The following is a 229,699-nucleotide window of genomic DNA, read 5'->3' as shown; positions in this document are numbered from 1 at the left end:
GTACAGAGGGAGACTGCCGATGCTTTTAGATAACATCGGTTTACTTCCGTTCACAGGTTAGGAAAAAGTTGAAAATTAAATAAATCTATTAATATTATTATTAACTTAAAAGCCAGTGCTGCGTTGGGGCAGGTTTCACTCCCAGAGGCTACGCACTCACTCGCAGACACTGCAGGCCAGCCAGCCCGCCCGCGGCCGCCATGTCGCCGCGCCGCCCCCCGCCCCCACCAACCGTCCCCCACTGCTTCCCGAAGATGGCGGTGCCGGGGAGCCAAGGCGCGGCACCCCCTCCCCGTTCTGGGGCCGTGCCCCCGCCCCGCTCCCATGGGAGCCTCTCCGGCCGCTGCTGCCCGACCGTACTCCTTGCCAACCGCCTTGCTCAGGCCGAGCACACTCTGCGCCGCCGGCGCGTCCCGTTCCTGGGCCTGCGGCGGGGCTTCTCCCGCCGTCGCCCAGGCGCCGCCCCCGGCGGAGGCGGTGCCGCCCCCTCGCCGGTCTGGGGCCAGGCGGCGGCTCTCGGCAGCGACCGCACGGCGGGCGGGAGCTATGGCGACGGTGGAGGAGGCCGACGTGTTTCTGAGAGCCCGGGGCAGGACTCTAACCACCTTCCGCCAAGGTACGCGGCGTGGGGCCCACGCCGAGGCGGGAGCGCCGGGCGGAACCTCGGCATAGGGCTGCGGATTCCGGCGGGCTGTCTTCCCCGCGGCGCAGCCGGGCGGGAGGGGCGTGTGGAGGGGAGGCCCAGGGCTTTCACCGGCGGCGGCGGGCGGAGCGCTCACTGCCGGGGAGGGGGAGACGCTCGGAGGACCGGGGCCGGGAAAGCCCGTGCTAGGCAGCCCACTGCGCGGGGGAGCCGGCGGCGCTCGGCGTGCTGCTGCTGGGCGTCGGGGACTCGGCTGAACCCGCTGTGGTGCCGGGGCGCGCCCCAAGCGTCCCAAGTTCGTTACGTCAGCGGGAGAGCTGAGGCGCGATGAAGCGTTTGCCCCGCGGTCCTGACCGCAGCGCGGGTGGCTCTGGCTCAGATGAAGATGCCAGCTATGTCCAGCACCATATTAGTTTTAAAATGCTTGTCAGTGCTGCTGAACTTGATGTCCGTAGATTGTGAAACTGTCAGTGCCAGCACTGGTATCGTGTTCATACCTGTAGGGGTGACCTAACAGGTAGCTCATTGTTTATGTTACTTAAAGGAAAGGCAGGTGTACCATAACAGATGCAACTAGATAAGATCCCAGTTTCTTCGAGGTATTTTAGCCTTTGGGGTGTAGGTCACCAGCTAGTTCCTCCACTGGCCCTTCCACGCTGGGCAGACAGCCCTGTTGACCCCTGTGGTTAGCAGTGCCCGAGCATAAGTCAACTCCATAGGAGTCGTGGTTCTAGGCTTACCTCCTCCCAGGTGAATAAGGTAACAAGGCTGGTGCCAGGCCAAAGATGGCAGCCACCTGCTGACTGCTGGTTCTTGTCTTTGGCTGGACCCACAGAGGAGTATGCTGAACATCTATGCGTATCTCAACTGTTAGTAAAATTCTCCCATGGATAGATGTTCTGTAGTGTGCCTTGGTTTTTCAGGTGCATAACTAGCTCTGTGTTAAGAAATCTTTTTCTATTGCAACATAGGGAAGGTATTTTATTTCCTTGTATTTGTTTATAAATTACAAATCATATTGGTTTGGTGAGGTGGCAAGGCTATTCAATCCCAATAATTTTGTGGTATTTTCTTGGTTTTCATTGGAAATATTTGGCTTTGCTTGTTGCCAAATAAAGAAAAATCACCAACTCTGAGCATGTGAAGTGTATGTATACAGTCATTCTGGCAACCTATTAATTGCAGATGGTGTGGTTGGTTTGGAACAGAATGCCTAGCATTTGTTGAGGGGACAGATGGCAGACAAACCATCTAGTTATGTCAACTGTATAGTGAAATTGTAACAAGAGGAGTGTTCAACGGCAGTGTAAAAATTTCTGAACAAAAGCTTTATCTAAGTACTTCTTGAAAATTGCCTTAATCATGGAAGAAAAAATGTAATTTGGGTAACTTTATTCAGATATGTTTCCTTCTCCTGAAGTGTCCTTGTTTGGCATTCTTTAAATATTAATTAAGACTTTTCTGACCAACTGGTTGTTGTTAATCTTATTCAGGACATTTTAGGCTATCATAGTTCAGCTATTATCTGTGGGTACAATGTTTCTTTGTCATTAATTTACTTGTCTCTTTCTTAAGAGGATAAGGTTCAACACAGCCTTTTAATAACTAAATGATTAGGAAAAAAACAGAACCAAGAGCTGACAAAACTGGGGCAAAGTTTCTTGCAGTATAAGATGAAAATCAGGTGTCTGTATTTTGTTGCTTTCCTCAAGCTTTAGGTTTCACTCTCTGTTGAACAGGTAGCTACACAAAATGTTTACTACCACTGCTATGGCTTGGCACGCTGTTTCATTTTAAAATTTGAGAGTCACCCCTGAGAGTTTAATTTCCTTTTTTTCTTATTACCCTTTCTGCAAAATCACTCTTCTGCACCCAGTCCCCTGACAGTAATTTGTTCAGTCTGCTTTCACGTAATGTGGAAGTTATACCAGTAAGCTGCTCTAAACTACTCTTGGTATGTGACGTGTGAATCAGAAACCCAAGGTTAGGGATCTAAATTACCCATTTAATCAGTGGAGCATAGTAGCAAACAGTGCATAAATACCCTGTTTTATTGGCAAGGGACCTCTTCATTGTCTGTCTTAATAAATTTGTCGTCTTTTCTACCCATGTGAAATTATACTTCAGATGTCTACTACTTTCATTAGTATTTTAGTGAAGAAACAGGACCATATGTTTGGGTAAATTCTGACTTTACCGCTTCTCCCAAAAAAGTCATGTTTTTTTTTTTGTTTGTTTGGTTTGGCTTTTTCTTTGTTCCAAGTATACCAGTAACATGCTGTGCAAAGAATTTCTGTGAAAATAGGTACATCGCCTTTCATCACATAACTAAACAAGTGATAGTACCATCAGCTTAGCTGGCAGAGAAGTGTCTCTGTTTTGAACCTGTCTTGTTCTAGTTTTAGCTGATGGTTCCAAAACCTTTTTCTGGAAGAGGCAGATAACCATCATTGCATACTCATGTTCTCAGTTCCACACATCATGCCTCCCTCACCAGTCTTTGGCACACTCTTTATTCAGTTGCTTCTCATATTTTTTATTTTGCTCTGTTCTCTTTTTCCTATCTCTGCTTTTTTTTTGCTGTTGCTGCATGTTGAGGTGACTTTTCTTTGTAGTAGTTGCAAGAACTGTTGTTGTTTCTATGAAGTTGGTGGTGTTTTTCCCATGTGCGCTATCCTGCACTTTTCTGCACTGAAGTTCATCTGCTTTCTTGAACAGTCCCTGGGTAATGAAGTCTCTCCCCAGTTTTTCACAGCTGAGCGTTATTCTCACACTGCCAAATGGCTCAGTTTTAGCAAATTTAACTTCCTTGATATTCAGCTGCTCTTACAGATTGTTTTGAATTTGTGGAACAGTATGGGTCCCAGTACAGATATAGGTGGGGTCTGTGTGTCTTGTCCATTTATTTTTTTCCTTACCCGTTTTTTATGCATGTGAGATGTGTTGGGTTTGTGTGTGGTGTGGTTTTGGTAGTAGGGGAGGAGCTACAGAGGTGGAGCCAGGGCAGCTTTGGGAAGCTTCTCACAGGAGTCAAGTCAGACCCACATCTGACCAAGATTGAGTCAATTAGCAAGGCTGTCTGTGCCTCTGTGATTAGAGGGGAAGAACCTGCTGGGCTGAGGGGGAGCAAAGTGAGAGAAATACATCTGCAGGCACCAAGGTCAGTGAAGAAGGAGGGGGAGGTGCACTGGAGCAGGCTCCCCTGCAGCCCATGGTGAGAGGGCAAGCTGTCTCCTGCAGCCCAGGGAGGTCATCAGTGGAGCAGATGCCCACCTGCAGCCCGTGGAGGACCCCACACCAGAGCAGGTGATTGTGCCTGAAGAAGGCCCTGACTCTCAGGTAAGCCGGTGCTGGAGCCATCTGTTGCTGGGAGGACTGCAGCCTGTGAAAGGACCCACGCTGGAGCAGTTTGTGAAGAGTTGCAGCCTGTGGGAAGGACTCATGTTGAAGAAGTTGTGGAGGATTGTCTTCTGTGGGAGGGACCCCACGCTGGAGCAGGGGAAGAGTGTGAGGAGTCCTCCTCTTGAGGTGGAAGGAGCAGTAGAAACAACGGGTGGTGAGCTGACCACAACCCCCCATCCGCTCTGCTGCTGAGGGGGAGGAGGCAGAGAAATCAGGTGCAAAGCTGAGTCCGGGGAAGAAGTGGGGGGTTGGGAGAAAGGTGGTTTTAAGATGTGGTTGTATTCTTTCACTATCCTGCTCTGATTTGATTGGTAAATTATTGGTGGTGGTGATGGTGTTCAAATTGATGATATTTTTTTTTTTCCCAAGTCTAGTCTGTCTTTTGCCTGTGAGCATAACTGTGAGTGAGCCCTCTGTTATTTTCTCCACCTGTGAGCCTTTTGTTATATTTTCTCCTCCCCATCCTCCGGCGGGGAGAGGGGGGAATGATTAATCAGCTGCGTGGTGTTTAGTTGCCACCTGGGCCTAAACCAGGACATGAGGACTTAATTTCATATTTCAAGACAGCTTGTCTTCCTTAGAAGTTTTTGGTGAGTAACTATCGAATACCTCTTGGAGATGGTATCAAGTAGGTTTCCCTTGTCAATGTAAAAGCTGTTGGTTACTCTTTCTGAAGAATCTAAGTGCAGAAGTTACTGTCTTTGTTACAGGTTCCATTAACTTGCCTAGACAGGTGCCAGTTTTGTAGTCAGTAGTAGTTACCAGATTGTCCGGGACACCTTTTTAAATGTAGGTGTGATACTGGCCATATTCCTGTTCCTCTAGTGCAAAGGCAGTTTTAAGCAAGAGGTAACTCCCCACAGGTCAGCTGTTTTTTACTTTTTAGTTCTTCTGTGGATGCCATCTAATCTGAGTGATTTGATATTGTTCATGTCTATTTGTTGAATTATCTGCTGGTATTTGGATTTGAGATAGATCTGATGCACTGTCTGTAGGGAAGAATTCTGGCATTAGATCTTCACAAGTTCCTTCGCAATAAACGTGGATACAAAAATTTACATTTACATCTGTTCTGTCTTTAGCTTTGGGTGCATCTTGCATGTCTGGAACATCTGTTAACCTTAGTGAATGTCTGGCAGGCTACCTGCTCCTAATCTCTCTAAAAAGGACTGTACTAGTTTTCAGATTTACGCTGTTTCCAGTGGTTCTTTACTTTTTTTAGCTTGACTTCTTACTTTCGTATCTAACCTTCCAGTGTATAAAATCTTTCCTTTCTTTATTTGGATGCTCTAGCTTTTTAGAGGATGCTGCCCAGCTCTTACTAGCATCCTTATGGCTGTTGTTTATGTTGTTTAGTCTGTCTGGATTCTTTTTGGTCTTTCTGAAGTTATTTGTAAATGCTGTGCATATGGTCTGAGCCTCTGGAATAGTGTCTTTGAATAGTTTCCATGCTGCCTTCAAGGATTTTTGCACTTTTTAAAAGCATCATAATTATATATAATTCGCCTTCCTTTGAAATTAAATACAACTGCAGTTGATTTCTTATTTTTTCTTGCTCTCACATGAGTGTTGGATCTTGGCACATTGTGATTACTGTTCTAGAGCTCTTCAACAGTAATATTTTTGAGCACTGATCAGAACTGCTTACCAGCTAGCATATTCCATTCCCAATACTGTCTCCAACTCTCATGTGAATTAGGCAAATTTTTACGTGGGTTTTGAGCAACTTTCTGTGACTTCACCTTGTCATTATGCAAGCCACCCCCCTTCACACCTACAGTCTTCAGCTGTAAAGTTTCTGTGATGAGTTTACGTATTAAGTTGGGGGGTGGGCATAAAGGCTTGACTAGAGTTTAGCATTCTGTAGCCCTGAGTACAAATAAACTATATCTGAGGGGGCATTTCCTACTTTGATAGTTATTGAAGTTTAAAAGTATGTCTTTTAAAAATAGTAGCACTGCCTAACTTCTTTGAGAAACTGTATTGTGTTAGTGTTTCTACTGTAGTTTACATTCACTATACATAATTTCTACAATTATTACTCTTTAAAAGGGTTTTATTTTATCTCTGAAAAATGTATTTTGATACATGCTTTGAAGGGTTTTTCTCCTGATGCATAAATTTGCACGTTCCGTAATAAGTAGCCTTGGTCATTCAGCAGAACCCTCAGTAGTCATATCTTTGGTAGTCTGTCAGGTACACATGGAAAATGCGGCTGAAAGAAATACGTATTTCATTAGATTGAAATATCTCGTATTTAGACATACAATAACAATGGTAGGTTTTAAGCCATAATTATCGATAATGTTTTAATATTAAGGATTTAATGGAAGTTTGCTATTATTTTTTCAAGCTAATCCAGGACTGAGAGGAATGAAAACAAATTCCTTTAATCTGCAAAACAGTTGCAAAGGAAAAAGTTTATGATGTATAAATACTGCTTGACTTAAAAGATTCCATTTTCCTTCCTGCATATAGCTTCTTTAGAAAACCAAGGTTGTGGTTCTTGTCCAATTTTACCTAGAAGAGTCACAAGCACACTTTGTAGGCAGAAACAGGTCTGGGCAGGGAACCATGTACCTATTTCCAGTATTTTGTATTTTTTTAAAGAAGTGAAATTAATTCCCCTGGCAAATCCATCATATTTTTCATATTTTTTACTGCCCATGGTATACTGAGCAACAATTAGGCATGTGTCTGTGTCCATTCTCTTCTGATACAGTAGTGTCTATAGAGAGACTATGGACAGGAGTAACTTTTCATAACTAATTTGTTTCTGTGAAATGCTGTAGAGTGTAGAGGAAGAAAACCAGTGTACATTGGTTGGTTTCAATAGTACTTCTAAAAAGATCTCACCAGGGAAATACTGGAAGTCCCATCAGTACTCTGTGGCTGTCAGAGGCAAGCTTGCAGTGGTTTATATGAGCAATCTCTATATACGTGTGTTTGTGATCCTGGGGAAGAAAGGGAGAAGAAACTAGGAAAAGCAGAAGGGGAAGGAATGAAGGTATATAAGGTAGTAGATACTGTCATCTAGAAATGGTGAGTTCTGGCTTAAATCCTACCTAGATCCTTGAAGTGTCTTTTTGTGCATGATCACAATACACAGCAGAGGTTTTCTCTTGTGAATTGCTACTGACTACTTTGGCCCTTCACAGAATTAATCCTTAGATAAAATTAGAAATTGGCACCATTTTTCAGCCCATGCTACTAAAAATACATTGCATTGATCCTCTCTCCGTACTTTGGCATGCATGGGAGCAGAAAGAGTGGGAAGCTATTGAAACTGAGGCATAACAACATGTTCTGAAGTTGGACATCTTCTGTGGCAATCAGCTGTGCAGCTCTTAAGAAGGCCTGGAAACAAAACTGATTTGGAATAGGAGTTTTGTGTGGCTCAATGTGTAAGAGCAGCTCCACAGACATTATTTGTCCTTCAGAAATGGAAACCATCAGTACATCAGTTATCTGAGAAATCTGCTGACTTTTGTCTGGCATTTCTGTTTTCTTATTGCTGTGGTAAAGTCAGAAAGTTGCAAACAGCCTCTGTGCTCCTAGGGATGAAGAGCCAATGTGCAGGCATTCACAGCTCTGCTCAATTTTACAATCTAAGGGAGAAGCAGAAAAAAAAGTGTTTTAATTGAATCCTAATCTCCTATTGCTTTACCTAGCATGCACTTCATCTAATAGAACTACATAGCTCATCTAAAGGCTTGAAAATTGAAACTCCTTGCGAGAATAATGCCTTTGATGTCATTCCCATAAAAGTCATTGCTTGCTACATTTGAAGGGAAGATAGCAACTGTACATGCTATTTAATTGAAACCTTATGGAGTAACATCTAGGACCTGGATCATGACTGGATGATCACTGCAAAAAACAGCTGTTCCCTCTACTCTTGTGCCCAATGCTGTTTGTTACTAACTTTCTGCCAGACTTTGTCATTCCCCTAGCATAGTAACAGAATGATTTGTCTGAGCACTCTTCTTGTGATTCAGTGCAAAGTCCAAAAAAATGGTTCAAACAATTTTTTGTGGTGCCTGCTTACTGCTTAAGCAAACAAGGTTCATTTGCATGGCCTACAGTACCAGTTCTGCTTGAGGGTGCCAACATGAAGCTGGTGAGGGCAGAAGTAGGGTACAGAAGTTTTCTTAATAATTATCTGAACACAGTCTGTTGATAAATCATTTAATTGTTACGCAAATGACTTGTGGATCCATCTGTGGTAGTGGAAAATGCTTTTAAATGCTTTTACATTCTATTTCTCACTGCTACCCTCCTACTGTATCGGTCTGTTGAAAGAGTGTTCCTTCAGAGGCATGCTCCTGGAGTTTTAAGCAAATTTAACTAAATTGCATTAGTTGCAACACTGTAAAATTTTGCTGGACTGATGTTATGCCTTGTGCAGATAAGGAAGAGCTTGCATGAACTCTGCAGGCAGACCTGTGAGGGCAATTAGGAGTTATTTCCTGGATGAGCTGAATGCAGAACAGGCTTAAGAGTTGGTGCAGGTGCAAGTTTGTACTAGTGGTGTTGTATAAACACAACTTTCTTCATGATATTCTGCTTTTATTTATAGTACTTTTATAGTAATTGAAAGACATTCCCGATAAACAAAAACTTAAGTTGTAAGTTTAAACTAAGTGTCCATATATTATTTTGTTCCCATATATTCTTTTATTTTGTGGGGAACAAAATCAGTAAGTACTAAACTAAACCAGTAAGTACCACTTGATAAGTAATAAGATAATGGAATTTGGTGTAACTACTAGGTTTATTTGTTTTTAAAAAAGGTTTCTAGTTAGAGTGATCAAATAACAAGAGAAAGGTAGAAAATATTTATTCAACCTTATTGTTATTTTTTGTAACTATTTGATGTTATCAAATACAAACATTGCTGTTGACTAAATTATTTGACTGAGACCAGTTAAACTAACGTTTTAAGTAAATGTTATTTATGTAGCCCTGATTTCTGGATCTTTTCTGTTGTCCCTGATTCATTTTCTTCATTTTATCGTTTTCTTTCCTACAGGCGAATATAGCATATACCTCTGCATCATTTTCAGTTCCTTTCTCTTTTCACCTCCTATCTCTTTCCTTTTCTCCCCACTCTTTGTCACCTCCACCCCTGCATCTTCTGTTTCTCCTTTCTTCTGCCACTTCTTGATTCTGTATGTGTACTGAACTTCTCTTTTCAAATTCATCTTATTGGTGTCTGTCTCTCTGCCTCACATGACCATCACTCACCCACTCAAACCAGAGCATCTGTGCACAGTCTTGGAAACCTTCAGGTACTTTAAACCTAGAGAGCTACTGTATTGGCATGACTATAAGGCAGGAAAAAACAATTATATTATGTCTGTGCCAGCCAGCATGCCTGACAGTTCCCTGGTCTGCTGCAGGTGATCCAGCTGCCTTTAGCCACTAGACACCATCCCTGGGTCTCTGGAAAGGGAAACATATGACCATAATTGAAACACAGTCTTTTAAAACAAAGACTATCTGTCTTTTCTAAGTAGTTCCTGTAAAAATAGATAGATAAATGTCTCTGTATTTTACTTAGTATACTACGGTAAAAATAACTGCCTTCAGATTAATCAGTACAAAACAAGTAGATTTTGCTCAGGATTGATTATCAATACTGTCTATTAAGTTGCTGGAAAAGGGACCGGTGTTAAAAATTCTGCAATGTTGCTCGAAGATTTGAACCTTTTTCCCATTTAATGAGTTTGAGGATTGTGCTGCTCCTCCAAAACAAGTTCCTGTTTCAGACTTTCCCTTCTTTCATTTTTATTTTATCTAGTTCATAAAGGATTTCTGATGCAAGCTTCCTTAACTGATATTTTTTCTATAGCTTTTCACTTATAAAAACTTCAGGTTGATTTCTCTGCACAAACAATGCCTTTGATGCAGCATGTAAGCTGTTTCTTATGGCAGTCATATTTTGCCATGCAAGACATAAAATAAAAACCTGAATTACTTTATATCATTCAGCTGGTTCCATAAGGCCTCTATTGCAAACTCATAGATCGATGAATCATTTCACTTATCTGACTTACGTTATGGAATTGGAAAAGTTAATTTAATTGCAGAATTAAAAGTTAATGAATGGCTAAAAGTTTTTCTCTGTAAAATATGTGATTATTATTTAGAGCATGGCAATGGTGGTATGAATTAACAGACAACGTTAACAGATTATAAATAATTGTGTTTAGAAATTAAATGTTACTTTAAAATGTAGAAGCTTGCATTTGGCAAAACAATCAGATACCATAGCAACAGATGACAAATACAAACAGCTTTTGAGTTGCCCACAGTCCTTCTCCTTCTCCCCAGCCTATCCATATCCATGGTGCAAGAGATTAATTCTGACCTCTGTTTTCTAACCTTCCTTGAAAGAAACATACCCCCTTTCTTGCAAAGTAAGAAGCTCCAGTTCTAGATGGCTTGAAAGAAAACCAAAAGTAGACATGCTACTTGCTTATGTACTGTTTTTCAAAGATTAGTTTTGCCTCAAACTGCATTTCAGATCAAACGGGCATAATATGGGAGTATATTTATGGGTTATATTTTAATTTGGAATAATTTGCTGTATCATCTCTTTTGAGATTCAACTGTAGATTGATGTAGTGAGCTTGTAACAGTTTAAATAATATGCTGTATCATCTTTTTTTAGATTCAATTGTAGATTGATGTAGTGAGCTTATAACAGTTTAAATGCTGATGAAAAAAAACCCCAATAACCCCAAATGTATTAAGCCAAACAGCTGTCAAAACTGAAATATTCAGGTTGCAAATGAATGTATTTAGACAACTGGAGAAACCGTATTGTACTCATGTTTGTACTTTAATTCCAATTTGAGACTTAATCTAGGAAACAGGATTGTTGCTTTATTCGCCTCCTGTTGAGTTTTTTTTCCGTAATGTGCTTGTAGTCTTTAAGAAAACTGTAGCAGTACAAATTCTGTTGGACCCTCAGTCTGCACTGACTCTACCAATTGGAATTTGTTTCTGAGTTCTCACTTCTTTATCATAGGTCTCAGGAGTGATTGTGGCAGTTCTAAATTAGGATTTTCAATGCTGATGCTAATTCTGATGTTGCTGGATTTTGTTTGCTGACTTTGGTCCTGTTGAGTGAGTTCAGTTCTAACTCCAAAGAATATGCTAGATCCAACTTCTCTCAAAAAGTAGAAGAACAAAAAGCATTTAACTCCTTAATAATTTAAGGACAAGTCTACTGGAACCATAAAATGTGAAATTTGTCATGTATGTTTTAACTTGTTAATTAAAGACTCAGTAATTAATCTTAAAAGAATCAACTGAAATCTAATGTTATAAACTTGTGCTATGTTATAGTCTTGTAATTTCCAGCACTATTTGCTGAGTTTTTCACATACTTTTTCCCTAATCAGTCTGTAGTTACCATGTGGTACAATTAGATTAATATACTTTCATTTATTGCCTCTATCCATTAGAGGAAAAATTTGTACTTCTGCCTTTATAGTTGCCCTATATGCATGACTACAGAATTTTGTACTTCCATTAAAGCAGCCTCAGTTTACTTAGGTGAAGAGCAATCAATTTAATGATGCATGGAAACTTTCATTCTCTTTAAGTTTCTCTAGTGCTTAACTTTTTTTTTTTTCCCACTCTTATTTTTCTTCTTAGTTGATGAGTACCAATGGAAAGGGCCCTTCTACTTCATTCAAGGAGCAGATCCTCAGTTTGGACTGATGAAAGCTTGGGTGGTTGGAGACACTAACAATGGAGATGATGAATGGGTAGAAGAAATCAAATTAGCAGAGCAAGCAGTGCAGGCCATTAACAAACTAAACCCTAAACCCAAGTTCTTTGTGTTGTGTGGAGACCTTATCCATGGAATGCCAGGTAAGGCAATTAAAAGTGTGGAATAGGTATTGTAACTCCATTTTCTTTGTGTTTCATATTGGCAACAAGGCTAATCTAATTTCCTTGACCCCACATTATTCTTTCATAGGATTTAGTATTCTACTGTTCTGGAATTTGTGGAAAAAGTGTGCTTTGTAGATGACTCTTGAGACGCTATTCTGATTTCTCCATTTGACTTCTCTATCATAAATTTTAGGGGTGTACTTTTGTTAGTTGCTGTGTTTTCAGTGGGCCTGAAGAAATTTTCTTTGAAATAAAAGTCCTAAGAACGTAGATTAAAATTCTTTTTTCTAAACAAATTGCTTTGAGAGGACAAAAAGCCCTTGGGGAAGAGCAATGCCAAGAAAAGAACAAAAAACAGCTGTGGGTTTTTGGGTATCTAAAGTGGGTGAAGCTCAGAGAATTCTCTACCTTATTAATGCTTAGTAAATCCAACTGCTTCAATATTTAAATTCTTAAAATGCTGAAAGTCAGCAAATTCAAGTTTTATCATTCTGTCCTGTTGCTGTGGGACTTGGAGATCAGTATGTTTGTGTGTACAGTCAGAGGAAGAACAGCAGACCATCTAGAAAGGTGTGTTACAATGTTTGACAGCTATAACTTCAAAGCAGACTGGTAATATTTTCTATTTTAGGAAGATAAATAATTTTACTGGAAGTAAAAGAAAAGATGATGTTATCTAACCGGTGTCTTACATTTCTTAGCATTGGTAAGAAGCAGAGCTGCAGACAGCCTTAGCTACGTAGCTGACAGCACAACAACCCACCAAGTGAGCTTGCAAATAATCCTGTGTGTTTTATGCTACATTCTGCTTTGCACTCCGCTTTGCTTTCTGCTTTGCACACCTGAGGTGGTGCTTCCCAGCTCTTGTTTGCACAGCAAGGTTTTAAGCATGTTGGAGACCTTTCACTAATTCTTTCAGTGTCCTACAAAGTGGATTTTAAAAACTTAGCTGTCAAATTGATAAGTCAAATTGATTGCATTATTTATAGGCTACAGACTTTCTTTTGACCAGAACACTACTTTAGTGATAGAGCAGGGAAGTGTAAAAACCAACAGCTTTAAGCTTGATCAAATCTGCTGTGTTAACACCTCAGTAGCTTGGTCATAATGTAAAGTCTGCCATTATGCAGTTGGTTTATGTTCTTCCATTAATTTTGGAAGTACGGATTTAACCCAGAATCATAAAATAATCTCTTCCTAAAAATCATCTAGCTTTCCTACAGCAGAGTTTTAATAAGTATTTTGATCAGGACTTTGAATTTGTATAAGTGTTACAAGTATGTTCAGTATCCCTTGTAAGAGGAAAAAAATTCAGGACAAATAATAGACATTATGCATTCTATTGAAAAGGATCTTTAACTCACAAATGTAAATAATCCATGAAGCTAAGTTAATTTCACTTTACCTGATTATTTCTCAGAGGCCCATAAAACAATGCAAAGTTCTGAGTACTTTTGTCTATATTGATTTAAATAACATTATTCTAAGGCAAACTACAGAGAGTCAGCAGTCTTCTGACTTTTACTGGCTACTGAATGGCTAGATACAATAAATAAGTCTTGCGTGTGACAGTTCTTATGTTTTATTTATGAATGGATCTCTGTAGTCATTATTGTCCCTTTTACCAGTATATGTCTCAGACTTCAGTAATATTTTAAAAACAAACCTGTCAGGGTTTCACAAAACATTGATATATTAATTTTGCTAACAAACATGTAAAAGAAACTGAATGGATTGTACTGCTGAGATCACTTACATTGTATAATGCATGTGCTGTTCATTGTATAAATATTTGAAACTGGCTAGTGCAATTTCTAAGAAATTGCAAGAAAGAACAGTTCATTACTCAGTGATCTTAAGGTTCTTTTCTAGTCTAAGTGATTCTATGATTACCTCACTTGAGCCACCATATTTTAATTAATCTAATAATTTCTTGTTGATTAAAATTATGTTAATAATTTGCAAGCCTGTGTTATCATGTAGTTATATAAAGTAGTTAAGGAAATGTATTACTAAAGGGATTTTAGAATATTCAACTGGAACAATTACTTATTTCATTCTGCCTTTGTATTTGTATAAATGGCTTGCTGTGCTGTGAATTGGTAAACATGTAAGTACAATTTTAGAGTCAGCCATTTGTCTTCATGTCTAAAGTGATGAGAAAGATAAAAGTGCACTATGGTGCAGATACCTGTGGATTAACACTGACTAGTTGCCTAGAAGGGCGGGGAGATGTGTGATACAGCAAGGGAGACAAAAATGCAGTCAGAAAAATACTTCATAGGAGATAAATCTAAATCTGTGTTCACTTTTGGAAGTGAAATAATAGGTTTTTCAAATGATTTTTTCTACCTTCTCACTTGCTTAGCTTCTGGAATAGAAACTCCCTCAAAACACAAAAAGAGTTAAAACATAAAAGATACTTTAAAGCAAGACAACTCACATCCTTTTTTAAAAACATCAAGATACTTATTGACATTAAGAAGCCAGGATGTTGGCCTTATAAGAACTTACTTACTGCATATTCTTTTATCAAAATAGAAAATCTCTGATGTTAGAAGTAAAAACTTTCCACATTCCTTGCAGTGAGTTTTTGGAAAACTTGAATTATTGCAGTCACATTTTCAAGTTCTCTGCTACATTCCATGCTAAACTCTAGGGATTGAGGTGACTTGCTTATCGCGAAGGAATGAATTCTTAAATTGCTTCTCTTACACAGGTATGTGTTTGAACCACTAGTGTATTTCTGTACCAGCTATGACTCAGATAAAAAGCAGGAGCCGTTGTATTCCACTGTCACAGGGCACAAGTCTCACTCCACTAATTCCAGTACAATACTGTGCTTGAGATTTCACACTTCTTTAATCCATTTAAACAGTTCTAACTTACGGTGAAGACATGATGAGAGAAAAAGCTGTCAGCAACTGATTAAACTCTTAACAACGTTTTTAGAAAGAGTTCTATTTCAAAATTGTAAGAGTACTATTGAAATTTGCCAGCACTTTCATTATTTGTTACAACAAAAATTTGAAATTTATAAGTCTTTTGGCAATACTACATTGATGAAAAAGACCAAACAGAATCTAAGAATTTTTATAGCAAATACCTTTTCCGATAATTTGAACATACAAATATTTGTAGAATTGAAGACCAGTTGTAATATTTCTTTTCCTGGAGTAATTAAAGTATTTTCACCATTCTAGCCAAGGATGATTCAGACCTATGTAATGCATACTTGTAGCAGAATCATACTGCAATCATTTCGTACTACTCTACTGAGGAGTCTCTCTAAAAATATTTGCTGTGTCAGTTCCCTTAGGTTAGTTCAGTAAAATGAAGGATGAAAAAATTTATTTTTTCAGTAGGCAAAAATCAGAAAATACATGAGACGAGACACTGGTTTAAGTTTAACAACTGTGAATTTATCTTTTATGTGTATCATACTTAATGTCTGAAATTGTCTTTTAACTCACTTGTGTATATCACCTATTTTAAAACTGAAAACATCAGCATTAGTGAAAGTGTATCAGTTACTATTGCAGCATGGTTATCAAAGCAAGCCATAATCAACTGAAGTTCAGCTACATCTTACAATCCATTGGCCAATATGTATCAAGTCCTTTGGAATATACTGTTTTGTAGTCCATGCCTGTCAATAAAAAGAGTGGGGAAAAAACCTCAGGTCTTCCTTTCTTCCCTTAATACGTTTTATCATGGAGTTCTGCGTGTAAACTTTATGATGACTCTTTTAACGCATGCACTGTACCTGTTTAGCAGAAGCAATATTGAAACCTTTTTGCAAAGGAACTCCAAGAAATCTCAGAATTCCAGCAGCTAGAAGTGATGAGCAGAATCCTGATCAGCTGGGAAGCAATTAGGCACAGCACTTGGAATCCATTACAGATGTCATTAGAGCAACGAAGTAATCAGTGCCAGTATCTTGGTATTTAGCTGCTGATTAAAAGTAGTTTGTACTCTGAATATTATTTTCAGAAGTTTTTCTTGATTACATAATCAAGAATAGGATATCTATTTCTGGTAACACTAATATTGTGGTACATAATCAAGAATTTTAAGCAATACCTTATAGTGCAACTGTGTTACTGAAAATAATTTGTATAAACTCAATACTTACACCTAGATACACCATGATAATGAAAGACTTACTTCTGAAGACATTTGTGTGCATTAAGTTAGTGTACCGTAACTTAGTATGGCAAAAATGGTAATCTACAAAATGTAAAATACTGTTGACTGGATGCTGTGTTTGTTTCACTGCATTTCTCTAAAACTCTGGAAATTTATTTCTAAAAGTGTTTTTTCTCATATCAAGTTGGAACCTTCTGTTTTGTTTTATGACAATTTCCTGTGTTATTCCGCTAACCAATACCCTTTGAGCCCAACAGTCCAGCCAGTTTTTTGCCCATCTAGTTTTCCACTCATCTAAACTGCAACACCCTAACTCTACAACCTTTTGATGATTATAAAGAGGTGCCCCATGGTGACCTCAGCCAGCTCTCTTGGATGCATTCCATCAGGTCCTGTGGACTTGCTTTGGTTGAAATTTTTCAGGAGATACTTGGCTGAACCCTGTTACACTACCAGTATTTCCTCAGCTCCTTTAACTCTGGGAGGCCATTTCAGTGAAGACCGGCAAAAGAAGCACAGATTACCTGTCACTATCACTGCCTCAGTAGTGGGCCTGTATTTTTTTTTATTATTTTACTGCTAAAGTAGTAGTAGAGGCTTTTGCTGCCTATCATGCCCTTTGCTAGTTTCAGCACTCGGTGAACTTGGGTTTTTCACGACACCAGCCCAGCATGCCCAGATACTTTTCTGTATTCTTCCTTTCAAGTCCATCTTTGCTTCCATTTCCTTTTTATGTTCTTTTTCCATTGGTACTGAGGCATGTATTATTCACTTAGCCAAGTCATTCTCCTGATAGTCTACTACTTTTCCCCCTGCCAGAATCAGGAAGGACTGTTCATGTGTTGGGAGGAGCTTGTCTTTGAAGACGTGTCAACTCTCTTAAACTTGTTTGCCTTTCAGAGCTACCTCCCACAGGATCCTATATACCAGTTCCCTGCATAAGCCAGTCTGCTGTCCTGAGGCCCTGTTTCTGCTGTCTGTCTTCCATACTCCCCTGAGGATCTTGAGCTTCACTTTGGTGGCTGCTACAGCCAAAGTTGCCAGGAATTAATGCATCCCCTAACACTTCTATTTTTGTGAGTATCAGGACTAGGAGAGTTGGGCCCTGGTTGGCCCATCTGTGTCTAGAGGTTGACCCAGACTCCCTCCTGGGTTGCTGTCAGCAGATGTCAGGGAGGTTTGTCTCCCATAAGAGCCAGAGCCGGTGATCTGGAGACTTTTTCAAGTTGCTTGTAGAAGATTTAATCCACTTCTTTCTTTGTCCTTGTTGGGTGGTCTGTAGCAAAACTCCTCTCTTAGTGGCTGACCTTTCTCTGATCCTGACTTACAAGCTCAACCAACCTCATGTCTGTTCCATAGAATAGCTCCCTCCATACATTGAGGGCAAATTCCCCTGTCGTCTTTCTCACCTCTCTTTCCTGTTTCAATTTAACATGAAGCACTGTGCTTCCTTCATCCCATACCTTGAGTGTAGATTGGTGTCCAGGAAACAGCTTCTGTATTTCAAAGCCTTTAGTTACGACAGCAGAGAATTCAACTGTTTGCTGCCAAGGTCACCCTGCTGAAGCCATGGAGAAACACTAACTTGTGAAGCTGAGAATCCAGCAGCTATTTTTATGTGGCTGAATTCCTTTGGAGGAAATTGTTTAAACTGCAATTTTTTTTAATGATACTTCTGCTGTCAGTAACTTGATAGACATTGGTTCTAGCCAGCAAAGTCCTTTATGTGATACAGCTTTAGGCCAGGTGTTTAATTATTTTTCATTAATTGCTCTGCTTACATGGGTGAAAGAACAGGTAAGACAGCAAGTCTCCTGCAAACTTTACTTAGCTGTGACTGTAATAAAATGTAGCTGTTTAGAGACTAAATGAAACAAGACTTGTCTAATAATGTGTATAGTAAAAAAAAACTGATAAAACTTGATTAAGCTTGATCTGTTAGCAGTGTGATAATGGATCAGTAAGCAAGTAATGTTTATGCTGCTTGCAGTTTTAGATTCATTTGTGTGTATATGTTAATTAGAAGAAATCAAAATCACTACAGTTGAGCATTATGGCACTTGAAGTACACTGAATACTTATACTAATTCCTTTTGTTAAGTGAAGGCATAATCTCTCATGTATGCATTTCCTGCCTGGGTCATTCATTGCTGTATAATCAGACATCAGCCTTTTCAGTCAATTAAGTACTGAAATTTTTCTCTTCTTTTTTTTTTTTTTTTCCTTCTGCCTTTGTTTTATGTTATTGAATTAATGACTTTCAGACTTTTAACAGATTTCTGAAACATTTAGTTCTGGTGAAGGAACCTTTAGCTCTGCTAAGGTGAGTTGAAACAGCACCTGAGAGGTCAGAGCTGTGAGTGTTGTGCTCTACTTCAGAATTCCTTTGTTTTGCTGAGGGAGGTGGGGAGGAGGAGGATGCCCACATGACTTGCATCTGCTATTTCAAAGGTCTTTTCTGTGTAGGATCTACCTTTTTTTTTTTTTTTTTAATTGTTATCTCTGTTTGCAAAGAACAAACCAATCTAGACAGCTGCATAAGTGATGGCAGGAGACTAAGCCATTGTATTTGAAATAAACTGAATTCCAGTATAAGAATTCTGCTCTTCTGACTATACCTAGTGAATTAATTATGATGGTACATCTTCCTTTTTAATTAATCTGCCTATACTTTCATTTCGTTCATTGGCTTCAGAAGCAATTGTCCGTCTTGCTTTCTAGTTTGATCACAACAAGATAAGCAATTGTGCCTATTCATGCTTTCTTATTCATTCCCAAGGTCTGGTATTGTGGGGCCCTTCTTTTTGCATAGATTTTTATTCATTTTATAGCTGTTAAAATTATTTAAGTGGTCTTACTCATTTCAGACACTTTTAGTAAATTTTTTAAAAAGTTACCTTTCTTAGCTGTCTTGAATAACTTGTGCTGCATTCCCCCTCCTCTTAAGGCAGAGGCTATGGGGAGGGAGGGATACTTCAAGGAGCTGTTTTGCTCTTTGCTGGAGTTAGAGCTGCTTTGTGACATTTTGCACCTCAGCAGTGGCCCTGTAATTGGTACACCTGGTTCCAGGGGGTTGTTGCACAGAAAAAACAACACTTAATGCATTATATCTGATATACAGTGGCTTTTTCTTCTGTCCCAGAATATTGGGAATACTTGTAGCCTTTCCAAGATACTCTGTATTATTTCAAGTGGTCGCACTGCAGTAGTAAAGGCGTCTGTGAGTCCTGGGTTTGAGTGAGTGGTGGGATTTTTTGGGAGCAGGAGAGGGGACGACAGTGGTAGCCCCCAGTGAGAAGTTTCTTGAAGCTCCCCCAACTCCATGTCAGACCCACCTCTGCACCAAGGCCAAGCCAATCAGCTGCGCCTCTGTGATAATGTATTTAAGAAGGGACCTGGTGAGGAGTTGAACTTGTGAGGAGTTGCGGCAGTTGTGTGAACACCAAGGTCAGTGGAGGAACGGAGGAAGAAAGGAGGGGGGAGGTGTGCCGGAGTAGAGACTCCCCTGTATCCTGCAGTGAGATGGCAGGGCTCCCCCCCCGCCTCCCATGAAGATCTGTGGTGGAGCAGACACTGATTTATGGCCTGTGAGGGCCTCACATAGACAGTTAAGGTGACTGAACCTGAAGGAGGCCAGGATCCTGTGGGAAGAAGCAGCTCCTGCTGTTGTAGTTCGGTGCTGGGAGGATTGCAGCATGCAGGGGTGTCCCGTGCCAGAGCCCGTAGGAGGGATTCCAGTTGGAGAAAGTTGGTGTCCCACACCAGAGCAGTGTGGGGAAATACTGCGGCCTGTGGGGGGGCCTGAAGTCAGAGAAAGTTTGTGGAGGACTGTCTCCTGTGAGAGGGGGACCACGCTGGAGCAGGGGGAAGTTCCAGAAGCTCCCCGCACTGAAGATGGAGGAAGTGGCAGCACTGACTGCACCCCCCATCCCCTGCCCCTGCACTGCTGGGGGAGGAGGTAGAGATACCGGGAGCAGAGCTGAGCCTGGGAAGAAGGAAGGGGTGGGGGGAAGTTGCTCACAAGATGTGGCAATGCTTCTCACTATCCTACTCTGTTAAGTGTTGTTGTTAGTGCCTGTAATAAATCTGTGTTCTTTTTTTCTTCCCCTAATGAGTCTGCCTTTTGCCCATGACCATAATGGGTGATCTGACCCGGTCCTGTCTGGAATCCCAAGCTTGGCTTATTTTCTCCTCAGCGCTGGGGAGGGGAGGGGAATGAGTGGCTGCGTGGTGCTCAGTTGCCCACTGAGCTCAAACCACAACAGTGAGGAAGGAAAAAGTAGCTTTGTAGCATGTATACGATCACAGTATGAGTTATGTATTCAGGCTAAAGACAAAGTTGCTTGGACTTGTGTTCTATTATTAGAAATGTTTCCTTAACATGGGGCAGGTTTGCCATATACGTTTAATAGTTGTCTGCCTGGTAGAATGAGCATTATCCTTGTTTTCGTGTGCCAATGTACATATATTTTTGTATGTGTTCTTCCATTCACATATATGCAGAAATACATTTCAAATCTTTAAGTATTATGAATGTGGTACACTGCAGTAAAACCTATGTAAATTGATTGGTTTTTTCAGACACAAACTAGTTGCACCTTAATGAACAGAAGGTGCTTGGAGAGAATTAAACTGGAGCTGTCAAGTTTAAATAAAGCTGTCCTAATCTGCATGGTATTGCGGGAGAAAATGTAGAGGATTGTTATTAACCATGACATTGCATGGAAATGTGTGCAGGGGGACATTATGAACTAGTTGGGGGTGTTACGAACTAGTGCAGTATCAAAAATTTACTGTGCTTTTCAACAAAACAAATTGTACACTGTTTAAAATTACTTGTATACAGAGGCTTTCCCCTGGTAGACCTAGTTTCTCAATGTTGTCCAACTTTTTGGATAGTTGGAGTTTGTTTAACCCACCAATGTCAAGCAAACCCTGGATGGTTTTCTGTGCAGTCATATTTGATAATGTTTTCTTACTGTTCCTTGGTGTACTTGCTGTCTGTGTCTCTCTCTCTCAGGCCATAGATTGTAAGATCCTCCAGGATTGTGTCTGTTACATATCTTCCTGTTTTTACTGTGCTATCTAATGTATATTTCATGCTGTGAGCACAACAAAAAATGCCAGAACTTCCAGACAGAAAGCAGGGGCACACCTATGGAGTTGGATGGGGTTAGCCTGCAGCTAAAGGAGATTGTTCAGAGTCTGAATGTCTAAACTGCAGTTGAAGCAGGTACATATTATCTGTATGTAAAATTTAAATGTGCTAAAAAGAGTACCACTGTAGCAACAACTGTTGTTTAATCCAACAGAAATCCATATGCTGAGGCAACATAGAACATACATAGTGTTATATTTGTAATACAACTTTAGGGACTCAACAGGAGGGAACAACTGTCTGCTGATCTTGATGGAGAAAGAGAATTGTGATGTGCATCAGTTTCTGCAAAGAGATGGTACCTATATGTACAGTTTTCCATAGTCTGTTCCATTGGTGCATCACAGCCAGATACAGGTGTATAAATTGGCCAGTGACAATTTAAACCCATGGCAAACCCCTGATCCTTTGGGAATGCCATTTCATACCTTCCTGTTGCTTAACACCTCCCACATTTTTGAAGAGGATGTTAAGTATCCTGGGAAGTTGTAGAATGGTCACATATAGGTATGAGTGCTGTTGTTACCCACGAGCACAGTTGGCAGAGTGTTGCCATTGTTACCTCCAGGCCACCGGCTGTAAACTAGGATGCTTTGGGCTGACTTTGCGATGCCGCAGTCCTGGCCTGTTGGGCTAGTTGTCAGCTTGTTACAGGAACTTGATGTGTGAACTGGAGGTTGGGGCCAGCCGGGTATTGTTGCTGTGAACAGTTTAAATATGGGGTGACAGGAGAGGCCTTGACAATAGAGAAACAAACTGGAAACAGAGGTCCCCAAACTATATGCAGTTCACTGATGGTGTGTTACTGGTCATTGAGACAGTGCAGCCTTGAGAGCTGGAAAAACACTGCTTTAAGCATAACGGGGAAAAAGGCAGCCACATAGCAGGGCAGTGTACCTGCTGCAGCTGGGGAAAGCAGTGCCCTTGAGCACCACACCGTGTGTAGTGGTGAAGAGGTGCAGACTACCTAGAAAATCTCGTGTCCTGTAAAAAGTCAAGATGATGAATTTGGGAGGGAATTGTCACTGTCACAGAATCTCTGAGGTTTCTGGAGGTGCAAGTGCACTGCCTACTTCAGCATCCCTCCCTTTGCCTGCTCTCCCTCTCGGCTCTGAGCACCCTGGGCCCCTGCCTGCCCGGCTGGGATGCGTGGCTGTCCTGCTCTTTGGGTCCTTCTCACCTGCCAGCCAACTCCCCATGACTGCGTACAGTGCTCTGTGTGTGCATATGTATCTCTGATGCTTGTTTTTGCCCCCACAAATTCTGCATGTTTCACTGACACTAACTCCTCCATAAAGCTTCAGTAAAGCACGTCAGCTCCGTTTGACTAATTATAATTTGGGCAACACTCTGCTTCAGGTGAAAAGCAAAACTACTGGCTACATGTCTCCTCGAAATGATGTACTCTCTCCTGTCTTCCATGCAAATGTTCTTTTCATGTAATAATACAGCGATGATACGCACCAAAATTTTTAAAAGCAGGTGCCAAATATTGGGATTCTGAGTTCATATTTAGGCAGCAATCAAGGGACATGATTTTCAAATCAGCACTTCTCTGTTTGACTTCTGCTTGACAATTTGATGATCAGGATACAAGACAAACTGGGCATACTGGCTTTTATACAATCAGTAGCTCTTATGAGCTCTGACACGTATGCTATAGAGAGTGAAGTTATTTACATTCAGAAAATAGACAGCTTCAGAGCTGAGGAACAGAGCTGATGCTTCTGGTGGTCAGACAGCAGTATGGCTTCATTTCTGTTAACAATCGAATGTAACATTTGAAGACATCCTCTCTCCTGAGAGAATTACTAACTGGATTATCTTGAGCCTCTTTCCCATGCCCAAATTTGATGTGCAACTGCTGCAGTCCAGAATATTTCTGTCTCTTGTTTCTGTTAAACACTGAGTGCATTAATATGACTCCCTCCAAAAGAAAGTGTAGTCTTTATAGACAGTAAATCTTAAAGCATAGGCTGCAGCATACAAACACCTGCCTTACAGGGTAACTCCAAGAAAACTCTTTTAACTTCTTCAGTTTTCTAAATCAAGGGGAAAGCACATACCATAGCAAATATTGCTAGTCAAAGCATTACTTTTTAAAACCTATTCTGAATGTTCTACATTCTCTTCTATAAAAAGCAGTCTTGGGCTTGACCAGGAAAGGTCAGTGAATACCTGGTTTCAGTAAGAGCTGAAGTTGGTACATCCCCGGAAGTCCTACCTGTCTTTTGGTTTTGGATCCACTAAAAAGGATCGCTGAGTAATACCGAGTTTCACAACTATTACTATATTTAATAAAGTCTACTGTCATTTGCATGTATATGTTCTTCCTTCTTAGGAAATATTTTACAAATGTTTAAGGTACAAGCTTGTAAATTTGCAATTGTTTTGTAGTTGATTCAGCCTGATGTCCTTTCTAGGAGGCAGACTGAAATACTTTATTATATCAGATATGAACTAGCTTGTTCACATTTCAATAGCTGAGTTGTTGGGAGATTTGGAGATTTGCTGCTGGTGGATTTTGCACACAAGATGTGATATGAATGTATTGCTGAAATCTGCATGCAAATACACAAGCTGCCATTTATACATTTGTGAACTGAATAAATTACAGAGAAATGTCAGGTCCCGTTCAAGTTCTTAATGTTATATACAGGGAATTAGTAAGACATTCTCCAAAGGAAAAAAATTGATAATGCTTAATGTCTTTCTCAAAAAGTGATTTTACCACAGTAAATCTGGCTGTAAACTGCTTTTATTATTGCTTTTAAATTACCATTAACCCATTTTGCTAAAACAATGGAACGTTATTTTTAAAAAAACTTGCCAGGTAAGAACTGCTCTGCTAGTTCTTAAGGGAAGCAGGTATACAAGGAGTTATTTTGTTAAGTTTTAACTAAAAATATAATAGTTCTTTTAAAAAATTCCCTTTCTCATCTAGAAAGCCAATAGTATGAATGCTGATGTTTGATTTGTCTGCATAGCAAGCAGATGAGCAGGTTAAAAAATGGTGTCTTAAAATATGGTTTCAGCTTTAAAAATTAGGGTAAGCATGTTACCTTTACTATATTTGTTCTTTGCCATTTGAACTGGCTGCTTGGTTTACTAACAAGAGCAAGTTTGTGTAGTTTTTTTACCTCCCATCAGACTGGCACAGCTGGAGAGGAGGCAGCTGTATTCTACTGTCACATGCAGTTTCAGCAAAATTGTCAGCTAAATCCCGACTCCTGAATCTTTGTCAGTGGAGATTTGTAATAGAGCACAATTTATAAAAGGCATATATATTGGCTTTTTAAGTGCGAGGTAGAAACAGGGGCTTTGAAATGCTTATACTGAATCAGGCTGTAAGTAAAAATTTTGTTGAATACAAGGTAATTTTTTTAATAAATATTGCTGACTGATCAGTGGGACTTCTTTTGTACTATCATCTGAAATACCATGAGCAGTGTTTAAGTTTGACCTAATTTCCTGACAGTAAGGTAGTTTAATAAGAATATACTCACTGCATCCATTTCTTTTGCTGGTGCAACCTATCAAAAACTTTGATATGCTCAGTAGGATGGAGCCCAAACCAAAGGGGGAATCTTGACAATTTTCTTCTCCAAACTCTTATGCTAATGTTAACTAATAACATCTAAGAATTTTGGTAAGTAGCACATTATTTGTCAAACATCTAATAATACCTATTTCAAGAACTGTCACTATGGTTACATAAATAAACATTTTATAGTAATTATCTGATTCTAGTAAAACCTAATGGAGCTTTCAAAGCCTTCAGACTGCTTAGTGTGAAATTTAATTTGCTCTAATCAGCCCAAGAGTAGGGAAGCATGAGAGATTCTCCATGCATGTTTGACAATACATTGCAGTCTCATATTGCAAAGAAACCGCTGGGCCTTCAGAAGGAAATATTTAATCTTCAGTATATACTTATTTGTATTTTAGACCATAATATCTAGTTCAGTCTACAGTTGAACTAAGGAATCATGTGACAGTAACTCTATACATATGAAAATCTTTGTAATTAATTATATGCTTGTATCATTAAAGTACATGATTTGAGACAAGTATCAGGACAAGAACTACATTCAGTACAAGATTTTTTATATATATATGAAAATAGATATAAATATATATGGAACCACAGATAGATTTTTCTCCAGGTTTTAGTAAAAATTTAATCTCTCAAAGTCCAGTTACAATTTCTATTCTTCTTTCTCAGCCCTGGAAGATTTAGTTTAGCTACTCAGCTTTAGCAATTCAACTCATATCTATGAACATTTGAAAATGTATACATGGAGGAGACATCCACAGTGAGTTATGTATTTGGCATGTTGTACAGTAAGCATACCTCTGTGTTAGAATCTTTGTTGCCTCCTTTGTTTTCCTGGAATTGGATTTGCTGTTTGTAAAGAGTAACTTGTACAAAGTCAGTGCTTTGGATTATGCAGGTATGGCCAGATGAGGCGATTAGAACTATCTTTCTAGTTTAAAAGTGTTTGCTTTTTAAAAGGCACATGTCCAGGCTTTTCTATCCCTCTGAATTGTAAAGACTTTTCTTCTTCTTCCTTGGAAGTCAGCGGCAGAAGATCTAGCCAACGTAATTTTGATTCAGTTGATCAAGCTGAACCAAGTCTTTTCCAAACTGCCAACTCTGACATAGTCAGTGGAGGGTATCATGGTTTTAATGGGTAGGAAGTGGGCTAGAGCATCCAGTTCCTGCCTCTGGCTCTGAGCAAGCTGCGTTACAGCTCTGACCATGGCACACCGCCTGTTTGTATTGTCAGCTCATCTCTGAACACCCCATGTGTAGCCAGCATGAGTGTGGAACAAAGACACAAACTGGCAAAAGATTACTGGGGCTAAGAGAGCGTATTCTAAGGAGGAAGTGGTTTGTCTGAGCCATTGAGTCTGGCTGATATTAACTGCCTTTTCATTCTGCACTTGTTCTGATAGCAAAGATGTCTTTGTAAGGGTAGACAATGCCTTAGACATCAGGAAAAGTACATGTCTTTTTAAGTAGTTGTACCCATTTATTGCAAGCGTTTCTGAGTTTAACAGGACAATTTTGTTGGACTTAAGGGACTAGTGTTTCAAAGAGTTGTTAGTCATGCTGTAACTACTTAGTATGAAAATTTAAATATGATGAAGGCCTCAAAAAGCTGTAAATTCTCACAGGTAGTCATTTGAAGAAAGTGTAGAAGATTAAAACCTTGCTTTGTCTCAAAATTTATTTTTTGTTATTGGAAACAAGACTTTCATACCTTCAGCCTGTTTTTATTAAGTTTGTTGTTGTAACTCCTGTAACATTGTGGTGTATTTTCCTGCTTGTGATGATTTCATCATAACAGACCCAAAGGCAGCAAAAGCCTATGCTTGTTGTGACAGCTCTGCATTGCTAGGAGATGAGTAAGAATAGTAAGAGCAGAGTTGTGCTTAAGTGAAGCATAATACTTATTTTCACAGCAGAAGGTAGAACAGTAAATGCCACAAATTAGGTTGTTAAGTGGGCACCTGTGTGGCTGGCACTCAGAAAAATGTCGGCATTTGCAGTCATTATATTTAATGTCATGCACTGAAACTCTAGGAGCAGTTGATCCCCTAATAGGCTTCTTCATTCATTTTGGGGGTTTTGTCATTGCTTTAATGTAATTGTTAATTATTAGCTAAAACTGGAGTTACATTTTCTTCTTGTTTCAGTGCTCAAAGTTATAAAATTAATTTGTGTTTTCATGCAGAGAAATTCTTTAGTCACTTTCTGTGTTTCAGAACAGATTATTACTTGTTTCTAATGTACTGAAAAAATGAGTCTCTTACAACTGTAGACAAATATTTCTTCTAAGTTCCTGCTTTTCAGTGGAACTAATGAGATTAGGTTCTGTATAAGTTAGACTGAGTAGTCAGTTTGTCCAGTAGTGAATATAGTCATATTTACATTATTCTTAATTATGTAATAACCTATTTTTTGCATGTCATAAGATTGTTTTCAGGCTATTTGAATATTAGAAATATATGTCTAAAAAACAGAGAGAAGACATTTTAGCTATTACAGCACAGACTAAGCCAGAAAAAGCTATTTCAGAACATGACCATACGGGGTTTATTAAAGTTGATCAGCTTAATTCTTGCATGTAATAATTTGAAATTATTCATTGTATTGCATGACTTCATTATGGCAGATGCCAGAGGGGAAACTTTAAAACAAGAAACAATGAAAAGTACAGACTAACAAGAGCACCAGTAAGACTGAACTGGATGGCCCGATAGAGCTTTTCTTTCCATCCCAGTGCCCTGTCTAATGTCACATTTTTGTAGCATCCTAGGAAAAATGAATGTGAAGTGGAGAGTGAGGTTGTTTTTTCTAACTGTTCATGAACAATGAACAATCATTGCTTTTATGGGATAGTAACATGTAAACAAATGAGAAGAGGATGAGTTCAGCCATGACAGTAAAGAGGAGTCACCCGTATTGATGAGATGAGGACGGTTAGGAAAGAAGGTAGCACAGCAAGGAATGGTGACAGGGCTTTGGGGTGGGAAAGCTGTCTGCATCAGTGCTCTGAAGAGATGCTGGGTTGCATTTGCAAAGATCAGAGAAAACTGTGTATCAGTATTTGAGATGTGACAAGATTAGAGCTCAGTTAAACTTTTATTTATGGCAGCGCATAAAAATTATATGCAGTAAAAATGTGATTGCAAGAAGGAGCCTGTAAGATACTGTTTGATCTCGATGATACCATTGGTTTGGGGCCTTTTCTGTCTTCCAAGTGACAGGTGCAGCAATGGGGCTGTCACTGGGTAGGGGGTCAGCCAAGAGATGCTGAGGGATGATGTAGGAGCTTAGCTGTAACCCTGTTAAGCTGGAGCCAACAGCCAGGTATCCAAAATGACAGCAGAGATGAAAGGCAATCCTATTTTGAACAGGAGGAGACTGCTTTCCCATAGAGGGAGAGAGGTAGCAGTTAAATTTTTTTTTCAGTGTAGGGTACTTACAAAAGTAGCATGATGTGAATATAGCCTTGAACTCTCTTCTTTTCTAGAAAGTTAGGGAATACTGCTAAGAAGAGTCATCTAAATGGCATGCAAAAGGAGTGGAGCAACTGCAGTCATGAAAGAAAAAAAAAAAAAAAACAAAACAAGCCCCAAATAACTGGACTCTGATTAAAACAACAGTGATGCACTGTAAGGCCCAGGAAAATATACAAATCTGTCTTTTGTTTGCCTATAACAATCATGTGATTGCTTCCAACAAGAATTACTTGTCTTTTGATGTCAGAGTAATTCTCCTGATATCATGAGAAATTATATAAGGAATGGCCCCAATGTTTTTATGAATTCCATTTTCATCAGTGTTTTTTTGACAATTCTTATTTCGCTTTTATCAGATTTGGTTACTATTTCTATATGGTATTTTAATCTGTAGTTTAGCTCTCACCTGTTCTTTGTCTCTTGGGTTAAATGCTAGACAGATTGCAGTTGTCATATCAGGGCTTTTCAAGAGTGTTGCTCACATAGAAGCTCATAGTTAAATAATCTTCTTAACTTTCTTCTTTTTCAAACTGAAAATTTGTGCTTTCCTTTTAAAAATTATGTGTTTGCAACTCCTCTACGTTTGGGACACTTTTAGGATACACTGAAATACTGAGACTGAGTAACTTAGAAATCCAGGAAATGATTATGCTACGTTTTTACATGTTGTTAAATTGGGTGAAGACATTTTGGATAGCTTCATCCTAAAAGTGCCTGTGCTGGTCCTCAGCCTAAGCTGAGCAAAGACGTTACGGAGTCAGAGCCTGCCGTAACTTAGTGCAAACCATCAGTGGGGATGTAAATATGTAGTATGGCTCAGTTAGGGCTGCTTCTAAAGTCAGGTATTAGGTCCACGGTTTTTTTTTTATGCCTGTAGTTTTTCCTGTAGCAAACCATGACACAATACTGTCTGTGTCAAGATCTGCAGAAGAGGTAAACATGAGGTACTGTTCTGGCTCCTGAGAAAATGCACCCCCAAAAGAAGGCTTAGAAACAGCAGCAACATCAGTATCGTGGGTGGAGCTGCAGCAGTTCTGCCCTGTGCCCAGGTTGGCTTGTGCCAGCCAGATCCCTGAAAGTGACTTCTCAGGAGGTCTTTGGAGAGTAGAAAGTTCTCTGAAATGTGTCATCATCACATAATATTGAGTAATTGACCTCTGCTGTTTTGTTGTTGTTTTTTTGGTGTTGGTTTTTTTTTTTTTTTCTCTGTGAATTTATTACCAATAGCTTTGATTGTTAAAAGAAGTCGTATTACCTCACTACAACTTCCATCTCTTAGAAAATGATATGGAGATCCAGGCCAATATGCCTGCCATTCCCACCACACCCATGTTCCTCTGCAGGGGCTGGCAGGCTTCTCCTGCCTTGGAGGGAAAGTACCCGGAGTTCTCCTAACACTGACAGAGAAACACCTGGGGTACCACCTAATAATACCTTTCTAACCTCCCCCTTTCCCTCTTCTAATTCGTATCAGTAGAAAAATGGGTGCTATTGTTAATGGACTGCTATTTTTTCATTTGGAATAGTTTTGGGGAAAATGTTACAATGTGGGTGGAGGTTTCTGTAAGTGAAGAGTTGCCTCTGATGCAAAAATTGAAATCAGCATGCATTTCAGAGATATGGTTTGAGGGTAAACAGTGCTTCCTGTTGTTTTTACAGCTAATGCATTAAAAAACCCAAACCCCACACTTTGTTATAGAGGTGCTCTATTCTGCGGAATACTAAAGTAAACTGTAACTGTGGATTAGTAGCTAAAGGATTATTTCTTTGGCATAATATTCTCTGAATTCTATCTGCTGACTGAAGCCAGCTTCAGCAAAAATAGAAGTACTTTATTGAAATCTGCTCTTTCAGTGAGTGAAGGCAGTTTGTCTTGACTCTTTTGATCAATGCAGGGAAGAAAGAATATTGGAGGTGTTTAGGCAAATAGTGATAGAACATACAACAGAAAGATGTACTGCGGCAGTGGCACTGATATTGCACCTTTGTGCTCCTGTTCAGATCACTCAGCTTCCAAAAATGATAGACTGGGAAGCGGCGGAAAATTGTAGGCAGCTACACTAGCAACAATTCTCACTTTCATGTTTTTCATAAAAGCCAAAGTGCCCTTTATGCGCTATTAATTTGTGAAGTAATTTATCTCAGAGCAAGACTGTATTTACAGAACCTAGCATACAGACAGAATATTGTAGCCTGGGATTGAAAAATGTCACTGCACATGATGCCAGAATAAACAGAATAGAAATTAATTTCAGTTAAATCCACCCTGACACTTCCCAAATTTTTTTTTTTACATTGCCTCTTGCCATTTTATTCTTTTCCTATTCACCTAAAACAAATCTCTATCTGAGCTAAAAAAATACATGCCATCAAATAAAAATGTTCTTCATAATAATTGGAATAATTAAATACCGTAGCTAGCTCTGTGCCTTGTAGAGATTAAAGGGGCTATTTTTTTATGCTATGGCAGTGACAGCTGTAGTTGTCTGTTGTCTTCCTTCTTTTCTTTATCACTTCTTTTATCTCCTCTTCTTTATCTGTTACTTACCTCAGTTGTAAATTTAGAGGGAGGTGTCTTCAGGGTGACACGGCATAGTGGTGTGGCTCGTTGTAGCACACATAGTCCATGCTACTGTACTACAGCTCACTGCTGGTGTGTACATCCCAGCCCTTCCTCTCCAGTGCTACACCCAGAGAGTAGAGACATTCCTCTGCCATTTCCCAGCTTTAGCTCCATGAGTTTCTCTTCTTTTGAAGTTGTTTTGACCTTCTACCAAGAAGAGGTCAAGCCAAGATACAATTGTCCTAAAATAATCTTTACTTAGTATGATCTCCTAGACTCTTTGGGCAGAGACGTTGTTTTTCATTTTGAGCAATCTGTTTTCTGCAATAAAACACTGAATATGTCTCTCTGTTGCTATAGAAATAATATTGCATTAAATTGGGGAACCAGTGCCCTGCTGTCGACAAATCTAATCTAAGTGTTAGTCTCTAGAGCTTGAATTTCACCACAGGGAAGAGGTATACATAATTCTACAAATTATTTCTGTAACTTATGCATAAATGTCTTTATACTCTAAAATTGTTAGCTAAATTTCCCAAAGTGATAGCATGGAGATTAACATAGTGTAATGTGTTTACATATATCTTAACAGAGAGCCTTTTCCCCACCCCCTCCCCCATACATTTTCACATTTATAGCTTGAAATTTCCCACTCTCTGCATAGGAAGGTGGGGAGTGGCAGAAAAAGCAACTTTCTCAGCCAGGTTCCCTAGCCCGTGGACAACAAAGTGTGCCAGGTTTATTTAAATTTTTGGTTTTATTTTCGAAAATCGAGCTCCTCCAAGTAACATGAGATGTCAGTTGTCCTGTTTTTTCTATAATTAATCAGGATGTTTTCTATAACTGAAAGGACAGCCTAAACTGACCACAGTCCTGGTACATTAATAAATTGCACAAACTGATCTGCTGTCCACTACTTTCTAGACTACAGTGGCTATCATATGCTCAGTATTTCTTAAGTTACTCAAAGACTTTGCTACAATAACTTTCTACTCTGTACAGCAGTTAAACACAAGAGAGTTGTGGATTTTTGACTTTAGGCACCACATACCAAATCTCACATCTGTCTTTACATTTAGATATAATTTATTTATAATATGAGTATGTTTTTTTCCCATTATTTTTCTAAAGCTGTAGAATTATAGTAACAGCAATTAGGTGGTACTTAAGCCTGTATCCACAGAATAAGAAAAAATAATTTAAATATTTGCTAATAATAGTTACTCAGGGTCAGTCTTTGTCAACATATTGATCATAAGTATTTTGAAGAAACATGGAGAAGAAAGATCTTTCATTTCATAGTTATATTACAGCAGCCCCTCTAATACATTTCTATGTATAATACAGATGTGTAGTTACAAAAATAGAATACAATTTAAAAATATATGATGATGGATTTGCATAGACCAGTATGCAAATGTATATTATTAATCTGATTTCAGAGTTCTTGTAAAAATCCTTTTACAACTTCTTGGTTAAAAAATGCAGTTATTATTTGTGAAATGGGCCTGTGTTATAGGTTATGTATTGCAGGATAAAATACATTTTATAGATGTTCAGTGTAATTAGTGAATAATAAACACATCAATGGCCCCTGATTAAAGATTACTCTTTAGTAAACTTTAGAAAACCTCTGTCATAGTTAGAATAAAATAACTTCTTTAAAAAAAAAAATCCTTCTGTTTTTTTTTTCAGTGTTTGTAAATTAATCTAGCAATTAGATAAATCTTCCTAGACGAGGACAATTTTCTAACAACCAGAAGAATGACTGTCTGGGTATGCATATTAATATAAAAACAGAGATGTGGGAAAAACTAGCAGAGTACACAATTGCCTTTCTTTGAAATTAATGCTATGATCATTATTAAAACAGACTCATCATATAAACAAGTTGCCACAAGACACTGATTATTTTTTTGCTGTTAAAGTAGTTCTTGTAATGAAAAAAAAAAAAAACAAAACACCACCTTAATTCCTTTGCACAACCATAAAATATAAAGCAGAAGCTGACCCGGTTTTTACCCTTGTGTAAAGCTGTTACACTAGCCAAGGTTGCCGCATTTTTTTGCCACATCATCAGCCTACACATGAAAAGAATCAGACTGCTAAAGGTCTTGGTGCAAAACACTGACCTACTGTTATGCTATCCGTTGTTCCTATCCAGAGCCTTGCTTAAGGCAAGTTATTAAAAGTGGCTGCGTACCTAATAAAGGAGGGAAAGGGTTGAGTGGACATAAAATATTAAAGTGAAGATGTATTCTAGATCCTTGCATATTATGATCATTTCTAATATAGAATATTTTCTTACTATGCATAGTTCAATAAACAAAAGCTAACAATGAGGTTAGGAAAATAACATAACCACTACAATGTGTTTGTTCTTCTTCTATAGGAAGTCAATGGAGAAAGGACCAAGAGCAGGATCTAAAGAATGTTCTGAAGAACACTGACCAGGACATACCACTCGTATTCGTCAGTGGCAATCATGATATTGGCAATACTCCAACAAAAGAAACAGTAGATAACTATTGCAGGAACTGGGGAGATGACTACTTCAGCTTTTGGGTTGGAGGCGTTTTCTTTCTTGTGCTGAATTCTCAGTTATACTTCGATTCTTCCAAATGCCCTGAGTTAAAGGAAGCCCAGGATGTGTGGCTCAATGAGCAACTGGCTGTTGCTCAAAAACATAAATGCAAGCATATTATAGTATTTCAGCACATCCCTCTGTTTCTGAAAAAACCTGATGAAGACCACAATTACTTCAACTTGGAAAAATCAGTTCGTCAAGAGATAATGGAAAAGTTTCATAAAGCAGGTATTTTCACACATTCTCCTGTTTTATAATTTTTGTTTCAAATTGTTAATGGCTATGCTGTCAGACAAAATATATTTAACTTAAATAGTACTGTTTTCAAGGAATTCTAGATACTGCTTGTAAGCCTCATTGTTCCCTGTAGGTCAAAATTATCAACTGAATCTAATCACCTATAAAAAGTACCAAACCAAATTTAAAATTCTGAGTGAAAATTAAAAATCCAGAAGTAAAAACTCTTTAAAATAAACAGAAAGAATTCCATTTTGCAAGTACTGATAGATGTAAGACATCTTGAGTTTTTCCTGCCTAAAGAGTGGAAGATCAGGTATTGCCATAGGAGAAAAATACAGGATTTGTCTTACATAAAACTGGAAACAGAATTCAGAATTACCTTGGAGGTTGTTTTCTCCCACACTGAGCCAATTTTAAACCAAGAGTGTAATGTGCTCCAGATTTATTCAGTGTTAAAAAGAATCTTGCTCTGCTAAGATCAATCCTTTGCATATCCATTACTAATAGGGGCCATTGCTGGGATGAAGGGCAGGTGGAACATATGCTAAACAAATATATTGTACCACATCCCTTAGCTTCGTCTGATGACATTTGAATGCCATGGAGACAGACACGGTACACAGGTACCTCCTCCATGATGTTCCATTGTTTCCTGTTAATTGCCTTCATGTTCCTGGGGTGTGCTAGTCCCTCAAAATTTCCTGCCAGCCTGCCATTGCTGCATTGGAGCGTCATTTTCTCTTTATCTGTAAGAGAGTATGTTATTTGGATTACTGAATAGTGCAAACTGTTTATGATATTGTTCCTCATTTACCATATCATTAAGTCTAGACTCATCCAAAACCAGCATCATTTCCAAGCTCTGAATCTCCTACTGTTTCCAGTCAGTGGGGCCAAAACTCAAAGCTCTCTGAGGGCTCCCCAGGGGACTGACATATTGGCAGATTCAAGATTTACAAGTGTGGGCTTTTTCCCATAAGGAGACGCGCTGAGAATACCTCATAATATATTTTCAAATTTTTGTGCTAGTGTTTATATAGTGGGAAATACAGCTGTTAGAAAGTTGGGCAGCTAAATGACTGCTTACTTACTGTTGACTAGAAAGACATCCTAGTTCACTGGAGATCTTGTTAGCAGAAGGACATCTCCATACAGGTGTATCCCAGTAAATAAGCATTAATGTAGAAACAAAGCAGTTCTGTTCTAGAGTTTTCTGTCATCCAGAATTTGGCAACACTCAGTACTGGGAATATAATTAACCAACAGGTAAAGAAATCATGCAGAATGTTATCATTGTAACACTTACCATTGTTATTATGTTTCTTAGAGGGATATTTCAGACTTATTCTCCTAATGTGTATGTAGAGGCTTAACCAAAAGTTGAGTAGGCTTCAAGTGATGGGGTGAAGGAAGAGAGAAGGGGAAACCATCAAGACAAGACAATTCAATGGAAGAAATTCCCAAACTCCTTTCTGTGCCAACATCCCATTTGTACCTTCCCTCCATCATTTCACATTGTGTCCCTTGTTCCCATTCCTAAAAATCCACCCAAATTGACACATTGTTTGGTTTCTTCGTTAATATGTTAAAACATTGATCTTTTCCTTGCTGTTTTATACAATAAATGAGTCAACAGGTAATATTTGCAATACAATAATCAAACATTTTGCTAATTAAATGAATACAGAGAGCAAGCAGCTCACTGCAACTCAGACTGCTAAGAAAAATCAGCTGAATCAAAAGTTGGCTCAGAGTTGCCTTAGTAACGGGTGCATTCTGTTTCCATTTTATTATTCAATTGAAGAACGGTCTTTGTAACACCACAAAATGTTATCAGTGGATTGCAAACAGGCAGTTATCGTGGCAGGATAGATGAACAGATATGCAATGACACCAGCTATTTTCTGACTCTCTGCTTTGCCAAAGAGTAATTGATTTCAGCATGTCATTAAATTGGTTCTCCCCCAGTTTACTTCATATATTCTTGGAGGATTAAAACACAGAATATTGCTAATGACATCCCAGTCTACTTTGGTTTTGAGGTTTGGTTTGTTTGGGGGTTTTTTGGTGTTTTTTTTGTTTTTTTTTTGTTTGGTTGGTTTTTTTGTTGTTTTTTTTTTTAATTATGATGTGCCATTTAAGAAGTCTAACCCCTTATAGGACATGATTTAAAAATTTGGTATAACTATTTATTCTGGAAAAAGGAAGTAAGTCTGCCTTTTTAATGAGTCCACCAGGCTGCTCCTGTTCTTCTCCCCCCAGCCTGTCACTAGTCCGTCCTTCCTTCCTTCCTCTCTGATTCAGTGTTTCCAATCCCTCCAAAGGTTTGTTGTGTAATTATGAAAAATTTCAGTATAATGTGTATGTTTTAGGGGTTGCTGTTTGGCAATGTGACATTATTAGATGGGTATCATATTTCAGTTGTTGATAACCCAGAATCAGACCTGAACTATCCATTTTCATGTTTATACTTTTTCTAGAAGTGTCAAACACAGAGCTACAACTCACCTGGTTGGAGAGAGAAGGACAATCTGGTAATTCAGGTCTTGCCATGAACAAAGAAATTAATGTGGGTATGTGTAGGAAATAATCAGATACTTAAAGTATGGTGATATTGCAACAGGTGCTTTAAAGTGAGGTATGCAACTTCAGAAAATTATTAATTTGAATTCAGAGCCCAGATCTTCTGTAGTTATTCTTGTCTAATCACTTACATATTACATAATGTTTTTGGTTTAAGTATCTGCTCATTACAAGCAGAGATAAAAGACTAGCTGTAGAGGCTACATCTGGTACAAAATACTGAATTACATTTCTCACATTAGAAGTGTCCTTAACAGTTTGGCTAATTAAAGATAAAATCATGTCCTTATGATAAATATTTATAAATTGAAAATCTGTCATTGTAAATACATATTACTACTATGCAAAGTTAAACCATACTTGTAAGCTGCATGTCTAAGAAATCCTCCTGGCCCATTTTGTCTTTAAATGCATTGTAACAAGTATTGTCCTTGAAAAAGTGATTTCAGTGACAGTGAAAATCAACTCAGTTGAGAACACAGTTTATCATTTAAGTGGAAATACATTTCTGAAAGCATATATGTATAACTTCTGAAAGTTCAGCCTCAGTTGTCAAGGCTCCATCTCCTCTCCATGCAGAAGCTAAGTACAGAAAAAACCTGCGTGCAAGAACTGTGAATGAGCTGACCTGACGTTCTCATCTGAGATCTGCTGGAGTCACTCGACTCTCCTGCGTGAAAAGCATATTCAGCTTTTAAAAATTTTACAGTGCTGATATAAATAGGTTTGCTCATAGCTTTGTAGGGAAAATACAGAAGTAGTAGTGGTCTAGCCAAAAATCTGGTCGTGTGTCTTTGATAAACGTAAGTAATCCATTTGCTTTGAAATTAAGCATACTTTGAAATTAAGACATACTTTTTCTTACATATCTCATTCCAGTATAATTTTCTTAGGATGTTAAAGATTTTTTTTTTTTTCTATGACCTGAAAAGTGTGGGTATTTTTGTTGAGCTGTAGACAATCTTTTAAAGACTGAGAACCATCACCAATGCACTGAAATTACTTACATTACTTAATACAAAACAGTAATTAAAATTTCTTAATGGCCAGAATGAATTCAGACATTTATGCAAATGTATGAACTTGTTTAAGAGCTCTGTTGAATAAAACATAAATCAATAGTTCAGTTTTCATCAACAAAGTTGAGAAAAGACTTTTTGGTTCATTGAGTTGAAGAGTATAGGTGGTCTATCTAGGTGAGGGATTTTGCATCCAAGAGAGAATCACTAGATGATAGATATAAAATACAGAAGTAAATTCTCTGCAGTCTCCAGCTTTTTTTAATTAAAAAGTTCTAAATTCGTCTAAATGTCTTCAAAGCAATTTTTCAGATGTGGTTAAAAATATTTTTGTACATAAGGGGAAAACTAACAACCTAACTTTATTAAATGGCATATTTTTTCATTATATTTGTTATTGTAGGTGTGGTAACTTCTAACATTTTTACTCATTAAAAGTGTAATACCTGCATTCTCCTCTTAGAAGTGTTATGACAGGAGAGTAGAGTATTACAGGAGGAAGCAGCTTTCTGAACATCCACGGCTGAGATATATTGGAGGTTCAAAAATTAAAGCATGAAGTGCTGAAAGCTGTTGTTTCTAAAATTTACCAGACAACATATGCTGTGTTTCATTATTTTCTTTGTTGTGTAATCAAAGTTGACAAGGGAGTAATATTTTCTTCCTCCTGCCATTGAGACCTTGATTTTGGCAAAGCCCATACACTGAATGAGTAATCTCAGTGCTTGCTTATGTGTTGCTTTGTCAGTATTCAGGATAATTTAAATACTTTCAAATTCAGTGACTTAGATCAACCTCTTTCAACCTTGAAATTATGTGCTCGTGGTACAGGTGGAGTGACCAAATTTGAAACCTTCTACGTCACCGTGTAAGAACAGTGTTTTTTAAGACCATTCCCCAGGTATGAATATGTGTATCTGTATGCTAGATTATACTGACTTTTTTCAGAAATTCAGCAGCAAGTACAAAATACATTTAGATCCATTTTTGAGATCGGTTTTAACCACTAGGCTGTGGTTTTGGTTGATAAAAACTTCTCTGATCCTTAGATGACACAGCAAACCAGGATGGTTAGGGGTTTGTGTTGGGTTTTTGAGAAAGCTTCGCTCTCAAATGGAAAAATAAGCAAAACCAGAAAATAAATTCCACTGTAAGGCCACCAGAGGCGTTCACAAAAAATTAACTTGAAGCACAGAATGATGTTCTACAGACAGTACCTCTAAAGGCTTATTTAGACCAGCACTCTAATTAGGTGATCTGGAATCACCCTCTGGCTGTGCCTGTTGTTTCTCCTCTGATTATATAGTAAAAACAAGTGAGACTAAGATCCTTCTCCATATAGCTCTGCTCACTGTTGTCCTATATAAAAGTACTTTTCGACATAGATATACTTTGCAAAGTAGTATCTTGTGTCCCATTTATACAGACTCGCTGACCATCAGCTGCATCAAGCTCTGGATTCTTTAGTCTACAAAGCAAATTTAAGGAAGAGTTTTACTGCAAGTTTGTAGGATTGTATTTGCAAACAGCAGTGCATGAGAGATTTTCATTAAGATGCTTATGTTGCTATTCACACAGCTCCTCTGATGAAGAAGGTAGGATAACACAGAACTTCTAAAGGGCTACACAAAATAATTCTACAATGTTGTTATTTAAGGTTGACTGAAGAGGTTATGAAGTGGAAGGTGTTGATCCCTGACTTACCAGTGGGGCTGTTTCCTTCTACTGGAGCTCTGTGGGTGGGAAATGATTGGGGGTTTTTGTGGAGAACAGGGTCTGAGAACTGAGTGAGCGCTGAATGGTTTTGTTAACAGTGCTGTGACTGATGCTTTCACGTCCTTGCTGCTCTAACACCTGCTTGGCAGATGGGGTGATGTGAGCACTCTCAAATTGCAGTGAGATAAAATCAATTCTATTTCACACAAGAGATTTTGTTTACAAAGACTACTAAATATTATCATTCACTCTGTAACACTGGAGTCTTGAAAAATTATGTATACCACCTGCCCAAGGGAGAAAAAAAGCAAAAAATGCCTATGGTTAATGTGTGCTCTTGTAGGGAAGCTGAAAGAACATCCTTTTTGAGTGCAAAATTGTTCTGAGAAACAGGTATTACTGTTGAACAGACCACGTTGTTCAGCACTTCAGAAAGCAGCTGTACACTGCAAGTGAAAGGAAGAAAGAAAAGCCAGTTTGTGCCTGATACTGCAGGGGAAGTACTCAAGATCAATTTATCTATGTGACTTAAAAGGTTATATTTACCAGAAATGTTACCTTTAAAAAAAGTATCTATCTACACATACACGTGTGTGGGTGTAAGCACACATACACACACAGAGCTCTTACAGTAAGTAGTATCTCCCTTATGCCTGGATAGTACTTATCTTGTTCTCATGCCTATGAAAACACTGAAAGGGTACTAGTGTTGATAACATTCAGGTTTTTCACTCAGTACAATTGAATTTCTTTACAGAACTGCTTCTCCACCTGTTTGCTTCTTTTTTGGTTCTACTGCTGCTCCTCTCTAGCTCTTGCAGTTTTGGGGATAAATATATCTATGATCAGCTTTTGCTAGTATATACTCTTTTTTCAGTCCTTGATTGAGCCAGAGGTTTGGCCAGTGAAGCAGTGATTTTTAGATAGGCATAATTCAATTTTAAACCTAATTTTATCATTGAATTTGAACAGCTAACATAAAAGCACAGTAACTAGACCAGAATGATGATCCCTATTGCCCAGTCTCCTGCTTCTCCTACTAGCCAAATGCTTACAAAGAGCACAAAGCAGGAAAGTGCATAATGGTATTTCTTCCAAGTACTCTTCCAATACCTCCAACAATTTTTCTTTCAGGGCTTTCTGTATCATATTATCAATTTAGTCCAATTTAGTGATTCTTTTACAGATTCATTCAGATGGTTTTTGAAAACTCAACTTACATAAGGATCTGTGGATGGGAGTTTCATGTTTCACAGCTACGTGAAGAAATGCTTCCTTTTGTTTGCTGTGAATTTCACCTGTAGTCTGTATTGAGAGCCTTAAGTCTGTACATGAAATGCAGTGAACGTTGATTCATGTCTGCACTTACTGTAAAGAACAGTTCATTAATCAGCACTTAAAGGATGATAATCTGGACCATGTGGTAAATTTCACTGCTTGCTCAGAACTACTTTTTTTTCCCAAATTCTCTACAGAGTGCATGGGAGGAGAAGGTCTGTGCTGTACCCATTACATATTTATTATGTCATTCATATTGCACTAATTTAGCCTTCTCTTTCTCTTATAGTCTCATTTGCTTTTGCTGAGAAAAGCATTTATTTAATTGAAGGCTCAGTCTAAATAAAGCATGCTACTGATTGCCTATGCTGATTATTCCAGGCATTCTCTTCCTAATTTGGAAAATCTGCTTGCTTTTCTTTGGTTTATTTTTATATTGGTAATTTTCTTCCTATGTTTTTAGACTGTCCATACTGCTGGGTTGAGCAGTTTGATTTCCAAAGTGAGGCTAGGCCAGTCACATTTTGGACACAGCAAACCTGCCTCAAAATGTTTTTTGTACATTAAGAACTAGAGTTGAAAAACAACTTCTGAATTCAGGGCTTTTTGGAAGCAAGCCATGGAAATGAGTATAATTATAGAAACTGGAGTCAGACACCCCTGGAATTTAAAGTAGTTCAAGTCTGAATCTAGCCCAGTATCATCTGATTGCATGAGAAAAATTGTTTTCTAGGTGCATGTTTCTTTATTAAATTATTTTTAATATTTCAGTATAAATGTGGGTGCATTGTTTTCCATCCTGGTTTATTCTATTTGGCTTCCTGTAATCATTGCAACTAGATTTCCTTTGAGGGTTAAACTACGAAACATCAATTTTTTCAAAAAGTTAGGAAAAACCATTGCATTGTTATGGACTACACCTATTGTCTGTCTAATAAAGCAACAAGATGACTTGGCTAGTATTTCTTGTTTCAAATTGAGACATTTTATGACAACTTAACTATTCCTTAAACAGAAAGGCTGGTCAAAACACTGATTGAAAAAGATGCAGTTGTCTGTTGATCCACAGAGAAGACAGGCCATAGTCCCCTTTCTTTCCTGCCCCAAACGTAGTTGAAAATATGCCCAAACTTCCATCATCTTGCATTTTTGACACTGTAGAATAGAACAGCAGTAGAGAACCAAGTAAGGGAGAAGAATCTGGGAATTAGGGGACTGTAACTGCTCAGTAAGCTAAGGCTGGGATGTAATCACTCTCAGGGGAGTTATCCATGAGACACCGCTAAATGCCTTTGTTCTCTTACAGTGCAATTATGTCAAAATCATGCTGACCCTTTTCCCTGGTGCCACAGAACTGTTGTTTAGAAGGGTTTCTCTGAGTGAAAAACTATAATTTGTGGGAAGAAGATGCTGTACTTTGAAAACTCTGTAAAATAACCTTAGCTTCTCCTGCTAGCAGACAAACTGCCTTCTGCATGATACTCAGTATGCAGTTCTCTTCATGTAATGAACTATTTTCTTATCTGTCTCTTGTCAGAAATAAAATCAGCAGCATGCTAACGACACTGGGGTAGCTAAAGTTTTCTTTCAGACTTTTTTCAGTGCCACCAGGCCTGAAAGAGGTGGTGAATATTTCACCTTGGACTCATCTTTTTTCAGAACATTGTTCTGATTTGGGTTGTTTTGGAACTCAGAAGTGCTGTAAGATAGTCATCGTTACAAAGCATTATCTCATTTAGATCGGAGCTAATGCAGTCCGTGAGGATGTGATGGTTGTATACGTGCAATTGCTTCTGAGCCTGGCTGGCCTGGTCATCCCTTGCTGTACCAATCTTTTCTATGAGACATCCAAGGCAAATCTCATACTTGTTTACTTCTCTCTCCCTATTAGGCCAACGAAACCAGTTTAACAGTACCCATTACACCATCTGTGTAAAAAAGGCAGGTTTAACACAGTGTGCTGTTTTGGTTCACAAAGCTTGAAGAGAGGACCAAGAGAAAATGCTGGTAAAAATCATTCATCTTGCCAGAGCTGGCTTTAGAAAGCAGCCACTGGAAATAAGGGAGGGGGGAGTAAGTTTTCAGAGGTGTTTTTGAATTTTCTGTTGAGAAATGTCTGCAATAGAAACCATGAGCAAAGCGTTCATATCATTTTTTTTCCCTTGGTAAAAGGTATCAAAGTTAAAATATTAATTTTGTTTGAAATGTTTTTAAAAGTGTTGTGGTTTGGGCCTGGTCAGCAACCAACCACCGCAGCTGGTCACCCTCCCTTCCCCCTCCCCACCTGGGAATGGGGGAGGCGATTAGAGTGGTGAAGGGAGACTCCCAGGCTGAGATAAGACCAGTTTAATAATGGCAATAAAATGAGAACAATGATGATGATAGGGGGAAAAAAAAAAAAGAAATATATAAACAGGCAATGTACAGCGTAATTGCTCACCACCCGCTAACCAATATCCAGCCCGTTCCCGGCCAGCGACCCCGAGATACCAAGATCCCACAGTCACAATCCCGGAAGCGAGAGAGAGAGAGAGAGAGCCCCTTCCCAACCACCCCTCCTCTATACAGTGAGCATGACGTTCCATGATATGGAATATTTCACTGGCCAGTTAGGGTCAGGTGCTGTGGCCGTGCTCCCTCCCTGCTCCCTGTGCCCTTGCGCACGGGCAGGACATGGGGAGTCGGAGAGTCCTTGAAGTCTCGGTAGCAGCTGAAAACATCAGTGTGCTATCAGCATTCTTCCCATACCAAACCCAAAGCTAAATCCCAAACACAGCACTCATCTGGTCCCTGAAAAGGAGTATTAACTCTATTTCAGCCCAAACCAAGACAAAAAGTGAGTTGTACATTCAAGATTCTGCTTATGAATGAACATAGAGATAGCATCAAAGGTAGCATGTTGAATTACATGAGCTATTAATTACCCTCCTCAGTACTTACCTCTTTCCTTGCTAAATCCATTGTGTAACCATACAGTCTGAAATGACAAAATATGTGAGAATTAGCATAAAACCAAAGTATTTATTAACCCATTTCCTAATGAGTCAACCTAATGAAGAGTCTAAGGCTTATCAACATATCTAAGTATTAAATCTCTTCAGATGACTCTTGAACAATCTTGACTCAAACAATCCACGTGTTGGTTGGTTGTTATGTTTTATCCTGAATAGGCTGTTTTGGGCTCACAGAATTTGTACTAAAATAGGTATTTCATTCTTTAGTAGGAATGTATTACTCTGCAAGGGAAAGGAGCTATAATCAGAAGTTTGGAAACAGTGAATCTCTCTTTTGGACTCAGCTTTGTCATATCTGAACTAAAAGGACTTCTTTTATGCTTGATCAGAAAATGATGGTAAATTGCATGGCACAGAGACATCTTTGGTTTACTAAAATCAGAATCAATTCCTGTATTTAAACCTTTTTTTTACAAAGACATGTATTTATTTGGCAGATTGATTGGTTCTGAAAACTCATGTTTGGTATGCAGGCATGAAGCTCATTGGTTTTACGTGTTTTCATGATCCAAGTACAGTTTTAGAACAGACAGAGCAAGACCTAGTGTCCAACACTGGATGGTGCCCATCCCGAGTTTGGCTTCCAGTCCTGTTCTGGTCAAAAATGAATTTGGCAGTTCAGGCCTTTTTTTCCCTAGCAGATACTCCGTAACTGTTGTATTGTTATGCAGTCTGATGTCAGATGATGATTATCATAGTGACAGTGTGTGTGGTTTGTTTTGCAGGGTCTTTTAATAGTAACTATCTGCAGAGTTTTTTACTTTATTCTGATTTTAATCCCTCTTTGTCTTTTAATAAATAATCCATTAGGTATGAATAGTGCCTTGCAATAACGGATCCTGGGTTTTTTTGGTTAATGGCTACTGTGAAACCTCCAGTCACATTTAAATTCAAATCAGTGTGTGTTTCATAAAAAATGAAATAATGAATGCTTGTGAAGGTGCCATCCCTTGGACTTTTATTTACACAGTAGGTTTTTAGTATTTCATACAGCTTTTATATCAAAGCTTTTCCCAACTGCTATTTCAGAAACCAGGGATTAAAAACAAATCACTGCTCTACCTTTTCTTCTTTTCCCCCACAGCAGGGAGGGACTGTACCTTTTTGTGTATAGCTGGATGCATTTAACTGACCTGAAGATACCTTAAAGCGGGGCTATAAAGATGAGGCCTGCCAGGACACTGATCTTTCCTCCCAGAGTTTAGGGGAGAAAAAAAAAAGGGTGGGGAGTGCTTGTTAACAACTTGACAGTATTACTTCAGAAAAACATCTGAAATGAATAAATTAAATTTGAGTGCATACATCTCTAAGATTCTTTTTATGTTTAAGATCAAAAGCAAGAGCAAAGTAAACTGCTTGCTTGTCATCTTAGTATTATTGCATTGACTGGTTCAGATTTTCTTCTTATGCTAAGAAAAGTGAGAAGAATACAGTTGAGTGAACAAAAATGCTATTTAAGAAAAAAACATCAGTTAGACTTTATTAATACACAGCAGTGACCTGTTTCTTTGTTCAAGATGTAACATATTGTGACACAACAATAACAAGAATTAGTACTAGCACTGGAAATACGGAGTACCTGAAAACGGAGCAAAATTTTCCCTGAGAGGTATCTAAAGCAGATACTAGGCTCTGGCAGAGCTGAGCAGCCTGATCCACGAGGGCATTCCAGCAATGGACACCCCTCTAGTGCAGTTAGGATCTGAATGAGATATACATGCTAAAAGAGGGAATTTGGGTGAACAGTACCCATGAACACCAGCTTGGTTAGGCAGAATCTGCCTCTCACGATCAGCCAATGAGAGATAAAAGAGGTTTTAAATCACATCCCTTCTGGTCTCGGGTATCGGATTTGCACTGCTTACAGGTCACTCTTACTTCAGTTCCATACTGAAATATGTTCTTGAGTGTAGGCTGTTAGCAGATGTTAAATGTAATTGTAGTGAAGTTGCAGTATTTGCCTAAGAAAAAAAAAAAAAGCTTCATGATTTCTGGGCCAAACTTTTTACCTGGTGTCTGTCTGCTGCCTAGGATGGGTTTCTCAAAATCTTCTCTTGAATTCTCAGACAAGGGGAAATTTTTAGCATAACTAAAGTTCCTTTATTACTTTTATACCCTCTGTCCTTCTAATTACACTGAAACTCTGTGTTGGAGTTCGGTTTACATATATGATGACACAAAGTCTTGGCTTCTGTTCCTCTTTTAATTCCAAAGGTTAAATTCTTTGGATGGTGAGAGAATGCTACCTTAGGAATACAGATGCTTCCAGTAAAAAAAAGAGCACTTTATTTCCCTTACAAAGCACCTATTTTTCTTACTGAAAGTATGTCACATGGGTTTACACCTCACTATTGTTTCAGGATTGTTACTTTTTCATAGACTAGTTTTAGTTACCTGCAGAAAAAGTGGAAAATACTGAAAATAACTTGTTACTGTAGTAGCACTGTCACTTACTAGAAGCTGGTAAGGGTATTTTACACATGTAGCTAATGCAGTAATCAAGCAGACCAGATGTTAGGTTCCAAAATGTTCAATCCTTGATCCCTCCTCTAGCTGCTGCTTAACTCTGCAGGAAAAGACCAAGATACAGTCAGGTCCATGCTAGATGTCCAAGAGTGGAATCTAGAATGTTGCTGGAGAACATTGGTTCTTTGTTAAGCACTTGAAGGACAGAAGAGTGCTACATATGTGGATCCATTACAGGCAGCTCTAAGCTGAAAGCAAATTGGTAACCTTAAGCTTAGTGTGTCTTGCATCTTCCCTACAAATGCCTTAACTCAGAGGCCGCCCTAAGCAGCCTTGTCTACTCAGCATCCTCTCCTAGCCCATCAGGGCTTGCTCTTTTAGGAACAATGCCACAAGGCAAGATGGGTCATACTTTAACAAGTAGGATGTCATGTCATACATAAAGGTCCTGCAGTGTTCAGTTGTGCTCTGTCTTAGGAAGCATGAGAACAGAATGCCCAGCTATAAGCAGCTCTAGATGGGCAAGTTCTGTCGGTCACTGCAGAAAGGTTGGGGGGTGGAGGAGGCAAGTGCAGCCTCATGGCCTCAACAGGTGTGCATGTAATGGGAAAGAAAGAAACACTTAGTGCTGCTGCTTGAATTGCTTAAGTATGTTACATTAGTCACTGTAATAAGTTGCAACATGGTAAGAGTTGGGAGATGAATGCTCACTCTCAAACTTACTGTAGCATCAGTTGTAAAACATCTTTATATTATGATTTTAAGGACCCAAATAATATATAGAAATTATAGGATCTCTGCAAATACTCCTTTAGGTCACAGGCCTTTTATATTCCACCACTGCCTTCTGAGGTATTTTGATTGGGTTTCTCCCGAGATTAAAAAAACACAAAACAAAAAACAAACAACAAAACCAACCAAACAAAAACCCAACAGAACTCTTTTGCTAGGCTCCTGCAGCTGAGTCAGAGCAAGCTCTCAAAGTTACTACACTGACTTACAAGTGTAACTTGTACACCAGCTAGATGAGCAGGTTATGCTGAGCAAAGAAAATTGGTACTGATAAACTAAAAGTATAACAGTCAAGTTCTAGCTGACAATGTCCATACACATTCAATGTAAAGGTAATTTCACTCTCTGTTTTCTACCATGAGTCATTTGCTACTTGAGAAGGGTTTGGATTTTGAAACATGAAAGCCTGTGTAGTTTTTACCAGGCGCCCAGCAGAATAATTTATATTTTGCTTTCCAAGTTGCTTAAATTTTAACTATACTTTGAGCCTAGTTTATGTATTTTATATCAGTCTTCAAATCATCCACTGACACAAAAGCAAAGGATTGATGTCGCTAACTGTCTTAAGACAGGTTCACCTACTTCCCTTTTCATTTATTCACTGTCTAAATCTACTGCAGAAAAAAGGGCAGAAGGTTTTTCTGGCTAGAGAAAGAAGGATTTCTTCATGAAGTTATAATGTATTCCTAATAACAGCACTCTGCCTTTAAATTGCCTCTATTCTTTTCCAGAATTTCTGCTGTCTGAAGGCAAAATCAGTTGTTGCTAGCTTTTCCTTTTTTTTTTTTTTTTTAAATGTCATTTAAGGTTATAGTATTTCACAAATTACCTGTTCTCTGGCCTACCATTTGAACAGGACTAAGCATGTGTTACCTTTTGTGTTAAGCATGGAATGGTAGATAGCTGGAATACATGAAAAAGAACAAATTAAGTTCGGTGGTGTCATCACAGTGTCCATCTCTGTGTATCTTCATAGGCTTGCTCATTATTCTGTAATGACAAAACAATGGTTGGAAAGGTAATTATCAGTGCTGCGTATTTAAGGATAGCTTTTAGCCTGGGGTGGTGAGCAAGACCCTCGATGTGGGCAGAGGAAAGGAATGCCATCAGGCAGTGCCTGACATGGCCCACAACAGCTGGCACTTGTCCCCTGACATGTGCTGAGCTTCACTCTTCTCTGTTGTCCTCCTCAGGAACAGGCACATATTCAGACCTTTGCTTGTTAATTTTTCAATATAAACACAAATTATGTTCAGCAAGGTCCAGCATCTATAGAATAGTGCCAGCAAAATATTTTTCTGTTCTAGCACAGCAGTTTTTTAGCCAACATAGTAAACTGATAGGAAAGATTCAGTTTCATCAAGTAGCCAGTTGTTTTGATAACCTGCTGGCTATCCAGTCATAGTTGTCAGGGAATACTTAGTGTGTTTTTTGAGTCACTCAGTATTAACTTAATATACTTTCATATGCTTTATGCAGTCTTTATGATTAAGGAGCACACAACCTGTTGTATTTCAATAGAGAAATTACACCGAAATCCTTTAGGTGCATTTTAAAATTTTTGATTTGTGATTAATAGTACCATAAATCAACACCATATTTAAGCACTTTCTGTAACAAAATATAAAATTAATTTACATGTTTTGCACTTGATGATAAACAAGAGAATTCACAGTATTTTTAGCCATCTGGTCCAGTAATTTTTCTGTTTCACAACAGTATAAAATAGAATTAGATGCAGCTTCAGGAAGCTGTAATAGTCTGAAATCCAAGGATCTTAGACTGAGCTTGCCAAAAATTAATCCCCAAACCTGTTTGTAAAATTAGCTGTTTATACTAACTACACATTTTCATTCAAAATCAAATATGCACCATCTTAAATTAGCAGGAAAGCTGTTAAATAATTTTTTGCCAAACTACGAATGCTGTTGTCTATGATGCTCAGCTGTATCTATCAACAGTGCCTAGAATGGTGAAATGGTGAAGGATGCTGGCATAACCTGGAAATTAAATGCCTGTCTATGATAGCGTGTTCGCTCTTAGGAAGAGGCTAGGTTCTCTGTTGTTAATGTTTTTACAGACTCTGACAGGAAAGAGAAGTTCTTAGCATCAAAATTACTTTTCCTTTACTTTGACTCATGAGACTAAGCAAGGTTTCATTGTTCTGTAGTAACATATGATTAAAATTTGTAAAACATCAAATGGGGAGGGGAAAATAATCTATTTGGTAGTATGGATTTGAATGGTGAAGACAATCAGAAAGGCCATTCAGAGTAGTGAACGCATCTTCTGCCAATTTATTTGTCTATGTTTGCAAGGCAGAAGAAACAAAAAGTAGAATTTACTGGTTGGGAGATGACGATGACACAGTTTCATTTCATTTGAAATTGTTTGAAAATTTCTGCAAAAAATCCTGTAGGTACTGAGAAGCATAGCAGGAAAGTAGACCTGGCATCTGTGTCATCTGTAGAAGTTGGTCAAAATCAGATAGCATTTGCAACTTAATTTTGTTAAATTACTGTATTCTGAAAGGGGAAGAATGGTTGGACTTCTTTAAACATTCATTTGGCTAATCAGTTAGACAATGACTCAGCTGATTCCAAAGTACATTATAAAGCCTTAAATATGAAGTATGATTGTCCTCTTTGCCTGCTGCTGCTTGTCATTTACCTTTTCTTCTACTCCTGACCAAGCTTGGATGATACTGGCATGCGACATACAGAGAAATTTTCAATATAGCATATTGTTGTCTCCTGCAACAGATCAAATGTATTTCTTTCTTTTCAAGTTTATAATGATTTTTTTTTTTGTTTGGTTTTTTTTTACCCCTATACAGTCCAAAATAGTCTTTTTTAAAATAAGAAAGAAACAGAACAGCCTTAAGTTATTAAAACTACAGGGGAAATCAGAATAAACAACCTGCCTTGTTTGTACCCCATACTAGGTAAATGTTAATCCATGTCATTACCAAGCCTGACTCCTCTTGCAGGTTGTCATCCTCTCCTTTTATGGCTGCTCTCAGCTTTCTTCCCCTCTTATTGTAACTCACAACCTCTTCTGCTTATTAGGTTTATTTGATGTATCTGACTCTATTCTATCTGTGATAAAACTCCCTGATGTCTTTGAGAAAAAGAGTACATTTTTTTTTTAATTGCTTTTTTTTTTTTTTTTTTAAGGTCACTGGCCTTGGGTAAACAGGCTTAAGCTCTCCTTAGTGAATTTTCTGCATGTTAATTGACAAATACAGCTCCACAATCCTTGGCTTTCAACTCATGTTTCAATAGCATCATTCTTTAGGCAGTTACCTAATCCTGAAATTTTTTTCTAATTTTAATCAGCTTCCTCTAGAATGTTCCTTCTTTCTAGCCAAAGGAGTATCAGGATGACAAACACAGCTTGTAGTAAGCATAAAGTTGTTGGAGTCAATAACCCTAAAACAGAATCAGTGAAGCAGAATAAAGTTTTTACTCATTATTTATTATTACTAGAATTATTTATTGCTGTTTACTAATTATTTGTTTAAAATGCAAGTTCAGGTAAATGGTTTACTTTTAATTTTATGCTTTATGAACCATTAAAGAATGAAGGTAAATATGTCACCTGCAGCTGTACTTGCTGTAAAACTTTCTCTACAACCCCAGCAGCTGTGTAAGCCTCAGCATATAACCTCAGCAATATCTTTCACAGTAAATACATTTTCTGAATAAACTGCAACTGCTAACTAAATACATATTCTCTTCATTCCTAATACATATTCTCTTAATTACTTTTTTTTTTTTTTAAACAGGTATTAAAGCTGTATTTTCTGGACATTACCATAGGAATGCTGGAGGGTCCTACAAAGGACTGGAAATGGTGGTTTCATCAGCAATAGGATGTCAGCTGGGAGAAGATACGCATGGGCTTCGAGTGGTTGTTGTCACAGATGAAAAAATCGTTCACAGATACTACAGTTTAAATGAACTGAACAGCCAGGGCATAGAGACAGAGCTGCTAGATATGCTTGCTAAGCAAAACTAGGCTCTATCAAAGGATGTGATTTTTTCCATGTTAGACGAATAGATTCAGCTTCAGAAAGTTTCCCCGAGCTGAAGGGATGGGTTTCTGATTGTGTACCATGCCCCAGAACAGCTCTCAATTTGTTAACATCCTAAGTAATAAGAAAGTTGTTGACATGTTTCTCCTTTTGAAAATGAGACCTGTGAGGAATATGAAAGAGCAGCAGAACTAATAGGGTAATGTATCATTGCAAGAACTGTTCTGAGAATTTTCACTTCATTCCTAGATAAGACTTTCTTGTTAGAGAGAAAGTGTGTCAAAGAGTGAGAGTTGTAGCTTCTAGATAACCATTTAAATGAAGTCTATTTTAGTTTTATATTTGTGAGGGTATTTTAAAACCAATAAATTTAGTAATTTCTGTTACACTCTGGACAACAGGGCATTTTTTTAAACTCTAAAAAAACAAATCTCAAGAACTCTGAAATCAACACTCTCACTGACTTAGCAACCTTTGGATCAGATCTTGTTACCTAGATGTTTTATTTTTTCCCTATTTCCTATTCTTTCTTAGTTCTTCAGAGCCAGCAGCAATGGGAGAGCAACACATTCTGTTTTTCAGGCACAGCTTGAGTTTCCATTATATCCTAGTTTTATATAATGAAAAGTCTATAAATGAAGCTAATATAGATGCCAGTGACAGAAACTAAACATGGAACAGCTCTTTTCCTTTTGAAATTTAACTACCATTCAATTAGCATATATTCTTGTTATGGCTTCAGAAGCTGGAATAATTGCATGGGGCAAATACTCTGTACAGAATACTGTTATAGAAGTCACTTCATTGATTCCTAGACAAGGAGAGAACTCTGATTTCCAAATGCAATGTAAAAGTGCCTTACTGTAATATTTCACAATATTGATTGTTGAAAACACTAGAAAGTATGTATTCTTGACTGGAATAAGTCTTTAAAAATAAATTATATAAAAAGTTTATGTGTTTCAATCCACCTATCAGTTTTAGCAAGTGCATCTGATTTGTTTACTGTTAAATAAAAAAAAAAAGTCTTAATGTAATTAACACATACCTGTTTATTTTTTTAAGTATTTAGTTGAACACCTTATAATCCATGCCACAGGTTATCTAGAAATAGAGATAGCACAGCTTTAGCACCTGAAGAGGGAAGAACACAAACAATACTGGCTGAAAAAAATAATGCATTCTATCAGTTTTTCTGTATACGTACATAGAACATTGTTCCCTAGAGGTTATTACAGATATTTAAATATGGTGAGAGATTAAATACTGTGCTGAAGAGTCAGTTTAATTACATTTTAGTCACAATGGTTTATCTAGGAGGCTTCTTCAAGCTTGATTTGTGGGACTTGTGAGATTCTAAAATTACCACTGTAGCATTTCCTTGCAGCAGTGAAACAGCCATACCTGCAGATGGACAGGACGAAATGTGGACTACCATCATGTAATAATAACCTAAGCATAGGTAATGTCTGATTGCAGATGAAAGAAAATTATTTTGCTTTTATTCCCTGCCTGGTTTCGCTTTGTGGAACCTTTTCAGAGTCTCATTTTCAAGGGAACATCTGGGAAATGGGAACTAAAATCTAAGGCTAGACTACTTTGAAATAGGTAGGTACCCAAGTACCCAAATGGTTGTTTCTCTGGAAGTCAAGTAGTATTTCAGATACTAGTCTTAAAAATCTGTATACTTTGGTATCTTTTAAGCCACTGACTGCTTTTAAAATTTGGTCTTACATAGAGCTGGGAGCTCTTTAATAATCACAGCTAATTAACAATTTCAAGAATGAGCTACTAGTTTATGTTTTGCAGAGGGAAGAGTAGTCTCTCTATGACTTAAATTTTCTAAGTCAGTTTACATTACAAGGTTGAAGAAGTTCAGTGAAGGGACCTGAAATAATCTGAGCATGGAATATTCTCTCTGCTTCAGCACAGTACTGTAAAGCTGAATGGAGGAAAAGTTTAAAGAGTTTTTTTTAGTATGCCAGTCTATCAAAGGATATAATTTTAACTAAATATATGAAGCTTGAGAGATCAAAGTATAACTTCAGGAGAGGGTGAAAGTGCTCATAGTAGTGATACAGAGTGTTCTAAAATTTCATTTTCAGAGTCACAGTGTACTAATACACAAAATAAATGTTTATATAAGCATAATGTTAATTCTTTTTTTTTTTCTCTTTTTTTTTTTTTTTTTTTTTTTTTTACTTTTTTCAACTGTCATTTCACCCTAAGAAATTCTATGGCATTTTGTCATTAAAATATTTCTTAAGTACAAAGGTGAAGTTCAATTAAAAAAAATAAAGGTTTCTGTATATCCTAAATTATTCCTTTATTCTGTAATTTCTAAAACTATCTTGTTATGTTCATGAGTAAAAATATTATCAGATTAGTCTTCAGTTCGGAGTTCCATAAGATAGTAAAGTTGGGCTGCAGATTTTTATTAAATGCCATCTTGTCCTGTATAGGATTTTGGGAGCTAACAGTGTTGTGCAGCTATATGTTATGTAGACTCTTGCCTAGGTTCGTCCCACCTGTTGTGAGGAAAGGTAATCACTAAGTAGTGTAATTACTATTACTGTATACTGAACTAGATGGTAAAATAGAATAACCCAGATATATTCTTCAAGACTTGATGACAAATGTGATCAACTTCACAGGAGGAAGAGAAAGATTCTCTGAGTTGTTTATTTGAAACACAGGAAACATTTATTTTGGTTGTCACTTTACAAGTTTGCAAAAGTAAAGTTAAAATGTCAGAGCCAATCAAGTTGTGGGCATAACTATTACTCTGTAGCACGGATGACATTCTGATTAACACAATGTTAGCTGAAATGGGGGAATGGCCTCTGTAGTACTTTGACCTTTTTGAGCCCATGTCTCAGTTCAGTGAATTAAGAATTCCCTGCACTTAGCCTGAAATAGGCAGGGGTATCCAGCATTTCATTAGTTGTTCATTTTGCCATTGCCTTCGTAGTCTAACTTAGCACACATATTAAACTCTTTGGCATCCTAAAATCTAAGACAGTGGGAAAATAAATAAAATCTACTTACCATTTTTTATTCACTTCCACCCAATTTCTCATTCACATGAAGTGGATGCAATCATATATAACTCAGATGAAAGCACATCTTCATTTATATATTACAATCATGGGAAGGATTTTTAACCATACTGTGTTGCTGGACATTACTGTATGAAGCAAAGAGTTTAAAAAAACAGAAATGTGGGGTTTTTACCAGCATAAATGACAAATTTTGATCACTTTTCTTAGCATAAAAGGCTAATTTAGAATTATTACTGATGCCTTAACTAATTAGAAATGACAGAGGTTGTTGTGGTCCTTGTTTATGTAAATAAAAATAATTCATATTATGTTAAATAACGGAACAATCCACCTATGAAGACACTAATTATCATTTTAAAAAAAAAATCTTCTGATGCTGAGGACATTATTTTTGTGTCTTTAGCAGGGCTGATAACTGCAACTCTCTCAGCATATGACTGAGCTTAAAGCAAGATGTCACTAAAAGTTCAACTTGCTGCTTAAACAGAGAGAAAGTGAGCCTTCATGAATTTCTGTGGACTCAAGAGGGTTGGGCAGAGAGGAAAAAAATCTGAGATAACCCCTGATGACTCTTAATAGAAGTGGAAAATTCATATTAGAACACCAGAACAACCTGTGAAATTAACTGAATACTACATAATTAAGGACAATCTGAGGTGGAGACCTATGAACAGGAGGCACATTACTGAAAAAATGTCTTTGAAATCAATGTTGGTTTGTCAGTTCCGCTGTAAGCAACAAATTTAAGAACATGTGTCTTCTGAATCTTTCCAAAAGGGTCATTAAGCCTTAAATACACTCTGCATACTGCTTGCCTTTAGTTCATTTGGGTCCAGCATCTAATCTTGCAAGTGTTAACAGAGGCAATATTTGGTAGGACTACAGTATTCAACCTCTGGAGATTCCAAACAGAACACAAACACTTGATGTTTTGTTACAACTTAATCACATTTTATATTGGGAATGGGCAGCAGCAGAAGTCAAGTCTCTTCTGCCACCCTTATTGCAGACTAGATGTCCTATGTTCACTCTGCTTCAATGATTGCTTTCTTACCTCAGCACAGCAACTTGCTTTCTAGTGTCTGTTTTTTCCAGACATTATCCTCAAGTAGCTGGTTTTATTCTGTTAGGAGAACACATAATTAGAGATACATCTAACATAAGAAAATATACAGAGCATTAAAAACTAAACAGTTCACTGCATGGAAGTGCACAGTTCCTCTGTCTGTGTATGGCATTGTACAAGCCGTTGCAGCCTAACATGTCAACGTCTCAGCTAATGTTAATGCTATGAATAAGCTTCTTTCCTTAATGCTCTCACTAAGCCTTCTAACTACTATTTGAACACAGCAATACACTTTAAAGTAAAGGAAACATTTACACATACATTACTTATCAGAAAGCTTGCCTGTCGAGCAAACGCTAAGATTACCTATTACTTCATGATGAACAGTTACCATGTAGAAATGCTGGTTTGCATTAGAAAATTGTAAAGAGGGAATTTCTGCTTCTCTAATGCTCTACAGTTGATAGGATCTTCTTTCTCTTTCTACTCTATGCTGAGATATGAAATGTCACTATCAGGTATTGAAGTGCAAAGCCAGGAGATTTAGGCTGCCAGCGTGCCAGCCTCAGTTGCCATGAAACACTACCAGAAAAACAGCAGCAGAGGGGCAAATTTCTCCAGCAACTATGAGACATCTACTAAAAAGAGACTTAATACAAGAAACCTTTTTATGGCCACACATGTAAGGCCCAAGGTCGAAATCTGTGGCTACAGCTCCATTCACCTGGAAGGTGAGCAGTTGTGTGGCAGCTTCCACATTCACCACATTTATGTTTGTTCCACTGGCAGGACAATGAATGCTGTCAGCTTCACAGCAAACTTACGAAAAGGAGGTCTTAAGCAAAGATTTGTAGGGTCTTTTGGGAAAAGTCTCTTAGATTATCTGTTTTAGCAATCAAAATTATTTCCTCTTATTAGAGAGCAAGGTCTCATGAGTAGTTTGCACCCATTCTAATCCCATTCTCCCCAACAGAAATTGTTACTCAGTTATCTGAAGATTAGACAACTCAAAGTTGATAAATGCAGGCACTGTGCTCTTGGACACATTTTCACTGGAAGGTGCTCTGTAAAATATTGGAAAAATAAAACATAAAATAGAGAAAAAGCATTAGTCCAGAATATTAAATTAATCCTCCAGCCTAAATGAAATCCAACTCCCATGCAGCAGCTATAGAAGAGGGGAAAACAACAAACAACCAAAACAAAACAAACCACAGAACTAAGGCAACAAAGACAAACCAAAAGCTTTTCAAGCAATATGACAAACACACCCAACACTTCTCTTAAGAAAAAAACAAACAAAAAACCAACCCACAACTCAGAGAGCCATTACTTTTTTTTAATTGACGTTTTCATTTGTTTCTCTAGAAGTAACGTCCTTCATTAGCACTTTGTCAAATGCAGACAGTTTAGTACATTTCTACTAATAAACAGCTTTTTTTTTTTTTCCTCTAGGATACCCGTTAAAGCCTTATCCTATTTAGAATTATAGTGTTATGTCACTTCTGGGTAGCCAACAGCTGGAACATCCATCTTCTAAATATATCCCTATCTTGCTTGAACATTGTTTAGAAAGGTATACTGTTAAAAAGTACAATGTGGCCTTTTAAATGAACTGGTAATGGCATTTTCTCAGCATAGTCAAATCGTTCTCACCTGTTGCCATATAAAAAAGGCACAGAAATACAGGAAGTATCTCATACTGCTCTAATGAACCGAGATCAGCAGTCCTGCAATATGGCAACCTACCTGTCCAGAAATTTTCTGAGTAATGTGCCAACAGCACACTGGCTAGGAAAGCAACAACTTGTATTTGGATACATGTGAGACAAAGATAATACTGCCACTGAACAGGGTTCTTCCAGCACACCATAAACACTGAAGCCAAGAGGGCACTAACAGGACACAGAGCACAAAGACAACGACTCTTAAGTCTTTTTTTATAAAGCCTGAGCTGAATTTAATCTTACCCTTCTATTAATTCCAAGTCTTGGGCTGTCATAACCAGTGAAGAGGAGATGGAACCACCTCAATTCACTTCAGCTGTGTAAAAGCTGGTGTTCCATTCTCATCAACTAGTCCTTCCCATATGTGGAGATACATAACCCCAGCAGGTAATTCAACCTATCCCGCAAGTGATGTGTAAACTAGGTGAACTGAATTGCCCCTGAAGATGCCTCTACTGACTACTGTGATAATCTAGGTGTTCACTTTAACAAGATTCCTAACCTTTACTTAAGGCTAGGCTAACCCTGGAGGAGGCAATGTCTACGTCTATCAACACTTGGCTCCTACTCTGCAAAGGTGGAAGGCCAAGGTGTGGGCTCAAAGCCACTGGGCATTGGAAGAGGTTGCACTTGAGTTTTCCAAATCACCAGAATCTTTTTTTTTTTTTTTTTTTGCAAAAAGGCTAACTAATATGAATATAGGGACTAGCCATGCTCTAGGTGTCCAAGACAAACATTTAATAAACAAAAAACAATTGCATGCTGATGTTACAGCTGCTTATGATTTGTGAATATTTGTGGGACAGGTTTTTTTTAATCTGTAATTTGTGTTTATGCAACTATAAACATCTACTTGAGTTCAACCTCAAACATTTTATGTGCCTGCAACATTAACTTCTTCCTCTGATCACTGCTCCCAATACTAACCATAGCTTGTATTATCATTCCCAGGACCTGCTACCCTTCAGGAAACACCTACTTTTGTTAAGGCAACAAAATGAATTAATCCTAAAAAAGAGACTATACCAGAAAAGGTAAAATAAACCAAAATAAGACAAAATTTAGGCCTAGTACAAGTTATGACCTCTCTAAACAGTGTGGCTGTTCAAGTTTAGATGATTTGTGGTAGGAAAAAAAAATAATCATGGGAATCTTAAACTGTTCGAAATAAGAGTCAGGTTTGTTTCCATCCAACACCCTTGGGCTATCCTGGGTCTATCAAAGGCAAAAGAATGCCCCAAACTGGAGCTGCTAGTCCGACTATGTTCATGCCAAAGAGGCTGAAGTGTCCTTTGGCAGCAGGCCTTCTACTGCTTCCAGAAATTCACCTCAGAAATTGCCTAATAAAAAACATGTTAAGATATGTGGTTTACTTTAAAAATATTGGTTAACATTTTTACTCATAGTTTTTCCACATTTAACGTTTTCATTTCTCATTTTGAAACAAAATCTAATTATGCAGCAACACAAAACCATTCAGCCCTGCACTGTAATGACAGAAAATGCTGTTATGTGCAGAGGACAACTAAAGCTGAAGAGCAGTCACAGATCTGGGTCCATGCAACATGATAATCTAACATGCATCCAGACACTTGAGCCTGCTATCTTTTATATCTTCGGAGTCTAAACAATGTCAGCACTTGATTTGGAACATCTTTGGGATGAAAGCACTTCCTCCCTACCATACACAAACATACCTTTTCCCAGATCATCAGCTGTGTAAAGAATTTGCAGCAACAGCTCTATTCATAAGAATCCCTACACATCTCTCTCTGCAAAGAGTACTCTATTTGCACAGAAGTGTAGAGTATCATGCATTAAACATGCATTGCAGGTAGCATATCTTTAATCCAGACACTAACTAAAGATGATAATGCCTCATGGTCCTCACTTACAAGCATTTTCTGATTTGGATTTACCAAGATTCCTACTCTCACAACTCTTTAAATTCTACTGAAGCACAGTTCATCCAGATTACCCAACCCCTTCTGCCCTCCATTGGTCTAGTAATTAATTTACACCCCCTCTCCACAGTGAGAGTGAAATAGAGATGGGATAGGAAGACTTCCCTGCTATAGCCACTCTCTTTGCCTCTTTCTCCTTCACATTTCCCAAGCTGCAGAAAGGAGTTACCACTCCCACCAGGTCTCTTTCTAGCCCTGCTCCACAGCAGGGGCAGGACTGGACCAAATACAAACATCATACATATACTCAGACATTGCGAAGTACCCCACTCTGTTTTCTCTGCCACCATCTCCATTCAGGCTCCCTCATGCTTTATGGACTTACAGCCATACATTGAATCTAAGACAGGATGGGTGAGACTCAGTGCCATAAGTCTAGGGCAGGAGTCAGCAGGCCAGGGCCTGAGCTTTCACCCCATGAAGTCACTTTCCATCCAGCACAATGCAGCCCGGAAGACATGTCAAAGAACATGAAGGCATTGCAAAGAACTGAAACAGAATTGGGAAGCAACCTGTTACATGCTACTGGCTACTTTCCTCAGCTGGAAGTCGGCACCATCCTCTCCCTGACACTCTTTCGAGGTTCGTGGGGTGCTCCTGCAGGCTATTGGACTAGTTCTCTGCTGTCAAGCAGCCCTATCTGGTCTATGGCATTTGTTAAACGTGGATACTCACAGCAACATAACATCAAGCAATTTTCACTGTTAACAATAACATAAATACTAGTTAATATTATACATTGTATATACCGTACAGGTAGGTTCCCCAACTGCCCTGGTGCGCACTGTATTCAAACCAGGGCAGAGAATCTCCTTACAGCTCCACAGATCCCATCATACCCTTTTAAGTGTGCACATACTTCAGTAAAAAAATCAGGTTGATCCAAAGCATTCGTGCTTTGACTCATGAGATAATAGCTATGACCTTCTACAACACTCAACCCAACATATTTACTGTCAGAGGAATTTGAGATATAACCAGAGAGAAGTACTGTAGCATATGAGCTTTGCAGACCAGTATTGTCATCTCCCCGCCCTAACCCCAGGCATTCTGTTTTGACTAAAAAGCACATTTAGAAATATGATGAATGTAAAATAGTGTAAGATTAATCATCTAATTTATTTCATTTTATCACAATCCCATACAGAATGTGAAGTGTTCATTAACAAAAATAAATTCCAGCAGTAACTGGGCTTGCTGTACTCACTCAGTGCATTTCAGCATATTTTGTTCACACTGCAGATTTCTACATTCTTCTTCAAGGTGTTTTACAATACAACACCATCACAAACAGGGGTAAAGAGGAGGATCTATCCATCATGAAAAATATTATTTTTATGAGTACACTGCCTCAACACAGCAATGATCACAGTTTCAATCACTTTTTCAAGAAAGCAAGAAAAAAAGAGAAAGGAGAACACTGTCTGCTACTGTGACACAATTTGAGAGCTGAAATAGACCAATTATTGTTTAGAGAACAGCATTCCTCTTCACTGCCTACCAATTTAACCCAGACAATAAAGGCATATTTAAAACTGAATTGATTTAAAAACATAAATGCTGCCAATCTTCCCAATTAAAGGACTTTTCTTATTCCCTTCATTTGGTACACTGCCACAACAGGATAACTGAGAAGAAATATTTCATAAAGTGTATTTCTGAGCCCTGTTTTTAACAGAATTTTGTTTGCTGTGGGAAAATACGGGAGGTAGCATTTTATATGTGGGTCATTCAAAAATAATTCTAAATTTTACAGCCTGCACTTTCTATATAAACTAGTTTGCATTAAAATCAGACTTCAAGACAAAACAATGATTTGACAAAAATAGAGAAACGTGGATACATACCAAAGGGATGAATCTAAACAGATCAAAAGAGTGATGGGACTATGTTAAAAATTCACCTCGCAATAAGTTTTTTAGTGAAAGGACTCTAACAAATTTATTTGTTTCACTGCTTTTCTTATCTGTGCATTAGGCCATATAGAAGTTTCCTATTTTTTTCTAGAAAAGCAGCTCATAGTGTTAAGACTATTTCTAAGCCCTCTATTATCAATGCAGGTATCTAATGCCTCTCCTTATCCTCCTAAGAAATAATGCAATCCTATTTTATTTCTCATTAAACATGCATTGTGCCACTAATCAGCTAAAGGTACTTTACTTGAAGCTTCTGCACTTTAAGTCTTCAACATTTTAATTGCTTTGATTTGCCCTTGGGTTCCTAGAAATTAAGTATAAACACAAAATTCCTGTAGAAGTAAAATATAACCCATGAAATTTCAGTACTCTTAGACAACATGCATATGTAAGCATTTATAGCTATTGCACACTATTTCCACTCGATTCCCTCTTCCTCGCTCCTCTCCTCTTTCTTTAAAGCAGCAAAGTAAATAATTCTTCCCTTTGTTGACTTCAACTATTATCTATTATAGCAACTGCTATGCTTCAGGACATTTACCTACTTCCTAGCTTTTGTGTGTACTTCTACTTCCCCATACTTCCTCCTGTAATACACACTATGGGAAGATAATCCAGGTGCACAGTCCATAAAGGCAACAGAGATGCCCTGGTTACAGCAATCTGCCTAAACAAGATCTCAGGACCTTGAAACAGGTATCTGCTATAGTGCATAGATGTGATCTAATTCATTGCAAAAAAGGGCATTAAATTATTCAAGGTCCTTTTTACCTTTCTTACACATATTCATCAGTAAAAGGTCTTGCTGTTATTTTATATTTTGCAAATGTAGGAAGGGTATTTGTTATAGAACACAATTATGCAACATTTACACTGAAGTATTCGCAGCCAAAGTATCCCTGAATGAACTTTCTGCTATTCAGAAGTTTCAGTTATAAGGAATGTTGGCACTGCAGACTCCGGGATCTGTGATCCAGAAGCATTATTTCAATGTTTCCCACAATGTCAGAAGGCAAAAGCCACTTAACTTTGGGACAGTGACTGCAGACAAGGTCTCAGACATCTCACAGTTACAGGAAGACACGCTGATTAGCATTCCCACTTTTAATTAAATCTGGTGTAGATACTGCACTTGGGGTCTGAAACATAGTGAAGACACTGTTCTGAAACTAGGACGTAGCCTGACAGAGCCTTAGCAGAAAAACAGTAGTTGGCTGTAAACCAGACAACATAGTCAAAACATACTTGGAGATCTGACAGAGGTTCAGACTCCAGCTCTACAACCAAATCTCTGTTAACCATGGCTGCAGTGTGGAGGATAGAAGTTGATCTCATTTTTTTTAAGTGAAGTCACTTGTCAGTATTGGAATTAGTTGGCTCCTTTAAGCTGGAGCAATTCATTGTTCAATCCAAGTTTTTTTTTTTTTAATGTAAAATTGTCTATTTACAATGGAAAGATCCCCATTTCTCCTGGGGAGATAATCTTTTGCATTACTACCGATGACTTCTCATCCTCAGCTGTCTCTCTTCACTTTCTGCCTCAAAGATGAGCCAAAATAGAGCTTCAAGCACACGTTCAATGCAAACCTTCATCTATCAGGTACAGTGTAAATTATAACTGATCTTCCCACACAGCTCACTGGTGGCTCCTTACCATTTCAACTACCACTACACAAAGGATATTTAATGACTCCTCTCATTAACTGAATGACATCTTAAGTAAGGTCTGTTAATGAGGCAGAGATCAAACTGATGCTTGATGGCAACACTCAAAATTTTTCATCATCATAATAAAAATGACATGTCAGTTCACTCACAGTAGTAGTGTTAGTACATATTCATGATGTACTTCTAATACACCACAGACTGATGAATATTACTGCTTATTAGAAAATAATACATGTATTTAAGGAGAATGATTTGACAAATATGATCAATTTTTAATTTTAATTAATCTTTATTTTAATATATTTTAAGATAAATAAATCTCTTCTTACTGAAACCTACAGAAGATATCTAGGACTGTAACCCACTCACGAAAAACACAGTTCTGGAAGTGTCATTGATCACATAAATCCTTAATGTAATATTTAATTAATGATAAGGTTTATTTTCTACCTTCTGAACTTGCAGCCTTATGGGCTGAGAGAAAAGTTTGCAATTTTCTTTTCAAGTTCTTTATATACATTTAACAAGCAGAAGATGAATTGCTGCAATTTACTTTGATCTCAGGAACCTGTTTCTGGGAGTGTCTCAATACACCACTTTATAGCTTTCTTCTCAGATGTTTATCTCTTTTTCTTCTTCATATCAACACTAATGGCAAATCGTAGAAAGATTCCATTGCAAGTTTCTACATTAATACAGCGAGGAATATATTTGTAGAAATTTGTAAAAAACATTTCTAGAAATTTGTAGCATTTTTAGAAATTTGTAAAAAACATTTAAGCAAAATATTTGTAAATGCTATTAATAAAAAAATCCCCAAACTTGAGGCTTTTTTTAATTACTATTTTGACTGCATGGATGAATGCCAATTACACCTTTATTATTCTGCACTGACCAGTTAGCCCATCTGTGGCTTTAAACACGAGTTATCTTCTCTGTAGGAAAGTACTGCAATAGCCTGATACATTACAAGGCCATAAGAAAGAGTTCACCTAAACAAATCACAAGCACTCATCTTCTTACAAAAATGCATGTCAGTGTTTTCCAGGTGAAGGTTAAAAAAGGCTTCATTGTGAAGTCCCTCAGTTAACAAGAACAAACTAAAAAAACCAAAAACAACAACAAAAACAAACAAACAAACAAAAAAAAAACAACAACAAAACACAAAACAAACAAAACAAAAAAAACAGAAACAAAACAAAAGGAAAAACATTTGAAATCTGCATTCTTCAACACAACAAAAAAACTAGCAAGTATAGAGCACATTAATCAGTCCCATTTATTTCTCAGCTGGGGAACTCGGGCAACCTTTTCTTCAACATTTATGCTCATATTTGACTCATTATTTTAATGCTACCAGAAAACTAAATTAAGTCCAGAGTTTTCACTCTGGAAACTTAACAAGGCCTCCAACAGTGCATAGGATTTCTTATAGTATGAGACACTGAAGCATTACGGAGGGAACAGGATAAGTTGAATTTCCAGGAACCTCTTGTAAATTCAGATACTGATGGTGTCAACTTAGATTCAGTGAAACTATTTTAAATTAACACCTATGCCCAGAAATAGTCAGGGGAATTATCCAGCCAGCTCTCCACATTCAGAGGCTTAATAAAGAGGAAAGAAGAAAGGACAGGCTGGTAGATTTTTTTTTCCACAGACTGAACTACCCTTGACTGAACTTTCCCTGAAAACTGGTACCATGACAGCACGTAATGTACTACGAGTATTAAGTGCGTGGCACCTTTTTATCACCTCAACCCTGCGTAGCTAATATTTCAGTGATGAGTACTGAACAAGACATGTGACTAATGCATTTTAATGCACTTAGAAGTCTTGATAAAAATAACCATTTATCAAAGAAAGCTTTTTAGTAAAAAAGCCTGATTAGTTTGAATGGTCTTACAGCCTTTGCAAAGTAGAACCAAGTTTCACTCAAATTAAGACTCTAAAAGCCTTCAGAAACATTATTCAAAAATATTTTGATGTGCTGGAATTGTTAGCCACTTTCTAAGTGACATCAAAGGAGAAGGATATTAAAATCTTAGTAATCCTCTGAAATATCCTAATTTGATTACTTGACCTGGTATCAAACTGTTTGGAAGGGTTGTATTCAGAAATGTCAGCCTGTCATCGTCTCTGCTCCTGGACATTAAATTTCACTAAGTGCAGTATAAAAGTAGCAAAGGTACTGGGAAAGTTTAATATCTAATATCTTAATAGCATCAGTCAAAACATGTGGAAGTGATTTTATTCTCTTACCCTAAATTAGGACATTACTACTCTGAACTAAGGCCAATCAAATGCTATGTGAACATTTTATTTAAAACATTTTATAATACGCTTTGAACAAATTGCTGAACAAGTTATTTGCAGTGTCTTGCATACAGAGTAATACTACCTCACTTCAGAATGAGGGTAATACATTCTTCAAATAATCATATTGTGAATTTTGCAGTGTCAACTAATTCATTCGAGCATTTTCACCCAGAATTGGTCAAAACCCATGACTGCTTCCTTTAGCCCGTAGTTATGTCACTAGATACCACCATTAGCCAAAATCTTCCAAGATACTTTGTCTGGCTGACAGCAGCTAGAGTGCTAGTTTTTCTTAGCAGCAGGAGCCATTCAATCAGGAAAAATGTTCTAGTTCTAAGCTGAAAGTAGTGTGCCCAGGGCCCGGCAATTGTACCTCAGTCTTTGTATACGTATTCTGAAGTTTTCACCTACAGTACTATTTAGCAACAGTTAGGAAAATAAGGAATGGCCAACTCAAAACCAAGAACTAGAATAAGACAGCAAGGACATCTTATGCAAGCTGCAAAACAGTGATAAAAGGATAACAACTTTATCCTTTATAAAGGAGAGATACATGCTTTTATATCCTTCCCTATATAGCCTTTCTCTCCTATATATCTTTTATAAACAATATCCTTTTTTTATATTTATGTGTATATGTCTCATTACTGAATTAAATTGTTTATTTTTTTCCAGAAGCTCTTGTGCTTACTCTAAAGGAATTAGTGCATGAGGAAACTAGTCAACATTTTGAATCCTCTAAAGTTCTGGTTTTTTATTAAAGGTCACTGGAAACAGAATCTACTTAAGGTTAGACAGAAAAGCATGTATTTGAAATTTATATTTGATTAGAAAAGGTCTTTGAATACTGAGCAAGTTTGGAAGTTTCTAATTAGCCGTCAATTATTTTATAACATCTCCTATTCATTAAATGCATAATTGGAGCTCCCCCTTATCTTTACACATAAATTACACTGTGTGTTAACAAAGAGAAACTCCCAGTAAGGTATGTTTCAGATTGTAGAGTTGCACTCATCATAAGCTTTTGACTTTACTCTCAACAGCATGCTTTCCACCTTGTGCTGGATGATACTGTTTAAGGGAAATTGAAAGCAAGAAAGCAAAATACTGCTTTGAGATACCAACTACACTAAAGATCACCATACCTTCCTCTGCTTAAGACAGAGCGGGTGATCAGTTTCATTCACAGGCATACAATCCTTCTTCTAAAAGACAAAGAAGTCCTTACCCTTCAAGAGTGCTCCGCAGTTGAAGTCAGTTGATAAAGCATGTTGGTCATTTGGTTGGATTGTTAAGTGTGAGACTGATCACTGTCCCTCTTTATCACTGCCACACAACACGAAACACTCTCTGTCCTAAGAGCAATGGAGATTTCTTTTGAAAACGTATGCACATGGAAGAAGAAAGCATGAGAACAAACCCCTTTCATACTTATGTTCAACACATGCATTTTTTAAAGATACCAATGTCTGCTTTTAAGGCACAGAGAGCCTCTTCAGCATTGCCACCTAGCACAACACACGCCAGACATCTCTATCAGCTATCGCACTTTGAATGATCTTTGCAGAAAGGCCCACCTGAAAGCCTCCACAGTAGCATTGATTAAAGTTGTCAATGAGCTACAAATTGTAAAAATCTTTATGAAGCTCTTTTCAACATTTGTCTCAAGAAAAATAGATCTGATAATTCACCTCCAGCAGATAGTAATTTTCAGTAAACATTTCCTTTTCTTTCCATTCCAGGTGGTATAATACAACTAAAGAAATCTGGATGATTGAGTGAGTTGCAGAACAAAAGCATCTGTTCAAAAGACTGAAACCCCCAGTCACAATGAGACACAGATTTTAAAAGCAACAGGAAGCATTAACATTTCTCTGTTGCAGAGTACATCCCTATCATAAAGAGGAATTGTACAAGTTTTGTTCCTATTTAAGAAAACCTATTTTTCATCACAATTGTGGATGTAAGAATTTGTAGCCTGATGCATTTATTTTTGTGCAAATAGCCAAAGTACTCTCAGTCTCCCCACAACTCCATTCAGATGAAGGCTGAGGAGAGAAAGTAAGGCAGCACCTCTGGAAGAGAGTGTGTATATATGGTTTCAGAAAAGACAGCTGAAGAATTTGACTCGTCCAGGACATTTGCACAAAATTTTTTCAAGTTGTCTGTTAGAATATTTATCAAACATACAAACATACCACCCTCACTTTTAGTCCTCTATATCAGTTACTTAGTGGAAGATGTTGGGAGGACCAATGGCAGAAGATGGTTTCCTATCTTACGAAAAATGAGATTTGCAAGTATTTTTACAACCATTTTTAAAATTCCCATGAAAAACACTTTTTTTTTTTCATTCTGTTCCAGTATAATAACTGCCCAGGTTTTCAACGTCAGCTGAGCAACAACTACCCCTATTATTTTCTGTGATTCCATCACATTTAAGTGCTTCAGTCAAAGCAGGACTCTGGAAAAAGTCTCAACAAAAAATGATGATGTTACGCAACATGAAAAACTGAACTACATAACCTAACACAGCTGCCAGCCTCTGCCACACTTGAAAAGCTACGGCAGGCTGAACGGTCTACTGTAAATACAAGCGCTGCACAGCATCAGAATAACACCTTTTAAGCTGGTCAATAACTACAATAACCACATTGTGCTATAGAGCAAAAGAACAGGAATGAAAGTGATTAACTGCAGGTTATTTTGTCTGCTGATTACAGTCCTACAATACAGTATCTGCAATTATTTAAGATTGTTTATCTTCACATTGCAAGGAGGGAGAAGAAAATGGATCTGTGTATGAAAGGTGACACTTCTGAAAGCAAATGCTGGCATAGAGGCTTAAATGTTTCAAAAATATTTACACACTTCTGCTTTCAAATGCCCATCTTCAGACACTGTGGTTTTCATTTGAACAGAGTCTGAGCTGCAGTGAGTTTGTTGGAAAATAGGTGAAGGAAAAAGAATTGTTTAAGGTAATATAAGAACTTAAGCAATCAAACACCTGCAGTGTTGTCCGTTGCACAAAGGTCCTTGAGCTAGGCAAACGTGATAACCACCTCCTGGAAACACTCAGGCACACCACATCAAATTTAATAGAAGCTGGAAGGATATTGTCATGTTTAATAATTTTCTAGTTAAATAAACATTTCTCACCTGCTGCATTTGCTGTCAAGGCATATCATACACTTATACTCTCTTTCGATACTACTAATTGTATTTTTGGACTTCCTCCCACTTCTTATTTCTGAAATCCATCATGATGGATAAACATTCCATAGATGCTTTACTCCAGTCTTAACTCCAGAGATGCTTTCAAGATGCTCTTATAATACAAAAAAGTTTCCCCTGGAAGATAAGCATCAACTGAATATTGGTTAAGACTTCTTCTACCTAATAAAACTTAGCATCTTGAGACCTTTACTGAGAGGATCACATCCCTAGTTAAAAACGCAGTGCTATCCATACATTTAAAAAGCTTCTTTTGTCTTGTCAAGCTCAGCCTATTTCTAATGTAGTACTTGTACTATGTCTGTTCTTAGAAGCTGTGTGCTTAGAAGTCAAGGAGCTTGAGATATTTATTCAAGTGAAGTATAATTAATACAGGAGTACTAGATGAACAAAAATTAGTCACTAAGCAAACATACAGAGTTTAAAAATACAAAACAATAGCACTGACACCAGTACCAACTTGATGTATGAGTATTAACAATATAAAATTCCAAAATATATATAAAAACTTGTTTATACTGAGCTGTAACACAAATACATGATTTCATAGTACTACATTTCAAAAGCCATAATTTTTTTATCATCTAATTAAATATAAAATATGTGGCTCAATAAAGTATTTGGGACTGTTACTTTTAGATCTGAATTTCACTCTTTCCTATCTTTCTCCATTTTACTCTTTCAGTAACAAAGACCATAAAGTCAATGCTGTCTTTTTACAACCAGGATTCAGAGCAAACTAGAAAGCTTAAGAGTAATCTCAATATATATCCTTCCCATCTTCCTTCTGCTATCCTCATTGAACTGTTGTAACAATCAATAAGCTACTTATTATTATGAAGTAATACATTTCTTAATGCTCTGACAGCTAAATTCTTGCCTCAAGTTGTAAACAAAGAGCTGTGGTCCATATATTCATTAATGCAGTTTAACAATGCTTCTTAGTGCCTGCTTGCATAAACTTGCAGTATCAAGCCAGACTGCACAGTACTCCATAGATTTCACTCTGCATTGGCAAAGGCCCATCTCTCTCTGTTAAGATCTATGTTTGTTTTCTGGCATTTATTAGTCATACTGAATGCTGCGTATTTCACATAATAATAAAATTTTATATTTTATGTAGAATAAATACATTTCTCCAAGTTAAAAAACTTCTGGTAAACAACAGGAAAAAGTCCTGAATTTTAGTAGAATGTCACATATTTCACAGTTTCATTATTTTAGATTCCTTTTTTCCAGTTATAAGAGAGAACTTACTGGGGGGAATTTATGCAGTGATATTCAGTACTAATCAACAACTTATCTACCTGGAGAGCACACACACATATAGACACATGAAGGCCCTTGTAAATAGCATTGTTTTCAAGACCCTCAGACTATGATGATGATCCTGAAGATGAATATGAAGACCACATCAGGTATGTATATATGTTTCAGAGCTACTAGTGCTACTAAATACCAATAACTATCCGCTACAGCATTAGGCAATGGCTTAACTGATCCCTTCTTATAAGACAACGGTGGCACTATAGGTTAAGCAAGTTCTGGAACTGAAGTCTATTAGACAGTGGTATGAGTTTTACAATAATAATAGTAGAGTGGTGTTTCTCTCAAAACAGGAGGCTTGAAAAGAGGTGCCTTCACTTTTTCCACACCATATGGGTAACATGACAAACTGCTGTGTAGCAGTATGGACAGAAAAAGGTCATCTTAATGCTGGCCTTTTAAAATTACTTCACTACAAATGGGTGACCAAAGCATCCATATCCTTTGGTAGACCTCTCCCAGCAACATAAATACCAATGCTGGGAATTCTTGTAATCTGTAGCAAATCTATCATTGCAGTTCTTGCTCCATTTGCCACATGTAAATTTCAACTCGCATCAGAAAAATCTCAGTTGTGATATATTTATTACTTTTTCCTCTTCTCTGCCCTGGATTTCACTAGATTTCTTTTTAAGTCAATGCCCTTGCCATGAGCAATGCAAGTCCAGTGCCATCACAAAATTATTACAAGCCAAGGATTTCTGCCCGTTCAAAGGCTCTTATCACTTTCTTAAGACCACAAGCTGCAGGGGACAACTGTCAGGATTAGATTTAATAATTTACAGTACACCAGATTCTGATGACCTTATGATATTGACATAAAATCTAATTTCAGCTGCACTAGTGTGCTATTAGTGTGCATTATCTGTCTTCATTGTTTCTGGACATAGAAAGTACTTTTTTAAAAGAATATATTGAGTTGATGCTGACTATTTTACTGTCCTAGATAATTCTCTTTCAACAGTAGAAATAATTAACAACATCTGGAATATAAACGCATCACAAGTTTGCTAGGTTATCTTTGCAAATAATACATTGGAAGGAGGATAGTCTATACACATTTTATTGACCTTTCATTGACTATTTCTGTATTTCATCCACATATGACTTTCGATACTGTTTTCTAATACAAAGAACATTGAGCAGAAATAGAGGCAAAAAACATAATTTTTGTTATGGCAGGAACTATCAAATCTGGAGGGCATTCTTTGAGGATGTTTCCCTGGAAGAAGCCATTTGAAAATGCAGCATTTGGGAAGGCATCAAACCAGCAATTGTCACAGCAATAAGATTCTACATAAGGCAGCAGCCAGAAAACATCCCTTGTCAGTTATAACATTAGTTTATTCACAGTCCTGCTCTTCATTGGCATAATATAATAAATACGCAAATTTAGTAGTTGTTAATGACTGCAGTTATTTCCCACTTTTGCTTTAAAACCTAATGGGAAAGAGTTACTGCTATGTATTTATCTGTTGTTTAGCAGTCACATAAGACCCACCAGAAGATTACAAATATTCTGATATTCCTGAACTACTTCATCTGGTTATGAATTTGTTTCTTATAAATGAGTATCAGGTCAGTGTCATGGGATTCTTAACATAAGCACTGCAACAGCAGTAAAAATCAGGATCTACTACTCTTCTGCAGGACTCCCCGAGGAACTATATCTGATGACTCAGACACTTTACTACTTGTTTATAGCGTTTGTATGCATAGACCTGTGGGAAATGATAAAAGCTGGTACTTGGGGATAAAGGAAAAAGAAAATAGAAAGACAACTGATCAAAGCAAATGTTTCTTTCTGCCCGATTATAAAAGGAACAGAAACAAAACAACAAAAAAATAGTTCTAGGTCACTTGCAGTGACACTTATCAAGAGTGACTGGCTAAATGTTTGTCATATGGTAAAGCAGTTTGCCCAAATAATAGGCACTAGACTGTATTATCTTTCACACATATGCTCCTAGGTCAAACCCTGTTCACCCCATCTGCAGCAGTCAAAACCTGTCATCAAATTAACAGATGCGAGTGGTCCCTTTCTACCTCAAAAGACAATAATGTTTATGTGAACTCTGCAAGTAATGCAAAGATCAGAATGGAATGATTCTCTCCCTACCCACAAACTGAGGCAGAGCTCGCTTAGCTGTTACCGGTATATCCTGCCACATGACAAACATGCTTTCCAGAAAAATGCAACAGTTAGAGATTCAATGAACAGTGAAGCCACTTTCTGCATAAGAATTCATTTAGCAGAGGGGGACTGCATGCAGATGCTTAAGGAAAATACAAGGACAGTACAGTGCACCATAAGATTCTCCCATTCAACTCCTAATACTGCCATGAGAAATGAGATCTCAGTGGCACAAACGGAAAACAAAGACTACAGGGATGCTACTGCACAATCACCCAACAAGATCCTCTGCACATTTTTACTGCTATGAGTGTTATGATCAACATCAGAACTCCCAAGGAATGGACAGAAAAATGATGAATAGGCAAAGCGTTACTGTCTCTCTTCTGCACTGCAGGATTTCATTTTTCCCCAGGTGGTGGATCTATGCAACCAAATTAATTTAGCTAACTCACCAGTCAGCATGCACTGAAGTTGCATAAAAGACATGTATCTTGCAGGAGTATTTTCCCAGTACACTTCACTACAAAAATGTTACAAGATACAAAGTCTGAAAGGTCTATCGCAGGCAGTAAGCAGTTTGGAAATTCTAAGACATGAAACACAATCCTCGTAGGATAACCAGACCTACTCAGATTTCTGTACAGCTAACAGGCCCTGGGGAAAATTCTATCAAAAAGTAATTCTTGTGAGAATTTTTTTTTTAACTGAAACGAAATTCCTTGAGGGAGACACCTAATTTTTGTTACTTCATCTTAAAAGACATTTGAAAGAGAACATGAAGTTTCTTGAGGATGAGATTTTTTTAAAAAAAGACAGGAAAACCCAAGTAAGACTTATATAAACCTGCAAATCATTTAAAGAATGTGGAAATAATGTTAAGGATACATCAAGAGTCTCCTTGACCCCATACCATTCTGAGAACAGGAACTGCAAGACAGTCTGCCTTGTAGTACTAAGCGTATCAACATTTTGTTGTTACTACTGGGTCTGTGAAATGGATGAAAACATTTTACAGTATAACATATACACAGATGAGTAAGAAAATCCAGTTTGATAACTTAGCAGACTACAGTACAAAGCAAGACAGTCCATTTCTGTCATAAGCTTCCCTTATGACAGAAGGTTGGCTTAATTCTTTCCATCCCTAGTATGCAATTTCCAAAAACACCACTCAGCTGACTACAACACTGAATTAATATCTATAATGATAAATAGCTGTTTCAATAAAATGTTTTATAGCAAACGATAAATCCATTTTCCCTTCTTCTTAAATGTCTTAACACTGATGAGGACACAGATGTAATATTTGCATTCCTTTTGGGGCTGTATACTTACTGTTTATATGCAAATATGAAATAAAAGATTAGAGAAGTCACAAAGCTTACTCTTAATCTGAATCCAGTGTGTGTCATAAAAAGGAAGGCAGTTGGAAAGGAGAGGGAATATGAGGTAATAGAGATTTATATTCTACAATACATTCAAACAGACAAGGATATTAAATTTACATTTGGGAAATCTGGGTATTTTATTTTCTTCCCTTTTTCCTTCCACTTTCCCAGAAGCCAGAGCTTGCATCACATATTGTCCCTTTACAATTTTTGTTTGCCATTTCCAGTCTAATGTTTAGTTTGCTGTTTACTGTTGAAAAACAAGCAAACAGAGCTAATGGCAACTTGCTACCCCGTACAGTTCGTAGTTTAGAAAACCTAATATTTGGAAGTGTGCACACATGTTTAAAAACAAAAAAAAAAACACCAAACTATAAAGACCTCAACTTCTTTTATAAGAAATGTGAATATTTCTGTTCTCCAGATTGATGATAAAATAATCTATCTAAACAAGGTGTCCATTACCAGCAGTGTCAAAATTAAATCAGTACTAGCCATTCCAGAACTGCTTGGGAAATATTTCTAGTGCAAGAAAAGACCAAAGTGACAAAGCACTGCAGAAACAATACAACAAAGGTCTACAGAAGACAGCAAAGAGGAAGGAAAATCAAATCTCCACTACAACTGACCACAGCAAGAATGAAAAGTCTAAGAAATGCGGTGTCCAAATGCTAACAACAGATATACTTGTGAAATCCCACTCACTGACTACAAACACACGGAAGATAAACCCTACAAGAGGATGAAAGTCTAGAGACTTCTTCAGTAAGAATCACCTCAACTGTAAAAGCTAAAGAATCTGGAAAAAACACCAAATGCAATTACAATTCCTGGTCCCCATGGTCTACTTATACCTGTTTTCTGATAGTAACAGACAAGGGACAGAAGGTCTGTTTCTGTTCATGCCCTGTATTTTCAAAATTCATGCTAGTAACTGTGTTGGGTTTGTGCCAGGGTAGCAGGGGAGGGGCTACAGGAGTGGCTCCTGTGAGAAGTTTCTAGAAGCTCTCCTAGCTCCAAGCCCAACCCACCTCTGGCCACAGCCAAGCCCATTAGCAACAGTGGCTGAGCCTCTGTGATAATGTGTTTAAGAAGGGGAAACAGGGAGGGGGTTGGAGTTGTGAGAAAAATACCTGGGCAAACACCAAAGTCAGTTGAAGAAAGGAGTAGGAGGGGGAGGTGCTCTGGAGCACTCTCACCACAGGCTGGAGGTCCTCTGCAGCCCGTGGCAAGAGGGCAAGCTGTCTCCTGCAGCCCAGGGAGGTCATCAGTGGAGCAGATGCCCACCTGCAGCCCGTGGAGGACCCCACACCAGAGCAGGTGATTGTGCCTGAAGAAGGCCCTGACTCTCAGGTAAGCCGGTGCTGGAGCCATCTGTTGCTGGGAGGACTGCAGCCTGTGAAAGGACCCACGCTGGAGCAGTTTGTGAAGAGCTGCAGCCTGTGGGAAGGACTCATGTTGGAGAATTTTGTGGAGGATTGTCTTCTGTGGGAGGGACCCCACGCTGGAGTAGGGGAAGAGTGTGAGGAGTCCTCCTCCTGAGGTGGAAGGAGCAGCAGAAACAACGGGTGGTGAGCTGACCACAACCCTCACCGCCCTGTCCCTCTCCACTGCTGGTAGGGAGGAGGTAGAGAAATTGGGAGCAAAGCTGAGTCCTTGTCTCGATCCCTGAGCCTTTTGCTTTATTTTCTCCTCCCCATCCCTGAGGGGGAAGGAGTGAGCAAGTAGCTGCATGGTGCTCAGTTGCCCTCTGGGCTTAAACCATGACAGTAACTTTAGAACCAATTTGAAAAGTCACTCTGAAGGTATAAAATCACGCAAACCTGGGGTCAGGGCAAAGATCCTGAACAGTGCTGTTGACTCAACAGCCTGGGAAACATCCCTCAAGAGGCTATGATGAATGTTTCACAGCACTGCTCTCCTTCCTTCTCACTGCAGCCAACAGATCGAGTCCTCTCATGAGGAAATGAAAATGACACTTCATTTCCAAACACTAAAGAAACCTCCCCAAGCTCCCAGACAAACAGAAAAGCGAATTTCTATGTATGGAAAGTGTGGAAGTAAGAGGTGGAACTGTATTCTACAGAGGAGTTGTCCTAGTGTCTCTAATTTAGTGGTACAGAAGGAAAACCAAAGGGGAAAATTACCCTTTCCACGATCCTTATAGGAAGGGCACAACCTTTATCTTCACAGAGGAGAAGGAGGAAGAAAACAAACATACAGTCCTGGGTTACTGTGAAGCAGGAGAAAGCACACAGAACTTCAAAGGTAGAGCAGTGATGTACCCAGTAACTGCCCATGATAAATATGCACAGAACCCAATGATTAATGCTTGAATCCCTGAACTTCCCTATAGGTAACCTTCAAGAAACATACATTCATCTACCTTTCTTCTTCTGTTTAACCTTTCCATCCTCTACTTTCATCAAGCTCATTCATTACCCAAGAGCTTGGCATAGATTCCTGATTCTGCTAAAGAAACCTGTACGCATGCACACTCAACACAAGCTAGCACAGAGAGTGTTTTTTCCAAGCCCTCACAGCTCTGTGAAAGTCAGAAATGCAAACACCTACACTTCACAAGAGGCACAGCTATAATGATCCAAAACACTCGTAACCAATGTGTACAAATACATCCCATCGATACACAATGAGAAAATATGGCCTGTGACTGCCTCTGCTCCCTGAATCATAATGGCTAAATTATCCTCCCACATCTAAAAGAAATAGACTAATATTATACTCACTGTATCTTTTTAAAATGCAGTATTTAGTTTTGTGTGAGGGTTATCTCCCTACCTGACTTCTCTGCATACTCACTACACTTTTTTAACTAAAACAACCACAGTTATCTAGCTGATTTGTAGTATGCCACTCACTAATTAGCACAGGAATGTGCGATTCTTGTTTGTTTCTTTGCTTTGGTGTGATGTTTTCCTAAAATCACCACTATTAACAGATACCAGGAACCTGAACCACACGTGATCCTCTTGCTCCACTGCTATTATGCTGCAGATCACCAGAAAATGGCAAGCTATGAAAGATGTTCTAGGCCATTTCCCAGCAGACACTTAAGAGTTCTGTTTTCTGACGTGTTTTGAGAACTAATTAACTCCTCTGTCCAAACAGAGATTATTTCTCATTCACTTCACATTCAAAGGAATTCTGTATTCCTTTTTCAAATGCAGAAACTGTCCAAAACCCTTCACAATCAAAGAAGGTCAGGGTCAAACTTCTCCCAGTATTCCTCCTATAGAAATTTACAGACCAAGCGTACATTCACCTGTTTCTGATGCGTATTTCACTTGCCCCAATAAAGAAAAAGGTGTACAAAATCGACAATAAGGGGAAAAATTGCTTTCAGGTCTGTGTAAAAAATTGTGTGCTTATGTAGTTACATGATTTCATATTACCAGATAACACTTTCTTTGCGTATGACTGGGAAGCTACAGACTTGGTTTATTTGTAGCCTTTTCCACTTATAACTTCCAACAAGTGATAGTGTCATCAGTCCACTGAGTCACAGACACTGTAAATAAAGCAGCTTTTGCATGGTAGGTTGTCATTCCTGTAAGAAATTACGCTTTGACAACTTCTTTCATAATACATTACAATATGTGATGCAAACCTTGAATAAAAATACACTATCACAGTTTAGGAATAACAATATGCTCTATTTTTGAGATCTTAATGACAACAGGGTTTAGTGGTTAGAGTAAAGGATTAGAAATTGGTACTCAAATTCTTTTCCTTGCCTGGCCAATGACTTCCTCTTCATCCATATAAAGAACATACTCTTACTGCAGTCCTGTCATTCCAGGAAAGTTATTCATATCTGTTTGTCTTTCTCTATTCTATCAAAAGTTGACAATTGTATTTACCAGCTCAATGGGGTGCTATACAATTAACTGAAACCACGTATGACAGGTAGTCTGCAAGCAGTTAGATGTAATTGGCTAAAGAATTATGAAGGGCTGTTACCTAAACTTGTATTAAAAATTATAACTTAACTGAATTCTGTTCCATACCACAAATCAAATACTTTCTGAGGCCTGGAAACTTCAGATATATGGTTGCAAACTTAGTTTTAGATTAATTTGGCAGTTGAGTGCTGCTGAAGTAACGTATCAAGGGAGAAACAAGTACATTCCAAGACAAAAGAGCTTCCAGTCTATAACATGAGCTGGGTAGAAAGGACCAAGGTTTCTAGCTTAATTTTGAAGAGCTAAGAGGTCTTAACGGTTTCCAAGCTTTTTGAAGGTTTCCATCAATAGCACAAATACCTATTTAGAAATAAGTGACTAGCAGTTTCAAAAACTAATTACAAAGTTAATGCAAGTTCTCTGTTACGGACTTTTGTAAAAGGAGGTGAACCCTTTCACAAATGAGCTAGTGACAGTAACATTGAATGCAGAGGATTCGCCACAACCTAGGTACAAAGAGGAACTTCGTTCATGTTCCTGAGGTGGTGAAAATTGCAGGCTTTCTCCAGAACCTTCTGCCTAATTCTCACATTAAAAGTCATAGGATTTCTTTTTTATGAGTAACTATACTACTTCCCTCAGTGACAAGTGTTGCAAATTGAGCAAAAAAAATCATTTACATTTTGACACCTCCTCCTCTATTAATTCACAAATTCCTTCCTCATGTAACTTACAAAGGAAGAACAAAAGAAACAAGGCAACCATAAGAATACCGTAAAGGACTGAGCAGTGAAGAGCCTCATGGAATTTCCCCATTGAGTAGACCCGCATTAAACATGTGGTACCTTCTTCCGAAGCCAAACAGGTGTCCACCCTGGCCAGCAGCAGCACACCGGGGGCAAGACATGCCATGCACTGATAAGCCTCAGCTCACTGCTTCCCAAAAACGTGTGTTCCAATGTATAGCTCCATATCCCGCGGTGGGGTCACCCTAGGGCAACACAAGCGTTAGGGCTAAAAACTCTTTGTAAAAACAAAACAGAAACAAACAAAAAATCAAACAAACAAACAACAACAACAAAGAAGTATTAGTGCCCTCCAGGGCAGAGAAGTCCGGGGGAGAGGTCAGCGCCGGCAGCAGGCACGGGTGATGGCGCCACTGAGGCACCCAGAGCAGAGCAGAGCCCTCAGTGCTGCCCACAGATGGTTCTAGAAACCGCCGAGCCGGCACCCCTCGTGGATTTGGGCACAGCCAGCCAACAGTGGGTGCTGTAAACACCTATTTGTGAGAGAAACCCGGGCACCCCCGGCACAACACTGACCCACCTGTGAGAGAAACCTGGGGACCGCTGGGATGACTCCAGGCCAGCAGGGAAGGAACTGCGGGCACCCCCCCACCCCTCACCCCCACAACACCTGTGAGGAAGCAGCCTCGCAATCTACTTTAAGCCCTCTCTTCTGAACGTACCCACACAAAAGGTGTCGCAGCCTCTTTGGAGGCCGCCTGCTCCCCCAGCTCGAATTTATAGCGGCACCGCCTCCATTTGCACTTAAAGCGGCCGCGCCAGGGTGGGGCCGGGCAGGGGAACTGCTGCCTGCGGAAAATGCCGCCCCTCACTCTTAACTGCTGCGGGGTGGAGCAGGTATTCACCGAGGGGCGGGGGGAATCACTCAAGTTTTAATTTAGAGAAGGTTGCTAGAGAAGGGCATCCTGCGGGAAGAAAGCACTTTAGATTGAGTAAGGAAAAGTTTCCACAGAAACCCTGATCCGCAGCCAGCGGTGGTGGCTGGGAGCTGAGTTGACCTTTCAGAGGACAAAATCCCTCTGCTGCAAAGAAGGTGGCAGATGCTTTGTGCAGAGAGGAAAGCTTGTCAACAAAGTCTGAAACTTTGATTTCAGCTGGAAAAGAGATCAGGTGAAGGGCATATGAGCCTCCTTCAGACATCTAAGGGAGGGCTCAGCTGCCTGCAGGGACCAGGGCTGGAAGGAGCTCACCCATCTGTGTGCACTCCCGACTTCACACAAGGCAAATGCCACCTGCATCCGGGCAGAAACGGCTCAGACCTCACCTGAAATGACTGCTAATGGGGATTCTGAAAATATCATCCCTATGTTTTCTAACCAGCCACAAAGTGGTAGATCTATATTGTTGCTGTATTCAGATTTCAGCCCTGCTTAATAACTGTGTCCATGAGGCTGGGATGGTCAACAAGTATCCAAGAGGAGATGAAAATCAGGAAGATAACAGAAAATGTATCGGCAAAACTGGCATTACCGATCATCCCTTATCATAATGGCCTTTCTTATTGCGCCACAGAGATAATACACATGCCTGCTGTTCAGAGAGACCACTCACTGTGTAATATTACATAGCTGTTTCTTGACTACAGTCAGAAGACTCTTTTTAGGTACCAATATCCTTGATCCAAATACCTGTCAAAGAAGATGACAGGAAAAATGCCGCAATCAATAACACTTTCAATTCAGCTTTCTATAATACTGTCCTGCTGCAAATCAGAGGGAAAAAAAACAAACAAACAAAACAAAAACAAACCAAAAAACAAAAGAAAAAAACAATGAACACTTTTGTCTTGTTTGACCAGGCAATTTACAAAGTTCATCCTTTAATGCTGACTCCTGGCTACTTCACATATCCAGGATGGTAAGATAATTTGCTGATTCAATTTCTGTTCATGAACTTTCAATTTACCTTTCACAAGTAAAACCAGTAATTGATTGGAGCAAAACCCAAGGGCATCTGATATAAAAGGATATGATGTGTCGCAGTTGTCTGACATTCCAGATTGAGCTGTAGAAAGCTAAGATGTGCATGAAAATAAAAACCAAACAAATACATAAATTTTAATCATGTTTTGTCAGTACCTTATTCCACCAACCAGTTTGGACTGAGAAAGTACAATACTATATGCTGGCTCTCAATATTGTCTTACAAGTACCACGCACAGATTTAACACCTACAATAAATGTATCAGTGTCAAACTCTCATTGGTGTTTATTTACCTGTGGATGTGAAGATTGTTTGAGAAAAATCAGCCACTCATAAAAATGCAAAATTTGTATGCAAGGTAAGTAGCTCAGGCTATCTACAATGCTGCAGATTTTTTTGCTTGTTGAATCACACCTGTCTGTATAAATTATGCGACACTTCAAACACTTTATCCTATTTTGGAATTCTCAGAAGAGATCCTAATTCTCAGAATTTGCCCCTTGCAAAGTTGCACAGTCTGCATGAACCTTGACTGCTTGTTAACAGCAGTATTCATAGACTGTTTTTTCTGTTGTTTCCTAGACAACCACTTCAGGTTCCCCCCAGAGCTCTTGCTTTTGTGTTCCCTGATGAAGATGTACATGCTGCCTTCGGCTGATCTTATTTGTGGGAATAGTATTAATTTTCATAGGTGTGATATTAACTTTTTATTTTCTCAAAAAACTATTAATTCCAGTATTTTATAAAGGATGATAGGATTACATGAATTTTAACTTTGCTAAATTATAGTTTAAGCTCCCTAATGTGGAATTTATTCTAGTTTTTTTGCTCGAGGCAATTTTTAGTTTCGCAATTGACTGACTGAATTCTGCAGTTCAGTTTTTCTCAATTTTTATGCAGACCAGCCATAATTGTAACATGCTTCTCTTGTCCTGAGCACTGTTGGAGTTCTCTTTTGAGTTACTCAACTATGGCATTTTCTAAGTTTGTAACACAAGTTGTGACTCAAATATAAATGGCAGGGATGTGGCTCTTCCACTGTGGCTACTACTGCTACTTCCAGTCCCTTGCGGAAGTTTTCCTGACAGTACAAAGGCCACCAAAGCTACCATCTTGTCTTGCCTTGCCTTACTCATAGTCTTGCCTTGGTCTTTTGGTAGATGATTAAATTTCAGCTGTGGCCAGTTTGATTTTACTCAACATAAAATCAAATTGGGGGTGAGGGAAGGAAAGGTAGAACCACATTAACAAGTGAGTCTAAGTGAACCTGTTTCATTAGCTCCTCTCTTACTGCCTGGAAACAGATCCATTACTTCACTAGCTAGATAAACCCATACTGAAATGACCTAAGAATTTGGAAGAGGAACCATGCTTGGAAAAAACATGAAAGCGTTATCTTAAAGTTCAAGTTGAGTTTAAGTGCCTTCCCCCATAGGAGAAAAACTTAAGAATGTGCTTAATGGGCTACAAAATCAGGACTCCAAGGGGGAGCCGAGATCTGGCCAGCAAGTGTAGTATCCCTGTATCTTTGACTAACAAAATTACATTCCTTTGTCTCTCTGAGCACTTACTGTATTAAAATATTAATACGCACATTATGTTGCTTTACTAAAAATTAATTATAGATTGAGTCTTTATTGGTGTGAAGCTAGAGTTATTAATATGATTACCAAATCTTACATATTGGACACTGTATATCTGGATTTGTATTTCATGATACAATAAAAACTAAACACTTTAAGACATATTTTTTCTAGTATATATCTATTTTGTATTTTTACAAAGTTTAAAAAATATAAAAATTTTACTTTTGTGAAATGTTTGAATCTTTCAGAATTCATACAGCTGTTGAATGCATCTATTTCACTTGCTGAAAGCCTGTCTCAAAATTAAGTAGGCCATTTTGTTTAATATGAAAAGCAAAAAACAGTTTCATGAAGATGAAAATGCAAAAATCTCAAGCAGAAACCATTATATGTGCTTTTCACCAACATTGTAAGAAATAAATAGTGGAGCTCATTTTTATAAATCTCCATCAACAACTAGTACTGTATTAATTGTATTTATAACACGACCTGGAGAATACAAGAAATGGATGAAAGGTGAGTGGAACTTCCTGATTTTATTTTTATATAGTTCTTCTTGTGGAAAAGCATCCATTTCGCATGCTGATGGAATGCCCATTTTGCTTCATGTGGTTTGTGAATGCTTTGGAGTATAACTATCTGAATAATATCTGAATTCAGTACCTGAATAAGTTTTTTTTTTGGAGGGCTTTAATGTATCTTAAATTAGAAAGATTATTTCTTTAAGAATAATAAGAGACAATGAAGTCCCATAGTTTTACTGCTTGCATGTAATTCTGGAGCATAAGCCTTTTTGTAAATACTGGACTAAATACACAACAGGTTTTCTGTGTGTATGCTGCTTTAATTTTTTTTACAATATCCTTTACTGACGCCTTGTTTCTCACTTGGCTTTTTTTGGAGGAGCATTATACAGAATCAGTCAGCTTTATATGTTTCAGAATCAATGCCTGCCTTTCACACTAAAAAGCCTCTGTAGTATATTACACCACTTCATACATGGGCATCTCATACTATGTTCTTTATGAACATATGTAAGTTGCCTTAATTTATTTATACCAGTGGTCCCTATCTTTGAATTTTATGACTGCTGAATAAGCAACTTTTCTCCATGAATTACTTTTTTTATGCCATTCATGTCTGCTGCCATGCAGTACAGGGTGTATGTAACCACTCAAAGTGAGGGGTGCTTAATGTCAGAACATGACTTAGTTCCTAAAACTCCTTGGAAATACCTTGGAAAACCTTTCTGCCAACTGCGTACATGTTTGTACAGATTTCACCAGTGAAAGTCCCAGTGCCTCTTTTTTCAGGCACAACTTTGTTACAAAAAAGAATTCTGAAAGATGTTTGCTTTTATTTCCATCCTGCTAATCGACTATTACAAGATCTCTGATCTGCAAATATGGGAGCATCACATGAGCAACAACTGTGGCTCTCCACAGACTCTCCACTTGCCATTTCCTATCAAATGTTCCTGGACTGTTCAAGCTTACTCTCAATTGTATTTCAATTTTCATTAGGTCAAAAGTAGGCTTTTCTCTCCATCCATGAAAACTGGATGTTTCCTTGAGAATAGAAGGAAAACTGGCATGTAGTTTCATAATGAACATACTCTTGAAGAGCAAGTGTTTGAATTACCTCATTTTATTTACTTTGGGCTATATGTCATCTGTTCCATGACTTACCCATAAAATGTTCTTTCACTCTTCTCCCTCCCTCCCTCCCTCTCTCCCTCCCTCTAACTGGAAGTCCTTGTAAAGCTCTAACCTACAGTCAGAAGGTAACAAATAGGAGTCAAAAAGAACTCGGAGAGCAAGAGTCACTGCAGCCAGTCACCTTGGGCTATTCCTTAGACAAAACTACTCTGGCTTTTTTTTCCTATGAGGTAGACTATGGGGAGGAGCTGTAGGCTCAGCCCATGGATAACATTTCCTGTGTACTTGTAATCAGAATGTGGCACATCTGAAGAAACCAAGCACTGGGAATCCTTCTCAGTGTCTCTCAATATATGGTACAGTTAATCTGTGGTGGCATTGATCTTAAAATACTGTGTACTCCATTACAGGCTCAGCTAATCCACCTTTGATGGGAAAATGATGACTGTTTATCCCTTATTTATAGCTACTAGACATAATAACTTGAACTGTTCAAAGGATCACCATTTACTTTACTAAAATCTAAGAAAAGATGTACAGCCACAAAGAGGCAATTTTTTTTCCCCGTTCTCGAGTGCATTGGCAAAACTTTGTAATTTAGATTTACTAAATGCATCCTCCAGTGCAATGCAAAGAACTCCAAAAATGCTAAACACCATTATTATTATTAATGTAAATCAAAAGGTGTGATTATGAATAACAGAAGCCAAAATTTCTCAGTAGACAATGTTATTACCAGTTAAGATCTTATTTGTGTTATTAAACCATGTTGGAAGAGATGCTTTTCTACAGTGTGAAATTCTTTGGTCAAGGAAGATCTTTGTATTTAAGCAAATGCCTCTCATATAGATGATGCTTTGTGAGTAATATGTAATGATAGAGGCAAAGGAGAAAGAGAGTCATCCCAACAATCACTAGAAGTTGAAGAGCCCTAAATTTTTAATACAAATTGTATTGTAATCTAATATACACAGGGGAGAGACTTGATTTTTAAAAACACAAGCAGGTATGAAAAATTCCTTTTAAAAATAAAGACATGCCTCCCACGATCCATTTCCATCATAGATACTTAAATGAAACAGTTCTATCACCCCTAAATATTTTAGCAAAGGCATGTAAGGCACATGAGAGATATTATACATACAAACACATAGCCTCAAGGGACTTCTCACTTCTTCAGGAGGAAGAGAATGAAGGAGTCTATAGAATTCATGCTTTCCATTTCTACATGAGGGAAATGATAGCAGACTTGATTCAGAGGAAAAATATTCTAGTTATCCCTAGTGCTGGAAGCAGAAGAGCTGTGACAGGATGTCCCTGAGCTATACAACTTGAGGGATCAAATTCAGATCTCTTGCCTGGTATGGTACTGGCCCATGTAGGGAGACTTGGAATACTGACACCCCATGTAACCTGGGACAATTCAGACCCTAACTCCCCAAATATAAAAAGAATCAACAACACTTATATTCTTTCATTTAGAACATGTAATTTATAAACTCTCTATTCTTACATGATTTTACATTAGTGGCAAGGGTGGATCTGTTGTATATGTCAAAGAAATTGTTTCAGTTTTCCAGTTTCAATGTTGTTTCAGATATTCAGTTCTTTGACATGGATACAGAAGATATGTCTATATGTGAGAGAACCTTCTTGTCAGTTGAATATTATACTGACAATGGGTCAATACTGAATTTGGATGTCATTTGGTATGTTCATGTTACTCGACTTGTACTTTTCCTTTCTTTTCTAGTTTATCATTTGCCTAAAATAAACAACATTAGTGTTCACTGAGGAACGTTTTTCTGTATCCACACTTATAAGGAGGCATCTAAATCTCATGAAAGTAAAAGGAAAGCCTCACAGACTTCACAGCATCCCTGACCTTTCCCTCACATCTGCTCTCCTCTTCCTACGCAGGCATGTACACAGAGTCAAAAGATTTACAAAGCAGGAAAACAAATGAAGTCATATGAGTTGTTCATACTGGGTCACATCCCTGCTTTGACAAGGTACAACTTAACCTCAGATTGAACCTGATTTTCATAGACCATGGGGAACAGTTATATAACAATGAACAGTTGAAACACAAATAGACAAAGATTTCCTAAATCAAAGGAAAGGTCAATTATTGACTGTTATTTTAAAAATTACTTTTCACACTAGTTTATCTTGAACTAAATACTATAAAACTACAACCTTAGCATTACCATTTATGCATTAGTTCTCATCTTGAACAGATAACTTATTTGATATTTTATTGATGATCCTTTACTCTAGATAATTTAAAAAGAATGAGTCTCAAGGACAAGCTTCAGCCTTAAGAATGTATCTCTGTAGTAAAGCTTTATACTGCTTTAAAACTGGAGCTGTATGTGGTCAGCCCTTGCACAGCCACACAATTCTCATGTTTGACACTTCTCTGTGGGACACTTGCTATTTCTTTTTCTGAATGTTGCAATTAAGGATTTTTCAAACTGTCCCCGAAGACAACTATAGTCAAATGTACTGCATAGCTTTTTACATCTCTGAGTGAAAAACTTCTGTATGACAATTGTAGGATGCTGTATGTTGAAGACAACCTGAGAAACTAAAAATGTTAGACATGCTCCCTCCTCCTCTTTTACCTTCCTCTTCCCTTATACAAATATTTAAAATTCTCTCACATTCCAGTGCAGTTACATTTAAATGGAACATTACATTCCTGTTCAGCAATATGTGCAATAAGATGATAATTCATAATGCAAAATCCAATCTCAACTTAATGTGGTGGTAATAGAAAAGTGCCTTTATCCCCTTCATTATATAGATATGCTATATGCTTTTACAGTGTTACATATGATGCAATTTTGCAGTTATAGATGAATACAAATTCAGTAGAGTAATCAGAAAGACTTACAGTCTATGTGGTACTGAAGACTGACCTTGATTATTCATGAGGTTTTTATAAGACTCCTCCCTGTAGGAGAAATCCAGTGGCAGGAGGGATCTGATGTGAAATTCAGAGCCAATGAAGAGCACAGGGAATCTGAATAATCATTCTTCTCTGTAAGTGTTGGACATTACGCAGCTTGCAGACCTTCTTCTCTATAGTTTGACTCTCTTACTCATCTTATTCTATTTCAGTAAAACAAGAGATGACTCAGAAAATCAGAATTCAGGCACAACAGAGATACCATATAATGAGTTGTTTGCTTTATATTGGCAACGTTGGCAAACTTACGTGTATACATGCTGACTGCTCTCCTTAGTACTCAGTTAGGCTTTTGACTGCTGGATAATCTCTTTTTACCTTAATCAATTTCACCATGACATTAGATTTTAAAATAGGCTGTTTTTCTTATGGTAATAATGTTGTACAGCTGATTTGAGCACAATTCTTAAGGCTAAAATTGTAATTAAAGATACATGCCTATTGCCCAATTTACCTGTGCTTTTTAAGAACTAAACTATTTATTACTTGTTTAAGGAATATTTTCAGGCAGATTAAATTAAAAATATCATTTCTGGTATGTTCAAAAAGAAGTAACAATTGTATTTCAGTTTTGAATCTAGTATTTTGAGTTTCAGTATCAGATTTAAGCCTAAACTGAGAGAAAGCATTAAATAAAAAAAATGAGAGAGCTTAGCTATCACCTGATTGATGTCTCCTAACTTCCATAAAGGGACCACAAAACTGAAATTAGTTTGGATTTCTTTTGTTGTTGTTTGTCTGGTCCTGCTCATATGTAACAGTGGCATTTGTGAGCAGTAACCAAAAATGTATATTAAACAAATCCAGAGACGTGGTGTAATATATTGTATGGTAAAAGGTAAGATTACCTTTGCTTCTGCTATCCAGAATGACATGTATTAGTAAGATATATTAGCACTTATATGAACTTCAGAGCATACAGTAAGTGAAAATTCCTCTACATTGCATTGGCCTTGAACCTGGCTGATTAGTTTATATGAACGCTAAAGCTAGTCTTTCTCATTGTGTGTCATGACATACAAAAGGAATCTTTGTGAAAGATAGCAGATGCGGTAATCTTTTGTTTTAAAAATTAATGTTTCGTGTTATCTCTCCCAATCATCTCATATCTTATGTCAAATACATTTTCAAAGTCCAATCCTGAACCTCTTATAGCCAAGAACTTCAGATTAAAGAACAAAGGACTGGTCTCCTTGAAGGTTATAAGTAACTGCTACAAGTGGATCAAAAGTTCAGAAACAATCTCTCTAGACCTTGTTGCATGAATTAATTCTGGTTTGTCCTATACTTTTCTATTCTGTTCTGCTAAGCAAGTTCTTATATTGGCCTTACCAATGTACTGAGTACATTTCTTAATTGTGTTCTATTCTTGTCTTGTTCCCTCAAAAGAAATTAACTGTGCTGTGGCATTTTGTTTGGGAAGAGATTTGTTTTATCATAGAAAGAGGTGTCTGTAGTCTGAGGTTCTACACTTAAATCAGAAACCATAGAGATTTGTGACTCCACAGTCTTGGACTGGACTCCAAGAATTACGAGTCTCTGCTCTCCAATTACAGGAGGGAGAGTTTAGGATCATAACCTTTGCTTTCAAGCTTGTGCCCCAAGCACTTAAATGATGCCCAACTTTTAGAATTGTCTTCAACATTGCAGGTAACATGTTCTCATCCCCCTCATCTTATTTTTATAAGAATGGGAATAAATCCCTTCAATCTGTCATCAAAACATCCAGCGGTGGTTTTTGTCCACCCCATGGTGGACAGAAATATAGCCAACTTCAAACATTATCAAATACTTTTATATGGGTAGCAACTCATTTCTTTTGAAATTGTTATAAAAAAAACTTGAGCCTGAATAGAGGCTGAAGGTTTCAGAGTCCTTCTTCCATGAGCACCTCAGAGCAGCAGTAAGAGAGCTGCCTCCACCCTACTGATCATATTATTACATATATCACCTCCTCCAACACCACTGCCTTCTCTCCTGGTGTTGCCTGCCCATTGCACACAGATTGAAAGTGGGTCAAGGACACACTGAAGAATTTTACAAGTCCGATCAATGTTTGAGTCCAATAAACAGAGTACTGCATAAAGAAGTCATTTGACACAGGAAGTTACAGTCAATATATAAACAAATAAATAAAGTGCCTAAGTGTGTAGCAGCATTTAATGCTTTAGCACAAACAGGCCATGAGCAGAGGGTTAGTTTCTAATTAAGAGAGAATTGCTATGGTAACCAAAGGTGGTCACACATAATTGGGTGTGAAACCACAGGAGGCTTCATGACAGAGGTGTCTGCATATATTATCCAGCACATTTTCTGTTTCTTAAATAGAATTACATTGTCAGGTCAGACAATATTTCCTGTATTTTATGTGCCTCCTTTGTGAGCAACCAAAAATGCTTCTCTGCAGGTTTCAGTGACAATTTCAGCTCTTCAGCACTCTTATAGCCAAAGCAGCAGAAATCTAGATATGACTCCCTCATGAGCTAACAAGCAACAAGAGAATGACGTTTACAATGTATTTATATGAAATTCAGGAAGGGATGTCTGTTTTTTAAATGATACCAGAACAGTCTATGTACAAAGACAAACTTGAAGTGAGGATTCCCAGCCCAAACTTAATCTTGATCATGGGTCAAGAACAGAAAGGTGTTTGACTACATGTTTCCTAACCCAACTGAATGGGACAGAAAGGCAAAATAATTCCCTGTGTTGGCAAAGCACTGCAATCAGGTTCGAAGGTAACACTGCTCCTCAAAACATGCACACTGTCTAGCTCCTTGATATCATAGATTTGATACTAGAGTGTCTTAGTTATTGTTTAAAGTTGGTATTTTGTTATCACAATTAGTGGGAGAGAGAAAAGTGATAATCATGGAGACTGAATTATTCTGCGCAACCAAGACCAGCCTGGTAGGAGCAGAGGGGTTGCTTAAAAGTCTACATCAGCACAGTTACACCTGCAGCTGTAACCAATTGTGATGAAACAAATTTACATAAATTCATGAAAATTATTTACCAACTTAAGCCCTCCTACTAGAGAATTTTGAGCATTATTTTAACTAATCAGGTTATGCATTATCTATGTAGTGAATCATATATTATCTGTGTAATGAATCCTAATTAAGATTAAAAGAAAATCTCATTACTTCAAATTGTTACTCTGGCACAAGAGTTCTAAGGTTCCTATTTAAACCCTTACTTGAACACGTGGATATGAATGAAAGGTCAGATCTTTGACTTACAAATCCCCATTTCTCTGTACCAGCTGCATTTAAAAGGACACTGAGCTACATCACTGCATCCAATATTCCTCTAGTCTGGAGGAATCTTGTGACATTCTCAGGCCAGGATGGATTCAGAAATGGGGAGGATAAATGGATCAGCTCCTGCGGACTTCCACTACTACTACTGCAACTGGCAGAAGCTTTGAGACTTAATTCTGTTAAGAACTTCTTCAGGACCATAAATTGCCCTTTTTCAATTTACCTTATATTGGTGCTGGTTCTCAAGGTTCACTGAATTTGAGAGTTTCTCTGTAGTCAAGGAGTCAATTAACAAGTTGTGACCTAACACACTTTTGCATTTGTATTGTCTACAAAACAAGAACATATCTGTTCTGCATCTTTAATGAAGTAGTGGCCTATCATTAGTCTCTCTGCGTATCTGAAAAGGCTGCTCATCCACTCTGAAAGTGTAATTTGTATATACAGTAGGGCATTCAGGCAGTCAGGAAAAGCATATCTTACTGAAAAACAGTCAAGGGGAAGTCAAAACTCACAGTCAGCATTGTGCTGCCAATCTAGCTGTGTTCTGCTGTTTCTGCACGTCCAGATTTCCCATTAATTACATCTCAGCAGGAGTTCAGCATAAAGTGATGTGGTCAAAGAAATTTTCAGTCACTAAGGAAAAGCTGAGTATCATAGCCTACCTCTGTCATGCAGGGAGGAGAACTCTGCCCATGCTGATTAAGTACAGCAGTTGACAACAGATGTTATTTGTTAATTATTGACATATCCAAAGGGTCCTATGGCCTGACAGAGTCTGTAACAGATATATTATGTAGTTTGTTGTATCGCATCATTGAACATATGGTGATAGTTTGATGTAGTACAATTTTTTTATGTATTCCTACATTGAATTCCTCACTACTTTTTGTTGCTTCTTGATGCGTCAGAATGTGTGCTTTCTTTTGTTTTCCTTTTTTTTCTAGTATCCAATTAGCCTCTATTTTCTGATACAGAACTACTCAGAGGTACTGATGCGTCTTGTTTGCCAATTCACACATTTTTTTTTCACCCTTAAAAAATATCAACCAGATGGTTTTCTAAAATGCCAATTATATCTAATATATTGTTTGAAATTAAAGTATCACTGCAAAATGCCTCTCATCTTATTATCTGCTTGAAGGTATACAAAGAACTGTATGTTCCATCATTGTATTGAACAAGAGCCTACTGAGAATTTGAGCTGCTTCAAGATAAATTTGAGTGAAGAGCTAAATTGTATGCTACAAAGTATTAATGTATATCTAAAGCTCAAATCTGAAAAGCAGATCCTTCAAACTGTTCAGCAGCTTAAACAGCACAGTATAAAGGACATGCTGATTTTTCATTCAGTCTTAGAGTTAAGAAATAAAACTTGTTTGCGTACATCAATGGAGGCAAGATACATATTTCTGATGACAAATGTCTGAGGTGTTATCTGCTTTGACTTGTACCTGCAAAGTTACTTAACTATATTAAATGATATTTCATATTCCCTACTTCTCTATAAGCCCACATTCCCACTTTGGAAGGCACCTGGGGATCCTGACTGCTGAAAATTAGTTTTCTTGTAACATAAAATTGGGAACATTAATAATCATAATTTAGTTTCCTACTAGAAACTGAGATGTAGAAACTGTCACTGAACTTGACACATGTGCAAACGACTTAATTCATGTATGAATTAGCACTTGAAAAAATTAGGGAACCAAGTGACAAAAAAAAAAATTAGGCATTTAAAAATTAGTATTAACCTGATTAACTCTTTCCCTGCTGTATAAGCTTAACCTGTAAATATTTTTTACAGAGTGAAGCTATATAACATGAACATGACATCTATTTTACAATAATTCTCAAAGAAAGGCCTTGTATTTGGCAGCCCTGGCAGATGCTAGTTTGAATCATTATAGAGGTTATGTCATGCAAAGTTGCTAACTTAGAACTCAGACACTGAGTAAAACCCCTGATATACCTCAGCTGTTTCTGAACCACATCTAGCACCATCAGGAGTAAGACTAATTATGAAAATATTCTTAATAGAAAAATTAACTAGTTAAAAGTCAGAGCTCAAGCACTATGTAAGGATGAACTTGTCACAGATGAATTCTAGAAAACTGGGGGAGGGCAGATCTTTGTGATCCAACAGAGACTCCAAAAATATCAAGCTCAACACAAGAAGGTGTAAAGAGCAAACGTCCAAATGCAAAGAAAAAAGTATATAAAGCTTCGCATACAATGAAAAAGGACAAACCGCCACATGCCTGGCATTTGGAACAAAACACTGAAAGTGCAGAGGCTCACCCTATTCTGTAAAAAGCACTGCATGCACACAGTCAGGGCAGAGCACAGCCGTTTGCTCAGAAGAAAGCTCTATAGGAAGGACATCTAATAATGCAATCCATGAATGGCCTAAATGAATGAAACAATTATAAGCTGCATGTGAATGGGGATATAAGATCACTTTAAAAATAAAGACATACTTATTTAGCAATGTCAAATGAAGTGTATTGGATGAGGTATATGCACCTGTTGAGCAACTTTAAAATACTGGAAAATTTAAAAGTGGCAGGGATATTGTTGAATTTGAAGTAAAAATTTAGCATCATGGTACTTAGAAACCATGCATAACAAAAGCCTGCTGTTACAATGCAGGTCAAAAAATGGCAAGAAAAATTCAGAAAATAAGAATGACAAACACACACAGAGCATAGTTTGCAGGATAATTTTCTAGAACAGAATCAAGCATGACTTGCAATATATCAAAATATGAGTTATCTATTATTTTAATCTTGGGAATACAGTAAGCTCACTTACAATACTTAAAAGGTCATTCGGAAAGACTTAAGTGCATTAGCAAAGATCTTATTTTAAACATTATCTTAAAAGTATCTTTGCTCCTTCTTCTGACAGATCATTTGTACATTACGTCCTTACGTCCTTATTTTTTGGGGGAGGGGGAAAAAAAGCAGTAAATTCTCTGCAGGTCTCTTCCTAAAAAGAGAATAAATTTAAACTCTGTAGACCCACACAGAAATGCCAAGCCAATACAACTCCCCAAATGCAACCTGAGTATTTGCCTAGATTCACAGAAGAATCAGTAGTTCCTTTAAATGATCTTGTTCTTCCTGGGATTTTGAAAGTTGTAATTAAGTAGAAACACCTCAGCATCTGGACAAGGCAGTGTGATATGGTTAAATTCAGCAAGCTGATGGATTTGCCACATGCACTTAAAGGTTACTGCATAAACCCTTTTCTTTCCAGCCTTCTGTGTCCCATGGATTTGAATCTAGTTGTCTTTCCCCTAATGATCAGATTTTACTCTTCCCACAGCAGTTCAAAGGCTCAGATATGCTGGTAGACCAGGAAATAAAGCTCAAGTGGACTGTAAAAACACACACAGGTACTTCTAGTGCAGTGTTGAAACCATACATCTGGTACAGTGAGATCCCTGACTTCATACAGTCCGAAGACAAGCCCCCATCAATAACCTGGGGCTACCTGTGGTCTAGTACCTCAAGCAGATAGAAGTGGAAATAAACTATGGCTTGAGACTATTAATTAAAAGTTTGTAAGCATCATTTTGCTTAAGATCTTAAATAATCAAGACATGAAAAGCTTATATTCTAACTACTAGTATCAGTGTTGGAATTGTTCAAAAAGTCTCATCCACATTTGCTTAGAAACAACAAAATCCTGTGGATTGCCAAAACAAATTAAAAGAAAAGTTCGTTCATCTAATTCCTGTAAAGATTCCTAACCTACCACAGGTTTTAAAAGATGTGGATATCTAAACATCACTATGAATTTTACAATTAGTGCCCTTCTGTACAATTTTTTTTTTTTTTTAACATGAGCTATTCAACTAATTAAATCTATGTATAGTGGTAGTGGGTTCAAAATTTTTAATTGAATTAGCAGCAGACTATTCTGTGAGTACGAGGAATCTACTAACACTAATTTTTTGTTAAATTGCAGCTTTGTTTGGTGGAAATGGATTAAATGTATACTACACTTCCAACTTAAAAGTTTCCTCTTCAGTGAAGCATCCAAATCTAGCAGGTTGTTTTCACATGATATGGAATCATCCAGTTATGAACTGGATATGAAAATGTCAGTCTGAATATCCAAATGTGTCATATTTCAACAAAAGGAAATCAAATGCAGATATGTGCACTCTGAATATAAGAAAGCCAAACAACACAAAATAATATAAGCACATTAAATCAATCCTTGCAAAAAACCTCACTTACTATTCAAGGGATTTTTTAGTGTCTTCTCCTGTAAGATTCTTGCAGTATGGAAGCCTGTAGCATGGAATGTGGCTCCTTGTATGCAGGCAGAAACAATGGAGAAGAGGCACCCTTGCTCTGCTCCAGCAATGAACAGAAAGTAAGGGAAATGCTACCCTCGTAACTTCTTTCTAGTGAACAAAGTAGTCATAAAAGTAACCACTCTTCGAGGGGTTATCAGCTCGTACGCATATCGCAGACCTTCAGAAAGACTTTAAAACAGCTTTGAAATTCTTGCTTTCTAAAAATGGCAATAAAATCAGAGGGAGAGTGAAATTTCCAGAGCAAATCAGCATCACAGACATTAAAACACTATAGATCTCAGTCGCCTGATCTGTACTGAAACACCAATTATACTGAAATTATATGCGTGCCAATTAGTTCCCAGTAGATCCCATGTAACTTCAATACAGATTTTTCATAATAACAACATGCAAGATGAAAAACTTGCAAGGCATTGTTTTCCTTCCTTTGTGTGCGTGATTTATCCAGTATGTAATTATAAACTGCAATGTTCAAGATTTTTTCAATAAATACTACTTCTCATACAATGAAATAATGACTAACAAATTAAAGTCTGCAACCTACATACATCATTCTAGAAACACATTGAAAAAAAATGAACATAAATCACAGAGGCAATTACAGAACAGCTGAGAAGAACAAATAAAGTGTAAGTGTGCTCTATTTCAAACAAGAAAAGATGTTATTTTTTTATTTTCTTCTTGATAAAGTAGCATATTTCAACCAGAGTACAACAAAATTACCACAGGATATTTAAAAAAAATACAAGAAAGTATTTAGAAAAATTATAGATATGTACACATTTGCTTAAAAATTCTATAATGTAAACATTAGCATAACAAGTTAAAATAATATTACAAATGGTTTATTAATACTTACGTGAATACTGTACATATATACGCTTCAGAATTAATACTATCTTTCCTACAGTTTAACAGGAACAACAACAAAAAATCCTCCCCTCCCCCCACACAAATCAAAAGGGAAATTCATCTTCTTCAGATGTCAATAGGTTTGGTCCCACGTACAAGATACTTTGTTATTTATCTCAGTGCTAAGTAAGAAAGAAAGAAAGCACAGCCTTTCAGAATTAGATTTTCAACCACATTTACATTTCTATAATTTTTAGCATCTTAAATGATTAATATTCCAATCAAAAAACCAACTACCACAGTTTAAGTTTCGTCATGGCATGGACAGAATTTCTGAAATCTTGTTAAAGAAACTGATTCCCCCTACATGGAAGTGCAATACATTTGTTTCAGTGGAACAAAAAAAATTTGTTTGAAGTCCGGATATTTGCAGAAATTTGTAAATCTGGAAAATTCATTCCTCTCTAAATATTTCAGTGCTGTTTTCTAGTATAAATTCATGCCATTAATGACCAAAAACTAAGCCGCCATTATTAATTAGAAGTATCATCTAGTTATTTATTTAAAAGAAATTTTATAAATAATCTAAGTTATCTGTAACTGGACCATAAAAGCACAGTTACTGCAGAATAAGAAGTAAATGAAATGTACAGTGTCAGACCACTGTGTAGAACAAGTGTTTTATCTTCCATTCAACATGTGAAATACAAAGCAGGTCAACTAAAATTTTTAAACATATTCTATATTTCATATATATAATTTCATATATTAAAGTGATTCTTTCCATACATAATGCTAAGAAACTACTGAAATTACTAAATGTATCATCAAATTAATATTCCATGTGATGCAGGGTGCTGATGGAAATATCCTAACCTACAGAAATTGAAGGAGATAAATTGTTTACTTTCTTGAGTTGTTTAACCACTTTTCCAGAAGTGACTCAAGCTCCAATGCAGAAATATTATTATTGTTTCCAAGGAGAAAATTGCGTTCTCATATTAAGCATGTTTGTTTTCCTATATACTAGAGTTCCAGCTAGGAGAACACAGTGCTGTCATCAAGATTTGCAAAGACATACAGGAGCGGTATTTGATGAAAAAGTATTTTTCTTTCTTTTAAACAGCTGATCCACAGTAATTTCAAGCAGGTAACTGTATTTCTATCCACAGGTATATATTATCTGTCCTCAGAATTACAAGATATTAGAAGAAAAATGTTTTGGGATGGGGGGTTCAAACCTTTGAAATTACATGAAACATAACAGAAATGACATGAAACTTATAGCAGAACTGAGATCCCTGTGTGCTTTGAAGCAAAAAGAATGACATCCATCTCTGAAAGTACTAATAACTGATTCTGTTAACAAAGTATCATATTCTTAAATCATTAATATGTCCTGACAGACAGTATCATTAGTTCACTTGGGGTTCACTGAGTCTCATTTATTATTAGCTTGCTGCTCTGAGTCAGTCAACCCCACTTGTTAGTAGGTTCTTAATTAATTAATTTGACAGCTACTGCGCAGATATTGTTCTATACAATAAAACATTACTTTGTAACAAAAAAATGCATCTTAGCAATAGGTCACAATTTTGAGCCAGTGATCTTTGATACCATTATGCCCTTTCTCTAAATACTTGTATTAATCCAATCACAATGGTTTATGACTTGCAGTAGATTATCGCATCAACAATATGTTCCATAAAAAATGACTGACTTTGAAATTATTGATCTTCATAAGAGTATATGACTTAATGGATGTATCAATTTAAGCCTTTATGTCAATATACTGCCTCATATAAAACTTGGAAATTTATTATTATTATTGAGAAACTTGATTTAATGCAAAAGCCAAGTCAATACAATGCATTCTCTTTAATGAATGACAGAATCTCTAAATAAATGAGCTTCTGAAAAACCATAGTCAGTATGTAATGAATACTGATAGACAATCACATCTGTAAAAGATGCAAGAGTCCTGCCTGCCCTGTGTTTCTTAGGAAATTGTTCATTTTGCATGTGATTGGAGAACAGCATTAAAATAAACTAGTGCCACTTTTTTTTACAAGCTATTTCGAACAGTCACTAAAGGTTTCAGATAAGGAGCCCTAGGGACCTGATACGTCTAAAGATAAAACAGGAATGAAATGGAAACAATACTACAAATTTCTCTACACTGTCTCGTACCAGTGACAACTGGTACGACACCAGGGTCCAGCCTGTTCTGAGTCCTCTATTCTGTGATTATAGTGCTGTTCAAAGGACCCAACAAGAATGGTTGAACCCATCAACTCACTGTGCACTGGCCACTGACCGCATAGAAAGGTTTAAGAGCTATTAGTCAGCACCAAAGGAAATTAGATTTGTACAAAATATGTAACTACATGTATGAATTAGGTGACACAGGATAAACTGATAAAATCATTCAATTGATATAATCATTGTTATGCTTACAGGTATTTTACAAGAATAATATGACTATTTGGGATTCTTAATACCAGGTGGTCAACCTTCTTCAACAGTCTTTGCTGATTCTCATAAATGAACAAGAGAAGTGAGATTTGAGACACATACGTACAATTCTCTCAAAGACAGGACATATTAGAATGTCTTAAAGGTGCTAAAAATTGGGGCATTCATATCACTTGCTATCTACTTGCAGTCATGCAAGACCCCACTGATCTTCAAAATAACCAGGGATATAAAGTGGGAAAGCTATCTTGCAAAGAAAGGCTTTCATTTAATTATTTTCTGAGAATTTAGAGAAACCACAGATGAGCTTTTAAATGGACTAGTAATGCACCCATTTTGGTATCTTGTATCACAAAGTGAACATTGTTTGCAGACTGTAATCTTAGGAGCTGATACATAATTTAGCTACAGTTAATAAAGTACAATTTGTACCCAGTAAACAAATTTAGTATTTCTATGTTATCTACATACATATATTAAAAACTACAAGAATCAAGATAATCAGGAATTAAATACTTTTAAGAGCCAAATGTAGATACAAAAAAATTCCTTCTAAACAACTAAGACAAATAATTTAGTTTGTGCTAAATGAGATTTCTTACCATCTGCAATTTTCTGAGTAAGGAATACTTTAATTTCTGAATTATTTCCTGAAAAAGAATACAGCTTTGTGTGACAGACATATCAAAAAGGTTTCCATGCAGTGTTTTCTTTCAGATTTACTTGCAATTCAATGTTAATAATGTGTGTCATATTTCTACTAACCATGTCTCCATTTTCTGAAAAATTAATTTATAATTGTTTCAAAGTGGGACCATCATTATAGCTACTTTTCTATCCAACAAAGACAAACTAAACTATCAGCAGCATATCAGACTGAAGATTTTGGAGAAGCATTAACTGACAAGCTACTCACTTTCCTTTCTTCTTAAATAAATTTCCCGCTGTAGTTTACACAAAACAGCAACAGTAATTCATCTTTGAATAAAAACAAATCAGCTAGCTCCCAGGCTGGCCGTTTGAATTTTCTATTTATCTATTTATTTTGTAAATGAAATGTCTTACTGACTGAAAAATATTGTTTCATTTATGTGACATGATTTTACTTTGTGATATTTCATCTACTGAAATTTCTGACCTGAAGAGTGAATTCCAATCCTCTTTGCCACATTTTACTATTCAGTGCAATCTGTAAGCTACATATTTCAGTGGCAGGAATACAGCACTTGGGGCTCATACTCAGGCACCAGCCCACCGATCCTACTCACAGTGTGTCATGAACCCCTACTCACTCAAGATGTGCCGCTGAAAATGGCTGGACCACTTACCTGACTAAACAATACAGGATGGTCACAGGTTTGAATATCAGAAGTTCCAGTTTGCTAGAACTTTAGTAAAGCACTGAGGTAAAAGATCTGTTATTAATCATCAGCTTGTTTTTTCTGCAGAGTAATATTAGATTTCAATATCTACTGAATTTAAGATAATGAATGGATAATAAAATGACAAGATACATCAATTTAAGTAACATTATCCAAAGTAACTTCTGAGAAGATGTTCTTACACAAAGGAAAATCAGAATACAACTGATAGAAAATTTGAATGTACACTGCTTAAACTTAATGACAAGAAGAAAGCTAACATATAATTAACTGCCTACGGCAGTGCATCTAATGGATACTGAACTGGATTCCAGTTAATCCATGTCAGGACTTCCATCACTTGTAATAATTCTTGACAATTTTTTTAATCACTCTTACAGTAGTACCATTACAAATTACTTCTGAATAAGAGGTGATGGGTAACAGGCACTTTCATTACAGGCAATTTCTAGTATCACCATGCGAAGGGGTTTACAAAATCAGGGTAAGAATTCCACACTGCCCTGTTAATGATGGACTGTTCTATAACATCAGCAAAAAAATAATAACAAAATATAACCCAAGACTTGAAAACACTATTTTGTACCATGCTAATTTTGTGTAGCCTAGTGGTGGTTTGTAGAAATCAATATTGCACCCAGCCTTACAACAAGACTGAAATTTCACTAAAAAAATCATTACACTCTCTGATTTTAAGGAATTACTTCCCACAAATGAAAGCTATTGAGAATATCTAACTAGAAATGTAAAAAAGCTATTTTTCCACCTGTAATATTTTCCCTTGTCATCTACTTTGTCAAGTTTCTTAAAAACATGTGTGTGTCAGACTTTTACAATAAAAAAAAAAAAAAAAAAAAAAAAACACAAAACCAAACCAAACCAGTCTGTCTATTTACAAAAGGTAATAAATTAGTGAGGTTCTTTTAAGCACATCCTTCTGACATATTAAGTAGTGATAATCATAACTGTATTCTAAGGAAAAAAAATTGTCTTGACATGATACCCATGTGTCTCTGGAACATAAAAATGTACATGTAGAAAGGTAGACAACACAATACAAACAAGGAATTCATAGTAACAGAAAAACTTCAGAAGAACAAAGGAAAATGTGCAATGCAGCTTTACAAAACAAAGAAAATGCATATCAGTTTGCTGAGCCCTCATGAAGAGCCCTCATATTCTTTTGAGAAAGTGATTACTGCCTTCCAAAGTAGTTAATCAGGATATGACCCTTAGTAATGAATGTCTCTTTTCAGGATTTAAGTTGATGCAGCTGTAGTCTCTTCAGGAGCTTAAATTATAAATACAGGCTAGGAAGGAATCACAGAACAACTTAAAGTACATGGTGCCAGCATTCACAATTATGAAAAGGGGTCAAAGATCACCACTCTGAGGTTCCAAGCTTCGTGGTTCTCTTTGATGGCTGCGAGATAGCTTGGGGAAGCGTGTAGTCACTCTCGAGCGATTGCTTTTGCTGACTGGTTCTCCAGAAGGTGGAATATCACTAGGAAGACAAGAAAGACAGACAGAAGCAGGTGGTTTGTGTTATATGTAAATTATTTTGTTGTTATTCCAAACATGAAAAAAGCAGATGTTATGAGAGTCTGGCATATGACTGCAAAGTACAGCACACATCTTCAACTACACAGAACTGCATTCTTTCTACTGGTATCTCAAGTGTGAATTACAAAATGGGCTCTTTCAAAAATGAGAACTAGTAGAACTTTCAATACTTCATGAAGATTGCAAATTACAGGATAAAAGCGTATCTCTATGAGTTGCAGTTCAGAAATGGTGGGAAAAGCATTTTGAAGTGATAAAAGTACAAGCAAAGTAGACAAGAGCTTGGATGATGCTCTACTTAACAATCCTCTAATTATGGATGGATGTATCATTACATGATGAAGTACATTAGTAATACATCCCTGTTGGGAATTCTTCAGTCTCTTTGGACCAACAACAGACTATAGTCTTACATAAACGAGCCTTTCGGAAAAGACTCTGAGAAGTAGTACACTAAGTTCAAAAACAAGCAGTAACAGAAAATTGCAGCTTACCTAGGTGATATTCAGAGGCTATAGACTCCTCGGAAAACTACAGTATAAAGGGATAGCATTGTACTTTTGCCATTCTTTTATAGGACTCCACATGGTTTTTAATTATACTGCTTACATACAGATCAATAAATAGAACTAAATTTTGCAACTCAGATAAGCAATAAAATTACACAGCGTACAAAGCTAAGCTTATAAAAATAAGTTAAAAAACCCCAACCTTATAATACCTATGTTCAGTGTGCGTTAACAAGTCCATAAGGGTGGAATTGCTTATCTACAGTTCTTGCCAGATTAAACAAATACAGATATATTTTAAAATAACCACTGAATTTACTTTATGTAGTTCCTTTTGTCCTGCAGAGCGACCTTCTTCACAGGTCAGGCAGCCCTGAAAAAGCCACAGGCACTCTCAGACTCAGCTCGATCATTTTGAGCACCCACATGGGAGAGATCTTAGCAAAGCAAAAGCCTTTAACAAGTCCTGGGACTGAGTGGAAAGTTCACTTGCAGCAAGCAGAGCATTTCTGCAAGAGAAGGCAGCAGTATCACTGGTAGCCATTAGCTTTGTAACTACAATGCACACATTGGATTTTACTCAATAAAATCATAATAAAAAAACACTATAGAAAAAACGTGCCCAATTGAGATGCTAAACATTAACAGAACAAAATTATGTTTCTTAGTGACAGTGTATTTTACTCGTCTAAATTTCTGAGCAGAACAGTCTAAAATAACCTTAGTTAAAATAATAAAGGATTTTTCTAAAGATTCATCGCACTTCTATTATAGTATTTAGTCGTCCTAGGTAACTAGGAAGTCCTTCACATGAAAAAATTGCATTAAATATCTGTGGTATATATTATCCTTTAATAAAAAGATTAACACATTAGATCTTTAATTCCTTATTTTTCCTGTCACTAAAATAAAAACCCTAAAAATTAATTTAGCATATGCTATTAATTCTTAGTAGCCAAGGACAATTGGACTTCCAACCCTGGTCCTATGATTTCTGTTTTTGAAACTCAGCAATATTATCTAAGTTGCTGTAGAGTTCTGATCATATGAATCCAATTTCAGCTGTACTCATTAGTATGGATTTCTTTTTGGTAACATGAATATTATTACTCATTATTTTTATACTATTTATAAAATTGCAGTGATGCAGCGTTAACATTCTATTGCTTGTAAAATAGATCATGGGATACTGGCTTCAGAGAGTTGTGATTTTGTGTTATAATATGGATTTTTCAGAACTTATAAACATAAAAGCATCTAAATATCAAATATACAATAGAATAAAATTAAATTTTCACCTCATTGGGCTTTTCTCAATCTAAGAGGTTAATGTACCACCATGATGGCCACTGCTGATAGTACTTTAGCTTTATCAGGCAGACAGACAGCTACTTTACAGGAACACAGTAGTTTACATTGCAGATGAAAGCACAGTGTTATGTGCAATTACTATAATTTGGTGATTGCTTTATTGAAAGTACATTTTAATACACAAGCTCCTCCTGCTGGCACGTCCACAAAATGACACTAGAGTCAGCCCAATGGGAAGTCACTTCTCCCTTCTGGAGGAAAAATGACATTCAAAGAAAAAAGTGCAAGAAGTGGAAAATGAATTCTCCTAAAACGAAGAGATATGATTTAGTGTCAGTCTGTCCTGATAGGCATGACTGAGGTAGTAAGATCATCTTAGGATAATTACATGGAGTCCAATGTCTGTGAATATAGGACAAAGATGGCAAATAATTCTACTAGTTTAAATGATGTTACTCCAGAACAAGATATATCTAAAAAACAAATTAGAGATAATTTGTCTTAAATGTTTTAGCTAATTTTTATAATAACAATTCAAATTCTAAGAGAAATCATTATGTTATGTAGGTTTACAGAAACCAGTTTATATCTGAGGAATTAGATCTTCATGAACCCAGCATTAAAAAGGAAACTGGAGCTGAAATTAAATTGATCAACTTCCATGGAAACAGATGTTGTATGGAGGAAAAAGTATTAAAAAAAAGTCATACATTTAGAAGTATGTATCTTAAGCCTCTTTTCATCCTCCCTCCTCCAAAACCTGATGAGAAAACTTGCCATCTCAGTTGTCTGTTACAGCTCTAGCTTTTTACTCTACAATTAAAATGATGACTTTCAAATAACACCCACAAAGTTTAACAACTAAATTTGGGGGAAAAAATGACCAACCACCCCCAAAATGTATGGTAATTAAATAGGAGGAAAAGATTAATCTCTCATCTCTTCTATCTCTTGTTACTAGATTTAATAATTTAGTTCTGGCCTTGAGGTCAAATTATACTAACAGGGTCTTTGGCACTAAACAAGACACCTTTTTAAACATCCTGACAGTTCAACAGGTCAGATATTCCATGAACTCTTGGGCAGAGGTATGAAGACCTTAAAATGATCCTGTCAGCATTTCTGACAAATGCACACGAAGATGAAATTGAGACACTTGTTCTGAATCTATTTTTGCCCATCTCTGTTTAGGATTGAGGAAGAAGGAATAAGCATAGCTACATGCAATGTTTGAAATCCTCTCATTTGTCTCATTTAGTAAAAACAGTCTCTAGTCTAGTTTTGAGGGGTTGAGTTAGGGTTCACCTACAGTTGATAGTTTTACTCAGATTAAAAATATAAATTTAAAATATATAAAACTAAACCAGGGAGTAGCTATTATAGAATAACTCTTCCAGAACAGCTACCCCAAGTCCCTGTGGTAAGCACTTATTATTTAAGTCTACATCTGTCTGTGTTACACCTGGTAAGTTTTAATATAACATTCTTCTTTTCATTCTATTCACCTGTTAAGTTTTAATATAACATTCTTCTTTTCATTCTATTACCTTCTTAGCCACTGAAGTCTTAATGGGGTTTAATTTTCTAGGCTGAGTCTGGCAGGCAGCCGGATGCTTGCCAGGTATTACCCTGTTCAGCAGTGGAATGTTCAAGTATTAAAGGCTCAAGTTCTTATCTACATTCTCACCTTGTCCCATTCTGAAGAAAAAAGCAACCTGCTGAGGCAATCAATTCCTTCTTCCCACCAGGTCACTATTTAGCTTTTAAGCATTCCTGACTGATCTGCCCAGCATTTGTTTGGATACCAATTCAGTTTCATTGATTTCGTCTTTGTGTCAAGTTCTGCCTGAGGTGCATCTACAGAAAATAGCTTAAAATAACTGGTCTGTTTAATCAGCTTTTAGTTTATTCATACCTGTCATTTATTGCTCTCCATGTATTGAAATGTAAACCATTTCTCACGGTTTTCTTTTTTCTTTTTCAGCATACAGAACTACAGTATTCTTTTAGCTCGTGTTGTGAACATTTACATGAAGAAATTTATTTCCCATCTCATTGTCTACTCTTCAGGATAAAATTGGAGAAAGAAGTTTCTTATAAAAATAGAGTAACATCTGCAATTAGAAATACTCTCATACCAGCCAGAGATCAGAGAAAAGAAGCGATAAGCACATCTTGGGAATGCAGCAAAGCTCAGCATCAGGTATTTCATATGTATCTCTCACATGTAAGTGCAACTTTGGAGACATTAATGATTCTAGTTTTGCTTGAGTTGTATTAAATATACCTTATAAAGAAAGGCATTAGCTGGCAGATAAATTCGGTGACGCTTTTTCATCAGTTTCTTGTGTTATTAATTTTTTTGGTTTGTCACGATAATAATCAGATTTCTGGTTATAACCCCAACATTTAATGTGGTAGACTAGATTCAGGCAGGTAACCTCCTCAAGAAGGTAGTATTAAACAATGCCTATACTATATTAAGAGATAGGCAAATTAAAACTAACTCTGACTTGCCAATACAACATATCTCATCATATTCTTCTGCCAATTAAAATCAGCTAAAACACCCATTTAGTGGCATTATTACCTAAGACTCTGACTTCATCAAATAATTTTATATACTCTAGTAACTCCTGTTTTGCAGTGATCTGGGTAAAATCCTTGTTTACAGTTGCAAAAATGTAAAAATAATTGGACCCACATTCCAACCATGACTCTCAATTTTTTAGAAATTAAATATAATGAATAATAAGAAAGTGTGATCTCCATCTGTTAATACAAATGACTGAGTTGTGATGTTTAAATAGTCAGCTATTAACAGAAGCAACAGAGACAGGTAAGATTTCTCTATAGACCACTCAGACACTGAAAATCCTTAAGACACTATTAGAGCAAAGTTATCAGGTTAAAAACTGATTAATCATTTCCTATCTAGATTGGATCTGACTTGTCCAGAAATAAAAAGCATTAATTCTAATATTCTATCCACCTGTTTGATTAACACACAGCTCCTTCTACTTGCACATACATACTTCCACAGCAGAACACAGTGTTTGTATTGACATATTTAATCTCTTCTTGCCGTGAAATGATTACAAGCACATAGTCATACTTCCATTTGTTATAATTTGAACGATCCTAACTTGAACCTTCTCATGCTACAAGTCAGTTTACATACCAGCATGAAGATTTTCTTCATAAACATCATCTGCATTGATATTTGAATTTTTCTGTAAACCATGACACTGTACATAAATCTGATGATCAGATCTTTTCTTCCACTAATTTTACTTTGAAGTTGGCATAACAAGATGGTTACTGTACAGTAAATGTTTAGTATCCATTAGTTATATCCTATAAAATGAGTAATACCTATGATTAATTTTGGATGAAATACACTTTCATTCAGGAAATGCTCAGAACCCAGAAAAAATGACCTTTCATTAGTTTACATCTGAGCAATACTTACACCTAGAGTCTTGTTCCTTGGCTTTCTAATGCATAATGACATCTGCATTTGGGAACGGTTACTTGCCATTTTTTGTGGTGCTTCAGCTAGAGTAACATAATGCATAAATTTGGTACTCACACAAATGATCCCCTCACAAGTAACTAGAAAGCCAGAAACCGCTGAACACACAAAGAAGAAAAAGTTCACCATAATACACTATTCATAATTGATATAATTGTTCTGTGTATTTCAATGATTAGTTGAAAGGCAGTAAGTTTGGCTATACCATCCATTTCTATATAGAAATAACCAACATTCTAGTCTGTTGGGGATTAGCTGAATTTGTGTACAGTACAATCTACCACTTCTCAGTGATAGGTAATTTAATGAACAAATGGTTCAGAAGTAGAACACGTTCCAAGGTTATTTTTATAATAAAAAAATGTAGGATTTGCTTTCAGAAGAACAGTGTTCAGTGAATATCTGGATTTATTTTGTCCTGCTAGTACCGTAATTATCGTCTTTAGGGAAAGCAGAGACAGATCTAGGATACATTTTTATTGAAAATACTGAGGTAACTAAAAACAGAAGACGTGCATCAGGATTCACAATGCATCATATATGTAAAAATAAAAGGAGTAAAACTCTTGTTTGACAAGTAGCAATTTCAATGTGCTGAGACAGCAATAAATTACAGTGACTAGCCAGGCCCTTCCTCCTCTATATTCACAAGTTGTTTGCATGCAAAAATGACATGGAATGGAGACAACCTTAATTGCCAAATTAGCTTTTAAACAGCCCATAATCAATACAATTGGCACTGGAAGTAACAACAGAGAGTTTACAGAAAGTGCATTCTCAGACACCAGTGTATGACAAGCCAGTAAAAGGCTTGTGAGCTATCCAGCTCTAGTTTACACAGAACAAAAACTGCAAGAAGTTGACCTTTCATGCCAAGGAGTGAGGGGGGGGTCAGGGGAGGAAAAGAAATATTTACCATCTCCTCTAATTTGCCTAATTTAGCCAGTATCGCTGAGAAGAAAAATCTGAAAGCTTAAAACATTTCTTCCTACCTATCATTTACCTGATACTGAATTCACTGAAGTACTTAGGCTAATTTCAATTAAAAACTCAGTGCATATTCCTGCCTTGCTTCACCATATCTGACTTTTAACCCTCGACACGGCATAATTCAGCTTCATGGGTAATGCAGCACAGTTACCAGTCTCCTATTCTGGATATCTGCCACCTATGCTTCCAATTGCTCAGGGAGCAAGCAGCTGTTGGTGGTTTAGTTCTGAGCTGGGGGTAGCTAGTTGGCTGCTGTCACCTCCATGCTCCTTGTCTACTCTTTGCTCCAAATTCAGCCAGGCAAGAATATCTACCCACAATAACTAGCATTTACACTTTCCAACATCGTTTAAATAGTCTCCATGGGAATAATGTAACTTGGTTGTCTTTGAGTCCTACAAGTAAACTGCCCATCATAAAAAACAACCTGCACAAACAATTACTGTTATTGAGAACAAACCCCTTCTTTTAAAATTACCATAGAGGCAAATGGAATGATAAAGAAATGTTGTGATCAAAACATGTTGTTTTGATCTTCCAAGCAAGTGCTAGAGTTTTAATTACTCCATCAAGTTAAGAGGTATCAGCTGCTTCTCTCAAGTACCTTCATTTCTCATAAAGATTACAGCATGATATTGACATGCGCAATAAGGCAGAAGAGAGCTGACATAACTGCTCTCAGGGACAGAACCATATTTGAACAGATGTCATGTTAACAATAATAGCTACGAATGTGAAAAATGAACAAACTTAAAAACTGCTCCTAGAATCCTACAGAATCTTAACTCTTTTCTGGAAGATGTGTTAGCAATAATAAAAGTGAAGAACAGTGTTTTATAGCAATCACTCTTTCTGGGTTTTGTTTTTATTTTTTAAATACTAAGGGCACCTTACTGCACTCCAACCATAAGCTTGATACTGATAGTGATTCATGACCTAAAACCTAAAACATGTAGGCCTTAATCTCAACCTTTGGGAGCTTTTACATTGTTCTTAATTTTAGTCTATTGTTTTCCTGAAGAACAACAACAACAACAAAATCACACTGAGTTGGATAGCACAGAAAATAGTGCACCTGCACCTGGAAATATAATCACAGAGAGTTTAGACTTGGCATAGTTGGATTAAACTTGTGCTCTCTAAATAAATAAAAGTAATCAAGATGGGAAAACATGTAAATAAAGTACGGAATTGAGTACTGTCAACAGAATAACAATGGAAATGCTGACTTTGTTCTTGGTAATGAAGACAAAGACTAATGTTTACATTCAATCCAATACAGAAAGGGAAGCTAATCATAGAAGGTATGACATTGCCTGGTAAATGACTAAGGGAGCCATTTTGGGATGCAACATTCTTGATGGATTAGACAGAAACTAAACAAGCATCAGGCTGGCCAGCAAAAAGAAAACCACAGTAATCTGCAACCAAAATCACATTTTCTGTTTATTTGGATTTCAGTTATTTTCTTTGTAACAAATAAAATGGCAATGATAAATGTAGGGTCATCCTTTTTTTAATTATGACTCCAAATTAGGCTAGCAGGAAGTAAAATTTGATAGCAGCTCCACTGGGTGTTAAATGCACAAGTACAAGCTCCTGAAATTTGGGATCAGTTCTCCAGGTATCATCAGATTCAGAATCTTTAAAAACTGTATCATCTTGGTCCCTCTCTAATGCAGATGCAACTTTACCAATGACTTCAAAATAAAAAAAAATAAAATTTGCCATCAGCTTGCTCCTTGCCAGAAAATTAAAGAAAAATCAATTTATAACAATGGTGATCAGCTGTGACTCTCATATTGCTGGCAGCCATTTAGGTGTAACTCCAGTACTGGAACTGCATGCCTGGCAACTGGGCAGTAGCAGCTTGGGAGATGCTGGATGTTCTCAGTTACACAGAAAAGCCTATAAATGGCTGCTGGTATCCAAAGTATCTCCTTCCATAGCCCAGATGAGTTTTAGCCCATAAAGATGTTATGAGATCACAAGAAAGGCAGTTTCATCTCTTACCTAGGAATTCCCCAAGAAGTTCCTCCTCTCCTTGGCTCTTTGAGGTTTGTGGCTTTCAGCCCCATAAAGATTTTGGTGTTAGGAAGACTAGCCAAACTTGATATAGGACATTTTATGGCTCTGAATAAATTTTTAACTAAATGGTAACTGAAAAAGCTGCTGAGGTATCACTTTCCCTGGTTTAGAAACAGATCATGAAGCATCTGTATGTAGAGGTCAGTATTACATATGAATGTATACAGTACCAGAAGACTGTAAGATAACGCATAATTTTATCATGGTTAGGGTAATTCTGCTTTGCAAGCAGCAGGAGAAAAGTCTTAGAAGACACTGTATATAGCATGCGCCTACAGTTCCTCCTTGCAATATTACTCTACATGCCTGAAAAGTAAAGGACTATGCTGATGCAATATGAAGAGTATTTATGCCCTACAGAGGTGCACAGGAGATACACATCAATTTGACTGCAGTAACAACAGCTCCACAGTTAGACATGAAGCATTTTTAATCTTTATATATACAGCTGCCCTGTGCTTTGAAAAAGATGGGCACTGGATTTTGTTCGAGTCTTCAGGACTGAGATGCATCTGACTCCACTGTAGCACTAACAGTAAAAATATGACAAAATATTCAGTCTGCCTAACAGTGCAAAGCAGCCCCATTTTATTTCTCTTTGGTCATACCTAGCTATTCTCGGTGGCTAGTGCTTTGGGATTTATCTCTTTTAATATGTGGGAGTCTTCTACTGAAAGATTTTTAAAGGAGCCAGACATTCAGAGCTGCTCATATATTTACCGAGACTTACACAGGAACTGTATTAAGACTAATATATTCAATCTTTTATAAAGAATTACTTAATGAGTTCTTAAAGGTTAGAATAAAATTTCAGGAACAAGATTTCCGAGTTAAAATAGACATGGAATAGTAAGAAACAGGCTCCTTGGCTCATTTGGCAGCTGCAAAATTAAGCAATTTTATGCAAGCTGTTTACAAGGCACAGATTTCTAACACTTTCTAGAGGGAACAGCAATCCCTGCAGACCCACATATTAGTAGTTCTTCTTTCTACGTATCAGGCGTTTTACTAAACTCTTACTACTATGTGTAATTGTGTTACACTTTTAAAATCTTAATCTAAAATAATCCTTCATACTGCTATGGTATAATCAAACTCTGGGGGACTGTGCAATTAGTATGTGAAGATTTGAAGAAAAATTACTCTGGTCTGCTCTTGGAGACATGACATCAGCCATCCCAGTACAAATCCTTCCTGTAATTTCTGTCTAAAATTGGGTTATTTTAGCAAGAGTAAACTGAAGAAGCCTGTTTCACTGTAAAGCAGATCTGCATTAGGAAATCTGCAGCTATTCCAACTACATCATCATAGACAAGAATAGCCTAATGCTATACTTAGACCAATGTTGTAAATATGAAAAGTACTCCAGTCATGTCGTCCCTGGGTTAGGGCCATATTGAAACAGTAAGTGGAACAAGCATGAAGAAGATATCTGTGCAAGCTTTTCATGCTGCAGGTAAACCAGATCTGTGTGATGAAGCTACCTCTATTCTTTCTGCATAGACCCCAGAAGTTCAGGTCATTTTGCACTTCTGAACTAATATTTGGCCTAATTTGTACCTACAGAGAATGTATTTGGAGATCTCTGAAGCAGTCTAAAAAACACTCCTAAAAAACTAGCAAGAATCACTTTCTTTACCCATTTGTTAATGATGTGAAGTGGTATGGCAGGGAAGTATGCATGCATACCATTAATTTTTGTTATTAATAGATGAGTGCCTATAATTACACCAAGTTATTCAAGAATCCTCCAGCTAACTGTTCATGGATTCTGCTATCACCACAGAAGTGCCAAACATATTAAAAATACACCACAAAAATAGATTCTGAAATACAACAGAATTGAATGGACTATGTTTATAGCTGGCAGATTAGCAAAACCAAGGAACAAAGCTTCTGTAGTATGTTTTGAATTTCAGTGATGGCCTGTAGCTAATTCATGCTGTTTTCACATGAGAAACTGATGGCTGCTGAAATATTTTTCAATACAAGTTCAAATGAGGAAAAGAAATAACCCACCTCCTTCTGAAAAACTGCACAGTTAGGCATAAACAAACTTGTTATGGTCTGGATTAAAGCCAAGTACATGCGCAAGTACAAAGATACCTCCCTTATGGAGATTATTTACTTCATGTCTTTGAATGGATGCACCCATTTATCCATTACAGTCAGTGTTGCACAAAAAGGAGTATGAATAAGGTACTGGAAGACTGTAGTATAAGATGCATAAACAAATTTTTCTAAACCATACTTTCATGAGTATTCCTTACTGTTTCATATGCTAAGAGAAAAGAATAAAGCTTATATATCCATCTCAGCAAAGCCTCTTTCACTCCTCAAAATCTTTTCCACTGTGGAAAAGTAATTAAACTTAATATTTGGTTTTATTCCCAGTAAAATAAACATTACAGAGCAGTTTTTCTTGCAATACTCCAAACCTAACAATTACATGAAGAGAAAAATTTTGAAGTCATGTTGTTTCATTAGACAATTAATTTTTTAAAAAACCTGCCATTCTATTATGTAAAATTTACATATGGGATTATATTTACACACACACATTCTGCTTTAAAGAGCAGTGTATTTTCAATACTTATTCCCTTTTTTGTTTCCTCCCTAACAGATTCCTCAAGGGCAACTGAACTGAGACACTGACATTTCAGGAGATCTGTAGCAAACATTATAAACTCATGTTTAAGAGATTAGCTTGTGATATTACTGACAATGGATTACATAAATACACTGTGCCAAAACTGTTTGCAAATGCCATCCCATGCCAAAAATGTTTGCAAATGTCACAGAGAGCCACCCAATATGAAAAGGGCCTTTTCCTTAATCTAGAGTGATTACTTCTGCACAAAGGCCTGATCTACAGGCTACAGAACACAGAGTGCTTGACTGATGCTTGCTGTGCCCCACTGTGACTCTCATCAGTAGGAAATGAAAGCATGCAGTGACTTACAGGAATTGTTCATTGTTTTTCCACATCAGATATCTTGAAAAAATACCATTTTCAATTTCACAGAGTATCAGAAAGACAATTTGGTGATAAGACAATGGGTGTTTGGGAACTGAAGAGAGAACACAGGTCTACTACCCTGACTAAAAGGAGATACAGCTAACCTGTGAGGTCATGTTACTCAGTCCCTGGTTCCTAAACAATAAATCCACTAAATCATACTCCTACTGGAGAGTGCTGCCTTTGTATAACAAATACAGACATACTGGTCTGTGCTTTCTTCCATTCTTCCACATTTTAGAAAGTCTCAGAATAAAAGTGATTTTTTAGATGGCCTGTGTTGTTGGCAAATACCTTAATCAAGCTTCTCTTTTAATAGAATTCAAACTGAAAAGATGCTCTTGAACATACATTCTGAATTTAAGCCACTGTTGTTTGTACCTGAAGTTATCTGTTTTAAACTCTATCCGTTTCATGACTCTATTTATTTTTCTAAGTAGAGATTTGAACTTCTCATGGATTCCCAGACTGAGTTCAGTCTAGGCCATAAAAGTACACTAGCCTGGCCTGGGTGATAAGCGATATATTTTGCCATGCAGACTAGTTAAATTAAGTCAGAAGCCCTTAAATTCCTTTCAACACAAAGAAAGTCAGGAGCAGAAATAACCTCATCCTTTGGTATAACAGTATGGCTTTAAAAACCTCATAAAGTGCCACAGTTCATGGTATGCAACTTCCAAATACATTAAAAATACAATATAAACATATTGTAAATAAGAGATTATTTGGTTTGGGTTTTTACAGTTTCATTAATCAGTTCCCATTCATTCTCTGAATATATATTTAAATAAATACGTCCCTCTTCAATTGTACATTTCAAATTCTAATAAAAAAGAAAAAAACCACTGACATTGATTTGGGCTATGAGAACTTGTCAATAAAGAAAGCACACAATCCCATTTACTCAAAGCCCTCATGCTACACTGCCTACCTGAAATCTGCTTTCAGCTGTATGGAGAATGTAACTGAAAATTTCTCTTCCTGGAAATGTCATGGACTTTTTCAGTACTCTGCCATTTCAAAAAAGAGATCAGATTTTGGAGCATTCAAGCTATCGCTGTACACAGTGGAATAATACATCGTCAAAAGGGGTCTCCTCTAAGGTATTGTTTTGAAGATCATGAATAGTAACTAAGGGTTATGGATCCCAGAGCTCTCATATCCATCTGCACTTGCACGTAGATTGCTCTGACTGACCAGATGGTTTCTTACAAAACAACATGTTCATAGGAATAGTTTCCAAAACACTTTATGGTGGTACACTTATTTTCTGTATGAGACCCGCAGATGGTTCCCTTCCCCTACCTGTAATTCTCCAAAACGTATCTCCTGAACTACCTGTTATGCAATCTTCAGCTACATATGCTGATATTTGACCGTGATTATCTAATTCTGGCAATTTTCTTAAAATAATCTCCATAAGGACAAACATAACAAGCAATTATAGATCAGCTAGTTTAAGTACAGCTGTAGAATAAATATTAAAAACTGTTTTGCAGGATTTAGTAGGTCGAAAAGAAAGCTTTGAAAGCCACAATTTCACTACAGGGAATTCAGGTAGATTTGGGTAAGGGTGGTCTTGTTTAACTTGTATTCTTTGACAATATGCCATGGCATGACAAAAAGCCATGGCAAAACAAGGTTAATTAAGTGGATATCAATGCTTAAGGTTTGTAATTGTCATGAATTCTGATATCAGATTCTATTAACCATGAGGTAATATAACAGTGGGCAGGAAACTGGCTCGAGAAGGGTAAACATTAAAGAACATTATTTGGATATATCAGAGGTATCTGCGGGGTGTACAATGGAAACATGAAGCAGTGAGGTACCTGAAACACTGCTGAACAACAATGCAATAAATGCAATAAATTATCTTATCATTCACACTTACCATTGTGTATTCATTTAGTAACTGTCACTATACAGACAATTTAGTGTATTCCCAACCTGCTGAATAGTTTAAAAAAATGTGCCAAGAAAGAAAATTACCTTCATATCAAATAAAAATATTAACTTTGATTTTTTTTGGCCACTTTGGTGCTCTCTGATGATACATAAAAATATATATTAAGTTGTAACATAATAATCTGTATTATGTTTGTGGACCTTTTATATTGAAAAATCTGTGCTTCTTTTAAAAATTATTTTAATAGCTAGGACTTTGATTGAAAAGGGAGAGAAAGATACAGCTTTGGTAGTTCAAAGCATGAGAGCTTCCACAAGGTGGAAGGTAGATGCCATCATACAGTAGGGACAGCAAAAACACTTAGGCATCTGCACTTGCTTACAATCCCAACGTTTTAGCACATTCTCAACTATTGATTGTCTGATCTGCAAACTCCTCTGTGCTCTCCTCTGGAAAAGCCAGCTCCAGAAAAATAATGGGGCAAATTGTTAAGGACAGAGAGGATAACTAGGAAATAGTGTCCAGGTATTTCGAGTCTCATTAACTAGAGAATTTAAGAAAATACATGGAAAATAAAACACTTTTCATTATATTAGGTATATTATTGGAGCAATTTTTTTAAAAGAATCCTACTCAAGTAATCATGCCAGAAACTATTTTACATTGTAAAAATAAATAACTAGACAATTGCAAACAAGAGTATTAGTCTTAGCTTCCTCTGCTAATCATGCATACTTGTTAATGAACACCAAAAAAATCCAAACCTTTGATAATTACTGTTATTAGAGAAGGAAGAAAGGATATGCCCTGTATGTTTTCTTAGCCATTCATGTAGAAATACATTCTACATGCTGACAAGAAAAGTTTTTATCAATCCTGTAGAGATGTCAATCTCTTTCAGATGTAAAATTTCAAATGTCATTATTTTACAACTGTTAGTAATCAGATGCAGACTAGGAGGTTAATGGAATGCAGTCTTAGTCACATTGTTTTGTATTTTACTGTTTTCATGGTTATAACTTGCAACTCTTGATTATCATTTTGTATGAAAACTAAAACATGCATTTGTTTTATCCAAGATTGAAGTATAACACTATGGCATTCCATTTGGAGATGAACACAATACAAATAGCATATTAACCCACTGCGGAGTCTGCTGAACTGAGAAGACACCTATTTCAAACTCTCAGCGAGGCTGAATTTAACAGAGAGAGACTGGTAAATTGAGTTGACAGGCAGACTTTGAGGCCCTGGGCAAGCCTGGCTGAGCTATGCAACGTGCACAGACTGAGCATCACACACAACTAAAAGACTAACAGAATGACACAATGAATCAGAGATACAAATATGGTCAGAATCAACCATAATATTCCATGTGGAAAAGTTGATGGTTATCTTACATAGGCAAGTGTTTCAGTTTCTTATAGTTTTTCATAGCTTAGGCCTAGAGAATGAGCACTGTAGCCAGATCCAGATGATAACACAAATGTCTGTTTTAAATAGTATTAAAATTGCCATCTAGATTTAATTTTGTGAGGATGCACATATGCCCCATACATGTAAATTTTGTAATTTTATACATCTACTTAAAGTATAATGGTACCAAAAAAAAAAGAGACACCAGAGTTTTACAGCTGTACAAGGAAAATGTTTCTTGCTAAGGAAATACAGATATGGATTCTAAGGTTTCAGAATGACTACTGTATATATAATGCTGCATGGAAAAAAAAAATCAACATATATAAATTACCTTAGAATCTACTGAATGCTTACATGAGTAAAAATTGATTTAAAAGTATGCAGATGATGAAGTTACAGAAGATAGAAGACACTTGTTTGTGCATTTTCCAACTTTCTAGTACTAAACAAGCAGACAAAAAGAAAGTTACTAAACAAGCAGACAAAAAGAAAGTTACATTTTACATCTAGACATCCTGAATTATGCTGAAAGATTCCTCAGAAGCCTAAAATACGCATGGCAGCATTTTGGAAATCTTCATTTTTAGTTAAATACAAAAGTATCTTCTTCACTGGAGGCAGTGAAGAATATTTAATAATAAATATTAAATAAAAATATCTTCAAATAGTCTGAGTAAAATTCACACTTAGCTTTTAGTTGTCTGTTATTGGTGACGCTATAATCTCATTAAATCTCAGATCAGCTTGTATATTCAGGATATGTTTAACACCATTGGAAAAGAGTTAAAACTAGAGGTAGAGAAAGTTAAATTTGAGTTAAGCCATGTTAGCTGCAATTGGTGAACATCATTTGGCTTGGCAGTAACAAGACCAATATTCTAAGGAAAAAAAAAAAAGCAGCATTGTCATTACAAAATTAACAACTTAAAAAAATGTCATTCCTTAGTTAAAATGAAGTTAAATTATTTGCTAGGTGAAGAAAAGGAAGACACTTTGCAAAAATATATTCAGGATGTGAGAATGGGAGCTTATAAATCTGAGGATTAAAGAAAGAAAGAGAGAGTTTTGTCCCAGTACCCAGAGAAGAGGAACACTGAATGACCACCAAGCTGGTCAGACTTATGAAGTAGAGGAATCTCTTATTGCCAGTCATTTACTTTGCTTTATACATGGGCTAACAACTGAATGCAAAATATTCATTGCACCAAACCTTCTCATATCAAGATCCTAGGTGGAGTTGAATCTTTATACCCAATAAGAATCTTTTAAAATACCAGAATCACCTATGTATATTTTTTTCAAGACAAAATACCTTCTACACAGTGTAAGTAAAAAATTTATGCCTATGGTGAACCTCCTCTTTTGTTGTTATTTCAGCTACCATTGCCATATCAATAAATGAAAGCAAATCCCAATCACTTACAGTGAAATTACTTCTTTTCTGTGTACACAAAATCCAGTAAAGGAAAATAAAGTCCATGTGAGAGAGGGTTTCCATGTTTCCTTCCTTTCACTCTTGTCCACCATCTTCCTTTTTCACCTCACTTTCACATACATTCTCTTCATTCAGTCCAAACTATCTCATTCAGACTCTTACTTCCATTACTTTTTATAGCACTCCTCTACTCTTACTATACTCATTTATTCTCTTACTCCGCACCTTCTCCAGTTTTTCTCTATTAATTCATGTCAACAGCCACAACAGTTTATTACCCAGCACCTTCTCATCTTTTGTTTGCTTTACTTCTCTTTACACCTAACTCTTCTCTCAACAGTTCCGTGCTGAGTCGCTTCTAAGTAACTGAGTCAAACCTCTGTTGCCCAGAAGTCAAGTCATTTTCACAGCAGTAAGACTATAAACCAATTAAGACTCTAAACCAATTCTCTCCTGCATTAACAACCTACACATCAAGGTATCTCTTTCAAATCAATTCACCTATTTCATGTTTCAGTTTGCCTTCACATTTTCTTTATTACAATACAGACCTCAAATCCCTGTTGACTCTCAAGTTTTCAGCCACCCAGACCTCAATCAGAGCATGACACTGGACTGCCTGAGTTTGTGAGGAAATCCTACTGAGTCTTTGACACATTTTTATTCTACTGTTCTACCTTCCAAAATATATTTTGTGAAAACTACCATTTTAAGGCATTTTTAGTACACTTCTCCAGGCTGAAAATCTCACTTGAAAGTTCTTACCGGACAAGTCATTTCAGTTAAAAGAATGACTCTGGTGAACAACTGCCTACTGTTGCAATTTGGAGTTTTTATGCCCTGCTGTTAAATTAAGAACCTAGACACTGTGCTGTACACCCTAAAATACTATGATAAAGACACCTTCTTGGGTTAAATTCTGTTCCTATAGGTCATTAATTAAATATATTAACCAGTGCTGATAGACAGTAAAAAGAGGGTAAAGTGAACATATTGGTACAAAACCACAATGCTTACAACAAACACACATTAATTCTGTATTTGAATTACAGGTAAAGCTAACATATGGCTAGACTGGCAAGTCCAACTTTTTTCTATTATTCACTTAGGAAAATCATGCCACATTACAATTAAAAGGTTTCAAGACAGCTATCAGCTTCTCTGAAAGCAAAAAAAAAGGTAAACTGATTGTTTGATGCCTTATTCCATAGTAAAATGCTTTCATGCTATCAAGAATGAGGAGAGTACTTTGAAGTACTGCACACTTAATTATATTAGCATTCCTAGTATTCCACTTTTCATAGTTAGGACGCAAAAATCTGTTCCAGATTCAAAACTGGCATAAGGAGCTTTAAATAATATTGGATTTATTGTTTATGAATTAGGTATGGACAAAACAGAAGTAGGATTTTTTGTGTGTGTTTATAATTAGAAATAGTTTATGATTTAGCTAACCAGATCCACCTTGTCAAATACTTACCAGTTAGAAGAATATGCAGTAAGTATACCTATAGGAATGATGTGTCTTTGCTGATGGGCAATAGAAAATGAGTTTATTTACATTTAGACACTCTGCAAAGGGTTATATATTCTCTGAGTGAAATGGCTGGATGTCTAAAAACTTACTAGTTACCTCTTTCTACTAAAATGACAAGTGATCACGTTTATTTTAAATATCCGTCTTACTCTATAAATTGGCTTTGTATCTGTGTAAGATATATTTGGAAATGGATGGTACTTGTATCTTATATTTTACAATTTATAGTCTTAAGCAGCATTATTCTCAGTTGCCAGGCTAATGTTTGCTGTAAAAATCCCAGCAGAGAAAATGGACAGCTAATTGAGTTTTTTACAACTGAACTTCAAATGAGTGAGGCTCCTTTGTCATTGCTGCCACTAGAACTGAGAAAAAAAAACACAACCTGACTTTCAAGGAAGGACTAAACTTTCCAGGCACAGGAAGCAGAAAGAAACCTCTTTCTCAGAAGAAGATACAAGACACAGAAGCAAGAATTTTCAAACACAGGGAAGGTGGTAGAGAGTCTTATGAGTCACAATCACTTGCAAAAGTGAAAGACATTCTTCGTCCTATTCCACGACATTTTTCCTATCTGTGACTACTCGTTGCTGCATATCAACAGCTGGTGCTCAAATGTATCAGTCTTCTAATTAACTTGTTTTTATTCAAGAAAATTTTCAATCTCAGCTGTTTTAATTCTGAAACATATTAAAATATTTTACTTTATTGGTGTAAGTTAACCTGTACTTTTGTGTACTCAGCATTCCAATTTCTTCTTAAGATTACTACCTCATTGACAGAAATGTGAAATGCTGAGAATTGTTAAGACTGAAAAAGAGGGATGCCAGAAGTTAAAATTATATTTTTACAAGTTTCTTTTCTGGTTTATTCTTATGTTGTCTGCAAAGTAGAGAATTACAAATATATTCTTCCCATTCTGCCCAGCCTCAAAATTGAAACTTTCTTTACTGGCTCTAGGGCCCATTCTTTACTACCAATTTCAGAAACACTTGCTGCAGTACAGAAATGCCTGAATATATAGAGACTTCACTTTTTAACAAGGGAGTGCATGTGACTTGCTTGTTACCAGGGAAACAGGATCACTGCGGTAATGATACAAAACTTTAACTGGCTGTGTGTTCTTTTATGAGAAGAATCTTAATTTCTTCTTGCACTGCTACAAATTAAGCATGTTAGGGACATAACTGCAGTTTAGAAAACCTGCCTCTTGCTAAAGACTTGCTGAGTTGATTAGCAAGCAGTAAAAGAGCAAGACAACTTATGAAGTGCTTTTTGACTGTAACTGTCAATCTACTTGCTTTAAATTTTTGTCTCATTCTTTTAAACCATGCAATGGAGAACATTTCTTATACATTTCTACACATGTAAAAGAAATACCATACCATATCCTCTCCCTCATTTAATTCAACAATTTCAGACACAAGATATCAGTATTGCCTGTTTTAACATTCTTTTTTTGTCAGGTATCATTAAATCAAGAGTTTATTCTGAGGCAACCATAAAAGATCACAAATGCTTTTAGTGGTGACTGGAGACAATTCAATTCTAGTACAGTATACACGAAATTATTCTTCTCATAAGCACTGTAAAGGTCACTTTGAATACAAAGAAGCATGAGAAAAATCTACTTGATGGAAATATGCTCATAAATATCTATTCATGAGGCCTGTTAAACAATTCATAGTGATTAGCTTTGCAGAGCAAGTCTCACTGTCTTTATTGAGATGGTAATCGGTGTAAGATTCATACTATTTGAAAGTACAGTTGATTTTTTTTTAATGGCAGGACTCAGTAATGAGGCAACAAATACAATACATAAAACCCTTAAGTATTATGAAGTTGCTGTATGACATATCAGTTTTATTGAGCATCACATCAAGGCAAACAAATGACAAATACCTTTTCTTTGAGGTGTCAGTCCTGGAACAATACAATGCTGAGGTGTTTCATTACGGTGAGTTTAGAAGGATGCGTTTCTGTAATACTTTCACTAATACCCATAATCTGCAGGAGAAAGTATTTTCAACTGTACTTACACTGAATAGTGAAATACTTTCGGCTCAATACTGCCTTGATAGTGAAAAACTGAGAAAATCGAAGTGAGAGCAAGAAGGTGTGAGCAAGAAAAGAGGTGGGCAGGAGTCAGAGACATTCACATAAAGAGATTCACCTGAATAAAGCCCATTTACATTGGGCACTGCTTGCAAATTTCTCTTAATAAGACCAACTGCTGGAAAAAGAAATAAAACCTATAGAAATGCAGCTGAGAGGAATAAAGAAGAAAACCCAACAGAGTTTCTAGTCCATTTTACTTTAACAACTGAGAAAAAGATTAACAACTACAAAAACAGTTTTAAAAATAACAAACATAGTCTGACTCCAAACTTTCACTTTGCTTAAATCTCAATCTGTAATGTAAAGGATTACAACATTTGTATGCAAAGCAGATCTCATTGATAATTTTATATGCCTCCTGTAAATCATTAGGAACGATGCATATTCTTCCTGATTAAAAACTGTCACTTAAGCTCTAATGGTTAATTACTTGACTACTAACTTTTGTAAAACTACTAACAGCAGAACCAACTTGAAGTCAGCAGATATCTTGAGTGCTGATGGGTATTTGGAATATATCTCCATCTACAGCAACTGTCTGAAGACTGTGAATGCTCCTAATAGTACTATCATGATGACTTTTCTGAAATTGGGACATCATGGACTGAAAACTCTTTGGTTGGAATGTTTATATATTAACTCAGAATGGTTATCAAACGAAAATCACACATCAAAAAAAGGATTGATGGGGAAGATGCCAATTCTGTCAAACATGAAGTAAACAGAGAATGTCACGCTATAGGCAGGGCAGAAGAGGTGGGGGAAACACATGAACACAAATTTGGATATGTCATCACTCTGATCACAGATCAGATTAAGAAGCCTTTCTCTCTACAGTACTTTCAATAGCATCTCTGTACTGCAAACTGCCCCTTGGGATCAAAAGGGAGAAGAGCGAATAAAATTTCTTGCTAGTACAGATACATTTTTCTTCCAAGCATAGGTGGCATCTTCCGTAAGTATTTCAAGGGAGTGTTTTTTTCCATACACACACTCTTAACCGACATAACTGCTTGAAAAATCCTCAAAGAAAAACTAAGATTTGGCCAATTATGTACTCCAGTTCAAAGAGAGCTTCCTTAACTCTCCTGCAATGTCTTTCACACACAATAAAGTAGAACTATGCTATAGTTTGCATTATGGAGGCAATCATCTTCCACAGATAATTGTAATTTCCAAGATCAATTTATAGATTTTAGCATTTATTCAGACTATTTAAAAAGACTAACCTCACGGGTAATAAAGTAAGATATTGAAAACCTCAGGTCTGAACAAAATAGAAGGATGCAGGACAGCACTTTACCACATGGAAAGGAGTAGCAGAGTTGCAACAAATGCTGACGGACTCGACACACTTTTCCAATGACTATTCAAGTTTTTAGTGTCTTATACTTTAAAGCCAGGATCAAAGTTTTAATTATTTCACAAATAACCTGTCAAACCCCAGACAGATGACTTGTAAAATCAAAAGCTACAACTGTAATATCATCTTCATTTGTTCAAACAAAACTAGCTTTGTAAAGCCAAATGCTTCTAGCAAGCTTCAAGTACCAGTACTTCTCCACGCTTCCTCACTATATCCAATGCATCTGCCTTTTAACATTAAGCATCCTGCATCTCTGTCTCTCTCCCTGCTTATTCTTGTCCTCTTTATCACTGTTTCTACTCCTCCTGATATATTTTTTTCCTTTATTTTCCTTTAACGTTCATAAACCCTCTCAACCTTTCAGAGCAGGGAAACAAAAATTTAATACACTTGTAGAATGCCATGTAATACATGTCTTCAATGTCGATATGTGCCAAAACACAAAATAAAAGACAATGTAACATCATAATATAATTCTGGCAGAAGGAAAAGAGATGAAAGTATGAATTCTCATATACTTGAAGAAACAATTTTTGCCCTACTTATTCACATTTCAGTTAGATCAAAACAGGCATGATGCTTTTTTTAACTTTAATGTCAAGCCTCATAGGTTAAGAGAGACTAAAAACAAAACTGTCAGTTACAGTGAGGAATGTAGAAACCAAGAATAACAGTGAGACAACTGTATGTTTGTTAAGAACAATCCACTCCAAATATTTTAATTCTATCATCAGCAAAAATTCCACAGAAGAATAGTACATTTTTTTCAATTGAACTTACTGCATTATCTGAACATGCTAATCAAATTTTAGATATCCAAGATATTTTTAATTCAACAATCATCATTGCTTGGCAACACAGGTATACTGAGAGATTAATATTGTGTAATGTCTCTACATAGTTTTTTAAGTAGATCAATCCATTAACATGGTAATAAATTAGTTTCATTAGCATGTTTCAGGCATTAGAAGGTGCTCTACTAATAAAAGTCACATATTTAAGCAAATGCTATTCCCAGTTTGTTCAAGTAAATTATATTCCTCTTTATCAGAGTGCTTACTTACTGTTATAGAACATAACTGAGATCTGTTAAAGAGATACTGAAGCCATTCAGTGCCAAGTTGGTAACACAAGCTGCCACTTCAAGGAATGCAATCAGGTAAAAATGTGGCCACTAGACACAATACTTTAGGATGCAATAGCTGAATACTGTCACTTATTCTAATAAAAGCACAGATGTGTACACTAATAGCTTTAAGAAGTGTTGTGCCATTGCCAACTCATTTTTTTGAGAAACTAACCTATTCAAAATTGCATTTAAAATTTCCTTACTTCACGTCAATATTGTTTTGCAGTATTTCAGGTATTGCTTCTTTGCTTTTAATCTTACTATTTATCTGATAACACACTAACAGCAGAATACTGGCATGGCATACACTGCAAATCAAGTGGACAGGACAATTTTTCTGTCTCATTTCCAACTGCCTCAAGAACTTCTGGGCTGCAACTGCAGACCCAACATGTGCTATAGGATGTGCAAAACAAAAATTCAGTATAAAAATCATGTTACTAGTATTTCCCAAAACACATATGTAACTAAAAACCACATATCCTACATACATAACCGATGCAATGCCTGACGAAGTATATAACCATACTCTAACTACATGGATGTCAAAGGAATCATCTCAATGAGTATTCAGCACTCACATATAAATAGTCATACCAATACCTGAAAATACTCCAAGCTAACTTTTTCTGCAGAATAAAATTATAAAACAAAAACATTCACTGCTGGGTTGATGTATCTATGTGCGTAGGCTTTTGCTTATTTATGTTATATATAGATAGTATGGAATTCAAAGAAGAGAAGGGATTCCCCTTCATTCACTGCATAAATTCTGTAATTTCTGCTATTTTGTTTACTTGCTAAAGAAACATACTTCAGAATTATTTTGCTTATCATAGAATCATCTTTTGAAGCCAAAAATTCCAACCCTTTTGAAGCCAAAATTCAAACTAAACCAAAATCCTTCAACCCACTAAGAACAAATATCTATTCTTCCACATTATTTTAACTTTGTGGTCTGCAGGACCAAAAGCAGACACTTGGCTTTAGGTACTGTTGAGTGCTAAATAAATCTCAGAGCAGTATTTCCAGGGCAACATCTTTAAAATTTTTTTTGAGTGGCAGATCAGTTGGTACCTGTAATTCTCTACTGTGCCTCTCAAAACTTTACCTTCCAGGAGGGAAGAAGCATTTATAAAAGGAGAAAGAGAAGCAGGAATAGTGAATTTTTTGTTACAATTTAACTTGGTGACTCAAAGACAATGACATAAAACAACTAAGAACACAAGTTTCTCTATCAAATATGTTGCCTGTAATGTCATCCAGTGAAAGTAAGACAACATATTTTTTGAACATTACAACCCCCTAATCATCATGGAGAACTGATGACTCCTCTGGTGTTCAAATGCATCCTGCAGACAACAGTTTCTTAGAACCTGTTTTAGCCTCTCTTCTGATGATTTACTGAGCAGATTCTCTCCTTTCTTTAAAGTATAAGTTTGAGGAGCTACCACAAGAGAACAAACGTGCAGCTCTGCAGCTCAGCAGAACACATAATTAATAGTTACCTAGACACTGTTCTAACATGTAGCTGTGGCCTAGAAAATGAGATTTAAAAAACTACTCAGCACAGTAATCTCTAAAAATATTCACAAAATTCTGTTTGTACCATTCTTGCATACATTTTAATCCAAACCTTTGCATTGCCAAAGGAAAGGAGTCAATAAAGTGGCAGTATTCTTATTTGAATAGCATTGCACAGCTACAAAGTGGAGTACACATTTTGGTAGTTTCATACTATTTAGGCTTTTTTCCTGTTTATATATAACAACTGTTTGACCAGCTGTATATTTAGCTAGCACGTATTTGTCCGGGGTTTATGTAAAACACAACTCTAGTTAAAATTGCAAATTGAGATTCTGGGGAATCATAGATTTATAGACTATCTGATTTGGAAATAGCCTACTCAATCCCCTCTGTACAAGGCTGTCCAGGACTGTGTCCTGTCAAGTCTTTAATATCTCCAGGGATGCAGTGTCAACAACCTCTGCGCAACCTGTTAGAGTGGTTCCATCGCCCGTGCAGTAAAAAAAGTTTTTTCTTATTTTTCATGTATTTCAGTTTGCACCCATTATGAAGATGATGGGAGGAAAATCTTCACCTTCTAAAAAATGAGGACATTTGATAGAGAAACCAGAGAGACAGAAAAATGGAACATCACAACATTTTAGTGTTTCTTTTCACAGTTTTTTACAACTTTTAGATTTTTACATATTTGAAATCATATAACCTATTATGATGATTTTTGTTGAAAGCCTCAATTATATGGTCCAAATAATTGTGATACTTTTTGCCAAAGACTCCTCCTGTTCATATATATGGATTTACAAAGAACTAATGTGTGTGATATTTTTTTGATAGATTGATAAAAATGTGATTAAAACACAAGTGTACTTGTTATAACAGGTTTTATTTATCTGTTATGTACCAATCATAAGTGCAAATAATTGTTAATGAAGTAAGTATGAACGGACAGGCCTTCACCAGCTAGCAGACGTAGCCATCTAATCCAGCAGTGCCAATTTTTGATTTAGGTTTTGCGCTGCATGGACTGTTTAACTTGTGATGTCAATTTTATTATTACAAATAATTTGTTACTCAGCATGTAAACAGACAAATTAGCAGAGCCACAATCTTTTTTACATTAAGACATTAAAGTGGACTATAAAAGAATCTATTTGACCAAATCTGTGACTGAGCTAAAGCAGCATTAAAATTGAAAAATATACAAACCAAAATTACAAATGATAGAGACTGACAACAAAAAAAATACATTAATGACAGTTCACAGCATAAGGAATCAAAACAAATTACATTTCCATGATTAACCACTACCATTTGATACAATAATGACGAGAAATGCTACCAAACTGATTCATGTTATTTTACTGCAAACTGTTAACTGTATCTGAGTTTCAAAATAAAATTAATTTCTTTATAACAGAGTTAGGCTACTTCATACAGATCAATTAAAATGTTTTGCCTCATCAGATTTGTGCCTGATTCGATGAAATCACTGCACTTGGAAGGGAGAAATCCCCAAAGGAACAACCTCACACCAAAAATTTCATGCAGTATTCCTTCCAGCATTTAATAATCAGTGGATTCAGTCTTAAAGATGTTAATCTTATTTTCTGTTCATCATAATCATATTCTAGGACCTAAATCAGATCTTAGAAGTCAATAATTAAAACTGACCCTTTAATTTCTATCTATAGGATGCCTAATCAGACATAATCGTTATGGGATTTTTCATTTTCACATTGAAGTGTGGTCATTTAATTTTGCAGTGACAAAAAACCTTCTAAGACCAGATAATTCTTTTTTTTATTCTGTATTTCATTGCTTCCTTGTAGACAGATCTAATGCCCTAGAGACTTTTTATGCATATGAAGACTGTAACTTTTTCTCCTAGGCTGCAGTATCACTACTCTCTACAGTACAGTCCTATGACTAATATCTCAATGTTTTACAACTGCTCTTTCATTGATAAAGATGTTATCACCAACTAAACACACATTTGTGCTATAAAGCACAAATTAAACATATCAGAATTATTATACGTATTTACAGTTTTATCTTAAAATATTATTTTTATGCTACAATATTATTAAACCTAACAGAACAGAAGAATTGCAGGTATTATACAAAGGTTACAACTAAATAATGTAATAAACATTTCAGAGCGTCCAGCACATTCGAGATCTCCTGTTGATGAAGCTCAAAATCCATGAAGGAAGGACAATATTAGAGAAGTTGGCAATATGAAGCGGAACTGAAATGCATTTTCTTTGAGATACTTTTTCTTACGCACCAACAGTGCCAGGTCACGACTCTCAGAAAATAAAGGACATTGAGAATTCAAACGATAGCCTAGCAGCGATGATACTTTCTAAAATGTATTCCTTCTGTCATTGTCTGAAAGATCTTAATTTAATATTGCTGCTCTAGCTGCAGAGGAAGAGACTGATTTCTCAGTAGAAAAATGCATTAAAAACCCACTTTGTCTGCTGTAGATGAGGTATACAGTAATTTTGCTCAACAGCTAAGCTTTTGCAGAATCCCACTAATATTCTCATGGAGAACTATCTACTCTAGCTAAGAAAGAATGCTGATACATCTATTATTTGAGAAAAAGCTCCAAAGAAATAATTCGCATATACATATGTGAACAGAACCTTTTTGCCATAATGTCCAGATATCAAAGAATATTCTTGAATACGTTATGGTCCATTGCTTCATGCAATGTGTTGAAGACTGTGAAATTGCGAAATGCAAAAAAACCCTCTAAAAAGAAACAGGCTTTTTGCAACCTATCACATAGCTATATCCAAAAAAAGGTTAGCATGAATGCAGTGCATCATATTGGTGTTTACAAATTGTTGACAAATGGTGCTGGCAAATTTGCTTGAGCAAATCTCCTTGAACAAATTTATTTCCTTAGAGATAATTGCTTTCTTTTCTATCACAATGTTTCACACACTAAATTGTACCCATATTGAGAAAACAGGTTACTTAACTATGCTGCCTTCTCAATAAAACTTTGCTCTTTCTGTGAAATTAATTGTATCTATCTCATTCAGCTCATTACATTTATTACAAAAAAAACAGGGTTGGGGGTTTTTGTTTGGTTTGGTTGGTTGGTTTGGTTGTTTTTTGTTTACAGCAGAATACAGTGATGGTGTTTCTTCTGATTTGTGCATCATTGGTAGGACCCATAAAGTGGGAATGTGATTTAGAATTTTTTCCTGTGCAGGTCCTCATACCTGGAACTTTTTTAATAAACAAAGACATGAGATCTAAATGCTATTTACACACTTATGAAAGAGATTAGATTAACTGTCAGAAAGCAAGTTAATTGTTTAGGGCTAAGGAATAAAAGAAAATTTGTTTTCCCTTCCTGTTTTTAATACAAGTGGCTAAGAGATAATAAATAAGCTATTATTGAAACGTAATTTCTCAAAGCAGAATAAAATGATACTCTAACAAAATATTTCTGTAACAACAGTGTATTAAGATGAAAAAAAAACCCACCTGAAAAGTAGTAACATTACATTTACATCAGTACTGTATCATCTCATTGTCACAATCGGACAGTATGGTCACTATTGAATTGTACACTTAATGACAGATTTAAAAATATATGTGGAATTCTAATAATTGAAATGAAATAAAAATTCTAAAACAAAACAATATTAATTAAAGCATGTAAATAATGCATCACACCTCAAGTAATGAACTGCTACTATGAATATGTTTTTCATCAATTAAGGCCAAAGCCTCAAATCAATATTTCTAACTTGAGTAACCACAGTTTTTCCCAATCTAATAACTTCTTTTTGAAACTGTTGTCCACTTATTTCATATTTTAATATTAGTTGTGTTGCTATCTTTATGACCACTTGTACTATCGAGGTAATGGTAACTACTGCAGCAACTCAATGTACACCCAAAATCATAATCATCATTTATTAAGATATGTTATACCACACAAAGCTTGAAATTTAATTTTTTTCATAAGCAAACTGCTTGAGGAGGAAAAGCTAGCTAGCCTCAACTTACAGATGTTATTCTACATTACCAGCTGTCTGTGTAGAACTTGGGATAATCAATGAAAATTCAGTGAAAAGATGTGACCTTATACAGCACACTGTTCAGAATTTACGTTCCTGCTCCACATTTAAAGCAGCGAAGTGAGGGAATGAATTTGACAAGAAATTACCAGTTCGCTACTTCACACAGCTATACTTAACCATCTTAAAATAAGATATAATTGGTCAGGAAGATAAAAAAATATTTAAGTTGAAAATTCAATTGCAAATGTATTTTGTACTTGCCCCCTCTTCAAAAAAACAAAATTAAATACAACATGAAGGACAACTTCTTTAAAATCACTGAACAAAAAGCCACATACAGGCCCCTCAGCTGAAGTACCTGAAACCATTTCAATCTTTACAGTCCTTAGTCAAATTCTACAAAATAGGTTCTTAGGGAGAAGTCTTTTGAGATGTTTGTCCCTACAAACATAATCTTGCCATTTATAACTTCATCAAGATGTCTCATTAAATTGATTTTTGCTTTTTCAAATCCAGGAAAAATTGAAAAAAATATGAATGCCACAAAATACATCTTGTCATTCTTCCATGTATCTATTACATTTTCTAATAAACACAGCTTTCTTGCAATAAAGTTTCAACTTGAAAATTTGAAACTCTGCACAACATCATGCAAATAGTACAGCTTCTACTGAAACATACTAATTTTAAATTGGTCTTGATTCTGCAAATTCATCCATCCATTGATTCACAGGCATGGCTGCACAATCCCTGTGCAGAAGTTTGTGGACAGCAAATTTAATATGATGGCTTACTATGAATGTGTGTTCAATCTATACATAATTTGTACAAGTGTAGTACTGAAAATCTATTAAACTATTAGTGATATAACTCCACTTTCAAAAACAAATTTTCCTTAATGCTATTTCTTAAATAGTTCTAAATGTCATTTACAAATACTGTAAAGAACAATATTTACAGCAAAATAGAAATATTTTAACAGATTATATCCGTTGTATGATTTATACCAAAGGGTATGTTTTGAGATTCTTAACAGACGACATATGAAATCAGAATGTGTGTCAGAAGATTGCAAAATTCAGCTAGAAGAGTTCAACAGCTTGTCTTTTTAATCTGGTTAGTAAATGCCCTAATAGTGCTCCACCTTCATCCCTCAAAATAAATTTCAAAACAAAAATACAAACCCCACTCAAACAAAAACCAAACAAAACTGAAAAAGACCAAATTAAAGAAATTGAAAGCACCTAATGTATGAACATTACATATGGAGGCAGATTTTAAAATTGTGATATTTCTGAAAGGTTTACACTGATTTTTGTCCAACATCACCATTTAAATAAACAAAAATTACTATATATGTCATATATTCCTTTAGATATAACCAAAGAACTTATAATTTGAAGAGGAACCTTCTATTTAAAAAACCACTCTTTTAAAGACTTTGGAGATGCTGTCATATTTTAAATTAAATTGTGATGAAAAAAGCTTAATATTTTCTTGACTACTTGACAGATACTTACAGAAAAAAGGGCATCAGCTGAATAAGAGTCTCTTTTTTGGGACTGGCTGAGAATTCTGGCACAGTTTGAATAATTTTGTTCATTACATTCCTTAGGTAAATTTGTAGCTGCTTGCGTCGCTCTTCTACAAACTTTGCATCCTATAAATACAAAGCAAAAAACATAAGTGGCACAAAGAATATGGTTTTCAATTATATAATGTAACTAAATAGTCCTAATCAGCACAAAATTTGATTCTTTGATGATCTGTGTTCATTATGTCTATGGAAATACGTTGGCAATATGTAGAAGACCCTTGGCTCTGTCCTTCTTGTAGATAAAGGAAAATCATGCAACCTAATAAAAACCTGTTTCACAAAAACATCCATTGACAGCATGTCAAATTCTCTCCTTGGCAGAATGCCTCTTCTGTGGACCAGAATTCTTTTCCTAATAGTAGATCTCCATAAAATTCTACCATTTTAGAAAGGTAATGCCTAACAGTGGCATAGAGGCAGTGACATAACAATTTATATTGCTCTTTTTGAGATCCAGAATTACCAGTCTTCACAGGAGGAAATAGCAACTTATTCCCACAATTTCTTCACAATCCATACTTTTCAAATGTTGGGTACACAAACTGCAGTATAGATTAATATTTCTCCAGCTTTTTTATTATGTTAATAAATTATTACTTTCTGATGGATTTTTCATATAGTAGATTGCTTTTTTAAAGATTGTATCACAACTCTCATAAAAATGTTTTACTGAAGTTCATATAGTATTTTAGATCTCACGATTCTATACTATATTTTCCCCAGGAAATAATTCTATAAACTCCACATTCTGCTGAGGGACTTACAAATCAAAAGTCTAACAACCTGCACAACACCATGTATCCTATTACTTGCATGTAGCTTAAATGTTTTCCTGTGAGGGATCACAATTACAGTGAACCATAATATAAAATCTACACATTTCACACTAACATAAGACTATAATAGGTTTACAATGAAATCAGGTGCTGGATGGTTTATGCTACAGCCAGTATGCTATATCTCAGAAACGCAAGCATTCTGATGACCTGGTTTAAATCTCAGAGCATATTCTCTAGGCTTGAAGCCAGAACTATTATTAGACAACTACAGCTCTCAAAGGAAGACTATTATCTGTAAGATGTGTCTATCCAACCTATATTATTTATCTGCGTAAGAGAAGTCATTGAGACAAATCCTTCTTAGAAAAAAAAAAAAGACAACCCACTAACAAAACACCATAAATACATTTGACAACACTGAATAAATTCATTGTATTAAAAAGGTTCAAGCTATGCTGCTGTGCATGGGATGTAAATCTGAAGATGATTCCCTCCTTTGGTAAAACAGACTAACTCATCATCAAAGCAGGGATGCTCCTTTGAATTCAGGAGTACTGCTGTAGAGTTCCTAGCACCTCTACTGACATTTTGTTCTGTTCTTATCCCTCATTAGAAGTTACCAAGAACAGCAATATTCTTAAGAGACACAGGAAGTTGTGAAAACATTCTGAATGGCACTTCTTAAAGTAGAAATTTAAATTCACAGAATTAAAAAATAAATAAAAATCAACCGATGTTAAGTAAGGTACATTTGCAAATATTGGCAAGTAATCCTGTATACTAAAAACAGCCTGATTTTGTATAATTTAAGGAAGACTTTTTCTGCTCAAGACATTTATACTTACAGGCTTCAAAAACTTAGGCAGTGCTTGTATTGTTTCATTAAGTTCACAAAATTCCAAAATATATAGATTCATTTTTTTTGGTTTTCAAGGTATGAACTTACACAGATGTCCAGCCCTGCTTCACATTCCAGTTTTATATAAATACATGTAATAATCAAGATCAGTATGAAAATAAAAACACCTACACAGTACATGGTTTTCTATTTCTTTTTTATCAGTCACACTGTTTTTCAGCAACATACGCTCACTACAATAGTGTAGCTAGTGATTCTAGTGTTAATTGATTTACTGATAAATGAAGTAATGAAGTCTGAAAACTCTTGGAAACTGATACTTTATTAAAAAACAAAGCTGCACTGTTGACACTTCATGCAATCCACTCTGCTGAGTCACTCACCCTGTACTCCACAGGTGAGTACAGTTACTACTCAAAAAGAACAGAACAACAGCTTGCTCCATGCCCCGCTGCACTGATGAAGTTTGGACAAATGTGTGGAACAGAAGTCTATACAAGCTGTTGGGAAAAGTCAAAGCAAAAATTTTAATATGTGGCAACACATGATATTAGAATAAAATGGAATACTAATAATAAATATGTGTAGTGCAATACTAATTAACTAATTGGCTAACAAATTTTCTTATTTTTCCTCTTTTCACAAATATTTTTGTTCCTACTGGATTCTTTGACTAGCTCAAGGAATGGCCTTGTCTTCCCATCTTTTCACTCAAAAGATGTAATGTATCACATAATCACATTGCTAGAGACACTAATTTGCTACCAGCTGTGCGAGGCAGAAGACAAGTGTGGCACATGGATCTCAGAGAAGAAAAGGTTTGTGGAACAGCTTTGTTTCTGAAAGCTTTAACCATGAGTAGTGGTGATGTTTGTCACGTGAGACCATTTGAATCATGGAGTAACCCTCTCCCTGGTCTTACCTGACTGTGTGTAACAGAGGAAAGAGAAGCATTGCTTTGCTCTACAAGCCTGCTCCCAGTGCAGATCCAGCCTCAGGTTAGAGCCATTCCAAAGAACTAGCCTCTCCCCCACTACATTTCCTTGATGCTAATTTCATCACTTTTATCAATTATGTTTTCAAGCCTCCAAGAAAAAATTCTTCATTTTTAAAGTACCACATTCATTAGCACATTTTCAGCTCTTAAGTTTTTTTAGTCAGAAATCCTCAACAACAGTATTTTCAGTTAAATCATTTCTATTATGTTCAAATTTGCTCTTAATCAGAAGCTGCATTCTTTTAGTATGACTTCTGTACTCCACATGTATTTAAATAAATGCATCTTTCACAGGCAGGACCACTTTGTTATAAACACAGGAGCAAAATGCTGAAAGTAGGTACTTTCTATCCTTTCTGCTACTGTAAAGAATCTCATTAACTACAGATAATAATGGCACAAAACAGTTTTCTAATTAAGACTGCGAGAATATCCTTAAGGAATCTATTTTTGCTGTTTGCAGCTGATTGAATTAGTGCTTATAATATAGCTATTTTTCTGCCATTTATTCAAACAAAATAGAGAAAAATCACAGAAATTACACTCAGCCTGAGAACAGTTATAAAAGTTCTTTAAAACAAACACTGAGCAATCTACCATGAAATTCTGTACCATGTACTACGGCCCATTGTCCTTAGCAGAATGCATGTAAACCAAGGTCAAAATGATTCAGCTGTAAGTCTATACTTTATCATTAAATGTGCATTTTGCAACAGCAGGTTGGCTACTCAGGAATTATTTTATCATGCAGTTATTTCTGCCAAGTTGCTGCAGTAGTAAAGAGGTTTTGTCACAAAGTAGTAAATAGACTAATTGGTAATAAAAACCCACAATTGGTTCAAAGGCTGGCCAATTTTTTTCAATCTCAAATTATAAACAGGTAACTGTTTCCCTCTTTTCATTGGATTGAATTATCTACAAGTGAAATCTAGCTGGTATTTTATATTCTCACTCCTAAATGGTATTTTTATTTACAAGCAAAAGGGAAAGATTTGGATTTGTATCATACTTTTATTACTTATTTTTGGTGATTGTAAGAGATTATATCTGTCAATACAAATCTACACTTGCATATTTATTCACACCGGAAACAGCAAAGATTTTCCCCTAAGATTCAATATACAGATTTATGTGTGCTTGATATGAATGTACATTGGGGACAAAGTAATTTTCTTAAAATTACAACTACATATACTTTTGCAAAAACTGTCACAGTATTAAAGGTTAGATTATATAATTTCATTTTTAGGAAAATAAATGCATGTATGGAAAGATAAAGTAAAAGTACTAAATAAACACACACTTTCAAGATCACACTGAAGAGAAATGCTGCTAACATAGCTGAAAAAGGAGACCTGCTCTCAAAAATATGGATGGGTATTATTAAAAAGATTAAAGGTATTTTCTGAAATCCAGGTAAGAAAAAATTATAGAAGAAATGGAATAGGTAAGATGAATAAATAGCAGGTCTTGTCTCTGACAAGGAAAAGGAACTTGTGTCTTGAATCATCAAGCCAGTCGTTTGACCAGTTGGGATCCAAATCACAATGAAGATTTTCTCTTTGCCTCATGAATGCCTCTTTTTCTTTGCAGGAATGCTTTATGAATTTTACCTGCCTTTATTACTTATGTTGCTTTTTTAAAAAAACAGTACTAGCAGAAGCTCTGGACAAAAACCAGTAAGTTCTTTCAAATCTGGCTATAAAAATAAATTTTGAATAATTGTGTCACTGATTTTTTTTTTTCCAGAAGCACATACCAAAAATGGCACTAAACCAACATTATACATATTTGGTTCCTATACATTCAAGAGCTGTAACTGTTTATAGGACACAAATTATACAGAATTTGAAATTATTACAGAAAAAACAGACTGTTCTATATTAAGTTTTTCTCCATATTTGTAACATACTAGACCCTTCCATAACCAATTTGTAAGCACATGTTTTGAAGCTTTTCCCTGAGTCAGGCCCTAGAATCTGTTTCTACAAATCTTTCCATTAAAGTATTTGAACAATTGGCTACAAAATCTTACTAACTTTAAAACCAAAAGGCAAGGCCAGCTGGCCCCTTCAGTTCTTCTAACTGGGTCCAGTGGCAGACTGAATGATCCCACCAAACTTGAAGAAATTTAACTCTTAACTATTACTTGTAAAACACCTACTGTATTCATAAACCTAATCCCTCATCCCATGGCACTCCAGGGGGCAAAAGAATATACAAAGAAGGCAAGAGCTCTGCTTTCAAGATTTGAGATTTCTTTTCAATCCAAAAGATAAACTCTCCAGAGCCAAAGATTCCCAGCGTGAGGGAATATTTATGGACAGCTGTTGTCACTCTTTGTAATGATGCTGAAATTACCTTACTGTATTTGAAAAGCAGCTCCAATATGACCAAAGAGAAAGCCACACATATTCAGCACCACCTGATTAACTATCTGTGAAAGCATTCGGTGCACAGAAAAGGAACTAGTACATGCAGGGATACATTGCCTACAACCATAACCTGCTGCCCTTTCTAACTGATTAAGAATTTCTTTTTCCCTGTTAAAAGAAAGGGCGCTATACAGAGACAGACTCACATAAAAAATATGGACAGATTCCGACATGCATCTGTAGGCCATCTTGGCCACATTTACCACCAATTTATGTAGAGTAAACTTATATTGTACACAAATTGTTAATTGTGGCTTGACGTACCAATATTTACTTTCAACCTGCAGACCTATTTTCGGGGGGGGGGGGGGGGGGAAGCTACTACTGTTTCTGCACAAACTACTGTCAAAGTTATTTCCCAGCCTACATTTCAAGAGCATACACTTTTGATTAAGAGTCCACAAAATTTCAGTTAACAAGCAAAACTGCTTCATATCACAGAAGCATCAAAACACATCTGGGAAAATATTTTCTGAATCTGAAATTAATGTCTCCCAAAATATTTTATGAAATTCTTTTTGACTGAGAATTTGCCAAATTTCTGCCCACAGCAAAATGCTAATATCAAATTACAAATCTCTAAAAATGAAGGATATCTTATAGACTCTCAACAGATATTAGAAGATGATGTTAAGCTACAAAACTAAAAAGCAGAGTCTGACATGCCATATTTTAGTTATACTGTTTTGAAGTTTTTCATTATACGTCAAGTTCATTCCAACTTGCAGTTTAAATTGTTTCACACAACTGCTGGTCTTTCATATACATTGTTAGTATGTAACAGATGGCAAAACAGTGATATTCTTCATTATTAATGGGACAGCTCACTTAAGATGTTTCAAATATTTTCCATGAGCTGTTGGAAATGGTATGATTGCCATGGTTACCTGCCATGATTTAGGGACACATAAAACATTTTTATATTCTGGGTTTGGTGCTGTTGCAATCAACATGAAATGCATTGCTTCTGATGTTCTAACCATTATTTAACTAACCTTCTATTGTTAGTGCTTAGGGAAAAAAAGTACAAAACCCAAAACCAGACCCCCAAACAGCTCAGGGCTCAATTCAACTCAATTAAAATAAACAGAAATATGACATTAGGACTTTAATGAGAGCTGTATGAGTCTCTCATACCACACAATGCATCCCATCCCAAATAAAGCTGACAATAGTACTATTCAAAGATAAACCTGCAAATGCAGAAATAAAGTTAGGTTATTCTAGTGTAGCCTAATATTTTTCACTACCCAGGTCAACCAGTCTTAGCAAAATTACCATATCAGTTTTTGACTATTTACAAGACACCAAATTGTTAACCTCAAAAATGAAGCTGGAAATCCCAAGCTGAAACAGGAGCTAATTAAACGTTCAGTTACTCAGTCATTCTCACTGATTTGTGAGTAAAAAATAGTTAGATAACAAGTATTAATTTTTACAGTTTAATTGACAGCTTTGCAAAGGTCACAATAAAACATGACTTGAATACACCTGGTCCTTCAGTAACTACTGCATCATGAAACAGTTTTACAGAGGTACAGTTTCCAATACTAAATATACCAAATACTACCATACTACATGAAAAAAAAAAATCTCAAAATTCATTTTTTTTGAAACTACATGAGCTTAAAATTTCCATCCTACTTGTATTGCCAGTTTCTGTATGGCAGAATCAGGCTAGCGTTACACAACAAAACAAGGGTATACAATACATCAATTCCTGTTTTTCCCATCCCACTGTAACCTTTTTTGTACATTTACTGTTCAGTGGAACAAACAGGAATTTAAGAGGATGAGATACAAAGAAGAAATCAAGTATTGAAAAGTTGTCAGTTTTGGAAAGAAATCTTTCTTTAAGCAGATTTATTACATAATTGCAATTATTATTCTGTGTTTCTCTACTAAAATAGTTGATACATTTCCATCTCCAACTCTAGATTCATTTCAATGATACCAGAAAGTAGGTAGTGCTTTCCAATAAAGTAATTTGAAAAAGGCATTGCTGCAAAACCATCCAGCAGCAGGCATGCTAAGTGTGAGCGACAGTGCTATCAATGCCCTCAGTCTAGCACAGATTTATGTTGACAATTGCAACATTTTCATTAGCATTTCTGATTTTTTTGAGACCCGAGGCATCTCCTGCAGTACTATGCAGAGCTGCTCAGCACAGCCAGCCTGTTCAGTAAGGAAATGGTTGCTCAGCAGCTGTGCCAGCCTTCTCAGGTCACCAGAAGAAGTGCAAGCTCAGTCTGTGCCTCACAAATATGTGTTTCATTCCAATGTTAATTCTTGAAAAAAGTCTTACCTTTTATTTTGAGTAACAGGGTAGTTTATATATCACAGCATTATAGCTACTAAGGTTTATAGTCATACTAAGGTTGTGTTCATGCTTTCTTAGAATACAATGTTGCTGTATAGCATCCTCTAAACAACTCCAGAGCACAGGCAAGTTAACAGATACGTAGAAGTGTGTAGACCCCAGGCCCTATCAAAACAACAGACAATCCCATTTTGACAAATTCCTCCCCCATGTAATAAATGTCAGTCAAACTATGTCCTGTACCTCTCTAAACTGGCTCAGGCATTTACAAAATCCAGGAACCAGATATGTTTCTCAAGATACACTGCATTTTCAAGCTAGCAAAATCATCAATCCAAATGGCAAAACTTTCTCAAAACTCTGAGAAAGTGTTAAAAATTAATAAATTTATCAACAGAAAAAAGAAAGCTTGAGAATAAAACTAAAACTCATCTTTTTTTAGTGTTGTATTTAATGCCACTATTAAAAAGCAACTCAACTGGTAACATTATCCTAACAAAATCCAGTGTCATCTAAATATTATGTTATTTAAAGACGTAAATGCCAACCACGTGTCAATTTGTCAACTGCTCAGGAATCAACTGTTTATTAAAAAGCATCAGTAGAAAACTGCATCCTATAGTAAGGACCCTAGGGTTCATCTTTTGCTCAGCTATTGAACAAGAATACTTTATTTCTGTTTTCTCCTCACACCAAGTATTATCAGTCTATTCAATATTTTCATTCAGGAGATTCTGGAAACTACAACAGTTCATGAAATTGAGATCCATTTTTTTATTAGCCTATATTACAGTAATAACTATCAACAATATTAGTTAAAATGTGTCTCAGTTCAGTGCTTTCCCCCAATATTGCAGTTTTCTTGCTTAATTTCTTTCTTTTATCAGGTTTGAAAATGCCCTGAAGAGCAGTAAAGACAGACTCTAAACTTAAAACAACAAAACCAACCCCAAAACCCATTAGGAACATGGTACACACAGTGCTTACAGTGTACAAGCTTGTATATACTATCTTACAGTGATGACTTTTCTTAAAAATAAAATAATAAAAAAAATAAAAACCACAGCAAAGAGCCAAACCCACAAACAGGTTAATGGAAAACTACAATTTCTCTTGTACTTTCTCAGCAAGTGAAAGAAACTGCTTTCAGAATTCCCCCAAATTCAGTAGCAATTATTTCTCTACCACTTTTCAGTAAATATTTTCCCTTTCCAGTAAAAACCTTCAAGCAGAACTTGGGCCATTTCTCTCTTGTTGGATGGCTCCAGAAAGACACAAGGGGGGATACTAAGAGAATATGGATGGGTGCAGACTGGCACAGAAGTGCTGGAAGGGGACAGTTTCAGGGAGTCACACAACAGCCCAGCTACCACTCTCTTGGCTAAGCTCTCTCCTGACAGATCCGGCTAAGATTACGGCAGTCTCGCTTAGTCTGCTCATAACCCACAACATCTAAAACATCAAAAGGAGATCTGCAAGAAAGCTGATAGCTTCTGTCTACTGTTTACACCTGTGAGCTAACAGTATCCAAACATATTTATTTGAAATGTTTTAACTCTAGCACGTAAAAAAAAAAAAAAAAAAAAAAAATCCAACCACCAAAATCAAAAAAATTCATTAACACAGCAGTTTACCACCACAGCTGCCAAACTAGTGGGATACAAAACAGTCTATGAACTTTACTCCCACTCAGAAGACTAGATGCTTCTTTAATAGAGATTTTATTTAGATACACTCTGATAGGACGGTTCTGTTTTCTAAAATTAAAATTGAATGAATGAGGAATACTGATATCAAGTGCCTGTTATTTATAGTGCCTTCATGTAAAGATAGTCTACATGGTACAATGAGGAAAACCAGATTTTTCATGCAGGAAGTGTCTCCAGCATTTCACAGAATGTGAAATATTCACTATTTGTTGTCTCCATTTTTTTTAAAAAGTAACACTAAATATGCATAATACTAGCAATCACCCCAACAGGTGTACAGCAAACAAGATTAAAATTTGCCGTTATTTATGAAACAATACATTGGGGGGAGGGGGGGAATAAAATACAGAATGGTACTTATATGTACAGAAAGACAGAAAAATGTGGGTAACATTTCAAACTCAGAGAAAGTAGGTTTTAGTTTTATTTCTCTCTGAAATTTATTAATTCAAGTAACTTGGTAATTCAGCATCACCACCACATTAAGAAATAAATTTAGAAAATTATTTTTGTATTTTCATTTTATACCAGCAGACAACTAGAATACCTAAATGATGCATGAGTTGTTACGAAACTGCAATATTTTTATCTAGCAGTGGTCCAAGCAGCATGTAAATCACATTACTTTCTTTTTTCCCCCCATAATATCACGATGTAAAACAACACCATCTGAACAGTTTCTATTGGCTCCATCTTCAATAATTTGTTAGAATAAACTGCTTCTCTTAACATAGGATTACAAGACAGCAAAAATAAAACCGACAGGCAAAATTTTGTTTCGTAAACCCTAAATAGTCTGTGCTCCTTCTTCCTAAACTTCAACAGCAATTAAAAGCAAATTTTTGCAACTTGAAAAGTCTCAATTCACTATTTTCATTAAATGTTACACTTGAGTACCAAATGATCACATTAATTCAGTGGGACATTCTGAAAGAGATGGAGAAGTATGAGTTGGCAAACTGTTTACCTTTCAAATTAAACCACCGAAAATGAAATAGACTACTCTGCACAGTGCTAGCTTTAACCTTCATGCTGAGCTTCAGGTAACCCAGACATATCATATCACAGAACTTGATGATGAAGTGTTTGCTATAAAGTATTTGTCATATAAAAGCCAACCATTTCTTACTGACTTATTTCTCTTCTCTTAGATAGTGATATAACAAAAAAATGGAAATGAAGAACTGAATGTTCTTTTCTAAGTGCTGTATACATAAAACATCAACTGCAGTCTTTTCCAGTAGAAATACCAGAGGATTTGGATTCAAAATCTGAAATGCTCTGTAGTCCCTTGTAGTGTGCAAGTGACAGTGTCAGAAAAAAGGTGTGCTGTGACTAGAAATCTTAATAATTATGACAAGTGTGAAATTATTTTTACTTCTACCTGTATGGTACTTCAATTAAATTACCTATTTGAAAACTAGATTGTAATAATTTAATCTCAATGGCTACTTAAAGCTCATACACTTTGAGAACTGAGCTTTCCAGTTACGAAGTAATATTGTGATCTTAGAGGACACAGTTTCTTTTATGGCTTTAGAATGCCATGAAAAACAGTGCTATAGAAATAGCGTATACGGCTATACATATAAGATTAATTTGTGTTCCTTTCCTGATTTGAGCACAATACAAATGGACCCCTTTCTTTTCTTTTTAGCCATAGTAAAGCACAAGCATTTCTGTCAAATTCATATTAGCTACAGTTTTTCCTAAAGCTCACAAGGCAAAATAGTATATGAAAATAACTCAATGTACGAGCAAGTCCACTAACAGGATCGAAAATTAAAATCTACTCACTTTGAAAATAAAGAATAATATAGAATTTAAGCATCTATAATTACATCATCCAAAAATCAAATTAAGTAAGCATTAATGAAAGTAATCCTTCATTTCAAATTTTTAATATATAACTTAAGGATTTTTATTTCCAAAGCTTTTCTCCTTTAATAAATGTATTCCAATTCTGAAACAGAGTCATAATTGTCTACTAATTCTACTTGAAGACATCGGATATCAAAGCTTAGTACTATGAAATATTATTTAGCTCACTGCCCCAAAGGCATTTGCTAGAAGTTCTACTTTCTTCTCTGCTTTCTTAGTCACAGCTCCCTATGACAGTATGACTTTGACAAACTCATCTGATGAAGGATAGTGTCTATGACTTACTAAACCCCATAAAATACAAATCACACATATCTGCATTTCTGATTTCAATGCAAGTCAAACACATACTTAAATTTTAGGATGTCCTGAAATGCTTTTCTGAATCAGGACACAAAAACACCCAACTCTAAAATGAAGTTACCTCCTTCCCTAAGGTTCTTTCTGAATCATCCTCTTTCAAGAATTACGTATTTATTCTGCTATTGTCTATGTACTAGTTAAAAAGGAATTGTTACACTTCCTATTTTAAAACACGTATTTCAAACACTGACAGTACATTAACTATCACAATCACATTTGCTATCATGGCAATAAATTGTACATTAGACATCCGCATGCAACTTGTTAATTAGATCCTTTAAACCATGAACATGATTTTTCCAACTCAGTCTAGAATTACTGGTAGAGATTTTATTAATGTGATAGTCTAGGATATTTGTTGGGATAGTAGTGAATTTTTAAAAAGTATGAACACAGGCCCTTCTCCAGATCTGAAAGATGCAGGAAATTTCATTCCTTGTTTCTGTCAGTCCTGAATGCTCATTTGTGAGACAACAGTATCTCACAGTTTAACTGGATGACAGTAGCAAAATACATACTGTGTTAACGTATGTATACAAATTATGTAGTGTACTGTGCACTGCAGTGAGCATAGGACAATATGCACTGAGTTTTGAATTCATATTCTGGGTTGTAAATGTGACTGATTATGGCAAACACCCAGGTCCTTTCTTGAGGAAGCAGAAATAGCTCTATTGAATATGTCAACAATCTTGAAAGAAAACTATGTAGCATCATACACTCTGAAAAATACTAGCAAAATAATTGTGGGGTTTTTTTCCCCAAACATTTATGTCCTCAAATCATCTCTCTCCTCAGCCCAACCCAGTAGCAGCTATCCCCCTCTTTCCCACAGAAAAGTACTTCCACAAAATTTGACATGAAATCTCAAACACCAGAACTGTATCTCAGATACCTGCAGATAAATAATCACTTCATGCCACAAGGACAGTAGAAAACAAGTGAAAAAGAGGAAGTAGAGAATCAATACTGGAATCTTCAGGAAATGCACTGGTCTGGCATCCTCTGTCCCTAACCCAGAAATGTTCCCCTCAGGGGAATTTCAAGGACAGCTTACCACTCAACCACTAACTCTGAAACATAATACAGGACTGCACTGCTTCCTTGACCTATGCATGATGCAGAGCCTTGCAGCATTTTCCCTTGCTTCTTTCTGCCAAACTCAGGAGGGGCCTTCTTAAAAAACCTTATTCCTCTCATGCTCCTCCTCTTCTTCATCTCTTTCCAAGAGGAGTCCAGTACTTCCATCATCTGGTCTAAAAAGCAGCTTTAAAAGGATACTTGTCTGAACATACACGTCCTGCTGGCCCAAAATGGCAGATCAACATTTTACAGTAAGGAAATATGTAACAGGGGTTACACATCAATGGCATAATGTGAAAACCTTAAGAACAAAAATGTTAAAATTAAAACTCTAATTTGAATGGTTTCAGATTACTTCATACACATACATATACACACACACACATACACAGACCCAGACAACGCTTTACTTTATAAACTTTTAAAAAACAATAAATATTATAGGCATATGACAGAAACTATATTCTGTTTTGTTTTATTTGCACTAAAATCTTTACCTTCTATACCTTTTAATCCTAAGGTAGTTATCCTGCATCAGAGTTTGCAACAGGCAAACAGAACAGACCAGACATGGATAGAAAAAGCAGCTATGCTGGTAGGAAAAGGAAAAAAAAAAAAAAAAAAAAAAAAAAAGAAGCCATCTACACTGTTAGTGCAAAGGCAAGATTTCCAGATTTCCACTGACATAAATGGGAGAAAGACAAAGTCCCTAGTGAATAGAACTTGCAAAATAACAAGATATATTCCAGTAGCCAACTGCATATATATACTAAATGCTGTCTTTGATGTTGTCACATGCGCACATGTGTATATAAGTATATACAAATAGATATCTTTTAAGATACATACACATAGTATTAACAAACTTTTAAAATAATTAGATACACAAAATAATCTACAATCTACCTTAGTCATTGATAAGAGAGACGTTTACTTTACTGAACTAACATTTGGGCATGAAACAAGATATGACAGGAGAAACAGCTCAGTTGCATGGGATAAAAGTTATGAACGATGTTGCTCTCAACATTTTCTCCTAGACAGAACACTTACTTTAGATTTCTGTATTGTTCCTCCTATGCAACTGAGGAGTCATGGCAAAGTCACTCTCTTCTAATCTCAGAAAAGTGCTGTGTATTCTTTCCATATGGGGTATCCAATGTTTTTAAGAAAAGCAAAGGATATCATGCAGTTAAGTCAGCACTCAGTGGAAAGCTACCTTATATTCAATTTCTAAACACTTACACAATCACTGAATTCACATCTTCAGTGGAAGAAAAGAACCATTTCTATTTTGATATGTCCTCTACTGGGACAATACCCTTGCAAGAGGATACTTAATTAGATGCCTACTGAGTTAGTAGAATCCATTCTTTATGTGTTATAATCTGCCCAATGCAGAAGTAGCTACTGAAATTTTAAGGACTTTGCAATACTCAAAAAATTAGAATAGTAAGTCGAGTAAATACTCACATATTATTACTTAATCATTAGTCTGAAAGCAACATTTCAAGAAGTGAGACACAAACACAGCACCAACAAAAGCTAAAGGGCTTTTTTTTTTTTTGTAAGGACTCAAATGAAAAAAAAATAAACAGTATTTCTATGCAAGAGCATACAAGGATCCCTTTGCAATCAAGTATTATGATCAAATGAAGCTTCTCTTCAGGAGCTCCACAACTCAAACCAGTTTGAGTCTGGCTCACGAAATTGAACCTGTCCTTTGGATGTTAGAAACCTGACAGGAAGCCTGTAGTCACAAAGACTTAAACTGTGATAATGGAAGTATGAATTCAAAAGATCCAAAGTACCTGAAGGCTAGCTAAAAGGCAAAAATCTATTCCATGCAAGAAAACCATGGGTTTAAATCACAAGTCTTGGTATATACACCTACATCTAAGATACTTTGCAAACCACAAACCAGGCTGATACATTGTCATACATGACATTTCTCTTATACATGCAACAAAAGAGAACAAATACGTTTCTTGTTTTCACTCAAACAAAACATCAAAAAATTGAAGGAAGAACACTTATTCCTGCACGGCCTAGTTATAAAGATTTTGACAATTATTTGCTACCAGCACTAAAAGATCATTAGTAGAAAATACACAGCACAGGGACTAGTATATATGGAACTTAATACATGAGGTCTTGCAAGCATTACTGTTATATTTTCCTTCAGTAATGAAATTAGCTGTTCTGGTTTGATTCAAAGCAACATTTCTAAAACAAATTATTCCTTTCATTGCTTTACATTAGTTCTAAGTTACTATATTCAAACGTTTAAACTAATGCACTGAAAATAAGGTTACCAACCTGAAAGGCAAATACAAACTTTTCTTTCCAACTGAAAAAAGGTTAACTGTCAAAAGCAGTATTCTTTCCTCTTGTCTGTTCATTTTCTACTAATTGGTTTTCTGTATATTAAATTGCTGTTTCCTCAAGCATTAAAGCTAGTTTCTAATCCTACATACAAAATTTGTTGAAAGATCACGAACATGAACTGTTAAGATAAATTGTCCCAGCTTAAGTCAAACAGGTGAAAGGCAAAAATATACTAAAAATGTAATAATTAGAATTAATATAGATATTTGTTTCTTAATCTATTGTTTTACAACTGTTAAATATTTTCAGATTCACTGCTACTTGATGACGATATATGTGCAATAATAAATGTTTTTTTCACTTTTAAAAATCACCATTCAGGTGAAAATCTACTTTCTTTTTGCATTTTCCCTGTGTCAAAATCTGCAATTTCACATTTGAACCTGATCTCCCCAATTTCTACTGCAGTAAGTGGGAAAATTATGCATGAAAATTAGTAGTTCTCCACAGTATTTTTTTTTTTCTGCATTACTCGCTTCTAGTCAAGTTCCCTCCTCAGAGCTCCAATATTTTGCATAGCAAAACAGAAGATGGCATTTTGTGACTCCACAGTAGTGGTTTTAGGTCATTCTGTAGAGCATGGTGTCCTCTGGTGGTCTTGGAGCTTCCCTCAATCTAAGACATATAGTTGAACACCAAATTTTGTGCTGGTATTAAGGGAGATATCAATTACAGCAAAACCCTCTTTCAATGACACTAACATTTAGAATAAGCATATCACCTTCATTAGCCTCACAGTACCAAACAGCGTATTGAAGATATGCAATGAATAACATTATTCAGGTACAGACCTGAAGGATATAAAAGCACACAACACCAGTTTCCAAAAGCTGTAAAATAGTAATTTTGAGCCATTTACACATGGACGACTGTGTTTTACCAATATGTTATTTGGGCACCTGATAACACAGAGGATTTGTAAAGAATATGAAAACCAGAGAGAGATTCATGTAAACTGAATACTTTCGTTAGCAGAATTTAGCTACTAATTTAAGGTACTGATTTAATATTGTATTGATTAATCTAGAAATGGGATAACAGCTGCAATTCTATTAAAAACAGTGTAAGAGAACATCAGAGAAAAATTTCTGTTGAAATCTAACAGCATATCTAAAAGGGAACATGCTTTGGCAGCCACTAACGTTAAAAAAGCAGTACTGAAAAAAGTAGTACTGACATTATCTCTTCTAAGGCTTATTACCAAACATATGCATTTGTAAACATTACCAAGTATTTGCATACTGCACAAATCCCTCATCCTAAACTGAAAGTTCTACAGAATTCGAAGACAGACATTCCCACAGTAATTCATTTTACACTGAATTTTAAAACCTTCTAATTACTTCAACTTGCTCTGTCATGGAAAGGAGGGCCATCTCAAGGCCATTAACCCATCTCAGTCAGTCACACAGTGCAATGTGTTCCAAGGAGCTACTATTTCTGCTGGATCTATAGGGTAATTGTTCCTGAAGCATGATCCACCATACTGCACAAAACCATACACTATTCCTAAATGCAATACATCCTATGACATGGTACAGAAAATAGCACCACTAAAAGGCCAAAATATTTGCCTACACACTGTGATGTGAAAATAAGCTCTTGTGTGATAAACTGTGGTAAGGTCTTGCAAAGCTGATGTGAAAGCACTACGTTGCGACTTGCAAGGTATTTACAGCAGGTAGCCAGAAGTATAATCACTAATCAGTTCCAATTATACAACTGGTTCGTGTCTCATCATAGTAGTCTTTCAGAAGCGCAATGGATGGCACCCATTTCTTACTATAAAGAAAAGATATTTCTTCTGAGATCTGATACAGAGTGATTGCTGGTTTATGCATGATTAAGGTAGAATTTTGGCCCAAATCTAAAGCACTGAAAGAATAAGCGATACAAATTTATTAATGAGCTGGTCTACTGATAATTTTCTATGCATCAATCGTGCAACTGAAGTTGTAATTCAATTAGTATTTAAAGGCAATTGGTGATGAAAGACTATAAAAAAAAAGCTTAGAAGACTTTTGTAATTTATTCAAGTGGCTGATACTCCATCACTTCAAAAAAGAAGAAGTGGTTTTGTAACAAATAAGAAAATGCATTGTATCTATTACAAACTTATCCACTAAAAATGAAATGAAAAATGCATGATCTTCTAATATATGAAAAAAAAACAAAAAAGTTCTCGTAAGTACCTTCATTTACTTAGTAGGCAATAAACAACTAATTAACTCTGGACTTTACACCAAGCAGACAGACCTACAGATTTTATTGATAAAATTCATATATATTCACCACCACTTATTCCAGATCATCTGCATTACTACTCATTTCACATCACATGTTCCAAGCTTACCTACTTATTTTTATGGAACGCTTGGGAAATCATTTGAAGTCAGACCAGAGTTACTATCTTTAAACATTCACAATCCACATGCACTGACATCTGAATGCCATTAAAGCATTTATAGATATAACTTTTTTCTATTTGTTTTTGAAAGTTTATATTGCATCACATGAATCAGCAATAATGATTTTTCTATCATAGACAAAGCTGCAACAGACATAATTAGCATGATTCTGGCATTTTAGTGATACATGTATTAAAGTGGTCTTAGACCAAATAAAATGTCATGAAGATCTTTGAGTATTTTAGTCATTGTGTCAGCTTTCTTTTGATGACTACACCAATCACTCTGCGGAGGAAAAAAAAAAAAAAAAAAAATAGAGAAAAACCCATATAAAGACTGTAACAAATTTGATGAACACTAGGAATGCCTTTTCAAGCACTCAGAGGTTTAGTATAGACATTTGTGGTCATAGGCATGATTTAAATCTCAAATATTTTGCTTGTGAAGGTTAATAAATTTTTCAGATCATTCCTACCTTTAAAAAAAAAAAATTACTTTAATTCTCAATCCTTACTGGGTTTGTGATGTATGTTGCAATGTGTATTTAAGCTCTTGAACATTTTCAAGTTTCCATAATTAAGGATTAAACTACCTGATACTACATATTTACTACTTACATACTACAATATTTACTGCATTTAATGCAAAATCCCTGTATGATAGGAAAATGCAGAAATTCCCATTTCAAAATGGGAGACCTAAGACACAAAGACATAGATTATGGGAATTAAGTACCCAAAATACCTTTCAAAAGCTGGTTCAAAGAACTTACAACAGTTGTGAACAGCACAGGAAATTTAAGGAATTTAGACTGATACTTTTTAAAATTCACAGAACTAGTTAAAAAATTACTGACCAGTATTAATTGCTGGCATTTATTACAAGAATGGAGTAGAGATTACATTTTACATATAAATCTGTCCATTACAGCTTTGGAGGTTTTGTGCATTTATCTGTTCTGTATGTCATCAATATTTCACTTAATAAAAACCGTCTTCTTTTCAATTAATGGAAAAATCGAAGCACTAACTGCATTATTGGTGAATCTGTAGCTGCTGAGAGCAAAGTTTGTATAAAAATAGCAGGTACTGTCTAGCAGCTGTAAAAATTATTTATGACAGTCACCTATTTTTTTGTGTGTGTGGATAGGAAAGGTTTTTTTCCCCAACTCTTACTGATACTATGAGTTCTTTTAAGTACCTTGTTTCCAATGGCCTTTTTTGGTGGAAAGTTAAAAGTCCTCACTTGCTGGTATTTATTCTGCAATTTATGATGCAAGCTTCTGAACTCCGCATATCTTCGATAAACATTCCATTCATCATCCTTTATCCTAATATAAACCTGCAAAATACAGACATGGAAGGAAATAAACCATTGAACTAACATATCTCCTTTACTCATTAAAAATTCATGGCTTAACACCTTCACATTCGTGATGCAATGGTACCAAAACTTCCAGGATCACTTATCCATAGATACATCTCTGACTGTACGCTTGCTGTTTCCGTTGTACAGGTCATTAATCATATTCTCTCCCTTCTTCCCTCTCTTTTTATTGTATTAATTAAGACAAACATAGCTTTCTCATTTTAACATGACTCCGGGGCAACCATGGTAGCACCTTTTGTTACCATGGTTTCCAGCATATTCTACTAGCCAGTGACCAAAGGAAAAAGTAATTTAATACCACTATAAAATTTCTATGCACGCAACACAGTTTTTCAACTTTGTAAATTAGCTTTGTAGAATCAGAATTGCAAAACATATTTTGTCCAAAGCATGAAACTTAATTTACTTTTTAAAAAAAAAAACAAAAAAACCAAAAAACAACATTCAAAACCAAACTACAAATTTTATTGTTTGGAAAAATAAACACAGTTCATTCTTTCTGCTTGTATAGGACATTAAGTATAATTTACACACAGCTGTAGTTTTTGTGACTCTGTTTTTGTTTGCCGCTCTATTTCATGAGCATATTACCAATTACATGCTAAATATTCATGTTCTCTAGGAAAATTTCATGCAGAAGTGAAATACACTTACAGAAAGCTGAGATTTCATTCATTACTAGGGAATAACCTTTCCTCTACAAAAATGAATCCACAGTTTAAAAGAATGCTGAAATGCTGAAATAGCACAAGTCAGAAACTATACACCAAGCACTACATCTCAAAATCCAGAGTGACCCTTTCCTTAGCTGCTTCTGTAGAATCTGTAGCTCACTCATTCTCATGTGTGTGTCAATAATATCAGTATTTTTCTTCACAAATTAAGCTGGAACACTACTGATGACACTGCACTGCCTTGGTTCAACAATAAACAGTAATTTATTAAGTTGTAAGGCAAGTGTTAGGAGAATGCTTATGTAAAAAAGCAACACAAACAGCCATCACAAGCAGAGTGGGCAGTAACAACTGTATTTTTGCAAATACTAGGAAAGAATGAAATTTGAATTTTGATGTGGCCAATTCCAACAGTGAATTATAGCTTTTCCTGATGCAAGTATCTTGCAAAATTTCAATAAAATACATTCAATGTAGTAAAAACTTTATGAAATACTCTTTATTCACCCAGCTCTAACCTCTCTCCCTGCCTATTCTCACTTCAACCAGCATATCATTTGAAATATTGTGTATATTCCCAAAATTTATGTTTCAGCTTCCCTACTGGTGGCAAAGATGACAAAAAAACTTAGATTATTTTTAATTTAGTTATTTTATAGAAATCCTCATTTAACTAATCACTTATCTTTGCACATGTGAGGTGGTGAATCATGCAGTTCAGTATTACCTGTTAAGCTGTAACCTGTAGTTAAATAATTAAGGAACCTGGTACACTGTAATTGAAATTTTTTATGGACTGCAAAAACACAGACTAATTTCTTAGATAAATCTGTTAAAGAATTTCTTCCTGTTCTATGTAAATAGATATTGATTTCTTTTAGAAAGTAAAAAATTAAAATGCAACATTTGGAGCCCTGTGCCATGCTGAATTTATTGACAATCATGTAATAGAGTATGAAAGGCATATTTAAGTTCATTATGTAGCACAAATTTAGTTTTATTATCTCAAGAGGGAATACTTTCACCAGCCAAGGTATTTCAAGACACTTAATGAAAATCCAGTAGGGAAATCCAAGTAAATCCTAAATATAAAGCTGCTTGACTAAACGTATTCTAGTCTAGTCATATAAGGCATATAGCTATCCTCATTTAAATCAAATACAGATCATACAACTTAAACACAGGAATAACAGGGAACAATCATCTTTGTAAATAAAATTTTTAATACCAAATCAAGTGACTTGAGATATATGTTCTGAAATGTCATAGAAGTCATAGAACTATTCCTATCATCTTCAAAGCATGCACAATATCATTCACCATCTTTTAATAGGAAATCAATTAAATCTGTAGCTGCCAAACACACTTTTGTGTACATTTGTCCAAAATTATCATGTTGCACCCTACAGTGAAACTACTTTCTACTACTGAAAACACCTTAATATGACATATAATTACAGAACAGTATTTTAAGATCGTGTCACATAAAATTGGAAGGATTACACTCCTTATTCTCTAATCATTTTTAAAATCAATTCCAAATCACTACATCTCCTTTCAAATGCCCATTTTTTCCTGAAATCATTGACTTCCTAGCCTAATTAAGTAATTTGCAAGGTAATGAAAATTTATAAACCAAATCAAAATCACTGCTAGAATGCTTATTTGAGTGTAGACAAAAGACTTTACTTGAATATTCACTTATATATAAAAAAATTAAGTAGCTTTTGCTTGTACTTTAGGTGCACTTTCCAATCGGGTCTCCCATGTAAAGATTGATTGGTAACCTTTTTGCAGCTATGATTTACACCAGCTGAAAGAAAAAATTCAGTTAATAAGTATATATAAAGTATTAATCTGTTTTTTTCATCATCACAAACATGTCTGAAATCAAAGATCTGAAGAGAAACAACAAAACCAGTAGTAATTTAATATTTTGTTTCTCAGCCAACTATCTGCTTATTATTACTGAAATGCCTAAAAACTTCTGAGAACTGATTTGAAAGCACTGGTTTAATGACTGTATACTGAAATGAATACCATGGTACTGGTTTCTGAGCCAAGTCTCTTTAATAGGTTAAGGAAACTAAGCAGTTCTAGACCAAAAATGCTGTTAACAAATCCTGGTAACAGACTTGGTAACTTGATGCAGTTCATCACTACTTATGTATAAAAGCCTGAGGAAAAGAAAGGACAATGGCCAAGATTCTAACTTGCTCCAGTTCCAGTGTATCCTCACATATTATATGCCTATATAATCAACACTAGTTCTTCAGGCCTACAGAAGTCTAAAGTAAGTGCTTTTCTTTCTGGATGCAAGATATAGATAGGTATATTCAGGATTCACTTTTTGGCTCTCTCCCAAGTACTGTAGGTAGAAAGACATACTGAATGGGATATTAGAGAATCTTCTTCTGTTGCAATTACATTCATGGTTATAGAAATAGCGGATTAAGCATCTGGAAGGAACTTCCCTAAACCAAATTACTTAAGAATTTTCCCTACAAATATGGCTCACATTTCCTGGTATGTATGTATGTATGTATGTATTTCTGAATACATAATGAAAAATGCATTCTAGGCAGAGAACTCTGTGAATGGGAGCTGCACAAATACAAACGTGCTGAAGTTGAAGTCCCTCTGAGTTCATGTCCCATTCTGGAGGCAAGAAAAATGTCAGAAAGGGAGAAAATAATGCTAATGGAAGGTGAGCAGTGAAACTCTACTAAACCACATATAAAATCCAATGGCATAAAGGACAGCAGATACTGAGAAAGTTTATAAAAAAATCAGTCCTATGCTGGACAAGGTCATAGTTTTTCTTACAAGTAAGAAGAAAAAATAGGGGCAGTATAGGGAATGCAAAAGAGATCGATCTACATGAAGGAAGATACTGTGCCATTTGCCACCTAACTAAACATTGAGGGGGGGGGGGGAGCAGGGAATAAAAAGAAGGGTGAGAGAAAAAACTATTTCTGCATTACTGTACTGTATTGTATTTCTAACTTCCTTTTCCTCAGCAATAAAAAAGGGCTTTCTGGAGATCATCTTGTTTGTTACATGTGCCTTTCAAATCAATGCTCACACGTGTCAACGAAAAGAAAAATTAGCAACTGGTTTGGTAAAGACACCACAATCAGCATGAATACAAAAGCATAACATGCACATTGGTACCATTATTTTTCAAATGTTAACTCAGCTAAGCTTGACTGGTGAAAGTTTTCCTTATATTTGCTTTTAAATAACGCTTTAAAAACTTTTGGTGCACTGTTGGTCCATAGTTTTACCTTTACAATTCACTACTCAGCAAGAAAAAGGAACGTAAACACAAACTAGAAGAAATGCTTTAATTTCTTCTAGAGTTTTGTTCTCCATAAAGAAGCTATAAAATGTTTCTCTAAGATGTGAATACTTGCTTCAGATACAGGAATATCTGCTTAGATAGAACAGATTAAGTTAAAAAAGGATGAGAAGATTAATAAATCTGCTCATGCTAATAGAACATACATATCTTAAGAAGCACATTGCTAGCACTCAGCAGGATAAACCAAGGAATGAATGACAGTTCTTAAATGGATTTTATGCGTCTTCTAAGACTGGCAATTTGAACATTGCAGGGGGGATGGGAGAAGAGACTGTATAGGGAGGGAGATGTTCTTAACTTTGCCTCTTTTCTTCCCCCAGACAGTACAAAGTAAGCTTGGAACCAATGAAAAATTACATGGAACAGACTGCTCCTCCAACCACCTATGTTGATACACTTGTTTTAACATTTTGTTGGGTTAGAAAAGCTAACAAATATCATGCAAGGAAATTATATGGATGAAGTTCAAACTGCAAACATTTTAGCTTTTCCCCTTCTTACAGGCAGAATCTACCAACAAAATCTTGCATCTTCTTTACCTCTTGCCTTTGAAACAGTCAATTTAAATAATTATATATTGTATTATATAATCATAAAACAATCATAATTGTATGCCAGGTCCAAACTGCAACACTCATTATCTAAACTACTAGAATTACCTTCTAAAATACTTTAATCTTACTGTGATCCACAGTATCTTTTACCAATCTTAACAGTAAAGATAATTTCTTTTTTAGTCTTATAAAAAGTAATGTATTAAACAGCACAAGAAGACATCCTCTTCTGATACAGCTACAGAGAAGGAACATCAAGCACAAGACACGGACTTCTAAAAGTCCAGTTCAGAATTACTGATGGAGAGCTGGAAGTAGTAAGAGGAGACAAAATTCCATCTGCATTAAAAGTTCTCCTCAACTACCTAACACAGTTTATTGCTTTCATTGCTTCCGCTGTAAGTTTCCCATATAAAAAAACCCCAACCAACCAAAAAACAAACCAACCCAAAACCCACTTGTTTAAGAATGTCTGTTAAATTTCTTTATGACAAAAAGGAGAGAAGAAACTAAGAAACAATTTCAGTGCTCTGAATTATAAAGCAAAACTTGCTAACATCAATAAAATTTATCTACTGATTCTCTATGTTTATTGAGTTTGGTGTTATAGACATAGAAGCCTAGAATATTCATTGCAAGAAATCCCAAATAATTATTAAGTTATCATTTGGTTAAACAAATCTTATAACCCATCATATTTCCATAAAACAAAACTGCCAGTACTTTTGTAGAGTATTGCTAATGTAATCTAAGAAAAATGACTGAGTAGTCTTTCTATGGAAAGAAGAAAATGCATTCATTTTAACCAGATAAGCAGACATGTACTCAGATGAGCTTCTGTAACTACCACTTGTTCTGTTTCTCAAATACTGGTTTACGATGATAATAAAGTTTTAAAAATTCTTAAAACTAACTGAACTTTAATGTACATCTTAATTATTCAGGAACACTAAATTAAAAATATTTTTATCAAAATTTACCATTTAAGAAATCATTTTTTTCAGGGGATTGGAACTACCTGTTCTTCCTATTTCATAGTGTACTTTCTGAGAGGAGTGAGGTATATCAATCTACCTAAGAAGCTTCTGTCAAAATTATTTATGCACTCAAAACATATAGAAGAAGTAAAGGTATGAATTCAAAGGGCAAGTATATAGCAAAAAAGGAAGAACCAGTTACATTTCTTTACTTCAGGACAATGGGATTCTTTTTAGAATATAAATTCAAGCTGGATTCTCCAAAGTTACCTTTGAAGTGTGAGAAATGAATACAAATTCAAGTTATATTTTGACACAGCTGCAGGACTGCATTTATGTCCCTCTTATATAAGTTCCCTCTTTGAAAATTATCCAATTTAAGAATTTCTGCATAATGAAAAACAAGCGGAACAATGAAACTTTTCAGCTGTGATAGGAGCAGCTTTTTGTATGCCTTTCTACATAGAGAGACATAACAGGAATTAAAGTGAACAAGCTTTTATATCAATAAGACCAATTTATCTACTTGCACAAAGACTACAAATACTATGTTTTGTTATACTAAATCTTCAAGCTTTTGATATTTAGTCCATAAAAATGAACAATACAGGGTTAAATATACGTGAGAATGCACATCAAAGCATGAACCTTAAATACACACCATATTGTTTTACTAAACAGAAAATGTCATGCATTTTAGACCACTGCACTCAATTACATACAAGCAGAATTATGTTCACTGTGTTTCTGTAGTCACAGTTCTGTTTCTGTTCACCAAAACAGCAATAAAGTGACTGGACACCAAAGAACAAAAGCAGCATGCCTACGTTTTTGCTGGATGGAATCAGTATCTTTTTTATTTTTAATACAAATCAAATCAGCACAGAAGATTTCTCTCAATAACATACTTAGCTCATTTTGACAGTGAAATATCACCTATAATATCTAAAAGTAATTAACACCATTTCATAAACAAGAAATTTGAACTGATACAGTCATTGCAATGCATGACAACCACTGCAGTGAAAGAAGCTTCTGTAGAAGAGAATATATGGAAAATGACAGAACTGCTGGGTTTTTCTCCAAATAGAGTATTTTGGGTGCTCTGAAAGGAGGATATTTCACCAATCAGTTTGTAAATAAGATAACTATTATTTATTCTAGATATTTATTGGATATAGATCATCTTTCTCTATCAGGTATAAAATAATATGAAAACTGAAATTCTACTTTTATTTTCCTTGTATTTTTTGCATCCAGATTAACATTTCTATAAGCACATCAATGTGTTAAATTGTATTATGGTTTTCTTTAGAAAAATATATAATTATAAAAGTCTCCAAGGACTGATCTCATCTTTGAATACTCACTCCATCCTAGCTATTTAAAAATGTTTCTACATTACCCACTTATGTTTCTCTGACACATCCTTAGGCCACTCTAAGGTCTCCCTGGAGCCTTCTCTTCTCCAGGTTGAACACCCCTAACTCTCTCAGCCTGTCCTCATAGGGGAGGTGCTCCAGCCCCTGATCATCTTTGTGGCCTCCTCTGGACCCACTTGAGCAGGTCCGTGTCTTTGTTACACTAAAAAATGTTATTGCATAAATAGAATTGTCTGTCGAAGTGATATAAGTATCTTGGAGATTACGAACCATTTGATTTCAAACTCTGTAGGTGATGCAATTACCAATGATAACAGCGCTGAAGGGCCTATGTATTTTAGCTCACCCTGAAATTTCAATTATTATGGTCTAAGATCCTGCCCCATAACCTTGGTCATCAACAGCAAGGAGTTTTCATTGAAACGAAGTCATGCCACTTTGTCATCAATTTCTTTTTGACCTTTTATGTTATTCTCTAGCACAACCTTTTTGGCTTATGCACCCTCAAACCACTCTCAGAATGCTGTAAGCTGTATCTTTCTCTCAAAGTCTCCCAATCATTCTTGGCCATTTTCTTCTCTACTTGCTCTGAGATGCAATATGATAAGAAGACTATTTCTTTCTTCTTTTTGCCTGCTTAGTCTTTCAGCTGCTAAAGTAACCCAATTCTTCATATATCACGGAAATGAAATCCAACTTTGGGTTTAATTTTTGCAAATTTTTGCCTACTTTTCAACTATTTTAACTCTTAATCCATTGTCTTCCATTTTTAAGTCTTCTATCTTTGATAGAATACTAAGGCTATGGTGGCTCATGTATAAATTAAAGGTCAGTTTTCACATCTGGCAGATTCCAGTCTGTGCTTCCACTGTTTCATCTCTCACCCACAGAATTTTCTGGACACTCTCCCCCTCAAAAATTCTTTATCAGATACTGTTCTCCTCTGTGTTGCATTTCTGTCAAAATTCTTCCCTTTGTTTAAGCAGAAACATTGAGGTACTGGGAATAGCCCCTTTAAATGAAGATATATTGCTTTTCCTTCAGAGAGGAAGAAGAAAGGAAAAATAGAACGTTGTTTAAAGTAATATAAAAAGAAATATTATGAGAAAATATATCAGTTAAATAGTAAGACTAAAAACAGTCAAAGGAATAAAAACGTAAGAAAAAAATGTTTACTGATTATAATTTCAGGGGGGGTCCTATTCATATGAAAATAGCAACAGTGGTGTCTGATTAGCATGCTTATCTTTAATCTTATTCGGTATAATCTAAAATGTTTACTGCTCTGCAAACAAAGCAGATCTGCAAGTAGCCATTTAAGTATTGATATCACTTTAAGAATCAGAAAATTTCAGTTTCATTACCTTAAATGTCAGTCATTGGTAATTATAGCAACAAAAGGCATGACTAATGGCATTTGCTGTACCCTTCACAGGAAAGTGGAATCCTTACATATGTAGAAAATAACAAGGTACTCTATAGTTGAGAAATATGATAAACCAACATTATTACAATAGTCATGTTACTCCACAGTCACTAAAGAAACTGCAACTACCACCATCTAGAGGTAAAATGTAAATGCAAAAAAAATTTTTTTATTCTGATCTGGATTCTGTCTTTATCCCTGTGAATACACAAGACCAGACATTATTTTCTAATGATAGGCTGCCTGAGCAACATCTGCCTCACAAAAAAGATGGGCATCAAACTGCACAGATCACAAACAGCAGTCATCAGAAAGCAACTACTTAACTACAGAAAACAGGATGTTTATACTAGTAATCCGTTAGAACTCATGCATGGCAAGACAGTAGTCAAGATATACACCTGAAGGAAAACAAAGCTGAGCAAGTATGAAGAAAGACATGCTTCTGAAACTATTAGAATGAACTTGCCATGCATAGAAGATAAACACTAGTGGAAGGAAAGAGATTTCCCAATCATACCTATTATTTTCATTTTAGAACTACATTAGTCATTCATAGGATAGCACTAAAAGGGTAACTCATGTTTAGTTAATCCTACACCATGATCTCCAAGTTTCTTCCACTATACTGTTACTGCAAGGCATACTGATTTAAACAGTTCAGAAAATTCTTTGGTGATCAGTACACTTGAATATGAACAAAAAGTATAGTAATATTTATCCAGTGAAGTTGCCAATCTTACAAAATATTGCTATCCAGGGGTTTCCTGACCAGAAAAGAAAAAAAATAATCACATCTTTGGTTTTGGATTGATTTTTCTTCAATTAGTTAGCTCCAATTGTTTTCTAAATCCATGTAAACTTTCAAGTATTCATGAGCTCTGTGGCAAGATGTCTTGCACCTCAATTATATGTTGTGGAAAAAAACAGTCATGTACTTGTTCTGAAACTGCAAGTTAGTAGTTTCAATGAATGCTCCATTTTGCATTTTGAAACAGTTAAAAATTTCTCCGTGTCTTTCACGATTTTAAAGATTGCTACTGTATTCCCCTCTCGGTTGTCTTTCTTGCAGGCTGAGAATTTCTAATGTGCTTCTCAAATGAAAAAGCTTCATTTTTCACTTGTACTCTTTTCAGTTCTGATATATTCTTTGGAGAAAACTAGAACTGCACACAGATACATCAGAAATTATACAGAACATAATGGAGTTTTCTGGTTTTCTATTCCTTTCCTAATGTTTTCTAACAACTTGGATCTCCCCCTAAACCCTCTTAAAAATTGTGTCAGATTAGCTACTTTAAAATCTTCTGGTATCCAAGCCAGAAACACTTTATCAGTCAGTTTCCAGCTATTTCACTTCTGAATTTCTAGTGAACTGCATGTGGAGATTTATTCTTTATTTGTTCAATAAAATCTTCTACTGGTATTTAAATAGACAATCGGCTAATTCTCCACAAGGCATAATCCAGAATGGGAATACCCCATAACAACTCCATGGTGAGCAGAGATTTTAAAGTATGCATTTTTCTGTCAATCTGTGACCTTCTTCAGCTCGAGTATTTGTCCCACTGGCTTTAGCAGCTGGCCTCTTCCTGACACGTACAGAAGAAACCACTACATTTTATGCCTTTTGGAAGTTGTAAGAGGCCTGTAACACTATTTCTACTTTTTCCTCTGGAATGTGTATGTTTCTCTATTTTTCTTTGGAGATAACTTGAACTCTTTAATTTTTTAAAATGTATTTATTTACTTCTAATAACTTTCCTTATTCTGCTGCCTAGCCATCTTTTCCTTGTATTTCCTCTCTCTCTTTCCTTTAAATAGGTTATGCATTTCCTTTGACCAATATCCAAGTGTTTAAATAGTCTCCATTATGCCTGCAACCATCTTGGCTGTCCCTTTCAGGTTCTTTTTAACCAGCTTCCTAATTTTTCTCCTCATTCTCTTTTTTTATAGTTAAATATTACAGTAGTGAATTTTTGATTTTGTTGTTCCTTATACAATAGAAGTTAAATTAATTTTAGTTTACTTAAATTCCTATTCCCATCCCAAACAGCTGCTCTTCTTTACATTTTCCTCCACTTTTCAGTTTTTAGATTTTATGATCTTCAAGTGTCAGTAACCGAGACCTGCATTTAAAATCATCCCTCCTGTGAAAACTCCCTTTATTCCAAAAACCTAGCCAAATCCTGATGAATTCAAACCCTTTACATTTCCAACATCTTTTTAATTCATGAAGCAAAATACTAGATTTTCACCTCTCTGAAGCCTCCATACCCTCCTTTACACCCTCTATAACTGGAAACCAAATGGAACATTAGCTTCTACATCATGGCTTAGTAGCCCATCTAGAAACATAAAGTCTTCCCATCTTTCTATCAGAAAAAGTCCCATATGATAACCCTAGGGAATGACAACACTGAACTCCCCAACCCTTACAGCCACTTATTCTCAGTAGGGATCTTTGTCCTCAGAATACGTTTCACAGTGTAAGAGAAAGCAAAGCCCTAAATGGCTATTTAATCTTAAAAGCCCTGTACCACAACATTTTTTTTTTGCCTTTATATATTGTAGTCACCATTTATTTATTGCAGTCATCTGAAAGTTCTTGTGAAATGGTGGTATTTCAGAAAACAAGTGAAAAAATATTTTAAAATTGAACTGAATTACTGCACTTAAATGTATGTCCAATTCCAAACAGTTTTTTTTTCACTAAAATTTATATACCTTCTAATTGTTGTAACATCCACAATTGAACGATATAAGTCTATGGCTCTGTTAATTTTTAAGGCAGTATTAGATAGTGTTGTGAGCACTGATTGATCTGCTGCTCACAACTGTCCCCTTAAACTCAGTCATTCAAATTAAGCATAAAATTTGGCTATATTTCTACACCTTGTTTTTAAATTCTTAAGATTCATAACCAGTAAATTCTGCTAGTTAAACGTTACTGCAAGAGTGCAGTGTAACTCTACAAATACAGAGGTCTGATTAAAATTTCCACATCGAATAGAATTTATTATAAAATGTTGCTTGCTTTCAGAGACCACAACCTTACTTCTAAGCTTGTCTAGAATCCTTAACCCTTCACAGAAATTAAAGAAACTATTTTATGGTTGAAACTATGTGACATGTATGCTGGAGCTGGAAACTCCATCATACAAATGATAAGAACAGCACCTGGGGTTTTTTAAGGATGGAAGATGTACTGATTTTGAACACGACATCTGAAACATACCAAAATATTAACATGACACAAAAAGAAATGTTTTGAAATGCCCTTCAAAACAGCATTACAAATCTACAATAAATTAAAAAAAAAATAAATAAAAAGAAATAAAAAGCAAGCACTATAACAAAACTCCTGCTGGAGTCTATTCTTATCCTGTTGAGGTCAGGCCCTCCTGATATGCAAATTAACATGTCATTCATTTCTTTTCCTGGTTTACAAAGCAAAAATGCAAAATTGGCATTGATTTCGAAGAGGCACAACTGCTCAAATTTATTTCTCCTAATTCTTACATTCTTAAGAAACATTTATAAATCCAGGGAAAAAGATGACAGATACAGTGGGACTGATAGGTTCATAATCTTCCAAACTATGTGAGGTTCTCTGCAATTCTGTCCACTCTCTTTTGGTCATTTCCAAGGCACATGATACATATGCAGTAGTTTATTTTCTGCTAGAAAATATGCATTTATGACCAAAAAAAGACAGGAGCACAACAATTCTAAAATGCATCAACAGTACATGTGACATAGCAAGTCTCCACTGGCACACTGCTGTCCTCTCTCCATCAAGAGAAGTGATCCAGTGATACACATTTTCACATTGGGAAAGGTTAACGAGGTGGCTCATAACAGGAAGGGAGAAGAGGACAATCTCTTCAGCTTTCTAGTAATAGAAGATGCAGAAGAAATCTAGCCATATTAGAAGTATATTTACGTGAACTGAGTTTGGAAAAGCAACAGTCAAGGTCCATGCCCTTTTGTAACATCTTACATTTGCAGCAACATCTTACCTTAACAGTATTATGCATACAATCTAATTTTCAGGTAGGCTAAACATCTTAAGGCTGATTTCCAATTAGCTTTAAGTACACTCATAAGTATTTAGCATATCTAAAAACGATGCTTACCAAACCCAAAGTTTCAAACTTTGCCTGTTCCAACTGGCACACTTTAGCTGTCTCCAAAGTTTGTTTGACATCTTTTTCTCAGAATTAACCAGCACAACCAAGAGTAAGCTTTAACATCTCAAGTTATGGTTACTCAAGTATTCACAAAGAAATCTGAACTCCAAAAGATGTTAGTAATGACCTCAATAATACCAACATTCTGCAATATTCCTACTTCCCTTTACATTGATATACCTCTTGTAGCTGATACATCTCACATTGATATATCTCACGTAGCTGATACAAAGAGTTACACATGCATGTTATTTTCTGACATTGGAGGGAAAAAATGATAAAGCTGCAATAATAATGTCTATTATGAATAAAAGGACTCTCAGAAATGAGCTCAATCATTTATCCTAATTGTCACTCCCAGTCCTTGTCTGTTCATTACATACTGGTAGCCTGGTAAATATCCTCTTCCACAATTTCAACATTGAATCAAATTCTCTGTAATCAGGAACACATGTTTTGGCAGAGATTTAACAAGATAGATGCACAGTGCTGTTATTTACACTATTTTGAAGTTTTATAAATTAATGCTTTCCCAGTAGATATAAAATGCAGAACGTATAATCAGCAAGCACATGACTACATATTTGATCAGAGATGTGGCAATCACTTCAAGTGTTTCATCATAATGCTATGAAATACAGTGTATGTCTGTTTAGGAAAACTTCTTTTTTTCACATGCACAGTGTCAGAAAACAAAGTTATTTGCTAGACAGATACACTTCCCAGTCATACTCCTGTTACGGAGATAAAAAACTGGTAGAAATGTCATTAATGTATTCTTCCATAAGAAAGGATCTCAGCAAGTACCCAGATCGAGGTTTAATAAGAATTCTAGAAGTTTTAGGTCACCTCTACAGGTAATTCTTGCTTGCCTTTATTTTTTAAATATTAAGAGACAAAGTTGAGCAAATACACAACTGTTCACCAGAGGAATGCTGTGATATTCTATTCTGTTCTGTAATTAAAGGCAAACTACAGACAGTCTGTGTCTATTCTAAATAGACACTTCTAACTTTCCACATTACATTTGTCCAGTAAATCACTAGTGTGAATAGATAATGAATAGAGCATATTCAGAAGAACTTGTACATTTTTCAAACACATAAACCAATAAACAGAATTTTTCACACTATGGATGCCCAATATTATGAGTATCTATTGTAGACAAAGACCTTAAAATTCTGAAAATTGTCTTTATGTAAATATAGAATTTTCAGTCTTTCAGAATTATGCAACAATATCTTGCTTGCTTTTTTCCTTTTCTCAAGAAGCTTAGCCTTCAACTATAAGTTCTTTGTTTTCCATTGATGATGAGTAATGGATGAAGTCCATTAAAACCCACTCTGTACCAGCAGAACATATTTTCTAAAATGCCATGACAATGATAAATAGAAATAAGGTGCAAGAGCACAATAAAAAAAAACTAAATTTTGTTCAAATCACTGTAGTTAGGCCCTTAACCAAAGCAAACTAAAAGCAACATTTAACGCTTTACACACCTCAGCAGATTTTGGATAAAGGCCTGAACCTCTGATATATTGGGAAGCTTAGTTTATCTCAATATTTTTCCTATAGAAAAAGAATGTGCAGAACATCTATAGTATATATAAATTCTGCTTACTTTCCAGGCTTTCATGATGATAGTTGTATAGTCATGTACAGTCAAACAGCAGGAAAAGTATTCAACTCTTTAGTAACTAAGTTTGATTTCAAGTTACAAGTCAAATAAAAAAATAAATTAAATTCTTCAACAAATTAATGTTTTTACATCTAGTTCTAATATACCTTAATGAAAAGCAGTTTATTACTTAAAAAAGAAGATAGATTTGGCATATTAGAGAGCAACCTTCTAAATAAATTGTTACTAATAAGACATGAACCAGAAACAACAGTAACAAAACTCAAAATATAAAAGTAAGTTTAGTAATAAAAAGGATTCTTTCTCCCTATTCAACCAAAAAGAATGCAACTGAAAAAGCAATAATGAAATTAAAATTGTTGACAAAAATTGAGCTATTTGCAATACACACAAATTCTCAATGATCCTTTTTCAAACAGATATATGCTTATGTGATTTTCTTTCATTTCCTCTTATTTTTTTCTGGCCACTTAAGCACTCGGGACCTCCAAACTGTCAGCATTTTTTTTCTTTTTTTTAAACAAAATAGCCTCCCTATGCAGTAATAATGTTACTATTGAACTTACGAACCGTTAATAGTACACAAAGACAATTTTCCTCCCATTCTTTCATCTATCACAGTATCTCGTTTTACTAAAGAGCTGCCTGTAGCTAAACTCTCTGCCCATCTATAAGCAGTCACAACAATTTTTTTGTTTCTACGTCTCACTAACGAAGCAAATTTGGAGGAAAACCTGTGTGAGCGAAAGACACCTGAGAAAGCCATAGTTTAATTTTACTTCTTATTCACAACTTACATATAAAAGATTTTAGAATGTTTTTCTTTGCAGTAAGTCTCTCACTGCAACAATTCATGCCCACAATTTGATAATTAGAAATTATGTTTACTTTTCACATAAATATAAAAGAAACATGGAATTGTGTTCATTGCATCCACATAAGCTTTCCTGAGTAACTGGAAAAGATAAGATCAACTATTGGGTCATATTCCCCCTCTCCTGCCTTTCACGTAACAGCAGATATCAGTAACATTAAGAAGACACAAAATTAATGCTGTGCAGACAGTACTGTTACATGTAATTTCTCACCATCATTTAGAAGTGTGCCAAGCCTAAACAGTCAGAAATGAATTTAAAATTAAAGACATATTCACTAGGTGCCTTCATTTCAATCTGTACTGCAGATATGGCTCAAAAAAAGGAAAAAAGGATAAAGTCAGAGAATGTAGAAAATCAAGTGCCATATTTCTGCAAACACAAAAGACCTCATTGTTCAGATACTAGGTATGTTTCTGGAATTGTCTTATTTTATAGTTATCTGCCAGAAATTCAAAATTTCTATGCAACTTCAGGAGAAAAAAACCAAACAAAACACAGAGAAAATTTGGGGGTACCTCAAATTCCAGCTTTTGCTTGATCAACAGTCTAGATATAAAAATGCTTGAGGAAAGACTGAACTTTTAAAATTCAAAGTTCTTTTAATAGTACATGATAGGTACCCCTTAATACTACCTTTCACTGCTCATCCACACAGGCAGCAACATTAATTCCAGAGAAGACTACTACCAAATCAAGGACAACAAAACAGTGCTGGGGACAAGAATGAAGTGCACAGGGGCCCTGCTGGTTGTCTTGGTCCTGCCAGTAGGGGAAAAGGCTTGCATAGGAGCAGGTGGATCCTGTGCATCAGTACCTGGTTGCACAGCAGGTACCACTGACAGATTTGGCTTTTATGATCATGGGACAGTCTCTAATGATCAAGGACTGCTGGGAGAGATGAAATCCACCTGACAGAGTGGGACAAGATCACCTTTGCCAACAGGCTGACCAACCTGGTGAGGAAATAGTGGAAGGGGTGGAAAGCAAATGGTGCATGGTGATAGGAATAAGAGAAACCTAAGAACTGACAAAGCAGGATGAAAAGAATAAAACAGAGCAACCTAGGAAATAAGCAGGAGAAACCAGAGCTCCTGTAGTGGTCACACAACTGCAACATCATTAGAGTAAGACACTTGTAGATATTGATGCTTCTAAGAATTTAGAACTGGTATCTGGGTCTGAGAACGTGTAGCCAGGGACTGCAGATTGGAGGAATACGTGAGAGCCAGAAAGACAAAAATAATCACACTTGTCAACAACTTAGGTTTCCACAAACAATTGTGCACCTGAAATTGATTATGTAATGATTTTGATCGAATTACTAACTGTTCAGTATTGTTAGCTTTTCTTTCCATTAGCTAAAGTCTTAATTTTCATTATCTTTTACTGGCCAAAAGGTGGGCATTTTCCTGTATTTTTCAACTATCTGTCAACTCTTCATAAATGATTCAAAATTCTACAAAAATCATCAGAGTGAGAGGAATGTTAAAAAGCTTAAAAAATCTTGTTCAGACTTAAGTACATGTGGCTAGAACAAAAATGGAAAAATTTTGCAGCTGCTAGTAATCCACAAATAAAGAAGTACAAACAGCCTGGAACAGCATATTAACAAGTGTTTAAAGTTTGCCATGACATTCTACCCATGGAGGGTATAATTTTTCTGAAGCTGAGAATCCAGGAATCAATCAACAGTATATTACTTCAATGCTTCCAACTACAAGGCAAGGCTAGAACGCAAACCCCTAAATTCAGACCAGGCTGAAGCAGAACACACTATGAAAATGCCCAATGACACATGGTGAAGGTTTGTTGCACCATTCAAAATGTTTTTGAGTGAGATACTACAGTAAGCCACATTTGTCTGTCTGTCAAGCAACATTCCTGGTCATTGATATCCCTAAAATTGATATAGGATATGTACATGTATATTGAAGAAGGTGTTACTGATTAATACTGAATTGTTGTATTCCCTGGCCAATGCGGTCATCTTATTAGCACACTTTTAGAAAGTATTAAACTATTAAAAGTCAACCCTCAAAATATGCTGTTTGGATAATCAACACAGTCTTATGGATGAATATATATGAAGTTACTGCTGCTGTTCAGTAACTGATCTCTAAATAAATTATACTGAGATCTTCAAATTATTAAAATGTGCCATTTCAGTCAGAAACTTTTACACAAAATCTGTGTTAAGATGTATCACTTACCTGATAAACATGGAATGCATTAGCAGCTTTTCCACGCAGAAAGACTGAGGGAATCCAAACATTAATAAGAGCACGATTTGATCTGAGGAGGAGAGAGAAAAATTTAAAATAAGGAATCATATTTATGTATAAGAATTGCACAGCAACTACCTCCAGTGATTTAGATAATGATCAAAGTGATCAACAAAGCAATTTAACATTTCAAATGGAGTATCAGAAAAATTACAATTCTGCCTGAACCTTTTATACATGCTGTATCTAAGTGTTCCCTAAAATTTACATAACTGAAAAAGCACTGAAATAATTCCCTTTGCAGGTCTTTTGGGGTTTGGTTTTTTTTTTTGTTGTTTTTTGTTTGTTTGGTTTTTGTTTTTTTGTTGTTTTTTTTTTTTTTTTTAATAGCGTGCATTTGACAACATTTCATTATACACATGAAACAAAAACTATTCATTTCAACAAACTACGTTTTGGTCCACAGAACTCAGCACAACACTGAGTTCATTAAATAACAGAAGAGCACTACACAGCTACGGAGAATCCATTTTCATCCACTCTTTGCAATTCATCTCCAAATTTCTATGATTCAAAGACATCTGCTACATTTTCACACCCTTATCCACAAAAAGCTAGATTCATTAGTCTGATTAATAAAGGCAAAACTCCAAATAACAACACTCTAGAATGATCTGGGGTGATCAGCTGGGTTGTTTGTGGGGTTCTTTGTAGTACTATTTGTATGCATTAATTAGGAACTATTCTGTAAAAATGAGAAAGTCCATCACATTATGAATAGCATCTACCAAATCCAAGCAACAGAAAACAGGAACTTTCTGGTCCTTCGTTAGAATACCAAGACCTAGTGCACTGATAGAGCACTCCAAGAGAATCTCCATAAATCTAAACTCCTTGCATTCAACATTATTAAAAATGACACCAGCGCATAGACTGTGCAGCGCTCCATACTTTTTAACAGTGGAATACCACAGCTGAGAATTCAGGTATAGGAAATAATATACAAAAAGCAAATTACTGAATCTGTTTGCTTATTCTTCTTTCCCACAAAGACAGTACGAAGAGGAAAATACGTATATTATGAAACTTACACTTCAAAATCTGACAAACTCTGATCTTCAGATGTTTGACTCAAATCTCCAGGGACCTATATTTACAAAACAGAAATAATTCCCACACGACAGTTATTATGCTTTCTACTAAGAAAGCATAATATTATAAGGAAATTACAATTCACCACTGAATATTTTAAATGCCAATAAGAACTATTACTGGGAAACAATAAATGAAAATTAAACTATCATGCAACAGGATTGTGAACATATCACCCTTGCAAGTTCTTCATGTTAGAATTTGCTATAGTTTTGTAAAGAAACAAACTGGGGCTTGTTATAGCTTGTAATTTTGAAAGGTATAGAAAACCCAGAGAAAAGCATCACAATTAAGCCTTTATAAGCAAAGTATGCAAAAACAAAGTATATTGTGTGCATAAACAATTTATGGGAAAAGATGAAGCATATAAAACTAAGTGATCGCTCTTTTACAACCAACATTCCATTAAGAAACATGACCATTTTATTTTAGCTGTGTTCTTACAAAATATTATACAGCTACAAAAGTTCATAAAGATGGCAATGACGGACTAACAGCTGCAGAATCAAAAGAAGCAGCAGTTGTAAGAAAACAAGGTTGAAAGTGTTTAGAACTGAAGCAGCAATAGCTTTTTACCTTACTTTAAACCTAGCTAAAGTATATCTTCTCTCTTTTAAATACTGTAAGATGTAAATCATAAGACAGAATAATTCATGTGTTTTGATGAAAAAAAACAGCTAAAAGTTGTGAACTTCCACAGACACCTTCTACGTTAGTTAAATATTGGTTTGGTTTGGTATAGCTCTGTAATGTATGTTGCATGCACATTACTGTTTTTCAGAATATTTGCTGCCTAAGAAACTTAAATATATATTATTGCTTGTTGTAAACCAATAGATATTTTTATTACAAATCAATGTATTATTTCAGAGGGGACTAAAGAAAATCCAGTTCCAAGATGTTTTGAGAGATTAGCTCAAGACCACCCAGTACACAAGACAAAACTGAATTTCGCCTTCCCAAGATTAAAGAGATATGGTTCAGCAAAAACCTACCACCAGATACATACAGTTATTTTAATTAACTTAAGTAGAAGTTTTGCAGAAAAACCTCAGTGTGGACTTCAGAAATAAGAAAAAGGACGACATTAATGAGTTCCACTGTTTGCACACCTATCTTGAAACAGACTGGTTTCTGACTTTGTAGTGGTAATTTAAGTGTTGTTCATTGTAATGTAAATCACAGTGATGGAGATATTAAATCAATGTACTTCCTCATACCCTTGAGAGCACATACTTTTTGTATTAATATTCCTTTGATTGTTGCAGAATTTCTGAAACCCAAAGACTAGAAATTTGGAAAGATCACTGTGAACAACTAATTTGTAAATTATAGCCATTAAAATTGATTATCAGCATTAAAAGGAAAAGAGAAGACAGTGAAGAATCATGGAAACTATTTTTATTACAAACTGTAAATTATATACTGTTTTAATAATAAAATGTTAAGAACGGGGCTGATATTCTCAAAGAAGTCAAAGGGGGATCAAATATTCATATCCTACAATTTCTGGCAGTTACACACTTTACCACCTCTGAAAGTTCTACTGCGTAAGTCTTTAGGACTATATTCAATTCACAGTTTAATTTTGGACAGTAACAACTAACGACTAGCATTTAGCTAGCCCTTGAAAATACAGTACTATTTCCACTTCTTAAAAAGTTCTAGGAATTAAGTTTTCTCCCAATATCTATCAATATCTAACTGCTAGATTAGGATATGGAGATACATGGTTAAAAACAAAACCTCTGAGCTGGGACATACAGCCCAAAATCTCCGAGTAAGAAAGTACAAATATAATATGCATGTGATTTATCATTTGTCATCTCTTAACACAATAATGTGATTGTTTCCATCTAAAAGGCTTGAAAATTATAGACGAAATCCTACTTCATTAATGCACACAGAACTGTCATCAGCCACTTTACATAAATGTTATGATAAAAAAGGCATGAATGCTTCCAGTGCAAACAAAAAATGTAAGGAACAATAGCACACAACCATATGAACAAAAACTACCAAAATACGCCTCCCTCACAAGATGGACAAATATTTGGAACATTTTTGACTCCTGTTTCCTCCCTGTTCATTTTCAAATTTCAACCAAATTTTTTAACACAAAAAGCCTAAGCCAAAGTTGGTAGAAAACAATTTTATTCTCTGAATATATCTACTGTATATTCAATTTTGCTAAAGAGAAACAAAAATACCAGGGTGTTCTTGACAGATGTGTTATTAGCTGTTATTTCTTATAAGCTAATATATATTATATTTCACCTCGAGTAATGTTTTTGAGCTTCCTCCAGAATGGTATTCTACACTGTAATAAACACTTACCGGCCCTCTCAAATCAATTAGTTCTTGTCTCATCTGGGACACAAGAGCTTCTTTTGCCATCAGAGCACGGTGCAGCCTCTCATTGAATTCAATCAGTTCACCATGCATTTCAGCTACCTGAAAAACAAAGCCAAGAGACAACTGTGTTCTAAACTGAAAAAAACCCATCCTACATGTATATCAACTTTTTTTTTTTTCACCGTACTCTCCAAGTAGTGCATCTCATTGCTAATGCATTAAACTGACCATTAAGAACAGACAGTTACAATAATTTTTGACTCATGCCTTGAAATGTAGGTTTCGATATTGAATTCAACATGACAAAATACAATCTATGTCCAATTTTATTCCTATCAGAAGAGATACTATGGCAACTGATTCTAATAAAATACCTATTAACTTTTTTCTCCGTTTAATTCTTTGATGAACACAGCACACAACAGTTACAATCTAATCACACTCTTTTGAACTGCAAATAATACAAAATGTACAAACTGCATTAAACCTTGTCAATGATCCGTGAGTAATATATTCTACACTCTTACTTGAAGTTTTAATAGGATTGAAGCTAGAAGTCCACTAATTCCAAGCAAATCTGAGAGGGGTCAAAGGAGCATAGACACCACAGTTACACTGTGGCACAAGTTGTGCATAGGTAAATAGTGTGGCCTCTAGCATGGACTTTTTGGACACAAAATCTAGCTATGTCTGTGCTTTCTGTTTTTGAGTCAAAGTGTCAAGAAACCACCATTAATGCAGGGTATTTATGAAAGTGAACAGGGCTGGATGAATGACAAGGATGAAAAGTATACCAATTTACAGAGCAAACTATGTTTAAGTTGGTTTCCTGCCAAGAGAAGCAAAAAACGGTAAAACTCAACTCAAAGTTAAAGATGGTGTTGAGCTCTTGAATTATTCTTACACAGAAGTAAAGCGTAAGCCTATAAAGGGAGAAGAACTCCAAAAGGACGAGGGCTCCCAAATAGCAAAGGTCTAAGTAGTAGCAGTAACATGTTATTATCAAGAAAATGGGATGAAGAAACTAGAGGAAACAGGAAGTAAGGCTAAAAGAAACTTAAAACCTGTGTTCAGCAAGATTTTTACCTATTCCTATCAGAATCATTATACTGTAAAATTGAGTGAAAATTTCAATTATGATGGATGGTCCATCAGTACACAATATACCTGGCAAGAGGAGTTGTCTTGAACTGATAACGCCACTTGAAGCCTTAAAGCAAAGAAATTTGAGCCAAAAGGGTTTGCAGAATTATTTTCAAGGGAAAAGAAAGACTCTTCAGAAAACCTCACTGTTAGATGTTTCCAAGTAAATCCTCCTTATATGACTTCTGTATTAAAGAGCAAGAATACTGATGAGGGCCACTATCAGAGGTGGAGCACCAGATGAGCAGTCCCAGGGCAGAACAAGAAAAGCTACAATTTTAAAAGGAGTTAGATGAAAACAGCAGCAGTGACTTGGGTTGGCCCTAGTAGGCATAGCAGGCTACCACAACAATATTGTTAAATGTGTTTTTCAGGTTACACCAACTCTTGAAATGCCACCTCATATAGTGAACCAAAGCTAGGAGAATAGTACAGACAATGGGGTAACATTATGAAAGCACAGCTGAACAAGTTGAATATCAATCCACTACCTTCAACGATAGCATGGGGACTTGGACTACTGCCAAATCTCTCAAGACTTCATAGTTTCCCTTCTGGAGGCAGTTCACTACTATCTATGGATTTCACACTTTCCTCTTCTTGAATTACCACTCTGCCTTCTCCCTCTTTTCCAGGGAAGTTCCCCAAGATAAAGCAGTTTAATTCAATTTGTTTAATTTAGTGTTTGCTTTTAATTTAGTGCTTTATTCCAGAAAACCTGTATCCTTCACGTAATTAAAGCAAACAGAAAAAACAGCTTCAATTTGAAAAACCAGGAGCTGACATAAATGATTAAAATTTAAAAATAATTATGCCCTAGTTGAACTTCAAGTATTCTTTTCCAAATTCTTTTCAAATTAGAGGCAGTCCTTCAAATCCAGTAATTCATCAGTGTTGCATATACATGAAAAGAGCTAAACTAAGCCCAGATATTATTTGTCTAGACTGGTATCTCTCATTAATTCTGAATTTACAAACTATTCTGAAATGCTTAGAAAATTAAGAGCTAAAATCCAGTAACAGTAATTGAATTAACAACAAACTTGCCTTGTAATGGGACTATCAAGAAATACAAAAGCTGAAGATTTCAGAGTGATTATTTAAACCCAAACAGGCATTTTTATTTGTTTGTCTGATTATGTAAGCAGTTTTAGATTAATATTGATGCTTTACCTTACACATTACAATACAAAAAGCTTGCAACACATCCAAGTTATTTAGTTTCACTCCTCAATTTCTCAAGTGCAAAGGTTTAACATAGTATTAATATAGTTTCAACAATAAAAAGCTTTATTATTATTATTGTTATTATTATTTATAGTATAATACGGCAGCTTTAATTTACTGGGTTTGTTGCTGTTCCTATCAAGCATTTCTGTTGCACTTAATCCTACTAGAAAAGCTAATTTCTCAGCCTCATAATTAGACTCTTTTCTGGCTCCTCCTGATAAAACTCAGAACGTCAGGATTTCCATGTTATCAATTAATGACATGTATTCATATCTTAATTGTTCATTCAACCTCAGCCTTGATAAAAAAAGGTTCTTTGTCTTCAAACACTTGTTAGCAATTAGTAAGCTCAGTTTGAGAAAAAAAAAGATATCTAAATCCATATGAACGTCTGTGTTATAACTAACGTAGTAGGTGCCACTTAGCAAGCAGTTTTCCTTCATAAATTACATACATTTATGCACAAACAAAACTGCCAACTTTACTAGATAAAGTAATAATATAACATCATTAACGCTGGATAAACTGTTTTCCATACTAGCTTAACCACTCATTCCAACCCAAAGTGACTGGTGTAATATTTAAGAATACCATAAGCCCCTCTGATTCAGGTTAATTCAGGTCATTGTTAATTACAGAGAGCCTGGGCTTGGAGGCAGAACTTCATTGTATTTCACATACAAAAAGATGCAGTATGCTACTAGTTGCAAATGAACAGACCAAAACTATAGTACTGAGTTGGCTGATTGTTATCAAAAGCAATATACAAAGTTATGAATAGACGCAAAACTCACTAGTTTACATAGCTGAAATCATGTTTGATTTTTCAGTGCCTGTCTCTATCAGAACAAAATCCAAATGATCTGATGTAATACCTATTTTCTCTCCCTCTCATTTGCATGTCTGTGAAATAACATTCTACTTGCAGACTCAATATGTAAATTCAACAGCTCTCTCAAAACACCGGAAGTAATACAAAAATGTATGTCTGTTACTATTAAAGTTAAATAATAAAAAGAAAACTTCACAGCAAATAAAATAGCAAAACACCTGCTATATATTATCAAAAGGACAGATTGGCAGGTATGTTACTTGTGAAAAATCACTTTTATTAGTAATTTTAAGTTACTTCAATATTTTTTCTTGTCAAAGAAGAATGTTTTACCATCAGAGCAAACCAAAAGGAGAAATGAAATGTACATCCAAATAACAGTATTAATTGAGGTTCCTCTAACTTTTCCTGCATTAAGGTCTGCTAAAAACAATAAAGTGGTCTCCTTATAATTATATCCTTTCAGGCACATTTTATGTCATCACATTTTCCTTTATTCATTCCACACTGAAGCTTAAGCAATGGTTTTCCCAGCTAGGATTTCACCCATCTTCACAGTTGTTCTTCTCCATGACAATATGTTTAAAGCAGAAAATTAAAGTACAGATCAACTAAGTTCCCTTAGCTAAGATGATCATTCAAATTCAGTTCTGGTCATATCAGAAAGCATGCTTAAAGAGCCCAAATTCTTATCACGAAGGGGAAGTGAGGTTAACATAAAATATTTAGACTTCTGTCCTGGGTTTGAGTGAGTGGTGGGGTTTTTTGGTAGCAGGGGAGGGGGTTGCAGGGGCAGCCCCCTGCGAGAAGCTTCTTGAAGCTCCCCCAGCTCCAAGTCAGCTCCACTTCTGCACCAAAACTGAACCAATCAGCTGCGCCTCTGCGATAACGTATTTCAGAAGGGACGTGATGACGGGCAGTGGGACTTGTGAGGAGGAGTCGCTGCAGCTGCATGAACACCAAGGTCAGTGGAGGAACGGAGGAAGAAAGGAGGGGGAGGTGTGCCGGAGCAGAGACCCCCCTGTATCCTGTGGGGAGACGGCAGGGTGGCCCCCCCTGCCACCCATGAAGATCTGCAGTGGTGCAGACACTGATTTATGGCTTGTGTTTTGTTTCATATGGCTGATTAAGGTGCTGTGCCTGAAGAAGCCAGGGTCTTGTGGGAGAAGGTAGCCCCTGCTGTTGTAGTTCAGTGCTGGGAGGATTGCAGCATGCAGGGGTGTCCCACCCCAGAGCAGCTCAGAAAGGGCTGCAGCTGTGGGAGGGACTCCAGTCGGAGAAAGTTGGTGTCCCATGCTGGAGCAGTGTAAGGAAACTCTGCAGCCTGTGGGAGGGACCCACATCGGAGGAAGTTTGTGGAGAACTGTCTCCTGTGAGAGGGGGACCACGCAGGAGCAGGGGGAGAAGTTCCAGAAGCTCCCCGCACTGAAGCTGTAAGAAGTGGCAGCACTAAGTGCACCCCCCATTCCCTGCCCCTGTGCTGCTGGGGGGAGGAGGTGGAGATATCGGGAGCAGAACTGAGCCTGGAAAGAAGGGAGGGGTGGGGGGAAGGTGTTGTGTTCTCAAGATGTGGCAATGCTTCTCACTGTCCTACTCTGTTAAGTGTTGTGGTTAATGTCCATAATAAATGTATGTTCTTTTTTTTCTTCCCCTAACAAGACTGCCTTTTGCTCGTGACCATAATGGTATCTGCCCCTCCTGGTCCTATGTAAACTTAAAACATGCTAGGAATGTTTCACTAACTATATGAAAAATACAATCTGTCTTAGGACATACTTTTAAAGTAGAGAAACAGACTTTTAAGAACTTGCAACAAGGAAAAATGAATAAGGTTTTCTTAAAGGGTGTTTTAGTGGAAGTCAATTTTTTTTTTTAATATAATTTGCAGCTAAAATTCATAAAAGTTATTGCACAAGCCATATCTGAATTACTTTTTGTCAGGCATAGGCACTTTTTCCCCAATTGTCACAAAATACAAACCAACATATTTACCAAGAAACTCTAGACTGAACTGAAAGTTGCTTCCTTTTGCTCTCAGTGGAAGCATGGGTGCATTTTTCCCATGAAAAGATGTCCTTTTTCAAAAATCAACATTCTTCTACATTTCTCCCCAACAGAAATAACAGCAAAGGTCTTCAAGGAAGAGCAGGTATCCTTCTAAATACTGGTAGTTTAATTTTTTTCTACAAGTGAGAAACAGTAAAACTCAAAATGGTAGACAGTTCAGACAAATCTATTGATATAGCCATAAAATGCTTGGTCATTGCTTTCTTTTTCAAAACTTCAATTTTGTATACTTGACATTTTCATCTTCAAGTTGCTTAGTTCAAGTCAGTCTGAAAAATCCATTTAAGAATAGGATTGAGTTTTGATTGTTTTGGTTTGGAGTTTTTAAATTTTGTTTTGTGGTGTGGATTTTTGGTTTTTTTGGGGGGTGGTTGTTTGTTTGTTTACTATAACTACAAGTAAGCACATGTCACAATTCATCAAAGCCAACAAGAAGAAAATAAGCTTTAGCTTTCAACTCAAAATACATTGGGAACTGAGCCCATTAGATGAACTACGTATTAATGCTTGCAATATTTCAGTCTTTGACAATTGTGTAGAGTTCTACCAGTGTTTACTGAGGTTAACCCTGACATACAAAAGAGCACTAACACACTGAACAGGAAAAAACACTACTCTGGCAACACCTGTGCTTGGCCAGGGAAAACGAAAATAACCAGCAAAAGCAAAATCATATAAAGACAATAATGAGTTTAAGAAGTGTTAATAAGAGGGATAAAAATTACCACATCTCTAGCGGCTGTATTCTTCTATGTATCTTCATAGCAAAAGCTAAAAGCTCAAGACAAAAAAACTAAGCAACAAAGATCTAAACAAAACTCTAACCACCAACATTATTATCTTTCCCTAGATCCTTTTAACTTCCGATTTCACACCTGGAGGAAGGCTTCACCTCATCTACTGTGCTGAGACAGCTATTCTGAATTGCAACTCACTATCCCTTTACTAGTATTATCTTCATGAGCTAACACAAAATATATAACCAGCATCTATAAGGATAATCTGACATAGGCAATGAAGTACAGAGATACAGCTACGAGCAGGAGACTACTTTTCATAAACATTCCATAGCCTGCCTCCAAGAGAACAAGACTTGGAACTAAATTAATATTATTATTGGATACTAAAAATCATGGACTTCAGAAAAGTAATTTCACATATCACAAAACATTATTTAGTGTAAATCACTCTGATAATTTGATTTTTTTCAAAAAAGCACTGACAGACTGATTTTTACCTAGCAGGCTTTACACTAAGACCAGGTATTAACTGTCCTCCCATAACTTGCACAGATCTAACAAAAACACTGACTGGCACAAGTTTTATATTTTAGCTACACAAATGCAGCTGTGGTTCCATACCTAATCCAAACCAACTGGTGAGCTCAGCTGACATGACAGTGTACAGATCCAGTATTTACTAATGACTGTGGAACCACAAAAGCAGAATAGAAATGTTTCTCTTCTTGCTTATCACAGTCTTCTCATTGTTATCCCCCATATGCCATGTTTGAATTGCAACAATAAAAAGACTTGACACACCTTTTGAACCCCAGTAGCTCCTCCTGTCAGAGGGCTGTTTGAAGTCATGTCAGTTTGTGGTTTCACTATTCCACAGATATTAATTTGCTGTTACTTGTGCCCTTGCTAGTAACTCTCCATTCCTAAACTGCTAACCCTTCCCTTTTCCTTCAAATCATGAGATTAACATAGTTAGGTAACGCATTCAGCAGTCATTGCCATCCCTTAGAGGCACCTTAGTGTTTTTGAGGTGGCAAGGGCTTTACAACAAGGAAACCTTCAGCACTGACCACAAAATACTGATCCTCTTCATGTTTATTCATTTCCATCTACACTATGTTCAGGACTGTCAATCAGATGAGGAAGTGATCTGGATGAAAATACCACAAAAATATTTAAGCTAAAGAAGGTTCTCAAACCAGTTTGCACCATGAACATAGAAACTACTGTTAGATTACAAGTGTGGGGTAGGTGCCCTGTGATGCAGAAGCAGGATTCACACAATAGATTGGCTGCTTAAATTGGTATCTCTGCCAAACATGCAACATAAACCAAAGCATGTGTTTAACCTAAAGAACATTTTCCATGCTTTCCCCAAGTATGTGATTTGATATAACAAAAGATACTATCTCTTCCTGAAATCTTGCCTTGATAAGTTACCTGTAACAGAATACAGTGGGTAAGATAATAGCAATGGTTCACTGTAAATGCCACACTGCTTTTTCCTTGTAGAACTTGCCCAAGAGACAGCTTAACACTCACCACAGTTATTTACTGTTAACTGAATATAAACAGCAGTGATTCAGAAATAAGTTTGTTTGTAAAGAAAATTAAAAAACCTGACCTGTGTGCACATTATATGGATCACTTAAGTGTATTGTGATTCATGGATGCATCATTCTTGCCCCAGTAAAGAAAACTGCTCATCTTACTCATGCAAGACTAGTCTGTCAGTGAGAGAGATGCTATACACATCATTCAGAGAACTATATATTATATATCAAGAATTGCACAAAAAGTCATTCTTGCCAGTTCACTTCTAGTACTACTGCACTTAGTAAGGTAAAACTGTGCATTGCACACCCTTGGGAGTGAACAACTTATCCAAATTATTTTCTTCTTTTTTATTTGGATATAAATTCTTGCTGAGAAAATAAATATACACATATATAAAACCATATTTCACAATTCTTACGAAATAAGATAAATTCTTTTAAGAACTACAAAAAAAAAAAAATCTACCCTTGTGCCAAGGTGCTCTGGCCAGATGAAATTACATCTCACTGTATTACAGTAATAATTTAACTGACAAAAGCTACAGAAGGGCTTGTGATTACACAGAAAAGTGCTGATCAACTTACTAATGTAAGACGTATATTCTATACTGACTTCAAACACAAGTAACATTTAAAAACAAGGCTCCATGCCATGCTAAGACCTTTAAAGAAAAAACTAAAATAACAATTTCCGAAAGTATCACTGGCCACTGATGCACTGATCTCATTTGCCTACTGAGTGAAATCTCATGCTGAGTGCAAGTATGCTAATAAAGTATCTGTCAGTAAACAGTATGACTGACAGAACAGATATAAACAGAAGAGATCAAACTTGCACTGTTTATTCAATGTTAATAAGAGCCAAAGATTTGTTTCACAAAAGGCTATTTTTCAATTCTCTCCTATGAGAAAATGTTAAAGCTAAGCAAACAAGGGCTATTATTTACACAGCTGCTTTTCACATGATACTATACTATTTCCTTACTCCACTACAACAAAACAAAACAAAAAAAATCATCAAAAGGTCAAATGTTTAAAATTGTTTAAAAAAGCCACCTACACAACTTGAATGATACATGCCATAATTTGTTCTTTTCCTGTAATTGCTGGCTCAAAAAAAATTCTCAATAAAGCTTAAAGCCATTTGAGCACTTAGAAATTAAATTGAGATTAAAGTTAAGAATCTTGATGGTAGTTTGAGTAAAAAATAATCCATAGCATCCTTCTGAAAGCCTCAGGATGCAACTGGCCAAAGAATTACTTGTTCAACAACAAAGAACAGAAGGCATGAAAATTCATTAAGTGAAACTTTCCAGAATGGTGAAAGCTTGGCTTAATATCCAAAATTATCTTTTGCATATATTTTAAATGTTTGAAACAATTCAACTTCTCAGAAGAGCTGCATAATTTGGCAAGAATTTAAAAACCATTAAACTTAACCTTTTTGACAGATGTCAGATTTCATGAATATCTAATATTCAGAAATAAACTACTAACTCTAATCTACTGACTGTACTTATTTGAACAAAGTGATTCACATCTTGAGTTCACACGATCAGCATATGCACCTTCCATGTCAGAAAAACAGTTTCCCAGCCTCACATACCAAAAGCTCAGAGATCAATTTGTCAGGCATAAAAATACAACAGTACACCTACCACATAAAAAGTTAAGTCTATGAGCGTGAGGAAAAGGTACAAGAGTATTTTCAAATTCATTAAAAGGCAAACTGCAGGTTTCTGTGGAACTTCACTTTAAAAACTGAGTAATTCCTAGTTAATTTATGTAGAAAAATTCTGACTCCTACAAGTTTCCTGTACAGGCTTCTACAAGAAAAGCCTTAGAGAGTTGGAAAGGACTTTTTCTTTTTGACTGTTTGGTCTGTCTCCAAAATTCCTGTAAGAATGAGTGTTTCTAGAGAACAATAAGAGATTAATAAGCTTGAGTACCTCAAAAGCCAGTGATTCCAGCAGAGGAGCTAGTCTCCTCATTTCCTAGTCTGACAGAAATAGTCTATTCCAGGAAACTGAAAATTTAATGTCATTTGAGTCTTTAACAGAGCTTTCTCATAATACAATTTAGTATACCATAAGCATAACCTACAATTTAATTTTGATTAAATGCAGGTGAAAGTTCACCACTAAAATTACTCTTAAATAAAGTACAAAATTATCAAAGGCTGAAATGACAAAGAAAGTTGAAGTCACATTCTCTCTAATTAGGTATGTTTACTAGTTCATTACTGGTCTACAGCAACAAAAAGAAAGAACAGACCGATTGGAAACAATGTCTTACAGATAACAATCTGGCCACAGATCTTTTAAAGATGTAAACCACCCCAATTGTTTTAGCTTTTTTATTTGTTTTGCTTCATTTTAAATCTTTAGCAGTATCAGGTCTGACATGTCAGGAAGTCTTTAGTAATTGCTTATTGTGACCTTAGTTGCAATACAAACTATGAAGAGTTTGTCTATCCCTCAGTGTGTAACAGGAAAACTTCCAGTGATGTTACTCTGACAAACCTTACAGATGCAGGACAAAGCAAAAGAAACGTATTTTTATCTTATGTACAGCAAATTATGCTAACAATGCATAGCTATGGCCTAAATAATATCTTACGATTATTTTAAACACCTTTTATTATTCATGGCTTGAGAGCTGTATGAATTGACCTACTTTCTCTTCTAGAACAAAATAGCATTCTGGTCGCAAAGCATATGACATTGGAAAACATAGGGGTATTGCCAGAGGTATCCAAAGACCTATCAATATCCCAATAAGCTTCAAATTGGGGGTTTAGAATAAATTGTGGTAACTAGATAGATGTTTCATTAATATTTCTAAGGAAATACACCATTAAAGAAATTATGCAGAATTTTTACAAAAATTTCCCTAACATTGTTTTAAATATAATATTCAGTAAAAAGTTTCTTTGAGTTTCTTTACTGCATCAGACTTTTTATTTGCAACTTCTGTTTATCCACTTGGTTAAATCAATCAATTTACAGATCGTAACTAAAGAACTTTGATAAATACAAACATTTTTACAAATAAGGTAAGAAAGTGAAAATTTCTTAAATATATTATTATGAACAAAATAATTTCCAATGATAAAACAGGAAAAAAAAATCTCTAATTACTCAGCCAAACCATTCTCTGTGTGGAGACTTCAATACTTCAATATCTTGATTAGCTACCAAGAAATTCAAGGGAATTGTTGTCTTCAGTTGAAATAGACTACTACACACAAGATAACAGTTACTAAAACTGCTTAAGTCTGAACATTTTTCAGACCCAGCTCTAGCTGAATGGAACTGCCAGAACAGCATTTCAAGAGTGGTTTCTATCCTAGTCCTGCATGGAACACAACACAGGCTAACCTTTGAAAATGAGACTTCACATCTTTCATTTGTGGAGAGAAAAAACGAGTAATGACTTCTGGTAAATACATTTGGCTTGTTACAGGGGTTACATCCTATTTTGAGTGCGGGAAGACATTGTTACAGACTAGTAAGTGAGACTCGGGTGCAGACTTCCTCTTCTGGATGTGATTTGCCACAAGGTTTTCCAGTGGTTACATCTACTGTTGTGTCACCAGTGCCACTGCTAAAACTGTCTTCCACAAACACAGAAGTGTTAGCAACAAACTCCTGAACATGCAGAACAAAGTTAGAAGAACTAAGAAGGATGCTTTTAAAGCTGAAAGAGATTTTACCTGTGTTCTTAACTAAGGTATTCTTTTGAAAGGTACAGAACAGAGCAAGGAAGTCAGAAGAACCCAACCAAAGGTATGTATTAGGGAGAGAATTAGTTTCACATGGTCCTATGAGAAAAGGATAACCAAGTGTCAATGTTCTAGAACTGTATTAACCTCTTTGATGCATGACCTGCATTTTTAGTCATCTTCATGTTAGTCAGTTAATACGAGTATCCAAATTCAGAGTATTTTGGGCAAGAGGAAGACATAGAGAATTGTTTTACTTTTTATAAAAATGTTCATTTAATATTTAATAGGAGATATGGGTATTAGATATTAAATTTCATTAGTTCTGTCTGGAAAATCGTTTGTATTTAAATTTAGGATGAAACCCTAATCTTTTTTTCTTTAATTAATTTTACATTAGTCTTAGTAGTGAATCTTGCATGAAGAACTTTTTCTAACATGGTCATATCAACAGAACTAGTAGCTTCCATCATCCATTTCCATACTGCAGTATTCAATAAACTATATGGTAAGGCAATACAAAAGTGAAACACAGTTTGGCAATCAGAAAACAGTATTAAAGCCCAGAAGTAGCCACAGATTTCATTATGTCCTCATTTTAAAGCTCAACTAACAAAACAGGAATGCCCGTGACTATGTACTGTAACTTATACAATACCTGAAACATGTTGTCTGTGATGCTTTCAACTTTACCACCGTAAGTTATAACCTTAAGGAACTTGTTTATTTATTAAAACCTTCATTTTAATAACAAAGTATAAATCTGTACCCTTGTTATCAAAAGTATTTTTAATTATCAGAATTGCTTTAAATGTGTTTTGAAGTTAAATTAACAAATTTGTATTTCAACCACAGAAGCCCAAATCTTTTTTTTTTTTTTTTTTTTTTAAAGCAAAAATCAGACTTTTCTTTTACACTAACAGGGAAAAAGCGACAACTAAGCAAAGAAACTATTTACCACTTCCAATGTTATGCTACAATTATGATTCCATAAAGTTTGTGCAGTACATACTTTACCTCAATCAATTTTCTTTCATAAGAGCTAGCTAGTTCCTCATTGTTTTCTACTTGCTTTTGCTCTGGAATAGTAAGTTCACCATCAGTGCTCCAAATGTTTGGCAGAACTACAACAAAAAGATACCTCAAATTAAAATGTTAAATTACATAAATATCTAAGACAACCTGCTTAGAAATAATAGCTGTAAAAGAAACAGTTATTAGAAGTATCAAAATAGGATGTAACATTAAACAGTATTACAAGTACAAATACAAATGCTGCAGAGAGCTTTCTTGTGAGCAGTATTTAGACAGGTACTCTCAACACAAAAAAAATGGAAACAATAAGCATTTGGCTGTTCTGTGACTACAGCTACCTAACATATGTAAGTAGTAGCCACAGTTCCTACCCAAAGCCTTTGAAAACTGAGCCTATTCTTCTCTTCTAAGTCTGTTTTCTACTTATCTTGCAAAATATAATTTCATTTTATTTGCACAGACTACTTACATATCATTGAAATTACAGAAAGTAGGGCTGAGAATGGACATTCCATACTTCATCTAGTATTTCATGTTTTTGCATAAAGTAGGATCAGCTGCAGTTATTTCATTCCTGACAGTTAATTGTCTAATTTATGCCTAGAAACCTCCAATAATGAAGATTTCATGCTTCCCTGCACAATCTATTTAAATTTTTCTTGACAAAAAGGTTTTCTTGATAGCTAATCAAACTTCCTTCACCTGCCATTTAAGTCCATTGCTTCTTTTCTTACCCGCAGTGAAAGAACACTACAGCTTATTCTATTCCTGTTCCAAGCTATCATTTACGTATTTCATGATCGCTTTCAGGCCTATTCTATATCTCCTCTAACTTACACAAAGTCATATTCAACTTGTCCTGATAGATCATGAATTTCTAAAAGTTAGCACATAGAAAGTAAACAAGCCCTAAAAAGAGAGGTTTAACAAATGATTTCACCATTTTTCAAAATCTAAACTATATATACAACCACTACAAGGTAAATAGAAAACATCATAATTCTTCTGACTAACACTCCTGAGCATTGGGACTGTTTTCTGCTTTGAGGAAAAACATATACAAGCAGAAGTTTATTATTTTATGTCAATTTTGAAAGCTATTTTAAGAGCTATTTATTGTAAATCTTGCTTGAAGTTCTTAGCCACAAACTTCTAAGATCAGCATTTTGATATATATATTATTGTATCTAAGCAGATCTGAAAAATGGTACACATCCAAATCCAGTCGATGGCTGAGAAATCAGGATGCTCATTTATTAAATATTTAAATACCAATATGAACCTGCTCAGTCTACAGCAGTAATCATTCATTTTGAAAGCTGGTATTATATTCTGAACTTGACAGAGTTGTGACTCTTGAGCAACTTATTTATAATCACATTTGCTAAGTGTTTTGGTTTGTTTTTTTTAAGTCACCACAAGGCAAAGTATTATGCTGAGTTTTATTTATTATTTTAGGAAACTATTTAAAAGCCATACTCACTAGCACTTGATCTGACTGTTGTAGCAAGCATAGATGCCTCTCCATTTATAGACATAAAAGTAATAGCAGAAGCTCAATTTATTTTGACTCAAAACAGTTTCAAAAAAAGTCTGAACACACAGTGTTCTAAAATCTACAATACATTTAAGACTGTTGTTTTGATACCATTTGGAAGAAGATTAATCATCACTGAAATTACTCATTATGATAACATAGGGCAGCAGTGAAATTAGTTGTATGAAACATCTTACACCTCTCTGATGAAGACCATTTCCTGACATTACAGCAAAAAACAACAGCTGGGAGTTTTCCAAGTTTAAGCGGATCAGAACTCTATGTCACTGTCTACATGTAAGGCTAGTTACAAGTCAAGAACCTTAACCTACGAGGGTGTAAATTAATATATAAGAAACCAACAATAATTTTAACTTAAAATTACAAAAAGCAGAGAAAACAGTAGTTTCTTAATTCTGTGTTCTTCACATAATTGTCACAATATCAGAACACAGTAATAAAGGTCTTCTAGATGTACTCTGTAATCCTTTTATGTATGTAAGCTAATTAAGAACAAAGTTCTTAATTGAGACAAGTTGTTACGGTCACTTTAAGTTATACCATAATTGAAATTCAGTAATTTACCTTAAGTTACACAATGATCTATATAGTGAAAAGTACAAATAGCTCTTTCTAATAATGCAAATATTCTCAATTATGGAAGCTCACATCTAAAAAATATGAATGCCTATGATGAGATAATGGAAGTTATTTATATAAACCACAGGTACAGTACTTCCTATAAATCTGGTAAAAGAAAAAACTCTTTTTGTTGTTTCACTCTCCTTTTCTGAAGTGTATTTAAACATATTATTTCTCAGGAAATATTTACATGCTTAAGTACTTTTTTGAGTCAGAGGCCCCAGTACTACTAAAATTTCACATGAATCTCCAATGGAAAACAAATAATTTGGTTTTGTAAAAATATAATGTGTGAAGTTAGAATATAAGAAAGATTATTACAAATAGTGCATGTAGCTGAAATTTATTCTGGTCACTATGATGAATATTACAGAAAATTAGTGTGGACTGATTAAATATCCCTTGAGCATAAAGCATACATGTATTCATTTTTAGAAACATTGGTACTGTTCCATCTCCCTTTTTCATCTATAAAATCTGACCATCCTACTCAGTTTCTATTCTTATCACTCATTAATTTGCATAATTTTAACATGGCAGAATATAGCTAGCCTAGGAATACTTTTTTTTTTTCTTTTCCTATAATTACACTCATCATGAAAACTGTCAGTATCCTAATGAAGGATAATTTCTGCTATTATAAGAAGCTTAAGAGATGGTTTTCGTGAATAATTCTTATTATGGATCACTACACACAAGCAAAGTCGGAAGTAAAAACATGTGCTCTCACTAACAAAAATCCTTTTCAGGATGAATGAAGTTTCTAAACTACAGATAAGTATAGTGACTAGCCTTTAATGTAGTATTCATTCATACAGCCACTTATATGACCACAATATTGACAATTAAAAAAAGAAAAAATGACAGATAGTAACCATTTCTGAAAAGCCACCTTGTCTCTCAGAATACCTTCTGCTGTCAGTGGAAATACAGGTCCCACAAGATGATGATTCAGAATCAAGACTCTAATTCATCCAGTGGTCAGTGGTGATAGAAGTGTACATAACAGAAGAAAGACTGGTAACACTGCTGATAATTTAACTTATCTTTCAAATATAAAATCTGCTCATTAGAGTCAGAACAATGTAGCAAAGAAAGTTAAATTTCTGGTCTTAAAACAGACTCTATTTCAAAGTCTGAAAATACTGACTTCCAAAACAACACTTACAGAATAATCTAGAGATACTAAATTTTCTCTCCTCAAAATAATTATTCTTATGTACGAGTATCACGTTAATTCACAGATTATTTTTTAAATTACATTTCCATCTGATAGCTTTTTCTGGGAAGTTTCTTATTGAAAGAAAGACCACCTCATCTACCAGAAAACACTGTAAAAATGCGTATAAAAACCTACATTAGTATTTTTCTCAAAAGGAAAAAGATATCAAATATTTTATTTTCACTACTGGGAGATACTACTCTACCATAGTTTGAAGAGATGGAAAGGGCTTATAATTATCTCCTACTAACCCCACTTTCATGTAAATGATTTCATTTGTTTTGGCAAAGACTCAACAAGGAAAGCAAAGACTTCTTGATTGTTTCTACTCAGCAGTAATGTGATGGTATGCCATCACATAACATTCTTTTTGTTTTATATCAATCTACATTACAAAACCATTCACACAGCAGCAGATAGCACAGTCAGAGATGCATCCAGGACAGTTCTCATAGAATTTTCATCTTTTTTCATATCTTCCAACAGGGGGAGGGCTGATGTCATACTGGAGGCATGTGGAGGCATGAACTGTGTCCCCAGCCACATTAGGACTGTTTTGACTAGTTATCTACAGAGATCCATTCTAGGATCAATCAAATCAGAAAACAAAGCAAAAAAAAAAAAAAAAAAAAAAAAAAGAAGGCAGATTCCTGTAAACCAGACACATGCTGGTTCAATGGTTATTCTTCCATTGTCATTTTTTTATGCAAGTCCAGGAGTCACTTCCATCATTTAATTACTATACCTATGCCTCCAATAAACTCTCTTTCAATGGTACCATACAGGAAAATAAACCCTGTGCATGGACTGTATTATTTTTTTCCCTTCATTTAATCCTTACCTTCCACTGTTTGACCTTCTCTTCTAAGCATCTGGACAGCTCCTACATACTTCTTAAGTTGCACTTTTAGCACCTCATTTTCTCTGTTGACAGAAAGAACAGAATAAATAAATATTACTGTTTTCTCAAAATAGATTAAAGTCCCTCTCAATGGAAAAAAGTCATTCTATCTGTAATAATAAGCTTTATCTAAGTTGTGTCATCAAAATAAAAAAAAATTACTTACACATTAAAAAATACACCAACAACAGAGTACCAGGAAAATTCATCTTCCAGGGCCACATAGACACATCAGTGAAACAGACTGCCTCATAATCAAAAAGTTTTCATTAATTGTTTAATTTAGATTTTCTTTACTATGCTACACTGATGGCAGAAAAATTATACAGTCTACCTAAATCAACACTTGATTGTAAAAATAAGGATGGGATACTAGCACCTTAGTTTATATTTGAGGGGAAATAAGGATTCCAACCAACTGAATTTTAATCAAAGGTGACAAATTGCATGTCTGAAAATTCAATTATTTAAGCCCATTCAGTTAACCAAGTATGACAGATGTGTTTATACAGAAGAAACATAACTAAACTGTGTTGAAAGAGAGTTCAGACAACTTTTACTCTTCTTTAAGAAAATATCAGGGTAGAAATATATAGGTGCCACAGATGCAGCACAGAACATCACACGCGAGAAACCCACAACTGGTTAGAGAAGAGAGAACATGGGCAGGTCAAAATCATGTCTGAGGAGTGGTACAAGCTCTAGGGAAGACGAAACCCTAGATATGTAACAGCTTACGGAAAGCTATAAAGAGATTATACACAAAAAGGTAAACATTTTATTTATGAGAATTTATTTAAGAATGAGAAGTATTCAGAAACACATGCAGATATATTTGACAGACCTTATAATACTATATATATACATATACACACTATATATATACAATTATGTATATACACACACAAAAATAAAACTGCTGGTAAGAGCAATGCCGTAGTTATATATAAAAACTCTAGACTGGTACTGTATTCCTATTTCTATGGATTTAAAAAATCAGTTTTCTGAGCTATGTAACCTTAATTTTATTCAGTCCTTTAGTAGGAGGTTGCTAAGTAATTGAGATGAAACTACTGATTACCCAACTATGAAATTTTAACAAAGTCCCTGATGATTTTAGGCATTTTATGGCATTTTTCATTTCCTAGACTACAAAGAACAAGTCTTTTATTCCAGCAGATGGATGCTGATATTCAGATTAAGGGGAAAAAAAATAATCAGTAACTGAGTTTAATTCTACACACTATAGTAAAACAAGTCTAAAAAATTTATTCATGAAAAAAATAAAATTATATGAATGCTAGACAAAAATATTTCTCACCAGAAGTGTAAATATGTCTGCACGGAAATCCCTGTATACATTTACAATAGTTTTAGGGATTCTGATGGAATAATCATACACCATCTCATTTCTACATTTGAGAATAGACTCTGTGCCTTTTGTCAGAACTGAGAGAGCATAAAAAAAAAAAAAAATCAAAAAAATCCATTTTTTACTATTGTGCCTATCGACTCAAAATTGATAGAGTACACATGAATTTTAGAAAGACTTTAATTCACTTAAGGTTTTTGAGACAAGACTGAAATTCAAAGCAGGATACTATGGCCCAGTCACAATTTTCTAATATGCCTCTATATCATCTTATTATATCTGATTCTTTGACATCTCTTTCTCATTACTACTATTTAGCTAGATTACAAAGAGGGCCCATCCTGATATACATGAATTTATATAAGTCTTTTTATTGGAGGATGTTTAAAAAAAAAATTAGTAAGCACTCACTAATAAGTCTTTTATGACTTCAAGAGTCATTATATCAGATATTCATATCAAGTATTTTATAGGAGGAGAAAGTCCTGTATAGGAGTTATAGAGCAGATTTGCAGAGATTCTTGTCCAGCTGAACCAACAGTACTACATATTGTTAAGGAAGTTAAATATTTTTACGTGAAGGCCCCAGCTTTACTTCTGCAACTTTTCCAAACTTTACCATGTAACTTGAAGCAAAATTGTTAGCCTGTCACGAGACTAGTGATAAACACAATGCTTTCAGCATCTTTTGAAGTACTCCAAACAATTCCACATTCTGTGATGAAGAATAAGTGACAAGACCATGAGTACAAGTTGAAGGGGATAGAAAAAAAAAAAAAAAAAAAAAAGAAAAAAAAAAATCACGCTGAAATACATGGGAAAACAGAAACAGAGAACTATGCCACTAAAAGCACACCTATCCCCAAAACCTCGATTATAATGAATTTTCCTGCCTGATCACTTCTACCATGTTAATAAGTAGCTGAAAGACAGAATGATAATATGTCATTTTACCCTTTATCAGCTCATTGACAGAGGATGGCAATCTAGTATTCCTACAAATTACTCTTTTTGCTCAAATGGCACAGGTCAAGTGTGTGCTGTTGATTAAGCTTTATACCATTGGTGATTATTCATGCTTTTCTTTGGTTGTTTGATTATAAAACTAGAAAACTGCACATTGACAGCAACAATGAAAAAAAATATGAAGATCTGAAATCCAATCGCAAAAAAAATGGATTTAAAGCATCCTATGAAACCAAGACCAGAAACTCTTCCCCAGGTCTCTTTATAATTTGTTATTATTTGGGTACATACAAGAAGCAGATTAGCAGAACGTTTTTGAAGCTTTATGTCTTCAAGAGAAAGAAAAAAACATATGCATTTCCCCACCTTTGTTTATCCCTAAGACACAGTTGATTTCTAACAGAGCAGATTTATTTCCAAAATCTCTCCGGAAGTATGACTTGAGAAATACAAACACATTTAAATACAGCAACTTACAAATGCCACATATCTATAGCAGGAGGTTAAAATTTTATTCCATCTTAATTTTTTTCAAGCAGCTGTAGGGATTTCTCCATAGTTCTGTGACTATTCTCTGAAGAAAACCAGATAAAGATATTTCCAGGTTCCAATAAATGCATTATTTATAAGCTAAAGCATAAAGGATCAACCTTTTTTGGCAGAATATATTTTATTTTATAGCACTTATATCCAGTGAAATTACCTAAGATTCAGTTAAACTCTGTGGTTAGCTTTTTGCTTTAGTGTTTTTCCTGAAGATAAATCAGAATATTACAAAATTGTAAGTATCCACCTCTCAGCCATTAGCAGTGTCTTTCCTTAAAACCAGAGGAAAAATACAATACTAATTATCATAATGAATCAGTATATAATAACAACTGCAAGCAAAGATATGAGGAATAAGTATCAAAACCTTAAATAGTGTTACATGTGTAACTTTCATCAATTTTCTAAAATGTAAAATACCACCACATACAAGCCCTAAAATGGTACTTCTCTTGTTCACACATACTTACAAATTCACCAGAAACTATGTATTCACAGGTTATATGAAAAATCTGAAATATATTAGTAAACTCCTGTACTGAAACCAAATTCAGAAAAAGCAAAGATGTTCAGAAAATTTCTTTCAAGACTATGTATATGGTCAGAACTTGTTTATACAGCAATACTTCACTGGCATTACTATAGTATAAGGTATCCTTTTCACCAAAGCTATGAAATAAAACATTATTAGTAAAAGATTTACTTTTCCATGGCAATATTTAGTGACATTGATCATACTAATACAGAAACAAAACATTGCGTTACTGAAATAAACTTTATTTAAATATTCATGAATGGTACACAACCGCTGAACACAGCAACAACAAGCTTGCTTATTTATTATGTTTTTTGGAAAACTAGCTGGAATGACAAGGAATGATCAATTACATAATAAGTTGTCAAACACCTTCAATTCCCTGACTATTTTTGAAGCAAAAATAATTACACTTCCTCTCCATTTTACTATTTAAAAATTAGCATTTAAGGAAACTCTGCCTGAAATAAAACTCAAAACTACTATAAGAACAATAATTTCTTTTAGCTGCATAAAGCAAGTTCACATTTTGGAAAACATATACCTAACTTTTATATACATAAGGAATGAAAAGATAGCACGCAATATTACTGATAAATGCATATCCTCACCAAAAAGTTAATTCCTGCCAGAAAAAGTAGCAACTGTTCCCTAAGGACTTTCATATCGAGAAGATGAATGTAACAGGATAACAAGTGGCACGTTCTCACATCAAAGGGAGGACAGTATGGAAGAGAGATGGTGTTCATATGGAACACAGCAGTGGATCAGCGCCCCTACCAGGACTTCTGCTGCATTCCTGAAGAAGGACCAAGGCCCCGCAGTTCCCCCACTTTCCTTGGCCTATAGCATCCTTTTTAAAAACTATCATTATAGGGGGACAGGAGAGTTGAAGGAGCCTGGCTATTTTCCAGTAATGTCCATAAAGTTTCTGTGACAGATAGTTATGCTTATTGAAGCACATGTATATACAGTTAAGGTTTACTATGAAAGTCAAATTAGATGCATCTTATCTTAATCAGAATAACATTTCTGGCTGCTAATACAAATGAATACCAGTAATAAAGTGTTTTATAAAAGTTGACTTCCAAAAATTTTATTAAAAGGTTAAAGAACAATATACCTTTAAGTTGCGATTTTTGTTGCAGAGGAAGAAGCTTTATGGGACTTACTTTCCTACTCCTTAACAAAAAAAAACCAAACAAACCCAAAAACAAACAAAACAACAAAACAAAACAAAACACCAAACACACACACAACTGCTTCTTGAAAAAGATACAAAAATTCCTCTACGTCTTTTGTAAAATGAACGTTGTAAGAATAGAATTTGAAATATAATAGTTTCTCATGTATCTCAACTATAGTGGCCTGAAGAATTCTATAATTAAGTTTCTGGCACAAACCTCAGACATTAACAAGTGCTTTCTGTGGTGCTTACTCCTCAAATGAGTTTTATTTCTATATTTAGGTTTACAAAAAAAAAAAAAAAATCCAACTGATCAACAAATCTCTATGTTTTGATAAAAATGTAGTGTTTTAGAAAACACTATAAAGGTACCAAATCTTCAAATAATTAAAAAAAAAGGCACAATTCTTGCAAATTAACTGAAATAAACAGTGTACTGCAAGAATATCTAGAATCTATATACAGAAGTTGGGCTAGATAACTTCCAGAGCTGCCTTCCAACCGGAATTATCCTATGATCTTACTATTAGGAGGTATAAGATCACAATTAATTGTAATTATACATATGCTAAATGAAATAAGAAAAATTAGAACTATTATTCATAGAAGTGGAAGTTGAACTACATACAATGCAGTGAGATTATAGTATAAAACCAATCTCTGAAAAAAACTGTAACAAGGAATAATGTGTTAACTGCTTGTCATGAAAGACAAACACCATATGCATGATAAACTGAAAACTATTCTCAAGATAGCTTCGCAACATAGAATGTTTTCAAATCTAAATTATGAAAGGGCTCTATCTTAGCACTGATATCACATCTGAAAAAGCAAAAAATGGATCTGTGGGTAAGAAATATGAGGAAGTTGATTATCTTATGAAATAAAGTATCTCTTTATAAAATGTTTTTGTAACTTGTGACATGTCACCAAATAACTAAGCAGGAAAAAAAAAAAAACGTTGAATATAGGAATATTCAAATTAGCTTTCACAAGCAGGGACAAGAGATATTTCTTCCTCTTTCTAAGAAGCTGTGTAAGGTAAGTGATGCAATCATTTCAAAATGCACACAACACAACATTTTACCCATCACTGAATCACTATGGCTCTGAATGAAGTGTTGTAAAACAGATTAATATAAGATGCCAAATCCAAAGCAATGTGGCTTAAATAATAGACACTAGATAAAAGGAAGCAGATTAGATTACAGAATTTACAGTAAACAGAAGATACATAAAAGTGTAAGATATAGTCAAATTCCCATCCCCCAATTCTCTACACAGCGCATTATCATCATCTCTTTCTAGCTGCTTTTCTTGCTACCAAGCCTGTCCTTTGTAAAATGCTTTCCTCCAGCATTTCCGAATATAGTCTAAGAATATACAAACCAAGATTATCCAATTTTGAAGTCATCTCCAATAAATTTCTTTGCCTTGCAAAGGGATATAATAGTATTCCATACTGAAAAAAAAAATCTCAATTAAAACACTTCAGAATTGCTAAGAAGCCACTGGCACAGTATATCCATGTAATTTGAGAAAGGCTCATTGACAAGGGGAAAAAAAAACAAACAACAAAAAAACAGTTTACAAAATTATACTAGAGAGTCTATTTAGTCTATTCTATCAGAAGGCTGGGAAATATGTTGAATGCTGAGACTGCTCCTTTTGAAACAGTATCATAACTGTTATGAAAAAGCTATTAAAATACTTCACATGGAAGAATTAAATTACCACTACTTTAAACTAATATGACCTAAGAATATTTCCATTTTTCAAAGAGAACCTGGGAAACAGAGGAAAATTTCTCTAAGCTGGCATTTTGTCTAGGAGACCAGAAACTCTTTGGACAGTCTAGGAGACCAGCTGAATAAATCAATTTTGCAGATATGCAGAAGTAATCATTCCAACACTGACTTATGTGTCACCGAAATTTATGTTCTCAAAGACTTCAGGAGATATTTATGTCAAATTCTTCACAAGAGCTTTGGGGACACACATAAACATAAGCTCTCATAATGTGAAGCATATTTGTTAATCAAATTACAATAGGTTGTTACTGAGTTATTTTCTTTGCCTTAAGATGTTCAGAATATTGCAATTGAGGAAGTTTTTCTACTCTAGTCATGTGATCAATTGCTTTCAAGGTAAACAGTGAGGTTTCACTATTATAAAATATCTGAAATTCAGTTTCCTCTCAGCTGGTGCATTAAGCAACACTTACAAATCTTTCCCAAAATTTTTGTTATTTCAAACTCTTCAAATCATTTAGCTTACCCGAATTCCTGGTGTAAAATACTATTTATTAAAAAAAAAAAAATCTTACTACCCTTACTATTGCAGCAGCATCACCTACAGCGTACAAAGTGAACCAACAAACGAATGCAGAAAAAAAAACTATATTCAAAAATAACTATATGCAAAGTTTCTTATGTGCTAGAAAATGAGTTGCAATGAATCATTGAAGAAATGCATCCAAAGTCCAAAATAACCGGTGATGCAAGAATTTGTTGTACCTAAGCAGCTCTCAACACTGTTTTTATCATGTGACAAGGTAAACTGACTTTCAGAAGAACGAACAACACAACATACCCAGTCTCCACAGCAGTATGAGAAATTAAACTTTTAAAAACAAGTTGGCTAAGTGAGCATCTCTTTAGATCTTTTTATAAGAGCTCATTATCTAGTCTTTGAAAAGGTATGGGCATGACAAATATCTGATTCACCCATATGTCACTGGAAATTCTAAAACTGTGGGGGAAGTGAGTCAAAGAAATATGAATATACAATTCCTATAACCTGAACTATGAATATTTAATGATGAAGTATTTGCATTGTCTCAATTGCCCTACATCACATGAATGTCAAACCCACTTATGCGTATCTCTTCCTCCCTCAAAGTGAGTAGTTTGGTTTGATGTGTCATCAAAAGCAGAATTCGTATCTTAATACTTTTTTTTTTTTTTTTTTTTTTTTTACAAAGCTTTATATTTATCATTTTAAGATACTAGTTTTGCTATGCAATAAAAAGCTTATATGACTCTCAGCTGTGGTACTTCATGACTGACACTAAGCACTCTGCCTGCACATGCAGAAAACAAACACTTCTCTGTGATAAGGCACAGATTACTAATCTTATTTAACATTTGCGATAGGTTTGTTGTTCACTATACATGTGAATCATCCCCAAGATCTTAGGCATCATAGGTTACTGTAGACCTTATTTAGAATTGCAAGAAGAAAATAATTTCACTATCACAGCAACATTCAGAGGCCTTTCTTAGGCTAAATCACGTTTAGATAAGGGTTAAAATTCTTTTCTCTCAGCATAGCTGTGGCACAAAGTCAAGCTGGAGGCAAGTCACTACTGGAGCGGATGTTTTTTAACACCTTCATTAATGACCTGGATGCTGGGACACAGTGCACCCTCAGCAAGTTCACTGACAATACAAAACTGGGGAGCAGCTGTTACACCCGATGGTTGTACTGTCATTCAGAGGGACCTGGACAGGCTGGAGAAATGGATGCAGGTGCATCCCTTGAAGTTCAGCAAGGGGAAATGTGAAGTCCTGAATCTGGGGAGGAATAGCTCTAGGCACTTGTATGTGCTGGGGGCTAACAATCAGCTCTACAGAGAAGGATATGGGAGTCCTGGTGGACAAGCTGATCACGAGCCAGCAATGCACCCTTTGCGGCAAAGAAAGCCAACAGCATCTTGCACTGCATCAGTAAGAGCATTGCCAGTCGGTCACTGCCAACAACACTGCCCAGAGGGGCTGTGGAGATAGACAAAACCTGACCGGAAATGGTCCTGAGCAACCTGTTCCAGCTGACCTTCCTAGAACTAGGTGGAAGCAGTTGCACCACTTCAGAAATAGGTACTGTTGATACTGTTTCGCAATAGCTGTTATTTATGATATAGTTGTTGATAAAAGTGGTCAGCCATGAAAACCTGACAACAGGACAAGAAAAGAACACCAGACCAAGGAAAACAAAGTCATGCTTAAACAATCAGATGGAAGAAAGAGAGATCAGACAGAAATGTCACTGAAGAGGACTGACAATCCATACTGCTTACATATGTGAGGATACATACAGAAGGGTATTTGTGTCAGCAACAGCTGACACTGACATATTCTGTATTACTGAAAGCAATAAATATAGACATAAATATTCCTACTCAATTTAACTGACACTGAGATCACTCTGCATTATTTCTACTGACTGAAATAAGAACCTGCCGGGAGGAGAGGGGTTCCCATATAATCTCAGTGTGGAAATATACTGGACATCTACCAGAGGAATACTGTGGAGTAATGTTAAAATAAAATAGTCTCCAAAACAAGTCCTCACTGACTCCAGGTATGAAAGCTAGAATCACAACGATCTAGCTTGTACATTTTTGAAAAATAAAACAACAAACAAACAAACAAAAAAAAAAAAACACCCACCAAACGTTTTAAACAAGCACCAAAGCACCCTTGTCTACTACAAGAATAAGCATTTCAGTATTCTCAGACAGGAACACCACTTTGTTCACAATAAACACTGACGCAGTGTTTCTGTTCCCCTTCCCACCTCCTTATTTTTGAAAGCTGTATCAGATTTGAGGTTTGGAAAATACTGTTTGCAGACAGTGCTAGGTACTTTAACAACATTAAGAATATCATATAGCCAATAGAAAGAAAAAAATCAAGGACATTGATACAGTGATTTGGTCCAGATTGGGCAGACAGCTATACCAATAATCTCCCAAATATCAAGCAAAACAAAAATTAATTGGGAAAAAAAAAGAGGGGGCAAGGGGAGCTAGAACTGGACAAAATAGATATATGAAGAGAGAAGAGTCTTACATTTACCTTACACATACATGTATTCCTTTGTATCTAGTCTCATTATGTAATTGTTGCTATTTTCATGGCTTATATTTCTTAATACTAGTCTACTTACTTTTTTAAAACTAATCTTGATGTTTTCATAAGTTCAGCTCGCTAATATTCTTTCCTCTGGAGATGTAACAATGGTTTTACTAATATTTTAAACTCTCACTTACTGTTAACAAAACAAAAACCACAAACCCACTGTATTTATCAGAAAAATCTTTCAAAGGTTTTTTTCAACTTAAATTCAACTAAAGGCTATGGGATTTTTAGTCCTAAATCACTTACATTCTCCTGAAAACTAGTCTACTTCAAAATTATTTTTTCTTGTCTGCAGAATTTCTCATTCCCTTGTTCCACTGCTGTTACCTTTTACGACATTTTCAGTGCTTCTTACCGTGCCAAGGCTTGGACTTTTGTGGCATGTCGCTCTTCCTGTTCTGCTACTTTCCTTCTCCAGTTGTCCATTTCCTGCCTTAGCACTGCGGAATGCTCCATCTCCCCATCCAGCAGATTTCTCAGAGATCTGGAGGAAGGCAGCAGCCTCTGTTAGAACTGCCAGCATTACCTAGTAATTAGAGAATACTCTACGAATCACAGAGTAGGTTGCCTGAATGATACCATTAATGTCATCCTAAAATGTAATTATTTAATGTAATAAATTCACCTGAATTGATTATACAAATATATGAAAAGCTACAATGAAAAAGGACCCAATCAAAACAGTTGTAAGTGGTTACTATTAATTTGTATTACAATCTCATCAATGTGCCCAAAGCATAACCTATTCTGGTATCTACTGTACCACTATGCAGAAATAATTTATTGCAGAAAACATCTTACGGTGTCAGTGCTCCAGTGAGAGTCCATACATCTCAGGAATAATCTATAAGCAATATATTTACTAGCAAGAACAGGAGACAGGTAGGGGTCTTGTTGCTACTGACAGCACTGCCTTAGATGTCTGTGCAAAACCTTTGATGAGATAGCAAAGGTCAGCATGATGCATAATGGTAAAACCCAAACCATCCTGGTCCTTCTGCCAAAAAATACAAAGCTGAATGGGGCAGTAACTTGCAATTATAGAAGTAGGGAGGATAGGAGGCAGGAAAATAGGATCAGTTGGTAGTCTCAACATTTGAAAAAAAAAAAAAAAAATCAAAAACACACCAAAATAAAGTATCTATAGAAAACTGCAAACTATGAAAATAGTCCTAGTACAGCATAACAGTATGTCTTGAATACATTTGTATTTTCATTCATCTAATGATGTGTTCCAACAGACTAAAACACAAAGTAGGTTTGATACCATTTTAAATAAGCAACTTATCATTTTTACATTTACATCATCATTTTGCCCCAAGTGAACATAAGGACACTCACTAATGACAGCCACCTTCAGCATAACATTGTTAGCCATCCTACATCACTTCTGCACCAGAAGGCGAAAAAAGGACGTTTTCTGAATATTTGTATAAAGACAAACTATTACTCATTTGGAAGGCTATCTTAAGAGATCTTAAGAATCATTCGGCTGTAAGTTTTGGTTTCAAAAAACTACAACTGGCAAAAGCTCCCAAGATAAAAAGAATTATACGTGATTTGAATTCAAATGAAAAATCTGACCTGCAACATTACTCTCCAGTATCAACATTTGCGTATTGAAGTGTTAATCTTACCTTTCACAGAAAAATAATATATACATCAAAAAGATTACACAAAGGTTATGCATAGCTTTACACAAAGGACAGCTTGTACTAGAGAACAGATTTTTTTAAAATGGTAGTGCCTCTTGACTGGAAAAAGAAAACTACCTATTCTGTTCTTCCAGTTCATCCTTTCTATTCATCATGGCCACGATAGCTTGACGAAGTTCATCTAAAGAGAAAGGACAAAAAAGATTAATTTCTGCATGTATTTTTGCTCATTTCAGATATAAAAGTCACGTACATAGTGGCACTAATTCAGCATCACACTTAAAATGATGGAAACATCATTTGTTACTCAGCAAAGCACAAAAAAATGCTCTGAATCTCATCACTAATTTGATCAATCTTTCAAAAATGGTATTATCTAACACAGTATCAGTGGTATTGAACAAATCTAATTAGTCTGCACCAGGCTTTAATACAAACATTTACTAGTTTGCCTGTGGCTGCAGCTGTTTTGTTTTAATCGCAGACATATGGGACTGCACCTTTTCACTACATGAATATTAATGAGATATGCTGTTACTTGTTTAATGTCTTCAAATCGCTTCTTTTCCTTGCTATAAATTCTGACATAGGAAATGTAACTATTATAGTGAGACGAAAGTAGAGACAGTGTCATTGCTTCCTCATGGCATATTGTTTCAAGCTCGGTTTTTAAGACTATCTTAAAGACAATGGGATTTCTGAATCTTGCAATCTCTTATGAAAACCTTTTTATTTCCTACAAATACCTTGAAAAATACTTTCTGTCATTACACCAAGAATGAAAATTACTAAAAAAAACTTGTGACAGAATTTTAGAATTTTGAAAGGCTTCTTTAGGGTTTGGTTTAACAGTGAACCAGAGTAACTGAATACCATACAGAAAAGCATCAGCTCAAAGCACTGTCTCACCTGGAGTCCTTCTGCTTTTATAAAGGTTTTACCATGTAACTGTACAGTTGTACTATTTACTATAGTTTTACAGAAAAATACTAGGACTTAATCATCTAATCTAAAACAGATTCTGTCTTTCAGATCTTGCATGAATACATGAAATGTAACAGATCTTCAAAGATTTGAATGGCTTCTAACAAACAGCAGAATGGACACGTGCTAAATTATGATTTTTTTTTTTTAATTTCATTAACAATTTCATTTATGTTAATCAATACTTTTGAGAGCTTCTGTAGGGACACAATTATATTGCCAACCCAACAGTTAAGTGAAATGCTCCTTTGTTTATATGTAAATAAATCAGCCAATTCTGTTCTGCAACTATTCAAAGCAGATGTCAGCAAATTCCTTGTGCTTTTACGGAAAACATACTAACAGAACAGGTATTACTTCATTTCTTCAAGTAAGCAAAGGCATTTCACAACTTTTTTTCCCCTTTACATTCTGTTCACTGATTTACCTGTATCTTTCTTAATATTTTCTAGAGTTACAGAAATTTTTGCCAGTTCAAAAAAAATTTAACATTGTCCTGTGGACAGATTAAGTCTGACAAACTCTAGTAGTGGACAAAGCACGAAAGGTTTTACAACGTCAATTGATCAAATGTATCAGTCAGTGCAGACACCACACTTCGTCTGGCATTGGTAATCTGCTGGTAAATCCACCCTTGCAGGATTTGGCAGGGTTCTCCTATCACTTGAAATCAGCCAAAGTTCTTCGTGCTATATTTTTTCCAAAACATTTCTGCTTCTTTGCACATGAAGAAAGTCAACGATTATTTTCCCACCCATTCTACACTACAGCTTGATAACTAACTGACATTAGCAAGAAACATTACAGTAGGTCATTAGAGGGATTTTGCACTCCATTAATTCAGCACAGAAAGAATAATTACTTTTCTACAGTAACTTAGCATCTTTATATGAGTTCTCTATACAGCTATCAAAAAAAGAAAAAAAAAAAAAGGGGAAAAAAAATAAACCAAATCCTGTAGAAAAGCCAAAAGTGAAATTTGTGGGTATTAAATACTAACACACTTTGAAAGAGACTTCTACTTTCTCCCTCAATTATATTACTCATATTCAAACCCAAAGCTGTGATTACATGGCTACTTTAATCAGTCTTCCTAAGGCTGTGCTTTCAGCAAAAAGGACATTCCAGCTTGCCTTACCCATCATTGCTACCACCTCCCTTGTCCTGGCACTGGTATTTATATACGGTGTCCTAGCAGGAATTGATCCAGCTCAAATGATTTTCATTTGTTTTTCTGCTGGGCTACTTTTCAGATAAGTAGTTGCCAAGTGATCTTATAGTTGAGTTTAATACTGTTCCTGGCACAAGGCACATAGCAGAAAGCAGTCAGGGCAGAACAGAACACCTTTTTAGTCAGTAAGGATGAGGAATAAAAGGTGGAATACCCTTTTTGGCAAGAATAAAGCTCATATTGCATTGAAGTGACCGGGTAACCACTGCAATTTATGTAGCAATTGTAGTAAAATTTAGAATGGAAAGATTATATATGACAAAACATGCTGTGCTCCATTATTTTCATTACGATTTTTCAAAAGATGGTCTATAATAGCTTCTATTAACTAGCATTTGGGGGGAGGGAAGGGGGAAGGGAGAAATACCACACCCTACATTCTGAGACTTAAGTATTATATTTAGTTATAAAATATTAAATTTGGTGATCATGAAATTCAACACACTTAGTATTCTTTTGGTCATGATGAGACACTGCCACTTTGAGGGCTGATTGGAAAGGTTGGGATTTTGAGGGGATTTTTTTTGTTTGGGTTATTTTGTAGTTTGTTGCTGGGGTTTTTTATCAGTGGAAAATTGGTGATTTGTAACATTCCTGAAAATAATAATATGTAGTGTCATGAAAATGGACCACAATCCATCAGCCTATCTGTGAAATAAAAAATTGCTCTAAGGATGAGAAAAAAATAGATTAATCCAATAAGTGTTCAAGCCATTTACAACACAAGCAAAAAACATCCATAGTAAGCTTTCAGTACAGTAACACTCTATAACAAAATAAAGATCTTTAACTATGAAGTTGAATTCAGATTCTTCCTCAAGAAAGCATCAAGTCATTGCCATTTTAAATATTTCAAGAGTATCATTAAAATATTATAATGCTCAGTCTGAGTTACTTGATGTTGTTTCTCTGACTGAATAAATTAAAGCCATTGCTACTCAGACAAGTTATTGTAGCACTGGCTCTGCACTTATGCTGGGGTGACTACTCTAATTGCCTGTATGCATACTCAGCCTCTTTAAATGTGTACTGATTTATTAACATTTAAACAGTTGAAGCTATTACAAATTGTCTCAATTTTTCTAATTTTACCAGCCTATTCAAATTGTAACCTTAACTTGACTAATAACTTAATCTTCTTTGCCTTATTCCACCCGGAATCTTCTGCATTAATAGAGAGTTGAAACCCCATCTCCTCCCACCCCACTCTCCAACACACACTTAAGTAAGCAGAGCATGAAAGCAAGATTCTGTTAAAGACCATGGTTTACATAAAAGGAGAGGAAAAAAAAAAACAACCTCTTGAAATAAAAGATGTTAAAATGCTTTTTGTTTCCATTTGCCTCATTTTTTCTGAAAGTTATGGAATTGACAACACTGTGGAGACACAGCAAAGCAGAAACTCCAAATTTCATTATTACATTATTATATATTTCATTATTACAAAAATCAATGCTTGATTTAGGACCACAAAAGTAAAAAAAATACTTCATATTCAGGATTTCTTGCTAATTTAGTTCAACTACTGATAGCAGTGGAAATGTGGAAGAAAGCATCAACACAAACAACTAGTCTGCACTAAGAGCCCACGGTTCCAAGAAGCCTTGTACAGCCTGTGCTTACCACAGCAAAGATATTGCTTCATTGCTGTTATTTCTTCTTGAAGTGATGAGTATTGAGAAGTCATATTTTCTACTGATTACTCAAAATACAGAGTTTATCATCAATACTTCTTTAACCTCTCCATCCACAATAAATATAAGGGAGTCAGACATTCAACTAGTGTAATTGAATAAACAAAAAGTTACAAAGAAAAAGAAAAACCAGGAACTTTAATTTCATGATCTTTTGATGCAAGTAACTGAATAGAACTAAAAGGATACCATCCTATTTAATGCAGGCATAACATTCAAAACTTTCAAAAATCTTACTCTCACAGAGCCTTCTTGAAAAAATTTAGCAGTGTGTCAGAACAGTCAGCTGAATGGAAAGTAAACCCCGTAACATACACTGCAGCAGGTTCACTTCAAAACTGACAGAACATCCACAGTTCACAAGCTTTTGTCTGTGTGTTATGCCTGCCTCTGAGACCAGTGTATGATCATAACCTGATTTTTTCAGCAGACTTATGTCTCATTCATTGTGTGGTTTAGAAAAAAAAAAGAATAAATAATTTTTAAAAAATCAGGGTTGTAGCAGCAACCATAAATTTGGCATTTCCTGACTTCTGGACTTCACAATATCAGTATTTTTCTCCCAGGTTTTGTTTTGTTTTGTTTTTTTTAATAAAAAAGGGGGAGTATGGTAAAGCATAACCATTTTGGAAAAACTGTTTGATGTTAGAGGTTATGTCCTACTTCTGAACTGCTTTGTGCTTGGTATGTCATTGTCCTGGTACTATACATTCTGTATTGTAACATTAATGCAAAGAGCTACACTACTGTTATTAAGGATCACCATTCAACACCAACATATCTAAAATTCAAGTGATAATCAGATTTTCAGACAGCTATAATAACTAGTGAAGTCTTTGCAATTATGTAGTCTTAAAAGGTATTTTTGCAACAACTAAGAAAAAGCATTCCCATGTGCAAACCAGTAATTCCAAAGCATGCCCATGAGTACACCATGAGTAAACAAAAAATAACAAAAATCAAGGGATGTGCTAATTACATTTTTCATGTTAAAACTCACTTTTTAAAGTGTTTGATGTTTTTTAAAAAAAATTAAACTTATCTTTTATTGTGGAAATTAATCTGTAGTACCTAATTACTAATAAAGCAAATATTCACTCTAAAACATTTTTTTATTCACTTGCATACTACATGCAAAATCTAGCTTCTATAAAGCTTTTGTAAGTCCACATTCAGAGCATGAAATCTATAAAAAAGTGCCATGCTTTAGGAAACACCTGTCAATTTCCCAGCAACCTCCAGAAAAGTCATAAGTTCCACAACTCTTCTGCTGTTTAGCCAAAGACTGAGTAAGTATCATTTGCAATCGCTTGTTATGAAGAATGAGCTGTAAGTGCAATCATCTCTCAGTGTACACAAGGCCATGCAGCACTCCTCTGCAATCCTGCAGATAGAATATCAGGGTGGGCTGGGAGCAGTCTACAGGAGTGATTTTTTTATTTTCCTGAGTGCAAATTTACACAGATATTTTCAGAGACAAATAAAACTTTCAGCAGACTAGTTACATCTTAAATCAGAAGTCTGACCTTTAAAGACATGCTCCCTAAGCTGTCTACAATGAACACTGGCTATTAAGGTTTTATTTAGTGCTCCAAAATCTTGTAAATATTGTCATGTCAGTATTAATAGGACAAATTTTAATAGGAAACAATTAGACAATACAGTGTTGGCCTTCTACCATATAGAAGGGTCCTGACCGAAAACTGCAGCTTTTTTCTCAGTGATGAAATTTATACACCCTCTTTCCACAGCTGTGCTTTCAGAGAAGTCACAAGAATTTAGTACATGTCAGTGACCAACGGCAACCAAGTTACAGAATAGCTCAGAAGCTATTTAGAGGACAGATGAAGTACAAAAACATAAACCTTATTTTACTAACATAGCCAGGATAAAAATATAATACCTAGGTTTGATTATTCAGTAAAGGTCTTCAGTGATCATGAAAAACTGGGTGCTTTCTCAAGTATATATGAAAAAATATGAAATATTGTAAAACACTACAACTTTTACTAATGTTTACAGCTAAGCCCAACTTTAAAAACTGAGAAAATTATTGTGGAAAAACTAAATTCCCAATTATTTACTAAATATAGCACTGTAATCAAAGAATACTGTAAAGAAAGACAGAAGGAGCATCGTTCTAAAATGAAAGTTTGGAACTTCCTTTTTTTTCCACCACAAAAACAAAATGGAGAGACTTGTGCTGGTAGCACAGATTTTTGTGGTGTAAAGCAATGCTGAAAATATAATCTTCCAAAGACAGTAATTGGAGGAAAGTTGTGATTCAAATATGACAAGATAAATATGATTTTTTAAAAACTGGAAAATGACATCATGGAATAGGCGCATAAATATAAAACTTCTGACAAACTTAATTCCTTATAAAACTGGTTATAAGACATAATGATCTGTAAAGAGGGACAAATTTTCAAATGGTTTCTCATACAGTGAAACTCTAACTATGGATTAGGATTTCTCTTGAGGGGTATCAGTATTTTTTTGAGATGTATCGGCTTCTAAGTTAACCTATACCTTACAAATGCATGAAACACAAATTCAGGAAAATAATTTAAAATTGCAGGAATTTTAAATTACAGCTTCTCATAAAATAATTTTCTAGCCTGCATATCAAAATAACGGAGAAAATGTTAGTACTATACTAGTAAATTGGAAAGGAAGCAGGAAAATAATAGATTTTTTTAAGAATATCATTTTAGGCTTTGTCTTCAGAAGTAAACAGCAGAAAAATCCAGTCACTGGAGACCTCATAGCTCTTCTCACTGCACTACTGCATTCCATTTTTCTTGTCTGATGTGTCAGAATTAGTTGCTACGCAACCAAGCTATAAGCCTCACCATTTAATAATTCTTCTAATTGCAAAAGAGAAAAAGAGCTTCAGTGTCTAGATTTGTCAAAGCACTGAATTCTTCCTGTACAGAGAATCTACAAGCAGTAATAATGAACTTGAGAAAAGCATTTTTATTGAATGTATCTGGGATCACCTATTACAAAGGTATTAACGTATATATATAGTCAGTTGAATTTTTATTATAATGATAATTAGATTATTTACTAAGTGAGATTGTTCTGACATGCTTCCTGCTTTACTTCCACCAAAACCTTCTCTGAAATGGGAAACTAACGACAGCGTGTATGCTTCTGTTGATCCTGTGGTTCACTTCATTTACAAATTGCTAAGTATCAAGAATTTAAAATCTCAAGATTTACTTTCTATTGTATAGTTGTCTTAACTACATATAGGGCCTAACTGAGCAACTGAAAGAGACCAATTGCGGCCCCTGCTGGTACCTAACACACCTTTGAAAGAAATCAATAGATTAATAAATTCAGTAAGTTTTCCATTAAAATTCTATTACTGAAAAATAAAATAATAATGTAAGAACAAAAGGACATTGTATTAGTAACATGAGCAGAGAATATCCAGTGACCAAAGTATCACAATAACTATCAACAGTAACTTCTTCTACACCTTCCATTTTGTCACTTAAGAGTCTCAAACTAGTCTTCCGCTTCATAAAGTACTGTGTAAAATAGGATTTTTCAGCTTTGTAACGTTCAATCAGCAAACCCATGCCAGAACCTGAAACAGTACCAAGCAAAAATGCATAGTCTAACATACACTGACACAGATATCATTTGAATATGACATTTGAACATACAATTAGAATATTTTAAGGGTTCATTCATTTTGATAATTTCATAAATCAATTTTAGAAAAGAATCTTGGGTGCATCACTTCTAACTTCCCAAATTTAATAATTTAAAATTTTTACCTATTTAAATTTATAAAAAGCAACAAACACATGCCTCAGAGCTTTAGGAACAAAGTTATATCCACCAGTTCAGTTATAAAACTTTTTCTACAGTGAGGAAAATAGAACCATACTGGCTTACATGTCTAGACAGCTAGTCAATTTAAGAACTAGGTCTTTGTTCTACAAGTTTATATGAAGAGAAAAGATTCAAAATGGGGTAAACAAACTGCCTTCGACAGCAAAGGCTATTTTATCCTGTCCAGCTCAGCTCTTAACACAGGAAAATATGATTGTCCTCCACCTTAATCTTAATGCTTATGAAAGCCCATATTTATGTTTGGAGCAGATTTCCATATCAAAACCACAGAATGAGTGTACACAGAAAGAGTTCCTGGTTTGTTTGGGCTTTTTCCATACTACGCATTAATGGAAGCAGGCAAAATAACTAAGATCACATCAGAAACAACCATTATTGTTATCAGCAGAGATTTAAAGATGTTAATCAAATTAAAATATTATTGTTCACTTAACTACTCACTACTTAACCACTATGAAGATGACATTAGCTTCTCTTTCCATGGAGAATGTCATATCAGTTGCAATGAACCATAACCTGGGATCTGCCAATTCAAAAATCATTTTAGAGCAGTCATTTCTAACATGGCCAGCATATCAGAAATGAAGTGCTGTATGCCCTTCTAGGGCATTTTACTGAAATAAGAAATAGAAATGAAGAGTTATATAACTACAGAAGTTAATTGCATCAATCTAGATACATCAAGGAAGTACTTACTAATTGTCATGGATTCTGGCACAGTGGCTGAAGGCAACATAGTGCTTAATGTATTCACTTGAGCTGGAGGACTGACTTCCACTCTAGTCAAAAAAAGTACAATATCATCAATAAATGAAAACAAAATCCTGAATTCAAAACTAAAGAAAAAAGCATTCCAGAAACTAGAATTGTCATAATATTCACCCATATTCAATCAACTGATGTTTAATTATCCTTTAATGCATCTGTTTTCTGATTTAATAAACACAAAAAGATCTAAATCAACAGGCCGTGGAGAATACAGTAAAAAAAATAACACAAAAACCAGCATAAAGCCTATATTCAAAAGCAAGAGGTTAAGTTTGCCTGATATTTGACATGACTACATGATTTCAAGATAATTAGGAAAAGTTCAATATATGAAACCAAGCAAAAAGGGAAGTGTAGACTTTTGCATTTGTCTTTCCAAACATTTGCTAAAGTACCCTGATGAATAATTTGTTTTCCAGTACTGAGTAGCTATGCATTAGGTAACAATAAGTTGGCAGCTACAGGGTGAAGACTTTTTTCTTTCAAGAAAAACGTATTTGACACATACCTGTAAGGAAGATCAGATCTTCTCTGAACCAGTTCTACTGCATGAACAACATGTTCATGCCCCTCTCCATTCACCAAGTTATCTAAAGCATGCATAAAGAATGCATAAGCATTAGATTTCTTAACAGTACTTTAAAAATAAAATAAATTAAAAACAATACCAGAAGGAAGGTAGTTATATTTTTAACTAGAAATACTCATATTTACTAAAGCTTTTAAACACTTTAAAATTCTCTCTCTAAGGCTCGCTTCTGCACATTCATGCTGAATGCCAGCAGGATTGTAAAGTCCCTTAGAAACACAGCCATCAGTTTAGAAAAACAAATAGTACTGCACAATTACTAAATTATAATGTAAGTGTAATTTTACATTGATAACAATGTCACAAAGCTATGAAAAGACTTCTTTCTTAAGTTATTTTTACAAGCCCCAGAAGTTTAACCACTACATGGCATCTAATACTCATTACAAATCTCCCCGTGACTTGCAGGAAGAGAATTTGTGGCTAGTCCCCAGTACATGAAACCTTGCAAAGACACCAGTCCTTTATGCATTCCCAACAGAGAACCATGGCTTTTCTCTGGCTCCTTATGCCTATCTACCAAACATCAGGAATCAGACAGATGAGGTATGTTTTCAAAAGCATGGATAATATGCATCTGTCCACATATCCACAACTGTCAGGATCAAAATATACGCACCACTGATAGGCCCCATCATTAACGTAGTTCAGATGGAAAGAAACAAAAGTCACATTTTATTGATCTCTTCTACATCTCAGTATATAAGGGTTACAAAGTTACTATAAAACAATCCTAAAATCATGAGCTAAAGTAGCACAGAATTTAAAAAGGAGGAATTACAGGAAAAAAGGTAATGGGAATTAGAGCTATGTCTGAATTACTATGGAGGAGAAAGTTCATCTTCTAAACTGCAGAGTTTACTGAAGATCAGTTCCTAAAATGCATACACCATTTTTGCTCCAAGCAACTGAATTCTGACTCAGGCTCTCTCATCTCTACATACATGCAAGACATGATACGCCCTAACACATCACTGAAGCACTGCAGCAGATTAAAAGCGAAAACACCGATATTAACATACACTATAGATTATGCTGTGATCCCTGTCAAATATATGTCTTGTTATTTATCTGTATTAAGACCTATAAACCAATATACTGGGTTAAACTATATACAAGAGCTCATTAAGCATGCTTTAGCAAAAACATTGTCATAATAATACTGAGTTTGCCAGTTACTAGGCTGAACCACTCTCAGAAAAAGCTAACCCACGTTCCCTCTGATACCATTCATCTAACAAAAGCGTAATTTACAAAGTCAAGCAAACAACTGCCTAAGGCAGCTTTCAATCTCATCAAATTGTCATTATGGCTGGGGAGAAAGTGAGCGTATGCAGGTGTATCACTCACCCTGACTGACATTTAGGTTGCATGATGGGCCTTTTAGTGAAGACTGTCTGCATTCTGTCAGTCCAGAAGGGCCCAGTGACAGCATGGAAAATTTAAATCAGGAAATTAGACAGCAGACTCTGTGTTGCTGTTTCCTATAACAGATGAAGATTGGCTTCACCAGCCCAGTGCTGTATCATTCTGGCTTGCCTGCTGGACCACAGGGTTTACCGCAAAAACAGAGAGGGGCAGGAGAAGAACTTAAAATCTGTACACTCTGCCAGAAGGGATCTGAATGGGCCTGTTGTTGATCACCTCTAGTAGTCCGAGCATTGTCTTCAAAACAGTTCTGAGATGAAGCAAGGTGAAACAAGGATCTTTGGTATCTCCTTAATAAAACTAAGCCCCTTACACTTACTGTTTGTTGTCCTCTCTGGTCACCTGTCTCCAGTACTGACTCTTGGCTTGGTCTCCTAAATTTTGATTTCAGCTACAAATCCCTGCCTCTAGCTCCTGATGCCTTGCGGTGTCTGACTGGCTACTAACTCCTAGAGCTCAACTGTGAGCTCCCATTCCACACACCCCTCCATAAACAGGAACATTTACTTGTACTCCAGATTTCAATCTGTTGCTGTCAGCAAACACTTATAAATCTACGGACTTTTTCTAACAGTTTCTATATAAAATTTAAGAGAACGCTATGCTGCAAACTATATAATGTTTTCTAAATCCATTCCTTCATAAATTGAAAAATGTGAGAACACAAGAAAATAAATGAGAATGTACTTTCTATTTTTTTTGAACCACCGGCATTTCTTAAGAGGTACATGTCTTAAAATACAGCAGAGGGCAGTACAGCATTATTTTACAATTCACATTTTTTTTATCACCAAACTTAAATAACTGAATTACACTTTCTCACAGGTCTTCAATTAATGGTCTATTTAAACTCCTGGCATATATAATGTATATACAAAAATATGAACTATTTTATAATTAAAACATTATTTGAATGCCACTGATAAGTTTTTAAGTGGTCACTGAAATGAGAATACATACCCAAAGTTTTATAAGAGCGATGTTTTATAAACAGCTAGCAAAATAATAACTCAGGGCAGGGAGGTGAGAGGGGGGTAGGTGGAAGTTTTTTGTTTGTTATTGGTACCATTACATATATTGGAAAAGCACCAGGTCTTCTTTTCCATATCTTTGACCATCTTCATTGCTTGCTTCAAGATCTTTTCCACATGTTACACATCACTCTTGAAGTGTAGTATCTAACACAGTACTGCAGCTGAGGCTACAGCAGAGCCAACTGAGCATAAATTTACAAATGACACTTTCATTTATGCATGTCCGTACAAGGTGTGCTTTTACCACAGAAGCACAACTCTGCTAATTCACTATCAGCTTGTGACCCACTATGGATCTCCTGCAGAAGACAACTTGAGAATACTGGCAGATGAAAAATTAAGTAAGAGCTAGCAACTGGTGCTCGTAGACCAGAAAGCCAATCTTATCCTAGGCTGCATAAAATGAAGTATGGCATGCAGGTAGAGGGAGATGATTCTCCCCTTCTATTTCACTATCATGAGACCCCACCTTGAGTACTGTATCCAGCTCTGGGGTCCACAGCACAAGAAAGGCACGGACTTGTTAGAGTGGGTCCAGAGGAGAGCTAGAACACCTCTCCTGTGAGGACAGGCTGAGGGAGTTGGGCTTGTGCAGCCTAGAGAAGAGAAGGCTCCAAGGAGACCTTATAGTGGTCTTTCAATAAAGAGATCTTGTAAGAAAGATGGAGAGAGACTTTCTAACATGGCCTGCAGTGACAGGACAAGGGGCAACAGTTTTAAATGGAAAGAGGTTAGATTATATATAAGGAAGAAATTTATTTTATTTTACAATGAAGGCACTGGCACAAGTTGCCAGTGGCTGCCCCCTCCCTGGAAGAGTTCAAGGCCAGGTTGGACAGGGCTTTGAGCAACCTGATCCAGTGAAAGATGTCCCTGCCTCTGGGGGTCAGACTAGATGTTCTTTGAAGATCCCTTCCAACTCAAACCATTCTATGATTCTGTGATTCCCACATCCTTTTCCAAAGAGGTATTTCCTAGCCAGTCATTCCTCATCCTGTATACAAACAGATAACAGCTTCTATTGAACTGCATCCAATATTTGATACTTTCTCCAATCTGTCAAGATTAATTTGAATTCAAATTCTCAAACAGTTACAGCTTCTTCCAGCTTAGTAATATCTAGAGAATGAATAAGGATATTTTCTATTCAACCATCCTAAACATTAATAAAATACCATACAAAACCACAGCTTAACCCCAACAAAAATGTGGTTTATTTTGAGATTGATAAATCCTCCTCAACTAAATATCTACACAAATGCAGAGCTCTGATTCAGATCTAGAATAAATTTTAATTGAACCTCCCATTCCAGTTATGCAATATCTCTTATGTCCTTACAATCTCATCATTTCTTACCATTGTCCCATGTTAGAAACGCTGTTATAAAGTCTGCTGGAATTCAACAAATTAAAATACCCACCTGTTTGGGAGTAAGAGCCAACAGCACTGACTGGAAATAGAACATCTGAGTCATCATTCAGGACCTGCAGAGGAGTCCAACTACATATCTGAGAATTGCATGTGCTTATTTCGTGAGGCCTAGATTTAAAACAAACAAATAAAACAACCTACTTGTAACAGTCAATATTCATGTTCATAATGTTTATATTTCTTTCAGAGATATCACTGGAAAAAAAAAATAATCTTTATTTCAATCTGCCTGACAATTTCTTAGTTCAGACATACATAAACTCATTGAAGATCAGACCACTCCAAAGCAGATGACACAAGCAGTGGTTGCCTCTTTTCCTCAAAGGGATTTCTGTGTCAGAAGAAGAGGGCATTAGTATCTAAAATTATTCTTTTTCTCTCCATTTTGTCTTGTTTAACTATCTACTCTGACGATAACAGGCTTAACTGTTTAAAATATGTGCTTTTACTGTGAAGACAAAGTAGAGTTGATATATTAAGAATAAGGAAACTTCAAATAGGCCAGAATTATAGCCTGGCTATATCATTCAACAATTTCAACAACTGAGAATTTGAAGGAGGTCAAATCTTAAATCTAACAATTTTAGTTTTCAGTGGAACTTAGAAACAAAATACCGTGACCACAGTGACTCAAATGGTTTTAAGCATGGGGAAGGAAAAAAAAAGGGGGGGAGGAAGGAGGGAGGGAAGAAAAGAAAACCTATAGTTCAGTTAGTTACATAAATTTGCCAACATCCATGAAGGAAGGTGGCAGGGGGAGAGGGGGAAGCATGGAAAATTTACCACTGGTTCCTGCAACGTTACTTACTTTTCAGAAGCTTCAGTTTCACCTTCTGTGCCTTTATTTGCTAATGTTTTTCCATATAGCTCATCCTCATCTGCATCTTCATCATCAATGCTTTTCACATCTAGTTTCTGATATTCATATTCTCCATTCATGAATACTGAATTGCTTTTCCACAAATGGTTACTTTCTTTCCCGTTCAAATTTTTTCCGAGAGTGCTTTCAGATGAGGATAATACAAAAACTGAAGATCTGTCTATACTCTCCTCTGAACTTTCTCCTGTAATTAGAGTCTTTGTGGCATCCCCCAAATTTTGCTCATCTTCCTCTTCATCAAATGAGATAATATTTGTCACTCTCTTCTTCTTTTTTCGATCTTTTTTGTATTTCAAATCTAGTAGCAACATAAAGGTTTACATAGTTTAGAAAAGAGAATCAAAGTAATACACCTGTTTATCTCTTAAAAGAATTCATGTACTAAATGAGTTTAGTAAAGAAAAAAACCTCTTAGATCTACAAGACATTTCATTATCTTTCCATACACGAGCTGCTAAATTGTTACCATTTTTATTTTATATGTCTTACATAATTCAGATTTTAGAAGATATATTGGAGGTGCGTTCATAACAGTATTCAAGTGGAACTGGGAAAAAAAGTTCAACAAGTTTATAAAATTAAATGTAAAATAAAAAGTTAGCCTTCCTGTCACTTTCTTCCATGGAATATGGCTAGTGTATTTTGCAGAGTATATCTACAGAACAGAGGAAACATAAACACTGCTGGGGAGAAAAAAATAAAAAGAACAAACTCACAACACAAGCAAAATCCACAACTTGCAATCAAATAAAGTTAGTTTTGTCTATATTCTGGAGATTAAGCAATCAGTTTTCAGAAAAGTAAATTAAACTTGATCCATCCCTCAGCTAATTAGCTCTTGATCTAGAAATACATTGAAATCTTCTCTGATTATATCACATCTATGCTGTGATAGCACTTATTTTTAATTTATTACCTATTCACACTGATTGCAATGTGCACATGAGGCTAAATGATCTTGCAAAGTTGAAGCACTCTAAGAAATATCAGAAATTTACTCAAGACAACTCACACTGGGACTATACTTTTTTATTTAATTCAAGTCCAGCTGTTCTATATCCACAAAACACATTAACATACTCTTAAGAGTAAAAGGATGTTAAAAAACCATTCTGGATGCAAACAGAATTCCAGCAAAGAACAGAGACTTTAATGAAAACTTCTGACTTGCTCTAACATATAATGGTATTTGAACAAACCCGATTTTTTTAAAGTGACATTTTTTTGTAAGTTGTACATTACATGTACTGTATACATATGTACTATACACATAACATGCATTATGTTTTAGTTATGGTCAGCATACGGTCAATTATTCTGTAACTTCATCTTGCAAGACTATTCTATGCTAACAAAGTTATCCCAAGTCAAGTATCACCTGACATTTTAATCTCATTTCAAGTGCTAACCAACAAAAACTTAACAAGTTTGTTTTGAAAACCATGTTTTGAGATAAAGTCTATATTAAATGCCAATAGATTTTATCTCAACTTCAATTCCTACTAGACAGCATTCACATGTGGGTTTTTCTTCTTTTTCTAAAAACCAAAACAATTTAAAACCTAAACTCAAACCTTGTTTCTTAATTGAAAAACACATAAATTCCAGAATCTTCCTGCAGTTTTGTAGCTTTACAAAACAAAACATCCTTGCGGCTCAACTTCTGTAAATCACAATGCTGAAATATTCCTTTGCTATTTTTGGAACTGAAAATGTAAAATGAGTATCACATTTTGCTTGATTAATTTCAAATTATAAGAGATTAAGACTTTGGGTCTTATTTAGTAACATCCTGCAAAATGGGTGCAACACTAACACATTTAAAGGTACAAAGAGTGTATGAGTAAATTTTCATTTGTACTAATTACCTACTTCATATAGGAATTGCTGCTTGAAGATTACAAGCAAAGATTTTTAGCTGATATATATCAACAGATATTTGGCAGTGTATTTCTGACTGATAAAGTACCAAAAGAAAACATATTAAAAATGAAAAATCATTACATCAGAAACTGCAAGGCATAATCTTATGCATAAGAAATTCAAATTCAGGTCACAAGCAAAGCACTTTACCAGTAAGACAGTTTAGCTTCTCTCTCACAGTGATACAAGAAAGCTAAAATACACTTTTATCATCCAGTATTCACACCAGCATTGCCAAAAATTTTCATACCTTTTATTTCACACTTAACTAGTTTGTATGTGTAATGCACTTACTTTTAAGGTTTTTGTTCCATCATAGTGCATTAAATTTAATTCAGAAAGTTATTTAAACGCACCTGAATATTTTATGTTTCTGAATGACACTAACGTTACAAAAATGCTTACCAGCATTTACATTCTTTGAGAGCACAGGAAGTGGGTCAGTATCTTGATCAGGTTTTATTAGAATCGAGACACCAGATGATGCAGTTATCTCTCTAAGAAGGCTGCTAACACCCTGAGTGGATTCTTTCAATAATGAGGTTACATTGTGGGTCGATTCCTTTAACAAATCAGACACGGTGGGTGTGCATTTGCTCTGTCCATTTAAATCCTTATTATCAATGTTGATTGCAAAAAGAATGGAGTTCAGACCTTCAGATAAAAGAAAGGAAAAAAAAGACCAAAACCCCACTATATACACTTCATACAGAAATTACAAAGATAGTACCTAAGCATTAACAAAGCTATGACATGTAAAACATTATTCCCCCAAAATTTCCCACAGTTTTCCATGCATGAATTCTTATTCTTTCATGTACCACTCATTCTTTTTTAGATGATATTCAAGCTGATGCAATCAGTTCTGAATTTATCTTGATGGCTGTTCAGCTGCACGTTAAGTAAGCAGTAAGTACTGGGAACTCATTTATTTATAACCTTTCATTTAAGCCCATTTCACTGCAGCTTTAGTATTTGTTGGTTCCTATATTGTATTAAGAAAAACTCTTGTGAACCCTATCTTGCAGAATGAATCATGTGACCATATATCTGAGAAAAGGGGTATAAAAGATAATAATATATCACTGCTGTGGTCAAACTCTAGAAGTAAATTATGTGTTATCATTCCTTACTCTTACTGTCCTTCCATGTATTTACCTATAATTTGGGTCTTACTACATTAGTCTATCATTGCTCTTTTCTAGTCAGGAATAACCCATTTTGTTTTCTCTAAATTGCATTAGTTTTCAAAAAAAAAGTTAGTCTTAACTGAGAGAAGAGTTAGAAAATTTATGTGAAAGACTTTTGAACTGTAGGAAGGTGTGGAACTGTAGGATGCTTTTTAACAGTTCACCAATTCATCGCATAAATTGGCATACCTGGACTATTCACCCTGAATGTGTATCTGACACACATTCTCCACACAAGCAAAGACTGTTAGAGAAGCTCCTCACAACCAGAAACGGATATAACATCCCAAAATTAAACAGTTTTTCAACAGTAGCATTTAAGTGAAAGTCTTACCAGCGGCCATCGTAGGGATCATACTAGAACGTTCTTCATCCATCATAAAAGACCCGTCTTCATAGAAGACACTGTAATATGAAAGGGGGGGTGGGGGGGGAAGGAAAACAAAAAAAAGAACATGCAGTCCGGTGTTAACATATATGCCATTTCTAAAAGATATGAAAACTCTGAAAAATATGTGCATGAGAGTAATTAATGACAAAGCAATTCAAGGATTTTCAGATTTTTTTTTTCCTTTGTTGTTTCATTTATCTTTATTTGACTTCGTATAAAAATCTATCTTGCAAGAAAGCTACAGAGGACTGGAACACACTAAATACAAAAAGGAGGTACTAACAAGCTCAGTTCTAGCAATAATCTTTTCTAGTATATCCATTAATTGATGCAAATAAAAAGAATGCCTTTCTGCTAAATCCACCAGACTCTGTAACAAGAAAATTCACAAACTGGTATAAAACCACTTCCAAGTGATCTGCAGTACTAGCTACCTACTTCTTGGCTGCTGGAGCAATTCAATTACAGGATGAGCATCTCCAAAAGGCAATGGGTAATTACCACTGATGAACTGATAAGACCAAGGCTGCAATTGTGTACTACTTTAATGGAATGCAAGTGGCACCTCAAAGCATGCTCTTGAGGTCTCAGTGAGGAAACTGTTGCAAGAATAGGGAAGGGAGTTAGGAAAGAGAATAGAAATGAAGATGAGGATAAGCAGCATATATTCTCACATGCTAGAATGAAGCCACTTTCAGGTCACATGTTGATATAGGCACAAACCTTAATGGCTGCCAAAATTTAAAAAATTAACGAAATAAAATTAAGAGGTTAAGTGGCTTCACTAGCACAGCAATTAATGTAATATATTATTACAGCTATGTTTTTTGGTTTGTTGGTTGTTTTTTTTAGTCTCAGTTCTTCGTTTGTCAGTACACTTCCTGCATTACAAAGACATCAAATACAGTACCTGAGTCGATTCTTATCTGCAAGCAGCATATGAACATATCTTTCCAGAGAATGTTCATTTAATGCACAGCGCAACCAAGCCCGGCCTCTACCAATATCTGTAGTAATGGTCTTCAGAGAATAAAAGCGCTGCAGTTCATGTTTATTCAAAACTTCTTTCACATAGTACCAAAACACTGGCTCTGGAATAAAGAAAAAAAAAAAAAAAAACAAAAAAAAAAAACACCAAAAAAATGGTAAGCTACTATCTGAATGCATTTACATGCAACTTCATAAAACAAGCAGGTAATGGTACATAACTTTGAACAAAGGTCAATCATTTACCATCTTCGTATGACTCCCCAGTTAAATAGGTTATTAATTCTACAGAAGTTGGACTATTTAAGCACTTACAATTTTTCACTTCATTGAAAAAGCCAAACACACATATTAAAGGATTCTATCTTATATTTTTAAATAGAATTCACACTTTAAAGCACAATTAAGCTAGTATTTCATCCACAGAACAGGTTCACGTATTCAGCTGTGAATATATTACGCAAAGGAAAAAAATTCTTTAAAATTCTGTCTTACTGCTGATTGTGAAATGTTAGAAACTAGGTCCAAATGAATGGGTAGCTCCAGAATTTGCAGACATGCAAGACAAATTCATGTTACTTGAAAAAACAAGTGTTATATTTAAAAGACAACAAAGCCCCTTTCAACTAAAATACTTTCCTTTCCCTGTCCCCAAATATTGATAAAAAGGTTTTTTACAGTTACCTCAAATTTCTCAATTGGAGGCAACAAAAATCTACATCAGCAATGGTAAACGTACAATAAAACACCTAGTATTTTACATATTCCTGCTTCTTAACTGAGTAAGAACATATTTTAAGGACATATCTTTTAAAATTCACCTCTTACCATTTTCTCAGGTTGAAAAGAACAACCAAACATCAGTATTTCATCTGTAAGACTTGAATCATTACTGTATGGTATAGTTTGGCAATCATTAGTCATTAATATTGCATCAAATACATACTGCTTGAAAGTATCTTAAAATATAACATTAACGTTCATGTGGTTTTGTTATAAATAGAATTGCTTTAATAACTACAACAGTTTGAAACCTGTTACCCTATACAGTTAGCAACATGTTAAGAGACTGAATTTAAGGAAAATAGGATATTTTTTAAAGAAAAAAAAAAATCTGAGAAACTCAGGCATTACAAAAAAATTAAAAACACATCAATTTCAAGCGAGACATGCAGGTACTCCTCCTGACAGTTTAATGAATGTCTTTGCTCAACATTTTTTTTAAGTTAACAAAAAAGGGAAAATAATTCTACTGTACAAGTGAATGGTGCACTACCACCTCAAATATATTGTTCATTTTTGATCACCATCTCAATGTAAGCAGATGCTTAAAGATGGGTAAAAAATTTCCTCAAAGACACAGAAAAAAATTCACATGAGAGAGAAATCAGATTGAGCCTGCCACTCCTGCTTATCACTTTTCTAAATCTTTTTTAATGTAGTAAGAATTTTAAGTAAATTCCATCCATAATGCTTCTCTTTCTCTCTGCTAAATAAAGAGCATGCAGTCTGATTCTGAATAGGTTTTCACTACAGCTTATGACTTCCTTTGGTGAAATATGCTCATTTGAGGGTATGAGGTTTTTTATTAATCTCTGCTGAAAGCCAAATACAGTATTAGATTAGCAAAGTTTATAACACAATTTTAGAAACCGAAACATAACAAGCAGGTTAGATTCATTAATTAAAAGTTCTGCCAAATAGATCTGACAGCTTTTGTCTTCTATGCAAGAATAACCCAGAGCTCTTCTAAATTACACAAATATGCAAAACACATAAAACCACTGAATTTACAATGTAGGATGCAAAACTAAAGGCATAATTTGGTAAACTAGGACTTCACAGGCACATTAACATGCAAACAATAAGGAGACGCACTGAACATATAAGAGCATTCAAATATCATATGTCCCACTCCTTTGGCTTCAACTTACTTGATTTGCATTTCAAAAATAAAACGCATGTGTAAGTAGAAAAAAGCATTTCTTAAAATGCCAGATTTGTATCAAGATGACAGTGATTTAATGACTTCATTGTTTCTTATGACCAATAAAATCCATTTTTGTCTTGCTAAAGCTCAAAACCATACTAAAGTAGGAAGTGAAAATATTACAGGAATAGAGAAAATAAGCAGATTTCCCCTTGTGCTGAGAGTAAAACTCAGTGCTTCTTGGCATTCTGACTATTTACAGATATCAAGGATTTTTAAAAGTTTCAAAATTTGGGTTATCATCAGTTGTCAATCAAAATCTATCCAGTGGAAATAAAGAGCATTCCAACTCTAAGTCCCTCCATGACATGCTTTATAAAAACAGTAATGTAAGGGGCATTTTCAAATTACTTCATTCTCTTCTTTGAGAATAGCATTAAATGAAAATCCAAGTCCTAACTGTCGATATGATTTTTCATACTGTATATATATACATAGCTACAGTATTCTCACATGATCTTAATTGTAGTTAAATAAAGAGACCCTCATATTGTTACAATCTAAAGACAGAATACAGTTTTATTGTTTGCTGGTTTTGCTTAGATTGCTCAACTGCATATGCCTGTAATTACCATACCATTGACACCAAATCACACTGATCTTAAGAATTTGTTTACTTGAATTTAAAAAGTTAAAATATTTTAAATAGGATTTTTAAGTCACAGTTCCAAAGAACTACTACTGGAGTTTTAAAATGTTCATTTTCATTTAAGAAAAACAAAGTAAAACACTGAAGCTCTTAAATGCAAAATGATGCTACATTGCTTACAGCCATTTGAAAGTACAGTTGGTCATGAAGTATCTGTAAATTTCAAATAAAAACCACTGCTGAACAGATTTATTTTTCAGTTGTCAAAGCCTGAATGTATAGCCTAAACAGGAGTTTTCCACTATGTTAAAGAAAAAGATGACACTGGTGATTATGTTAGACAGAGTGGAATTTAAATCATGCCAGACACATTTGCCTGAAAGTAATAAAAATACAGATGTGCTTTGCAACTGCTTTCAGAAAAAAAGCACCCCAACACAGCAATTCGCAAAGATAAATGCAGAGGAACCAAATGATTTCCAAAACAAAACAAAAAAAAAAAAAAAAAAATCTTCTCTTGTCACTATGTTTTTGCTCTTTAACTTCCATATATTGCTTAACCTTCTTAAGGAGTAAAAATTCTTCCTTCTCCAATTCCCCAACCACATATAACTTTCCCAACTTCTTCTCCTCTTTCTCCACATTATCTCACTGACAAGCCCCCAAATCATACACACATATGCACTAACATATAACGGAATTGTTACTAAGTTCTCAAGTACCAAAAATATACCTTTGTACATCTGGCCACTAAAAGACGGGACCAAAACTTTCATACACCTTTGATGGTACTAGCAGACAAGAGAGAAATCGTAAGAACTAGAGAATTATACATAATGTCTTCAAATTCAGACATGCTATTTGCATAAATCAGAGAGGGTGTAACGGGGAGAACCTTCTCTGCACTGAAGCATAGGACTCTCAATTGCAAGCTGGAGGGATAAAAAGCAGATAACGGAATCACTACTCGTTAAAGAAATGGAAACTACCCAGACGCTGAAAGAGACCATTGATTATCAAATCCCCAATTATAAACACACACGTGGGAGGAAAAAAAGTATATAAAAGAGCAGAAAAATCTGTAAAGACTCTGTAAACAGCTGAATTTTTCTTATTTGTTCATTTAAAGCCCACAAAGTGTTGAGTCTTGCACATTACTAAGTAAAAGTGGTGAACATAGGAAACTCACTAACTTCCGTAAAAGCACAGCTATTTTAGCTCCACTAAAAAGCAAAGTCTGGAGGCTCTAACCCATTAGCAGGAATGTCAGCACACAAGACCCAATATTTCACCCTATCATCCACAGGAAACAAGTCCATTGTTACAGCAATTGAAAACACCATTATATCAAACTACACATTTTGTGTTAATGTGATCTACATTATTTGCAGTTGTCTGGTAACTGAAAGTTATGGCTGGAGATCAAAATGTATTACCAATTCTAGTACCACTGAACATATTTAAGAAAAAAAAAAAAAAAAAACAAACTACCACACCAAAACCCCACTATGTGTTATATGTTACACCTGACAATTTCAAAAACCAAAACACAAAAAACTTCTTTTAATGTGGAGAAAGTAATAATTCTGTTTGAGAAAAGAAGATACTGTATGTCAAACTACACAACAAAACTGATGAATGCCTTCATATACTTTTGACTAAAAAAACAAGGGAAACTTTAAGGTGAAGAGAAGACAATAAAAAGAAAGGAATCTTACCTTTAAATGTGGAGAAAGTACTAAAAACAACCCAACCAATGCAAGTAATGTATGCTCCATTTTTAAAATTACATCAATACCTAGAAGTTAAACATATCTGATGCTATAGAATACAGCAAAGAACAGAGTAAGACAAGGCTAAGAATGAAAATGTTGTAGTAAAAACTTAACTGCACAATTTCACAATGTTTATCCCTACCAGAATTCAAAACAAATGTGTCAATGATACCATTCATGGTGGAACTGTAGGAAGTGCAGATTTCAAAATACCAAAATTTCTACAGAAACTTAGTATGAAAGTTAAACTATATTAAGAAACCAATAACCATTTGCACTGTTTAATGAGAGTCCAAGTATTAAGCATGATGCCAACAGTCTGCAGTTTGGTGCAATGCTTAAAGCTTCCATCAGAAATTATATCGCTTGCTGTTTAAAATAGAATAGTTAGAATTAACAACCTACCTGTTTCAGTTTTACTGGAGAAACCTGCTGCCTGTTTGATCGCTGCTGCTGTTAATGCTAATCCTCGGCTCCTCCTCAGACCATGCTGTAACACAGCTTCAAACTGAGCACACAAACAAGTGACTCTGCAACAGAATTTTTAAAGAAATCATGTGAAAAGGACAATCAACTATGTTCCTATACATCAGGTTTATTCCAAATCTCTGAATAGAGAATGTAATTGTGAACCATTATTTTATATGTAGTCAAAGACCCCTTGTATGCACTAATCTCATTATTTGCCAACAATATAATCTACTTATACCCACAGTCTCATGATGACTATTCAAAACTGGGGCACAAATTACACTCAGAAGAACTGGCAATCAATTTGACAAATCATCTTCACCTGCTGTGGTGGTTGTTAGTCATGTTATTTCAGCTTCAGATTACCTACCTTTCACGTAACACAATTACATTTTCATAAATATACTTTGTACTACACATGTAATGAATGATTTTCTAACAATATGCTATAAATTCCTATACAACTAATAGACAATTTTGTTAATTTGCATTAGTACACTATAATTTAAGCCTAGGAAAACAATTAAACATACATTTTAATGTCCTTCAGAAATCCTAGTCATAGGAAAATAAGAAAGATTTTTCTGAAGATGGTGAATTTTCAGGGTTTGACATTGTTCTCAAAAATACTATTTATAAATTTCCTGATTTTTTTTGAAGGTAACAGTTAATAAATCAGTTTTCACACAGGTAGAAACACTGTAAAACCAGCAAAGTTTTAAAATTCAGCCTGGCAAAGAAAGGAATTTATTCTAACCTACAAGGAATAGTAAGGCTTAAAGTGTAACAGATAAAAATGCAATCTGTTTTAAATCTTACTTTCTCTAGGTTTTATTTTTGCTATTAAATAATACTTAAAACTTAAGCTTTGAGAAAGCTGTCACCTGGCTGCCAAAGCTGATTATTAAAAGGAATGACAGATACTTCAAGCAAATATATAAAAACAGTTGACAAAGTGGCTCAGGGGTCTGCACCAGCATTCCAGAAGTACAGAGTTATACTCAGGGTCACATAAAAAAGCACAAGATCTCAGGATAACCACAGTCAGCAAAAGAGGTATATTTACCATAATTGCCCTGGACAGAAGAGCTTTTAACACATAATGCTTTCCAATACATCTACATTAGGAAAACTTCACTTTGTCAGGTAACTATACTAATAAAGCAGAACAGAACCCAAGCAATACTCAATATCACTGCGGAGCAGATGTGATGAATTTTTGTCAAAAAGACTGTTCCTTTTAGAGACGGAAATTCCAGCAGATACATGACCCCTCCCAAGAAAACAACAACAAAAAAAACTACATGATTTTTCAATTCAGAAAAAGTAGAACAGAAACTAGTTCTTTGAAAGAACTTGTATTATTAAAAATTCATCTGCACTGAGAATCAAAACAAGAAAACTGTGCAACATTTTACAGGAAAATTTTGCCACCAGGAAAACAAAATTTTTTAAACATTAGGTATTCTACAATGCTCTATGTACATAGTGTATTTACTAGAAAGCATTACAAGGGTATGTTAAATAAGCAAATACATAATAGAACTCTCAAAAATTATAATCTCAAAGATAAAAAAAAAAAAAACACTAGGAGAACAAAACTAGGAGAATCTTGGATTTTGATCTAAATTCTCAGACTATCCCCATTTTTAAAATTATCTCACAATATTTAGCACAGTAACAACCTTGAACACCATGGATTTTAGGAAAAAAGAATCCATTAATGTGATTTCTACTTACTTTTTAATCCTTAAACTGCCTAGCTGTAATCATTCCTTATAATCGTTCATATAATTATTCAGCACGTCTACTGAATTCTAAGGAAAAATTTTAAGTAAAATTTGGCCAGCATTATACCTTTGGAATCCTAACCCTCCCTGTTTACAAGAAGACAAATACTAAAGGTCATAATTCAAATCACTAAACAACTGCAACAAAGAAGTTGTTCAAGCAAACTGAGTAACAAAGCTCAATGTTTAGATCCAGAGAATTTGCTCTAAGTAGGAGGTACTTCCTTCTAGCCAAGATTACACAATCTACTACAAAGGCAAACATAATCAATATGTTGTTTCACATACACTAAAGATTAAATGATTATCTCCAGTTGATGCTTCTGTGCCAACAGCTATAGTTGCACAGACAGTCCAACTGCTAGATATTTCAGCCTCACCATCCCTTTATCCCACCTGCAACTTCTTGCTTCCTCCCTCGCACCAGCTTCTGTCCAACAAACCCCGTGCTGAAGAGACCCCACACTAAGCTGTCTCCCCCATGCTAGCTGAATGAACCACTATTTCTGTAAGCCTGTTTCCCCAAAACAATGTAAGCTAAAACAGCCAAGGGCAGGACAGGATAACAGTAGTAGCCAAAAGCTGCCATGCGGTAGCATTAGCCTGGAGTTTCACATACAGGTAATGCACAGGAGCTACATTACAAGCTGGTCCTGAAAGGACACGGGTTTGCCCTCTCATCCCTTCATGTTTCTTCCTCCTCTTCTGCACTTCCCATGGCTCCTAGCTGCATGATCTCCCCCTCCTTGCAGCAAATCTAGCATTCACCAGATGTTTCACTGATTTAACTCGCTAAAACGGCAGACAGTTATCCTTTTTGCATTATTTCTTATTTTATTAAACTAATTCAGAGGGGACTGGATGATCACCAGGCATTTCTTAAAAGGTGCTTCAAGAGAGTAGTACTGAAGTCAGGGACCTTGAGGAGAAACATGAACACTCCTCATCCCTTCAGTAGCAATGAAATGTTACGTTGGTTTTCCAGAAGTCATGAAACCACACCCTTAGACATGTTCTTAAAGACTGAAATGGGAGAACTCTGGAGAGAATTTTATGCATCATTTATAAATGGTCAACAGATAATTAACTTCTTCCCAAAAGGCAGAGTTGAACTTCAAGGACGTAAGAAAAAGGACTCCAAAAAACTGCATTTAATCCTGGTGTTTTATTTATCTGAGATTTTTCAGTAGTACAGATTCTGAGAAAGACTCGATAGGATGCAAAAAACACTGCAATTTCTGTCTGCCAGTAACCTTCTTAAAAGCCTTAGAAACCAATATGCCGTATATGACAACAAATGCAACTAATAGGAATTAAATTACCTTTTCTTTTACTTACATTAATAAAAAGGAACAACTCCTCATACAGAGAAAAAAAAAAAAAACAAAAAAAAAAACAAGTCTAAAACATGTCAGGGATAAGAAAAAATAAGAATGAACATTTTCTTAATGACTATGTGCTAAACACACTTCACTTGACACTTTGGTGTCAAGCTTCATAAAACACAGGTGTGTTGGTAATAAATATGCATTCATTTTCAAGAGGTTTTAGGAAAGATAAATTCTCCTAATCTCATGCTCAGACCTCAGAATTCAATGTTTTGTCACAAACTCTGCAGTCACTTAAACATTTGTAACTTCATACAGAAGAACACTGTTAAATTGTCTAATTTGTAACAAGATGAAAAATTCAGAGTCCCATGTCAGTGTTTGTGTAAACAAAAGGAACTGGGGGCTTTTGAGCATGTAAAGTATTTTGTGCCCTATGTTTTATGTCATTATGATGCATAATGTAAGCATGTTAAAAGTTTATTCGACTATCTTACCTGCTATCAGAGTCTGAAGCAATTTCTTTTCTTCCCCCAAACCGTATTTGACACTGTGATAAACAGATTTTAAGAAATTTTTGTTATGCTTACAAACACAATATTCTGAAATATTTCCATCTAAGAAGCAAAGTCATAACAAAAAAGGAAGCAGTACAAAATAAAGCACTGCAAATACAGCCTGCAACCAAAAAGTGCTTTACAGCATCAGGTACCACTCACTAATGGGCTATTCTTGCAGTTCAAACATGTACTTGCTAACCACACCTGCAGGTCCTTCACTAAATTTAAAATTGAGTAAAAATTCCTACTTTTGAGTTTTAAATGTACACCCACAAAAACAAACACTACTTTTATTCAGCTCAGTGCTACAATTACAGAAGATTTGTTCTTTACAAAACACATCATTGGCTTGCTTCCAAGACATTCTTTTGCCTCCCAAGCTTTCCTAAATTGAATCCAATCTATGAAATTCTACTTGCTGAACTTCATGTTGATGGAAGATATGTATATACATAAAGAAATCCCATTTTTACCTGTATCTTAACTATTCAGTAAAATTGTAGTGTAAAGAAAAAAAAGCTGCTACTGTAAAATGTTAACCAATTTAGCCTTTGCAGTATACTACAATTTAGTTCAGCCATATAAGTACTACATATATATATAGATAATATATATTCTATATTATTAGACATATTTATAATATATACGCTACAAATATAATCTGTCAAGACCTTTAAACAAATACTGCATAATTTTTATTTGCTAGCAGACACAAACACTCAGTAGTACTCTGTGAAAGACAAGATTTCTTCATTGCCCAATAAAGAGGGGAAAAAAAGTCAAATACTGCTAGTACTGACAACTCACAGTCAGTATACTATAGAAATATGTATTAGATTTCTCACCTGTTTAACTGCATCCAGTAGCCTTTCTAGGAGAAACTGTCTTTTAGTGTCATTGCTCTGTGAACCTGAAATTCAACAAAATCATAATTTTAAAATGAAGAGGTTTTTAAGAAAAATATATTTGGGCCAACACAAGGGCCCTGCAAACTTTCTTCCCTTGCCAATTATTCCATTAAATTTATTAATGCATTTTCTTTAAGTAAAATGATGCAGTATAAGACTGTGTTTTGAGGTTTCAACTAGCCTTTCTCTAATATGCAGGAATGCTGTTTGAAATGTCATCTAGAGCCTTGTTTTAGTAAGATTTTGGTTTCATGACATAAGGTATATTGCAGCAATAGCAAATATAGTATAATTGTGCAAAACCAGCACAGCTTGCCCCTAACCTCATAGCACAACCACCTGTGGGGCCACATTGCAAGCCTGGAACTGACCTAGCTTAAGATTTTCATTATTTTTTAATTTATTTTTTTTCAGTCAGTTGGTATAGGTGTATGATGGAGCTCACACTGTAATCCCATAAATGTTCGTACTGGGACAACTACCTGGGTAGTATATCATCATAGCACAAGAAATAATGGAAAATGAGAAAGAGACAGCAGGAATATCTTCTTATTGTTCAACAACCTAATTGCAGAAAGAGTTTTAAGTCAGGTGAACAGAGAGCAATTGCCACAATAAATCCCTTAAAATGTAATTGCCAGCACAGTTTTTCCTGATTAACACATATAAAATCTAGTTTGTTACTATACAAGCAACTATGCCAATCTTTAACTTCTCAATCATTTCAACAAAAAAATAGCATACTTTGCTTGTCAGTATATGCTTTATAAACTCCCATAAATATGTGTAAAATGTACTGTTTAATTAACCGGCATCACCTCTATAATTCCTTTATTCTGATCTTAAATTCAAAATATCCTTCAAAAACCTCTGTGAACTCTCTGAAATTGAACTAATTTTATTCTTCTTTTCCTCTCAAAGAACATACAACTAATATATGCATGGACTGAAAGCCAATCAACACTCTGTAAGAGCTAGTTCTTCCAGATGCTTAAAATCAAACACCATACAATAAGCCCTCTAGTAAATAGAGATGACATCAAAGATATCTCTTCCTCTTGCTGTCCAACACTGCAAAGTCCCAATCACAGAATTTCCTATCTTCATAATCACATTCAAAGTATTTTGCTCCTAAATCATCAGGAGGAAACTGAAATTATTCTGCCTTTGTTTCATCTTAAATATGGGATTAGGAGAAGAAAAAGCCCCCAGCAAATCTGTAATATACAGTGCCAGAATAAAGAAAACAATAGGAAAAACATGCAAATGTAGCTGCTAGCTAACATAGCTTCACAATGCTTATTTAGCTCATTACAGTGGATTTTCAAAATTTATACTTTAAGTCTGACTCAAACTGTGCAGACATGTGATGTATGAGTTTTGGTTCTGTTAGACAAATACTCTGATGTGTGCAAACTCAGATGAAGATGCAAACAATGTTCAATGCTAGTAAAGGACTCTAGAAACAAACCCCATACTAAATAGGTTTTAACTTCCAAACAACTATCCCATTTATGCCACTGTGAAGGTTAAATTCACATAAACCCTACTACTCCACTTTCTGCGCTCCTTCAGAGATGACCATTTTATTAAACTATATTCAGTGTTCTTAGCATGCATGACCAAAATTGGAGACACATATACCTATGCAACTAAATGCCTTGTAATAAATCACGTAACTATAAAATAAGGAAAACAATTACATTCCAACTTTGAGTACAACCCCCCACGCACAGTAACAATGAATATATACAAACCTGCAGATTTTCCCTACTGTTTCAAAACTCATTACTTCTACAGTCTTACACTATCCACATACCTGCAAGAACAGGCATAATGCAACATTTCCCTTTATAGTAATAGTTTGAAACTAATTCAGAACAAATGCATGGAAATTAATAGTTTTATGACCTGAAAAACATCTATCAAATGAAAATACTGTGTATGTGGGTTCTTGTCTTCCAAGTGCAATACATATTAGTTTTTAAATTCACACCTCTTTGGCATCTTTGTATCTATTTGGTAACACAGAAATAGTTTGCAACTAGATATCAGACTGTGAACAATAGAAAAAAATATGCATAAATACAGAAAACCTGCAGATGATCACTATGCTAATTGATGTTCCAAAAGACTAAAGCATGTGATACCAGACAGCCTCAAATTTACACAGTGAGTGCACTGTAATGCACATTCTGTCTTTATTTTACTTGCACATTTGTACTAATAACAATTATGACTACACATGATTACAACCAATAATTTCCACAAGAAATTCAGATCATCTTCACCATTAACAGGGCTATAAGGCCACATAATGTCTATACTGAGGACTGGCCAAGGTTTCGGCTCAATGCGTGTCTTCAGAATTCTTCCACTGCTGTACTTAACATAGAAATTCTGCAGGTAGAAGAAAAAGAATATTCACAAAGTCTAACAATTTTTTAAATTGAAAGATTAAATTGGGTGTTTTTACAGCAGAAGACATATTTTTCATAGAAAAATATGCCTAGAAAACGTAGTAGTATTTAGCAATGTTTTTATGTAGATGGAAAGTAAATACAAATCTCTACCAAGTCTCTTTAAAGATTTTGCTCTTCTACAGTCTTCATTTTCTAAACTTTTTTTTTAAAAAGAGCATATTTTCAGACAAGAGCACCAATTAATCATGATCATCTCTAGTTGATTAAAGACTAACAGTGTATCACAAACTGACCAAAATACCCTTCCTACTGATTCAGAATAGTCAGAAAAATGGTAAAAACTGCAGTAACACATACAAGTACAAAACATGGAATGCAATAGAACAAAACATTAGATTAAAACATAGAATGCATAAACAGCATTACTCAGAAAAAAGGCTATATTTAGACTATTGCAATAAAAAAGGAAGTTCATACATGAGTCTAAAAATAATTGCGAAAACAAGTACAAGCTTGCAGAAACTAAGAAACTTAAAGAGACTCCTCTCATCGACATCTACTCAGTCAAAAAGGCTTAAAAATAGGCCCAGGTACTGCACCTGCCTCTGTGACCCTTGCCATTTTTTGTTGTTCGCAGTCAGCTTTCCTATTTTTAAAACAAACTTCTCTCCATACCCTGCCAGAAATACACACACCTACAGCAGAAGAAAACTCACTATCCAAGTAAAGGAAAACAGGATTTTGATCCACTTCTTTATAGGTACAGCTCTCTTCAGCACCACATGTAGTGTATAGGCTAAAAAAAAAAAAAGTCTGATTGCTCTTACATATATCTTGAAATTTTGCACCTAAAATTTCAGACTGCAAAGCCTCTTGCTTGCTATAGTACAGCTTCTGAGGGCACAAGTTTACAATAAAGCAAACACAGACCTAACTTAACTACTACCTTGTACTACATTGTTATGATTCTACTGCCTCATCCTGAGTCGCATTTTTATATCTTTTTTGAAACTGTCACTAACAAGTGACAACACCCCTCATTCTTAACAAGTACATAAATGCGGTATCCTTGCATTACTTCCCTTTAAAGTTTAGCCTATGCAACACTGTCCAATTAAATATGAGTATGTAATTAGTAATAGCATTAGTAATATTAAAGGAATGCTCAAATCAACAGCAAGCTACCTTCACATCCACTAGAAATATATTGTAGTTAAAAAAAATATATAATAAAAATAATTATAGCCAGTGGGGAAATAGGTTCTTCTGCCTATATTTTAGGAACAACCCTTTTACTTTCAAGGGCTAAAACTGGGCAGGGAAATAAGTGTAGATGGTACTTTCACAAACATGAAAAAAAGATGGTTAACTTTGATTATGTTAACATTAGCTAACTCCTTTATCTGAAACAAGCACGATAATGCTACATTTCTCTGTCCTGATCTGTTCTACTTACATTATTCTGGAAAAATACTGTACAGTATTGTACAACAGTAATGTCTGACAAAGTGCAGAAGTAGTGTTCTTGCTGTTATCTTGCTGTCTAATCGAAATTGTTGAAGTCATATAGGTCTTGGCACGGGCTATACATGGGTAGGTTAGCCATGCAACTGAACTACTAGCCTTACTGTCACCTTAGGCATTATTCTATTTTAAGCAATTAAATGTTTTCTCTCCTCATAAACTTGTATCTCTTGTTAAAAAAAAAAAAAAAAAAAAAAAAAAAAGGTATTAAAAATAGCTACATGATGAGGCTTTATGTCACAAGAGGCTCTACATTGCCTTTTGAGTCACAGAATTCAGAGCTCCCAAAGATGAGCGTCCTAGGAAGATTTAGGCTCCGATCTGCCCAAGGCCAGTCCCAGCCTGAATTCATCATTGAATGGCTGAGGTTTTCCATATGAAAATGCTGACTCTTAAAAACTTCAGAATTAGTATATATCATTTCAAGATCTGAAACATTTGAGAAAATTTTTTTTTCCATGGTTTTAAAGATTTGACTGTTAGTTGCATTTTTCACAATAATCTTTTTTTTAACCCTCATCTCTTCTTCCATAAAAAACTTCAGTTTTCTTCTTATCACAAAGATGAGAACAAAAGAGAGAAAAATACAACTGAACTGTTTTCATTTCTGGTTTCGTTTTGAGAAATAACTGCTGTCCATAAAAGATGTAGCATTTAATTACTCCAGTTAACTCTTCAAATATTTTTTCTATCTTTGGCAACAGATCTCACCGTGTATTAAATCAGGGTAGGAGAAAAATGTGTGATCTAATTCTCAGGTACAGAGTGTTGTCTGCAACTTCCATTACTGAAGTTATATAAACAGACACATGAAAGCATTTACTAAAGCACCTCCCTTCCTAAAAAAAACCCAAACAAACAACTGCCAACGAGTTTTAAGACATATTAACTCCTTTATATTTACAAGAAAAATCTACTGAAATTTTTTCCTCCATCTTAAATAACTCCCCATACTGGCCTGTTCAAGTGGCCATGCTTCCTCCAGTCCTTAAAGTTTATGGGTCCCAATTCTCATGCAAACCTTTCAATTATTTCCCCTTACTGACACCTCAAAAACCTCAGGATCTAGCACACCCACACATACCACTTCACTGTAACACGGAGGCCAGAAATGAACACATCCACAACCAGCACACCCTCATCAGGACAGAGATTGAGAAACAGCAACAATACAACCTAAATACCAGCAGGGTCCACTTTTTCCACTAGCCATGCTACTCACCTCTCCCACCAACTGCATGTCAGTAAGTTCATGAATTTTTTATTATTACTTCCTCTTAGTATTTATTTTCTCAGGAATATTTCCTGTGATTTTGCACAGTTGAGGCAACGGAACTCCTCAAGACCAACATCACTTGTGCAGTCAGCCAGTGTCATGCACAAGGGCAGGCTTTAGGATTTAAAACGAGGTAAACCACCACTTCTGGGGAGCTTTGGGAGCCGAAATGAGGAGCAGGATGCGGTGATACGGGTAAGGGCTGAGCCCTACCCCGCACTGCAGGACCAGAAAGGCCAAAACCTCGTGTGCCTCACGACGCCACAACCCACAGCCTCACCGGGAATCAGCAAAGGGGGAGAAAGGGGCCTCGGCCCGCGGGGGACAGGGCCACACCTGACCGAACAGGCAGCGGAGCAGCGGGGACCCCCCGGGCAAGCTCTGCTCGAGCCAGCCCCGACAGTACCCCAGAGACCCGGGGGACCCACCGAGCGTACCCTGGCAGCAGAGAGGACCCCACCTCCAGCCCTCCACTCACCACTCATGGTGCCCGCGGGACTCCCACCCTCCGTCCGCCGGACCCAGTCCCTCCTCCCGCACAGCCCAACGCCGGGCCAGCCAGCTCACAAACTCCACCCAGGAACTCCGCCCCACCGCCCCGGAAGGTAAACACGGCTCCGCGCCGGGGGCCAGGGCCGAGAACGAGGGAGGGAGGGAGCGAGTTGCTACGCGCCCGCGGCCGCTCGTCGCGGCGTCGTCTTCCCTCAGGCTTCGCGTGCCGCTCCTGGGGAATAAGGCGCTGCCTCCTCGC

The 229,699-nt window shown here is 35.8% G+C and overlaps 2 protein-coding genes and 1 long non-coding RNA gene across 10 annotated transcripts; 1 reads left to right on the top strand and 2 right to left on the bottom strand.

Moving 5' to 3' along the window:
* Positions 1 to 233: 233 nt before the first annotated feature.
* CPPED1 (calcineurin like phosphoesterase domain containing 1) lies at positions 234 to 50,885 on the top strand. Of its 3 annotated transcripts, XM_042798486.1 has the most exons (5): positions 234 to 616; positions 11,714 to 11,932; positions 33,251 to 33,673; positions 36,166 to 36,258; positions 50,341 to 50,885. In XM_042798486.1, exons 1-5 carry the CDS (start codon positions 325 to 327, stop codon positions 50,571 to 50,573), a joined length of 1,260 nt encoding a protein of 419 aa, XP_042654420.1. In that variant the 5' UTR covers positions 234 to 324; the 3' UTR covers positions 50,574 to 50,885. The 3 variants fall into 3 exon arrangements, with proteins under 3 accessions (XP_042654420.1, XP_042654419.1, XP_042654418.1); XM_042798485.1 differs by lacking the exon at positions 11,714 to 11,932 and having other exon boundaries at positions 242 to 616; XM_042798484.1 differs by lacking the exon at positions 36,166 to 36,258 and having other exon boundaries at positions 242 to 616.
* On the bottom strand, positions 33,680 to 67,615 carry LOC116959349. Of its 5 annotated transcripts, XR_006165831.1 has the most exons (9): positions 67,471 to 67,615; positions 65,540 to 65,666; positions 54,706 to 55,781; positions 53,638 to 53,776; positions 51,638 to 51,723; positions 47,427 to 47,543; positions 45,750 to 45,861; positions 43,222 to 43,258; positions 33,680 to 35,074 (listed from the first exon to the last, which is right to left on the bottom strand). It is a non-coding gene; the product is annotated as an uncharacterized LOC116959349 (long non-coding RNA). The 5 variants fall into 5 exon arrangements; XR_006165829.1 differs by lacking the exons at positions 65,540 to 65,666; positions 67,471 to 67,615 and having other exon boundaries at positions 54,706 to 58,572; XR_004405788.2 differs by lacking the exons at positions 53,638 to 53,776; positions 54,706 to 55,781; positions 65,540 to 65,666; positions 67,471 to 67,615 and having other exon boundaries at positions 33,680 to 34,431; positions 34,992 to 35,074; positions 51,638 to 52,901.
* A 31,391-nt stretch (positions 67,616 to 99,006) lies between these two features.
* SNX29 (sorting nexin 29) lies at positions 99,007 to 229,495 on the bottom strand. Of its 2 annotated transcripts, XM_032983686.2 has the most exons (22): positions 229,427 to 229,495; positions 223,663 to 223,727; positions 222,755 to 222,807; positions 219,074 to 219,198; positions 214,238 to 214,418; positions 213,271 to 213,341; positions 212,152 to 212,400; positions 209,752 to 210,121; positions 208,933 to 209,051; positions 204,969 to 205,050; positions 204,389 to 204,471; positions 196,028 to 196,091; positions 194,611 to 194,739; positions 184,669 to 184,751; positions 180,409 to 180,515; positions 168,082 to 168,198; positions 165,684 to 165,739; positions 164,581 to 164,662; positions 147,095 to 147,235; positions 128,596 to 128,735; positions 99,629 to 99,665; positions 99,007 to 99,075 (listed from the first exon to the last, which is right to left on the bottom strand). In XM_032983686.2, exons 1-21 carry the CDS (start codon positions 229,431 to 229,433, stop codon positions 99,647 to 99,649), a joined length of 2,343 nt encoding a protein of 780 aa, XP_032839577.1. In that variant the 5' UTR covers positions 229,434 to 229,495; the 3' UTR covers positions 99,007 to 99,075; positions 99,629 to 99,646. The 2 variants fall into 2 exon arrangements, with proteins under 2 accessions (XP_032839577.1, XP_042654677.1); XM_042798743.1 differs by lacking the exons at positions 99,007 to 99,075; positions 99,629 to 99,665 and adding an exon at positions 123,583 to 123,603.
* Between the last annotated feature and the right edge of the window lie 204 nt (positions 229,496 to 229,699).

Source organism: Tyto alba, unplaced genomic scaffold (genome assembly GCF_018691265.1).
Source record: "Tyto alba isolate M040663 unplaced genomic scaffold, T.alba_DEE_v4.0 Super-Scaffold_28, whole genome shotgun sequence".
NCBI lineage: Eukaryota > Metazoa > Chordata > Aves > Strigiformes > Tytonidae > Tyto > Tyto alba.
Note: the sequence above shows the minus strand (reverse complement) of the source record. Positions and strands in the feature narration are given on the sequence as shown.

Excerpts from the sequence above, each read along its gene's own strand:
- CPPED1 (XM_042798486.1), top strand. The coding sequence starts at position 325 with ATGGGAGCCTCTCCGGCCGCTGCTGCCCGACCGTACTCCTTGCCAACC. Across the intron at positions 617-11,713 it reads TCTAACCACCTTCCGCCAAG|TTGATGAGTACCAATGGAAA; the intron begins GTACGCGGCGTG and ends TTTTCTTCTTAG. Across the intron at positions 36,259-50,340 it reads GAACAAAGAAATTAATGTGG|GTATTAAAGCTGTATTTTCT; the intron begins GTATGTGTAGGA and ends TTTTTTAAACAG.
- SNX29 (XM_032983686.2), bottom strand. Across the intron at positions 219,199-222,754 it reads GCTTCAGACTCTGATAGCAG|AGTCACTTGTTTGTGTGCTC; the intron begins GTAAGATAGTCG and ends ATTCTGTTGCAG. Across the intron at positions 212,401-213,270 it reads GATCCCTACGATGGCCGCTG|GTCTGAACTCCATTCTTTTT; the intron begins GTAAGACTTTCA and ends TTTTATCTGAAG.